The following is a 288,358-nucleotide window of genomic DNA, read 5'->3' as shown; positions in this document are numbered from 1 at the left end:
TCGGGGAGGAGGCACCAACCTGGCACTGATGCTGGCTCTGCCACCTCTGTGCTGTGTGATCTTGGGCACCTCTCTTCCCCTGTCTGAGCGTCAGGGATCCCAGTTATAAAATGAGATGATTGTTTATGAGCTGGTATCTATACTCAGGACCCCTCCAGGGAAGGACTGAGCAGTGGAGGGAACACAGGATCAGGGCGGATTTCTGGAGCCTCTCACTAGCATCTGAGACAGCTCACTTCTTTTCTGTAATGACGAGGAAGTTCTTCTATAGGTATAACCACAATCTTTCCTGCTTCAAAGTTGTGAAGCAAAAATGATGTTCTTCCTGGGCCTAAAAATACTTGATTTGAATGCTTTAAAATCAAGGCAATCCTGTCAGTTCCCTTTAGGCCCTGTTACTCAATATTGTCATATCCTAGGCCCTTTTACTCTGCTACATTCCCATCTGCCTGTGTAAAACATATGATTAAGCACCTGCTTCTAGAAACCTGGGAGCCAGGTGCTGGGGGCAGGGATGCCAGGGTTTGCCTGGCCTCTGGGGAGTGATCCCAGGTGCAGACTCAGCTGGCCCAGGCTCCTGCTCTGGCCAGGCTCCAGCGTGTCTGCCTCCCTGTCATCCGAGACAGGCAAGGCCCCCTCTGCTCCCCTCCAAGACAACATCCGCATGGTGTGTCTGGTACATTCTGGCACCAGATGACACCGGGGAGGGTCACTCACCTGTCTCAGGTGTGCAGAGTGCAGAAAGGTGGAGGAGGGGGAACCAGGTTCTCCTGTGGTCAGCACCGCTCTTCTAGTTACAGGGCCCTGGATGTGAAAAGAGACGGCTCAGGCCTGGGGAAGGAGGGCAGGGGAGGAATCCTTGGGCAGTGAGACTGACGCTTGTGCCAGTGGCTCTTCTGTTCTCTGGGGCGTATCGCTTGCTCCGACTCCTAGCATTTCCCTGTCAGATGTTCTCTTCCACTCCCCAGCTGCTGGTGAAGAAGGTCATGGTCCTAACCACAGAGGGGACTTTCCACAGGCCCAAGGATTGGGGAACGATGGCCCCTAGGTCCCCTGGCACCCACATGCCCTGGGGCTGAATGAGGCTCTGATAATGTGGCCTTAAGCAAGCCCTTTCTCTCCACACTGATCTCTAATAATTCCATGAGGGTGGACTTAGATGAAATCTCCAGGACCGACATTATGTCACCTTGAGTTCCAAAGACCAGGATGAAATCCTATCACTAAGAATGTTCTGGTGATTAAGCATACCTGAACCCCCACCCCGGCTAAGCTGGGCCTCTGAGTGAATGCTGTTCCTCAGTCTCCCAGCTTCAAACACCTCTCAAGGGTCAACATCATCATGGTGGGTCCTGGCCTCTGTTTTCAGGGCCCAACACCCAGAAAAGCAGGAGTCTCTGGAGCAAACCATTTCCCTCCCCAGATCAGATCAAAGTCAAGGGAACAGGGGATGTGCCTTTGTACTTGTCCATTTGCAGAGTATTCTCCCCACCCCCCCAATCTCCTTTGTTCAAAAGGTATGAAGAAACTGCAGCCCAGAGAGGCTGAGCCCGGTGCCAAGGCCACAGACTGAAGCAGTAGCAGGAGAAGGGCGGGGGTGGGGAGAGCGACGTGGCCAGCACATTGGCCCTCGGGCAGGGAGTCAGGGTCTGTGCTGACCACCTCTGTGTGTTGACCCTAGACATCCCCCCCTGCCTGGACTCCGAGCTGACTGAATTCCCCTTGCGCATGCGGGACTGGCTTAAGAACGTCCTGGTCACGCTGTACGAGAGGGACGAGGACAACAACCTCCTGACCGAGAAGCAGAAGCTGCGAGTAAGGGTCTTTTTTCATTCTGTCTCAGGGCACTTGCTCAACCCTGAGCTGGCCCTGACTTCGGGCCCCAGGCTGGCTGAGATCCCCAGTCCCATTCCCAGATCGAGGCCCCCAAATGTAAGCCCACATCCCGGCTCCAACGAGCACCTCTGTCCCAGGCTCCTCTGTGCGGCCTTTGAAAGCTCCTAGAACACATTCAGGGGCTTCCCAGGTGGCGTAGTGGTAAAGAACCCACCTGCCAATGCAGGAGACATAAGAGACATGGGTTCAATCCCTGGACTGGGAAGATCCCCTGGAGGAAGAAGGCATGGCAACCCACTCCAGTATTCTTGCCTGGAGAATCCCACAAACACAGGAGCCTGGCAAGCTATATACTCCACTGGGTCAAAAAGAGTCGAACATGACTGAAGTGACTTAGTATGCAGGCAGAGCACATTCACATCTTAAAGGCTCTGAGGAGTCCTGTAATGAAAGGACCTGCTCAATTTGTTTAGCTCCATGTTAAGTATGAGACATAAACAATTCTATTCCTTTTTCCTTCTGAGTCTGTGGACTTTAAGGGACATATCAAGCACTAGGAGTACTGATAAAATACAGCTCCCTGGGCCCCACCTCAGGCACAATGAACCAGTGTCTCTGTGAAGGAAGGCCCAGGAAGCTGCATTTTGACACACTCCCCAGTCATTCTGATTGAGATGGCCCCATGCCTCCACTTCTGTGGATGAGATAATGCTGGTACTCATCTAACCACCTCCTTCCCTCATTTGGTCTTTTTTTTCCTTGCCACTCTGCTCAGCATGTGGGATCTTAGGTCCCTGACAGGGATCAAATCTGTGCCCCCTGCAGTGGAAGCACAGTCTTAACCCCTGGGCCACCTTCCCTCATTCTGAACCCTGACTTTGGCTGGTCTCTGCCTACTCTGGCCTCCTGTCGGGGGGAAGGGACCTTGACTGGCCCCGACAACCTCCTGGACCCTTTGTCACACAGCATCTCTGCTCCCACAGGTGAAAAAGATCCACGAGAATGAGAAGCGCCTGGAGGCTGGCGACCATCCTGTGGAACTGCTGGCCCGGGACTTCGAGAAGAACTACAACATGTACATCTTCCCTGTGCACTGGCAGTTCGGGCAGCTGGATCAGCACCCCATTGACGGGTAAGACCCCAGAACCTCACGATCACGGAGGGGAGCTGCCTCTAGCTTGGCCCTGGAGTGGGCAGTCGCTGGTCAGGGCTGCTAGGTGCACTAGATGTGGTCAGAAGACCTCTGCTGCTCCCAGCCCTGGAGGCCCATAGCTTGCCTAAGGGCTGCGACAAGAGAGGATAGGTGTAGGAGAAAGGATGTAGAAAGAATTTAGTGCCATGAGACACTCCCTCCTTACTGCCTAAGAGGCAGAAGCCATCAGAACTGAAAACCCCTCCTTAACCCCGTGAGTGCCAGCCTTGGGTATCCATTCAGCAAGGTAGAAGGAGCTGGGAAGGAGCGCCAGACTCCGTGGGCTGGCAAGGCTGAGGTGGGGCAGCAAGGCCCTGAGACCCGGCCCCAATGGGGCAAACTGGCTCTGGAAGTTCTTAAGACCATCAGAGTGCCCATCCCGTCTCCATGGCAAGCCTTTGGTTTGATCACTCCTGCCCCATGTTGAAATGAGTTAGGAAGTGCTGTGTAAACGCCCTGTGGGATAGGCCAGGAGTGGTCAGCCAACCAACATTTATTGAGTGTCTATTACATGTCGAGCACAATTCCAGGCAGGGGATTTAACTGTAGTGAGAACTACCACGTAGGCCCTTGCCCCCATGGAGCTCACCCTCTGGGTGGTGGTCTGTTTCTCACAATGGAAGGAAAAAGTAAGGAATGTGCCCGGAAGTTGCAGGTGGTGGCTGATGGTCTGCAGCTGAGCAGGACCGGCCCCTCATGTCCTGCCTTCCCTTGCTGTGTGCTCCTGGAGCAGCTCAAAAGGAGGGCCGCTCTGCTTGCACAGGATGCCCAGGGCTGCGCCCCTCTGGGAGGCTCAACCCTCCCTCCTGGTCCAGCCTACCCTGTGGGTGATCCTGGGGGGCTGGGGTCTCCTGAGTGCTGGGAAACTGCCTGTAGCTTCTCTCCCAGGCTCTTTCCATGGCTGGGATCCATCTGAGTCATACCGTGAAGGGGAGGGGAGAAGCAGGAACATCTGGACTCAGGCTGAGCAAGGAAGGGGCCTGGAGGGAGGCTTCCAGATGGGGCTGCAAGGACCCTGCATCTGGGAAAGCAGCCTGGGTCAGAGTCTCCGTCCTTCCCCTCTCCTTGTCCCAGAGCTGCCCCGTGACCTTGCCTGAGTCCCTGCCCCTCCCTGGGGCTCGATTTCCTCACTGATATACAAAGAAGGGGGAGGAGCTTCAGTTCAACCAATCCCTTCCACGAGTTGGGCCAGATAGGAGGGCCTGGGGCTCCTTGGGGAAGAGTGTTTTGAGGACAACTAATGGAGGGCTCTGGGGAACAAGGGAAAAAAATCCTACATGTGCTCTGGAGTCCAGGCCAGCTGGGAGGACAGGAACAGGAGATGGGGAGAGAAACCAGAAGGCCTCCCTCTCACAAGGGACACAGTACATAAAAGATAAAGTTCTATTCACCCTCTGCCTGCCAATTCCAGTCCCTTCCCACGCTCCCTCCCCAGAAGTCGGCACCCTCTTCCTTTTATTTTTCCAGCCACACATCTTATGGGATCATAGTTTCCTGACCAGGGATCAAACTGGGCCCTTAGCAGTGAAAGTGCAGAGTCTTTCAGACCTCAGACCTGGAAGGGCCCTTTAGACATTATGATCAACTCCTCCCCCTTTGATGGAGGAGGAAACTGATGGTCAGAGTAGGGCAGTGCTGTATGCTCAGAACCACAGCAGGTCAGTGGCAGAGCCCATGGAGCATCCTCTCCTTCAGCCCCAAGGGGCAGGCTCCCTCCCTCTGTCTCCCCAAGCAGGGCTGTGGGGCTCGCTCAGCCTCAGCCTCTCCCCACCTCACCCCTGCAGGTACCTGTCTCACACCGAGCTGGCCCCACTGCGCGCCCCCCTTATCCCCATGGAACACTGCACCACCCGCTTTTTCGAGACCTGTGACCTGGACAACGACAAGTACATCGCCCTGGACGAGTGGGCCGGCTGCTTCGGCATCAAGGAGAGTGAGTGTTTGAGCAAAGGATCCACTGTCCGAGAGGACAAAGACTCCCTCTTTGCTGCTGTCTGTGTGTCTGTCCTTCCTGTCCGTCTCTTCTCTGTGCCTGGTTAACTCCTGTCTGCTCTCCCTGCCTGGGTGGGCCTCGCTCTTTCAGGTGACTTCCTGGTCCTTCTCTATCCATCCGTTGTCTCTCTCTCCCTTTTCAAGCATCAGTACTCACTCTGTGTCTAGCACTGCTTTGGGAACTGACAGGCACCTACAGGAAACAGCACGTGTAATTTGGCAGCACAAGTGACAAGGACCAGCCAGGGACAGGGGAGACCAAAGTTCTCAGTCACAGACTCCCTTGGTGACCTTGGACTGGTTACCTGGCCCCCGGCCCCCGGGATGGGCGGGATCCGCCAACTCCTTGGGAAACATTTCCTCATTGACCCCGGCCCCCAAGTCTAATTCTGCTCCTTCTTGCCTTGCAGAGGACATCGACAAGGACCTCGTGATCTAAAGCCATGCCTCCTCCTGCAGAACCAGATTCTCTCTCTTTGACCTTCCCCCTCCTGTTTTCCCCAATGTTTAAAATGTTTGGATGGTTTGTTGTTCTGCCTGGGGTCAAGGTGCTAATATAGACTTAAACGAATATATTAACGGTGCTAAACACAGACATTTTAACCCAAGTCACGACATTCTTAGCTGTAACTCAGCTCTCACGGCCTCTTGCTCACCCATGAATGGTCCCGTTTTCCTCTTGCCGCGTGCACCTCCACCCATTGTCTTGGTGGCACATGGGTGGAACACTTGATCTGCTCGAGTCTGCCTTCAACACACATTGCATCTTCAGATTTTCTACTTTTCTGTTCAAAACTAATATTCACCAAGTCAGACTTTGTGTTAATTTTATATCAGGGTATTGGCTGCCAGGGGGTCATCCCTAAGTGGCCTGAAGATGGACAAAGGGAAGTAACAGGCACGTGATGTTGGCAAGGATGCTTCTAGGGCTAGAGGATCAGTGGTGGGAGAGACCTGCAGAATCCACCAGCCAGAACTGCAGATAACGAATCTTATGGTCAGGGGCTGTGACTGACAGAAGGAAACTGAGGCTGTGTTCTGAAAGTACATAAACTCTCACATATACCCAGTTCTTCACCATCTCCCCTCCTCACTTTGCAGTGCCATTTCTTTTTGCATTAGGCAATTTGCTCAGACTTTCCAGAGCCATGGCCCATCCGTTCTCTGGAATCCCCCACACCTCTGAGAGGTGGATCACCATGTCCTGCAGGGCTGCTCCCCTCCAAACTACCTTTAGGAGATGCAGGACAGGGAGGCTGTTTCAACCAGAAAGACCAAAATCAAGAGCGAGGAGCAGAACGTGGTAAAACAGAAAAAGGGCAGGTGGCAAATTGGTTTTCTTTTGGGTTTTCTGTTTTCTTTTTTCACATCTGGATGGCTGTCACCAGAGATCTTTCAGTCGCTAGCATGTTCCTCCTCTTCTCCCCTCCCCACTTTTTCTTTCTATTAATCAAAAGAAATTTCAAAATCAATGGGATGGTCGGATCTCACAGGCTGAGAACTCGTTCACCTCCAAGCATTTCATGAAAAAGCTGCTTCTTATTAATCATGCAAACTCTTGCCACGGTGTGAAGAGTTTGACAAATCTTTCAAAATAAAAAGTACTGATTTAGAAACTGCCTCCCTGAGTGACTTTGCATGTGTCCTAGTGACCTCATTTCCCTGACGTGGAGCTTTGTGGACGTAACATGTCCACACGTGAATACACAGAGGCAAAGCCTCGCAGATGCATTATTACCCTTTCGTACACACAAGCTTACTTATACACGGGAATGTGTGGTGCCTATAAGCATGGATTTAGCTTTTAATTTTATGACCTGGGGGCTGACCTTTTTCATGATTGCATTTCATTATCAGAGCACCGGGCTAAGCAACCAGGGAAAGCACCAATGAAAGCAATGCCTTCACTAAGCATTCACTCATTCATTCACCCATCCATCAAGAAATGTTTATGATGTACTTACTATGGACTGATCCCATTCCAGGTACTACAGACACAGCTGTGGCAAAGCAGATAAAGCGTTTGTTCTTCTGGAACTTACAGTCTAACGAGGAATGGGTTTTAAAAATGCCCAACTAGATACAAATGATAATATGTGATAGGAGCACTGAAGGGCTCCCCTGGTGGTTCAGACAGTAAAGAATCCAACTGCAAAGAGGGACACACAGGTTTGATCCCTGGGTTGGGACAATCCCCTGGAGAAGGGAATGGCTACCCACTCCAGTATTCTTGCCTGGAGAATTCCATGGACAGAGGAGCCTGGTGGGCTACAGTCTATGGGGTCACAAAGAGTTGGACTGAGTGACTAATACTTTCACTTTTCACACTGAAGGGAGAATATAAGAAACCAGCAGTGTATGTCACAGAAGGAATCAGGATTACTCTTGTGCCATGGTAATCACTCCCCATGCCTGGCTATTTAGATTTAAATTTAACTTAAAATTTAAAATTCAGTCCCTCAGTCACTCCAGAAACATTTCAAGTGCTCAACAGCAAAATGTGGTTAGCGGTTACCCTACTGAACAGGGCAGATCCAGAACATTTTCATCATCACAGAGTGTTCTATTGCACAGGGCTGTTCTAGGGCTTCCTTGAAAAAACCTGGGTCACGAAGGAAAAGAATGATGTGTTTGGAGGGGCCGAGGTGAGAGAGGAGAAGGGTCGGGGAAAGGGCATTCCAGGCGGGGGAACAGCACAGGCAAAGGTCTTGAGTGGGTGGGGAACATGACGAGTCCCCCTGCATGGCTGGTGTCCAGGCTGAGGGCTGTCTGGTACTGGGTGAAGCTGAACAGGTGGGCAGAGGCCAGACCCTGAAGTCTGGTAGGTCATGTGAGGAGTTTGGATTTTATTTTTTTGTTTGCAGTGGAAGTTGTTGGAGGATTTTAAACCAGAGAAACAGAGACAAGATTAGACTGCCTTTAAAAAGAACGCTCTAGTTCTGGAAAGGCCCACCACTAAGTCCACTGAGCATTTTTTCAAGGCCCAGGCATGCCCATCATGCTGGTGTGATATTTCAAGCTGGTGTTCTGAGGCTCCCCTTTGAGACAGAGAAATAGTTCCAGAAAGTGTCCGTTGCAATGGGCCACACACAGAGCGAGGTCTCCAGATGCCAAGTCTAGAGTTGGTTTATCCCTCTCTTACATTATTTTCAAACTGCTAACAATTCAAAGTCATTTAAAAAAATCATAAAACTCATAAACTTGTATTACAGTGTTGCTTGTTCACACAATGGGAGGCAAGAACTGGGCAGTTTGATCCTGGCCATTTGCGGAAGCAAGTCCAGCCTAGTGCCACCATCTAGAGGAATCCAGGCAGAGACTGACAGAGTGCATTTCGGAACTGGCTCATTCCTTCATCTATGGTGTTTACCAGATGCCCGCAATAATGTTTTATGTTCTCTCGAGTAAGCGCAGGCATGGCCTCTGCTGCCCTGGAGCTTTCATCCTGGCTAGGCAGACTGTGCACAAGTCAGACCGTTTGAGGCAGAAACATGTGCGGCAAAGGCCATAAAGCAGAGAGCTCTGACGGAACCTGGCTGGAATGGGTTGTTCCTTCGGGTAGGGATGGAGCTGTGACATTTCCCGGAGACTGTAGGATGCAGTCCTTGTGCCTGGGTCAACCTGGGGGAGATCACCTGTATAATACACAGCTCTCGCTCTCAGAACAGCTCTGCTCCCCATACTCACAGAGGAGGAAATTGAGGTTCAGGGAGGCTGAGTGACTTGCTCATTTTTCATAAAATGGGGGAAATTGGAAACCAGAGCTTCCCCCCTCCACCCATATCTAGAATTCTCCCTCTAGGGAGTTTTGCTGAATTTTCAAGGGAAAGGCAGCATCAAGGAGCCCTAGGAGGACAAGCTGGGGTGGCAGCAACGCTGAGGAGCTGAGTTGAGGGGGCCCTCAGAATCCTTACAGGCAATGTTTTCATATTCTCCTTCCATCAGTGCTTTGCTCCCTGTAAGTCAAATCTCTTTAAAAAAAAAAAAAATTAACATTTAAAGGAAATCATCTCATTACCCTGAGAGAAAAATCAGTATCATTTACTATTGACATAAATAAAATAAAAAAAAAAAACAAACAAACAAACAAAAAAAATACAGTGGAAAAAAATGTAATGTGATTACAAATATTCCCTGTGCCTGAAGGATGCTGTTTCTTATTAAAGGAAGAAAAGACTTTCTCTTTGATAATCAAATGGTCCAGAAGAGAACTGAATTACACTTAATTCAATGCCAAATTGGTAAGTCTCCTAAAATCATTTCCAGTCCTGAAGTGGTGGGTATCTCTCCCTTTGAGCAATTCCTCTTTTTCTTGAAGGGGGTGGGGGTCCTTTAGAGATCTTCTAGGTCTTCTCTCCCAACAGCTACAGAACTGGTCTGAGCCCAATTTAGCCCAATGACCAAACACTGAGCTTGTTTCCTCATCTGTAAAATCCTGATGATAATGGCCCCTGCCCCCCGGGTCATTGTATCTGGCAGAGAGGAAGATGATGTTGATGGCAACATTCCTGCACTTTCCCCACTGCCTAGATGAGTCCTTTATCCCTGGTGCTCTCTCATTTACAAAGTTTCAAGACCACATCCTCTTTGTGAAGGTGCTCAGGCATGTCACAGTGGTTAGGCTGTGCTGGGCTGCCTGGTCTCTACACTGGTTTTGGTTTTAGAACTGCAAGGGTTAAAATATGTCCAGCCGGAAACAGAAATAAGGGAACCCTCATGAGGTAAAGGGGCCCTGGAGAGGGAGTTAAAGCCTAGTTTCCAGGACAGTGGTCTTTGCCTGGATTAGGGCCTTCCCCTAAGGGGTCCAGCCTCCCCTTCTAAATAATGGTAGAGCGGCAGCTGGATAAGATGGTCCCATCCCATGAGCTCTCCCCGTCTCTCCTTCTGAACCAGCGGTCCCAGGGATGAGTAAAGACCTGGGGACATAGAAGCCTCACAACCCGGTTTCCAGATGGCCCCCCAGAGCCAGACGGACCGAGCAGTCTGCTCCCTGAACCGTAATCCCCGAACCCGCTGAGGAGAGCCAGGGCGCCCTCTGGTGGAGCCGGGGAGAAGGGCTCCCAGAACTGTGGGATGCCTCTGAACTACTACAGCATCCAAGTCCTAAGAACCTACAGAAGTCATCTAGCCGAGGCCCCCTCATCTTCCAAACGTGGAAACGGAGGTTTGCAGGAGCAGAAGATACTGCCAAAGGCAAGACTGCCAGATGAAACACAGGACTTTCAGTTAAACTTGAATTTTATATAAACAATTTTTTTTTTTAGTGTATGTCCCGTGGAATGTTTAGAACATACTTCTATTAGAAAATTATTCATTACATACTTAAAACTTTGCTAAATCTGGTGACTCAACCTCCAGTCCACTCACTGAGTTAATGTCTCAGCTGGGAATGCAGCCCAGACATGGGTCAGGGCTCTTGCAAGCAGCTCTGCCCAGCACAAAGAGGCATAGGAAATGCTTGCTGACATTATTCTGGAGGAAAGCAAGTGTAAGGATATCAGAATCCGATTTAGATGATGCCAGGAATGTTTCAAACAGAACAAGGGAGACGGGTCTTCCCCACTCCATCCCCCCTCTTCCCCCAGCCCCCGGCAACCATTCAAAATCCACCTTTTCTAGGTTTTGGTCATAGAGTTTGCTGACATCCCTGTGACCCATTCTGATTTACAAGGTTAGGGAGGAGCCTGGGATCTGCATATCTGAAAGTTCCCCCAGGTGCCTCTGATGCATAGCAAAGATTAAAACCTTTGGCTGGCTGTAAGAAGAACAGACCACTGCTTGATGGAGCAGATTTTAACTAAGATATGTCAGTGATTGTCAAACTTCACTATGCATAGGAATCATGGTGGGTGAGGTAGGAAGAGGGAAAACGGATTGTTAAAAATGCACAGCTCTTTTTCCAGAGATTCTGAATGAGTAGACCCAGGCTAGAGCCTTGGAATCTGCACTTCTGACAAGCACTCAGGTTTCACCTGTATTTATGATTACTGAAGCAAGCATGGATGAGTGGTAAAGTTCTTAAAAACAGATGGTGAGCATAGAAATATACATTATTCCACTTGCTAAAACTTAAATATTTCACTAAAAACACTTTTAAAACTTAGGAACATTTTAGGGAAACTGTGACGCAAGTGGTCTGAAGACCACACCCTGAGAAACACTGGCTTAGGAGGCAAGAGAGTAAACAGAGCTTCCTGCTTCAACACATACTGGGTGCCAATCTCCCCACCCCCACCCTGCCATGTCTAAGAGCTGGGAGAGTCAAGGAAGCTTCTGGGAGGAGATGGACAGGTGCTGGTCTTGAAAGGTAGATAAGACTCAGAGGTGTATTAATAGAAGGAAGTATTTGTGGGCAGGAAGCAAGCAGTCTGAGCAGATGAGAAAGTAAGTACCAGGAGAGAGGGTTGTGTCTTGTTTACAGATGGTGTCTAATAAATGATCCCTCTAGCCATGCCCCCCCTTCACGGATCACTGCCTTGTCGTATTGAAGGGGTTTGCATAACTCAATGAAGCTATGAACTGTGCAGGGTTAGGGCCACCCAAAATGGACGAGTCATAGTGGAGAGTTCTGACATGATCCACTGGAGGAGGGAATGGCAAACCACCCCAGTATACTTGCTGTGACAGCCTCTGAACTCTGCCAAAGAATGCATGGTCAATACTGAAATCAAACTGGTTATATTCTTTATAGCTGAAGATGGAGAAGCTGTATACAATCAGCAAAAACAAGACCTGGATCTAACTGTGGCTCAGATCATCAGCTTCTCATAGCAAAATTCAGGCTTAAACCAAAGAAAGCAGGGAAAACCACTAGGCCAACCAGGTATGACTTAAATCAAATCCCCTATGAATATGCAGTGGAGGTAACGAATAGATTCAAGGGATTAGAGCTTATAAACAGTGTGCCTGAAGAACTGTGATGGAGGTCTGTAATAATGTATGGGAGGCAGCAAACAAAACCATCTTGAATAAAAAGACAAACAAGAAGGCAAAGTGGTTATCTGAGGAGGCCTTTCAAATAGCTAAAGAAAGACGAGAAACGAAAAGCAAGGGAGAAGGGAAAAGGTACATCCAACCAAATGCAGATTTCCAGAGAATAGCACAGAGAGACAAGAAGACCTTTATCAATGAACAGTGTATAAAACTAGAAGAGAAAAACAGAAGAGGAAAGACTAGAGGCCTCTTCAGGAAAATTGGGGGTATCAAGAGGACATTTTGCCCCAAGATGGGCACAATAAAGGACATAAGTGCTTGAGACCTAGTAGACACTGAAGGACTCAAGAAAAGATGGAAAGAATACACAGAAGAACTGTACAAAAAAGATCCAAATGAACCAGATTGCTACGATGGTGAGGTCAGCCACCCAGAGCCAGACATTCTGGAGAGTGAAGTCAGGTGGGCCTTAGGAAGCACTGCTGTGTTGGATGTGATGGAATAAAGCTAATAAGTTAGTGGATGTGATGGAATTCCAGTAGAACTCTTCAAAATCCTGAAGGATGATGCCATCAAGGTGTTGCATTCAATATGTCAGCAACTCTGTAAGACCCAGCAGTGGCTACAGGACTGGAAAAGGTCAATCTTCATCCCGATTCCCAAGAAGGGTAGTACTAAAGAATGTGCTGACCACTGAACAATTGCACTCATCTCCCATGCTTGGAAGGAAAGTTATGACCAACCTAGACAGCATATTAAAAAGCAGTGATATTACTTAGTCAACAAAGGTCCGTCTAGTCAAGGCTATGGTTTTTCTAGTAGTCATGTATGAATGTGAGAGTTGGACTATAAAAAAAGCTGAGCGCCGAAGAATTGATGTTTTTAAACTGTGGTGTTGGAGAAGACTCTTGAGAGTCCCTTGGACTGCAAGGAGATCCAACCAGTCCATCCTAAAGGAGATCAGTCCTGGGTGTTCATTGGAAGGACTGATGCTGAAGCTGAAACTCTAATACTTTGGCCACCTGATGCGAAGAGCTGACTCATTTGAAAAGACCCTGATGCTGGGAAAGATTGAGGGCAGGAGGAGAAGGGGATGACAGAGGATGAGATGGCTGGATGATACCACCAACTCAATGGACATGGGTTTGGGTAGACTCCGGGAGTTGGTGATGGACAGGAAGGCCTGGCGTGCTGTGGTTCACGGGGTCTCAAAGAGTCGGACACGACTGAGCAACTGAACTGAACCCATGCTAGTAAGGTCACGCTTAAAATCTTGCATGCTAGGCTTCAGCATTATACGAAACAAGAACTTCCAGATGTCCTAGCTAGAAAAATAAGAGGAACCAGAGATCAAATTGCCAACATTTGCTGGATCACAGAGAAAGCTAGGGAATTCCAGAAAAACATCTACTGCTGTTTCATCAACTACACCAAAGCCTTTTGACTGTGTGGATCATAACAAACTGTGGAAAGTTCTTAAAGAGATGGGAATACTAGACCATCTTACCTGTCTCCTGAGAAACCTATATGCGGGTCAAGAAGCAACAGCTACAACCCTGTAGGGAACAACTGATTGGTTCAAGATTGAGAAAGGAGTATGACAGGGCTGTCTGCTGTCGCCCTGTTCGTTTAATCTATATGCTGAGCACAACATGAGAAATGCCAGGCTGGATGAGTTAGAAGCTGCAATCAAGACAGGGGAAACATCAACAACCTCAGATATGCAGATGCACTCTAATGGCAGAAGGTGAAGAGGAACTAAAGACCTTCTTGATGAGGGTGAAGGACATGAGTGAAAGAGCTGGCTTAAAACTAAATACTAAAAAAACTAAGATCATGGCATCCGGCCCCATTACTCCATGGCAAACAAAGGGGGAAGAGGTGGAATTAGTGACAGATTTCCTCTTCTTGGGCTCTAAAATCACTGTGGATTGTGACATCAGCCATGAAATCAGAAGACGTTTGCTTCTTGGCAGGAAACATATGACAAACCTAGACAGTGTGTTGTAAAGCAGAGACATTACTCTGCTGACAAAGGTCCATATAGTCAAGGCTATGGTCTTCCCAGTGGCCATGTATGGTTGTGAGACCTGGACCGTAAAGAAGGCAGAGTGCCGAAGAATTGCCTTCAAACTATGGTGCTGGAGAAGACTCCTGAGAGTCCCTTGGACAGCAAGTAGATCAAACCAGTCAATCTTAAGGAAAATCAACCCTGAATACTCTTGCAAGGACTGATGCTGAAGCTAATGCTCCAGTATTTTGGTCCCCTGATGCAAACAGCTGACTCATTGGAAAAGTCCCTGATGCTGGGAAAGATGGAGGGCAGAAAGAGAAGATGGCATCAGAAGATGAGATGGCTGGATGACATCACCGATGCAATGGACATGAACTTGGGCAAACTTTGGGAGATGGTGAGGAACAGGGAGGCCTGGCGTGCTGCAGTCCGTGGGGTTGCAAAGAGTTGCACATGACTGGGGGACTGAACAACAACAACTAGCCATGTCTCCCAGCACATCCTAGTCACTCTACTAGAGCTATAATGGCCTCCTTTGTATTCCTGAAATAGCTGAGGTCTGCCCTGCCTCACGGTCTTTGCACTTGCTGTCCCAGTTGTTGAAACTACACTCTTTCCCCAGCTTTCCACATTAAAACACTTTTATTACCAGCTTTTCATTAGTAACAAAAACATTGCCTCTTTGCCACTATCAGAACTCAGTTCAAATGTCATGCCCTCAGAGAGACCTTTCAGGTCTACTCCTCTTACCCCTCTTTCCCCTCCTTCATATATGCAGATGACACCACCTTAAAGGCAGAAAGCAAAGAGGAACCTAAGAGCCTCTTGATGAAGGTGAAAGAGGAGAGTGAAAAAGCTGGCTGAAAACTCAACATTCAAAAAACTAAGATCATGGCATCCAGTCCCATCACTTCATGGCAAATAGATGGGGAAAATGGAAACAGTGACAGACTATTTTCTTGGGCTCCAAATCACAGAGGATGTGACTGCAGCCATGAAATTAAAAGACCCTTGCTCCTTGGAAGAAAAGCTATGACAAGCCTAGATAGCACATTGAAAAGCAGAGACATCACTTTGCCGACAAAGGTCTGTATAGTCAAAGCTATATAGTTTTTCCAGTAGTCATGTGCAGAGTTGGACTATAAAGAAGGCTGAGAGCTGAAGAATTGATGCTTTTTAACTGTGTGCTAGAAAAGACTCTTAAGAGTCCCTTGGACAGCAGAGAGATCAAACCAATCTATCCTAAAGGAAATCAACCCTGAATATTCATTGGAAGGACTAATGCTGAAGCTGAAGCTCCAGTACTTTGGCCACCTGATGTGAACAGTGGACTCATTGTGTCAGGAAGCATTTAACAGGAGGCTTCCTGTGTGCTGTTTTGGATCTGTCAGGAATTCTCCGTTCCTTATTAATTCCTGAATATTCAGGAATTAAGAGGAGAGGCAAGCCTCTCTGGGGGCTGAGGAATCCAGGTATTTCCTTTGTTAGTTTTTCTCTACGGTGATAAGTACCCTCTTTCTTTTTATGAACCATATGGTAAAAGTGATTATTTACAACTCTCTCTCTCTTTAATATGGATCACCTATGTTTTGTAAGTCTGGAATTTTAATCTTTATCTTTGCTGAGAATAACTACAGTATATATGCCCATATCATGTTGATTAAAACACCTTTGCTCCATCAGAGCTCTGGTCCCCGTGTCTTTCTTTCTCTTTCTTTCTCTCTCTTTCTCAGGCTATTTCATTGGAGCACAGAGGCCCTCTGAGTTCACTTTCCTGCCTGGGCTTCTAAGACCCTCTCAAGAAGGCGCTCTGTGCCTTCACCCCATTGAGAGGCACCTGAGGCCTCTGTGAACAGAGCAAGCCCCATGCCAGGGGCTTTATTGGCTTTCTATGTAAACCAAGGAATATCAGCCTTTTTCTCTCTCCTTTACTTTCTTATTGGTTGACTCTGGACCACCAGGTTCTGGTCCATGAAAGGACCTCAACACATTGGAAAAGACCCTCATGCTGGGAAAGATTGAGGGCAGGAGGAGAAGGGGACGACAGAGGATGAGATGGTTGGATGGCATCATTGACTCAATGAACATGAGTTTGAGCAAACTCCAGGAGATAGAGAAGGACAGGGAAGTCTGGCGTGCTGCAGTTCATGGGGTCGCGGAGTCAGACACAACTGAGCAACTGAACACCAACCTGACACTCCTCCCTGCAATGAAAATGTAAGGTCCATGAAAATAGGGACCTAATCTCTATTTTCACTGCTGTGGCCCTCGCCCTGAGCACATTTCTTGGAACATATTAAGATTTCATTAATATTTGTTAAGAGCAAATAAGTTAATTAATGAGAGGTGGGACAAAGTCAGCATAGGAAAAGTCTTGGGACCAAGAAAAAGGGCAGGTGATATTGGAATCTGACAGGGAAAAACTCCTTTGACATTGGTCTTGGCAAAGATTTTTTAGCTATGACACTAAAAGTCTAAGCAACCAAAACAAAAATGAAAATTGAGATTACATCAAACACAAAAGATTCCTCACAGCAAAAGAAATTATCAGCAAAATAAAAAGGCAACTTACAGAGTGGGAGAACATGTTTGTAAGCCATCTATCTGATAAAAGGTTAATATCTAAAATATACTAGGAACTCAAACAGCTCAGCAGCAAAAAAGCCAACAATCTAATTAAGATATGGGAAGAGAACTTGAATAGACGTTCCCCCCAAAAGATATTCAAATGACCAATATGTACATGAAAAGATGCTCAACACCACTAATCATCAGGGAAATGCAAGTCAAAGGCACGACGAGATATCACCTCACACCTATTAGAATGGCTGTCAACAAAACACAAGGATGGTGAGTGTTTGTGAGGATGTAGGAAAAGGGAGCCCTCATACACTGTTGGTGGGAGTGTGAAGTGGTACAGCCACTATGGAGAACAGTATGCAGGTTCTTCAAAAAACTAAAAATAGAGCTACCATATGATCCAGCATTCCCTCTTCCAGGTATATATCTGAAGCAAATAAACTATTTTAAGGAGGTATCGCCACCTCTGTGCTCATGGCAGCATTATTAACAATAGTCAAGACAGGGAAACAACTTAAATGCTCATGAATGCATGAATGGATAAAGGAAATGCACAAATTTATGGTTACCAAAGGGGGTTAGAGGAGGGAGAACTAGGAGTATGAGATTAACAGATACAAACTACTATATATAAAATAGGAAAAAAAATAGAGAAGCAACGTGGATTTACTACATAGTACAGGGAACTGTATTCAGTATCTTATAGTAATAACCTATAATGGAAAATAATCTGAAAAATATAACTGAATCACTTTGCTGTACACCTGGAACTAACATAAGTCAACTATACTTCAACAAAGAGAAAAAAATTGTACACACACAGAGGAATGTTATTCAGTCATAAAGGAAGGAAATCCTGCCCTTTGCGACAATATGGGTGGACCTTGAGGGCACTGAGCTAAGTGAAATAAATCTGACAGAGATAAACACTGCGTGTTCTCACTTCTATCTGGAATCTAAAGAAGTTGAACTTATAGACAGTAGCCTGGTGACTGCCCGAGGCTCGGGAGGGGGGTGTGGGGAAAATACTGGTTAAAGGGCACATACTCCCAGCTTTAAAATGAATAAATTCTGGGGATTAATCTACAACCTGGTGACTATAAGCCACAAAAATATGTTATATACTTGAAAGTTGCTAACAGAGGTCTTAAATGTTATCATCACACACAAAAAAGAGGCAATTTTATGAGGGGATGGGGGTGTTAACTAGGGTTTCCCTGTTGACTCAGTGGAAAAGAATCACTCTGCCGATGCAGGAGATGCAGGTTTGATCCCTGAGTTGGGAAGATCCCCTGGAGAAGGAAATGGCAGCCCACTCTACTATTCTTGCCTGGGAAATCCCATGGACAAAGGAGCCTGACTGGCTACAGTTCATGAGGTCACAAAGGAGTCAGACATGACTTAGTGACCAAACAGCAACAACAGGTGTTATGGCAAGCTATTTTGCAACACACACATGCATCAAGTCACATTTCACCTAATATCTCAAAGCTCAAAAAAATTAAAAAATAAACAAAACCTCTGAATTTCATATACAACTGCTAATTTAGTAATATTTAGTTTTCCATCTGTTAAAAGAAGTCTAAGATTTCTTAGGCTACATATTTTCCAAGGGATATAGAATCTGCCTATAATGCAGGAGATGTGGATTCAGTCTCTGTGTCAGGAAGATACCCCGGAGAAGGGAATAGCTACCCATTCCGGTATTCTTGCCTGGAGAATTCCATGGATAGAAGAGCCTGGTAGGCCACAGTCCACAGGGTCACAAAGAGTTGGACAAAACTGAGCAACTAACACTGACATGGCTACAAATGCAGGTGGATACGAGTGGGTGGAATGAGACGGTGAACAACTCTTGATAAAGCTCTAGACAAAGCAAAGCGCAAGCATCCATTGATTTACAGGATAGCTGCGGCTCAGTAGATCCTAAAACAGTGCAAACTACAACAACAGACAAACACTCAAGTGATTTGGTTAATGCTTGTAGAGGAGAGTGAGATTCCAGGCTCAGATGATTATGAACGGGATTTCTTCATTGGCTCATTCAAAAGTCACGCAGGATGTAGGACAGTTCTTCATTGTGTAGGACTGTCTCCTGCATTGGAGGATGTCCAGGCTCTCTCAGCCCCACCTGTTAAACACCACTGTCCCCAGAGCCACAGACAAAACCACACATCTCCAAAAGACCATCACGGAGTGTACAGCCACACTTGAGAATCTCTCTTGTAGCAGCTTCCTGAAGAAACCAGCAGGGGGAATCCTGACTCAAGAAATGAGAACTCCTAGAGCATCTGGTCCCGTCACTTCATGGGAAATAGATGGGGAAACAGTGGAAACAGTGTCAGACTTTATTTTGGGGGGCTCCAAAATCACTGCAGATGGTGACTGCAGCCATGAAATTAAAAGACGCTTACTCCGTGGAAGGAAAGTTATGACCAACTAGATAGCATATTGAAAAACAGAGACATTACTTTGCCAACAAAGGTCCGTCTAGTCAAGCCTATGGTTTTTCCTGTGGTCATGTATGGATGTGAGAGTTGGACTGTGAAGAAGGCTGAGTGCCGAAGAATTGATGCTTTTGAACTGTGGTGTTGGTAAGACTCTTGAGTGTCCCATGGACTGCAAGGAGATCCAACCAGTCCATTCTGAAGGAGATCAACCCTGGGATTTCTTTGGAAGGAATGATGTTAAAGCTGAAACTCCAGTACTGTGGCCACCTCATGCGAAGAGCTGACTCATTGGAAAAGACCCTGATGCTGGGAGGGATTGGTTCATGAGGAGAAGGGATGAGGATGAGATGGCTGGATGGCATCACTAACTCAATGGATGTGAGTCTGAGTGAACTCTGGGAGTTGGTGATGGACAGGGAGGCCTGGCGTGCTGTGATTCATGGGGTCGCAAAGAGTCGGACACGACTGAGCGACTGAACTGAACTGAACTGAACTGAGTGTGTGTGTGTGTGTCCTAGGGGTGTGTGTGTGTATCTCCTAGGTCTGTGTGTGTCCTAGGTGTGTGTGTGTACTCCTAGGTGTGTGTGTGTGTGTGTGCACGCGCGTGCCCCAACTCCAGGGGGGGTTGCCCCCAGAAGGACACTGAGGGACCACCTGTTCTACCACACTTCCTGCCACACACACACCGTGTTTTACAGATAGGGAAACTGAGTCTCAGGGAGGAAAAGGGATTTGCCATTTGCTCCATATCTTAGGGACACAGCCAGCAAAGGAATTCAAGAAGCAGAAGCCCAAAGCTGTCATTGCTGTGCCCTGTGACGAAGTATCACAAACCTGATTAAAACCTGCCCAACATTAAACTCCAGACTTTGCAGAAAGGAATAAAATGAAACGAAAATGTCTTCTCTTCAGTTCCCATTTCATTTCCTAAACTGTTGATATTCTTTAGATATCTTTCTGAAAATACGCTGCTGCTGCTGCTGCTAAGTCACTTCAGTCGTGTCTGACTCTGTGCGACCCCATAGACTGCAGCCCACCAGGCTCCCCCGTCCCTGGGATTCTCCAGGCAAGAATACTGGAGTGGGTTGCCATTTCCTTCTCCAAAGCATGAAAGTGAAAATTGAAAGTGAAGTCGCTCAGTCGTGTCCGAGGACTCTAGCGACCCCATGGACTGCAGCCTACCAGGCTCCTCCATCCATGGGATTTTCCAGGCAAGAGTACTGGAGTGGGGTGCCATTGCCTTCTCCGGAAAATACCCTAATAATATATAAAAATACAGGTGTGTACATTTATTTTATCTCTAAAAATTTTGTTGGAGGCTAGTTGATTTACAAAGTTGTGTTACTTTCTGCTGTATAGTAAAGTTATACATATACATATATCCACTCTTTTTTAGATTTTTTTCCCATATAGGTCATTATAGAGCATTGAGTTGAGTTTCCAGTGCTATACAACAGATTCTTATGAATTATCCACCAGGATAATAAGGCGCCACCAGGGAAGCCCAAGAATACTGGAGTGGGTAGCCTAATCCCTTCTGCAGTGGATCTTCCCAACCCAGGAACCAAACTGAATCTCTTACTTTGCAGGCAGACTCTTTACCAGTTGAGGTACTAGGGAAGACCTCTCATTAATTACCTATTTGGTATTCAGCAGTGTGTATACATCCATCCCAATCTCCCAGTTTATCCTCCCCTGCTTCCCCACTGGTAACCATAAGATTGTTTTCTATGTCTGTGACTGTATTTCTGTTTTGTAAATGAGCTCATTTGGTTCATGCTTTTAGATCCCACACGTAAGCGATATCATACACTATTTGTCCTTCTCGGTCTGACATGTGTGTCATTTAAAAGTACATACGCTTTTTGTTACTATACCATACGTTTTATGTGATTTATTTTTCATTTAAAATATCACTAGTAATCTTCCCATAGCGGTGATGCACATTTGCCTCCTTCTTCTTCCCAGTGTCTGCAAAGTATTCCATAAAACAAAGGTCCCACAGTTTAATCTGTGGGAACTGTGGTGCTGGAGAAGACTCCTGAGAGTCCCTTTAATAGCAAGGAGATCAAACCAGTCAATCTTAAGGAAAATCAACCCTGAATACTCATGGAAGGCCTGATGCTGAACCTGAAACTCCTGTATTTTGGTCATCGGATGCGAACAGCTGACTCATTGGAAAAGCCCCTGATGCTGGGAAAGATTGAGGGCAGAAGGAGAAAAGGATGTCAGAGGTTGAGATGGCTGGATGGCATCACTGATGCAATGGACATGAACTTGGGCAAACTTTGGGAGATGGTGAGGGACAGAGAGGCTTGGCATGCTGTAGTCCAGGATTCACACAGAGTCGGACACAAATGGGGGGCTGAACAACAACCAACACCATGCCCTGTGCTGTTTCTTGAGGATTCTTGCACTGACAAGGTGCATGCTATAGGGCACCTCATACATACAGCTCTGTGCACATGTGTAAGATTTCTGTAGGATGAATTCATAGAAGTGGAATTGCTGGGTCCAAGAACATATGTGTGTTTAAAACATTGACAGATGTTGCCAAAGTGTCCTCCAAAATGCATACATTCCAATTTCTCCTCTGGCATAGAAGGTCACCTCCCCTGCTAGCTAGCAAGGGGAAGCACTCAGCTTTGGGGTCTCATTCTTTTCATCCAAGGAATAAGGTTGCACTGGATGATACCCGGGGTCCCCTGCAGCCCTAACTTTCTAAATCTGAGTTTTTTTTTTCCTCTAAGATGTCCAGCATGCGGAGTGGCACTGAGCCTCATCTTCAGCAGATCTCTGCTCCACTCCACTCCCCTCCCTACCTCTCCCCTCCCATCCCTCCCTCCAAGTCCCAGGGGAGCGGAAAATGCAGTTCAGTTCAGTTCAGTCAGTCAGCCTAGTAAGCATCTCCCCACCCATCTGTCCATTTCCCCACCTGGTTTAGCAACTTCTGCCTTCCCTCCCAGGGCTCCCATGCGGGTCTCTTGAGATAACATCATATGAAGTCCTTTGCCAAAAGCATGCCTTTTTCTGCCCCTGGAAGGAATTATTTTCACTTGTTCTGAAGAAGAGTCTCTGCATGTACTTGTAACTCCTGCCAAGAAACCGGAGAGGCCCCAAATTCCTTAGCGCCTGGATCCCAGAATCGCTTAATCTGCCAGTTGCTCCCTTCCAAGGGGCGCTGAGATGATGGAGTTACAAGCTGCTTAAAGGCTTAGAGAGTGTCAGTTTGAAGGGAGGAGAGAGTGAGGAAGCGTCTGCCGCCACGCTCAGCCTTTCAGATGAAAGGGAGAAGGAAGTGTTTATGGGGATCAGTGCAGACACCCTGGAGGGGCCAGAGTTCCCCTTGGGCTTCTCAAAGATGACAGAGGATTGACATCATCAAAGCCCCAAGAAAAACTTTCTACCCCAAAGTCATTTAGCCTCAGGATCCTCCAACGCTCACGGGGATGGAGGAGGACAGACAGGGCTGCTGCACTTTGCACAACTCCAGGGGGCTCTGCTACACTGACCACGCAGTGCATGGTGCCCTGCAGAAGTTCACAGCAGTGCTAATGGCAATGATACAGCAGCCAGGATGACGTTTTAAAAAGAAAATTTGTTTAGTTATTAATATTTGGCTGCACTGGGTCTTAGTTGCAGTATGTGGAATCTAGTTCCCTAACCAAGAAATTGAACCTAGGCCCCTTGTACTGGGAGGGTGGCGTCCTAGCCATTGGACCATCAGGGAAGTCCCAGCATGACTTTTTAATGTTGAAAGAACTCTAATGATTTTTGCTTACACTCAAAATTCAACCCAATTTTCCTGTCCAATTTCATGTCTTGCCATCACCCTGGCTTCCTAAGTTCCAAACACACTTTCTGATCCCCAGGGCCTCAGGTGCTTATTATTTAGCTCCTGCCTCAGGGCCTTTGCACAAGCTGCCTCTAGACCTTCCCAAGGTTGCTGTTAAGCTGCTAAGTCACTTCAGTCATGTCCGACTCTGTGAGACCCCATATATGGCAGCCCACCAGGCTCCGCCATCCCTGGGATCTCCAGGCAAGAACACTGGAGTGGGTTGCCATTTCCTTCTCCAATGCATGAAAGGGAAAAGTGAAAGTGAAGTCGCTCAGTTGTGTCCAACTCTTTGCAACCCCATGGACTGCAGCCCACCAGGCTCCTCTGTCCATGGGATTTTCCAGGCAAGAGTACTGGAGTGGGTGGCCATTGCCTTCTCCTAGGTTGGCTACCCCTAAATGCTCATTTTGCTTTCAGACATGGGCTCCCTCTATTCAGTCCCACATACATTCAAAGTTCCCCTCACAAGGAACGATGCTCCTTCTCAATCCACACTTCCTTTTCCCTACCATATTATTTCCAAACCCCTCACCTCATTCATGATTATAGTTTTTTGAATGCTGACCTTTAAGCCAACTTTTTCACTCTCCTCTTTCACTTTCATCAAGAGGCTCTTTAGTTCTTCTTCACTTTCTTCCATAAGGGTGGTGTCATCTGCATATCTGAGGTTATTGATATTTCTCCTGGCAATCTTGATTCCAGCTTGTGCTTCATCCAACCCAGCATTTCTCATGATGTACTCTGAATGTAAGTTAAATAAGCAGGGTGACAACATACAGCCTTAGCATACTCCTTTTCCTATTTGGAACCAGTCTGTTGTTCCATGTCCAGTTCTAACCGTTGCTTCCTGACCTGCATGCAGATTTCTCAAGAGGCAGGTCAGGTGGTCTGGTATTCCCATCTCTTTCAGAATTTTCCACAGTTTATTGTGATCCACACAGTCAAAGGCTTTGGCATAGTCAATAATGCAGAACTAAATGTTTTTCTGGAACTCTCTTGCTTTTTTGATGATCCAGCAGATGTTGGCAATTTGATCTCTGGTTCCTCTGCCTTTTCTAGAACCAGCTTGAACATCTGGAAGTTCATGATTCACATATTGCTGAAGGCTGGCTTGGAGAATTTTAAGTATCACTTTACTAGCATGTGAGATGAGTGCAATTGTGTGGTAGTTTGAACATTCTTTGGCATTGCCTTTCTTTGGGATTGGAATGAAAACTGAGCTTTTCCAGTCCTGTGGCTACTGCTGAGTTTTCCAAATTTGTTGGCATATTGAGTGCAGCACTTTCACAGTATCATCTTTCAGGGTTTGAAATAGCTCAACTGGAATTCCATACCTCCACTAGCTTTATTTGTAGTGATGCTTCCTAAGGCCCACTTGACTTCACATTCCAGGATGTCTGGCTCTAGGTGAGTGATCACACTATCGTGATTATCTGGGTCGTGAAGATCTTTTTTATATAGTTCTGTGTATTCTTGCCACTTCTTCTTAATATCTTCTGCTTCTGTTAGGTCCCTACCGTTTCTGTCCTTTATTGAGCCCATCTTTGCATGAAATGTTCCCTTGGTATCTCTAATTTTCTTGAAGAGATCTCTAGTCTTTCCCATTCTATTGTTTTCCTCTATTTCTTTCCATTGATCACTGAGGAAGGCTTTCTTATCTCTCCTTGCTATTCTTTGGAACTCTGCATTCAAATGGGTATATCTTTCCTTTTCTCCTTTGCTTTTTGCTTCCCTTCTTTTCACAGCTATTTGTAAGGCCTCCTCAGACAACCATTTTGCTTTTTTGCATTTCTTTTTCTTGGGGATGGTCTTGATTCCTGTCTCCTGTACAATGTCATGAACCTCCATCCATAGTTCTTCAGGCACTCTGTCTATCACTTCATGGCAAATAGATGGGGAAACAGTGGCTGACTTTATTTTTCTGGACTCCAAAATCACTGCAGATAGTGATTGCAGCCATGAAATTAAAAGACTCTTACTCCTTGGAAGGAAATTTATGACCAACCTAGACAGCATATTAAAAAGCAGGGACATTACTTTGCCAACAAAGGTCCATCTAGTCAAGGCTATGGTTTTCTCAGTGGTCATGGATGGATGTGAGAGTTGGACTATAAAGAAAGCTGTGCACAGAAGAATTGATGCTTTTGAACTGTGGTATTGGAGAAGACTCTTCCTTGGACTGCAAGGAGATCCAACCAGTTCATCCTAAAGGAGATCAGTCCTGGGTGTTCATTGGTAGGACTGATGTTGAAGCTGAAACTTTAATACTTTGGCCACCTGATGCGAAGAGCTGACTCATTTGAAAAGCCCCTGATGCTAGGAAAGATTGAGGGCAGGAGGAGAAGGGACGACAGAGGATGAGATGGTTGGGTGGCATCACCGACTCAGTGGACATGGGTTTGGGTGGACTCCGGGAGTTGGTGATGGACAGGGAGGCCCGGTGTGCTGCGGTTCATGGGGTCGCAAAGAGTCAGACATAACTGAGCGACTGAACTGAACATCTCATTCATGCTTGTATCTGTAGAGGCGAGACAATGACTGACACCTTACAGTTGCTCAAAATTATTTGTTGAACTGTTGACCTAGAACAGACTGCTGGATATCTGTCCAGCAAAGATGAGTTTATTTGGGATCAGCAAAGAATTGCAATTTGGGATCTGCGACTCTGGCAAGCCACATGCAAGTCCCAGCATGGCAAGGGAAGGAGAACTCTTTTATAGAGGGAAAAGGAAGGTGGGAGGGCTCTAGTTAACAAAGAGTCTATGGCTTCTCACTGGCTGAGTCCTTGCCGGGAGTCTTTCTTCTTCCTGTTGGGCTCTGTTATCATTGCATGGCATGAGAGCTCCTCCTTGAGGTCTCTCAAGTTTATTTAATTGAGGTTTCTATTTAATAATTTTTTTTACAAAACAAGCATTGCATTGAGTCAGGGCAGTGACAGCACCATGGAAGCTGTGAAGCATTATGCTGTCGTTGTTTAGTCGCTCAGTCGTGTCTGACCTTTTTGCCACCCCATGGATTGTAGCCCACCAGGCTCCTCTGTCCATGGGATTTCCCAGGCAAGAATATTAGAGTGGGTTGTTCATATCCTTCTCCAGGGGATCCTCCCAACCGAGGGACTGAACCTGAGCCTTCTGCACTATAGGCAGATTCTTTACCACTGAGTCAATAGGGAAGTCTGCAAAGCGCTATGGCTTGGGGAAAACCACCCCAAGCAGCAGAAAAGCCATGTGTGTTAGAATTACAGAAATCTTACTGTCTCCTAGTTTCACGAGCAGTTCTTAAAAAGCGGAGAACTTTTTTGGGGGGGGTTGGGGAGGGTGGTCAGCACATCAGTTTCTCCCTCTCACTCTCACAGGCTTGTAAATGGTGGGGCCGGGGGTAATCATTCCATCCAACCCCTTTGCCATAATGATGGGAAAACTGAGGCTCTTCCAAAGGGGTAGAAGAAATCGATATTAATGGCTGAACTGAGGCTAGGAGCTCAGGCCCCCTTCTTGCTTGGCCAGCATACCCTGGTATTCTTTGCTTAGACAAAGAACAGAGGGGGACTGTATTTGAGGGGCAGCCTGATCTTCTGTGAGAAACCTCTCACAATGCCTGGGCATTGTGTCTCCTGAAGATTCCTATTAAAACAGAAATACTTTATCAAAATTTCATCCCTTTGAAGAGATTTGTTTCTGAGATAAGCCATATGAAACAGCAAAGAATGAGACCCTGAGGGAGGAGGAAATTCCAAAGGTGGTGGTGCTGGTATTTGTTATTAATATAAAGGGGAGCTGGGGGGTCTAGACTTGGGGGCAGGAGGGTGGAAAAGAGGTGTGGCACCCATGCCCACCTTTGCCAATCTCATTTTGTCTCATGCTGGCCTCAAACCTGAACCACAGAGAACTGTTCAAATGCCAACAAACAAATACAAAGCAGCAAACAAAGAGGTGTTTGTGCTGCGGATAACCGGTCCCACAGGTGGCTCGGGTGTAGCGGAAAGCAAGCTTGGGTTTGGGAACAGATGGCGTCTAGAAAGCTGAGGAGGGGAGAGGGCCACCCCCTGCTGCCTTTTGTCACCCTGCCCAGCACCCCCTGTGGTAAAGGAACAAGAGTGTTCCCTCCCAGCTCCCTCCCATCAGAGGCACCTCCTGGGGGCCTGAACCACACACTCGAAGCCCCTCTTCATTCCTGCCCTCCTGGAGGATGGGGTGGGGAGGACGCAGGGGGCTGTCTGTGACTGCTTGGACAGCTGGAACGGGCAGAAAACAAGCAAGTTCAGCAAGACTTTGATATTCTAGCTAGAGAGCTCAGAACTGACCACACCCCGCTCCCTGCAGTCAACAACTGGAAACACCTACAAGAAACTGAATGCAACAAATAATGTCACCAGTAGAAGTGGACCTGAGCATCCCCTGGTTGGGTCCATTCATCCTCAGCTGCTCCAGGGAGGGAAATGAAGCCAGGACCTGCTGCCAGAGCTTAGTCTGAGGGCTAAGTGGCTCCTGAAGCGCATGAAGTTTTTCCTTCTCTCCCTATTCAAAGCCTATCTGTTATTAAAGGCTCAAATAAAGTCCTTTCCAGTCCACAGCAGCTCTCTTCCCTCTGGTCACCCGTAGCTGTTTTCTTCACCGGGCATTTTGCACAGGCAGCCCCGTGTCACTACAGCTTACCAATGCCTGACATCTCTCTGCAGTTCAGAGCTGAGCACACAGTACGAGACCCTGATAAAAAAGCCTGGAGCTGGATGGAACCTGAATCACCATGGTTGTTCACTCTCCCCACCCCCATGTTACAGATGGAGAAACTAAGGCCCAGAGAGGGCAAGGGGCTTGCATGAATGGCAGCTGGGGAGGGCTGGGGTGTTGGCTGAACTAAGAAACAAGGGTAAGGGTTGTCCCTGTGGTGTGTCTGCACTGGCAGGCATGGAAGGCAGCATTTCAACTGATGAATCTGAGACGTCCTTCAGCTTCAGCATAATTGCATTTTAAGAAATCAAATTCTATTTTAGCTCTCTGGGGGCTTTTTTTTCCCCAAACCTTAAACTTCTTATTTTGTATTGGGGTATAGCTGATTAACAGTGTTGTGGTAGTTTCAGGTCAACAGTGAAGGGATTTAGCCATACATACACATTTATCAATTCTCCCCCAACCCCCCTGGGGACTTTGTGATTAAAGAAATTATATAGGATATTGTTCCTTAAAACTCAGTGATCAAGGACTTCCTGGTAGTCCAGTGGCTAAGACTCTGTGCTCCCAAGGCAGGGGGCCTGGGTTGGATCCCTGGTCAGGAAACTAGATCCCACAGGCTGCAACTAGAGATCCCATGTTCTACAACTAAGACCCAAAACAGACAAATAAATAAATAAATATTTTTCAAAAAGTCAATGATCAGTCAAGATTTTCTAGTTGTGAGCAATAGAAGTAAACGCCAGCGAATACAGCAGAACAGAAATTTACAAAAGGATGGGGGTATACTTGCAGAACAGAAGGAAAACTGAGTCACCAGGATAGGAAAGGGCGGGGAATCTGGTAGGAGGAACCAGCAACAGTCACCACCACCAGAGACCACAGGTTTGATTAGTTTCAACGTCTTGTCTCTGCGTCAAGATGGGTAGGCCAGACAGAAAGGTCCAGTTTGGGCCATGTGCCCACCTCTTGACCCCAGTTAGGTAGGCTACTTGACTGACAATTCTACCAAGATCATACACCGGCAACTGGAAGTTCAGGGTCCGGTGCTACACCGGCTTACTACATTTTAGCATAATGCTTTGGAACAGGAGTCAGCAAACTGCAGGCCACTGCCTGTTTTTGTAAATAAAGCTTTACTGGCATACCATCACGTCTGAATGCACTGTCTATGGCTGCTTCCCTGATACTGAAGCAGCACTGAGTTGAGACAGGGATCACGTGGCCCAGAATCTAAAGTATTTACTATCTGTCTTTTCACAGCAAATGTTTTCTGACCCCTGGTTTAGAATCCTGCACCAGCACACCTCAAGGCATGATTTGGAGCAAGACCTTACCCGGCAGCCTCAGCTTACTCATTTGCCAGTGATGAATTTGAGTTGTCCTTTCCTGTATGTGACTTTCCAGCTGACCTAATTTAGCACAGTTGTTCTATAATTAAGCTGGTACAAGTAGTTTTTAAAAATCAGTCTTTACTTCACACCCATTAGGGTAGCAATTACTGAAAACAAAACAAAACAGGAAATAAGAAGTGTTGGTGAGGATCCAGAGAAATTGGAACCCTTGAGCACTGTTTGTAGAAATGTAGAATAGTGTATACACTGTGGAAAACAATATTGTGGTTCTTCAAAAAATTAGAATTACTGTACAAGCCAGCAATTCCACTTCTGGGTATATATCCCAAAGAATTGAAAGCAAGGTCTTAAAGAGATAGTTGTGTTACACTCATAGTCATAGCATTATTCATAACAGCCAAAAGGTGGAAGCAACCCAAAAGCCCATCTGTGGATGAATGGATGAAGGAAATGTATACACTGCAATGGAATATTCAGCCTTAAAAAGCGAGAGATTTCTGATATACACTACAACATGCACAACCTTGAAGACATTATGCTAAGTGAAACAGGCCAGCTACAAAAAGACAAATGCGTGTGATTCCCTTTATACAGAGTATTTAGAGAAGTTAAATTGAGAGAGAAAATAGAACGCTAGGGGCCTGGGGTCAGGGTGGACAAAGGGGAGCTGTTGATTAGTGGGTATACAATGTCAATTCTGCAAAATGAAAAAGTTCTGGGGATTAGCTGCACAATAACGTAAATTAGCACTACTGATGGAGAAGGCAATGGCACCCCACTCCAGTACTCTTGCCTGGAAAATCCCATGGACAGAGAAGCCTGGTAGGCTGCAGTCCATGGGGTTGCTAGAAGTCAGACACGACTGAGTGACTTCACTTTCACTTTTCCCTTTCATGCATTGGAGAAGGAAATGGCGACCCACTCCAGTGTTGTTGCCTGGAGAATCCCAGGGACAGGGGAGCCTGGTGGGCTGCTGTCTGAGGGGTTGCACAGAGTCGGACACGACTGAAGCGACTTAGCAGCAGCAGCAGCAGCACTACTGAACTGTACACTCAAATCATTGTAATACTGGCTAAAATGATAAATCTAGTGTTTCTTTTTTCTTTTTTCGGTCACCCTATGCAGCATGTGGGATCAAACCTGCACCCCTTTCATGTCTGCACTGGGAGCATGGAGCTCCTACTGGGCCAACAGGGAAGTCCCACATTTAATATTATTTTCCATGTCTGAAAAAGTCTTGAAAGCTCTTAGGTGAGTGAGTCATGGAAGCTCCCTGAGGGCAGGGATTTTGGTCTGTTCTGTGCACTGCTGTAACCCTCACTCCAGGACCGTGCCTGGCATGGAGCAGAGGTTGGGTACACATATTTAAAGAGAGAGGGAACCCCAGCCACTTTGCCATGGTGTTTTATTCACAACCCCTTTAAGTGTGAGGGTGATGTGGCAATTGCTGCTTGAAGGTCAAGCCAAACCCCAGAGGGTCCCTGTGGGACTTGTCCTTCTACCTACTTCCTGCCATCAGCTGAACGGGTGAAGTTGGCACCAGGGCAAAGGCAGCAACTGAGCGTGGGCTGTGACAACCCAGAATCTACCCTGTGCCAGCCCTTGCTAGCATTCTCATGGGCAACTTAAATAAACAGCTATGTCCTGGAGCATCCTTCGTTAATTTGCTCTATCACACATAAATATGTTAAACAGTATCTGAAGCCAGGATGAAACAAAACAAATAACTCAGTCCAAGAGGCACAGTACACCCCATATCTGTCACAGTAACCCTGTTTTGGCCATGTTAGGTTAAGGAGGCTTTCTCTTCTCTGAATCTGGAAGGGGGAAGTTGTGACCTGCCTTTCTTCTTACACAATAGCAGGAGCTCCTCAGATGAAAGCATTTCAGAAAAACCATAATTCTTATTATAACATCCATTATGGAAAATTTAAAACATACATAAAAATATACAAGATGTCATAATGAACCGCCAAAACTCGTCCCTGGCTTCAGCACTGATCAGTTCCCATTCAATTTTATTTCATCTCTATTCACATCCATTCTCTCTCCTATCTGTTTTTTAGTTTAGGTAAGCTTCTTTCTAATTTATTTATTTGGCTGCAGCAGGACTTTGTTGTAGCAGGTGGGATCTCTAGTTGTAGCATGTGGGACCTAGTTACCTGACCAGGTATTGAATGCAGACCCCCTGCATTGACAGCATGGAGTCTTAGCCACTGGACCATCAGGGAAGTCCCAGTTTATATCAACTTTCATCGAAGCAAAATATACATCCAGAAAAGTGCACACATTATAAATGTACAACTCAATGAATTTTCACAAATTACACACATCCGTGTAACCAATGCCCAGTTGAAGAAAAAGAACATCACCAGCTTGCCAGAAGACCCCCGTGTTGCATGGAAAGACAGGGAAGTCTAGTCCAATGTCTTCATTTCACAGAGGTGAGAACTAAGGCCTCTGGGTTGCAGGCAAAAGCACGTATGGAGCAGAACACATGGGGTACCTAATGCCCTCTGCCTAAGGGTGCTGAAGTCAGGGCACGGTCTACACTTGCCTTTGCAGGAATGATTTCTACATCCTGGCTGTTCCCAGGGTTTCACATGGACCTCTCCCTTGACCACATACTCCCAAGAAGCTTACTTAACAAGGGACCTTCAGAGATCCAATCATCATATGGTTTGCTTAGAAAAGAAAAATAAAAAACTCATTAAACTTTATTTCAAAAAATTCCCTAAATTACTGAGTGGTTATTCTTTTAAAATTCTAAAAACAGAGAAATATACCATGCCCACATAGAGCATTCCCTTGCCTGAACTGTAAGTTGGACAGGAGTACAGGTAGGTGCCTGGCCTATGGGCTTTATATGTGTGTGATTTTTTTAACAGCTAGAGGAGAGAGTTGCCTCTTTCCTTCCCTCTTCTTTGGCTTTCTCTCAAAATCACTGTATTGCTGCCAGAAGTCGGATGAGGAGGAGATGGGAAGGGGTAAAGTGTTTGCCCCTGGCTATGTACTACGCAAGCCCAGCTCCTCTTTCACTTCTTATGTGGTACCTTTGTGTGTGTGATGGACACACAGAGCAAGAAGGGTATTCTCAGCACCGAGGTCTCTGCATACAGAACTATGTGCTAGAAAACACAGCTGGCTGGAGTGGGATGCAGTCTTAGCATCAACCACGTGGCCCTTGGTATGGATGATGGTTGGGAGACCACATCAGCTGTACTGTCATTTCCTGGGATCTCTCTCACCAGAGCTCAAATTAATTCCCAGTCTCCCAGCCACCAGTGCAGGGCTCTTCGAACTATTACACTTGAGTTCCCAGGATAATCCCATTTTTCCTATTATGTTTTATTTGCTTCCCAAACATACATGTGTACTTGTGGTACTATGGGTGTCAATTCTGGGTTTATGAAACAAGCAGGAACTCAGAAAGCCTGCCTTGGAAGAGCTAAGTTGGCTGGGAAATTCTGACAGGTAGGCATGTGTAGTCATCAGTACCGTGGTTAAGCTATGAAAAGTCTGAAACCCTTATCTCAGCTCTGCTACTTACTGACTGAGCAACCTCACACAAAGTTCTTTATCTCTCCTAAGACACAGACTCCTCATCTATAAAATGTGGACAATTGTCTTCCCTCCCTCGTGGGACCATGAGGAGTGAGTGAGATCAGGCATGTAACATGCTCAGCGGAGCATCCAGCCACGGTAAACTCCACATTAACAGTACCTGTTGTTATTATTTTAATTAAGGAGAAACACTTTCCACACATAAAAGATTTTCAGAGGACAATATGCTTTGTGCAGTTCTGGAGGGCAGAACCAGGACCAAAGGATGGGAGCCAAAGTTGAATACAAAGAACTTCATCTGGAGTCTTGGAAGAAGGGCCAGGCTCCTGGGGAGGCGATGAGCAACCATCACTGAGTACTCAGGTAGAGCAGAGGACTGCTTGGAAGGGATGCCATGGAGGGGATGTACTTTAATTAGGAGGTCATTGTGGTCACATTTTAAGGGCTCTTCTTACTCTAAGAGCCAGTGGTTCTCATCCCTGAGGGGAGCCTTCCCCATGTGAGTTGGATCTCTGTGGTTTCAGAAACTCCAGGATCCATTAAGCCCATATGCATTTGGTTCAGACACACCCAGGCTTTGGGATTTCTTCCAGGCTTGACCTTTGCAGCCATAGAACTTCACTCCATCTCCAGCTTGTTCAGCTGCAGCTTACAGATCAGAGGAATTCATTTTGTGCCGGGTAACGGTCCTGTGTGAAAGGCTTGGGAAAGCAGCTTCTGTCCTGGGGAGACGATCCCAGCACCCTCCTCTCCCGACCCCACCTGGGAGAGCTGAAAATAACAGCATTAACAGTCTCTGACCACCTCCTAAGTGCATGGCACTGCATAAACTTTGGCATCAACTAGAATTCGGTTTTCCTGCATAGCAAAGAAGTCAAATCATTGTAGTTTATATATAAAAGCTTTGCTTTTCTTAGGTATAGAAGAAGTCTGGACATAAGCAATTCTGGATTGATGTGACGGTGCCAGGCAATTATCAGGGACCCAGGATCTTTCTATCTTTTTCTCTTTAGAGCAGCATTTTGCCAAAAGGTCTTTGGTTTGATAAACTTGGGACACACCACACACTGTAACCCTTCTTTAGAAATTCACAAATCAGTCCTGGTATGCTCAGGACCTGTACTGCTTCTTGGTGCTTTTTATGAATACATATTTTTAAAGTATTTGCTTTTTTAAACTAAACAGTTCATATTTTTATGAAAACAAAAAACACCCTTCCTAAACAGTAGCAAAACAGGGGGAATAAAAAGAAATTGTCCTTATCTTTTCACTCAGAGAGACCACTTATTAAGAAGTTGGTATGTTACCCAGATTAGATATAAAATATATACAAACATAAATATTTATAAAAATGGGAGCATTCTTGCTTACTATTCTATAATCTGCTTATTCCATTTAGCAAGATATCATGTCTGTTTTGGGTTTCCCAGGTGACTCAGTGGTAAAGAATCTGCCTGCCAATGCAGGAGATGCAGGGAACGCAGGTTTGATCCCTGAGTTGGGAAGATCCCCTGGAGTAGGGAATGGCAACCCACTTCAGTATTCTTGCCTGGAGAATTCCATGGACAGAGGAGCCTGGCAGGCTACAGTCCCTGGGGTCACAAAGAGTCGGACATGACTGAGCAACTGAGCACGCACTCCATTCTTCTACATTGAGAAATATGGTCACAGCATTAAGTTAATTCATTTGTTTGTTCAACAGTTTATTCAGTGTCTAGAAAGTGATGGGCACAAGCTATTCCAGGTGGGCTGGACAAAACCAGAAGCTGTCACTTCCTCTTGGAGTTCACAGCATTGCTCCCTGGCATACACACACATTTATATAGATTTGATTATTTACTGACATGGACATAGAGTGAAGGATCGACATCTCAGGAGCACAGATCGATGAACTTCTCCACATGCATGCACTCCTGAAACCACCACTCACATACAGAACACGTCCGGAAGCCCAGAAAGTTCCTTTCCCACTCACAGGGCCTTCTTTACTGAAACTCATTCTGGGGTATATGGATTTTTCATGGGAGTGGGTTTTATCCCTAGAACTAGACCAAATTTGAGCTTCTCAGTGGAGCCCCTTCTGGGCTGGGCCCCTCTTGCCCTTTGGGACAGGCAGGCCAGTGGGTACCACTGAAGATTGGGGGTGCACCTCCCTAAGACTTCTGGACACCTACCCTCCCTGGGCACGCTAGAGACAGAGGCTCAGGTGTCCTGTGCTCCCAGGTCAAAGGTGAGGACAGCCTTCCTGCTCCTCACGGCAGCACTTCCTGTTCTGTCTGGTCTGGGCAGGCCTCAGCAGAGGAGGCAGGGGAAAAGGGCCCAGAGCCAGGAGGTAGTAGGCGGGAAAGAAAGGATTAAAGGCCTGATTCACTTTGCCTGGGTGAAAGGGCAGGGCGCCTGGGTACAGGGTAATGGATAAAAATAATTGCCAGTTCTGAAGTGGGGGTGGGGGGATGGCAGAGGACATTTGAATATGGACTGTATATTAAATAATGGCTTATAGCAAAGTTAAATTTGCCAATTTTGATCTTTATACTGTGGTTTTGAAAGGGAAATACTAGCACACTGAGGGATGCTGTATTTGACTTAATTTCAAATGGTTCAGATAAAAATCAGTATGAGGACTTCCCTGGTGGTCTAGTGGTTAAGACTGTGCTTCTGAAACTATAGCAAAGACCAATAAAACTAAAGCTGGTTCTTTGAGAAGATAAACAAAATTGACAAACCATTAGCCAAACTCTTCAAGGAAAAAAGGTAGAAGACTCAAATCAATAAAATTAGAAATGAAAAAGGAGAAGTTACGACACAGACAACACAGAAATACAAAGGATCATAAGAGACTACTAGGCACAACTATATGCCAATAAAAGGATAACCTGGAAGAAATGGACAAAGTTCTAGAAAAGCATAACCTTCCAAAACTGAACCAGGAAGAAATAGAAAATATAAACAGATCAATCACAAACATGGAAATCAAATCTGTAATCAAACATCTTTCAGCAAACAAAAGCCTAGGGCCAGATGTCTTAACAGGCAAATTCTACCAAAATTTGAGAGAACAGTTAACACCTAAGACCTATCCTATTCAAACTCTTCCAGAAAAACTCCCAAAGTCATTCTATGATGCCACCATCACCCTGATACCAAAACCAGACAAAGATGCCACCAAAAAACACAAAAAAAGAAGAAAAAAGAAAATTATAGGCCAATATCACTGATGAACATAGGTGCAAAATGCTTGACAAAATTCTACCAAACAGAATCCAACAACACATTAAAAAGATCATACATAATGATCAAGTGAGATTCATCCCAGGGATGCAAGGATTTTTCAATATATCTGAATCAATCAATGTGCTACATCATATCAACAAACTGAAAGATAAAAACCATATGATCATCTCAATAGATGCAGAGAAAGCTTTTGACAAAATTTGACACCCATCTATGATAAAAACTCTCCAGAAAGTAGGAATAGAAGGAACATATCTCAACATAATAAAGGCCATATATGACATCCAGGGTTTCCCAGGTGGCACTAGTGTTAAAGAATCTGCCTGCCAATGCAGGAGACATAAGAGATTCAGATTCAATTCCTGGGTCAGGAAGATTCCTTGGAGGAGAGCATGGCAATGTACTTCAGTATTCTTGCCTGGAGAATCCCATGGACAGAGGAGCCTGGTGGGCTATACTTCACAGGGTCACAAAGAGTTGGACATGACTGAAGTGACTTAGCATGCACACAAACACACAGCAAATATTTCAATGGTGAAAAATTGAAAGCATTTCCTCTAAAATCAGGAATAAGACAAGAGTACCAACTCTTGCCACTATTATTCAGTATAGTGTTGGAAGTCCTAGCCACAGCAATCAGAGAAGAAAAAGAAATAAAAGGAATCTGGGTTGGAAAAGAAGTAAAAACTCTCATTGTTTGCAGATGACATGATTCTTTACATAGAAAACCCTAAAGATGCCACCAGAAAATTATTAGTGCTAATCAATGAATATGAGGATGAGATGGTTGGATGGCATCACTGACTCAATGGATATGAGTTTGAGTAAACTTCAGGAGTTAGTGATGGACCAGGAGGCCTGGCATGCTGCAGTCCATGGGGTTGCAAAGAGTCAGACACGACTGAGCGACTGAACTGAATTGAATCAATGAATATAGTAAAATACAGGATACAAAATTAGTACACAGAAATCCCTTTCACTCCTATACACTAATAATGAAAAGTCAGAAAGAGAAGTTAAAGGGACAAACCCATTCACCACTGCAACAAAAAGAATAAAAGTTAGGAATAAATTAACCTAAAGAGACAAAAGACCTGTATGCAGAAAACAAGACACTGATGAAAGAAATTAAAGACTACACAAACAGATGAAAAGATATACTATGTTCTTGGATTGGAGAATCAGTGTTGTAAAATTGACTTACTACCCAAAGGAATCTATAGATTTAATGCAATCTCTGTCAAACTACCAATGATATTTTTCACAGAATTAGAACAAATAATTTCACAATTTGTATGGAAGCACAACAGATCTTGAATAGCCAAAGCAATCTTAAGAAAAAAGAATGGAGCTGGAAGAATCAACCATTCTGACTTCGGACTATACTACAAAGCTACAGTCATCTGACAGTATGGCACTGGCACAAAAATAGAAACATAGACCAATGGAAAAAGATAGAAAGCCCAGAGATAAATCCACATACTTATGGGCACCCTATCTTTGACAAAGGAGGCACAAATATACAATGGAGAAAAGACAATCACTTCAATAAATGGTGTTGGGAAAACGGGACAGCTAGGTGTATGTAAAAGAATGAAATGAGAACACTTCCTAATAGCGTACACAAAAGTAAACTCAAAATGGATTAAAGACCTAAATGTAAGACCAGAAACTATAAAATTCTTAAAGGAAAACATAGGCAGAACACTCTTTGACATAAATCACAGCAAGATCCTCTATGACTCATCTCCTAGAGTAACGGAAATAAAAATAAACAAGTGGGACCTAATTAAACTTAAAAGCTTTTCACAAATGATAATCAAGGTAAGACAACCCTCAGAATGGAAGAAAATAACAGCAAACAAAACAACTGACAAAGGATTACTCTCCAAAATATACAAGCAGCTCATTCAGCTCAATACCAGAAAAACAAACAACCCAATCAAAAGGCAAGCAGAAGACCTAAACAGACATTTCTCCAAAGAGGACATACAGATGGATAATAAACCCATGAAAAGATGCTGAACATCGCTTATCGTTAGAGAAATGCAAATCAAGACTACAATGAGGGGACATCTCACACTGGTCAGAATGGCCATGATCAAAAAGTCTACAAACAATAAATGCTGGAGAGGGTGTGGAGAAAAGGGAATTCTCTTGCACTGTTGGTGGGAACGAGAATTGATACAGCCACCAGAGAACAGTATGGAAATTTCTTAAAAAACTAGAAATAGGACTTCCCTGGTGGTCCGGTGATTAAGAATACACCTGCCAATGCAGGGGATAGGGTTCAATCCCTGGTCCAGGAAGATCCCACATGTTTCAGGGCAACTGAGCCTGTGTGCAACAACCTCTGAGCCCATGCTCCACAACAAGAGAGGTCATCGCGATGAGACAGTAGCCACCGCTCTCCACAACCAGAGAAAGCCCTCAGGCAGCAATGAGTGCAACCAGAAATCAAAATAAGTAAATAATTTTTTAAAAACTAGGAATAAAACTACCTTTTGACCCAGCAATCCCGTTACTGGGCATATATCCTGAGGAAACCATAATTCAAAAAGACACAGGTACTCCAGTGTTCATCACATCACTATTTGCAATAGCTAGGACGTGGAAGCAACCTAGATGTCCATCAACAGATGAGTGGATAAAGAAGTTGTGGTATATATACACAATGGAATATTACTCAGCTATAAAAAAAAGAATGCATTGAGTCCATTCTAATGAGATGGATGAACCTAGAATCTATTATGCAGAGTGAAGTAAGTCAGAAAGAGAAAGACAAATATCATATATTAACACACACACACACATATATATATATGGAATCTAGAAAGATGGTACTGATGATCCTGTTTGTGGGGCAGCAAAGGAGACGCAGACATAAAGGACAGACTTATGATCACAGTGGAGGAGAGGGTGGGATGATATGAGAGAGCAGTATCAAAATATATACATTACTATATATAACATAGATAGCCAGTGGGAATTTGCTGTATGATGCAGGGAACCCAGTCAGTGTTCTGTGATAACCTAGGAGGGTGGGATGGGAAGACAGGTGGGAGGGAAGTTTAACAGGGAGGAGACATATGTATACCTATGGTGGAGTCATGTTGATGTATGGCAGAAGCCATCAAAATATTGTAAAATAATTATCTCTCAATTAAAAATTAAAATAAATTAATAAAAAAAAGACTTTGTGCTTCCACGACAGGGGGCATAGATTTGATCCCTGACCAGGGAATAAGATCCTGCAGGCCACAGGATGCTTCAAAAAAAAAAAAAAAAGATGGTGTGTGTGTGTGTGTGTGTGTGTGTGTGTGTATGAGTTTGTGTATTTGTGGAGGAAGAGAATGGTAAAGAAAATGAGTCAAGATATAAACCAAAGGTGAATCTGGATAAAGGTTTTCTGGAATGTTCCTGTATTATTCTTTGAACTTTCATCAAGTAAGTTTAAAATTATAACAAGATACAAAGTCATAAAGAATAATGGTATCTGAGACCTGCCTGAATTCACGTATTTCCACTTTGAGGCCAGGGGACAATGTGATCTTGGGCAGGTTCCTGTCCCTCTTCGGTCCTAGGGCTCTACTTTGTAGGGGTGAAACTGGACACCAGATGTCTTTGTGAGACAGATCAGCTCTGACTTTCTGATTACTTAAGGCTCTGGGTTTGTGGAATCAGAGGATTACTCAGGAGACCCACTGGGTGACTGATGGGTGTTGGGTCCCTCTATTTTAATCTTCTCAAAGTGCCTGGGGCATGGAGTTTGCTTTCTGCTGAGGAGGCAGAGAGGAGAGGTGGTGATTTTGCAATGGTTGCCAGTCTCCAAAATTTAAAGGAACAGAAAACTTAAATATGGAAAACAGGGAAATGAAAAGCAAGTAGCCAGGCCTCTACAGTCTCATTCACCTAATGTTGGAACCTATTTGACAGGGACAGACTGCCTGAACAGAAGGGAATCCCCACTTTCTGTACTACTGGGGAAATTGAGACTCAGAGGTGGGGCGTGACTTACTCAACATTTCACAGATGCCCCCGAGTGGCAGGGTCAGGATTAGAAACTATGTGTTGTGAATTTCAGACTAACCCAATGTTGGTGTTTATTTTTATTTATTTGTTTTTGGCCTTAGTTCCCCAACTAGGGATTGAACCTGCGCCCTTAGCAGTGAAAGCACAGCATCCTAACCACTGAATCACCAGGGAATTCCCCCAATATTGGTGTTTAATATATGTCATTTTTTTCTAATTATGAAAGAAATATAAAATACTTGACCATATGGAAATGACTGAGGAGCCATACCTAATGGATTTGCTTGCTGGCTTTCCTACTCTAAGAATCTCCAGATTCCAGGTGGGGCGTTCCTCTCTGCTTTTGGGCCCCACACCCGGACCTTCCTTCATCCAGAAGCCTGGGCAGGGCAGGGCTGGACTCCGTTCCTCTGCAGGGTGTTAGTGGCTTCCAGCTGACAGTCAGTCAAACACCCAGGCCCTGAACCTTCCCTTATGGTTCCTTCTCATCTTCCCATGCAATGCTGGGCTGGAGCTAGCCCACTGACTGGATGTTGTATATGCTACTCATAGAGCCAGGCTTTGGGGGGGTTCAGGAAGATAAACCATCTGTGCAAAGTTCTACCTGAAACTTCACAGTTCATGCTTCATTCCTTTACCTTCAGCTTTGGCCAAATTGCTTGGGTAGCCAGGTCTGCCGCCAGAGTTCATCAGAAGAAGGAGGTCATTCTGTTCATGGGGAGAGCAGGTACCCTGCTTTTCTTTTTTCTCACTCCCAGAACCCTGTTTATGCACATCTCCAGTGGACCTCTGAGTTCTGTTCTGGAGGCATCCCCGGATGAGGCTCACTGTGACCTTGATGGTCAAAGTGAGAATGCCTGAGGGCAGATCTTTTTGTTTTACAAAACAAAGATAGTGATGAACCTAATTTTTACCAAGCTGTTTTGTTGGGCTAGGCACATCCGTTAGGTGCTTGAAAGGCACCACTTTTAATGCTCACCAAGGTGCTATGACGGGGACGGCAATGGCACCCCACTCCAGTACTCTTGCCTGGAAAATCCCATGGACTGAGGAGCCTGGTAGGCTGCAGTTCATGGGGTTGCTAAAAGTCGGACACAACTTCACTTTCACTTTTCACTTTTCACTTTCATGCATTGGAGAAGGAAATGGTCCCACTACAGTGTTCTTGCCTGGAGAATCTCAGGGACAGGGGAGCCTGGTGGGCTGCCATCTATGGGGTCGCACAGAGTCGGATACGACTGGAGCGATTTAGCAGCAGCAGCAAGGTGCTATGAGTATACAGTTTCTTCTCCCTGGTTTATTCTTGTGAAAAAACTGGTTAGAGAGTTTCGATTACACATAACTGGAAAGAGTAGTAGAGAGGAGCTCAGAGATACAAATTCCAGGTCTGGCTCTGGGAGGAGGGGGTCACTGTTCCTTTTGGACCTGGCTATCTTTCAGTCCCCAGACCGTCTCTGTCACCACGACTGGCACTGGGCAAAGGCTCCACCCCTCCTCCATTCCCAGTGCCCCGCACTCTGCTCATGCTGCTGGCAGTGCTGTGAGGCTACCTGAGGAAGCTGAGATGAGAGGCAGGGCCACCGGGTTGCACAACTCCAGGGGCATTTCACTGTCTTCCATGTGAACGCTATTTCCTGGAGTTGTGCAATGCAGGGCCTGTGAGAAAGAAGCAGGGACCAGCCCAAGGCACATGGACTAGGAGAACCAGCACTTGAACCCAGAGCCAAGGCCTTTCCCGGCAGTCAGGGCAGCACTGTGTGTGTGTTTTGGGGCAGGGAGGGTTAAGTCTTGTCTGGACGTCTGCCCTGGAGGCAGGCCTCGGAGGCTTGGTGTCCACTCCAGCCATTCCTTGGGATGGTGGGGGCTTCCCTGCAGGACGCCTCCTCTCCCTGGCCCCAGAGCACAGAGGCAGAGGTGCCCCTGTGCAGCCTGACTGGGAACCCGTCTCACTCCGTCCTGGGCAGTTCTAGAAGACCCGGCAGACAGCAGGAAGTAGTCAGGCCTCCTCCCAGAGCCTGGCCCTGGCCTGGTACCCATCCTTTTACTTACTGCCAGTGAGCACAGGGCAGAGCAGGTCTCTTCTCTCTCACAAAACCTTCCAGGGTCTCCCACCGCTTGCAGGACAGAGGGGTTTAGACACGTCTGCCTCTATAATTGGTTTCTACTTATCCAGCTGCATCTTAGGCCACAATTTCCTGTGTGCTCCATCAACCCCATGCCACTTACAACCATCACCAGCACGCTGAACTCTCCTGTCTCCTGCCTTATCTCAGTTTGTCCTCTGCTCCCTAAATGACTTTCTCCTCTCTGATCTCTTATTCTTACCCTGCTGAAATCTTACCCATCCTTAGAGACTCAGGCCAAATGTTTCTTCTTTAAGAAGTGTTATCTTAGAATCAGAATTAATATTTTCATACATCTTAGTGTTTATTACTACATGTGCCCCTTCGCCACAGAGAGAAAAGTGACCCAGAACGGGGGCGGCCACCCTCAGAGCCCTGATCCAGTCTCAAGGTGTAGGGGTGTGCTGAAGCTTCTTTCTCCAAACCGCCTTTGAGCCCCGAGTTTTCAAATGGCTGGGGAACTCTGCTGAGCTCCCTGGTCATCAGAAATCCTCATTTTTATGGCAGCAAGTGGGGGCGGGGGGTGCAGATCTGGTGAGTAGAAGCCCTTCCTGAATCCCGCAAACTGACCACAGTGATGGATATGTCTGTGGGCACAGTCCTGCGCTAGCTTGTTTCCTGGGGGAGGGAGTTGCGCAAGAAGACAGGGAAGGGCCCTGTCCCATCCACTTCCTCACCCGCAGCCATCCAATGACCCATTCCATTCTCAGAGGCCTTGTAATTTGCTCTCATTAACCAAGCTTTGTTCTAGGGGGCAGTGGTAGAGAAACCCAGGCGTCCACTGCAGGCCTGGTCATGTCCCCACCACCCTCCCCTTCCTGCCCTGGGAAGGGAAGCCTGGAGTGAAGGCCATGCTTGGCTCCTTCTCACACCACCCTCTCTGCAGGGAGTCAGGGACTCAGGAGAGCTGGCCCCATGGCAGGCAGAAGTGGGCGAGTCTGTTATCAGAAGTGGGGTCTGGGCTAGGGGCAGGGATTGAGATAGGTTTTAACTTGCTGTGTGACCTTAGGTAAGGCCTTTTCTGTCTCTGAGCCCTGCTGTTCCCTTCTGGGATATGAGGCATGCTCAGGCTCTGCACCTGAGTCAGTGTCAGGTCCAAGAATCAAGAAGTCAGGAGCCTTTTCCTTTGGTTCAACCATGCCCAGCCCCAGAGACATTGTACTTCCAGCGCCCAAATCTCAGCTGCTTGAAGCCCCAACCTGCTGCCATCTCCTCCCAGCCTCCATCCATCACCTCCCCTTTACATTCCACTCTCCAGACCTTGCAAGACAGTGACACACCACCATGACTCTGAGCCACTCGCTGGCTGTGGGACCTCTCAAGGCTGAGCCTCTCAAGGCTCTCAGATTCCCTGGGTGTGAGTGCAAATAACATCATTATGTGCTGCCTAGGGTGACTATGAGCGTTCAAAGAGGTGATTCAGACAAAGTGCTCTGCATGGTGCCAGGCACATGCTAAGTTCTCAATAACTAGAAATCATTCTTGTGATTATCATTATTGTTAGTATTTTAGAAGCTAAGTTGAACCAGGGCTCTGGTTAGACAACCCCCTCTCTTAGCTTGACTTTCTGTTTTAACATATTACCATTCTCTCTTCTTCTCTCCTTTTTCCCTCACATCTAATTATCTAGAAAAACTGTCCAAGTTGTCCTTTTCTTTTTTGTCAATGAAAAGACATAATTCCACTTCTTCTTTCCTTTAATAAACATCCAAATATTTGTAGAACCCCTACCATATCCCAGGTGCTGCAGTCATCAAATAAAAAAGACCAAGAAGGTCCCTGATGTAGGTGGGGAGGCAGTGAATATTCAAATACGTTCATATGTAACCATAACCTGGATGCGCTCTCTGGATGGCAGGCAGAGGCAGGAGAGAGCTCAGATATCTCATACCGAGGTCCTGTGAAGATGTGGTCTGGCCCATGAGGTAGGCTGCAGTTCACAGCAGGACAAAAGCAGATACTGCAGAGTCCCCATTCCAAGCATGCTCACGTGCCTGTAAGTGTAGGGTGTGGGGGTGGAGGAGGGCGGTGCTCTGTAGACTGCCGCAGTGAACCTGATCTGCTAAGTGACTGTGATGAGTCACCAGGCCTCTCTGATTTGTTTCGCTTGTGTATGCAAGAAAACCGACTTCCTTCGGTCCCAGGAAGGGCTGCAGAGTCCTCTGACGTGCGGGGATTATTCCCACCTGCCTTCATTTATTTGGCAAAGATTCCCTGAGTGCCTACTCCATGCTCTGTATGGGAGGAAGATGAATCCACGGGCTCCACTCTCAACAGGCTCATCATAACAAGTCAGGATTTATTGAGCTGCTACTATGTTTCAGGCACTTTAGCCATTTTAAGCCATTTTATTGTCATAAGACTCCGATGACAAAAGTTATTACTGTCCCATATTTTATAAGCATGGAAATTGAGGCACAGAGAGGTTGATTGACTTGTCCAATGCTCCCAAGAGTTGGCGGCAACCACTCCACCATTCTCATGCAGTGGCCTAGGGAACCCTGAGGGCTCCAGAGACCTTTGTACATAGTCCAAAAGGTCAAAATAACTTTTTTTTTAATTACTAAGAACTTGCCTGCCTTTCTAACTCTCATTTTCTCATGAGAGCACAGTGGAATTTTCCAGAAGTTACGTGACTTATGGAATCACAGCAAGCAGAAGGAAGAACCCCAGTATCTTCTGCAGAGATTTGCAAAAATGTAGAATGATGCCACTCTCCTCCCTACTTTTTTATTTGGAAAATATTTTTCATAAGGATACTTTCTGTGAATATGCAATGAGTTCATTGTTATTTTTAAAAGAGTGAGTGGGAGTGAAAGTTGCTCAGATGTGTTTGACTCTTTGCAACCACATGGACTATACAGTCCATGGAATTCACCAGGCCAGAGTACTGGAGTGGGTAGCCTTTCCCTTCTCCAGGGGATCTTCCCAACCCAGGGATTGAACCCAGGTCTCCTGCATTACAGGTGGATTCTTTACCAGCTAAGTTACCCCATAAAGTTTTAGAATATTCTTCTCAGTTCGAATTTCTAATAAACTGAGAGGGTAAAGGTACAGAGACGAAAGAAAGCTTGAGAACCGCTGTGCAACACTAAGCAGAAATGCTCCCCAATCACTATAGCTCGGGAATAACACTCCAAGACAGGCCTGCTGGAGGTGTGGCCCTGGTGTTGTTGCCAATGTCATTAGAGTTATTAAGAAACACATCCCTGGATCATGCTCCATGGAGTGGCCCGTGTGGGAACCAGCTCCATCACAAATCAATGCTGTGATTCAGAGTGTCTGCCCTTGTGACTTGCAATATGGGAGTCAGATTCAAATCCCTCTGTGTGTTTCTCTTCCTATAGCTTTCTCAGGACTATGGCTTGTCTCTCTTTTTTTGGCTGCACTGGGCCTTCCTTGCTGTGCATAGGCGTTCTCTAGTGGCAGTGTGTGGACTTCTCACTGCAGTGGCTTGTCTTGTGGAGCGTGGGCTCTACAGCATGCTGGCTTCAGTAGTTACAATGCGTGGGCTCCGAAGTGAGGGCTCAGCAGTTGCGGCACACAGGCTTAGTTGTCTTGCAGCATGTGAGGTCTTCCTGGACCAGGGATTGAACCTGTGTCCCCTGCACTGGCAGGCAGATTCTTAATCACTGGACCACCAGGGAAGTCCTGGCTTGTTTCTCTTGAACAGCCATCCCTCCAGGGTCTAAGTGACCTCCCTACTCTTTGTGATGCCCCCCACCTGAGCCCTGCAAAATAAATTTTGTTTCTTACACAGCCTATATATTCTATACAAGATGCTCACCAACATTCCCACTGAATTTGGTGACCATCCATCTAGCTACTTTCACTTGATATGGTGACAAATGAAAACTGAATAATAAAAATGCAGATAACAATAATATTAGGAATTCAGTAGATATTAAGGGCATGGAAACAAATGCCAAACATGGCAGATCTGAAGAAAATTCTATGAAAACTTTCATGAAATCTGTGTCAGTGTCCCTGGGAGGGGAATCTGGTCTTCTGGAGGACAATCTTGATATTATCTTTTAGGTTATTCTCTTCATCTGGAACTCTGTAGGAAGCTTCTTGGAAGAACTCCAAAGGACATATATTTGAGAATTTCATTCCAGAAATGATAAGTTATGATCTGACACAAACACGATTCTAACTTGCAGTGTTTCTATAAAGGTTTATTCAAAAGATGAGAGCTAAGTTTTTCAGCCACACTGGTTAAATTACTACACTAGAACAGGGTGTGTTAAGTCTCTCTATAGATGCACAACAGAGCTTTCTATATCATGCCTGGCAACTTGGCTTCATTCGGTTCTGCTTTGAATTTTGTGACCCATTCAGAGGCTTGCCTGAGAGCCGATCTTGTTTTGGAAGCTCACGGTGGCATGGCGTCAAAAGGAATGCGCTTCAGATCTGACCTGAAAAAACAGTGCAAACTGTAGGTTTTGGCTCCTGAATCAGGACAGTCCTGTGTGATCCTGGCTGAACTGTTAAGACATTCTAGAGCTGCAGCTCCTCAGCTGTTGAGTGGAAAAAAAGAAATCTATCCTTCTTAGCCTGACATCTTTATTCTGAGGATCAAACGAGGTAAAATATTTTAAAAAACAGAAAGCACTTGTCTCTCTCCTGAAGGCTTTGCACATGCTGTTCTTACCTAGAACCAGCTCCAACCCTGTCCGGTGGCTGGTCTGCAGCTATGGCTCTCTCTGCTCCAGCCACACTGATCTGCCCTGTCCTGCCTGTCCGTCTCAGGACCTTCGTACCTGCCATGCTGTTTACATGGAACACTCTTTCCTCAGGTACTGCACAGCTGTCTCCCTGACTTCCTTCAGGTCTCTGCTCAAATGTCACCTTATCAGAAAGACCCTTTCTGGACACAATATACAAAGTAATCTCCAAATCCCAGGAGCCCTCCATGTTCTTCAGAGCATGTGTGCAATTTACCTGTTGATTATCTGACTAAAGGGTCCCCTTGGTGGCTCAGTGGTAAAGAATCTGCCTGGCCAACGCAGGTTCGATCCCTGGCTCAGGAAGTTCCCCTGGAAGAGGAAATGGCAACCAGCTCCAGTATTCTTGCTGGGACAGTTTCACAGACTGAGGAGACTGGCGGGCTACAAAATATCAGTTCCATGAGAACAGGAGCTTTGCTTTGTTCTGCTATAATCCTAAAGATTAGAATCTAGCATCCATGCCTTCCTCCACCAAGAAGAAGAAGAAGAAAGTCAGGAGACAGCCATATCAGGAGAGGAGACAGGGTGGGCTGGGTGGAAGAGATTTCAGCTGGGCAGACCTACAGAACAAAGAGGAGGCCCCAGGTTCCCTCCTGCTCTGACTCCCACCTCTTGGCTTAGATGTATTAGAGCAAATCCTTAGTGTAATTATGGGCATTTGAATTGTTTACTCCTTGTTAACCACCCTCTTTGCTCACTTAATTGGTTCAAAGCCTGTGGCATGAGTAACTAACTGTGCAGCAATTTGGCATGTGGTGAGAAGGCAGCGGCGGTGTGACTGCCCAGCGAGGGCTCGTTTGCAGTAACCAGGCTCTAGGTGCAATCCTCACACAGAAACAGAGCTCAGATGGGGCCACAGCACTTCTGATGTCCTGGCAAACACCCCCAGTGGGACTTGCTCAACCCCTGCATCCTCATGCCAGGCTTCTCCACAGGTGCCTAATTGGTCACGTGGATTCCATGCTCTCTGAGCACCCTACCTATGTGGGCAGAGTAATTCACACCCCTGCTTCAGGAAGAATAAAATCCAGGGTGGTCTGGCTTCTGCTTGCCTGGCCACCTCACCTCACATGTCTCTCCTCTTCACCTAACTTCTACTTGCTCTCCTGTGGTGGTCCTACCTCAGGCCCTTTGCACTGGCTGTTTTCCCATATTCTCACTTGGCTACCTCTTCTTTTCTGTGGATCAGCTTATATGGATGACTGGATGGACTGCATGACATCAGGCAAGTCCTAGTCTTGGTCTGAATCTCCACTTCCTCATCTGATAAATGGGTAGATGGATTCAAGATGAGGCCAAAGAAATTTTTTGAGGAATTACAGGGTACTGGATCCTAGGGGCTAGGTAGATAGTGGTGAAAAAAGAAGATAGAAATCCTGCTCTAAAGGGCTATATGTGCTAGTGGAAGGAGATTGACAGACAATCCCTGTGGTTCAGCTGGTAAAGAATCAGCCTCCAATGTGGGAGACCTGGGTTCAATCCCTGGTATCCACTCCAGTATTCTGGCCTGGAGAATTCCGTGTCCATGGGGTCGCAAACAGTTGGACATGACCAAACAATAAACATAGAAACAGATAAATAAGATAATCTCATTTACTATATAATTTCATTTACTAATAATTTCAGTAAGTGCTGTGACGATAAAAATAAATGAATGAGATAGAGAATGAGTAACAGCAGGCAGGTTTTGGTTAAAGCAGTCAAGGAGGGCCTCTTTGAGACCTAGACAATAGTGAGCTGGGGCAATCATTCCAAGAAGAAGCAGTAATTGCGGGGACCCAAAGAAAGGAAAGCGGAGAAGGCAATGGCACCCCACGCCAGTACCCTTGCCTAGAACATCCCATGGATGGAGGAGCCTGGTGGGCTGCAGTCCATGGGGTCACTAAGAGTCAGACATGACTGAGCGACTTCACTTTCACTTTTCACTTTCATGCATTGGAGAAGGAAATGGCAACCCACTCCAGTGCTTTTGCCTGGAGAATCCCACAGATGGGGGAGCCTGGTTGGTTGCCGTCTATGGGGTCGCACAGAGTTGGACATGACTAAAGCGACTTAGCAGCAGCAGCAAAGAAAGGAAAGAGGTGTCATCTTCTAGAAACAGAAAGAGAGGGAAGATGACCAGTGGGCAAGAGACAGAGAATGAAGGTTTTGTCTAGGGGCCATGGTACCTCTGTATGTTTCATGTTAGGGGCCATGGGATGTCCACGGAGGGTTTTAGGAGATCAGTGATTTACATCTTAGAGCAAATCATTCTGGCTGTTCCTCTGAGAAAAGACTACAGCGAGACAAGAGTGGAGGCAGGGGAGTAGCTATCCAGGGAATAAAAGGCAACACCAGTATCTGGGTCAAAGGCAGAGAAGCTGGTCAAATTCGGGGCATGTTTTAGAGGTAGAGCTGGGAGCACTCACTGATGGATTGGACATGCTCGTGAGAGAGGGAGAGGCATGTGGGAAACAGTTGATACACGTCTGATGAATAATAAACATAGCTCTGTGATCCCTCCAGGAGGCTAGTTTGCCAAAGAGCTCAGCATCGGGACTGAGGCACATCTGCAATGATGACAGAGTGATCTTTGTATTTCCCATCTGTCATTGTCCAGGAGGGTGGCAACCATGTGGGTTTTGTTGCTTTACCCTTGATGCCTACGACAATGCCAGGCACAGAATGGTACTTATAATAGTTACAAATAGTCCTGGAGCTTGTACCTCCCCAGGGACTTCACAGGGAGACGGAGCCAAGAAGGCATTTCTGGGCTCACCAGCCACATGCAACCTCATGGTCCTACTGGTCCCTTGATGAACCAATCTCGGCAGGTGAGGCAACCCTGCTATGTCCTCACTGCCAAACCCAGATCACCCAGATCCCGCTTCCGGTCCCAGGCTCCCAATTTTTATGCAGTTTGCCTACTCTCCCAGCTCGAAAGCATGCCCATCACTTAAAATTTACCAGTAGTCTGGACCCCCAACTCCTTCTTCCCGTGTGGGTCACACACACACTCACAGAGGCCTTGAGAGACTCGGGAGTCTGCTTCATACTAAGGGTGGAATTTCAACTATATGGGGGAAATGTTAGGGGCTGGGGTTCTTTGGAGATGGGGTGGCCTGTATTAATCCATGTTTCTTTTGCCTGAGGAGCACCCCACTTTGTCTACCACTGGGGCTGGTACAGGAAAAAAGATGCCTTTTTCTGAAGGTCCCCCCAAGCTACCTGCATACGGGGAGAGGGCTGCCCCAGAAACTGCCCAGGAAAGAAACTCCAACCCTACCTTTCTTGGCTCAGTCTGACTCTGCAGGCTTCGCCCTGTTCCAGGGCTAATAAGAAAGACTGCCCCAAGGCACTGGGGCTTTGTATTAAATTTTTAATAGCCACAGTGGGTTTGATCCTACACTCCTGTGAGAATTAGTCACTGCAGGTTCAAGTGAGGAATTTATGGACAGGCCTCAACAATCTGTTTCTAATTTGGGGATGGAAATTCTTTGATTCAAGAATCCCAGGAGGGGATATGGTATAGCTGAGGAGGCCTAGGTTCCAACTATTCAACAAATTTTTTAAAATCTTTGTGCCCAGTGCTATGCTACTCCAAACTCCTGCTGTGACCCTGAAGCTGTGTGACCTTGGGCAAGTTCCTCCCCATCTCTGGGCCTTAGCCTCCTGACTTGCACACGATAGAGTGGGACTCTTTCCAACTCTGACGCCCTGCATCTGGATCCGTGAAGGACAAATGACATCTCCAGCTGCAGCTGCTCCCCGGGAGGCCTCCCTTATGGAAAGTTAGCTTTGGAGGCAGAGCAACTGCTGGGTGCCCAAGCATGCCCTGCCCTGAAACCCTGCTTGCCCTCCTGCTGTTTGGGAAGGCACTGAAAGGGTTAAAGTTGGCTCAGTCAGGCAGAGAGAGACTCACTCAATCCCCTCCCTCTTCAGGTCCACTCCCCTTTTTGTTCTCAGGGATTTGCTCAGCTTGCTGAGGTTTGGTAAGCCTGCTTGCTGGGCCGGGAGCCATGCCCCTCTGTCTCTCTGCTGTGAGAGCGCTGAACTGCTGAACTGTAGCAACTTGCCCTCGCTCTTCCCCCAGGCAAGAAATCTGAAGCTGCAGCAAGGGGTGGAGAAATCTTGGAACCTGAGACAGTGATTCTACCTGCAGCCAGAAGTGGCTCTGGAGATAATGGAGTCCAACTAACTCCTTTTCAGATGGAGAAACTGAGGCCCAGAGAGGGGACTTTTCTAGGTCCAGAGAGTCAGTTCAGTTCAGTTCAGTCGCTCAGTTGTGTCCAGGCCTCCCTGTCTATCACCAACTCCCGGAGCTTACTCAAATTCATGTCCAATGAGTCAGTGATGCCATCCAACCATCTCACCCTCTGTCATTCCCTTCTCCTCCTGCCTTCAATCTTTCCCAGCATTAGGGTCTTTTCAAATGAGTCAGTTCTTCGCATCAGGTGGCCAAATTATTGGAGTTTCAGCTTCTGCATCAGTTCTTCCAATGAATATTCAGGACTGATTTCCTTCAGGATGGACTGGTTTGATCTCCTTGTAGTCCAAGGGACTCTCAAGAGTCTTCTCCAACACCACAGTTCAAGAGCATGAATTCTTCGGTGCTCAGCTTTCTTTATAGTCCAACTCTCACATCCATACATGACTACTGGAAAAACCATAGCTTTGACTAGATGGACCTTTGTTGGCAAAGTAATGTCTCTGCTTTTGAATATGCTGTCTAGGTTGGTTGTAACTTTTCTTCCAAGAAGCATAGTCTCAAATGCAGGTTTCCAGATTCCCAGGCCAAAACTTTCCTCCTAGGCTGATTTCTGGAGTGGGGTGACAGTCTTTGGGGTTGAAGCTGTCATGAATAGGTCATGTTGGGGTGGGGGACATGCAGAAGGAAAGCAGAGGAAGCATGATTTCAGATGTCTTGAAAGCAAGAAAAAGGGCCTCTGTTAATGCTTCTTCAAACTGCCTTCTTCATTTTCTTCTTCCTTTTAAAAATTTATTTGGCTGTGCCGGGTCTCAGTAGTGGCATATGGGACCTTTAGTTGTAGCCTGTGGGCTTTTAGGGCATGAGGGATCTAGTTCCCTGACTAGGGATTGAACCCAGGTCTCCTGCATTGGGAGTGAGAAGTCTTAACCACTGGGCCACCAGGGAAGTCCTGGAGCTGTCTTCTTGACATTCATCCCTGCCCTTACCAAGGACCCCAAATATCTACCCCTCCAATCCTCCGATTGCAGTAGCCAGGTCTGTTTTTTTGAGAAGCCAGTTTGGATAGCGGCTCCTTTGTTTATGGCCCAGTTTTGTAAATAGACCCCTGCCTCAAGCCCCAACTTCTCTTTTTATTAATTGTGTGATCCTGGGCATGTTGTTTCACTCTTCTGACCCCGAGCTACCTGTCTGGAAAACGTTGGTGCTAATAGTCCTTTCTTCACAGTGCCGATGAGAGATGAACAAGATAATGCAGGGCTGGGCATAAAGTAAGTGCTGGAGAAATCACAGTGGTTACCATCACTCCTCAGCTCCCTCTTCTTCCTCTTCAGTAGAATGGACCTATTTCTTCTGGTCCTGCCCTCCCCACAGGAATGTGAAACTCTAATAAGACAACAGAGATAAAGGAGCTTTATAAGAATGATATGAGAGTCTTTCCTGGTGGTCCAGTGGCTAAGACTCTTGTTCCCAATGCAGGGGGCCCAGGTTCAACCCCTGGTCAGGGAATTACATCCCATGTGCCACAACTAAAAGATTTTTCATGCTGCAATGAAGACCCAGCTCAACCAAATAAATAAATATATATTTTTTAAAAAAAGAATGATATGGAACCAGTGGTCTTCGTTGGTGATTCCACTGGCACATCTGTCCCATGACTCTGTGCCTCTGGACAATCCCTGGTTGACTAGTTGTCAGTCGGCTCAGGATGTGGTGTAGGGGAATACCAGGAATTCAGATGCATTGGGATGCATTCTAACCACCCATGAGCTAAATGGCTCTCTTAGATGGTTACAACTCACTGTAAAATGGGACCAGAATCCCTGCTGTTCCAAATTCATAGGTCTATGGTAAAACTGCAAAGTTCTATGCCTGTTTTGTATTCATCCCCCTCTTCCTCTGGTTCCACATCTCATTTTCATGATGGGGTCCAGTCCACCTAACCTTCAGTTTTAACCAGAGCTTTGGGGGCAGCTGATTGAACCTAACACTCTAGAGTTGGGGCTGAGAATTTGGTCTTGCCAATCAGAGCCCTGAATTCCCTGTAGTCACCACGACTGGTTTGAGGATGGGCCTGTGACCTAGTCATAGCCAACCAATTTTCATCCTGGAACTTTGACTTGTAGTAACAGGGAGAAATGACTCACTCTCTTTTCTGCCAGACAAGAGCGGGGGGAAATAAGAGCGTGGAGCTCTCAGACACTATCAGGTGAAGAGAACTCAGCTGATTATTAAGCAAACGCAAAGGAAAACAGACAAAAAGTGGAGAAGGGCAGTCTTTTGCCTATGCTGTTTGTGCATTTGGCCCAGGCTTACTACTCACCTAGAGCCAGACATCCTGGAATGTGAAGTCAAGTGGGCCTTAGAAAGCATCAATACGAACAAAGCTAGTGGAGGTGATAGAATTCCAGTTGAGTTATTCCAAATCCTGAAAGATGATGCTGTGAAAGTGCTGCACTCAATATGCCAGCAAATTTGGAAAACTTAGCAGTAGCCACAGGACTGGAAAAGGTCAGTTTTCATTCCAATCCCAAAGAAAGGCAATGCCAAAGAATGCTCAAACTACCACACAATTGCACTCATCTCACACGCTAGTAAAGTGATGCTTAAAATTCTCCAAGCCAGGCTTCAGCAATATGTGAATCATGAACTTCCTGATGTTCAAGCTGGTTTTAAAAAAGGCAGAGGAACCAGTGATCACATTGCCAACATCTGATGGATTATCGAAAAAGCAAGAGAGTTCCAGAAAAACATCTATTTCTGCTTTATTGACTATGCCAAAGCCTTTGCCTGTGTGGATCACAATCAACTGTGGAAAATTCTGAAAGAGATGGGAATACCAGACCACCTGACCTGCCTCTTGAGAAACCTATATGCAGGTCAGGAAGCAACAGTTAGAACTGGACATGGAACAACAGATTGGTTCCAAATAGGAAAAGGAGTACATCAAGGCTGTATATTGTCACCCTGCTTATTTAACTTACATTCAGAGTACATCATGAGAAACACTGGGCTGGAAGAAACACTGGGCTGGAAGAAACACAAGCTGGAATCAAGATTGCCGGGAGAAATATCAATAACCTCAGATATGCAGATGACACCACCCTTATGTCAGAAAGTGAAAACTAAAGAGCCTCTTGATGAAAGTGAAAAAGGAGAGTGAAAAAATTGGCTTAAAGTGCAACATTCAGAAAACTAAGATCATGGCATTCGGTTCCATCACTTCATGGAAAATAGATGGGGAAACAGTGGCTGACTTTATTTTTCTGGGCTCCAAAATCACTGCAGATGGTGATTGCAGCAATGAAATTAAAAGACACTTCCTCCTTGGAAAGAAAGTTATGACCAACCTAGATAGCATATTCAAAAGCAGAGACATTACTTTGTTAACAAAGGTCTGTCTAGTCAAGGCTATGGTTTTTCCATTGGTCATGTATGGATGTGAGAGTTGAACTGTGAAGAAAGTTGAGTGCTGAAGAATTGATGTTTTTAAACTGTGGTGTTGGAGAAGACTCTTGAGAGTCCCTTGGACTTGAAGGAGATCCAACCAGTCCATCTTAAAGGAGATCATTCCTGGGTGTTCTTTGGAAGGACTGATGTTGAAGCTGAAACTCCAATACTTTGGCCACCTGATGCAAAGAGCTGACTCATTTGAAGAGACCCTGATGCTGGGAAAGATTGAGGGCAGGAGGAGAAGGGGACGACAGAGGATGAGATGGTTGGATGGCATCACTGACTCAATGGACATGGGTTTGGGTGGACTCCAGGAGTTGGTGGTGGACAGGGAGGCCTGGTGTGCTGTGGTTCGTGGGGTTGCAGTGAGTTGGACATGACTGAGCAACTGAGCTGAACTGAAGTGAACTACCTAAAGTCAAGTTATTCCTGGACTTCTCAGGAATATGAGTCAATTCATTTCTTTTATTATTTGCCTTCTTCCTTCCCATTAATTTTTCTATCAATTTATTTATTTTTCCTTAAGCCAATCTAATTTTGGTTTCTGCCATTTGTAATCAAAGTTTCCTAAGTGAGACTAAATAAAGAATGATGATAGTTATTGGGATAAACAATGTTAGCTGCTGATCTGGTATCTATTTTTCCCTCTTTATCACTAACAGAACCCTGGATGGAGGACGGAAATAAGGAGAGATGGCATAGTAAGTCCCAAGAGAGATGTGACATTTCGTCTAAGCTAATCATGACACGCATGTTTCATATTTTTCAGAACCCTTTGTACTGACAACAGTCATGTAACCCAGTTCTAGACCATGAAACAAGGAGAAATCTGGGAAAGCAAACACATGGGAAAACAGACATAGCCAGCATCATTCTGTCTCTCTCTTTCTGCCTTGAAAGAGGACGTAATGACTGGAGTTGCAGCATCCACACTGTGGCCATGAAGCAGAAACCAAAAAAAGCTTCAGTGACACCAGTCCTAACATCACTGAGTCACTAAGGGCAACAGCTGTCTACCTGTCTTTCTCTTGTAATAAAGACAAACACCCATTTGTTTAGGATAACATTAACTGAATTTCTGTTATTTGCACCTCAAAGCATTCTTTAGGGATGAATCATCTTAGTCATGAAGAACTCAAGTAGCTACCCAGCAATATCACTGGCCCATAATTCAGACAGGAATCCTAGAATAAAACAAGGACTTCCCTGGTGGCACAGTGGATAAGAACGTGCCTCCAATGCAGGGGACGTGGGTTCAGTCCTTGGTCGGGGAAGATCCCACATGCAGCAGAGTAACTAAGCCCATACACCACAACCTCTGAGCCTGAGTGCCCCAACTACTGAAGCTCGGGGGACCTAGAGCCCACACGCTGCAACAGGAGAAGCCCCTGCTCTCTGCAACTGGAGAAAGCCTTCACAAAAGCAATGAAGACCCAAAGAAATAATTTTTTTTTAAAAGAGTAAAATAAATAACACTTGTTGAGTAGCAGCTATTGCGAAGAAGTGTGTAAAGTGCCTTCATTGCATACAACTTTATGTTTAGTTGCCATAACCTTACAAAGCAGATACTATTGCTCATCCCATTTTATAGATCAGAGTGATAAAAAGATCTTTTTAGGCTCACATGGCTAATAAGTGCTGGAACAAAGGCTTCTGAGTAGTCATGGTAGTATGAAATCTACCATGTATTTTATTCATAGGAGACACCCTTGCTTAGTAAATACATGTACTCATTGTCTACACAATGTACATATGCAGTTATCTAACAAATTCACTATTATAAATAGAACAAATGTAAAGTAAGTGATAGTTGACACTCTGCCAGTGAACAAGGAAAAAATATGGAAAAAAAAAAAAAAGCCTGGCTCTCGCAGTGCAGGGGCAAATAGCCTAACATACCTTCACAGCGCTTAAGGACATTTCTGCATTAACACTCAACTCAATTATTAATGTTTTATAATGGCCCTGAGTCATCAAACAAAGATGAAGTCATGCTTAGCCTCTTGTTTGGGAAGGCAGGGAAGTAGTAATACACCTAGGGAAGGTTCCCACCTGAAATGCTTAACAGAAGGTTTTAGAACATTAATCAGCAATACCTTTCCCCTCACCCTTCCCCAGCTCTCTCTGGAAAAATCAACTCACGGAATGCTTCCACCCCCAGGGGCCTAGAGGCCAAGGTAGTAGAGGACTGCATTTTTCATCACCGTTTTCCCAAGATGTTCCCTTCCCAAGCCTATAAACATCAACCAGCAGGTTTCTAGCAAAGGGGATCTTAATTATTATTCCTGGGGGATACCAATGGGCACTTAGAGCCAAGAACATAGTAATAGCATGAAGACTTGAAGAGCAGGACTTGGTTGGGACCTCTGCTCATAGCCTGAGTTGGGATCAGGGGAACAAGTGGGAGAAGGATCTGAGAGAGGGAATTAAATCGATTCAATGTCAGGATGGACAGGAGTCACTGAGCAAAGGGCTTGAAGGCAAAAATGATGGACTTCCCTGGTGGTCTAATGGTCAAGACTCTGTGCTTCCACTGCTGCACAGCCACACACACACACACACACGCACGCACCCCAAAAGAATCAACAAAAAAACCACCACACCATGCTGAGACTAGATGTGGCCTCTGATGTCCATAAATCCAACATGCTGTTTTAACAGATAGGAAAACTGAGGCTCAGAGAGGGAAAGGGATTTACTCAAGGTCACACAGCAAGGTAACAACAGAGCTCAGGGCTTTGTTTCCTGACTTTTGACCAGGGCAGAAGGGTACACTGGACAAAAGTTTGAGGGTTGAAGAGGTTAGCTGACACTTGTGTCCTGAGCCATGAAAGAAATATACCTGGCTGAAGTTTCTCTCACATCCTGGGCCCCCTCTTTGGGACTTCTGGAGTTCTCAGAGAGCGGGACCAGGTGGGGGCCCCTCTGAGATATTAATTCAACAAATATATATTGTATCTATTATATTCTCACAACAATGATGAAAATAGGAAGCAGTGTCAGTACTCAAGAGGCTGTCAAACACAGTGGTTGAGACTACAGGTTCAGGAATCATAAGGCAGGAGCCAAGCTGGGGGTCTCTTGTTTGCTGCCCCAAGACAGGTTACAGAGGGAAAGACAGACAGGTAGACCCACACAACAGAGCCACACAGGCATAGGCAACGTGACTTACGTATTCAAACACAGACGTAGACACTGAACACACAGACACACAACCACACAGATGGATGTATAGACAGGTGTGCCCAGAGACATACACACAGCTGTCACAGGCAGACACACGCACACATGCACACACACACACAGCCTTCTCATTTCCCCCATAAGCAAATTGCGAATCGGCAACTCTGGAGATTGTAACTACATATTTTCCCGGAAAAACAGACTTCTTTAATGCTGCCTGACCCAAGACCAGGGCTGGCTGATCCCACCCCACACACAGCCCCCACCCCACCCACCTTGCTGCCAGGTGTTTCTGAGTAGAGGCCAGAAACCAGGATGTAAGAGCACCTCCTGCCTGATTCACTCCTCTTGGCCCCAGAACTTCCTCTTCCCTGCTCAGAGCAGCTTCCCAGGACTCTCAGCAACTTGACCTCTGCCCCTGACTCATCCTGCATTAGCACAGTTCGCAGGCCTGTGTTTCACACAAGTCAAGGCACAACCAAGGTGGGGATGGGGTGATTTGGGTGGGAGGTGGGGGTAATTATTAGGTGAGGGCCCAGGAGGAGGTAGGGGTGTGCGCTGTGTGTCTTGAAGGGAGTATAAGGAATATGTACCAATATCTCCTGATGGAGAGAGCTGGCTAGTGAGGGTAGAGGGGGTACCTAGTGGTAGCCCCGGGATTGTCTTCAGTTAGGATAATCCTCATGCTGGAGCTATGGGGCCCCACCCTGACCCATCCTGCCCATCCCCCAGCAGCATTCTCCCCTTGAGGCCAAGAGTCTGTGGAGTCAAGGGAACAGATCACCCCAAGCCTGTGGCCTCCCCCATCACTTCCCTCTGCATCAGGCCTCTGCCAGTTGGCTTTCTCCAAGGGCTGGCAGTGCATCCCGAGGGCTGTCGAAGAGGGAGCAAGTTGGTGCCATTTGCTGGGCAGGCGTTGGGGTGGTGTGGGTGGAGTTTTGGCTGAGAGGTGTCAGCACCTTCCTTGTGGAAAAGGAACAGGTAGGAAGGGAAGGCAGGTGGGCTAGAGCCACAGGGCCTGGCATTTGGACCCTTGCTTGTCGCCCCACACTATTAAGGGTGAACCAGAAATTGGTCACTCCTGGTTCAAGGAGGTCTCCCAGAAAGGGTACACCAGGTTGAATTTCTATTCTAAAGCAAGAACCATGAAGCTGAATGTCAGAGAACCTGGGTTCTGGCCAAGTTCTGCCTAAGAGTTCTGCTGAATAGGATTATAGTCTCTGGGGTCAGCAACTCTGGGAGTTTCTAGCTGGGTGACCCCAGTCAAGATCCCCCTATGAGCCTCAGTTTCCTCCTTCATTGCATGAAACCAGTAATTGTCTCTACCTCGTGATGATTAATTAGCATGATCATCTGTGACACTCATAAGTCCCCTGCTTTCTCTGAGTCTCAGTTCTCTTTCAGGAAAGAGGGAGGGCTTGGTGATGCTAAATTCAATGATCTTTTTAAAAAAAAAATTTTTTTTTAATCTTTTGGCCATGCTACACAGCATGTGGGATTTTAGTTCCCTGACTAGGGTTCCAATCTGCACACCCTGCACTAAGAGTCTTAACCACTGGACCACCAGGGAAGTCCCTCAGTGATCTTTAAAGTTCCTTCAGATGCTCTTAGTTCAGAATTAGGTCCCAGGGAGATGCCTCTCAGTGACCTGAATGCCCCACCAACAGAGCACAGCAAGCACACAGGACATTCTCCAGTACCAGCTCTCTGCTCTAACTGCTGGTTTGATCCTACAGATCCTTGCCAAAGGACTTGGGGAGGAAAGTGGTTCTCAGAGAATCATACTTCCCACCCCAGGGCCTTTGCACATGCTCGTCCCTTGCTGGGAACACCTGTCACCTTTCATCTCTTACCAGTTAACTTCCACTTAGGTTTCAAGTCTTAAATCAAATATCACGTTGTCAGAAAAGTTCAGACCCTCTTTTACAGGTCCTTCTTGTTCCTTGTATCTATTCCGACCTATAGTCATACATCTTTGTAGATGACGTTGGGTGTCACCTCCTCCAAGAGACCTTCCTTTCAATCCCACCAAGGTTCAGTGCCCTCCTGCTGGACTCCCAAAGCACCCGGCACTTTGCATTTCACCTTTCATCTTGGAATTCTTTGTATTTCATCTTTGAGGGGTGGATAAAATGATGGAGGCACCAGATCAAGACAGGCTCCCCTGCTGCATGTGCCTGTGGTGCTTCTTACTATCCTTTCACAAAATGCACTGCACCTGTCCAACTTGTCATGACTTATTCGATGTCTGTCTTCTCTCACCAGAGCAGGAACTTCCCGAGGCAGGAACCTACTTGCCTTCTGCACAGCTGTATCCCTAGCATACAGGACAGTGCTTAGCACATTGAAAGAATTATGAGCCTACATATCAACCTTTTCCACTCTGTGCGCACACACACACACTTTTATTCTCCATGTCTATGATAGTGCCTGGCACAAGGTAAAATTCTCAATGGGCACTTGTTGAATAAATGAATACATGATTGGTCTTTATAGGAGTTGAAGCTTTGAGAGGCCAGGGATCACACCTTCAGTGATGTTTTCCATCTCCTTGTGAAAATGGGATCAAGCAAGATCCCCGGAGAAATGCCCCTGTTGTAGGACCAGATCTGGCTTCCACTCCACACAGGCACAGCAAGGCCTCCATGTCCTCACTTCTCAGCTGTTTATGATCTGCCCCACTGTCCTGTCAGCCCCAATCTTTCTTTCCAGTCTTAATTTCCACAATCTCCCCTCAACCTTAGGTCTCAGTCATGGCTTCCCAAGTGGCACTAGTGGTAAGGAATCCACCTGCCAATGCAGGAGACATAAGATCCCTTGGAGAAGGAAAAGGCCACCACTCCAATATTCTTGTCTGGAGTATCCCATGGACAGAGGAGCCTGGTGGGTTACAGTTCAGAGGGTCGCAGAGAGTCAGACACAACCAAAACAACTTAGCATGCATGCATGTGACTTACTATGTAAAGCACAGGGCCCCTCCCATAGTTTCCTGAAGCCCCCTGGTTTCCTCCGTTGTCTCATAGCTACTGTGGAGAGGCTCACAGAAGAAGAGATGCACAAGTTCACCGGCATAGAGGAAACTTCATCTAGAAAGTGATATTTGACCCTGGCCTTGAAAGGTAACCCTCTAGCCAGGCTGAGACTGTGAGGGGTGGAGTAGAAAAGAACAAAGGGAGAAAAGGCATTTCAGGCAGAGAGAATGGTCAGCAAAAGCTCAAGGTAGAACCGACTGAAATTCTTGGCAATGTGGCCACCTCGCTCCAGCATTTTCCAGGCAAAGTACTGGAGTAGGGTGCCATTGCCTTCTCCAATTATGGGGGTAGCAGAAGGATTGGCAGGGGCTGGAAGAAAACTTGAATCTAGTATCATTTTAGAGAAAATAAGTAGTAATATCATGAGCAGTAGAGATACTAAGATGTGATCTTTCCTTTTAAAGAGACCATTGTGTAACTGAGCGTGGGACCTTGCCTTTCTCGGTCCTCAGTTTCCTGATCTTCCGGATGAATGTTTTGGATGAGATGAAACTTCCATCTCTTTCCAGCTCTGAAGTCCTGTGACTGAAACTGAAGTCTTCTCTTGGCTCCTAATTCCTGTTCTGGGCCAGGACTGGTGACCAGATATGAGATCAGTCTTGCAGATTTCAAGACAAATGAGGGCTCTGTCTGTGCAGCTGGTGTCCACTTCCCGTGCCCGGGGTTTTGCTCTTATGCTGTGTGCGGCCGGCTGTCACCACATCCATGGTGTCACCAGCTCCACTGGTCTTTACTCCTCTGAGCTCCTGGAGTGTTCTCGGAGTCTGGCCAGGGGGAAGGTAGCACAGCGGGTCAGGAAGGCTGGGTGGGCGAGAGGGATCCTACCGAGGGCTGGCAGGGCATTGCAGACCCCCTGACAGTCCCTGGCTCAGTAGTCAGGCTTCGTTTTTTCCTATACCCACATTTTTTTTTTTTTTTTTTTGCAGCCAATGGATTTTGGAATGAGTCAGACCTGGCTTTGAATTCTCTCCTTGTCACTTACTAGCTGTAGGCATTTGGCCTAGTTTAGTTGTATGTTTACTAGTTATTTCATTTGACCGTTAGCTCAATTTGCTTGTTGATACACTCATGTATGCATTCTTCAATAAACGCTTGTTTTTTATTTAAAAATTTTTACTGGAGTATAATTGCTCTGTAATGTTGTGTTACATTATACATTAATGTTCTGCTGAGCAATGAACTGACTCAGCCATATGTATATGTGTATATATATATGTATCCCCTCCCTCTTGAGCCTCCCTCCCACTACCACCCCCATCCCACACATCTAGGTCATCACAGAGCACCGAGCTGAACTCCCTGTGCTATACAGCTGGTTCCCACTAGCTGTCTATTTGACACATGGTAGTATATATATGTCAAACCTAATCTCCCAGTTCATCCCACCTCCCCTTCCCCACTGTGTCCACATGTCTGTTTTCTGCATCTGTGTCTGTTACTGCCCTGGAACTAGGTTAATCTGTACTATTTTTCTGGGTTCCACATATATGCATTAATATACAATATTTGTTTTTCTGACTTACTTCACTCTCTATGACAAACTCTAGTCCATCCACATCTCTACAAATGACCCAGTCGAATTGAATGCCTACCATGTCACACTCGATGCAAGGGGTGCAGTGGTCACCAAGCTGACTCTTACTGCCCTCATGACATAGTGTGACAGGAGTGTTCACCTGCATGTCCAACACAATGGCCACTAACCATTCATAACTATAGAGCACTGGAAATCTGGGTAGACTAGGAAACTGAAGACTGAGGAAATGAATTTTTTTATTTTATTTACTTTTTATTAATTTAAATTTAAAAGCACATATTTGGTTCACTTTTAAGTATGCTTGATATAACTCAGAAATGTGAAGCTATTTTTTCAAATGTAAACCTTATGAAATCTAAACACAGGTCAAATCTTGCTTATGAAAATTTAGCATTTGAATCAAGATGTTCTGGACATGTATAAGAACACATTGGCTTTTAAAGTGTTAGTAAGAAAAAAAAAAAGAATAGAAAAATATCTCACTAGTAAATGTTGATTTCAAGTTGGATAGAATACCATTTTTGAAATATTGAGTTATCTAAAAATGTTACCAAAATGAATTTCACCTGCTTCTTTTAACTTTTTTTAATGCGACTCCTGGAAGTTTTACATCACATATGTGGATACATGGTATTTCTGGTGGACAGTGCTCTGTCAGCCAATTAAGCAATGCAACATGAACTTAAAAGATTGTTCAGTTCAATTCAGTTGCTTAGTTGTGTCTGACCCTTTGCAACCCCATGGACTGCAGACTGTGAGCACTGAATGAGGATTTATCTAAAGTGCTTAGTTCAGGATAAGTACTAAGTCAATATTAGCTAATTCTGAATGTCAGACATTGGGCTGTCCCCCACGTTACCCCTTTCCGTCATCTTGACATTGGTGCCTACTTGGGGCCAAGACCTCGTTCCCCTGGTTGAGGGTGACTTTTTTCCCCAGGAGTCTCTTGGGCCTTTCCTGCAAATAGGGTCTTCCCCATCCCACCTCTCAGTCTTTAAGACACTCCAAGGTGTAGCTGCTACAACAAGGATCCACTTGATGCCATCTCTGTCTTCTCCTCCCCAGGAGGGCACACTCTTTGCCCTACCTGAAAATCTGACCCATTCTCCAGAAATTTCTAAGTCACTTTTGGATTTCATAGGTTGATAACATTTCCCAGAATTTTGTGGGCCCAATACAGGATTGTTTTTCTTTTCTCTCTCTCTCTCTTTGGCTAAATAAAGCCTTTAAAAATTACTGTCTTCTATCACCTTATTTCACAAAAGAAAGAACACTTCTAAAAAAATGGGACTCTTCTGGGTAGAATTTGGGAAATCCCATGGAGAGAGGAGCCTGGTGGGCTATAGTCCGTAGGGCCCCCAAGAGACTGACGTGACTGAGCATGCACACACATGCACATGACAAGCTAATTCCAGAATTTATATGGAAATGCCAGGAACACAGAAAGGCCAACAATCTTGAAAAAGAAGAGCAAAGTTGAAGAACGCATGCTTCTCCATTTCAAAACTTAACTTCGAAGTCATAGTAATCAAGACAGTGTGGTACTGGCATAAGGATAGACATATAGGTCAATGGAAAAAAAATCAAAAGCTCAAAAGAGATAAACTCTTACATTTATATGCAATTGATCTTGATAAGGGCACCAAAACAACTCAACATGGACATAATAGCCCTTTCAACAAACAGTTCTGGGATAACTAGATACACAAATGCAAAAGAATTAATTTGGACCCTATATAGTATCATGCCGGAGAAGGCAATGGCACCCCACTCCAGTACTCTTGCCTGGAAAATCCATGGACGGAGGAGCCTGGTAGGCTGTAGTCCATGGGGTCGCTAAGAGTCAGACAGGACTGAGCGACTTCACTTTCACTTTTTACTTCATGCATTGGAGAAGGAAATGACAACCCACTCCAGTATTCTTGCCTGGAGAATCCCAGGGACAGAGGAGCCTAATGGGCTGCCGTCTCTGGGGTCGCACAGAGTCGGACACGACTGAAGCGACTTAGCAGTAGCAGTAGCATAGTATCATACACGAAACAGCTCAATATGGACCATAGACATAAAGGACTGCAAAATCAGAAAATATCAGTGAGGATCTCTGGATTAGGCAATAATTTTCTAGATATAATACCTGAAGCATAAGCAATACAAGAAAAAAATGTATTAGCTGGAGATAAAAATTAAAAATGTGTGTTTTAAATGATGCCATCAAACAAGTGAAAGCACAACCCACATAACTGGAAAAAATGCTTATGCATTGTATTTATTATAAGGGATTTTATCCAGAATATATAAAGAACTCTTATAACTCGACAACATAAAGACAAATAATCTAATTCTAAAATGGGTAAAGGATTTGAATTACACAAAAAGATACACAAATGGTCAATAAGCACATGAAAAGATGCTCAACATTAGTCATTAGGGAAATGCAAATCAAAACTCCAGCACAATACAATTTCATACCTACTGGGATGGCTGTAATCAAGAAGGCAAATAATAACAAGTGTCGGCAAGGATGTAGAGAAATTGGCAACCTTATACATTGCTGGTGGGAATGCACAAAATGGCCACTCGGGGAAACAGTTTGGCAGTTTTTCAAATGCTAAGGATAGAGTTACCATATGACACAGCCTTTCTACCCAGGAGAAATGAAAACATACGCCAAAAAAAACCCCAAAACAAAAAACCCACCTCAAACACATATGTTCATAGCAGCATTGTTCCTAACAGCTAAAACAGTAGAAAAGTCCAGGTACCCATCGACTGATAAAGGGATAGACAAAGTGGGGTGTCCCTGTACCTGGAATCTTCTTTAGCCACAGAAAGGAACGAAGCACATGCTACCACAGGAATGAACCTCAGGACCATTATGCTCAGTAAAAAGAAGCCAGGAACAGAACACATCTCGTATGGTTTTATTCATTTGAAATGTCTGGATTAGGCAAATATACAGAGGCCGAAAGTAGATCAGAGGTCAGCAGGGGCTGAAGGGGAGGGACAGGGATTGGGGAGTGACCACTAATGGGTATGGAATTTGGGGGCAGGGGTGATAAAAAAGTTCTAAAATTCTCCTAGGGCGAACATTGCCTAACTGTGTAATAAATCAAAAGCCATTGACCTGTATACTTTAAATAGGTGAATCTTATGGCATGTAAATGGTATCTCATTAAGGCCAGAAACCATAAAAGTGGGCCCCAGGACAGATTGCATGTGGGTAAAGAGAGCAGAGCTCTGCGTCCTGAGGGCCTCTGAGTGTCTCAGCTCTGCCACTTTTCGGTTGTGGGATGGGACCTCAAACAAAATAGTCGACTGTGCTAAGTCTCAGTTGTCTCAACTCTATAGGGGGTGGGTGGAGGTGGGGTGGGGAGAGTGCAGGTGTTGGGGTTGTGAGGATTAAACAAGAGCATCTGTGTAAAGTGTCCAGAACATAGCCAGGGCTCAACAAACACCAGGCAGTTTTGTTCTTACGTTTCCATCTCATTCAAGTACCATCCTTTAAATGAAGTAAAGTTAATTTTGTGAAAATCAGTGAGATTGTTCCAGTGAGCCTGTCTGTCCTTTTTCTCACTTTGTAAAAACCGAACTAATGACAGCCTCCTTACCAGCCAGCATCACCCCTGCCAACCCTCACAGCAGGAGGGTACCGCCCACCCACACTGCATGCCTCTCTCTGAGAAGGAGACTGCCTAGACTGGGAGATCTCTACGGATCACTCACTCCAGTCCTTTCCAAACATATTTTAGAAGTGGGATCAGTCTTCACATGAAACTAAAATAACAATAACCATGATAGCAGCTAACAATTATTGAACCTTTACCATAAGCCAGTACCAGCTGAAGTACGCATTATCATGCGCATTATCTCCTTCAATAACCCTTGAGGTCCTCAAGGCCTGTTAGTAAGCAGCAGAGCCCTCAGTTTGTATTAAACTAACTAGCAAGCCTGTTAGTTTAATACAAAACACCTGTGCTCTGAATCCTGGGCCAGCTAAAAAGGGCCTGATCACAAGCGTTTGCATCTTAGATCCTAGACAGCTTACTTAACAGCTCAGAGCCTCAGTTTCCTCATCTCTAAGATACATATGTGCTCATGATAAAATACTAAGCAGGGTAATTACACTAAGCGCTTTGCACACATTAGAGCATGTAATCCACCCAACATCGTGGGAGGGCTCAGTGTTTGTTTTCGCTATTACTACACATCACCTCCTCATGCAGAAGCCCAGAGGGTGAAGTGGATTCAAGAAGGGTTATTCTGGTTGAAAAGAGCAGGGACACCACTTCTTTCTGTCTTATCTTCTGTTGCCCCTTCCCCCAAGGCAACCTTAAGAACCCCTCTTTAGGACTCTAGTGCTCCTTGAAGTATAGTTTGAAACTATGCTTCTCAGCATATCCTCACTCACTGCACAGATGAGAAAACTGAGACCCAGAGAGGGTAGGATACTGGTTCAAGGTCACACACTCAGGGGCAGAGATGGTTCTATAACCCTGGATTCCTGGCTCCCAACCGGGTTGTTGCTAAGGCAACTGGGATCCCCAGGTCTTCCTGCTGCCTCAGAGGAGGTTGTGTGGGTGCCAGAACTCCCAGGTTGGGCTCCCTACCCTCCTCCAGTCTCAAAGATAATCCTTTAAAGAATTAAGTGCAGCAATTATGTGGCTGAGACGGAGGTTTTGTTACTTTTTGGTAACCAGTCTTGCAGAGTCTCATTTACTGTCAGTTGAGTGCTCAGAGAGAACCCCCCTTGCTTTCCCCATCTCCATCAGAATTTCCTCCCCACCGCTTTCCCTTCAATTCACAGCAACACCCTGGATTGGCAACCCTCCACAGCACCTCCTCTCACAGCGCTTCCAGTTAGCACAGCAGACGGGCACTGAACAAGCAAAAAGCAGAGCAAAACCCTGAATGAGAAATAGTCACTAGTTACCTTCCAGTGTGTGGTTCTCTTGTTCAGAGTGGAGCAAGGAGTTGAGTCTGGGAGGAAGTACAGCCTGGCTGTTGCTCTTCCTTCTGCCTGGAACGTTCCTCTCTGACCTTGTGGCTGGCTTCTTCTCACTCTGGGTCCCCTCCCGGGTCATCTGTTCAGGGTGGCCTTCCCTGGCCAACCCCCGGAACGGGGCCAAGCTACTCTGACCCTTCTGCTTTCTTTAGGACACACAGCTCGCTCCAATCATCCAACTGATTGATTTGCTGATGCTTTTATTCTCTGCCTCCTCCCCTCCATTAGAAAGTCCGGCAGGCAGGAAGCACGTCTTTCTCACTCACTTACTGCAGGCCCAGCACATGGAGCAGTGATTGGCATGTGGTAGGGGCTCCATGTGAGTGTGTGTGTGTTTTCTTAGTCATGCCACTCTTTGTGACCCCATGGACTGTAGCCCACTGGTTTCCTGCATCCATGGAATTTTTCAGGCAGAAATTCTGGAGTGGGTTGCCATTTCCTACTCCAGGGGCTCCATACTATTTGTTAAATGAATAAGAGGAGGAAGGAATTGGAGAGCAAAGTGCAAAGAAGAGAGAGTTAAGAAAGAATTCTAGTTCCATGTCTGTCACTAACTTGCAGTGGGACCTTGGGCAAGTTTCTTAGCCTCTTTGGTTCACTATGTTGTCTTCAGTTGCAAAATTAAAGAATTGGAATTAGCGCTGGCTGCATGCTCACATCTCCCTATAATGCTTTTCACACTGAAGCATAATTTTGTTTTTAGACATCCATCTTACCCACCAAATGCTATGTTCTTAGGGACAGAAACCAAGTTTTAGTCTGCAATCTAACCTTGCACAGGGCGCTGAACATACAAGGACGCTAATAATGTTGGATGAGTGAATGGATAGATGGATGGATGGGTGGGTGGATGGATGGGTGGAAGGCTCTCAGAAGTCCCTTCCAGGAGTAGAGACTTAGGGTTCTAGGGGTCTTGTAAGCAGGGGCAATTAAAAGAGGAAGTAGGTATCCAGGTCTCTGCCTCCTTTGGTGTTTCAGCTTGGATATGCTCCTTAGTCTTCCCAAATCCATTTGGAGGGGTTCAGGCTGTTCCTGCTTCCCCAACCCCTAAGGCAGAGAACTACCTGCTCCATCAGAGGTAAGACCATGGAAGAAGTGGGACTTCTTGGTGGTCCAATAACTCAGACTCCAAGATCCCAATGCAGGGGCCCCAGGTTCAATCCCTGGTCAGGGAACTAGATCCTACATGCTGCAACTAAAGATCCTGTGTGTCACAACTAAGATGCAGAGCAGCCAAATAAATAATAAATATATTAAAGAAAAGACCATGGAAGGAGTGGTACAAGGGTGGCATATGACACGATCTCATTAAAGAGTTCAAGACAGCAAATCATCCAAACAGCACAGTGTGTAAAGGATACGGCAACAATCCAGTGGACTGGGGGCAGCTGGAGCACAGTCTGGTGTACTTTTCCTGCAAAGAGCTGGATGGTAAATATTTTAGGCTTTACGAGCTATATTTTCTCTGTTGTAGCTCCTCAACTCTGCAGCCACAGATGATTCCTAAATGAGTGAGCATGGCTGTATTCCAAGAAATCTAGGTATGGACACTGCAATTTGAATTTCATCTAATTATCATGTAACGCAATGTATTATGCTTGATTTGATTTTTTCTAACTATTTGAAAATCTCACACTCATCCTTAGCTTGCAAGCAGTACAAAAACAGGTGATGGGTTGGACTGGCCCCTGACCTAGAAAGGACAAGACAGTGTTGGGGAGCTTCTCTGGGAGGCTTTCTGCAGGAGTGACAGAGGGGCCAGGGAAGGATTTGGATAGGAGAGCAGCAGAGGTTCGGGTCTGAGGTGAGCAGCAGGGCACCAGCTCAAATGGCAGCAGAGGTCAGGAAGATGCAGGGCATGAGTGAGGCCGGCCAGGAGGGGCTGGGGGAACTCACACACCCCTGTCCCATCTGTCAAGACCTGCAGCATCTCAGCTCCAGTCCTTTATTGCCAACATGCCCGTTTTTCAGATATCCAGAGTTTCAAGAGAAGTCTGGATTGTTCTGAAAGGAAATATGGAAGAACAAACAAACAAACAACATAGACTGGGTCAAACAGGACCTGAGAAGGGGAGACTGGCTTATGGACCAGCGGCTTGCCATTCTGGGCTTTGGAGTGAGAGGGAAAACTTCTGAACCTGGGCGCATGCTCCAAGGATAGATGGACACTAGGAAGAGGGGACTGATGCCCACTGGATAAACAAGGCCTATATTCCCAAATAGTCCATTTGCCTGAAATACTTTGAGGAAATCATTGTTAAAGTCTAAGCATATTTGGTTAGATTGCAGAACTTAAATCTTCTCCTTTTTTTTTAATTAAAATTTTTTCTTAAATTGGCATTACATATAATAAAGTTCACTGATCTTATTAAGTACAGTTCAGTGGATTAATTTTGTTGGTTCCTAAACTCATGTATATGGAGTCATACAGAAAATGCTACTTGGGGTCTGGCTCGCTTCCCTCGACCTTGTCTGAGATCATTCATGTCACTACGGGTAGCAGTGGTCTGTGCTCACATACTATTGCTCCATTTACTGATTTTATGGCTAATGGGTATTTCGTTTGTTTCCAGTTTATGGATTCTATGAATGGCATCGCTATCACCATTCCTGTATGTGTCTTTTTGTGGACATAAGCACTCACTTCCCTGGGCTGTGGACTTGCTGGCAGTCTGGAAGGATGTGCTTGCTGTGAGTAGTTTCAGATTCTGCCTCCAGGTCCTCAGGGGCCCAGGCCCTCTCTCCTTTGCAGCTAGGTGCCCCTACTGGAACATTTGACCACACTGGTATGTGGCGGGGGGGGTGGGGAGCGGCAAGAACATGGCATGAAGAGCCAGAAGTCAGCGGTCAGCACATGGTACAGCATCAGTACCATGACACAGATCAGTGACCACACAGCATCAGCATCATTTTGATCCTTCACTCAGAAAAACAAGCTGAGTTGTCTGAGGTCAAGTAGATATTAAGGGGACACCCTGGGTTTAAATCCAGATTCATCCAACTCCAGAGTCATGCCGCTAATTGCTCTAACTACCTGGGAGTGGGGACCTATATTTTTACCCACCAGCATCCATTCCTTTCTTTTTGCTAACAGCATCTCAGTTGTGTTTTGGAGAGGCATCCAGGGGCTACCTGATGCAGTCTTAGTGGGCTGTCACTCTGGCCATCCTCAGCCCTGGGCCAAGGTGTAGGCTCAGCACTAGAATGAGGGGAGTCAGGTAGCGAAGGGTCCCAGGGTGAAAATTTTAAGGATGCACTCACTGTCTACTGTTGTGTTAGTTGTTCAGTCATTCTGACTCTTGGTGACCCCATGGACTGTAGCCCTCCAGGCTCCTCTGTCCATGGAATTCTCCAGGCAAGGATACTGGAGTGGGTTGCCATTTCCATCTCCAGGGAATCCTCCTGGCCCAGGGACAGAACCCGGGTCTCCTGCATTGCAGGCAGATTCTTTACTAAGCCCTCACTCTCAAGGCATGCAAATGTGGGGTCAGCCTCTCCCTCATCTCAGTTCTACAGGGACACAAGCTCAGCAAGCCCAGCCCCCTGGAAGCAATCTGGATCTTGAGATTGCTCACAGAGATGAGGGGCATCCTTCCAGTGGTGATGGTCTGAGTTGATCACCCATCCACTCCTGGCTCTTGTCTTTTGGGAGCTCTAGCTGTGAACCCTATACTCTCATTCTGTGTCGCTCATAACTAAGCCCTCGGCATTAATTTCCCCTTCTGTGTAAGTTATGCAAAGTTGGTTTCTGTGGCTTTTAAGGAAGACACTGTGTGCTCTGGAGCATATTGCCTGATGCTTCAGTCTCATTTACTCCATCTGGAAAATGGGGATTCAGTGCTTAGCACTCCAGCTGGAAAACAAGGCGAGTCCCCGGATAAGGGATACCTCTAGGCATTGCTTCCCAGCCTTGGCTCCATGTTGGCACCACCTACTGAGACTTAACAGCCTGATGCCTAGGCTTGCAGACATTCACAGTCTCTGGGGTGGGCTCACATAACAATATTTTGCAAAGTTCCACAGGTGATTCCAGGGAGTTATGAGGGCGAGAACAATTGCTCTAAACAATGCGGGATTTCTGTGGGTAATTAGCAGCTCCACTGCTCTTGCATCGCCCCCGTGGCTCCACACCTGGGACTTCAGCGTTGCATCAGCATGGCCCTCATCTGGGCAGCAGGCAGATGGGAGGAGAAGCAAGAATCTCTTATCTCTACTAGGCCTCTCTTATCCCTAGGTTTTCAAGGATCCCAGCAGCAGCCTGGTGAAAGCCAGAGGGCTTAGTTTAAAATCCTCAGGCAATTGGAGAGGCTTGTGCCTCAGAGTTGCTGAGGAGTCTGCAGCCTTAGAGCCTAAGGCCGTGGAGAGGTCATGGTGGCCATTTCCTTGCAGGAGGCACTGGCAGGGCCCCTGGAATAGGCAGCAGGAGTCCTGGGTTCAGGTCTCAATTCTGCCAATGGGACATCAACCAGTGAGCCCAGGCAAACAGCAACAGCTGCAAAATGAACAGATATTTAAGAATCATTGTATGCGAGGCATCAAGCTGGTATCCTCAACTGGGGCATGTTAAAGGACTCTGAATTAGAAGACAAAACTGGGACCCCAGGATCTGTACTTGTCAGTGGGCACCCAAGTGATTCTGGTATTGTGGGCCCTTGGATACTGACCCTGAGGTTGAGTGATCCAGGGGATTCCGAGGAGGGAAGCAGAGTTGAGCCTCACAGCAGAAGGTGCTGTGTCAGGGAGGAGTGGAATGTTTTGGATGATGAGACAAAGTGAGTAAAGTGAGACACTGACCTCAAGCAGTCTCCTAACATCAGGCCTTCAGTAACTCAACAGCTACTCGATGGAGTAGGACCTACTGCTGTGTAATATACATCCCAGCTCCTATGTCTTTTCCTCCACCAGCCAGTCTTGCATTGTCCTCTTTGTATATCTAAGACCAAGAACTCCTTTAGATTTGCTTATTTCCACAATCCTCTGACACTTACATGTAGCTTTATGCAGTTTCCCCTCTCATCTACTATTCGAGGCAGTTCTTATAATTTCCTGGTTAACATGAGAGACTGGACTGATCATCCTGTTTCTCAGTACAAAACTCTCATGGATACATGGTCAGTAAGAGTAAGTAAGTAAAAGGGCCCAAATCCAAACTTAGGCATCAGACCCTACATCCAATGACCCTAGACTAAGATTATCTATCTGTTTCTCTGCTTACTCATCCATTTGTCCCTCATCCATCCATTCAGCCAGCCACATGTTCATCCAACCACATTGCTAGCTTATTTTTGTCTGCTTATTTCTGCCATCTATTTAATATGCTCATCTATTTCTGTTTGGGCTTTCCTGGTGGCTCAGTGGTAAAGAATCCACCTGCCAATGCAGGAGGCATGGGTTCGATCCTGCCCTGGGGCAGGAAGATCCTCTAAGGAAGGAAATGGCAGCCCACTCCAGTATTCTTGCTTGGGAAATCCCATGGACAGAGGAGCCTGGCAGGCTGCAGTCCATGGGGTTGCAAAGAGTCAAACACGACTTCTTACCTACTAAACAACAATTTCTGTTTATCCATTTAACACAATTTGTGTCTATAACAAGTTGTTTATTGCAAATATTTATCGAGCCTGCCATATATCTCACTCCCCCTACTTGCATCTCCTGCTTCCACTCTCCAAATACCTCATCTTCCCTTTGAATGCTTTCTCCGCTGACCTTTTTCCAGGACCCTTAGTTTGTGTGACCACAGCCTCCACTTGCCTGTCTCCTAACTCACACTCTCCCCTGATTGCTGTGACCTGACCCCTTGTCCTTCCATGACTGCCCCGACCTGGTTCCATTCCTCCCTAGGCTAGACTCCGGGGAAATATTGATTGACTCACTGACTGGACCCCCAGCTGGGCTGTTTGCAACTCCAGGGCAAGGACCACGTCTCTTTCAGGGTTCCACCCTTCTCAATTTCCAGTCTAGGGCTAGGCACACGCTGCACATTTTGTTCATACTGGCTGGCTGGAATTTGCAGTCCTTGGGAGTTGGAAGGGTCCTTTCAACTATTATTCATTTGACAAATCTTGCATGATTTGTCTTACTAGATGCTCTTGCCAGGCCTAGAGATTAAAGAGTACAACCTTCTGTGCAGATGGGGACAGGGAAGCCCTGGGAATGACCAGGGCTCTGTCAAGGTCCCACAGCTGAGGCAGAACCTTGAGCACAGAGAAGAGAACATCACTACTATGGATTGTGATGGCTCCTGGGCTTCTCCCAGAGCCAGATGGCATGTGCTTGAAGGTGTCCACAGAGGAGGTATTGGGAAACCCGGGCTGCTTCACCAAGTCACACCAATCAGTCCCCAGTGAGAGCCACATGGAGCTGCCTTCTGGGTGGCAGGAGAGCCTGAGTCAGCTTCACCTGCACAGATGACATCAGAGTGACCGGGGGCTGGCAAGGGAGAGGAGTGGCCCTGGGGGCTCTAAGGGAAGGAAAGCAGGGGACCCTAGCTGGCTCCCAGGGTATCACACCCCTGACACAGGATATCTGAGCAATGGAGTCCACGGCCAAGTATCAAGGACTCTCTAATTAGGCTGGACTTTCCCTCACTGTTGGAAATATCCGCTCTCCCTGTCCCTACCCTATGCTAAAATCAGATTCATAAGATATGATGTTAGAGTTTATCTAGCTCTGAGGTTCTTAAACTTGAGAGAGCCCCAGAATGAGTTCCAAGCCCGGGTAGCTCCGGGTAGCACACCACTGAGCGAAAAAGTTGCAGCAGGACACACAATATACTGCTTTAACAACCCACCCCACCCCCTGAATCTTCCCTGGTGGCTCAGAGGTTAAAGCGTCTGCCTCCAATGCCAGAGACCTGGGTTCGATCCCTGGGTCGGGAAGATCCCCTGGAGAAGGAAATGGTAACCCACTCCAGTATTCTTGCCTGGAGAATCCCATGGACAGAGGAAGCCTGGTAGGCTACAGTCCACGGGGTCGCAAAGAGTGGGACACGACTGAGCGGCTTCACTTACTCACTTCACTTACCCCCTGAAAGCAAGCGAAAACCCCCAATGCTATATATCTCCTACTGGTATATTTATATGTGAATGTAAGAAGGGTTACACACCTAAATAATTACATTGTTTGCCTTTGAAGAAGGTATTGCTGGTGGTGGCAAAGAGGCCTTTAGCCTTAAATGTAATTCTTTATTATTTGAGAAGGAAAATATACCATGTAAATGCAACACTTAAAGATTTCTCCAATTTTTTTTCACCCATTTTATCTGGTTGGAAGTCTGAGAATCTGCGTTTTAGCAAAGTTTCTGTGCTTCTGTACAGTTGATCCATGAATTGCACTTTGAGAAAAGCTGGTCTAGTCCCATCATTGTACAGATAAGTTGAGAGTCAGAGAGTCAGGAAACTACCTAAGACCACACAGCATGATAGTGACTGAGCTGGGACTTGAGCCCAGGAGGTTTTACTCCACGGCGCTCTTGTACATGATGACATGAGAAAGAAACTCAGGAGAAGAGTGGAGATTGGGGATAGGGCATGGATGTGCACAGGCAGAGTGTGAGCAACTGGGGCTCAGTGTACACTGGGAACTGGGCCCATTGGCGGCCTCTGTGCTGGAGAGGGATACAGGGATGGTGGGTAGGGGAGGAGGAGGCAAGAGGGGGAATTATTACTCATCTTTATGATTTTTTATCAAGCCAGCCTGGTCTCAGGCCCCTCTTCCTTTCTGGATTTCCCTGCCTTGTGCAGCTCACTGCTGAGGCCCTCCTGTTTCCAGCAGGTGCAATGGCTCCCGTTTTGGACAGCCTTGTGGCTAGGTAACCTGGGGCATTTGTTTTCCCTTTCTTGACTGCATCATCTTCATCTTTAACTTATACAGTGGACTGAGCTTCCCTGGTGGCTCAGTGCTAAAGAATCCACCTGCAATGCAGGAGACGCAGGTTCAACCCCTGGATCAGGAAGATCCCCTGAAGAAGGAAATGACAACCCACCTCGGTATTCTTGCCTGGAAAGTTCCATGGACAAAGGAGCCTGGCAGGGTACAGTCCAGGGGGTCACAAAGAGTTGGAGATGATTGAGTGACTAAACAACAACAAACATACAGAGGCTCCCAAACCTGACTCGGCACCCTCTTAGAGACTCATTTAAAAATCCGGAAAGCTGCGCTTCCCTGGTGGCTCAGAGGTGGAGAGTCCGCCTGCCAGTGCAGGAGACATAGGTTCCATCCCTCATCCAGGAGGATCCCACATGATGCAGAGCAACTGAGCCACGGGCAGCAACTATTAAGCCTGTGCTCTAGAGCCCAGGAACTGCAGCTACTGAAGCCCACATGCCCTAGAGCCCATGCTCAACAACAAGAGAAGCCACTGCACTGAAATGAGAAGCCCACACCCCTACTAGAGAGCAGCCCCCATTTGCCAGAACCAGACAAAACCTTCTAGCATTGAAGACCCAGCACAGCCAAAAATAAATGAATAAATTCAGGCTCCTCTGTCCATGGGATTTGCCCGGCAAGAGTGCTGGAGTGGATTGCCATTTCCTTCTCCAGGGGATCTTCCTGACCCAGGAATCGAACCCAGGCCTCCCACATTGCAGGCAGACACTTTACCATATGAGCCACCAGGGAAGCCCTGGTTACAGACTGCTGGGCCCCTCTGTAATGGGGAGGGGACTGAAACGTGGGGTTTTTTTTTTGTCTTTTTTCTTTTAAAACTTTTTATTTTATATTGGGGTATAACTGATTAATAATGCTGTGATAGTTTCAGGTACACAGCAGAGCATCTCAGCCATACATATGCATGTATCCATTCTCCCCAAACTCCCCTCCCATCCAGGCTGTCACAGAACATTGAGCAGAGTTCTCTGTGCTATACAGTAGGTCCTTGTTTGTTATCCATTTAAAATACAACAGTGTGTACTTATCAATCTCAATGGAACTTGCATGTTTTAACAACCTCATCCCTCTGTCCCTCCGGGATCCCTACAAAGTCTTCAGTTAGAAAACCGCTGTGCTACTAGTCATTTTCCCTGAGCAACACCTCCAGCCCTGGGCCTTGGGCAGTCTGAGGTTTGGCCTGTGAGGAGGGCTGTGGGCACTGAGGAATCCAGAGCGGCAGGCAGGCCTGCTCCCCAGGAGACCTCTCCCCTAGCCACCCCTTGTCTAGTGGTTCTGGATTTCCTCCCTCAGGGCCGGCCTCTTCCTCGCCTGGGCAGAATGTCTGGAATGTGGGGCTGGTTGGGCTGCCAGAGCTGCCTCTGGAATCCAGGCATTGGAGAGCAGACTCTTGCCTCTGAAGGCCTCTGCCCTGCCAGCCTGGAGGTGACTGTACAGGACCCAGGCGTCTGAGAAAGCGAGGAAGGGGCAGGCATTAGGGCCCTGAGCACATCGGGCAGTCTCTCCGGGCCTCAGTTCTTTTGTCTGTGTGCTAGGTGAAGATGTATCACACAGTTAATGTGTGTTCCGTCGCTTCAGTTGTGTCCGATTCCTTGTGACCTCCTTGGACTATAGCTCGCCAGGCTCCTCTGTCCATGGAATTCTCCAGGCAAGAATACTGGAGTGGGTTGCCATTTCCTCCTCCAGGGGATCTTCCTGAGCCAGACTGAACCAACCTCTCCTGTGTCTCCTGCATTGCAGGCAGATTCTTTACCAAACAGCCACCAGGGAAGCTCCTTTATTTGTAACCATGTCCTACCCTCTACACGTATGGCGTTTTGGCACGTGCCATCTATCTGTTGTAGGAAGCGGGAGGTCCCCCTTCAGGGCTCCAAGAGCGGGCTCTTGTCTAACACTCGGAAAAGAATTGTCTGAGGAGACATGCACTGACAAAGCAAGAGATTTTATTGGGAAAGGGCACTCAGGTGGAGAGCAGTAGGGTAAGGGAACCCAGGAGAACAGCTCTGCCGCATGGCTCACAGTCTCGGGTTTTATGGTGATGGGATTAGTTTCCGGGTGGTCTTTGGCCAATCATTGTAATTCAGAGTCCTTCCTGGTGGTGCACTCATCGCTCAGCCAAGATGGATGCTAGCGAGAGGGATTCTGGGAAGTGGACGGACATGCGGTGTCTCCTTTTGACCTTTCCCTAACTCTTCTGGTTGGTGGTGGCTTATTAGTTCCGTATTCCTTACCAGGATCTCCTGTCATAAAACAACTCATGTGAATGGTTACTAAAGGGACTGGCCAGGGTGGGCGGTTTCGATCAGTGTGCTTCCCCTAACATATCCATTCTCTGCACCTATCATATTTCATTAGCACCATATGAAGAGCTATTGGAACTTCATAGATGAATTAGACACCACTGATTCGGAAAACCACCACTTTTTGCCCCAGGCACACTGCTTAGAGCTTTTTTCTTTTTTTTTTTTTTGATGTGGACATTTTTTAAAAAGTCTATATTGAATTTTTACACTATTGCTTCTGTTTTAAGTTTTGTTTTTTTGGCCTCAAGTCATGTGGGATCTTAGTTCCCCAACGAGGGATCAAATTGGCAACCCCAAGGCTGGAAGGCAAAGTTCTAACCACTGGACCACCAGGGTCCAGTGGAGGTTTGCTGGAGGTTTGCTGATTCACTATCTTATTTAATCCTGACAACCCCTGTGAAATAAGAACCCCATTCAGCCACTTCTATTTTCACCCCCATTTGGCAGATGAGGAAACTACTTCCCAGAGAGATTAAGTAACTTGTCCAGTGCCTCACAGCTGCAAGACGGCAGAGCTGGGTTTGAATCCAAATGTCTAACTTTGAGTCCAAACCTCCCGTTGTGCCCCAACTCCTTGGTAAATGCAGCAAGAGGGAGAGGGACCACACAGTGCTATCCTTTCCAGACCTCACTGTCAGACCAGCACAGAGCAATCTGCACTTGACAGGGGCACAGAAGCCCTGGCAGTTCATGGGGAGGTGCAGAGGGAGAGGCCAAGAGACCTTCCTGAGCGGGCAACCGGGTGATGGACCTGGTAGGCGTGGGCAGGATGGCAGTCTCCCAGTAGGAGCCAGTGGAGGGTGATGGGCTGAAGCTGACCGATATGCAGGCCATCTGCACCTCATCTATGAGGCCCAGTGTAAAAGGATAATGTGGGGGGCCTTATTCAAAAGTTACTCGGATGTGTAAGACAGAGAAAGCAGAGCACTGGGTCGAGAGTGGGGCCTTGCTAGATGCAGGTGGCGTGGCCATGGATCCAAATCCTGTGATTAGACTGGAGCATAACCAAGGGCCGAGGCTAACAGCACAGGTCTTAGATATAGATAAACTCGGTTCAAATCCTATCTCTGCCATTTAAGAGTATGACGACCTTGGACAAGTCACTTAAAACTAAATCCCTAACACATATATATGGAATTTAGAAAGATGGTAACAATAGCCCTGTATACGAGACAGCAAAAGAGACACTGATGTATAGAACAGTCTTATGGACTCTGTGGGAGAGGGAGAGGGTGGGAAGATTTGGGAGAATGGCATTGAAACATGTATACTATCATGTATGAAACGAGTCGCCAGTCCAGGTTCGATGCACGATACTGGATGCTTGGGGCTGGTGCACTGGGACGACCCAGAGGGATGGTATGGGGAGGGAGGAGGGAGGAGGGTTCAGGATGGGGAACACATGTATACCTGTGGCAGATTCATTTCGATATTTGGCAAAACCAATACAATATTGTAAAGTTTAAAAAAACAAAAACTAAATCCCAGTTCCTTCCTCTGCAAAATGAAAATGGTAACAGTAGTGCCTTATCAGGAGGATCTCTTTCAGGATCAAATGAGATGATGCTTAGCCTAATACTTCATAAATTGGGACAAATATCAGTTATTTATAGATTCATTGTAATTGTTGTTATTACCATACAAAAGGCAGAAAAGTGGTTTGTGGCTGTGGAGAAGGGGACATGGGAGGGATACTGATTCTCGGGGGTGTGGGCAGGACCAATCAGATCCCCTGGTCTGGGGGCAGGTAAGGGTGGGTATGACATCAGAGGTTCTGTTTCATGTCCATTTTGGAGCGACTCACCACCTCCCAGCTTCCTGTTGGGGTGACCTAACCAAAGCCTTGGACCAGCCAGCCGGGCTCCGGGAGCTCTGTGCCAGCCCCACCCACCAGAACCAGCCTGGGGCAGGCTGACAGAGGGCTGGATTGGGCAGGTGAGCTCATTCTCTCCAGCCTGACCAACCAAGCCGGACACTGCTCCTGGCAGGAGCTGTCAGAACTCCCAGCTGGGGGTCAGGATGAGCTGGAGGGCCTGGTGGTGCCCAGATGCCCATGGCCAGCAGGTCTGCTGAGTGTTTGATTACATTCCCGGGCACCCCAGGTAATGCCAGGGCTAGTGGTTCCCACTCCTGCTGTGTCCCGTCTGTCAGCCTCGGAGCTGACATCCCCCAGCTCAGCCCCCACAGCCCACCTGCCTTCCACCTTCTGCTGCTTCCCCTGGGCTGCAGCCCTCATGGAGCCAGGTGGCCTCATCCCCGATGACTTCATCCTCCTTAAAGGCACCATGTCCCTTTCTTTGACAGTCAAGCCTCTGGAGCCCTTCCTGTCCACAGGTCCACAAACTGACTCCAGGGTCCCCGCTCTGTACCCACTCCCATGCCGCTCTATGTGACCCTCCCCAAGAAGAACACAGTACGACAGAAGAGAGGCCAGCCCCAGAGATGACAGCTTGCATCTCATGTTCATTGACCATGTTGTCTCAGTGTAACCAGTCCATCAGCCAACTGTCCCCATGAGCTGAATCTTTTCTCCGGACCAGTCCTCCAAGGTGGACTACACTCTTCCCATACCCTCTGGGTATGCAGCTCACATGGGGCAGTAATGCAGAAGTTCCCTCCATTAGGGTGACAGACCAGTCCCATTTCCCTGAAAGCCCCACATCCCTTGAAGCCCCTCAGTCCCATGCCAAGCAGGTTGCTTGTCAGCCAATCCTGCACTTGCATCTCTGATGTCCTGGCTCTCATGACTTGTGCCTCTGATTTCCCCTGAATTAACCTAAGATTTCAGCCTTCCCCAGAAGGAATTAGAGGGGTTCAGCCTGTTACAAATGAAAATACAATTATCTGTGCTTCTAGACTCTCTGGACACCTTGAAATTTTCCATCTGTTTAGAATTTTCATCACTGCTCAAGCCCCTCATTTACACTCCCTACACCATGGGGAATGTGGACAGATTGCTCTAGAAAGGAAAACCTAGGAGGGAGAGGGGAAGCACTCACCCAGACCACAGTGGGGAGTCTAGCTTTCTCCAGGCAAAACAGGAGAGTGGGCAGGGATGGAGTGCTAGGTCTTTCTTTAGAAGCTTACAGCATCCTATGTCAAGAATACTAGAGCTTTAGAATCTCAGAGCTGGATCTTAAAGATCAGAGTTCAACACCTGCTTCAATGAAACAGGGAAACTGAGGTCCAGGCAGGGGATTCAGAATCAGATGTAATTCTTTTAATGCCTATGACATGGCTGACACTGCTGGGAAACACTGATGCCAGGGCCTGTTCCCAGGGAGTCAGAGGCAACAATTCAGTGGGTGGGCAGTGGTTGGACACTAGAATTTGTAGCTCCCCAAGTGATGCCAGTGTGCAGCAGCCCCAGTTGAGAACTCCTGGGTTAGACAGAGATCCCTGGAGCTTCCCAGGTGGTTCCATGGGTACCTGGTTAGGACCTGGGGCCAGCAGGGAGGAGGATCAGGGCCTGAGGCAAGAGTGGAGGGGGAACTGGAGAGGAGGGGACGGATGTCAGTAGCGATCTGCAGTTCTCGGTTCATCCCATTCCTCATCTCCTCTTACCCCCAGGCTGCAGACATCCCTTCACTGGACAGGCTGGAGGCCAGTCTTGGCCAGGATGGGGAGCCCAAAGGCAGATAGTCGCACATGACTAGTCAAAGGATTCGTGGGGCTGCCTAGCCACCTTCCTCGGGTTAATGCCTAATCGGCCCAGACTGGGAGACTTGGGCGGCAATCAGCCAAGTGGATAATTGCCCAGGTTAGCCTTTCCATTGGTGTTGATCACAGGAGTCCTCTCGTGCTGTAAACCCCTACGGCTTTCAGGCAGCCTGTAGGAGGGACGCCTGGGAGATTCCTCCCTGGACGTCTCAGGCAACACGTGGCAGCCACTTGCTGGACACCTGTGGTCATGCCCAGTGCTGGTGACAGATCCCTGAGGGCGTGGTCCACAGGGACTGCAGTCATTCCATGAATGGATATCTCCCGAGAGCTGGGATATAGCCAAGAGTCTCTTCACTCCTCCATAAACAAGATCAGAACCTGGGGACTTCCCTGGTGGTCCAGTGGTTAAGAATCCACCTGCCAACTCGGGGGACACAGGTTCAATCCCTGGTCAGGGAACTAGATCCCACATGCCCATGTACAACGAAGCCCGTGCAACACAACTACTAAAACCTGTGCGCCCTAGAGCCCATGCTCCACAGCAAGAGAAGCCCCTGCTGGCTGCACCTAGAGAAAGCCCACTGACAGCAATGAAGATCCAGTGCAGCCAAAAATAAATATATTTTTAAAAGACCAGAACCTTAATGGTTCCACTTAAACACAGGGTCCCCTAAACCAGAGCCTGAACATCTAGAAAACCTAGTCCTAGCCAAAGAACCAGGTGTTAGCATTTGTCACTTGGCAGAGGAAACATATCTTTTCTAAGTGGCCTCAGCAGTTTTGAGTCCATTTAACAAATGAGGAAACAGAGGAAATTGATGTCATCTGCCTTAGGTCACATGGTTTTGATAAGAGTAAGAATAAGGATAAATAGAATGTTTATTTATTAACCAGGTTCAAGGGCAGCTTGAACAGTAGCTCAGCTGGACATCAGGTAGAACTGCTAAGAATCAGAACTGACTGCTGGGAAAGGTAGTGAGTTCCCCATAATTAGAGGTATGCAAGCAAAGACTTATTTATTTGTCAGGGAAGCAGCAGAAGGGTTGCAAGTCCAGGGAGAGAGGAAGGTAGGGGTACTGAACAGGATGGTCTCAGAGCCATTTTCAGCTCTGTGGGGCGAATAACTATATCCCCAGTGCCTAGTACAGTGCCTGGAAAAGAGATCCAGGCACTGAGCTGTGCATTTTACACACATCTCTGTCCCATGATTCTGCACAACCTTACAAAGCAGGGATTCCTGTTACCCCCATTTCACGGCTGGGGAAGCCAGAGATCAGAGAGGTTAAGTCACTCATGGAGAAAATCACAGCTGATAACTGTAAGAAGAATTTCCTTTTATGGGGGACTTAGTCTGCTAAGTGCCTTCCCTCAACCTTTATATCATTTAAATCTCATAACAATCTTGTAAGGTAGGAGTTATTATCTACCCAAAAGGAAACTGAGGCTCAGACTAGTAACGCCCCCAGAGTTACTGAGTTAGTAGGTGGCAGTGCCAGGGTTCTGAACCAGACCTCGAGGGGAGGGGTGCTTGTGCTTGTTCATCTCAGATCTGCAGAGTTGGGAGGAGAAAGGAGAGAATTCTGGCCGGAGAGCTGAGCAACCTGGGGCCTTTCCCAGGGCCTCGTGGTCTCTGTGCATCCTCAGACAAGTACGATCTGACCGGGGCCTCAGTTTATCCCTCTGTAAAACAGAGAAGGCAGTTGGAGATGGGCAGGACTTCTCAGCAACTCTCCAGCCATCATTTTCCATGACTTGATTCCCCACCGTGAGTTCTGGGCCACAACCCAGTTGGCTCCCTCCCTCCCTCCTGCTCCGTGAGACAGAGAGCTGGCAGGAGGGGATGATCCGCCTCAATTCTCCCACCTCCTTTTCCCTCCTCCTCCTCCTGGGCTGGGACACACCTACTCCAACTTTCTCAGCAGCCTCTTTGAGTGTGCGCCTTCCTGCTCTGAGACTCCGCGCCTCCCTCCGGAGCTTGTCAGCCCTTGTGAAAGGGGCTCCTGCCCAGCGGCCCACTCCGGGGCACCCTCCCCCACCCAAAGGGCCCAGGTAAGAACTGCTGGAGGGTGGGAAGTCAGGGGGCGGGGGTTGCGAAGTTTATCCATTCTGGTCCCCAGTAGGGGCTCCTGGAAGGTTCAACAGAACCTGGGAGATGGCTGGAGCAGGCACAGCAGGGGTAGGATGCCTGGGCCCTGCCTGAAGCCAGGTACACCTAGGTACACTGAATGAGGCCAGCCCAAGCCTAGCGCTGGGGATCGGGGCCCAGAATGGACAAGGTTAGGGCTTTGATCTCCTGGAGGAGCAAGGTCATATTTGTATGTGTGGAAAGTTGGACTCCTTTGCTTGGAAGAATGAAATTCCTTGCTCAGGCTTTCTGGGGATGACCTTCAAGGGGATGGGGAGACAAGCTTCTCTTTGATTTGAGGAGGAAGGGCTGGGGCCAGGGAACCAACAGATGCTAAGACCTCGTGTGTGTCCAAGGCGGGGGGCACAGGATCCCTACACAGACAGAGTCACCTGGTGAGGGGGCGGGAGGCAGGCCTAAGGGAGAGGTAGACATCTGGCCGGCCCTGACTCTTGTGGGACTCTTTAGAGGCACCCAGATTAGAACCTCAACTCTCCTGGCTGGGGGAGGGCTGTGAAAGGCAGCGAGCCTGAGGCCAAGGGCAGCACTGGGGTGGGTGGGGGGAGCGGGAGCAACTCTTGGGGGAAGCAGGAATCCGATGTGTATCTGTGGAGGTAGGATGGAGGGAGTGGAACACTGAACAGGGCCGCCAGGGCCGGAGTTCAGCCCTCCTCCTGGGTGGGGGCGGAAGTAGCCCTCCGCTTGGGGGGGAAGCAGCGACCATGCTGAGGTATGCTGAGGGCTCAGAGAGGCTAGGCTGTCTCTGACCCCAGGCGCACAGCACTCAGGAGCAAGGCTGGGGTTTAGGGCACCAGGGAGGTAGAGAAGCAGGCTCAGGATGCAGTACTTTCAATCCTTCAGCTTCCTCTATGGATGGGTGGGTGGGGGAGCGCTGAGCCTGGGCAGGTGGGCAGTGCCCTCCACGCAGAAATGAGCAACAGTTACTACTACAGCTGACACCTTTTGGATGCTTCCTGTGTTCAGGGATGGGGCTGACTACGTAGGGTCATTTGAAAATGTTGCATTTTCAAAGCAGGCAGGGGAAAGGAGAATTTCATTATTTGTGTGCTTGTAAGTCATGGGCGGTGTGGCTTGAAACTATTCCATACAGTTCTGGGCCTATTTCCCTACATTTTAAATAAGGGGGCAGTTGGATTATTGTTAAGATCCATTCCTTTTTAATTAATTTTAAAACATTGGAGTATAGTTGCTTTACAATGCTGTGTTAGTTTCTGCTGTACAGCACAGTAAATCAGCCATACATATACATATGTCCATTCTCTTCTAGACTCCATTCCCACATAGGTCATTACAGAGCATCCCTGTAAGATACACTCTTACTCTCACTCCCACAAGGCTGCTGGGTAGACAGAGCAAGAATGATTGCATTTTGCAGGTGAGGAAGCTTTGGAACTTAGCATCCCCCAGTGCAGGAAGAGGCAAGCTCAGGTTCCTCCCAGGGCTCTCCACGGAGCACAGATTACACCCCTGGCAGGAAAGGACTGAGCCCATGAACTGGCTAGGGTGGTGGAGCAAAACAGCGAGGCCCTGTCTGCTACAAGCTCCCTGGGCCTCAGTTTCCTCATCTGTAAATGGGGAGAATCTGGAGGGAATCAAGGTCTCCCTAAAACTTGTTTCCATGCTCAGTGGCCTCTTACGGATGCAGGGAACCAGACCTAGAAGGACATTGGCACGCTCCAGATCACACGTGTCAGCTGCCCCTGTGTTTTCCACTGGCAGAGGTGGCCAGGGCCCCCTGCACCAGGCCTCTGTGAGCTGGGCCGCCATGGTCCGCTGCACGTACACTCTTCCCCAGGTGCCACTGAACTCACCTCAGCCTGACAGTTTTCCTTCCCCAGGACAGGCTGAGGCACTGAGACTGCTGCTGGCCAGGCAAGAACGTGGGGCAGCCTTAGAGGAAACCAGCGTGTGTTGGGGGTGATGGTGTTGGCATAGTCAGGGATGTTCCTGTGCCCACCGGGTGGACCCTGCCTTTTTGGTTCCTTCAGTAACATGTGGGCCAAGCTTCTGAAAGTTCCCGTGCTTCCTGGGCTCCAGCACAGGCTGAGCTAACTGAGAAACTTCATGCTACTGTTTCCCTGACTAACGGTACTGATGCTTACATTCACAATAGGGGTTTTCAGACAGGTCTGTAAAGAAGGGTATGGGTCCAAGACTTATAGGATGAACTTGTGGTTGCCAGGAGGGAAGGATAGGGGGAAGGAATAGTTAGGGAGTTTGGGATGGACATGTACACATGGCTATATTTAAAAGGACCTACTGTATTGGACAAGGAACTCTGCTCAGTGTTATGTGGCAGCCTGGATGGGAGGGAAGTTTGGTGGAAAATTAATACATGTATATGTATGGCTGAGTCCCTTTGCTGTTGACCTGAAATTATCACATTGTTAATCGGCTATGTCAGCCATACACATACATTTACAAATAAAAAGTTTAAATTAAAAAAAAAGGAAGATGAGTGTTGGTCCAAATCCTAGATATTATTGGTTGTATGACCTGGGCCTCAACTTCTTCAAACCTCAGTTTCCTCATCTGAAAAAATGGGGCAAATAACAATCCTTTTCTCAGAGACTGATGTGAACATTAAATGAGATAATGCATGTGGTGCCCAGAGCATGATCATTAATTAATTAATTGGCTCCTCTCCGCTTCCCCTGGGGTAGAGATCATCTCGGGCACCCTGAAGTATTCCTTCCTAAGACAGATCACAATTGTAATTACTAGTTATTTGTGTACATTTTATATGATACAGTCTCTCCTACTAAGTGTTGCTCACAGCTCCGGAATCCGTGTCTAGCGCAGCACCTGGCACGTAAAAGCAGCTCAGTGTGTATCTATTAAGAGAATGAATGAGTCTTCACAGATGAGGACTGACACTCGGAGGGACTAAGCATTAGTCCAACCCCACCATAGATGAGAGTGAAAGGGTCCCTAGACATCACTGAATCAGACATGGAGGCCTCCCTAGAGAAGACTGATAAGTTGGCTTGGGGTCACGCAGCAAGTGAGTGGGGAAGGCAGGGCCATGTCCCAGATCTTCTCACCTTCCTCTGCCTCTCTCTGCCTAGCCCAGATCAGGAGACAGTCCTGCTTCCTATGTGAGTGGTCAGCCTCAGAGGCCAGGGAATTGCCCCCATACCCCTGGAAGCAATTTGGGATGAAGAACAAGGTTGATCCCTAAACTGTAAGATGCCTTTCAGGGGACAAGGGACATACACATCACCAATCAGATCCCTCCTCCAACCCCCACCAACACACACACACACACACGTACACACCTGCACACCATCCCCTCACTATTGCCAGAGAGTCGGTAAGAATCTGCAACTGTACGAGAGGAAGGTGCTCAGGAGTTCCCTCAAGTCTCCTTTAAGAATTATTAGGTCCATTTTAAGGAAATCCCCAAAAGAGGGAATAAATGCATACATATAGCTGATTTACTTTGCTGTATAGTGGAAACTAACACAACATTGTAAATCAACTATACTCCAATAAAAACTTCAAAAAAGAATTATTGGTTCCATATTATAAATGGAAATTTGTAAATTGGTTCCATTTTACTTGCCTAAAGTCAGTAGCCCAGCTTTCGATGGGTCCTGGGCCTAAGCGCAGCCCCGAACATTGAATGTTGAAGAGAGAGCTGTTGATGTACTGAGCCCCTTGAACCACCAGGTTAGACCATGTCACCTATATCTTCTCTTCTACTCTGCACGACCTCCCTGCAGGCCTGCAGTTGTGATCCTCCACCACTTCTTTTTGCTGTTGCTATTAGTTTCCAGCGTGGACATGAATAGAGACTCAGAAAAGCTAAGCCACTTCCTTTCAGTCGCACAGCTTCTGTTTTCTCAACAGATCCTTAGTTCAATAGACACTTAGTGCTTACAATGTGTCAGGCCTCCAGAGACTCACAGCTAGCGGAGGCAGGTCTGTAAGTGGATGGTTTAATACCTTGAGGTAGGTGGGAAAATAGAGGCAAACTCAAGCAGGCAGCGGGGCCTGAGGAGCCATACACAGTTAGCCTAGTACGGAGTTAGTGGAGCAAGGCTTCTAGGAGTAGCTGGGACTGGATACCAGTTTTGAAGACTAAATAAGGCTTAAATAAAGAAAAAAAGTGGGAAAGGCAATTCAGAAAGTATCACATGCAAAAGTATAGCAGTTAAAGAAAACACCATGTATGTGCAGGCAACTGTCAGCTGGGTAGAGAATATTTGGAGATGTGCTCTGAAAGGCCAATTATGTCGGGCCAAGGAGCGTGACTTTACATATATATATAAATATGATGATGGCCCACCATTACCCACTGACTGACAAACTACCTCCTGAAAGAGGTGATGCCTCAAGCAGTTTCCAGTTTGGAGCCTGCAGAAGAGAGAAATGTCTCCTCTGCCCGCCTCCTCTGCCCACCCCACCCCACCCCACTGCGGAGTCCTTCTCCATTCCTGAAACTGGTGCGGGCCCCTGCCAGGTGACCTGGAGTGGCAGGTAAACGACAACTGCCCGTCCCCTGGCCAGGGGGCAGGGAACAGCGACGCAGAGCTCTCCTGTTCCCAGTTCTCGTTCAGTTCCAGCACCCACAGCAGTTGGCCTCGGTGCCAGTTGAGCAGGACTGCACATGCCAGCTGTGGGGTAACGTCAGCATGTGTGTGCGTGTTGGCCCATGTGTGCTCACGTGTCCCAGCTGAGAGCTGCTGTTTGTGCCTGCAGCACCCGCTTCTCTCTGGGTCCTCCCAGCAAATGCAAGGCTATACAGCACAAAACGCATCACTGGGATACTTAAACACTCAGCCTTGATGCCAGTATGGCACCATGGTTGGCACACCAGCTCTGGAGCCAGGGCACTTGAGTTCTGGTCCTGGATTTGCTGCTTTCCAGCTCTGTGACCTTGAACCCATCATTTCATGTTTCTGAGGGGTTTGGGGTGGATAAAGCTATCCACCTCACAGAGTTGCTGTGAGTTGATCCATACAAAGCTCTTAAGATCTTAGCATAGCAGTCAGCGCATACTAAAAGCTCAATAAACGTTAGCTACTATTACAGATTTGAGGGCTTCTGCAATATTGGAACTGACTTAGAGAATCAGAGCATTGTGGAACATTCAAATCCTAGAATATCAAACTCTTCAGTTCAGTTCAGTTCAGTCGCTCAGTCGTGTCTGACTCTTTGCGACCCTATGAATCACAGCATATAATTAGAAGAACTCTATTGGATTTTTTATACAAATCTGTACTCTATGTAAAGATTGCTCCTACAGTGTCTCTGATGGATGGTCAGCCTGATTTTTTTTTTTTTCCTTTTCACAAACATTCAAAAAGAAGATGCATTAATTGCAAGTTATAGCTTGATGAATTTTTACCAAGTGAATGCAAACAGTGGCTAACCAGGATCCAGAGCAAAAAGCAGACACCACCCTGTCCCCACTAGAGCCCTCCAGATACTCCTTGTCAGTCACTGCCCCGCAACCCTAAGCATAGCTAGCATCCAGTCAGACGGGCTGGTCTCAAATATATTCTTGAGGGCTTGTATACCATCGATAGGAGGACTCTAATTATTAGAGAGTTTCCATGAGCTATTTAGAAGTTGCTAAATGAAGTTTTACATTTAAATTATTTTGTTTTTACTGTCATATTTCAGTGGAAGCATTGTTTAGAGCTGAGCATCCCAAATGGCTAGGGCTGTTTTTAAAAAATATGGATTTCTCAGCTGCATCCTGAGTCCACATCATCGGAATGTGTGGTCTGGGGGTGAAGCCAGGGGATCTGTATTTTTACAAGCTACAAGGGAACTCCTGTTGGGTTTGGGAACCGTTGGACTAGCGGTTCAGAACTTGGTCTCAACTCAGACCATTTCTTCCAATCCATGCCCCACACTTAATGGACACTGATCTTGGATAAGGCACTTAGACTTTCTGATCTTTGAGCTTTTTCATTTGTAAAATATGCATGGAATGATAGTACCTACTTCCTTGGGTTACTGAAGGACTCTCAGGGACAGTGCTCACTAAGTGATTGCTCACTAATGCTCACAGATACTTAGCATTGCTTTACTTGGAAGAATCCATCTGTGGTGTAGCCAAGGGAGTGTTGGATTTTTCATCTGAAGCCTCGTGTTTAAGTCCTGGCCGGGCTGCTTGCTAGCCCTTGCTAGCTTTAGACAAGTCTTTTGATCCCTATCTTAGGGCCTCAACCTCCCCATCTATAAAATGGAAATATTTCTTGCTCTACATGTAGGGTCTTTCAGAAGATATAAGAAGAACACGGTCCAGAAACTTGCTCTGAGGACAGAAAAATGCTGCATGAAGCAAGCCCTAATGAACTGTAAACTCAGTTGAACCTGGGAACCCAGTTAAAAATGGGCTGTCATTGTCCTTGCGGTTCTAGGGAGGGCAGGCCATGTGGAGGTGGGGATAGGGAACTGCTGAGGCACTGGTTTTCCACAGCCCGGGTATGCCCTGGCATGGTGCCCAAGCTCTCAGGTTCTGAGAATTGTCTCCTTCCTGGTTCCTGGGAAAGGAAGAGTCCATGATCCCACAGTCATGAAATCCCATGTAATCTGCTATAGTCAGAAGTCACCTGGAGTTCCCTTTCATTAGTTAAATTATTTTTCTTTTATTAAAAGTCTTCTTTGAGCTCCTTTACTAGTACTTTTAGAAAACCTTTAAATTAAGTATAATAAGAAAACAGAAAAAGGCATGGATCACAAGTGTGCAGCTCAGTGAACTTTCCAGAAACTAATCAGCTTCCAGATAAAAAAACAGAACATTACTACCAATTCCAGAAACCCTCTCTGTGTCCTGTCCAATTGCTAACTAGCCCTCTTCTCCCGCCCAAGGTAACTTTATCTTAATGTAATCCATAGGTGAGTTTTGGCTGTTTGAAAGTTTTATACAGTTGGACTAGCACAATATGTACTCTTTTGTATATGGCTGTTTTCACCCCCACATTACGTGAGGGGGATTCATCCGTGTTGTTATCTAGAACAATATTTTCATTTTCTTTTCTATAGAGTATTCTGCTGTATGACCAAGCCACAGCTTACTTATCCATCTGCTCTTGGTGGTCATTCAGGCTGTTTCCAGCAGAGGGTTATTATAAATAATGCTGCTCTGAATATTCTCGTGTGAATCTTTGGTGAACATACGTACACAATACTGCTGTGCAAATGCAGAAGATGGAAATTGTTGGGCCATGAGTATGCCTGTGTGGATGGAATCCACTGATTTTAAGTTCAGTTTTATTCACCGCAAGGAGAACATGGTTCATGGGGCTGTGTCTCTATCTGGGAGATAGACCTGTTTGCAAGAATTAAAAACAGTTGTCTCTGGGGTTTGAGATGCTAATGAGTGGAGAGATTTGCACTCAGAGACTTTTAGGTGAAGGGCACTGGAAGCAGATCTGTTGTTTCACTCTCCTGTTTGGTCTTGTTCGCTCTTCTATTTGACTTTAGAGATAATCTTGCTCCTGCTTTGCCTGGGAGCCAGTGGTCCCCACCTACGGGAGAGAAGCCCTCCGAGTTCCACAGCCCAACGAAATCAGCCTTCTTAAGGATGAGGCTGTAATTTTTATTACACTGACATTTGAGAAGCACTTGTCTAGCCTAAAAGTCATCGAGACTTTGGTCTTTTCCTAACTTCCCTAACCCCCTCTTCACTGGGGCTAGAAGAGGCCCATAGATGGGATACTAACAACACAGGATCTTAAAGAACGCGATTACCATGGTCAATGGATCCCAAACACCAGTCGTACAAAAACCACCCCAGGAACTTGTTAAACATCTATTCCTGGGCCCCATCCTTAAGAATTTTAATTCAGTAGATCTGGGGTGGAGCTTGAAATATGTATTTGTAACCCCTACACCCATCCCCTTAGGGAATTCCCAAAATATAATCCCTGGTTTAATTCAATGGCCAGCCCTCTCTGGTGAGAACACAACTGACCCAGTGGTCCTGTTGAGTTTCGGGTCCACAGATAGCTGGGCGGAGAACACTTACCAGGGAGTCAGTGTGGACAGAGCCCCGGCGCTTGAGCTGGAGTCCCTGACAGAGGCTCATTTGCATCTCATTAGTAAGCACCTTGATGCTACCGCATCATCCCTAACCCCTCTGTTGACCCTCGCTCTACAGTCAGGTTCAGCCAGCTCCATGCAGGACCGCAAAGAGCGGAGGGAGCTGCCTTGCTCTACTGCTAGAGCGCCGCTCCTCACCTGCCGAGGCCTGCCTACATTCTGCTTTGTCCCGAGCTGCTCTGCTCAGGCAGAGAAGGCAATGGCAACCCACTCCAGTACTCTTGCCTGGAAAATCCCACGGACGGAGGAGCCTGGTAGGCTGCAGTCCATGGGGTCGCTAAGAGTCAGGCACGACTAATCGACTTCACTTTCACTTTTCACTTTCATGCATTGGAGAAGGAAATGGCAACCCACTCCAGTGTTCTTGTCTGGAGAATCCCAGGGATGGGGGAGCCTGGTGGGCTGCCGTCTATGGGGTCACACAGAGTCGGACACGACTGAAGTGACTTAGCAGCAGCAGCAGCAGCTCTGCTCAGAGGGGATTGGACTTGGACAGACAAACAGCTGGGCTGGGCACTGCCAGAAGGAAAGTGATTGAACTGGAGATGAAGCTTTTGCTGGGAATCTGTGTGCTGGTGGGAGAGGACCCATGGTTACAAGATCCTTGATGTGGGGGAGGGATCATATAACTCTCTCTCAGCCACTCTTTCCAGTCCACAGGCCCCGGGAGGCAGGCCAGGGAACTGTTAGACGCACCAGAGATCTGAGTTTTAATCCTCCTTGGCTAGCTGTGTGAACTTGGAGCTTAGGTAACCTCTCTGAGTCTCATTTATCCCTTCTGCAAAATGAGCATAATTATAGGGTTGCTGTAAACCAGCTTAAAAGTGATAATGCATGCCAAGGGCCTGGCCTATAGTAAACAGTCAGTAAATGTCAGCTGTGATCAGGGCCTGTGTATTTCCTATTCCCTAAACCTCACCTTCTTTAGAGCATCATTTGCCAACAGCTCAGGGGAGAGTTCCCTCATAGCTCAGTTGGTAAAGAATCCGCCTGCAATGCAAGAGACCCTGGTTTGACTCCTGGGTCGGTAAGATCCCCTGGAGAAAGGATAGGCTACCCACTCCAGTATTCTTGGGCTTCCCTTGTGGCTCGGCTGGTAAAGAATGTGCCTGCATTGCAGGAGACCTGGGTTCAATCCCTGGGTTGGGAAGATCCCCTAGAGAAGGGAAAGGCTACCCACTCCAGTATTTTGGCCTGGAGAATTCCATATAGTCCATAGGGTCCTAAAGAGTCAGACACCACTGAGCAACTTTCACTTTCACTTTCACAGGGGAGGGTTACCCAGGAAGGCAGGAGAGCAGGCACTAATGCCAATTCCCAGACGGATAAGTGGAGATCCCATGAAATGAGGTGGTTTGCTCAGGGGGTCTCTGGTTTGGTCCCCTCCCAGGCCCTCTGATACATCACCAAGGTCCCTCAGCACCAAAGGAGTGGAGCTCCCATCCCTAAATAATTTCATCACTGCCCTATTGCCTGAGGGCTCCTCTGCAAGGCACTGGGACCATGGTGTGAGGCACTTCATCTTAACTGCAATCTCACTGCAGCGGGATTATCTTCTCTAGTTTATGTATGAAGGGACTGAGGCTCAGTCAGGGTTAAAGATTTGCTCAAGGTCATACAGCCAGCAATGGGCTGAGCACGACTCAAACAGCAGGTCGCCTTACATCAGAGCCTGAGCAGGTGACCTCCACACTCTGTGGCCCTAACAGGAGCCTCCCCACCCTCAAGCAGACCTGGCAGGCAGTGGCCATGGGCGGCAGATGACCTTTGGTACAAGGAACAAAGAAGCTTAGGGACTTCCCTGGTGGTCCTGTGGTTAAGAATCAGCCTGCCAGTGCAGGGAACATGGGTTCAATCTCTGGTCCAGGAAGACCCCACCTGTCTCAGGGCAACTAAGCTCTCAAGCTACAACTACTAAAGCCTGTGCATTCTAGAGCCCAAGCTCTGCAACAAGAGAAGCCACTGCAATGAGAAGCCAGAAACTACAGAGTAGCCCCAATTTGCCGCAACTAGAGAAAGCCTGCTCGCAGCAACAAAGACCCAGTGCAGCCAAAACTAAATAAACAAATAAACTAAAAAAAAAGAGAGAGAGAAAAAGAGAAAGGGAAGCTTCAGTCCCAGCAGCTTCAAAGAGCCAGTATGAGGAACAGAATTCACTTCACTGGGGGCCACAAGGCCTACTAACTCTGGAGAAGGCAGTTTGTTGTATTTGGATAGACAGGGGAACCATGCTGGATGGCTTCGTTTGACAAATCACATGAGATGGGGCCCAGAGAGTCACCCCAACACACCAAGAGATCAGGTAGGTTGTGAGGTGTCCACAACATTCTCTGCCTTGTGTTTCCACAGCCTATCTTCTTCTGCCCACCTCACACCCCGTCTTTGCCCCCTCACACTCTAAATCAGATCACATCTCTGACCTCTCTGTACCCACTGTGGGGAAAAGGGTGACAAGATCAGAAATTATTTTTATTATTCAAATGCTGCTCAAGCTGTTGTGTGAGCTTTGCTACAAATTGTTGCAAGGAAACAGGAGATGTCACAGAGACTCACAGCGTGTGTATGTATGTGTGTGTATCTGTTTGTGTTTAACAGTACTTCTGGAAGAGGCTCCTGGAGCATGGACAGGTATCTGTATACATACAGAGAATATTCCACACATATTTTTGAACACCAAAGGTAACAGTAATAACATTACTATAACTATTCCAATAACTATAGTAATAATAATGAATGATAGTAATAGTTAACATTATTTTCTACGTGCTAAATGCTTTGCATGCATAAACTCACTAAATCCTCTATGGAGCTAACTGTTGCTAGCCCCATTTCACAAATGGGGAAACTGAGGCTTGGATAGAGGAAGTCAGGCCTCCAGACAAGCAGAGGGAGGAAGGACTTCCTTGTTGGTCCAGTGGTTAAGGCTCTGCGCTTCCATTGCATGGGGCAAGGGTTCAATCCCTGGTTAGGGAACTAAGATCTTGCATACCCTGCAGTGCAGCTAAATTTTTTTAATTAAGGGAAAAAAAAAGAAACAGAAAGCAGAGGCAATACAGGAGGCAGGTGTGACCCCAATGGCTGGCTCCTTTCTCTGCACTGTCCTGAGTAGAATGAGTGCTTTGTGGGTTCCTAAGGAGCCCCAGGTTGGGAAAGGAGTTGGGGTGTGGGGGGCAACTTGGCCAGTGCAAAGTGCTCAAGATGAGGAGACTGGGTTCTGTTTCCAGGTGTGCCAACGAAGTCCAACGCGACTTAGTACAGCGCACTATGGACTTCCCTTCTCCAGGCAGAATTCTCCCATCTCTACAAAACAGAGATTAGACTCCTAGCAGCTCTCACACTGTGCCCTAGCAGGGCTTGGGAACCTCACAGAGACGCCTGCGAAGGTGAAGGTGGGAACCAGTGGGGGTGGGCTCAGGGCAGCAGGCGGGTCTCAGTCCACTTTCCATAATGATAATGACAGTTTAAAAAAATAGCAGCTAATATTTATTCAGCAGTTGCTAGGTGTAACATTGTGTTAACTGTTTAATATGAAATCACCTAGTCAAGCCTTCAGAACAACTATCTGAGGTGCATTCAATTAGTATCTCTCTTTTAAAGATGAGAACAGAGGCTCAGAGGTTCAGTTAGTGATCCAAAGTCCCCTCTGTTGGAACTTGATGCCTATGTGTTTTAAAATTCATCCATAGCTTCTGGAAAGACAAAGAGTTTCACTAGACCCAAGAGTTGCAAGACGCACAGAGGACTAAAGAGCCCCTGCCCCAGGTGAGGCCCATGTGGTGGGGACACTCTGGCCTCTACAATCTGTTCTACCCTCTGGAGGGAGCTTTGCAGTCCTCCAGGGATGTCTGTCTCCTGACTTCAGGACACAACCTTCCAGCCTCACAGAGAGCCACCCCAAACTCTAACCTTCAGGACAGCCTCTTTCTCTCCACACGGGGGCCTCCTGGTCCCTGCCTGGCCGAAGGCTGCCCCACCAAGAGGAGAGACTCCACAGGCCTTCCCACGGAGCTGAGTTTGTGCCTGAGGGATCCCAAGACATAAACACAGAACTTAGAGGAGGTGCTCTGTTCCTCCTCTGTCTCCAGAACGACTAACTGATAAACAGGTTCAATGTCATTCTGAGCTAGAACTGGTTTTTGTAACTTATGAATCCTTCTGGACAGAGCAGCCAGAAAAAGTGGGACAGGATTTGTCCTCCCCTCAAGCCCTCTAATCCCTGGATGCCCTCTGGTTTAGGGAGTTTTCAGCTCCAAATGCAAAGCTCATGCACCCATACAGGCAGTCCCAAGAGGAAGAGATCCCTTGTTCTCTCTGGGGCTCAGTGAGTGTTGGGGGCTCTGAACTCTCCAGCCAGGGTAGGGGGAGCCTCACGGGTCAAGCAGGCCCAGTGCATGGAGAGGAGGCCATCCTGGAGTCTATTTTCCTTACAGTTTGGAAAGAGACCTGGGTACCAGTATGTGTCTCTTCTGATAGAAAACTACCTTGAAGATAAACAGTAGCTGATGCAGCCTCCGAAGCTGGGAGAGCTTGGGGAAGGGGTCTGGAGAACACAGGGCCCATCTGCAGGTGGCAGCCACCACTCAGCTCCAGCCAGCCGTTCTATGGACCAACACAGACAGTGCCCTCCACTTTGTAAAACGGAAGCTGGAGTCTAGATTTTGGGGTGAAGCTTTCCAATGTTTATACATTAACAACTAATTAGGTAAAAAGCCATCAAACAACAAAACAATATACTATGGCTCAACAAAACTAACTGAAGTGGGACAGCCTGTATACTACCCACTGGCCACATGGGATGGCCTTGAAGGGCTCTAAGACTTTATGTCCAGCAGCACCTCGCTCTCTCCTTCGGCTCCTCGTAGACCACCATGTTGATCTCATGACGGGGTCCCGCTCACTACAGGTCTTCCCTTTGGCCTGAATTGCCCTGGGCTACCTCCCTGGCCTGCAGGAACCCCTCTCTCCTTTCCCCTCTAGTCTGTCTGCAATCTCCTTGTTCCTGCCCTAGGGCCTTTGCACTGCCTACTTCTTCTGCCTGGAAGTCCTTCTCAAGATGACTTTGTGGCCTTCCCTCTGCTCACATGTCACCTTGCTATGTAGGCTTTCCCTGACCACTCTTTCAAAAATAGTACCTCCTCCATCACTCTCTAATCTTGCTTTCTATGAATTTCCTTCACATCAGTTTTTTGGTGATGTCACCAGCTTGTGGGATCTTAGTTCCCCAACCAGGGATCAAACCTATGCCTCCTGCACTGGAAGCATAGAGTCCTAACCACTGGACTGCCATGGAAGTCCCTTATAAAGTACTTTTATTTATTTAGGCCACATTGTGATCTTGGTTCCCCAATCAGGGATCAAACCCATGCCTCTTGCACTGGAAGTACAGTCTTAACCACCAGACTTTCTCTTAACCTCTCTCTCTGCCACTAGAATCCAACCCCCACAAGAGCAAGGTCTTTATCTATCCCGTTCTCTGCTCTAGAATGTCTTCATAGGGTAGGCCCTCAATAAGTAAGTACCGAATGAATGCATAAATGAATGGCTTTGGCAGAAGAGGTCCAATAGCAAAACACTTTCCCATTATCCCCCATTTTGTCCCTTTTCTTCCTTAAAATCCAGTTGCCGAGAAGCCCTTTGTTTCCTTCAAATGTCCAACTCTCCCGGATCACATTATGCCTTTTGAGGGCCCTAGTCACTGTAGCCTTTGTATGCCCCTTCCTCCACGAAAAAAATATCAGAAAGTATATTTAAGGACAACACTGACATACAGATGAATATATGGGCTAGTGGCTCCCATGATGGACAGCTCAGACATAGAACACTTCCATCACTGTAGAAAATTCTTTTGGAGAATGTTGCTCCAGAGAGTCAGCTACAGCCCCCTCTGAGTCTCTCTTTTTGGAATATGGGTTCCTATTCTGGGCCAGTACTTGAATCTACCACCTGCTAGGTGGTGAACCAGGCAGAGCCCTCCAATTATCTGAGCCTCCATTCCTCATTTACAGAATGAGAATGATAATAAGTGTCACAATAAGGGTGAGGTTGGTACAGTAACTAACTCACACTGAGTGTATCCTGTGCTAGGAATTGCCATGTATTGACTCATGCAGCCTTCTCATTAGCTCCATGAGATAGGTGCTACTCTCATTTCCCTTTTTCCAGGAACAGAGAGGTTAAATAACTGCCCAAGGTCACACAATTGGTGAATGATAGAGCTGGGATTTGAAAGCAGGTTGATCTGACTTCAGAGACCACTTTCTTGCTATCAATTCTACCCAATACTGTAGCCTTTCTCCAAAGACCAAGTGAGAAAATGCACGCAGATGTGTTTTGAAAACGTATAGATTGCCATCCAGATACCGGACAGTATAATTTTTGTCATCAATAATGATAATCAGAATACTAATAAAGAAGGGGACCTCAAGTCTCAGCTCCATTTCACCTATACCCTAGATGAGAACTTCCTTTTCAGGCATTTCTCTTCCCCTTAATTCCAGGCTTGGGTTTCTCAGTCTGCTGGTGGTTCCTGCTGCCATTTAGCAAGCCATTATTGGTCCTAATAAGGTGTTACTCTGCATCTTTCCTCCCTGTGCTTTTACCTGTCATATTATCTGTCTTTCCTCCAGCCCTGGGAAGTAGGTAGGAGTAGCTATTATTATTGCCATTTTACAGACAGGTAAATTGAGGCTCAGAAGAAATCCTGTGGCCTTGCTAAGGTCACACACCCCATGCAGGGCTCATGTCACTGGTCCTTTTCCTGTTTGTATCCAATTCTTCGACTTGTTTTTGTTACATAAGGACTCAGCAGTGGCTGCCTATAAACTAGCACATGACTCAAGTGTTCAAGTTTCTTAGAAATGAATCGAGCCTCCCTACCAATTCCTGAATTTCAGTTGACCTAAACCAATAGAGCTGGTGTGCAAGACCAGTCCACACTAGAGTCGGAATCTTTTTTAAAAACAAAAACAAAAACATTTTATTTTCTATTGGGCCATAGCTGATTAACAGTGTTGTGATAGTTTTAGGTGGACAGCAAAGGGACTCAGCCATACCTATGCATATATCTATTCTCCCCAAAGCTCCTCTCACACCCAGGCTGCCACATAACATTGAGCAGAGTTCCCTGTGCTGTACAGTAGGACATTGTTGTCCATTTTAAATACAGCAGTGTATACATGTCGATCACAAACTCCCAAACCACCCTTTCCCCCTACCCTTCCTTCCCACCCCGGGGCAGCCATAAATTCCTTCTCTGTGAGTCTCTTCTTAATTTGTAAGTAAGTTCATTTGTATCATTTCCTTTTAGATTCTACATATAAGGGATGAGCTACGATGTTTTTTCTTCTCTGTCTGACTTTGTAGAGCGGGAATCTTGAGTGGGAAAATTCCCCTTTTGATTTGATATTAGATTACTCTTCCTAGCACATAGTTCTGCTCTGGTCCTGCCTCTTCTCTAAAACCTTCAGTGGCTCCATACAACTAAGTAGAAAAATTATTTCAGTAGCTAAAGACTTCCTGACAAGCAGGTACCTGGAATGTCAACATTCTTTCACTTTTAATCTGGCTCAAAGGCAAAAGGCCTCCTAATTCTCACTCCTGGCTCCACCCTCCCCCACTCCCCAGCCTTTGTCATAAATAGAATATATTCAGGATTCTTTTTTGAGAGCCACAGAGCCAGCCTCACACTGGATGCCAGAGGCGGTGGGTAGGGGTGGGCCGTCATAAAATAAATGCTGAGAGCACCCAAATCCATGGTACATTCATATTCAGACTTTTGAGGGGAGAGTGTGGACATCATTCAGTGAAGAGGAATGAATCCAGTGACTCTTTCTCTCATGAAAGACTCTCCAAACTATACAAAATATCTTCCCTCATTGCTTCTCCCCTGAGCCCAGGCAATCCAGAATGCCCAGCTTCAGGAAATTCAGCTTTCTGATATCAGTTCAGCCTCCCCGTTCTGGGTGCCCTTGGTGTGCCAGGCAAATCTCAGTTTACCGCACCTGAGAAACAGGAGTAAAAGGGCAGATGCGTTTCCTAAAAGTGCTCTTGGGCTATTAGTTAATGTCCAAGAAAAGGGAAGGTGCTGGGCCATGAGGCAGAATGTCATTTTCTGATTTGTGCCTGGGTGATGGGGAAGAATTTCATCATCAGAAACAAGCTTGGCATTTTGAACAAATCTGGTAGGACTGTCTTTAGTGGAAGCTTGATTTGGCTTTGAATTCTTCTAAGTGCATCTGCTTCCCCACGGAAGAGACAGAAATACAGAGTTACAAACTCCTAGAACTAGACGCCTGAGTCCTCGCACGTGGACCGTTATGGATACAGGTCACAGAGCATCAGATTCACAGCACATCCCACCATGCAGTTCAGAACATGCAGGCAGGACACAGAATGTTAGGATGGCAGAGCCCCCACTTGTCAGATCTGGAGGGGCTCCCAGTCTAGTTTTTCAAACCTGTGCTTCCTAAGAGAATGAGGGACAAGCCTGGAGGCAGAGTCCGAGGCCTTGAGCTCTGCTTCAATAGTGCAGTTCTGCTTTTATCTGTTTATAGGCTGTGTTTCCAAGTACAACTTGATTAGGAAAAAAAGAAAGCAACAGAGGGGTCTGAAATCTCAGATCCATTCATGCCCCTTCCCCCAAGACACACACATCATTTAGAGGTGAAGATGGAGGTCCAGATGGCTTAGGTGACTGACTTGACCAACACTCCCAGGGAATAAGTGACTTTGGATCTAGGTCTTCCAAGAGCCAGGTCAGCTAACTACACTGATCACTGAATAGGCATCAGTGAATGTGCAACCCTGATCCACAGCCAGAGGAAGTCCCAAATTCCACAAACCAAAGAACCTGCCCATGTAAGTTGGAAAGGACTTTAGAGCTCTCTTTGTAGTCCCCAAGGGCAATCATTCCCCTGGAGTAGCACATCCTTTCCCGGGTGGCCACCCAGCATCTGCTTGGATTCCCCCAGAGACGGGGACCTCTCTATATTGTGAGATGACTCATTCCAGAATTGCACTTGAGATCGCTAACTGAGAAAACAGGGCTAGATCTCAGAGCACTGTTCCTGCCAGTTGTATTCAGACTTTTATCACTGACTTGGATAAAGACACAGATGTTACAATCACCAAGTTGCTAAACATTTGAATTAAGATTCTGAGAAGCTGGAGCAGTGAGTGAAATACATGGAGAAATGAATCCTGGTCTCATTAAAGCCCTATGTCATTTATTGCAGAAGATCAGCCTGCATAGGAACAGATTGGGGGTGGTGTGAAAAGACATCTAGGAGTTTTCATTACCTACAAACTCAACAATCTGAGCCAGTTGCTAAAAAGTAATAATACTTGGTAATATTTGTTGAAAATTGTGTCATATAGTAATTATGTACTTGAATTCATTTCATTCTCAAAATGATATTATGAAGTCAGGAAACTAAGGATCAGAGAATGTAAGTCACTTGCCCAAAGTCACACAGCCAGAAGCTGTGCGCTGTGAATCATTTTCTGCATGAAATGGGATTGGGAGTTACACAGAATTTGATTCACTGCTGCTGCTGCTAAGTCACCTCAGTCGTATCCGACTCTGTGCGACCCCATAGACGGCAGCCTACCAGGCTCCCCCGCCCCTGGGAGTCTCCAGGCAAGAACACTGGAGTGGGTTGCCATTTCCTTCTCCAGTGTATGAAAGTGAAAAGTGAAAGTAAAGTCGCTCAGTCACGTCCGACTCTTAGCGACCCCATGGACTGCAGCCCAACAGGCTCCTCCGTCTGGGATTTTCCAGGCAAGAGTACTGGAGTGGGGTACCATTGCCTTCCCCGTTGATTCACACATATATCCTAAAAGAGCCCATTCATGAAGCCCCACATCTGCACTTGCTCGCACCTGTGCACACACACAAGCCCCATGGCTACCAGTTTATTTACTCCCATTCCATTTATTCTGTCAAGTAGGCACACACAGAGTGTACCCACACAATTATTCAAAATTGCCTCCTAAGTGTGTGTGTATGTGATTTCTTGAAAATGTGCACATTCAGCCACATGCAGATTTCTCTCTGAGTCTGGGGAGCCAAAAGCTTGAGGCCCCACCCCGGACAAGCGCCTGCTCGCAGCTTCCCAGCACAGCCTATGGCTCGGCTAGCAAGCTCAGACTCGACCAGGGACCAGCAGCTTCCTGCTCCGCTGGGGAGCAGACTGGGCCTTCTCTAGGGGGCTCAGTGGACCCCACCCTCACCCCAATCTCAGTCTTTGATTCTGCCTTGGCTTTGAAACAACAGTAACTAATATTTATTGAGTGCTTTTCTATGGGCCAGGCACCATACTAAGCACATTAACATACATAATCCTGTTTCATCTTCCTAAAACCTCAGGAAAGCATTGTTCTTAATAGGCCCATCTTACAGATGAGGAAACTGAGGTTCGAAGAGGTTACCTTCCCCAAGGTTATCCAGTCAGCAAGTGGTAAAGTTGGACTTGAACCCAAACAGTTGGATTTATAAGTGAGCACAGTTTCTCTTTCTCGCAATGTGACTAGGAGGAAAGAACCTGGCTCTGGTTCTCGCCCTGTGACCTTGGGCAAGCCCCTTTCTTTTTGAGGGACTTTATTTTCCAGCTTCAAAAAGGAAGGGAGGCTGACTAAAGGTTCTCTCAGTTTTCCCTCTGTCTTTGCTTTTCCAAAGTCCAGATCCTTCCATTTTTTTCAACTAGTATTTACTGAGCTTGCTTATGTATCAGGCACTGATCAAAGTACTGGGAGTTCATGCATTAATAAGATACACAAAGCTCCTGTCTTCATGGAGCCCAGGAGACAGTAAACAAATAAATAAGAACAATATTGGGAGGTGACATGTGCCATGGAGAAAATGAGGGTGAAGTGATCAAAAAAGGTGTTAGATAGCAGGCTACATCAACCTGGGGGTTAGAAGGTGACACTGTGCTCAGTTGCTCGGTTGTGTCCGACTCTTTGCGATCCCATGGACTGTAACCTTCCAGGCTCCTCTGTCCATGGGATCCCCCAGGCAAGAATACTGGAGTGGGTTGCCATTTCCTTCTCCAGAAGGTGACATTAGAGCTGAGAAATGGATAACAAGAAGGAGCTAGCCATGGGTGAATCTTAAACAGAGGAAAACAGCAAGTGCAAATTTGGTGTGTTTGCAGAAGAGAAAGAAGACCCTTGTTCTGCAGCTTGGTGAACAATACGAGGTGTGCTGGAAGGTATCATCTGAGATGCAGGCAGGGCCCAGGTGGTAGGGAGCCTTCCAGGCTATGATGCAAGGTCAGATTTCATCTAAATGCTACAGGAAGCTGCTGGAAAATTTTAAGCATGGAAGTGATAAGAATTGATTTATGCTTTCACAAGATGTTTCAAAATAGTGGTCCTAGGTGCTGTGGGTGGGGAGGGTAGCCCAGGGAGCTGAACACGTCCCTGCCCCCTGCAAGCCTGTTCACTTGCCTGGGCACAGTGCCAGAAACAAGTCTCAGAAACAGGCCCTTCCCCCAGGAAACCACTCGCCAGGTCTGTGGGTCCTGGATCTTGAACACAGCCATGGGCACCAAACCCCCACCCAAGGGTTCATTCCCTTTGACATCATTCCCTTTGACCACCACCACCACCACTACCCCCTGCCCCAGCGAGACCCCATCCCTGCTCCCTTCTCTGCAGCTCACTTTAAGAACTCTAGCTCTGCAAGGCACCACTGCAGCTGCTGAGCGGAGTGTCTTGTTGGGACCTGCCCTCCACGGGAGCTGACCTGGTGAACAGGAAGTGTTCCCCACAGCAGGGCGGGTGGAGCTGGGAGGCTGCCTGCATCCTGGACTTGCTGGGCCACCGAATTGAGTGTGGACCTGGGACCAGGTAAGCACTCATTTCCCCCCTCCAGCTTCAACTTCAAAAGCAATGCCATCCTGGGGAAGGAGTGGGGTCTGAATGATTGGGAGGGAGGTCCCCTTCCTGCTTTCAAGGAATTGTGTCAGGGATGGGCAAGTGTGGCTTTTCCCTGTGGCCAGGACCCTTGTTGGCTGCAGTGGCAAGCGAGGGGTGACAGCAAGGGGTGGGAAGGGTGGGGAATAGATAACATCTTTTTCTGTCACCAGCTTTAGGACCCGAGGTGTAAAGTCTGCCTCCATCCTGGCCCCTCTTTTCTGAGGTCCTGGGCATAGGGCGCCACCAACAGGATGTCAAGTGAGGAATGGTGGGAGGGAACCTAGAAGGAGGAGGCATAATCAAATTCTTTTCTATCACAGGCGTTCAGATCCCAAGTTAGGCTGACTTTCCCATTTCTGCCTTCACTCTCTTTCCCATGTTGGGATGCAACCCACAAGGTCTTAAAGAACCTGCCTTTGGTTGTCTCGACTCTAGAGAGACAAGGATCTAAGCCTCTCTTTTTCCCCCTTGCCCTGGACGTTTAACTCTTCCTTGCCTTTGAAGACCAAGGCAACTGGAAAAACAAGTCTTGCCTGTTTCCTCCAGGAATGCTTGGCACATCTGGCTGATAGCCATGAACTCCCCAGAGTCAAGACTCCCATGGTCAGGCCGGGCACCAGCCTGGTGCACACAACCTCACACGTGCTTCTAGAAGACTCAGTTTGGCAACCAAACTCAGCCCACCCCCATCACCCTCCCCAACCTTGACCCTGATGAGTCTCATATTTTGACCCAGGATGGAGTTCAAGGATGAGCCATTGAGGTAGCCGTAAGGGAGAGGATGGGGAACAGTGGGTCTTAGAGGTGAGGCACTCATTTGTGATTACTTCAACAATTGCCAGGGGCTGCTTCTTACCTGGCCACCTACTGTGTGACTCGGGGCAAGATCCCTCTCCCACCTGGGTTCTCTTTTTCCATCTCTGCATGAGAAGCGGGTCTGAGCTCCATTATCTCTCAGGACCACTTCAGCTCTGCCATTTCAGAGGAGGAAGAGAAGGTGTTTCTCTCTTCAGGATTACAAGACAAGCCAGAATCAGGCCCCATCCAAAGGGACTTTTGGTGGAGGAGGATGTAGCTAAGCCAGGGACTTTTCCCCATGAAATATTTATTTACTTATTTGGCAGTATCAGGTCTTAGCTGCGTCATGCAGGATCTTTGGTTACAATACTCGGGCTCTCTAGCTGTGATGTGTGGGCTCAGTAGTTGTGGCACTCGGGCCTAGTTGCCCTGCAACATGTGGGATCTTATTTCCCTGAGCAGGAATTTGAGCCCTTGTCCCCCGCATTGCAAAGCAGATTCATAACCACTGGACCACAATGGATGTCTCACCAGGATTAATTTGTGCTTTGTTTCTATTTAGCTGTCAGGCCATGGGCAGGCCCCTTCCATTTATGAAACTTAGATTCCTATGACTAATAATAGCTAATATTATGTTAAAACTTACGGTCTTCCCTGGTGGCTCAGATGGTAAAGAATCTGCCTGAAATGCAGGAGACCTGGGTTCGATCCCTGGATTGGGAAGATTCCCTGGAGAAGGAAATGGCAATCCACTCTAGTATTCTTCCCTGGGAAATCCCATGGACAGAGGACCCTGGCGGGCTACAGTCCATGGGGTCACAAGAGTCGGGCACGACTGAGTGACTTTCACTTCACTTCACTTATGTTAAAACTTACTCTGTGCCAGGCACTCTGTTAGCTCATTGACCTTTGTTATTTCACTTAATTTTCAAACAATCAAATGAGATAGATATTATCCTTATTCCTACTCTACAGAAGAGGGGATCGAGGCTCATAGACATGAAACAACCTGCCCAGAAAGTCACCCAGCTAGTAAATAGTGAAGCCAGGCCTGATGGTCCAGGAGCCTGATGCCAGGCCTGCGATCCTGGTCCCTTTGCTTTTTCGCAGCTCCTACACATGCAGATGCAGCTCAGTTCAACTAGAGTTCAGCCCTGACGGAAGTGTCTTTCGGGAAGTATTTAGTGTCAGACTGCTAAGCTTAGGTACCTGTTCAGAATGATTTCAGCATCACTGAGGAAGATTTTCCAGTGGTAAAGATCCCACTTGCCAATGCAGGAGACATAAGAGATGCACATTTGATCTCTGGGTTGGGAAGATCCCCTGGAGGAGGAAATGGCAACCCACTCCAGTATTCTTGCCTGGAGAATCCCATGGACAGAGGAGACTGGCGGGCTACAGTCCATGGGGTCCCAAAGAGTTGGACACGGCTGAAGCGACTTAGCACGCGTGCACAGGGAACCACTGAAGGTTTGGAAAAGGGAGGGAAGCAGTTAAGGACTGTGCTGTATCTGCTGGGTGCCCTTGAGGAAGCACTTAAACTAGTCTGTTACTCTTCAAACACAAGGTTTTGCAATCTCAGCACTGCTGACTTGCTGTGGGTGTCTGTCCCGTGCACCATAGGCTGTTTGGCAGCATCCCCATCCTCTATCTACTAAATGCCAACAGCACCTCCTGCACAAGCTGAAATAGCCAAAAATATCTTTGTGTGTGCTACATTGCTTTGGTTGTGTCCGGCTTTTTGTGACCCTATGGACTGTAGCCCACCAGGCTCCTCTGTCCATGGGATTCTCCAGGCAAGAATAGGAGTGGGTTGCCATGCCCTTCTCCAGGGGATCTTCCCTACCCAGGGGTTAAACCTGCATCTCTTAAGTTTCTTGCATTGGCAGGTGGGTTCTTTACCATGAGTGCCACCTGGGAAGGAAAAAATACCTTCAGACATTGCCAAATGTCCTCTGAGGGGCAAAACCACCCCAGTTAAGAGCCACAGCAGTAGGAACCATTTCTTTCCTAACTCATACTCTTTCTTTTTCTGCCCAGGGTTTCAGGAGGTTTTCCATCATGATTATTGCCTCGTTGGGATTTGCCATTCTCTTGTTCCACTGTACAACTTGTGAGAACCCCCTCATCTCCTCAGCCTGGCACTTCACACACCCCCTATATAATGCAACCATCTATGAAAACTCTGCTCCCAAGACCTATGTGGAAAGCTCTGAGAAAATGGGCATCTACCTCATAAACCCCCAATGGGCAGTGAGGTACCGGATTATCTCTGGAGATGTGGCCAACGTGTTTAAAACAGAGGAGTATGTGGTGGGCAACTTCTGCTTTCTGAGAATAAGGACAAAGAGCAGCAACACGGCCCTTCTGAACAGGGAGGTGCGAGACAGCTATACCCTCATCATCCAAGCCACAGAGAAGACCCTGGAATTAGAAGCGCTGGCCCGCGTGGTGGTCCGCATCCTGGACCAGAATGACCTGAAGCCCCTCTTTTCCCCACCTTCATACCGGGTCACCATCTCTGAGGACATGCCCCTCAAGAGCCCCATCTGCAAGGTGAGTGCCACCGATGCAGACCTGGGCCAGAACGCCGAGTTCTATTATGCATTTAACACAAGGTCAGAGATGTTTGCCATCCACCCTACCAGCGGGGTGGTCACCTTGGCTGGGAAGCTCAACGTCACCTGGCGAGGGAAGCATGAGCTCCAGGTACTGGCTGTGGACCGCATGCGGAAGATCTCGGAGGGCAATGGATTTGGCAACTTGGCTGCACTCGTCATCCATGTAGAGCCTGCCCTCAGGAAGCCCCCAGCCATTTCCTCGGTGGTCTTGGATGCGCTTGACCGCAGCGAGGATGCCACCTACGCTACTGTCATGGTAGATGCAAACAGCTCAGGGGCGGACGTGGACTCGCTGGAGATTGTTGGTGGTGACCCTGGAAAGAACTTCAAAGCCATCAAATCTTATGCCCGGAGCAGTGAGTTCAGCGTGGTTTCTGTCAAAGACATCAACTGGATGGACCACCCTCATGGATTCAACCTCAGCCTGCAGGCCAGGGCTGGAAGCAGACCTTCCGTTTACTCCCAGATCAGGGGCTTTCACCTACCCCCTTCCAAACTGACTTCCCTGAAATTTGAGAAGGCCACATACAGAGTGCAGCTTAGTGAGTTTTCCCCCACTGGCAGCCGTGTGGTGATGGTGAAAGTAACCCCAGCCTTCCCCAACCTGAAGTATGTTCTAAAGCCATCCTCAGAGAGTGCAGCATTTAAACTGAATGCCCGCACGGGGCTGATCACCACCACAAAGCTCATGGACTTCCATGACCAAGCCCAGTACCAGCTGCGCATCAGAACCTCACCGGGCCTTGCCTCCACCACTGTGGTCATTGACATCATGGACTGTAACAATCATGCCCCAGTGTTCAACAGGTCCTCCTACGATGGCACTTTTGATGAGAACATCCCTCCAGGCACCAGTGTTCTGACTGTTACTGCCACAGACCAGGATCATGGAGAGAATGGATATATCACCTACTCCATCACTCGTCCAAATGCTGTCCCCTTTTCTATTGACCCTTACCTGGGGATCATCTCCACCTCCAAACCCATGGACTATGAGCTCATGAATAGAATTTACACTTTCCGGGTACGGGCATCAGATTGGGGATCCCCATTTCGCCAGGAAAAAGAAGTGTCTGTTTCTCTTAGGCTCAAGAATCTGAATGACAACAAGCCTATGTTTGAGGAAGTTAACTGCACTGGGTCTATCCACGAAGACTGGCCAGTAGGAAAATCAGTAATGACTGTGTCAGCTATAGATGTGGATGAGCTTCTGAACCTAAAATATGAGTTTGTATCAGGCAATGAACTTGAGTATTTTGATCTAAATCACTTCTCTGGCGTGATATCCCTGAAACGCTCTTTTAGGAACCGTACTACTGGTCAACCCATCAACTATTCCCTGAAAATTACAGCTTCGGATGGGAAAAATTATGCCTCACCCATGACTTTGAATGTTACTGTAGTGAAGGACCCTCATTTTGAGGTCCCTGTAAAGTGTGAGAAGACAGGGGTACTGACACATTTCACAAAGACCATCTTGCACTCTATTGGGCTTCAGAATCAGGAGTCCAATGATGAGGATTTCACTTCCTTAAGTGCATATCAGATCAATCATCATACCCCTCAGTTTGAGGACCACTTTCCACAGTCCATTGACATCCTTGAGAGTGCTCCTCTCAACACACCTCTAGCCCATCTGGCAGCCACTGACCCTGATGCTGGCTTTAATGGAAAACTGGTCTATGTGATTGCAGATGGCAATGAAGAGGGTTGCTTTGACATTGAGCTAGAAACAGGGCTGCTCACTGTAGCTGCCCCCTTAGACTATGAAGCCACCAGTTTCTACGTCCTCAATGTAACAGTATATGACCTGGGCACTCCCCAGAAGTCCTCCTGGAAGCTGCTGACAGTGAATGTGGAAGACTGGAATGACAACGCACCCAGATTTCCTCCTGGTGGGTACCAGGTAACAATCTCAGAAGACACAGAAGTTGGAACCACTGTTGCAGAGCTGAAAGCAAAAGATGTTGACTCAGAGGATAATGGGAGGGTTCGATACGTGCTGTTAAGCCCCACAGAGAAGTTCTCCCTCCATCCTCTCACTGGAGAAATGGTTGTCACAGGACACTTGGATCGGGAATCAGAACCTCGGTATATACTCAAGGTTGAGGCCAGGGACCAGCCCAGGAAGGGCCACCAGCTTTTCTCTGTCACTGACCTGATAATCACATTGGAAGATGTCAATGACAACTCCCCTCAGTGCATCACAGAACACCGCAGGCTTAAGGTCCCAGAGGATCTACCCCCAGCGACTATTCTAACATTTCTGGATGCCTCTGATCCCGACCTGGGCCCTGCGGGAGAAGTACAGTATGTCCTGTTGGATGATGCCCACGGGACCTTCCACGTGAACCCGATGACCGGGGCACTCAGTCTGGAGAAAGAGCTGGACTTTGAGAGGAGGGCTGGATATAACCTGAGCCTATGGGCCAGCGACAGTGGGAAGCCCCTGGCCCGCAGGACCCTCTGCCACGTGGAGGTGACCGTCCTGGATGTGAATGAGAATCTCCACCCTCCCCGCTTTGCCTCCTTTGTCCACCAGGGCCAGGTGCAGGAGAACAGCCCCTCAGGAACTTCAGTGATGGTAGTGGCCGCCCACGATGATGACACCGGCTTGGACGGGGAGCTCCAGTACTTCCTGCGCGGTGGCACCGGCCTTGCTGCCTTTAGCATCAACCAAGACACAGGTACTGGGCATTGGGAGGGATGGGAGGGCCAGGTGCTGGGAGAGGATGGGACTAAGGAAAATCAGGGGCTCTTTTGAGAAAAGTCAGGCTGTAAGCTAAAAGGAGCAATAAATAGGGCCACTCCTTCCTGTCCCTCTTATTTTATTTTTTAAGTTATTTTGGCCACGCCACATGACTTTTTGGATCTCAGTCCCCTGACTAGAGATTAAACTCGTGTGCTTGGCAGTGAAACTACAGAGCCCTAACCACTGGACCACCTGGGAATTTCCTCACTCTTTTTTAATGGCTGCATTTGTTCATATGCTTTTACTCGTACGCATGAGTCTCTACAGGAAAAACTCTTAAAAATGCAGTTCTTGGGTCAAAGGATAATACACATTTTCAATGTTAATATATCTTTCCAAGTTGTCCTCCAAAAAGGTGGCATCAATGCATTTATTCCTTTGAAGCTCCATAGAAAATAAGTGCAATTCAGGAAACCCCGGGCACCCTCTACTTGTGAGGCCCTGAGATAGGTAACTTAGAGAAGATCCCAGGTGAATAAAAGTAGGTTATCCACCTTGAGAAGTTTACAATCTGACGGATGATTTCTCACCAGGGTAAAGGGGAGGGTGATGAAAGAGAATTAGATTGAGAGTCAATTCTAGACTCAGCTCTTCTGCTTACTTGCTGCATGATCTTGGTCAAGTCATGCTCTTTCTATGGGCCTCAGTTTCCCCATCTGTCAAAGGAGGAGGTTCCTTCAGCTCTGAGATGCTATGGCTGTGAACCGGGCCTTGCCTTCTCACCTAGGTCTTCAGAGTTGAGTATGCCCCATGAGAGCTTAGGGCACAAGTTTCTTTTGCTCACTCTGGGACCCTTGACCTCTAGAACAGTGTTGGCCCACAATAAGTAATTTGTAGAATGAGTGAACTAATGAATGAAGCTAAGTCTCTAAAATCATGAAGATGATAGAGGGGGAACAGCAATTTATTCATCAAATCCCTCACCCTTGAATTAGTATCTATAAGGACTTGAAGCTTGAAGGAACCACTGTAAGGACCAAAGCATGGAAATCCCATCTAGAGAATGTGAAATAAATAAATTGGACTTGGATTGAAGTAGTCAGGAGAAAGTAGGTCAACTACTACAGCCTTCTGAAAACCTGCGTGTGCCCATATGCCCATATGAAAACCCTGCATGTGCCTGTATACCCATAACTCAGCATGGCTGAGTTATGGATCTGTCTTAGCAGAGAAAGGCTCTGAGAGGTTCTTCAATAAGAATCCGAGCTCCCCTGTGTTTAACTCAGCAGCTCCCACACCATATAGGCCACAGTTCCCTTTTCCCCTGAAACACTTGTTAATATCCTTTCCATGGTATGGTTTCAGGACTGTTAGGTAAAGTGATCTCTAGAGCTACTTTGAGCTCTGAAATACTTTGGGTTTGGTGATCACCTCTCCCCAGGAATGATTCAGACTCTGGCACCCCTGGACCGAGAATTTGCATCCTGTTACTGGCTGACGGTACTGGCAGTAGACAGGGGTTCCATCCCCCTCTCGTCTGTAACTGAAGTCTACATTGAGGTTTTGGATGTCAATGACAACCCACCCCAGATGTCCAGACCTGTGTTCTACCCCACCGTCCGGGAGGATGCGCCCCTGCACACCTCTGTGCTTCAGTTGGATGCCTGGGACCTGGACTCCAGCTCCAAGGGGAAACTGACCTTCAATATCACCAGCGGGAACCATATGGGATTCTTTGTCCTTCATCCTCTCACAGGTAAGGACCTCAGAAACGTGGGTGAATAGGATTCTCTACAGCAGTGCTTCTCAAAGTGTGATCCAAAGATCGGCATCATGAGTGTCGCATACGAACCAGCTAGAAGGTCAAGTTCTCAGGCTCCACCTTAGACCTACTGAATCAGAAATCTGTATTTTAATAAGACATCCAGAGGATTTTGATGTGTGCTATGTTTGAGAACTTCACTTCATCAAAGTCCATCTTTATGGAAGAATAAGAATATGTCAGTTTTCTTTCCTTGGGGCCCAGGGAAGCTAAGCACGTTCCCCATGTTGTCAAGTTGGGACTATTTCAACCCTGCAAGTGTTCCCAACACGACCATTCCCCAGAATCACAAGCCACAGGCTGAATCTCTTAACTCTAGTTTCAAACTGATCTCAAGCCTGCCTAGGGAGTGATGGTGATAGAGACCCACTTCAGAGGAGTCAACAATCTCACAAAGATCTCTCCTCAACCCAAGGCCATCTAGGATGGTTCAGAGGAATCTAGAGGCCAAAAACTTGCAGCAGTGAACCAGATATAGTCCACAACAGTGTTCTGTTTGGCTTGCACAAGCTTTAAACAGTAATTTTCAAGTTGTTGCCAACATTTAAAAATGTGCAAAGCTCACAAAATGTTCCAGACTTCTGTAACTAGAAGATCTAGCCATGCCAATTGCACAACCGCCTGAGCCAACAGCAGCTCCCCGTGTAGGGCAGGCATGTCCTCTCTCCTCACAGTCCCCTCACTCTGGCCTGCTTCCTGCATTTATGCTGCCTGCCTGGCTCCCAGAAGAATGAGAGCCAGTTCCCACGGCTGCAGGTACAGCTCCAAGGCCATGTGTCCCTCTGGACCATGAACAACATGCTATTGCAGAGAACACTGACATTCTTGCCTTCCAACCCAACTTCCCATTCTCCAGCTCCAACCACTGACTCTTGTCCTTGAAGGACAGAAGTCTGGCAAGATTGGAAAAAGCCGGGTGGGGAGGCAGGGGAGTGGGGGAGAGCTAGCAGCAGCTTCCTTCATGATCCTTAAGGCAAAAGGGAGTCAGGAAAAGCGATGGGCCTGGGGGTCCTGAGGCAGACAGCGGGTGGGGGACACAAGTGCTGTTTTGCCCGGTGACATCTGTTTGGAACCTTTAACCTTGGGGAGTTGATTAGTCTTCCTAGAAGGAGGATGCTTTTCCCAAGCTGGCTCCCTGCCTGGGCCCACTCGGCCCCTCCCTTTTTGGAAGTGGGAAGACATCTCTCACCTAAGGTAATAGGTTCTCTACTTCTCCCAAAGCCCTCCTGTGTCTACTGTCAACAGTTCCCTGACACCAGGTCCGGCAACATGCCCCAAAGGGCAGAGATGCTTAGTCTTCCTTCAGTTGAGAAGAAATTCTTATCAGCATGAACATTTAAAAATAAAATAATAAATCCAGCAATGACCCCTCCCCCCCCACCCCCGCCTACCTTACTTATCCCTTAGATTGTCCTACTTCCATACCTGGATCCCTTGGCTGGTTTCCCTATGCCCTTAAGATAAAGCCAAGCCCTGTCATGCCCCATGAGCTTGCCTCTCTCACTCCATCACTCTCTGATTCCAACCATGTGGCCTCCCTCAGTCCACGCACGCCCTCTCCTGGCACAGGGCCTTTGCACAAGCTTTTCCTTCTGCCAGGAGTCTCCTCTCCTTTTTCAAGGTAACTCCTGCTTTTCATTCAGATCTTAGCCCAGCTGTTCTTTTCTTAAAGATGTTTTTTTTTTTTTTTCCTTAAAGATGTATTTTTTGACACTATAATACGTCTCCCAGCAGCATCTACTTTTAAAAAACACACTATCACATAGAACATTATAGTCATCTATAATGTGGTGATTATGCTATTAATTATCCACATACTTCACTAGACTTCAACAAGCTTTCCAGAAAAGGAACTTTGATTGTTTTTTGAAAACTATAATATCGAGGCCTGGCACAGAGTAGAACCTCAACAAATAATGAGGAAATGAATGAATGAATCTCTGCCAGCATCCACAGTCATTGGTTAAGCCCAAGATTCATTTATCCCACAAAGGTTTGAAGGTGTCTGTCCTTATAAGGCATTTAAGTTAAGTGCTATGGAGAGGGGAAGAAGAATAAGACACAGTTTCAGCCCTTGAGGAACCCAATCCATGAGGAGTATAAAGATTTGGATACAAAAAGAGCTGTAGAACCGGTGTAAAGAGTACAACATTGTAAAAGATGAGTGTATGTGAGGCTGCGAATTTAGAGGAGAGAGGAAGCTGCTCAGTGTGGTGGACCAGCAATGGCTTCATGGGACAGCAGGCAGCTGTGCTGAGCTGAAGGGCGGGGAAGATTCTGACAGGCAGCAGGCTGGGCGGGCACTTGGGTAAAAATGGTGACGGAAGCAACAGCCAGGAGGAGAAGACCCAGGACTTGCTGAAGACAGAGCAAGTAGGTCCATTTTCTCTTTCTTTTTAAAAAAAACTTTTCCTGCTTTTTCAATGGTGAAATAATCATAGACTTACAGGAGAGCTGCAAAGAGAGTTCTCATACACCGGTCATTCAGCTTCCCCTAATGTTAACACAGTGTATGTATCAACACTAAGAATTAATACCGGTGCAAGGGAATTCAGGAGATTACAGATTTCATTCAGATTTCCCCAGTTTTCTCTGCTAACGGCCTTACTCCCATCTAGGACTTCATACCAACCTCAGAGAGGGGGATGTGGAGGAGCACAGGGCAATGGTCCAGGGGGTCCAGCAGCAATTCCAGGGACACCGGCCCTGAGAAGGTGGGGGAGAAGGCAGCAGGGGAGGCGGTGGTGAGAGAAAGGAAAGAGAGAAAAGGAAAACTAGAGATAGAAGAACAGTGACTGAGTTTCCCAGACACACAGAGAGGGGAGGGAGAGAGGAATCCCTGGGAAGGCAAGAGAGGTGGGGGATGGACAGGGATCAACAGAGAGAGGGGAGAGGGGCTGAAGAGGGAGCAGGAGCAGGAGGGGGGCAGGACTGAGCTGGAAGGAAGGCTCTCCGCCAAGCCCTCTCATCCCGCACTCTTCCTGGGGGTCCCCCGGATGCCGGGCCTTCCCCGGCAGGTTCCTCAGCTTGGGGACAAGCTGGGTGGGGCGAACTGAAACAATATTCACTCTGTCCCAGGGGAACGTCTTCCTTCCTGGTTGTGGGGCTTTCCAACAACCTCCTAGGACCTCTCCCATGGCTGCCTTCAGTGAGGGAAGAAAGAGCCAGAATGACACAAAGGCAAAGACACGCCCCCAACAGAGGTCACTCCTCACATCCGTACTGGAGACCCCACCCCAACACCAGATCCCCCTTTCCCCTCAGGAAGCCCCCACCCCCACACTTCATTCCATTACTCTATCATTTAATTACCTAAACAAGATCAAGAAACGTACAGAAAGCTTTTAGAACACCCACTACGCCCTACCAATAGCTCTGCCTTCATTGAAAAGGGTCCCACCTACCCAGCTAGGACCTCTCAAGTCTATGGGCTTGGGTGCCCCTCTGGTCTCCCAACAATCTTGAGCTTGACTTGTCTGATGCAGGCAGAGAACTGGCTCCTTTTCACCATTATGGCCTCAATTTATAGCCACAGTGCCTAGAAAATGAAAACCGGAATTACAGATCACTAAGTTCACCTTCGGGAATTTACAGAAGTGCTGAGAGGAGCCCAGAGCAGCCCTCCTCTGGCTCATCTGTGCCAGCTGGGCATGGGAAGAGCCCATTCTAGGTGCCAGGTGATCAAGAGAATTAGAACAAAGGAGTAAAATGTCACCCCTTTGTGATTTCCCCGGGAACTAGAGGCAGTGACTGTGACCCCCGTTATAACTCCTGATGAGCTGCCTTTTCACTCAACAGTAACAGTATCCTGGGCTCAGCACCCTCCTCATGGCAGAAGCAGGAAATAGGTGGGGACCCCAGCTGACACTATCACCTCTGCTGTCCTCTCCCTACCTCTTCTCCCCTTCTCTCTCTCCAGATTTCCATTTCCTTTTTATGTTGTGCTCTCCCAAGACCAAAAGAATTCTGAGCTAGGCTTTGAATGTAGGCGTTGAATTTATCCCAGTAAAATGGCCCTGGGAGCCATTTGCTCCAGTCTCCCCCCAACCATCTCTCCTCCAGGTCTCCTAGCCACTGCCCGGCAGCTGGACCGAGAAAACAAGGATGAACACATCCTGGAGGTGAGTGATGCTGCTGAACCCCTGCACTACATTTGAAAACCTCCTGCGGGAGGCCAGGCTGGAGCTAAGCCAGGCCTTGGGGCCACATGCCCGTCTCCAGGCGTAGCTGAGGAGGGTTCTGACTCAGGGAGAAGTTGCTACTTAAGCTGAGCAGGAAGCACTGATCAATTAGTAATGCCTGCAGGGAGTGTGGGAAAACGGAGCAGCACACATGGGTTATGTACTTGTCCAGTATGCTTTCTGGCCCATCCCCATGCTCTACAGTCACCCAAGGACAAACACTAGGTCAGTAGCAGAGCCAGGATGAAAACCCAGACCTTTGTCCTCTAGGCCCATGCTTTTTCTGTGCATGTGTGCAGTCACTCAATTGGGTCTGACTCTTTGTGACCCCATGGACTCTAGCCCACCAGGCTCCTCTGTCCCTAGGATCTTCCAGTCAAGAATACTAGAGTGGATTGCCACTCTCTTCTTCAGGGGATCCTCTCCACCAAGAATCAAACGTGCGTCTCCTGCACTGCAGTCGTATTCTCTACCACTCAGCCACCTGGGCAGTCGCACTCTTTCTAGGATGTCTCTAAAATAAGTATCCCTGGTGACCATTCCAATGAGAGGTGTCAGTCTTGGCCCAGAGGGCCTTAAATCAGAAGTACTCTAGTCAACCCTGTCCTGTGTTCTCCACAACTGATGAACAGGCATCTCTGCTAGTCTTAAAGGCATCAGCTAGGAGGGACACATATTCCTCAGCAGAACTGAAATCAGTGTTGCCTTCTATGATCCCAGGCTCTGGACATTCCCTTTGCGTAAAACCGGCATCACTAGTAAGGAGCAGCTCAATGGCCTTCTAGGCGCTGAGGCATTCTCCATAGTTCAGTAGAGGCATTTATCTTTAAATAGCAAAATCTTTTTAAAATTCAGAAGCATTTTGAGTGGTAATGTCCTATCTATACTGATGCATGTGACAATTTGCTCGCATGTGGAACAGTGCCTGGTCCTGAAATTGTTTTCGTGCCTTTCTTCTATCTCCGGATCTTATCTCATACACTGGGCCGCATGCCTGACTCCAAAGGTACCGCCCACGCCTCCATAAACGCCTCCTCGTTTGTTTTCTTTCTGATCTCCCGTAGTTTAAGGAAAGTGAGAACAAAGCGTATGAGAATTACGAGCAAATAGAATGTCAAAAGTCTCTGCCCATGGGCCTCCCGAGTAAAGCGCCCCAGCTTTTGTTACAGCCCCCGTGGCTTTGTCTTCTTCCAATTCTTTCCAGTTTCTTTCTCTGTTCTTGCTGGCTTTTCTGTGGGCAAGGTTGCCAGACAGCTGGATTCCAAGAAGTTGAGGTTACGATAATAAAAATCACGAGTATATACCAAAGAACAGGCGGATTGGTACTTCCAGGCTTTTGAAAGCAGGGGCAGAGGAAGAGCTGTGGTGGTTGGCAATACATAGTCATGACCTTGCGCCTGTCAACTCACGCTGGATCCTCTCCCCAGGTGACTGTGCTGGACAACGGGGAGCCCTCCCTCCGGTCCACCTCCAGGGTGGTGGTACGCATTGCGGACGTCAATGACAACCCCCCTGTCTTCTCCCACAAGCTCTTCAATGTCCGCCTTCCAGAGAGGCTGAACCCAGGGACCTCTGGGCCTGTGTACAGGCTGGTGGCTTCAGACCTGGATGAGGGTCTCAATGGCAGGGTCACCTACAGTATCGAGGAGAGTGATGAGGCAGGCTTCAGTATCGACCCGGTCACAGGCGTGGTGTCAGCAAGCAGCACCTTCACAGCTGGAGAGTATAACATTCTCACGGTGAGGGTCGGGGGGCGGGGGGGTGGGGATTGGGTGCACACCTGCTCAGGGATGGATTTTCTCTGAGGATACAAGACCGGAGAGACAGCCTTCAGGCGTGATGGAGGAAGTCCTCACTTCCGTGGCTTTCTCCCAAAAAGAAGCCAAAAGATCAAAATTCTGGGCCTTTCTCTTTGAGGGCAATAAGGTCCTTGCCTGGGAAATGCACTCTCTTCTTAAAGATTTTTGTTGAGAGGGGCAGAGGCATTGAAATCAAGATAAACCTGGGTTCCAATCTTAGCACTGACATTTTACAGCTGTGTGGCCTTGGACACGTCATTATGCCTAGGAGCCTTTGTTCCATCATCTGTAAAATGGGGATGAGAACATTTTCCTTGTAGGAAGCTAATATAATAAGTGGCTTGGGCCTGGGCTCTCATGTTGGTAGCCTAAATCCCAGCCTCACTGCTGGCCAGGCAGACAACCCCTGGCAGAAGAATTCACAATGCAGAGGCCCGGGTTCCTCCTGCAAAAAGCAGCTGATGATGGTTCCTCTCTGTGGGCAGTCATGAGGATTGAATTAGATATTGCACATATTGCTCTTAGAGCAGGGCCTAATGATAGGGAGAGCTCAATAAATTCTAGTTTATTATGTTGATTTTGTTGGGAAGGGTAAAGAGCCCATGCATGGAAAGTCTTAGGAATGAGCACACAAAGCCTTCAGTTAATAGTGGCTTTGATTCATCTTTCACTACCCATAAGGTTCTGGAGCATAGTTCTATATTCTGTTCACTACTGTGCTTGCTGCAGCTGACTTGGTGCCTATTTACAGTAAGCTCCTAACTGTGCTGAATGGATGAAATAGTGGATGAAAGACCAGCTCAGTCCATCACAGGGCACTCTGTCTCTTGGCCTGGCCACCTGGGTCTTCTTGTTTCTTGGCTCCAACCCTATAGACAAAGCCTCAACTTGAATTCTGGCCTCTTTTCAGGTCAAGGCAACAGATGGTGGGCAGCCACCACTCTCGGCCAGCGTCCGGCTACATATCGAGTGGATCCCCAAGCCCCGGCCCTCCTCCATCCCACTGGCCTTTGACGAATCCCACTACAGCTTTACGGTCATGGAGACAGACCCCGTTAATCACATGGTGGGGGTCATCAGTGTTGAGGGCCGACCTGGCCTCTTCTGGTTCAGCATCTCAGGTAAGGGCCCCAGGAGGGCCAGTCCCTCCCATCCTGAGCCCTAGTCATCAGGGCACAATCCTTCTGAGCCCTCTCAAGGTCATCTTCCCTGGCATCTTCTGTCTTGGCTGTGAGTGGTGATTGCCTTTTCCCTGTTTCTCTGGGGCAGTGGGTTGTCAGGACACTGCTTCTTCCAAGCTTTCCTTCATACCATCTATGATCTCGGGAACTCACAGGTAACCCCAGCTAGAACTGGATGGGTCCTCCAAGTTCCTGGGAGACCTAAGACCAAGGTCCAGAGAGTGGCCAGAGAGACCCAGGGGAGAAAACACAAGTTTTATGCTTCCTCTTCTGCCTCACTATGAACATCATTGCAGAGCTGACTTCACTGACCACGAACTCGAGGCCAGCTGTACTCTGGGGCTATGCTTAACATTCTGGTCCCAGGTTCCATCCTCAAGATCAGGGAAAGGGTGCATTCTCGTGGTAGGAGACACTTGGGTCCAAGCTCTCACAGCCTCCTCTGAAATTTCTTTCTGTTTCTAAATCAACATTTTGTCAGAACATATCAGGGTTGGGAGTGGTTCACAGATCACTTTGGGAATCTGATGAATGTTTAGGCTTTCTTTTTAGAAGGATACTTGTGACCTGTGTGCATGTGTGTGCACACACGCACACACAAATTTGTGTACAAATTTGGCAGCTGGGGGGGAGTTATAGATTCTCTGAAACCCAGCCAGGGACTCCAGGTCAAGAATCTCTAATCTAAGAGCTTCAGTATCACCTGAAGTCCCATCAAAGAGACTCCCACCTGCTTCAGAGGTTGGATACCAAACCTATCTCGAGCTTTTTAATCTCCTAGATTTACTTCCGTTGCTAATTCACTGTTCTTTATAAGCACTTGACATTTTTTCTGTGAATTAACACATGCACTCTATAGAACATTTGGAAAATACAAATAAGTACAGAGAAGAGAATAAAAATCACCTAGTCAGTGGGAGGATAAACTCCCACTAAATAGAAGTTAGCCCACTGTTTTCATTTTGATGTTTCCCTCTAGTCATTCTTCTTTACACACCCACACATTTAAGGTTACAAGAAAATATTGTTTTATAACCTTTTAAAATATATCCTGAACATATTTCTGTGTCACTAAACAGATCTCTACTAGCAGACACTTAAACAGCTGCATGCTACTTCTGTATTTTGGATTCTCATAGTTTATTAATAAACAATTCCCTCTTGTCAAACACAGTTATTTCCATTTTTTCCCATGTCTAGGCTTCTCTAGACCATGCAGACTACCTGTAACCATGACACAGAGCTCCATGACTCCTGCATGTTTTAATTCTAGTAACAGAATACATTGTAGGGCAAATTTTGGTCTTCCTCTGGGACTCCCCAGTCCTTATAAGTTTACCTTTTCCTGAATCATCACTTGGATCGTGATAATAATTTGACAATAACCCGACAGGATCAACTACCAGCTCCTCTAGATCTGCCAAATCCCACAGTATTAATACTTGTGCTATTACTGCCTACATCACTGAGGTCGTGCATGCTTTCCCCACCCCCTCCCAGGTGGGGACAAGGACATGGACTTTGACATTGAGAAGACGACGGGCAGCATCGTCATTGCCAGGCCTCTCGATACAAGGAGGAGGTCGAGCTATAACTTGACTGTGGAGGTGACCGACGGGTTCCAAACCATTGCCACCCAGGTGAGAAGCCTCACTGGGAGCCTTGAGTTGAGAAGAGATAGGAGGTTTCCTTGGTTGGAAGTAGCTGTGCTCACCACCATGTCACCAACGCACACTGGGACCTCCTTGGTAGGGATGAGGACGCAGAAGGCTCTCTGTGCATGTGTGCATCTCAAAGAACACTGAATCTGGAATCAAGGTTCTGCATTCCAGTCTTATCTGATCACTCTCTCTACGTCTGTAATCTTGGGAGAATTCTTGTTCCCACTGTGGATCTCTGTATAATAAGGAGTTTTATCTAAATGAGCAGTTTTCAATTAAAGATAGAGCACCTAAGGGCTTTCATAGGTGTAAGGAATGATGGGAAGTGGGGCTCTGGATTTCTATTCTGGTTTCAGCCCATTTTATTTGCTTCATATACTGGAATTTCACCCCAAAAATTTCATCTGAAGAAAAGGTCCTTAAAGAAGAATTTTGATTTTGAAAACCACCATCTTAAAGCCTTGTGATTCTGAAATATGGTCATTCATTCAACAAAATTTTATCAAGTGACAGCTGTATGCCAGGCCTAGTTGTTACGGTGGAGAAGCAGACAGACAAGGTCCCTGGCCCCCTAGAGCTTACAGTCCATCTTCTCTTTCACCCTCCTCCCTAGGTCTACATTGTCATGATTGCCAATGTTAACCACCATCGGCCCCAGTTTTTGGAGGCTCATTATGAGGTCAGAGTTCCTCAGGACACAATGCCTGGCGTGGAGCTCCTCCGAGTCCAGGCCACAGACCAAGACAAGGGCAAGGGCCTCATCTACACCATACATGGCAGCCAAGACCCAGGAAGTGCCAGTCTCTTCCAGCTGGACCCCAGTAGTGGTGTCCTGGTAACTGTGGGGAAATTGGACCTGGGCTCGGGGCCTTCCCAGCATACACTGACAGTCATGGTGAGTTAACCAAAGACTTGGGTAAGGATGTGCTTGTATTCGGATGTGTGGGGGTGTACATGCTGGAGGCATGGTGAGGGTTCCCTCTCCCCTTACTGAGCCAGGTGTACTGATGTTTAGAGTGATAATCCATGAGATGAGTTGTGACATTTCACTGCCTGCCAGAGGCATCTTCCATAACGGATGCCTGAGAGTGAGGAAAGAGATGGGATGGCTGCCAAAGAAGTTCCTGCAACTTTGGCTATTCCTGGGCTCACTCCAAATATCCCCAACAATTCCCTCCTTCCTCCATGACTGCATGATCGCATGAACTCATATAGCATCAGAGCTGGGAGGGGCCCAGAGACCATCCTACTCAGAGCAAAAAGATATGTAAGGGCCTAAATGAAGGAGGGCTTACTCCAAGGGTCATGTGCCTGCACTTTCATAACCCTGACAGTGAGAGCCTCCTGAATTTATGCCCTCCATCCCTCATTTGTCTCACTCGAGTCCCAGTCCTGGTCCTACCTATTTCTCTTATCTTATACCTGAGGCTCACAGAGGAAGAGACTTGCTCACCATCATACAATTTTTTAGATGGAACCAGAATCACAGTCCAGCCTTTCCAACTCAAGGCTCAAGGTTCTTACATGTTACTTTATCATCCTCTGGGCACTTAAATATATATTAAAGGCTCTGAGAAGTCCTGCAGCAAAGAAGACATCAACTTGGCTTGTTCAGTGCTCCCTAAATTCACTTAACTATAGGATTTTTTTTTCCTGAATAATACACTAACATCTTGAAGAACTAATATTCTCTAAGAACAAATTTGGAAAATACTGCTCTTCTGCTTATTTCTGCCTTCTCCTAAAGTGGAATTATCCATGAAAATAGCTCAGTCTAATAATCATGAATTGATAAACTTATTTAAAAAGAGAAAAGAATGTAACAGAGCAAAGCTTAAAGGAATACAGAGAGTTATGACTGGGTGTATTTTTCATTGGCATTCTATTTCATTGACCTTTATCTAATTCTGCCTCCTCCATTCCACTTGCTGCTCATCCCATCGCCCCCTTGGGCCCATAGGTTCGCGACCAGGAGATGCCCATCAAAAGGAACTTTGTGTGGGTGTCCATTCACGTGGAGGATGGAAACCTCCACCCTCCCCGCTTCACCCAGCTCCACTATGAGACACGTGTTTCTGACACCACAGTCCCCGGAGCAGAGCTGCTCCAGGTCCGAGCCATGGATGGCGACCGGGGAGCCAATGCTGAGGTCCACTACTCCTTCCTCAAAGGTGAGAGGTCTGACTGTACGTGCAGGATACGTGGAGAGGGGCTTTGGCAATAAGGAAAAGCACCAGGAGCATGGATTTGCAAGTTATTCAAGTGTCAATTACTTGCTAAACTTTGGCAAATTATCATTCTAGAGCATTCCCTGGAACTATAATGACCTAAATTAATGTGCTTTCAAAGATGGTGAGAATGGTAACAAAGGATTACTCAAGTTATGGGAGAATTTTCATTGAGAATATATATATATCCACCAATGACCATACATGTAAAGGATGCTTATGAAGTCCTCGCAAAATATATATATATATATCGGAGAAGGCAATGGCACCCCACTCCAGTACTCTTGCCTGGCAAATCCCATGGACAGAGAAGCCTGGTAGGCTGCAGTCCATGGGGTCACTAGGAGTCGGACACGACTGAGCGACTTTACTTTCACTTTTCACTTTCATGCATTGGAGAAGGAAATGGCAACCCACTCCAGTATTCTTGCCTGGAGGATTCCAGAGATGGCAGAGCCTGGTGGGCTGCCATCTATGGGGTTGCACAGAGTCGGACATGACTGAAGCGACTTAGCATAGCATATATGTATATGTATATATATATATATATTTTTTTTTTTTTTTTTGGCCATGCCATGTAGCATGCAGGATCTTAGTTCCCCAGCCAAGGATTGAACCAATGCCCACTAAATTGAGAGCACAGAGTCTTAACCACTGGACTGTCAGGGAAGTCGCCCATGCAACATTTTAAAAGATAGTATCTTTGTGCATGTACAATAAAAGGGACCTATAAATACTTGATAAGATATATGGCATAGTTTCAGGAGTATTTTCTTCTAAGGCCACATCATGATTTCATACCTCTTATTTTTTTAATCTGAAAAATGGGAATATTATCTGTGCCAGAAACTCTTTGTGAAGACTAAAAAAGAAAATGTATGTTAACACTTTGTAAATTGTAAAATATTATACAAGTGCCAAGGGTTATTACTAAGTGTTAATTATAAGTAGTTAATATGACAAAAATGATAATATCCAGGACCCAACTAATTATTAATCATAATTTGTAATGTTTGATAATTCATAATCAATACTTGATAATTATTGTTATCTATAATATAAATTAGTATCTAGAGAAGGCAATGGCATCCCACTCCAGTACTCTTGCCTGGAAAATCCCCTGGACAGAGAAGCCTGGTAGGCTGCAGTCCATGGGGTCGCTAAGAGTTGGGCATGACTGAGTGACTTCCCTTTCACTTTTCACTTTCATGCATTGGAGAAGGAAATGGCAACCCACTCCAGTGTTCTTGCCTGGAGAATCCCAGGGACGGAGGAGCCTAGTGGGCTGCCCTCTATGGGGTCGCAAAGAGTCGGACACGACTGAAGCGACTTAGAAGCAGCAGCAGCAGCAGCAGCAGTATCTATAGAGCAAGATGCTATGGATGATCAAAGGTGAGCATGACTTGCTCTTTGCCTTCATGGAGCATAATGATGTTCATTTACTGCTTGTCGGTGTCTTATATACTTTCAAGAACTCAGAATGTTTCACATTTTCCTTTTTTGTAGAGACAGTCGTTATACCTTGTCATATGGCAGAAGTCTATTCATCCCTGAAGAATAATAATGCAAATAATAACCCATTAATGGCTTCTTTTTGTGACTTATGAAGTATAATCATCTCTTTTTTCTCAGTGACAGTTCCACTAATGTTGTACTAATTTTTTTTTAATAAATCTAAAACATTTTTTAAATCTATGCCTCACAACATATGGGATCTTAGCTCCCTGCTGCTGCTGCTGCTAAGTCACTTCAGTCATGTCCGATTCTATACAACCCCATAGACAGCAGCCCACCAGGCTCCCCCGTCCCTGGGATTCTCCAGGCAAGAACACTGGAGCGGGTTGCCATTTCCTTCTCCAATGCATGGAAGTGAAAAGTGAAAGTGAAGTCGCTCAGTCGTGTCCAACTCTTAACGAACCCATGGACAGCAGCCCACCAGGCTCCTCCATCCATGGGATTTTCCAGGCAAGAGTACTGGAGTGATGTGCCATTGCCTTCTCCGCTTAGTTCCCTGACCAGGGATCAAATCCAGGTGCCCTGTAGTGGAAGCTTGGAGTCTTAACCACTGGAGCACCAAGGAATTCCCCCTGCTACTAATTTTATTTTACACATTGAGTTAGTTTTAAAATAATCTTATGATTGAAGAAGTAACACATGGTTATTCTTTGAAACCAGAAAAAAAACAAGAATCTCCGAAGAAGAAAATAACACTCAGAGGACTTCCCTAGTGGTCCAGTGGTTAAGACTCTGCACTGACTTCCATTGCAAGGGGCACAGGTTCAAATTTAAGATCCTGCATGCAGCAGTATGGTCAAAAAAATAATAAAAATAACACTCGGCCATGCCTTTCATAACCCAGAGAAAATAATTTCATGTATTTCTCTCTTATCTTTTTCTATGCATATTTCTGCAGTTCTAAGATCAAAATGAATATACAGTTTTCTTCCCTATTTTTTTTTCTCTCAGCAGTAAAATAAATTATAATTATGCTTACTTGGCTACTTTTAAGGGAACTACTTTTAAATTTCTGGTTGCTCATTAAAACCACATTCTTTGATCAACCTCAGGATTTGTATAACAAAGGCAAGTTGGGAAATCACCTCAATAGCCAGCTGCAGAGTGACTTCGCTTAGTGGGACAATCAGATGGAAGGTTTTGTGGTGAAGCCTGGCTATTTACTTTGCCATTGAAATAATAAATGAAATAAGCATAATAAGAAGTAGTACTCCCCTGAGTGAAGGACTTGTACTCCTGGATGGTGAGCAGAATTATTCAGGTTTAGTCATGGTATTAAATAGGTAATGGTCTCATCACAGAAAAAAAAAAAAAAAATACATATTTGAAAAACTATATCAGGTGATGGATGTTAAACAAACATTGTAGTAGTCATTTTGCAATATATACTTAAACATAGATCAAATTATGTTACACACCTTTAATGCCATGTTATATGTCAATTATATCTTAATAAAACTGAAAAGAAGTACCAGTTATGCAAGCTGAATAAGTTCTGGTGATCTCTGTACAGATTGTGCTTATAGTTAACAACACTGTACTAAACCTCTAAAAATTCAAGAACGTAGACCTCATGTTATCTGTTATTACCATAGTATAAAAAAAAGGTAAAGGAAAAAAAAAAAAAAGAATAGTTACAGCCCAAGTAAGGTCCGACCTTAAAACTGTGACAACTTTGAGAAGTTTTTTTAGGAAAACATGATTAGTTTTCAACATTACCTTTTGTGAACTATGTAATGTTGCATAATCACAACTTCCCTCAACTTAAATTTGAAATGGTATTATGTATTTATCCAAATAAATATCAAATTTTAAAAGGACAATAAAAATAATAATCAGACATGGAGAAAGGAGTCCATTTTTTATTTTCATTTAGGCTTCCTGATTAGTCAAGGAAGATTCCTTTGGGTACTAGGAGCTCTTTAATTTTCTAATATTTGCTGCAGAAAGACTGTTGGATACTATACTGTTGTACAGGTAGTGGCTGAATATTTAAAAAAAAAATAAACCTGTAAAGGTGGTGTAAGAATGCCTCAGTTCAGTTCAGTTCAGTCGCTCAGTCGTGTCCGACTCTTTGCGACTCCATGAACTGCAGCACGCCAGGCCTCGCTGTCCATCACCAACTCCCGGAGTTCACTCAGACTCACGTCCATCGGGTTAGTGATGTCATCCAGCCATCTCATCCTCTGTCGTCCCCTTCTCCTCCTGCCCCCAATCCCTCCCAGCATCAGAGTCTTTTCCAATGAGTCAACTCTTCCATTCAGGTGGCCAAAGTATTGGAGTTTCAGCTTTAGCATCAGTCCTTCCAATGAATATCCAGGGTTGATCTCCTTCAGAATGGACTGGTTGGATCTCCTTGCAGTCCAAGGGACTCTCAAGAGTCTTCTCCAACACCACAGTTCAAAAGCATCAATTCTTCAGCACTCAGCCTTCTTCACAGTCCAACTCTCACATCCATACATAACCACTGGAAAAACCATAGCCTTGACTAGACGGACCTTTGTTGGCAAAGTAACGTCTCTGCTTTTGAATATGCTATCTAGGTTGGTCATAACTTTCCTTCCAAGGAGTAAGCGTCTTTTAATTTCATGGCTGCAGTCACCATCTGCAGTGATTTTGGAGCCCCGAAAAATAAAGTCTGACACTGTTTCCACTGTTTCCCCATCTATTTCCCATGAAGTGATGGGACCGGATGCCATGATCTTCGTTTTCTGAATGTTGAGCTTTAAGCCAACTTTTTCACTCTCCACTTTCACTTTCATCAAGAGGCTTTTGAGTTCCTCTTCACTTTCTGCCATAAGGGTGGTGTCATCTGCATATCTGAGATTATTGATATTTCTCCCGGCAATCTTGATTCCAGCTTGTGTTTCTTCCAGTCCAGCGTTTCTCATGATGTACTCTGCATAGAAGTTAAATAAACAGGGTGACAATATACAGCCTTGACGTACTCCTTTTCCTATTTGGAACCAGTCTGTTGTTCCATGTCCAGTTCTAACTATTGCTTCCTGACCTGCATACAGATTTCTCAAGAGGCAGGTCAGGTGGTCTGGTATTCCCATCTCTTTCAGAATTTTCCACAGTTTATTGTGATCCACACAGTCAAAGGCTTTGGCATAGTTAATAAAGCAGAAATAGATGTTTTTCTGGAACTCTCTTGCTTTTTCCATGATCCAGCGGATGTTGGCAATTTGATCTCTGGTTCCTCTGCCTTTTCTAGAACCAGCTGGAACATCAGGAAGTTCACGGTTCACGTATTGCTGAAGCCTGGCTTGGAGAATTTTGAGCATTACTTTACTAGCATGTGAGATGAATGCAATTGTGTGGTAGTTTGAGCATTCTTTGGCATTGACTTTCTTTGGGATTGGAATGAAAACTGACCTTTTCCAGTCCTGTGGCCACTGCTGAGTTTTCCAAATTTGCCTAACCTTTAGGAAATCCAGGTGTGGTGGAAAGAGCATTTGACCAAGAGCCTCAAGAGCTGGGTGTGCTACCCAGTCCCTCCCAACTCAACCCCCGCCACTCACTCCCAATCCTGACAAAGGATCTCCCACAGTTGACTATACAGGGAATAGACAAGGCAGTTTTCCCAGTCTGTTTCAGTTTAGACATTTTATGATTCCGTATTGAAAATTTTCAACTATTCAGTGTGTAACCAAAGCTATTCAAAGTTATATAAAGAATGGTTTAAAATTCTATATAATGTAACTGAAGCTTTGCCTATAAAAGTCACCACTGAAATACAGAGAGGAGTATGCTTTTCCTACAAAGTTTAAATCTCCTTTCTTTCCTCCAAAACTCTACTATGGCTTTGGTTTGTAGCTTTAAGTTATGGCCCCAAAACCTTCCATTTATGGAGCACCTACTATGTGCACCAATTAAGAGATTTCATAAAGTACAGACCTACCCTACCTCTTGTAGCATAACTAAATCCATGGTGGCACAGGATGTGGGTTTTGCCCTGCCCAGCTTTTGTGTGATTGTCTTATACTGATCTAGAAAGCCTAGTTGGTACCTCTGAAGGATGTGGTAAACTTCAATTTCTCTTGTCTTTTTTTTTAGGGAACAGCGAAGGTTTCTTCAACATCAATGCCCTGCTAGGCATCATCACTCTAGCACAGAAACTTGATCAGGCAAATCATGCCCGGTATACTCTAACAGTGAAGGCAGAAGATCAAGGCTCCCCACAAGGGCATGACCTGGCTACAGTGATCATTCACGTCTACCCCTCCGACAGCAGTGCCCCCATCTTTTCAAACTCTGAGTACTTTGTAGAGATCCCTGAATCAATCCCTGTGGGTTCCCCAATCCTCCTCATCTCAGCTACAAGCTTCTCAGAAGTTACCTATGAGTTAAGAGAGGGAAACAAGAATGGTGTATTCTCCATGAACTCATATTCTGGACTCATCTCCACTCAGAAGAAACTGGATCATGAGAAAATTTCATCTTACCAGCTGAAAATTCGAGGCAGCAATATGGCGGGCACATTTACTGATGTCATGGTTCTTGTTTACATCATTGATGAAAATGACAATGCTCCCGTGTTCTCAAAATCGACTTTTGTGGGCCAAATTAGTGAAGCAGCTCCACTGAATAGCATGATCATGGATGAAAACAACAACCCCCTCGTGATCCGAGCCTCTGACAGTGACAAAGAAGCAAATTCCTTGTTGGTCTATAAAATTTTGGAACCAGAGACTCTGAAGTTTTTAAAAATCGATCCCAGCATGGGAACTCTAACCACCGTATTAGAGATGGATTATGAAAGCATGCCCTCTTTCCGATTCGACATCTATGTCCATGACCAAGGAAGCCCCATCTTATTTGCACCCAGGGCTGCCCAAGTCATAATCAACGTCAGAAATGTTAATGACTGTCCTCCCAGGTTCTTGGACCAGATATATGAAGTAGCAATAATGAAGCCAATCCACCGGGGTATGGAGCTCCTTATGGTGCAGGCCAGTGACGATGACTCAGAAGTCACTTATAGCATCAAAACTGGCAATGCTGACGAAGCTATTGCCATGCATCCCATTACTGGTCGCATATCTGTGTTGGATCCTACTCTCCTGGGACTCTCTCGGGAGCTTATCATCAGAGCTTCTGATGGCCTGTATCAAGATACTGCACTAGTAAAGATTTCTTGGACACAAGCTTCTAACACAACCTTACAGTTTGACCGGGATGTCTACAGGGCAACAGTGAAGGAGAATTTACTGGAGAGAAAGGCATTGGTGATTCTTGGTGCCCAAGGCAATCATTTGAATGACACCTTGTCCTACTTCCTTTTGAATGGCACAGATATGTTTCACATGATAAAATCAGCAGGTGTGTTGCAGACGAGAGGTGTGGGGTTTGACAGAGAACAGCAGGACACTCATGAGGTGGCAGTGGAACTGAGGGACAATCGGACACCTCAGAGGGTGGCTCAGGCTCTGGTCCGAGTCTCTGTTGAGGATGTCAATGACAATAGCCCTGAATTTAAACATCTGCCCTACCACACAATCATCCAAGATGGCACAGAACCAGGAGATGTCCTCTTTCAGGTATCTGCCACTGACCAGGACTTGGGGGTGAATGGTGCTGTCACCTATGCATTTGCAGAAGATTATACATATTTTCGAATTGACCCCTATCTTGGGGACATATCATTAAGGAAACCCTTTGATTATCAGGCTCTGAATAAGTATCGCCTCAAAGTCATTGCTCAAGATGGAGGAACTCCATCCCTCCAGGCTGAGGAAGAGGTACTTGTCATTGTGAGAAATAAATCCAACCCACTGTTTCAGACACCTTACTACAAAGTCAGAGTGCCTGAAAATATCACACTCTATACCCCTATTCTCCACACCCAGGCCCGGAGTCCAGAAGGACTCCGACTCATCTACAACATTGTAGAAGAAGAGCCCTTGATGCTGTTCACCACTGACTTTAAGACTGGTGTCCTAACCGTGACGGGCCCTTTGGACTATGAGTCTAAGACCAAACACGTGTTCACAGTCAGAGCCACAGACACTGCTCTGGGATCATTTTCTGAAGCCACCGTGGAAGTCCTGGTGGAGGACGTGAATGATAATCCTCCCACTTTCTCTCAGTTGGTCTACACCACTTCAATCTCAGAAGGTTTGCCTGCTCAGACTCCCGTGATCCAACTGTTGGCTTCTGACCAGGATTCAGGGCAGAACCGTGATGTTTCTTACCAGATTGTAGAGGATGGCTCAGATGTTTCCAAGTTCTTCCAGATCAATGGGAGCACAGGGGAAATGTCCACAGTTCAAGAGCTGGACTATGAAGCCCAACAACATTTTCATGTGAAAGTCAGGGCCATGGATAGAGGAGATCCCCCACTCACTGGTGAAACCCTTGTCGTTGTCAATGTGTCTGACATCAATGACAACCCCCCAGAGTTCAGGCAACCTCACTACGAAGCCAATGTTAGTGAGCTGGCAACCTGCGGACACCTGGTTCTCAAAGTTCAAGCTCTGGATCCTGACAGCAGGGACACCTCCCGCCTGGAGTACCTGATTCTTTCCGGCAATCAGGACAGGCACTTCTCCATTAACAGCTCATCGGGAATAATTTCTATGTACAACCTTTGCAAAAAGCACTTGGACTCTTCTTACAATTTGAGGGTAGGTGCTTCTGATGGGGTCTTCCGAGCAACTGTACCTGTGTATATCAACACTACAAATGCCAACAAGTACAGCCCAGAGTTCCAGCAGCATATTTATGAGGCAGAATTGGCTGAGAATGCAAAGGTGGGGACCAAGGTGATTGAGTTGTTAGCCATAGACAAAGACAGTGGTCCCTATGGCACTGTAGATTACACCATTATCAATAAACTAGCAGGCGAGAAGTTCTCCATAAACCCAAGTGGCCAGATTACCACACTGCAGAAACTAGACCGGGAAAATTCCACAGAAAGGGTCATTGCCATTAAGGTCATGGCTCAGGATGGAGGAGGACGCGTGGCCTTCTGCACTGTGAAGATCATCCTCACAGATGAAAATGACAACCCTCCACAGTTCAAAGCATCTGAGTACACTGTATCCATTCAGTCTAATGTCAGTAAGGACTCCCCAGTCATCCAGGTGCTAGCCTATGATGCAGATGAAGGCCGGAATGCAGACGTCACCTACTCAGTAGACTCGGTGGAGGACTTGGAAGAAGAAGTCATTGAAGTCAACCCAATTACTGGTGTTGTCAAGGTGAAAGAGAGCCTGGTGGGATTGGAAAATCGGGCCTTTGACTTAAAAATTAAAGCTCAGGATGGGGGCCCTCCTCACTGGAACTCTCTCATGCTGTTACGACTTCAGGTGGTTCCTAATGAAGTATCCTTGCCCCAGTTTTCTGAACCTCTATATACCTTTTCTGCATCAGAAGACCTTCCAGAGGGGTCTGAAATTGGTTCTGTTAAAGCAGTGGCAGGTCAAGATCCAGTCATCTATAGTCTTGTGCAGGGCACCACACCAGAGAGCAACAAGGATGGCATCTTCTCCTTGGACCAAAACACAGGGGTTCTAAAGGTGAGGAAGGCCATGGATTATGAGTCCACCAAATGGTACCAGATTGACTTGATGGCTCATTGCCCCCATAATGACACTTACTTAGGTTCCCTGGTCTCTGTCAACATCCAAGTGAAGGATGTCAATGACAATAGACCTATATTTGAGGCTGATCCATATAAGGCTGTTCTCACTGAGAATATGCCAGTGGGGACCTCAGTCATTCAAGTGACTGCCAATGATCAGGACACTGGGGATGATGGCCAGGTAAGCTACAGGTTGCCAGTGGACCCTGGTAGCAATATCCATGAACTCTTTGCCATTGACAGTGAAACTGGCTGGATCACCACACTCCAGGAACTTGACTGTGAGACCAACCAGATTTACCACTTTTATGTAGTGGCCTATGACCATGGCCGGACCATCCAGCTATCTTCTCAGGTCCTGGTTGAAGTCTCCATTACAGATGAAAATGACAATGCCCCCAGATTTGCTTCAGAAGACTATAGAGGATCTGTGGTTGAGAACAGTGAGCCTGGTGAACCTGTGGCCACTCTTAAAACCCTGGATGCTGATATCGCTGAGCAGAACAGACAGGTCACCTGCTATATCACAGGTAAGGATACCTATCTTAGAGTGGGATGCATTGAAAAAAATTCCAGCAAGATGTTTCTTAAGACATGGGTTTAAGTCCTTGCTCTGCCACTTAACAGTGTGATCTTGAGCAAATCACTTAACTTTCCAGGACCTCAGTTGCTCCAGTTATAGACTTGGCATGGCTGTTTTGATTCATCTCAAGGGATGCTGACAGGATCTAACTTGGAAAAGCTTTGATAGCTCCCTATAAATTAGAAAGTGCTTTGTAAAGAGGATTTCTTATTACCTTAGCTCGAGTAGATAGAATGGAGATATTGTAACTGTTCTCAGTTAGCTTCTGGAAGATGGAGAGGGGATCAACAGTTGTGTGGTCTATAGAAACTCTGTGAGGTGACTATCCTTGCAGAGTAGTACTCTGCCAAGGGCAAGTTGTGGATAGTAGAAAATGCTTCCTAGTCAATCATAGGACCTGAGTGTTAAGTGGGTTGGATATGATTCCAATCCAATCCTCTTCTTTCACACACACATGGGAGAACCAAAGCCCAGATAGGAGGATAAACTCAACCAAGGTCACACTCCAAGCTTGCATCGGGACTGGGATTAAAACCAGACCCTACAAACTGCTTTCCCCAGTAGATAACTACTGCAAACCTAAACGACTCCAATCTCTGTCCAGGGGTGAAACCAGCCAACTGGTGGCCAGAGAGTTTCTTTACTTCTCAGTGTCCCTTTCCTTGTGTCCCAGGTGCCTTGTCATCCCATTCCCATAGTCATGGTTTCTTCTGCTCTCACAGCTGCCTGGCAGAGAGTTAACAAGCATGACATTCCAACCAAGAATTATAGACTCCTGGAGACAGAGCCTGGATCAAAGTTGTTTGAAACATGGAGTCTTAGTGAAATATAATCTTATCATCTTATAATATCAGACTTTTAAAAACACAAAAATCTTAAACTCTCTGAATAATAACATAATAAATGTCACAGTACCATCAACTCCGGGAATAGCTGAATCTTGGAGCTCCAGAATCTTAGAATCTCGAAAATCCATCTCCCCTCTCAATGATGAATATCAAGAAAAGATGACTCAGAAGCAAATCTAATGAGCCATCTGAACCTCCAGTTAGCCTGTGTACTCAGTTGTAAAACAAAACCTCAGAGAGTTTAATGTTATTGATCACTTTCCAGCCCTCCACTATTGAACAGATACTGGATACTAGAAGGTTCTTATCTAGAATTGTTATCTGCTTCCCTTTAACTTCCTCCATTGTCTTCCAATGAACACCAAATAAGAAATGTGCCCCTTAGCCACACATTTTGGAGCAGTGTTTCTTGCAGTGATAATTCCATTTTATAGGAGACCTTTGAAGTTGAAAGAGGTTTCATAACACCAAATAACTGACTCATTGAAGAAATGTAGGTCCCTAGTTAAAGGAGGAAATTTTTGCCTTTCCCTGCAATCCTAAAAAAAAGTGTCAGGTGGACAGTCACCTATAGTACAAAGCCTGGTTTGTTCCTATGGCTTGGCTTCAGGAAACTCTGTCCCATATTTCTAGAGGGAGACCCCCTGGGCCAGTTTGGCATCAGCCAAGTTGGAGATGAGTGGAGAATTTTCTCAAGGAAGACCCTGGACCGTGAGCACACAGCCAAGTACTTGCTCCGAATCACAGCTTCCGATGGCAAGTTCCAGGCTTCAGTCCCAGTGGAGATCTTTGTCCTGGACATCAATGATAACAGCCCACAGTGCTCACAGGTGAGAGCCAAGTGAGGGTCGGGGAGGAGTGGAGATAAGGAAGCTGGAGCAAAGGGTAAGAGGAAGGAGAAGGATTCAGAGTACCATCTCTGAGGGGGGCCATCACTGACCAAACCTGCCCTTGCTTCTCCCCGGCCGGGGTCAGACTAGTGCCTGGGGCAGGGACCGTTCCAGGTAATTCCTTGCCCTTCCCAAAAGGATGTCACCAAGGTCTTTAGGATTCATGGTCCATAGCTCTCCCCACCCCCCCTCCCCACACTCCCTAAAAAGATCCTTTTTTCTGTAAAACATATCCAGAAGTAACTTCATTCTCCAAATAGTCTGCTATGCTCAATGGAAAAGTCACTGTATCACTCAACTTGTTAGCATGGCTCATTGTTATCAAATATATCCAAAGAGACCTTCCCCCAGAGACACCCTGCACCGCTCACCATGTCTTTATGTGCATATCCCTACATCTGCATGCATTATACAGACCAACAGAAACCCTCCCCCAGGATACATGTATACATAAACATACAGACAGGGCAGCTACATTTTTGATAAGGGAGACTTTCCTAAGGACCTCATGTAATTAAACACTAAATTTCCCAAGGAAAATATTGAGTGGTGTGTGTGTGTGTGCGCACACGCACACATACATCAGGAGAGAAATTGCATTCTTAGAGGACATAAATCAATAACCATTGTCATGTAGCTTTGCTTTTAAACATATTTTTTAAAACACAATAAATAATTTTTAATTTGGGGGGGTTGCATTACTTCAAGGTTTGCAAATAAAGTTAAACTATTAATATTAAATTTTTATGACATCAAGTTAGCATAATTCAAGTGTATAAAAAATCCAGTTCTTCAGTATATATACATATAAGTGCACACTTATATGTAGGTACTCACACACATACACGTAGTTGAAAGATTATAACTCTATAAATATGTATTTACATATATACATACACACAAAGATACACATAAGCATGCATGCATGCATGAAGTCGCTCAGTCGTGTCCAGCTCTTTGCAACCCCATGGACTGTAGCCTACCGGGCTCCTCCGTCCATGGAATTTTCCAGGCAAGAGAATTGCAGTGGGTTGCCATTTCCTCCTCCAGGGGATCTTCCCGACCCAGGGATTGAACTCAGGTCTCCCGCATTGCAGGCAGATGCTTTACCATCTGAGCCACCAAATAACATTCATCCATAATATACCCATTCATACAGGTAAATGTACATCTCTAACTCACACAAACATATAAGCATGTGCATATGTGTATACTTCAGTTCTTCATACTTTATTTGTATACATATATATGGACACATACCTTGGGATACACAAAAATCATATATCCTATCACCTTTCCTTCCTGTTTTCTATGCTCCAATCTCATAGAAGCATAGTAGAAAAAGAGAACCTGGATTATCAAGTGGGGTGCATGGAAAATGTCTCTGCAGGATCCAAGATAAGCACCTTTTGGATGGTTTCAGAAGGGCAACCTTTTGGGGAGAACAGTGGCCATACTTTCTTTCTCTTTTGCTTCAGCATCCTTCTAACCAGCCTATATCCTCCTCATGCTGAGGGAGTCTGGGGCCAAGCTCATCTTAGCCTTCTCAGAGGTGATCAAGAGCATAACCAGAGCCAGGGGAAAGAGTCTGCGGGGGCATCTCCACACAGCCTGCCAGGCACAAAACCTCCACCCAGAGCATATATGGGGGTCTGTGCTAACCCACACTCAGCAATGGGGGGGGACAAGTTTGCTTGGAAACTGTGTCCAGCGCCAGCAGCTGGAGAAACATTGGGTTCTCAGGGAACTCCAGCCTCTCCCCTCTGCCACACACTTCAAAATGTGGCCCTTATGGAGTAAGAGACTGTGGCAGGTCCTGGTGGCTCAGATGGTCAAGAATCTGTCATCAATGCGGGAGACCTGGGTTCAATCCCTGGGTTGTAAAGATCCACTGAAGAAGATCCCCTGGATATCCTCCAGTATTCTTGCCTGGAGAATCCCATGGACAGAGGAGCCTGGTGGGCTATAGTCTATGGGGTCACAGAGTCAGACATGACTTAACGGCTTTTCACTTTCACTTCTAGCCTTGAGTGTGAGCTTTCAGATGGTGGAAATTCTCTCTCATTCTCTGCTTTTCTGACTAGGTCTCCCATCATCTTTCTCCTTGTTTTTCATCTCCATCTTCCCTGCATGTTCTATCTTATTCTACCTCCTCTCTCCCTCTCTCTGCTTCTCTCCCCTCCCCCACTTCCATCTCTGCTCTCTCGTCTCTCTCTCTCTGCTTCTATCTTGTCCTGTTACTCTCTCTCTGGATCTTAGCATATCTCCCACAATCTCCCTCTTCTTTGTCTTTCAATTTCAGCTTCTCTACACTGGCAAAGTCAGTGAAGATGTACCTCCAGAACACTTCATTTTGAAGGTTTCTGCAACAGACTTGGACTCTGACACCAATGCTCAGATCACATATTCTCTGCATGGCCCTGGGGCGGATGAATTTAAGCTGGATCCTCACACAGGTAGGTTTCCTGAGCTGCAGGATCAAGCCAAGAACTGATACACTGAATAACCAGTACCCAGTACCCAGGCTCCTTAGAGAAGAAACAAGAATTCACTTATCTATCCATCCATCCATCCACTCAGCAAACATATATTGGCACTATGTGCCAAGCATTCACTAGATGCTGGGGACAAAAATTGATAAGACAAGATCGAGGTCTTCACAGTCTAGTGGGAAAGGTATTGAGTTAGTGGTTTGACATGTGCTGAGTTAAGAAAAATTCAGGATGTTAGGTGAGGTCTCACAGCAGAACTTAAGTTTGGAAGTGGGGTTAAGTAAAATTTCTTTGAGGAAATAGCCAGGGGGTAAGGGAGTGGTAAGGTTGGACATTCAAGGTACAAAGAGATTTCATACGAGGACTTTGTTTTGGGAAAGAACATGCACAGGTAAGGACCTAGAAGGCCAAAACTGGTGCACAGAAGGGGAGGGGAGAAGGAGGGCAAAGGATGAGGCCCCCTGGGGCACAAGAGCCAAGTGCTTACCTACAGAGCCATTAAAGGGTTCAAGTAGGTAAAAAGTCATGATCAAAGACATGATCTCAAGGTTGTATGCTGCAGATTGAGATAAAACCCCAGGGTGCTGTTGTAAGGATCCCAATAAACTATATAGAAATATAAGCCCAAGTCTGGCACATAATAATAATTCAGCTGCTGACACTTGGAACCAGTAGCTCAAAGGATACTATGGAGGTTGCTGAGCAGGGAGGTGGCAGGTGAGAGTGAGTACTTCAAGAAGCTGCACTGCCCTTTCTGACCCCAGCACAGGCATGCTGAGTCACCCAAGTAGGTGACCTAACCTCTCTCTACTGCTCTTTGTCCAGATGAAGGATGATTAGCAGGCTCCTAAAAAAAATTCAATAGTTTATCTGAGTAAGGAAATAATATGTGTTCATTATTCAAAATGGGGTTCCCTTGTGGCTCAGTTGGTAAAGAATCTGCCTGCAGTGTGGGAGACCTGGGTTAAATACCTAGGTTGGGAAGATCCCTTGAAGAAGGGAAAGGCTACCCACTCCAGTATTCTGGCCTGGAGAATTCCATGGACTGTATAGTCCATGGGGTTGCAAAGAGTCGGACACGACTGAGCAACTTTCACTTACTCATTGTTCAAAAATGCAAACCATGTAGGTGTGTATTAGGCAGACATTGGAAAATCTTCATGATAACCAGCCTCTTAACGAAAGATAAGCACTCTTGGCATATGTTCTATCAGACTGGTTTTCCATGCGTGCCACAATCTCTGTATAGCATGCTATTTTGTGACTTCCTTTTTCTTAGAGCAATATCTTGGAGCTATCAACAAGGCAGTACATAAAGTTCTGCCATAATCACTTTTCCCATTGCAAAATATTTTACTGTATGGCTAAATGATAACGTATTTAACTAGTACCTTTTTGAAAGACACAGGATATTTTCAGTATATTGCTATTTATAAAGAATGCTGCAGATAATATCTCTACATGTATATTTTCTCCTTGGGTTGATTATTCTATGGGATACAGTCCTAGAAGTGAAACTGTAGGCCAAAGCATAAACACATTTTATGTGGTGTTAGAAACTGTCTAACTGGCATTTTAAAATGTTGTACCTCTTTGTAGCTTGTTGGTGTGAATTTTAAATTGGGGATGCAGTGGTGGAATGTGACTAGGAAAGCAAGCAGGTGTGGAAAGATACAGACTCAGCCTCTTTCCTAACCATCTGTACACAGGACCCCTATTCTCTGTGACAGCACAATGAGGCGGGGGGCAGTGCTGAGGTTATCTCATATAAACATCAGGAATGTACATGCTAGGATCATGGCCTCCAGAGAAAGATCACTTTCTGTCCTTTCTCCTGCCAGGGGATCTGACCACACTCACAGCCTTAGACCGAGAGAAGAAGGATGTGTACAGCCTTGTTGCCAAGGCAACAGATGGAGGCGGCCAATCATGCCAGGCAGATGTGACCCTTCATGTGGAGGACGTGAATGACAACGCCCCCCGGTTCTTCCCCAGCCACTCTGCTGTGGCAGTCTTCGACAACACCACGGTGAAGACCCCTGTGGCGGTAGTATTGGCCCGGGACCCTGACCAAGGTGAGAAAGACAAGGATTAGAGGCCATTTGCTTACAGGGTCACCTTAGGCGAGGTTTTGGCTCTCTCTCTGTTGTTCTGGAACTGCAAGGACTGTCGCTTCTGAGCCTACAGACAGTTACAAGTAGAAAATGTACATAAACTGCATACCTAAGTGCTAGAGGACCAAAGATTTTGGCCGTTTCAAGACTGATGTGGGGCATTTCAGCCTCATTGCTTCTCCCTGCCTCTTAGACTTAGAGCACTTTCAATCCTATCATTTAAGCTCCAGGATATTTTGAATACAATACACCAGTCAGAATTATTTGACTCTGATTAATTGGCCACAAGAAAGAAACCTAGGGCACAAACTCCATTAGTCTACTAAATTCTTGGATCAATTTTCTAGGCAATGAAGTGGAATAGTTTACATTTTATTTTTACGTTTTAATATTTTACATTTTAATTTTAATGACATGGTTTTCATTAGGATTCTTTTCCTTTTACTATTTACAAGGCAAATTGGTTTCATCCAGGAGTATTCATTTCATATTGTACCATTAAAAGATTCTGACATCATGAAGTTTTTCACTGTGGCAATCTCTATGTCTATAGATGTATGTGTATATATATATGTTTATATATATATATGCACATATACAATTATAAAATTTAATTCAAGAAAATTGGACAATTTTGCTATAGGTAAAAAATACTCTCAGGATCAAAGTAGCCAGAGGAACAATGATGAAGATGATGGTAGTGATAATACCCTGATTCATGAGACACCAACAGAGTAAATTTACAACTTCTTAGAGGAAGGGAGTTTTAGCTTGGCATTGAGGGAGGTGAGAGATTTTGGAGGAACACAGGGGTTCCAGGGAGGGCAAATAGTCAGTGCAAAGGCATAATATCTAAGGCCCTGCAATGCCCAATTAGGTGAGAGATTTTGGAGGAACACAGGGGTTCCAGGGAAGGCAAATAGTCAGTGCAAAGGCCTAATATCTAAGGCCCTGCAATGCCCAGTTAGCCAGGGCTTGCACACCTCCAGGAACAGGAAGCTCCCAACTTTCCAGGCAGCCCTTCCTTCCTCAGATAATTATTAAGTGTTAGCATTTTGGAGCAGATACCTGTCAATCATGGTCCTGCCATCTGCAGCCACACAGGTGTCCTAGACCTTCCAAGACTGGGACGTGCTAACTGTCAGCTCCAGCCTCAAGGTTCCCTTTTTGGATGAAAGAGCCCTAGCTTCTTCACTCTTGAGTTTCCAACCCTACCTCCCTTCTAGGATTCATCCTCTGGCCTTGTACCAGTTAACAATTAACCCTTGAAAACTGTTATTATTATTTTAACCCAAATATTCCACCTCAATATTTCATATGTAGCCTGAGCAGTACTTCTCTCTCGAGAAAAAAATACACATATGGAAGAATGTGCATGGTATGCACACTTAGTTCATGTAAATTCAACAAAAGCGTTGTGTGTCCCCACATGTGTGTGGGATTCAGTCTCTATAGGCTCAAGGCCTGTGCTCCTCCCATTGGGTGAGGCTCTCATGGCTGAGCACTAATGTTGGCCTTCTTCAGACCCTATGGGCCCTGCCTGAGCCAACTGCTTCATCTGGTCCACAATCAAAGGAAATAACGGCCTCTGAGACAAAGCTCGAAAAACACTATGTGCTTTGATTTACTGAGAACTTTCCATGGGTGTATATTTCTTTCCATGGGTGTATATTTTATTTTCTGTTTTTTGTTTTCTTTTTATTTTGACATAATTATAGACACTCAGGAAGTTGCACAAATAGTACTGAGAAGCCTATGCATCCTTCACTCAGCTTTCCCCAAAGGCAGCAATCTGTAGTATGACATTAAAACCAGGAAACTGGTCATGGGACATTACCAACAGAAGAAAAAGAAAGAAAGTGAAGTTGCTCAGTCGTGTCCGACTGTCTGCAACTCCATGTAGCCTGCCAGGCTCCTCCATCCATGGGATTTTCCAGGCAAGAATACTGGAGTAGGTTGCCATTGCCTTCTCCAGGGAATCTTCCTGACCCAGGGATTGAACCTGGGTCTCCCTCACTGCAGGCAGACTCTTTACCATCTGAGCCACCGGGGACATTACTGATAATTAGACTCCGAACTTATTCAAATTTCACAGTTTCCATATGCACTTATTTGAATATGTACATGTGTGCCCTTCTATTCTATATTTTCCCATGTATAGACTCATGCAACCACCACCACAATCAAGAATTGTTCTATCACAACCAAAGAACTTGTTATGAGTGGTTTCAATCTTGTAAAATTTTCATTTTATGAGCTGACATTGGACCCTAACCTCCACATAAACAGCTTCAGATATCCTTAAGGGTTTGCAGAATAACCCTCCCCTTCACAAGAACCTTCTATGAGGTCTTGAACCCCACCCTCGTCAAGAAACCCCCCATGAGAGGGTCTCACTGCTAACAGCCTAAGCATGTTAGCCTTTATAGGGACCCTGTCTTCCAGACCCTCCTCTGTCTGAAAGTTTTGCAGCAGGCAGGGCCCAGGGGAGGTCCCTCTGTATGAATAATGCACTCTGTCTCCCTCCCCAGGCACCAATGCCCAGGTGGTTTATTCTCTCACGGACTCTGCTGAAGGCCACTTTTCCATCGAGGCCACCACGGGTGTGATCCGGCTGGAGAAGCCGCTGCAGGTCAGGCCACAGGCAGCGCTGGAGCTCACCGTCCGTGCCTCTGACCTGGGTACCCCGATACCGCTCTCCACGCTGGGCACCGTCACGGTCTCTGTGGTGGGGCTGGAGGACTACCTGCCTGTGTTTCTGAGCACCGAGCACAGCGTGCAGGTGCCAGAGGATGCCCAGCGCGGCACAGAGGTGCTGCGGCTGGCCACCCTCACTCGCCCGGGTGCCGAGAAGACTGGCTACCGCGTGGTCAGTGGGAATGAGCAGGGGAGGTTCCGCCTGGATGCCCGCACAGGTGAGACAGCGCCGGGAGGCAGCTCCACCCCTACCCTAAACACACACACACACACACACACACACACACACACACACACAGTCTGACTCACATACCACAGCCCCTCCCTGGCATCTTTCAGCCCCTTTTTCACTCTGGATCTCTTTAGATACCAAGTCCCTTCTTGCACCCTGGGCCCCGCTTACATGGAAACACTCCTCCTTGCATTATGTCCCCACCAAGGACTCTGTGTTGAGGACCCCCTCCTCCCACTTTGCAACTTCACAGTCCCAGCTCACATCCAGCCCCAGGATGCTGAGGCCACCCTCCATCCTTGGCTGCCAAGGCATAAAGCACCTGCTAGAATTTGGGGCTTGAGCAGCCCAAGGCAAGGCTGCCTGCTTCCCTCCTAAAGCCATCCACAAACATCCCGTCTCCCTTGAATTTTCCCTTAGTCTCATAAAGATAGACATCAGGAAAACTGCTCTCTTCTATCCTCCTATCCATGAAAGAATCTAAGTCAGACTCACAGCATCCCATGGAAGGGCCTCAGAAGCTGCTCAGGTCAGACCAGGCCCCACGTGGATCCCTCCCCACCTCTGCAATGGTGTGCTCTACCTCCTAAAGCAACCACCTGTTGAGCAGTAATTTTTGCTCAGTTTTTATTATGGGGACTTTAAACATGTTTTTAAAAATAGAGGAAACAGTATATGGACCCCATGTTCCCATCATCCAGCTTAAGTAATTATCAACATTCGTCTTGTCTAGTTTCATCCTTAACCCTCACATCCACCCATTGCTGAGTTATTTTAAAGCAAATCCCAGGGACTTCCCTGGTGGTCCAGTGGCCAATGCTCTGCACTCGCAGTGCAGGGGGCCGGGGTTCAATCCCTGGTCAGGGAACTAGACCTCATATGCTGCAGCTAAGAGCCTGCACATCTCAATAAAGACCAAAGATCCCGTGTACCACAACCAAGACCCAGTGCAGCCAAATAAATAAGTAACAGGATTAAGATTCAGTTAAAAAAAAAAAAAAAAGCAAACCCCGGACATGATATTGTGTGGTTTGTAAATACTTTAGTGTGTATCTCTAAGTGATAAGAATTTCTTGTATAGGCACAGCCATAATATCATTATCACACCCAAAAGATAATAATTCCTTAATATAGTTTCCAGACAACTTTTCAGACTATATCTCAAATGACTTTTTGAAGTTGGTTTGTTTGTCAACAGCCTCAAAAGTCCACATATTGCATTTCATTGATAGAAACTATATAACGTCCCTTTGGATCTCTAACATTTTCCTCTCCCTCTTTATTTCCCACTTATTTGTTTATTTAATGAAATAAAATAAATATTTTATTTATTTTAATGAAAAATTTGGGTCATGTGTGAGGCAAGATTTTCTAATATTTTGGATTGGCTAGTTGTACCTTTATGATGTCATATAATATATCCCCCTAGCCCCTAAGCTTATTATAAATGACATTTGAATCAAAGACCTTGATCACGTTCAAGCTCAATATTTTGCCAACAGTGCTTCATAGATGATGCTGGGCTCTGCTTTGCACCACATTAGGAGGCATGTAATGGTTTATTGGTTCTTTTTCCTGAGGTTAAGATTGATGGTGGGCTCAGAGGCTGTCAGTATGATCTATTTATTACAGAGTTCCTCATATAGCTATTCCTTCAACAGAGGTTTTAACAGCCTTTAGTGATTATTTCCTAGGTACATTATTTCTTTAGGGGCTGCAAAATGGTGGCTTTTTCTAGTCCTATCATTCTTCATTCATTTACTAACTGGAATCATTTTATAAAGAAGAGTTTTCTACCTTTAACTATTCAGTTATAGAGGAATAGCAGGATAAATCCTTATTCTTTTATTTTCCAGTTTTCATAATAATAACTCTCTGCCCTAACAATTTGTTGAACAATGCTGGGTGGTATAAAACTCTATAACGTAAGTTCTGTCATTTACTAGGTGACTGTAGCACCTAGTAAATGGGTGCCTTGGGCAGGTCACTTAGCTTTTGGGCACATCAGCTGACTTACCTAGAAAATGGGAATCACACCTTGTTCTTGTTCTAAGGGTTATTATAGCTCCATATGACACAGAGTTAACATTATAGATTTAAACAAAATCTCAATGAAATAGTACATAAATAAATGAGGGCAAAGCTTCTGCTGAGATGGTAATAAGGAAAATGAGAGGAGATGGAAGAGGAGAAAGGAGACTATAGGGGAGGGAAAATAGAGAGAGATGATGGAGGAGATGATGGAGATGATGCAGGAGATGACAGAGCAGATGAGGCAGGAAATCAGTCTCTCCCAACACAGCTGAGCTGCCTCTCCTGGCATTTAGCTCAAGACCCCCTCAGCACTCTGCCTTTGTGGTCCCACCTGCCTCAATGCTCCCATCACCTCTTGTTTCTTCAGGGATCCTGTACGTCAACAAGAGCCTGGACTTTGAGACCAGCCCCAAGTACTTCCTGTCCGTCGAGTGCAGCCGGAAGGGCTCTTCCTCCCTCAGTGACATGACCACTATCGTGGTCAACATCACTGATATCAATGAACATCGGCCCAGATTCCCCCAGCACCTGTACAGCACAAGGGTCTTAGAGAATGCCATCGTGGGGGATGTTGTGCTGACAGTAAGAATCTGTGATTTTGCCCTGTGTGTGTGTGTTGGGGGGAGATGGACTCTGGGGCGGGTTCTTATCTCCCCTTCCTTTAGTCAACTATGAGCATAGATTATTTTATCAATTAATACACTATAGACTTGACTGACGTGTAGCCACTCAACCAAGCTCTCTCTTGACAAAATGTCTCAGAGCCATGTTTGATAAGATCTAGATCAGAGGCCCCAGAGGACACAGGGGGCACAGAGGGTCAGTCTGGGAAGGGAGGAATGGGGGGGACACCAAAGAACACCTCTTTGCATTTAAATATGTAATTGCTCCCCATTTCATGCAGTGAAAGTGAACTCTGCATGCCCATATTCGATGTTTTCATCTCCTTTCACGTGCACCCTATGCTCCAATCACACAGAAGGAGATGCCTTTCCTCAAATATCCTCTGGACTTTCATATCCCTGGGCTTATATTGTTTCCTCTGCCTGGAATGCTGACTCCACTCCCAGAAGCCTTCCTTATCCTTCAAGGCTTTGCAAATCCTTGTCTAACCTCCCCAGGTGAAATTTATAGCCATAAAACTGATCATTCTTTGCTCCAAATTAGACTTGACCATAAAATTAGACATTAAGCTTCCTGAGGGCTTGCTCATTTTGGCATATTCCTCAACTCCTAGCACAGGACCTTCATACCCTGTCAGTTATGAATGAATGAGTAAATGAAGGAATGAAGGAATGGATAGATAAATGAATGAACCATGACATGCTGACATCCTTACCAGGATGTAAATGAAGATATTCTCTGGGAAAGGATGACTGTGGTCTAGGGACTGCCAGCCCAAGGACAATCTGTGGGGCAGGAACATATTTGTGCCCCCTACACTCCTAGGGGCCAAGATTTCCTTTCTGGTCTCTCTTGCCCCTCCATTCATAATCATCACCTGCCCCCACTGCAGGTGTCAGCAACTGATGAAGATGGACCTGTAAATAGTGCCATCACTTACAGCCTCATAGGAGGGAACCAGCTTGGGCACTTTGCCATCCATCCCAAGAAAGGAGAGCTACAGGTGGCCAAGGCCCTGGACTGGGAACAGGTGAGTCACATGGGAGGGACCCATTCTGAGATCATCAGAGCAGAATATAGCCCTGCTGAAGGTCCAGAGGGTGAACTGTGGTCAGCACCCCAGCCTGATGCTTCTCCTGACCTGCCCTCAGTGTCCCCCATTCCTTTTCTCTGTGGAGACTCTAGGCATGTAAAGCCAGAGGCAGGAGAGGGGCTGAGTAACTTTTAACTCAGGCCAACTTCTCACTTTACTGAGCACCTGCTCTGTGCCAGGGACTTTGCTATGTGATTTTCATACAGTATGCCATTTGGTCCTTAAAGTAATCCTAGGATGTGGTTCCTGATATCACCCACACACAAGTCAGTCACTCTGCCAAGGTCTCATAGCTAGTAAATAGTTAAACTGGAAGTCAAATTTACTTCTGCCTGACACCAGAACTTGAGCCCTAAAATGCTATGGGACAGCAATGGGGACAGGCAAAAGGGAGTGTCTCCATCTTATTTTACCAAAAACATTAATCATGAATCAGGGGGGCAGAACTGAGGACCCTGTTGCTAATTCTCCCCTGGGCCTCTTGCTGTAGACTTCTAGCTATTCCCTGAAGCTCCGAGCCACAGACAGTGGGCAGCCCGCACTCTATGAGGACACAGACATCGCTATCCAAGTGGTTGATGTCAATGACAACCCACCAAGATTCTTTCAGCTCAACTACAGCACCTCTGTCCAGGTATGCTCAACCTTCCAAAATCATCCCAAAGTCATCATCTTCCCTCCATTTTCTTCCTAGTGGAGGGTGCTCACCACTGGTATCAGTCCACCCAAACAGTGACTGTGACCTTGCATTGATATCCCAAATGGCAACACAGCCTGCTGAAGGGGATTATGGATTATACAATTAAAAATTATCAAGCATTCTGCTAGGTTCTTCTGCATCCATTATCTCATAGGGGACTCACACAGTCATATGGAAGTAGATAGTACTCATTTTACAGAATTTTTAAATGGAGGTACAGAAACATGCCATAGTCAAAAATGTGGCAAATTTGGGATTTGAACTCAAAGACTTTCCAGATCCCAAGCTATTTCCGCTATACTAATGGTTTATAAACTGGATTTGGAGAAGGCCTTGGGATTCTGTGGGGAATTGTGATCACACAGAGAGAGGTAAGGAAGTGGGTAGGAGCACAAAATTCTGAGTCCCATATCCATCAGCCAGGGTCACCTGTTTTGGAAATTATGAGTATGAGTTACAAGGCTTTGGCTGCTAATAACAGATCACTTGACTAAAAGTTCATTAAACAATAAGGCCTTATTAATCCTATAGCAAAAGTTCTGATAGTGGGAAAACCAATTCCAGAATTGTTTATTTCAGCAGAAAAAAAAAATGATATCACAATTTTGGATTACTTTCTTCAAAATTCACTCACCTTCTTCCTTATGGTTATAAAATGGCTGCTGTAGCTCCAGCATCACATCCTTGCCTAACCTTCTTCAAAGGTGAACAGGAGGAGACTTCTTTTGCTGAATCTGTTTCTATCAAAAGAACCCTCACCTGTCAGACTTCTCCAATGGTCAGAACTGGATTATATGATAACCCTTAAATTAAAAAAAAAAAACTGGCATCAGAACAGATCAGATCAATCACTCAGTCGTGTCCAACTCTTTGTGACCCCATGAATCGCAGCACGCCAGGCCTCCCTGTCCATCACCAACTCCCGGAGTTCACCCAGACTCACGTCCATCGAGTCAGTGATGCCATCCAGCCATCTCATCCTCTGTTGTCCCCTTCTCCTCTTGCCCCCAATCCCTCCCAGCATCAGAGTCTTTTCCAATGAATCAACTCTTCGCATGAGGTGGCCAAAGTACTGGAGTTTCAGCTTTAGCATCATTCCTTCCAAAGAAATCCCATGGCTGATCTTCAGAATGGACTGGTTGGATCTCCTTGCAGTCCAAGGGACTCTCAAGAGTCTTCTCCAACACCACAGTTCAAAAGCATCAATTCTTCAGCACTCAGCCTTCTTCACAGTCCAACTCTCACATCCATACATGACCACTGGAAAAACCATAGCCTTGACTAGATGGACCTGTTGTGGCAAAGTAATGTCTCTGCTTTTGAATATGCTATCTAGGTTGGTCATAACTTTCCTTCCAAGGAGTAAGCGTCTTTTAATTTCATGGCTGCAGTCACCATCTGCAGTGATTTTGGAGCCCAGAAAAATAAAGTCTGACACTGTTTCCCCATCTATTTCCCATGAAGTGATGGGACTGGATGCCATGATCTTCGTTTTCTGAATGTTGAGCTTTAAGCCAACTTTTTCACTTTCCACTTTCACTTTCATCAATAGGCTTTTTAGTTCCTCTTCACTTTCTGCCATAAGGGTGGTGTCATCTGCATATCTGAGGTTATTGATATTTCTCCCGGCAATCTTGATTCCAGCTTGTGTTTCTTCCAGTCCAGCGTTTCTCATGATGTACTCTGCATATAAGTTAAATAAACAGGGTGACAATATACAGCCTTGACGTACTCCTTTTCCTATTTGGAACCAGTCTGTTGTTCCATGTCCAGTTCTAACTGTTGCTTCCTGACCTGCATACAGATTTCTCAAGAGTCAGATCAGGTGGTCTGGTATTCCCATCTCTTTCAGAATTTTCCACAGTTTCTTGTGATCCACACAGTCAAAGGCTTTGGCATAGTCAATAAAGCAGAAATAGATGTTTTTCTGGAACTCTCTTGCTTTTTCCATGATCCAGCAGATGTTGGCAATTTGATCTCTGGTTCCTCTGCCTTTTCTAGAACCAGCTTGAACATCAGGAAGTTCACGGTTCACATATTGCTGAAGCCTGGCTTGGAGAATTTTGAGCATTACTTTACTAGCATGTGAGATGAGTGCAATTGTGCAGTAGTTTGAGCATTCTTTGGCATTGCCTTTCTTTGGGATTGGAATGAAAACTGACCTTTTCCAGTCCTGTGGCTACTGCTGAGTTTTCCAAATTTGCTGGCATATTGAGTGCAGCACTTTCACAGCATCATCTTTCAGGATTTGAAATAGCTCAACTGGAATTCCATCACCTCCACTAGCTTTGTTCGTAGTGATGCCTTCCAAGGCCCACCTGACTTCACATTCCAGGATGTCTGGCTCTAGGTCAGTGATCACCCATCATGATTATCTGGGTCATGAAGATCTTTTTTGTACAGTTCTTCTGTGTATTCTCGCCATCTCTTCTTAATATCTTCTGCTTCTGTTGCTGCTGCTGCTACAACAGCAACAGTCAGACACAGAGTCGTGTCTGACTCTGTGCAACCCCATAGACGGCAGCCAACCAGGCTCCCCCATCCCTGGGATTCTCCAGGCAAGAACACTGGAGTGGGTTGCCATTTCCTTCTCCAATGCATAAAAGTGAAAAGTGAAAGTGAGGTCGCTCAGTCGTGTCCGACTCTTTGCGACTCCATGGACTGCAGCCTACCAGGCTCCTCCATCCATGGGATTTTCCAGGCAAGAGTACTGGAGTGGGGTGCCACATCCATACCATTTCTGTCCTTTATCGAGCCCATCTTTGCATGAAATGTTCCTTTGGTATCTCTGATTTTCTTGAAGAGATCTCTAGTCTTTCCCATTCTGTTGTTTTCTTCTATTTCTTTGCATTGATCGCCAAAGAAGGCTTTCTTATCTCTTTTTGCTATTCTTTGGAACTCTGCATTCAGATGTTTATATCTTTTCTTTTCTCCTTTGCTTTTCGCTTCTCTTCTTTTCACAGCTATTTGTAAGGCCTCCCCAGACAGCCATTTTGCTTTTTTGCATTTCTTTTCCATGGGGATGGTCTTGATCCCTGTCTCCTGTACAATGTCACAAACCTCATTCCATCAGGCACTCTATCTATCCATAGATCTGATAGATAGAGTGCCTGATGAACTATGTAAAAACTGGCATAGGAAATCAGATTATTACAACTGACTTAAACCAATCATAGTCTGTCTCTTCTTAGGAGGAGCACTTCTTTGCTGAGGGTATTGCTCTACCTGAATAAAAGCAGGATTTTATAAGAAAGGGCAGACTACCTGTTAACTATGAAACTATGACTTTCTGCTCATGAGATTGTGTTTTTAGATAAGGTTTTTGATGCTAAAAAGACAGTTAACAATCACTGTAAATATTACAGCATGCTGAATTCCTGTGTTACAGAACAAAGGCTGAAACAGGGACTTCCCTGGTGGGCCAGTGGCTAAGACTCTGTGCTTATAATGCAGGGAGCTCAGGTTTGAGCCCTGGTCCGGGAACTAGATCCTGCATGCTGCAACTAAAGATCCTGTGTGTTGCAATGAAGAATGAAGATCCCACATGCCGCCAAGAACTGGCGCAGCCAAATAAATATTAAAAAAAAAAAAAACTTAAACAATACCCAGGGGATCCATTCTTCTCAGTTGAATTACTAATTGTCTTTGAATTTTTCTCATTGAATGTGTGTTCCATTGGTCATCTAATCATGAAACCATCTCTAGGTTTTCAACTGATCCTGTGAATCACGAAATTCCCATGTGGATCTCAGGCACTAATTTTATATACATGAATTATCAGTTATGTGACATGGACAAGTCACCTCTCTATAGGATAAAGGGACTCTAGAGACCCTTCCAGCCCCAATGGCCTTTGTTTCTAAAACCTAGGACTTCCCTCCGGAAGCTCTAGTCTAGATTAAAAAGGCAACCACTAATTAACAGACAGGCAGAATGAATGAATGACAGTTCAAGATGTAGGCATGACCTGGGAGCAGCCAGAGCACTGAGGACTCATCCTAGAGAAGGGAATCCAGAAAAGATGTGAGAAGAAGGACCGGGACTCACTTTGCTCTTTGATTTTGTCACTCTTGTTCTCAGGAAAATGCCCCCATTGGCAGCAAAGTCTTGCAACTGATTCTGAGTGACCCAGACTCCCCAGAGAATGGTCCTCCCTTCTCCTTCCGAATCACCAAGGGGAATGATGGCTTTGCCTTCCGAGTGACCCCAGATGGATGGTTGGTGACTACTGCAGGACTGAGCAAGAGAGTCCAGGAATGGTATAAGCTTCAGATTGAGGTGAGAGCAGTGGGGGCCACTGGTGGGGGCCACTGGTGGTGACCATGGGGACAAAAAATGTGCTGGCAGTGCTACTAGATAGCTAGCAGGAAGCTGTTGTATAGTGCAGGGAGCTCAGCTTGGTGCTGTGTGATGATGTAGACTGGTAGGATAGGGGTGGGGGTGGGATGGGAGGTTTAAGAGAGAACCATATACCCCTGGCCGATTCATGTTGATATATGGCAGAAACCAACACAATAATGTAAAGCAATTGTCCTCCAATTAAAAATTAATAAACTCAAATTAAAATAAAGAGGGAGGGGGTATGTGTATATATATAGCCATTTATATATGTTGATATATATACACACAGATAGCTGGTTCACTTCGCTATACAGCAGAAACTAACACAACATTGCAAAGCGATTATACTCCAATAAAAAATAATAAATGAATAAAAGCACCATCAGTGCTTCTCTTATTAGGAAATGTACAGAGCCCTTACTATGTGCCAGGCACTGGGCTAAGTGCTTCACGTGCATCATTGCACTAAATCTCCACACCATGCATTAGGGTGAGTGCAGTTGTCACTCCCACTTTCCTGATGTGGTAACTGAGGCACACAGAGATTAAGCGACTGGCTTAAAATGATACTGTTAATAAGTGGTAGAGCTGGGCTGCTCCAAATTCCAGCACTCTAACTCCAAGCTCTTCATCCCTGCCGTGCTCTCAGAACAGAAACACCCTCACCCTCAATCTAATTCCTCAAGTCTGGCCAGAATAGCTCTTTGAACCTCAAGTCTTGTTAAAGACCTACCTCTGAGCATTGGTGTTCAGTTTATCCAGTGTCACAGCAAGCCAAAATGCTGAGATGATGAAGTCTGCGGTGAAGAGAGGGTTTATTAGCAAGGCAGCCAGGCAAGGTGATAGGATAACAAGTCTCAGAACCACCTCCTGGAAGGCAAGGGGCTCTGGGTGTTTATGGATAAAGAGCAAAGGGCCAGGGCAGTCTGAGGCCTGGGGAGCAAAGGGAGCACAGTGAAATGTGATTGGAAAAAGGTGCAGTAGTCATTGTTCTAACGCAGGTGTTCCTAAGCTACAGGCCTCTGCATGTCCAGAAATGGAGGCACTTTGCACTACCTGAGGGGGGAGTTTTCTGCCCTCTGACATCAAGGTCACCAAGCAGAACTTGGGCATGCTCTGTTGAAGGGCTGGTGGTCCTACCCAGTCTGAACCAGTTCTATTCCCACTAGGCACAGCTGACTCCCCAAGTCCTGGAAAATAACGCAGGCAACTATCTTACTGTTTAGGTTATATGCAGATGCAAGTCTTAAAGTGACCTTGACTAGTGAAGGCAGGGGAAGTGGATTTGACTAATGATTATCCATGGTTTCAGTGCCAGGGTCCAATGAGAGAACATATATACATGTACAGTGATATACGCAGTGATATTATCATGGGTTGTAGGAAAACTGCCCAAGAAAAAGCAGCCAAAATGCTGATGAAACATGCCAATGCTCATTCAGTTCAGTTCAGTTCAGTCGCTCAGTCGTGTCCGACTCTTTGCGATCCCATGAATCGCAGCACGTCAGGCCTCCCTGTCTATCACCAACACCTGGAGTTCACCCAGACTCACATCCATCGAGTCAGTGATGCCATCCAGCCATCTCATCCTCTGTCGTCCCCTTCTCCTCTTGCCCCCAATCCCTCCCAGCATCAGAGTCTTTTCCAATGAATCAACTCTTCGCATGAGGTGGCCAAAGTACTGGAGTTTCAGCTTTAGCATCATTCCTTCCAAAGAAATCCCACGGCTGATCTCCTTCAGAATGGACTGGTTGGATCTCCTTGCAGTCCAAGGGACTCTCAAGAGTCTTCTCCAACACCACAGTTCAAAAGCATCAATTCTTCGGCGCTTAGCCTTCTTCACAGTCCAACTCTCACATCCATACATGACCACAGGAAAAACCATAGCCTTGACTGGATAAACCTTTGTTGGCAAAGTAATGTCTCTGCTTTGCAATATGCTATCTAGGTTGGTCATAACTTTCCTTCCAAGGAGTAAGCGTCTTTTAATTTCATGGCTGCAGTCACCATCTGCAGTGATTTTGGAGCCCAGAAAAATAAAGTCTGACACTGTTTCCACTGTTTCCCCATCTATTTCCCATGAAGTGATGGGACCAGATGCCATGATCTTCATTTTCTGAATGTTGAGCTTTAAGCCAACTAAACCTTAAGTCTAGTGGATACTACTATCCTGTGAACTTCTCTGGGCTCAGGATGATGTAGTCATCCATTCAGACAGACAGCCAGTCAGGCATTCATTCATTCAGCATCCATTGAGTACCTATCATATGCTGGGTCCCATGCTAGCAGCAGAAAGAAGAGGGTGATCCCTGTCCCCATAGGCTTTTGATTCTAATTATAGAGATAAAAAATAAACAGATGAAGAAAGAAATGGATGGGAAGCTCAAAAGGCACTGCAGAGACATATTCAGAGGGTGGCTGCCCTTGAGTTGAGACCTGAGGAGTTGGCCACATGAAAAGGGGGCTGGAGAGTGTCCCAGGCAAGAACAAGACAAGACCAATCCCACTTTGGGAAAGAGCTTGAAGTGACCTGAGACATGGTCATTTGCTTATCACATGGTGAGCGGTGGTGGGAATGAAGCTTAAAGGATGGGTTGGATGGCTCATGGGTGCCTCATAGCTTGGATGACCATGTTATTTGAGGTCCAAACTGTGAGGCTCCTGAGAGTGAGAGAGGCACTAAAAACAGTTAATTGGTTATAACTGTTGATTTTCATAACAAATGAAAATCAAGACTGTCCTGGGCTAACCAGGAAGTATGGTCACCCATGATAAGCCTTGGTAATACTTGTAGATTCTAATCAAGGTGCAGTGAGAAGTGATGGAAGGGTTTCCAACAGGGAAGTGACCATTCTTGTGTCCCAGGAAGCTCATTTTTTAAGTTCCAGAGACAGTCAGTTGAAGGGGGCAAGACTGGTTGAGGGAGACCAATGAGAAGTCATCTAAGCTGGAGGCAGGTGGTGCTGAGACCTTGAGGTGATGGTGAAGATGAACAAGTGAACAGATTTGCAACAGGTTTTGCTTGGAAATTAGTGGGAGTTGGTGGTGGATTGGATATGGGGAGAGAAAGAAAAGAGAAGAATCAGGACCACTCCCAGGTTCCTGACTCCAGTGAAGTCTGATTGGTAGGGCCATTTATGAGTCTGGATAGACTTGGATGGAGAACAGGTTTATGGGATAAAATGAAGGCTCTGTTTAGCATATATTATCTTTCAGGTGTCCATGATATATCTAAGTGAAGGTGTCCAATAAGTAGCTGGAAATGGGAAGCTTTGACTCAGAGAACAGATGTGGGCTAATGTAGAGGGTCTTCAAAGCCAAAAGCATAGGTCAAGAGATCAGCTTCCTGATCTCTGTAAGCCTGGCTCAGAGTATCACTTAGTAACTCAATCACTTTCTTGCATTCGTCCTGTATATCCACTTTTGTTCACTGGGAGGTACTATGTTGCTGCTGCTGCTAAGTCACTTCAGTCATGTCCAACTCTGTATAGGCCAGCAGATTCTGCTCTGGCTTTACCTGCTGTATGACCTTGAGCATGTTAATTGACCTTTTTGAGACTCAGTTATATCTTTTGTAAAGTAGGACACTTCAGGATACCTGCCTTATCAGACAGATAAACTAAGATCACACATTTAAAGCATGTAAAAGTGACTGGCACACAGTTTGTACTCAGATAATGTCAGTTACATGTTATAATGCAGTGCTTAGTCACTCAGTTATGTCTGATTCTTTGTGACCCCATGAACTGTAGCCCACCAGACTCCACTGTCCATGTGATTCTCCAGGCAAGAATACTGGAGTGGGTTACCATGCCCTCCTCCAGGAGATCTTCCCAACCCAGGGATTGAACCCAGATCTCCTGCACTGCAGGAGGATTCTTTACCATCTGAGCCACCAGGAAAGCTGATATATTATAATACTTAGCAGTAATATTAATTATTACCATTGCTATTGATATCTCATCAGTTACCAATAATTCCCAGAAGCAGGTGTATTATTATACCTTTCTTGCCCACTCAAAGCAAATCCATATGAACAAGATATTACTGTAGGGAAAATTACAAAGATCCTTGCTGACAGCTGTGAAAGTGGTAATGCTACTGAGGAGCGGAAGGAAAGCTTCACCCTTGTCTGCCTAAGTCTGGGCAGAAAGTTATAGAGATGCTTGGTGAAATGTGCAAGGGAAATGCATTTCTAATTTATTCTAATAATCACCTTGCTTAAAACCTTTGGTGGCTTTTCATGTCTCTGACTTAAATCCAATCTCCTGTTCCTCAGCCCATCAGTAACCACCCGGGTTACCTCTCTGCGCACCTCTGGCCCTCAGCCCTGGCCACTCTGGTCCCTTCCTGCTTTTTCAGCATTCCTTCCCACCTGAGGGCCTGACACTTGCTGTTCCCTGTCTGTCACCTCTCCTCCTCACCTCTCTTTTCTCCTGATCACGGCGGAGGGCCTGGTCTGTACTAGGCACTCAATACATATTTGTTGACTGAACTGAAGAAGACATGCCCATCCCCAGCCTGACCCCAGTCACATAGTAAAGAGGAGTAAGAGAACCTGTTGGGCTGACAGTGGCCACAAAGGATGTGCTCTGAAATCGCTAGGAGACATGTGATGACCGTCCTAAGGAAAGAGACAGAATGAGAGAAGTTCAAGGGGAAGGAAGCATGTGGCTGGCGAGGCTTAGGAGGGACTCAGAGAGGTGTCAGATGAGAAGGTGTAGAATTAAGTTTTACTGCCTGGTGTGGGTTGTAAGTCCCTCCACAAAGCCTTTGGTGCTTCCGGAGTGATGATTTTCCTTTTCAAATACGACAGCACACTGAGCTCACCCTGGAGCAGCAGGGAGGCCCCTTAGGGGCCATAGCCACTGTCCTAATTCGTAGCCTGCTTCACCCACAGGTGTCAGACAGTGGCATCCCACCCCTCTCATCTTCCACGTCGGTCAAGGTCCACGTCAGGGAGCAGAGCCACTACCCGCCCTCCGCCCTCCCCCTGGAGATCTTCATCACCATCGGGGAGGAGGAGTTCCAGGGTGGCATGGTGGGCAAAATCCATGCCACAGACCGAGACCCACAGGACACGTTGACCTACAGCCTGGCGGGAGAGGAGAGCGTGGGCCAGCGCTTCTCAGTGGGGGCGACCGATGGCAAGATCATCGCCTCCCACACGCTGCCTCGGGGCCGATACACTTTCAACGTCACAGTCAGTGATGGAACCTTCTCCACCATGGCTGGCGTCCACGTCCATGTGTGGCACATGGGGCCAGAGGCTCTGCAGCAGACCATGTGGATGGGCTTCCACCAGCTCACTCCAGAGGAGCTGGTGAGTGACCACTGGAGGAACCTGCAGAGGTTCCTTAGCAACTGGCTGGACATCAAACGAGCCAACATCCACCTGGCCAGCCTTCAGCCAGCAGAGGCCACGGCTGGTGTGGATGTGCTCCTGGTCTTCGAAGGGCACTTGGGGGCTTTCTCCAAGCTCCAGGAACTGGCATCCACCATCGCTCGCTCAGCCAAGGAGATGGAGCACTCAGTGGGAATTCAGATGAGGTCAGCCATGCCCGTGGTGCCCTGCCAGGGGCCAAGCTGCCAGGGACAAATCTGCCAAGAGACCGTGCACCTGGATCCCAGGGTTGGGCCCACATACAGCACAGCCCGGCTCAGCATCCTGACCCCAAGGCACCGCCTGGAGAAGAACTGCTCCTGTAAAGGTGAGAAATGGGCCTTCCCCAGGACACCCAGCACTGCTGGGCCTGGCCAGCCCAACTCCAGGGCTGGAGATCCCAACACAGGGCTCTCAGTTTAGTTAGAGGGATGTTTTCACAGGATTAAGGGCCATGGACCACCACGAGACAGGTATGGCCTCACAAAATCTCATCATGGAATAGCACCCTAGTTCTGGTCACGTTTTTTAAATTTTGAAAATAAGAATAAGAATACAAGAGACAGTTCAGATAACAGCTAAAAGCATAGAGTCTAGCATCAAGTTGCCTGGGTTCCAATCCTAGCTATGCCACTTGTGAGCCACGTGACCCAGGGAAAATTAATTAACCTCTCTGTCCCTTTGTGCTATTGTAGGGATTAAGAATTAAATATTAAGGGCTTGCTTAGAAAAGTGCCTGACATATAGAAGGCGGTCAATTAACCTGAGTCAGTAACGCTACTACTATTATTACTACAGTCTGATGGGTTTAACCTTAGCATTCAGAATAGGCAGCTCAGGTTCAAATCTGAGCTTCTATCATTTACTAGCTGTGTACCCTTGAGTGGATTATTAAAACTCTCTTTCTCCTCCTTTTGACCTGAGTTCCCTCTCTTCAACACTTCTCTTCCCCTCCTCTCAATCCCCCTCCCCCCAAATCAACCCTCTTCCCTAGGAATCTGGAGCCCTGACAACTGATAATCTTATTCACAATGAGGTTTTAACGATTTAATAAGTGAACTCACTTCTGGGGAGGGTGGATTTAAAAAACAAAATCTGGGGAGGGCATTGCTTAATATAACACAGCATTTCTCAAAGGGGTTTCCACAGAATGCCATGTCCAAGGGCTAATGGTAGGTGGTCCACATTAAAGGGTCCCATGGTCAAATAAGCTTGAAAAACTCAAGTTTAGGTGAAGTTTCAGACCCCTCACTATGCAACAGTGCATTAGCAATTGCTATGGGGGATGGGATATGCAGGACCTTATGGAAGTTTTAGCCACATTATTTGTCACTATTTTCTTTCCTCTTGACTTCTTAACAGCATATCATGTGGGATGCACTTATTCAAATGATTACACTCCTAATGATAAAGGAGATATCTTGAGGCAAAAAGCCTTTGTGGTGTTCCTGAAATCACACATATATGCAAGATCCTCTCCAACTTGGCCTCCTTCTTCCCCAAGTGATGTCAGAATCATCATGGAAACTATGGAGGATTTTGGTATCAACCAACATACTTGGTTGATATTTCTGGCTCAATGCATGTTTCCTTCATGGTTTTAGCTCATAGTTTCTGACCCAGGCTGGAACCCAAGGCAAGGGGCCCTGGGGCCAAAGAAAGGTGTGCAGGGTGATGGCCCCTGTCTAACAGTGTGCCCCTGGACAAGTTACTCCACACCCTTGTTTCTTCACCTGTAAAATGTGAGCAATGACTTTGCTTGCCACCCAAGAGTTGAGTGAGACAAAGTCGGTTCCAGTGTTCCATGGTGACCACTTGGTACCGGGGTCCAGCCCCAGTTGGATCCAGGGATATCCTCAGGAGGACGGCATTGGTGAAAGAATAGCAAAGCAGAGAGACAGAGGCTTGACCTGACTGGTTTACGTGGGAAACCAATAAAGTTCGTGACACCGAACTTGCTCTGACCACGGAGGCCACAGGCGCCCTCTCGAATAGCTGAAGGTACCCCACCTTAGGCACCTTCTCGAGTGGGTCTTAGAAGCCCAGGCAAGTAAGTGGTCTCACAGAGCCCCCACGCTCCAAATCAGTCATCCTGAAGGAAGAACAGAGAAGAAAAGGAGAGAAAAGGAAACAAGAAAGAACGACATGGGGAAACCAAGCTTTGGTGAGCAAGGCCCATAGCTTTATTTTCAAAGAGAGCTTATATACCTTAAGTTGTGCGTAGAGGATAATAGGGGGTGTAAAACCATGCAAAGTCAGCAGTCTTTGATCCTTATCGAGACCAGGCTTTCTTTTCTGCAAACTTATCATATACAAATGCTTTAGGTGATTTACATCATCTTCTGGCCAGAAGGCCTATTAACATTTTATGACTCTTTGTTCTGATAAAAGTTAGTTAACCAGAAAACATGTTTTTTCTAAGAGTAATTATTTTAAAGTTTGGCGCCATCCTTCAAAAGTGTTAGATAAAGTTGCATTTCTACAGGGCAAAGGTGCAGTGGGCTTACAACAAGGAAAGAATTTATTACCTTAAGGGTCTAAAGTTGTTAACACCAAGGCCACTACTTATTTTTTTCTATATACCAACTATATTAATTAATATACTCCCAAGGACACAATACAGGGGATGTGGAAACTTGGCAGCAAGCATTAGCTCAACAATGAAATCTTCTACTAGTTCTATTCTAACAATTTCTAACTCCCCGAGAGGTTCTATACTATTTGAATATCTTAAGCTTCCCGTACCTCTCGCTGTTGGGAGGCTGTAAACAATCGTATGCGTAGCTGTAGGAGTCCGGGTATACCTGTCAGGCAAGTTAGAGAGCCATCTGAGGGGTTTGGATTGAAACACTCCTAATATGCCCAGGAGGCTAATTAACTAGAGCTCTAAGTTGATTTCCTTCAGAGAAAGGTGATCAGGGATAGCCCCCCGTTAATGTCAGAGGAGTTGGTGAAAGTCGTAGAGTAGTAAAACAGACAGATTCTGGTTTTGGGGTAGATGCTCAAGCAGATCCAGGGGCCCCTCGAGTCCTGACTTGCCTTTGCATATTAGGCCTCTCCGCATGACCTTTGTCATGGGTGGGAACTCCCGTGCTGGGTCCCGGCATCTCCCCCATTTTTATTTCTTAAGAAACCCGTATGCAATTCAGTCTCGAGCTTCTGAATGCTCTGTCGGAAAATTCTGACAATACAAGGAAGAATGAATATGATAAGCAGAATTATAGCGGCCACAGCAGCATAGTTAAAAATAGCAGACAGAAAGTACTTTCCTGAAACAAAGTTAGAGATTGTATGGAAGAAGTCACTTGCTACTCCTGAGGCAGTAAAATCTAAGTGAGAGCGTTCTATGGTTGTTATTTGACTGTGAAGTTTCCTTAAATCTAAACTAATGTCGGAGCTGTTCCAGACACCTAAAATATGATTTTTAATTTTTTGCCAGTCATAATCTGTCTCATTTACTTTCAGGGGTGTTACACAAATCCACCGATAGTCGGCATGACAGGACAGTGCCAATCTCACTTTTAAAGCCTGCAATTCATTTCCAATATGCAATATTGCTTCCTCTAGGGCATCTATCCTCATCTCCAGCTTCCTGAATATAGCTTCCTCTGTTGCCAATGCTAAAGAAACATTTTTGGACATAGCATCAACATATTGAGCAGTGTGTACTTGTTCAGTCAATGAAACTGCTGCCATATAAACAGAAGTAATTCCAGTTATTAAAGTTGCTATTCCCAGTAAAAGTAAGCCCGCTAACCGTCGTGATCGCATTAAATCCCGCACTTGTTGTATTACAGCAAGACCATAGTTATCATACCAATGTGTAGTTATAGTTACAGGCACCATAAGATAGGGTGGGCGTTGCAACACCACAAAAGAGCAAACATTATATTGAGGGGCCAAACAAGATGAGAGCATACATTGTTCACAAGTTACTATATTAGGTCCACCTGAATAATTCATGTGTATATTAAGTCTCTTGGAATCATTAGTGAAGAGAAAAACATAAGGCGAGGGTAGACAAGCTAAAATAGAATAAGTAGAAATATTTTCTGGCCGGGTTAAGGTAATAAGGGCAGTAGCGGTAAGGGCCTTCCAAATTTCTGGTTGCCAATAAGTTCTGCCCTTAGCCGTATAAGACAGCATAGGAGGAACAAATTGATTACGATGCCATCTAGTGGCGCGTAATGGCCAAGGAACTGAATATTCTTTCCAATTGTCAAATCTCCCTTTAAATGCATCATCAATCATTGGATCCTGACCTGGATCCGGGTTGCTCCAGTCCTGAATGGTATAATTTCCTCCTGGTATTCTGTAGTCAATTCTAGAATTATAAGTACAAGATTTCCAAATCGGATATCCTGAATGACCATCTATAGTTTTCCATATGGCATCTGAAGGGGCAGCATTATGACAATTTGGATATTTTGGTGGAGATTTAAAATGCAGGGATTTATAGGGGTCAAGGATCCCAGGCATACGAGCCAGTAATACCCAAACTGACCGATATCTTAAGGATGGAGAATCTGTTATAATTGCTTTTTCAGAGGCTCCAATACATCCTTCTTTGGTAGGAGTAATATAGCTTCCTGTATGATCAAAAGGGAAGTTAAAACAAACAGGGAGATCATCTGTTAATCCCCTAAAGGTATAATTGAAATTAATAGGGTATTCCTCCTCTGTATAGAAAGTATAATGTCCTCCCAATAAATGAGGCTGGTTTGTGTGGACCCGTATAGGGGCATTGTTCCAAGTAACTACTTGGAAGGTTGGAGGATCTGGGAAGTATGCCCAATACTTTTCTGGAGCGGGAGAGGAGGCGCTTACCTGGCAAGATAGTAAGGCAAGCATAGCAATAAACACTCTCTCCGGAGAGACTGGAGAGCCCTGCAGGGAAGCTATCCCTTGTGCCTGGTGACAAAGCGTCTTAATCTGTCCCCAGGTAGGTATAGAGGCTTGTTGAGTGGCCCGCATAGGACACCCTGGTGATTTCCTGCAGGGTAAAGAATTAGGGGGAACAATATCTCTTATACAGAGTTGTGACATCTGTCTGGTGGGTGGTTCCTCTTCCTGTTCATCCAGGATCTCTGGTGTCATTCGTCTCGAGATCAGCTGGGCTTCCCGTGTTGGCGGAGGGAGTGGAGGTAGAGGAGGTCCCTTCCTTTTTTGTGGTCGTGGCAGTGGAGGGACCAGATGCCTGGGGGGCTGTGACATGACGAATCAGTCTGTCTGGGATCCAAATTGCATCCTGTGGGAAAACACAAGCATATCCTCGGCCGCTAGTTAATAATGGGTTGGGACCCCTCCATTGTCCAGAGAGGAGATCCTTCCACTTCACCAACAGCTTTTTATTTTGTTCCGGACACCAATGAAGCATTGCAGTGGCTCCAGATGAATCAACATTCAGGTTATTTATTACAAAGAGAGCATGCTGCAGGATCTGATGGGGGGAACTATATTTAAATTCCCCTTCCTGTAATTTTTGAATTTGTATTTTTAATGTTTGACGTGCCCTTTCTACTATAGCTTGTCCTTGTGGATTATAGGGGATGCCTGTATTATGTTTTATATAAAACTTTATACAAAAATCCTGGAAAGGCTTAAAGTATAAGTAGGGGCATTATCAGTTTTTAAAGCCTTTGGCAGACCTAAATATGAAAAACAAGTAAAGAGATGTTGCACTACATCCTTATAGGCCTCTCCAGTACGAGCAGTTGCAATAATGACATGAGAAAAGGTATCTACAGTTACATGAACAAAAGACAATTTTCCAAATGAAGAGACATGAATTATATCCATCTGCCAGAGTACATTAGGTCTGAGACCACGAGGGTTAACTCCCATAGGTAAATTATTTACAGTAGTGGGACAATGTGAACAGGAGTGAACAATCTCTCGTGCAGATTCACGGGGAATCTGAAATTGATAATCTTAAGGCATTAGCATTCTGATGATGGAGTGAGTGAGGGGCTCGAGGCTCTTCAAAGGCAGGAGCCACTGTAACTTTAGTTAGTGAATCTGCCAAGTCATTTAAGGCATTCAAAGGTCCAGGCAATCCAGAATGAGCTTGCACGTAGCCAATAAAATATGATCTCGGTTTCGTTCCCAAATTTGCTGCTGTAGTTTAGTTAACAAGTGAAATATAGCAGTTTTGTTCTCTGGCAGAACCGCAGTCTCAATGTGTGGAAACAGCCTGACCACATACTGAGAGTCAGAGTAAAGGTTAAATTCCTCCTCTGCAAACATAACAAAAGCCTCTATAACAGCTGTGAGTTCAGCTCTTTGAGCTGAAGTTTCTTGTGTTTGCAAAACCTTATGCTGATCTCTTGTAACTATAGAAGCTCTGCCATTAGCTGACCCGTTAGTAAAGGCCATTTGAGTGCCTGGATTGGGGGAGTGTTTGCACCTAACAGGGAAAATAACTGGATGTTTAGATATAAAGTTTAGCAAAACATGTGAAGGTAAATGATGCAGAATTTGACCAAAATAATTTCCTATAGCAATCTGCCAATTTTCATCAAACATTAGAAGAGCATCAAGCTGTTCTTTATTATATGGAATTACAATTTCTGATGGCTCTTTACCAAACAACTCAATGCTCCTCTTTCTCCCCTTTAATATTAAAGTAGCCACTAAACCCGGATAAGAAGCCACTACCTTTTTAGCTTGAGCGGGAAGATGGACCCACTCTAGGGGGCCGTTTGGCCATAAAACTCCCATAGGTGCAGTTGGGGTAGCCAGGCAAAGGAATTGCCAGGAGGCTGCTAATTCAATTCTTTTTACATAGCTATCAGATAAAGCCTTTTCTACTTTGTCTAGGGCTTCCTGAGCCTCAATAGTTAATTGCCTTTTTGAAGTTGGATCAGGATCACCACGCAGAATGTTAAAAAGAGGCTTTAGCTCAGCAGTGGTTAATTTTAAATAGGGCCTTATCCAATTAATAACACCTAAAAGTTTCTGATAATCATTTAAAGTAACAAGATGGACTTTTCTCAATTGTAAAGGGGCATGAGTCACTGTTTCAGAATTTATAACCCTTCCTAAATAAGTTATAGGTAGATTGGTTTGAATTTTCTCTGGGGCAATTTTTAAGCCTCTAGCTGACAGTGCCTGAGTCAAATCTTGGACAGCAGTTTGCAAATGAGCTCTATCTGGATGAGCTATTAAAATACCATCCATGTAATGAATCATATATACTTGTTCATATTTAGCCCTAATATCTTCTATAGTGGCATTGACTAATTTTTGACATAGGGTAGGGCTATTTTTCATTCCCTGGGGTAACACTTTTCCATTGAAACCTTAAATAAGGCTGTTTAAAATTTTCTGATGGCAGACTAAAGGCAAATTGCTTTTTATCTTCAGCACTTATGGGAATGGTGAAAAAACAGTCTTGTAAATCAATTACAATAATATTATATCCCTCTGGAACAGCTACTAGGGAAGGGAACCCAGGTTGTAAGGCCCCCATGTCTTCCATAGTGGCATTAATAGCTCTTAGATCTTGTAAAAGTCGCTACTTGCCAGATTTTTTCTTAATGACAAAAATAGGAGTGTTCCAGGGGCTATTGGAGGGTTCAATATGTCCCAATTGCAGTTGTTCAGAGATTAACATCTTAGCTGCCAGTAATTTTTCTTTAGGCAGAGGCCATTGTTCTACCCACACTGGGTCTTGAGATTTCCATGTAATGGGGTCGGCAGCAAAAACAATGGCCTCCATTATAAATTTGGATACCCCAATCCTGTATGTTGCTGTCGAGGGGTTGGGCAGATCGGCTCAATTATTCCTTCCTGTTGTTTACATAGTCCTTTTGATGGATCATAGCCCATATCGAGCATTTGGGAGGTCACTTTTTCATCAGGACTAAAAAGTAGCACTCCCATTTGAGACAGCACATCCCTCCCCCATAGAGTAAAGGGGAGTGAAGTAACTACATGGGGTTGAAAAGTTCCACAGGTATCCTCAAACCGCCAGTCTAACATTTTTGCACTCTTAACTACTGCGGTGGCTCTCCCTATTCCCACCAAGTTGTTTTCAGTCGTGTGTGTTGGCCAGGAACTGGGCCAGTCTTTCCCAGAAATGCAGGAAACATCTGCTCCTGTATCTAACAGCCCCACAATAGACTTGCCAGTAACCAAGATAGTTTTCATAGGGCATTTCTGAGTAATCTCTGTCACCCAAAAGACCATATCACTGGATGTGAATCCTCTCTCTTGTCTCTCACTCTGAGTAACAGTGTGCCCTACAGCAGTGTGATAAGGCAAAAGTAAAAGTTGAGCTATTCTCTGTCCTTTATGAATTTGTATAGTTTTAATTGGGGGTGAATCATAATCTGAATTTCTCCTGTGTAATCTGAATCAATCACTCCAGAAACAATTATGAGTCCTTGCATGGCTAAGGAACTTCTGCCCAGTATAATTCCTACCAAACCTGTCGGTAATGGGCCTTTAACCCCTGTAGGGATTTTTATAGTAGGACTATCTGGTGTTAATATTGTTGAGGTGGTGGAACGGAGGTCCAGCCCTGCGCTGCCTGGGGTTGCTCTAATGAGCTCTGTGATGGGATGAAGGGTATGAATGGGTTCAAAGATGTTGCCCCAATTGCTGTCAGGGCCTGAGGCTGGCCCCTCAACCCGTTTCCCGACTGCTGGTCAGGAACTAGCAAGGTTCCATTTTTATGGAATTTTGATCTACAGTCTTTTACCCAGTGATATCCCTTCTGACAACGAGGACAAGGAGTCTTAGGGAGATTAGGAGTCATAGCCGTGGAGGCAGGATTCGGCAGATAAGAGTTAGCTGTTCTTTGGGGGCAGGCGCGCGTAAAGTGCCCCTCCTGGCCGCAAGAAAAGCAGGCTTTGGACAAGTCAGCATTCCGGCCTTGATTACTGAAATGACTCTTTGGCGGGTTATTCTTGTTTGTAAAAAAGGATTGAACTGTCTGTTGATAAGAATTTCCCTTTATGGCCACAGCTATAGCAACGCCCTGCATCATTGCAGGTCCTACATGTGCACATTGCCTGATGTAATCTCCTACTTCCCCAGATTTTTTTTATAGGACGTAGGATAGCCTGGCAGGTAGAATTAGCATTTTCAAATGCTAGTTGTTTTATCAGTATTTCAGATGCCTCAGTACTAGAAATTACTCTGTTGATTCCCTCTATAAGTTGTGATACAAAGTCCTCATATGGCTCTTCTGGCCTTTGTTTAATGTTTGAAAAGGAAGAGGTTGATTCCTTTTCTTGAGGCAATAATCACCAGGCCCCAAGGGCGCAGGATGATACCTGTTCTAAAGTTTCTTTGCCTAGATCCATCTGATCCCCAAATGTTGCATAATCAATTCCTACCAACTTTTCTTTTACAATGTTGTTTCTTCCCTGTTTGAGGTTAGTGCTAGCCTGCTTTTGGGCAACATCCTCATATTCAGCTTTCCAAAGTATAAATTGCCCTCCAGATAAACAAGCCTTAACAATTGTTTTCCAATCATGAGGTGTCAGCCATCTAACCGCCAAGGCGTCTAATAATGTTAAAGTGTACGGGGCTGTAGCCCCATATAAGGCATAAGCCCGTTTGAGTTTTTTAATTAATTTCATTGGAAGAGGTTCCCAGAAAGGGACCTCTTCCCCCCCCCCCCCCCTTTTCTGAAACACTACTGGAAAACAAGCCTCAAGGTGGGGATCAAATTCATCCTTGGGGCTAGAGAGGACCCTTCTCTGGGGAAGTTCTAGTGGAGGCCCCTCACCCCTATAGGGAGGAGGGGGCAAGCGGGGACTGAGGCATTCCCTGTTTTTCCTCTCCTGCTCTGGGGATCCTCTGCCTGTTTGATATTTAAATCTTATGGATGGTCTGATTGGGGATGTTTCCCCTCAGACTCATAGGAGCGGATGGTATGATTGAAGATATTTCCGTCAAGCTCCTAGGAGCGGATGGTCTGATTGGAGATGTTTCTCTTAGACTTTTAGGAGCGTCTTTAGCTAAAAAAGACCAATCCTCATCAGAATGGTATCAAGCTGCCATTTCCTCTAAATCTTCCTCATCCTGAGGGGAGAGCTGATCTTTCTTCTCATCCCTATCTTTTATTTACCCATCAGCAGTCATAGCAGCTAGCCATTCGTTTAGCTGCTGATAGCTAGGTATAGCTTCCTTTTCTTCACTTTCCTCTCATACATGCACCTTTTTTTCCTCACTTTCCTCTTTAACGTGAACCTTTCAGAATCAGGAGCAGGGTCTAAAGCATCTCTAATTATATTACATAAGGAAAAGGCATCAGAGGGCACCTTTTCCGGACCATGTTGACTATAACAAGTTTTTATCTGTTTACCTACCTTTACCCAGAATCTAAGTTAACAGTGCCCTTTTCTGGAAACCAAGGACACTGCTCTTGTACAAAAGTGAAAAAGGATTGAACATTAGCTTTCTTGACTTTTATTCCTTTTTTTGCTTAACAATTGCAAAATTACTCCTATAAAAAGTTGTCATTCTTTTAATTCACTGTTACCCATGTCAGAAAATTTTTATCTTGTCTTAAATTGCAAGATTCAACACTTCAACACTGAAATCTTGTCTTATATTGCAAGATTCAACACTTCAACACTTCCCACTCCTACTCACCCTACCTATCTTATGCAGGGGGGTCTGCGACACCCTGAGTGGGGTCCTAGCCATCCGAAAACTGCACAATGGGGGAGACCTACCTTTGGATAGCCTGTTCCGGGCGCCACTTACCAGGGTCCAGCCCCGGTTGGATCCAGGGATATCCTCTGGAGGACGGCGTTGGCGAAAGGATAGCAAAGCGGAGAGACAGAGGCTTGACCTGACTGGTTTATGTGGGAAACCAATAAAGTTCGTGACACCGAACTTGCTCTGACCACAGAGGCCACAGGCGCCCTCTCGAATAGCTGAAGGTACCCCACCTTAGGCACCTTCTCGAGTGGGTCTTAGAAGCCCAGGCAAGTAAGTGGTCTCACAGAGCCCCCCGCTCCAAATCAGTCATCCTGAAGGAAGAACAGAGAAGAAAAGGAGAGAAAAGGAAACAAGAAAGAATGACATGGGGAGACCAAGCTTCGGTGAGCAAGGCCCGTAGCTTTATTTTCAAAGGGAGCTTATATACCTTAAGTTGTGCGTAGAGGATAATAGGGGGTGTAAAACCATGCAAAGTCAGCAGTCTTTGATCCTTATCGAGACCAGGCTTTCTTTTCTGCAAACTTATCATATACAAATGCTTTAGGTGATTTACATCATCTTCTGGCCAGAAGGCCTATTAACATTTTATGACTCTTTGTTCCGATAAAAGTTAGTTAACCAGAAAACATGTTTTTTCTAAGAGTAATTGTTTTAAAGTTTGGCGCCATCCTTCAAAAGTGTTAGATAAAGTTGCATTTCTACAGGGCAAAGGTGCAGTGGGCTTACAACAAGGAAAGAATTTATTACCTTAAGGGTCTAAAGTTGTTAACACCAAGGCCACTACTTATTTTTTCTATATACCAACTATATTAATTAATATACTCCCAAGGACACAATACAGGGGATGTGGAAACTTGGCAGCAAGCATTAGCTCAACAATGAAATCTTCTACTAGTTCTATTCTAACAATTTCTAACTCCCCGAGAGGTTCTATACTATTTGAATATCTTAAGCTTCCCGTACCTCTCGCTGTTGGGAGGCTGTAAACAATCGTATGCGTAGCTGTAGGAGTCCGGGTATACCTGTCAGGCAAGTTAGAGAGCCATCTGAGGGGTTTGGATTGAAACACTCCTAATATGCCCAGGAGGCTAATTAACTAGAGCTCTAAGTTGATTTCCTTCAGAGAAAGGTGATCAGGGATAGCCCCTCGTTAATGTCAGAGGAGTTGGTGAAAGTCATAGAGTAGTAAAACAGACAGATTCTGGTTTTGGGGTAGATGCTCAAGCAGATCCAGGGGCCCCTCGAGTCCTGACTCGCCTTTGCATATCAGGCCTCTCCGCATGACCTTTGTCAAGGGTGGGAACTCCCGTGCTGGCTCCCGGCAACTTGGTGTGGAGGTGACACCTTTGGTTGCTTTCACAGGTACTGCCGTGAGGTTCAGCGGTCAGAGTTTCGGGCGGTACCGTCTCCCGGAATTTCAGAACGGGCACATACACTTCCGCCTGAAAACACTCCAGTCACAGGCAATTCTCCTGTTCAGCAATAAGACAGTGCGTCTCTCCCTGAAGGTAAGGAACTGCCACCCTGAGAGATTTCCTGGGGGAATGCCAGGCTGGGGAGGTGGGGCAGTATGGGCGTGGCCAAGAAGGCAAACTTCTGCAAAGAAACCCTGCGTGGTTTACCATGAGCCTGGGTGTGACTCTCGAAGGTCAGAACACGAGACTTTCTAGTTACAATGGCCAAAACCCACCCCACTTGGGGATGCATCATGTCCTAGTACAACAGAGGTTGGGCTGTTCTGTGGGATGATAGAGAGCCTCTGAAGATAGAAAGAGAGATGCATGAGGCCACCTAGACCTGGCTGATGCTTTTATCACTTTTGCTGAGTAACAGACCCATGTTCCCCAAGATGGATTGGACCTGGGGGGCACTCAAGATGACAAAATCAGCATTAAGGTACATGGAATCATATGGAGGAAAATGAATTTCCTTTCTAAGGGTCTTTCAGTCCTTCTGATTATATCTGTAGAAAGTCTCAGAGTATCTGTCTGATTTTAACACCTCCATCACACATGTCCATCTCCCAAAGAGAAAGGAGACTTTGGCAGCTAGTTCGTGCTAAGTTGCTTCAGTTGTGTCTGACTCTTTGCAACCCTATAGACTGTAGCCCAGCAGGCTCTGCTGTCCACGGGACTCTCCAGGCAAAATACTAGAGTGGGTTGCCATGTCCTCTTCCAGGGAATCTTCCCTACCCAGGGATCGAACCCACTTCTTTTATGTCTCATGCATTGGCAGGCGGGTTCTTTACCTCTGCACCATCTGGGAAGCCCCATTTAGAATGTCTTAAATATTTATTTATTTTTACTGCACTGGGTCATCACTGATGCGCACATGCTTTCTCTAGTCGCAGCAAGTGGAAGCTATTATCTGGTTGTGGTGCTTGGGCTTCGCATTGTGGTGGCTTCTTGTGTTGCAGAGCATGGGCTCTAAGAACAGGGGTCAGTAGTTGTGTTGCTCTGCGGTGTGTGGGATCTTCCCACAGCGGGGATCTGTGTCCCTTGCACTGCAAGGCGGATTCTTCACCACTAGACCACCAGGGAAGCCCTAGTTGGAACTGAATTCATTTAGCAAATATTTATCAAGCATTACTATGCAACAGGCACTCTTCCAGGTGCTTGGGTCTTATCGGTGAAAAATATTAAAAAAAAAAAAAACCCTCTTAGAGTTTTCATCCTATGGTGAGAAACTGACAGTAAACCTAGTAAATCATAAAATTACAGAATTTGTCTAAATGTGATAAGTGTTTGGGGTTAAAAGAAAAGAAAGGTTAAGGGGGAAAAGGAATGTGGGAAGTTACAATTTTAAATAAGGTGGTTAGGGAAGGTTTCATTGAGGGTCTAGTTATGTAGACCTCTGGGGGAACAGCATTCTAGGTAAAGGGAACAGTCATTGGTAGGAGATTGCTTGGCATGTTTAAAAACAGCTCAGATGTCAATATGGCTTGAGTGAAGTGAGCAGGGGAACAGTAGTAGCACAAGTTGAGGTCTGATACATAATCAGATGAGATGAGATCATATCTATAAAAAGTTCTCATGCTATTTAAGAACATTGGGTTTTATTCTGAGTAATGTAGGGGATGTTAAAGGTTTTGAGCAAAGAATTAAGATGTTTTGACATATGTGAAAAGGGTCCTCATGGCTACTGTGCTGAGAATAGACTTTAGAGGCACAAGGATGGAAGTGGAAAGACCCAGCCCAAAGGAAGTAATTCTGGTGAGAGATGATGGCAGTTTAGACCAGGGGAATGACAGTGGAACTGGGAAAAAAAAGAGTTCAGATGCTGGAGATATTTTGAAGGCAAAGACAGCAGGACCCCGGAGGAGCTGAATGAGGGCTAGGAGAGAAAACAAGGAGTAAGACGTTGACCTGGAGCAACCTGAAGGAATGGAGTTGCTGCCAACAGACCTAGCCAAGGATATGGATAGAGTAGACTGGGGAAGTGGAGGTGACCAGGAGTTCCATTTTGGACACATGAGCTTGAGATAACTATCAGACCTACTAGTGGAGCTGGACAAACAAAATCTAATGAGAAAGTTCTGGGCTGGAGGTGAAGATCCGAGATTCTTCAACATATATGTAGTATTGACAACCATGAAACTGGGGAGATCACAAAGGGTTGCAGGTTAAAAATAGGGTACATCAAGGATTTATCCTTGAGATACTCCATTACTGAGAAGGCAAGAGAAGAGGAGAATCCAATAAAGGAGAATGAAAAGATGCAATTGGCGATGGTGAAGGAAAATGAACAGAGTATTGTATCTGGGAAGCCAGATAAAGGGTTTGTATTAATAAGGAAACAGTGGGGCTTCCCTGGTGGCTCAGTGGTAAAGAATCCATGCAGGAGACATGGGTTCAATCCCTGGTCTGGGGAAATCCCACATGCCTCAGAGCAACGAAGCCCAAGCACCACAACTATTGAGCCAATGTAGAGCCTGGGAGCCTCAACTACTCAACCCATGTGTCACAATTACTGAAGCCCACATGCCCTAGAGCCCAGTACTATGCAACAAGAGAAGTCACTGCAATGAGAAGCCCAACTATGGAAACCATGTATCACAACTACTGAAGCCCGCATGCCCTAGAGCCCAGTGCTATGCAACAAGAGAAGTCACTGCAATGAGAAGCCCAACTACGGAAACCATGTGTCACAATTACTGAAGCCTGCATGCCCTAGAGCCCAGTGCTATGCAACAAGAGAAGTCACTGCAATGAGAAGCCCATGCACTATAACTAGAGAGTAGCCCTCACTCTCTGCAACTAGAGAACAACTGTGTACAGCAACAAAGACTCAGCACAGACATAAATAAATAAATAAAATTATATACAAAAAGAGAAGGAAGCATTGAATGATCAGCTCAGTCATATTCTGCTAAGAGGTCAAATAAGATATGAAGTGGTATCAATCATTGGATTCGGCAACAAAGAGGATGCTGCATACTCTGACATCAGTGGTTTCTGTGTCGTGGTGTCATGGTGGGTAGGAGTGGAATTTTACTACAAAGCAAAAGCAAATAAAGAAAGTGCAATCTGGCAAGAGATGTGGGTTCAATAAAACTTTTTTTTCTTTTTTAAGATTAGAGCAATAGGGACTTCCATGGTGGTCCAGTGGAGAAGACTCTATGCTCCCAAAACAGGGGACCCAGGTTTGATCACTGGTCAGGGAATTAGATCCCACATGCCAGAGCTAAGACGTTCTTATGCCTCAAGTAAAGATCCCACATGCTGCAACAAAGATCAAAGACCTTGCATGTCACAACTAAGACCTTGCAAATAAATAAATACATAAATATATATATATATATATTTTTAAAGATTAGAGCAATAACAGCACGTCTATATGATGACTGGAATGATCCAGTAGAGAATGAACAAAGATATAGGAAGGAGAAAGGATAGTCAGTGGTCTCTTGTCCAATATATAGGAGGTTAAGAAGGGTAGGGTGGGATCTAGTGCACGAATAGAGAGATTGGCTTTGGACAACATGGACAGATGTGATGGTGACCGTGCCTATAACTTCCCATCTGGTTGCTGAGAGCAAGGATGGGGAGAGAGGCATTAAGGGTCTAAGGAGAGAAGTTGTGAAAATAGTCATCTGGGAGAGTGAGGGGACTAAACAAGACAGTAGAAGTGTTGGCCGCTCAGTCTTGTCCGACTCTTTGCAAAACCATGGACTGTGGCTCACCTGGCTCCTCTGTCCATGGAATTCTCCAGGCAAGAATATGGAGTGGGTGGCCATTCTCTTCTCCAGGAGATCTTCCCAACCCAGGGATTGAACCTGGGTCTCCTGCATTGCAGGTGGATTCTTTACTGTCTGAGCCAACAGGGGAGCCCAACCAAGACAGTACAATTGTACAATTGTTGGGCAGTACGAAGGACACATTTGTGGCCATGAAATTAAAGGGAGACCAATACGCAAAGGCTGTGTGTTACTCCGTAGCCACGTTCAGCTCCATGATTGCTATACAGAGTAGAGGGAAAGTTGAGTTTTACCTGATTTGTGTATTTGCCAAGTGAGATCTACCAAGTGAAAAAGGGAAAAGAATTTGTCTATGGACTTTAAGCTTGATAAGGTGAGGAATGAGGACATGAAAGAAGGGAGAAACAGTGAAAAAATGGAGGGATCAATGGAGTTGTGGTCTTTAGTAAGTGAAAGCAGTGATTTAATAACAATGCTTTGTATAAGATGTACTTATTTAAAAATTTTTTTAATTGAACAATAATTGCTTTACAGAATTTTGTGGTTTCCTGTCATACATCAACAAGAATCACCCATAGGTACACCCATGTCCCCTCCCTCCAGGGCCTCCCTCCCATCTCCCTTCCCATCCCACTATTTAGCCTGTCACAGAGCCCCTGTTTGAGTTCCCTGAGTCACACAGCAAATTCCCATTGGCTATCTATTTTACATATGGTATTGTAATTTTCTATGTTAGTCTCTCCATACATAAGATATACTTATTTTTGACATTCTCTTTCCTCAGTGGCAAGTTATATTGGTTTTCCATTTGCTGTAATAATACTAAGTGTTCTTTTTAAAAAAGGTATGTGTAGTATTCAACCAGGGCAAAAATTGGCAAGATTGTGTACAAATGGCCAGTCTCTAGAAAACACTGGGTAAGATCTTCACATTTCACCCGGAGGAAGCTCTACTTAATTCAGCTCTACTTAATAGTTTCACTTTGTTGCTGTTGTTGCTCAGTTGCTAAGTTGTGTCCAGCTCTTGGTGACCCCATGAACTGCAGCACACCACCCTTCCCTGTCCTTCACTCTCTCCCAGAGTTTGCTCAAACTCATGTCCATTGAGTTGATAATGCCATCCAACCATCTCATCCTCTGTCATCCCCGTCTCCTCCTGCCTTCAATCTTCCCCAGTATCAGTGTCTTTTCCAGTGAGTTGGCTCTTCGCATCATGTGGCCAAAGAATTAGAGCTTCAACTTCAGCATTGTCCTTCCAGTGAATATTCAGGGTTGATTTCCTTTGGGATTGACTGGTTTGATCTCCCTGCAGTCCAAGGGACTCTCAAGAGTCTTCTCTAGCACCACAGTCCGAAAGCATCAATCCTTCAGTGCTCAGCATTCTTTATGGTCCAGCTCTCACATCCATACATGACTACTGGAAAAACCATAGCTTTGACTATATGCACCTTTGTCAGCTTGTGGATCCCCTGAAATCATCTTTGAGATCCACTTCAAGAAGTGTTGAACTGTTGCATAAGTGGGGGTGAAAGGGAGGTTTTTGGTTTCCCTGAAGGCTTAGGAGAGTAGAACACTGGAGAGGCCTATGAAGAAGAATCCAAAAGACAGGGGCTGGCAAGATGTCTCTGGGCCTCAGTTTCCTCATCTGTGAAATGGACAGACATGTCCCCTACCAGGACATTCCTTGGAGAACAGCAAGGGCCAAATGAGGCCATAAATGGAAGTGCACTTTGAGGGCCTTTATGCTCTACAAATACAATGTCTGGAAAAAATACAGCCTTGAAAAATCACTACCCCTTCTACCTGTAAAAATACACGAACATTTTTTGCACTAGCAGCTTCTGAGCAAAGGTTTCTCTAAGCACCTCTTGGTTTTGCTGATGGTCATCTGGGTTTTCTTTACAGCTGGTCAATGGAGTGCTCCAGCTGGAATACCACTGCCCAGGTGGCTTCTATGGAAATCTTTCCTCCCGGTTGCACGTGAATGACCATGAGTGGCACTCTGTTCTGGTGGAGGAGATGGACACTTCCGTCCGCCTGTTGGTTGACAGTGCAAGCAGCACCTCCCTCAAGCTCCCAGAGAACTGCCGGGGTCTGAAGCCTGAAAGGGACCTCTTTCTGGGTGGCCTCGTCCACTCGCATTCTTCCCCAAATGTCTCCCAGGGCTTTGAAGGCTGCCTGGATGCTGTTGTGATCAACAGAGAGGTGCTGGAGCTGCTGGTCCATGGCAAGAAGGCGGCCGGTTTGCTGGAGAGGCGGGCCCTCACCGAGTGCTGCTTCCCCAGTGACCAGTGCGGCCAGAACCCGTGTCTCAACGGTGGGAAGTGCTCGCAGACTGGTGGGGCAGGTAAGGCTGTGGCTGACCCCGAGGCTTATCCCAGGAGACTCTGCAGAGGACCCTGACATGCTGAACTAGCAATCGTGGATCACTGTAGAGTTGACTGAGCATATTTCTCCAACACAGCCCCATGAGGGAGAGAGGGGAAAGGGAAGTAAAGCTCTGTTTTACTGCTCAAGAAACCACTGTGCTACGGAAGGGATACCTGGAAAGGTAAGGGAACTCAGACAAGGTCATAGGGCTGAAGTTTGAGACAGGCTCAGGGTGCAGATCTCAGTGGAGATAATTCCTCCCTTTCCTTTACTGTCTGGTGAGTTGGGATTGGCTAGGTTTACACTGGAGAAGGCATGACTGAGCGACTTCACTTTCACTTTTCACTTTCATGCATTGGAGAAGGAAATGGCAACCCACTCCAGCGTTCTTGCCTGGAGAATCCCAGGGATGGGGGAGCCTGGTGGGCTGCTGTCTATGGGGTCGCACAGAGTCGGACACGACTGAAGTGACTTAGCAGCAGCAGGTTTACACCAGGGGAGGCCAAGAGTCTTCTTTCTTCTTCAACAAGAACTATCTTTCTACTTTTTTTCTGGATGGGGGAAGGGGGTGAATAAGAACCTCCATATAGAAGGCTGAAGTCAACACATCTGTGTCATCATTGGTCCATGCTAAGTTTCTCTTTCTTACTGCCCTTTATACTCCACTGCCTTTTCCCTTCCCCAAACTCATAGGTAAACATTTAAAGTGGGGTTTTTTTTTGGCCATACTGGCACCCCACTCCAGTACTCTTGCCTGGCAAATCCCATGGATGGAGGAGCCTGGTAGGCTGCAGTCCATGGGGTTGCTAAGAGTCGGACACAACTGAGCAACTTCACGTTCACTTTTCACTTTCATGCATTGGAGAAGGAAATGGCAACCCACTCCAGTGTTCTTGCCTGAAGAATCCCAGGGACGGGGGAGCCTGGTGGGCTGCTGTCTTTGGGGTCGCACAGAGTTGGACACGACTGAAGCGACTTAGCAGCAGCAGCAGCAGCACAGTATATGGATCTTGGTTTCCTGACCAGGGATCAAACCCTCACCCCTCAGTGGACGAATGGAATCTTAACCACTGGACCACCAGGGAAATCCCTAAAGTTTTTAAAAGTATCCTTTCAACATGCATGAACTATATTTCACATGCTTGAATTTTTACACTCTTCCATCCACACTGCCACAAGTAATTCTTTTTTCTAATATTTTTTTAATTGGAGGATAATTTCTTTACAATGTTGCATTGGTTTCTGCCATACATCAACATGAATCAGCCATAGGCATATATATGTATGTCTCCTCCCTCTTGAACCTCCCTCCTACTGCTTTTAATTTCGGCTCAATTTGCCAAGGTGTGCATGTGCTTATCTTTCCCCTCTCCACTTTCCTAGCAATGGACATCCCACTTCCATCAACAGGGCTGCACTGAACATCCTTCCATGTCATCTTATGAACCTACATGAGAACTTTCACACATACACACACATGAAATTCACAAACCCAGAGTATACCAACACTTTGACTAAGTCAGGTCAGATTGCTGACCAGCATGGCTGCAGCAGTCTGTACTTCCACCAGCAAGTGCGTGGGGTTCCTAAGCACCTGTATCCCTGTCAACACTTGGCAGTCTCCCGTTTTCTAATGTTTGCCTGACTGATAATACTGTCATTTCTACCTGAGCTATCCAAGGAGTCCATCACTTCTGTGTCCCCACTGCCATGAGTCTGACCCCAGCCCTCATCACCTCTCATCTTCTCCTCTGCACCAGCCACCTCCTTGCTCTCCTGCTTCTGTCCCTCCACTAGCATCTTCCAGCAAGACACCAGAGCCATCCTTACACAGTGCAGATCTGAGCACATCACTTTCCTGCTCAGACCCTAGTGGTGGCTTCCCCTTGCTGTTCAGCTGCTGCTGCTGCTGCTGCTGCTAAGTTGCTTCAGTCGTGTCCAACTCTGTGTGACCCCATAGATGGCAGCCCACCAGGCTCCCCCGTCTCTAGGGTTCTCCAGGCAAGAACACTGGAGTGGGTTGCCATTTCCTTCTCCAATGCATGAAAGTGATAAGTGAAAGTGAAGTCATTCAGTCGTGTCCAACCCTTTGTGATCCCATGGACTGCAGCCTACCAGGCTCCACCATCCATGGGATTTTTCCAGGCAAGAGTACTGGAGTGGGGTGCCATTGATGGAATCCCAATTTCTTACTCCTGCCTATGGCTCCTATGCACTGGACCTTTCACCTGCCAGCCCTCCTGCTCCCACTCTCCCCTCTGCTCCCTAGGCTCACCCCTGCCCTGACCCCTGGTGATATGTCATGCCCTCTCCTCTGAGTCTTTGCACACATTCTCCTTTGCTTAAAGCATCTTCCTCTCTTTTTGCCTGGCGAATTTTTACTCATCCTTCAGGTCTGAACTAAAATACCACCTCCTCCAAGAAACCTCCCCTGGTCCCTAGTTTAGGCTAGTTTCCTCCCCTAACACTTCCTTTCAATAACACGAATTTTTATAATAATTACTAATATACTGATATGATATATAACTGTCTCAGTTTGACGACCCCCCCGCCCCCCCAAGTTTCCATTTGCTTGCGGTGTAACTCTGAGCCAATGTCATACATTCCCAGGCCTCACTTCCTGGCCAGCCATCAACTTCCACCTGTCCCCAGGTGCAAGGACAATAATAGTAACTAATGTTGAGGACCATAACAGCAACCAATCTCAGAGCCAACCGGTGGGTCAGATGAGCTAATACATGAAGATGCTTAGAACAGTGACTACACTGAATAGCATTGTCCTGGATGACAGTGACGATACCCATTCATATCTGTTAGATGAATGTTCCCTGTAGGCTGTAAGTTGTTTGAGGGCAGGGATCAAGTCTTCTTGCCCAGCTGAGCACCACTGCCCAACACAGAGCACATGGCAGAGGGGAGCGTTCAGTAGCCAAGTGTGGACCCTGGGATCTGCAAACACTCAAGGTCCCCCTCCATCCTGGGGGCTCAGTCCACCTGCAGTTGCTGGACCACGAGGCCAGTGTGTCCTCTCGCCTCCCTGCCCTTTCCTCCCAGGATATATCTGCGTGTGCCGCCCACAGTTTGCCGGGAGGCACTGCGAACAAAGAAAGGAGAACTGCACCTCGACTCCCTGCCTGGAAGGTGGAACTTGCATCTCCTCCCCCGAGGGAGCCCCCTGTATCTGCCCTCACCCCTACACAGGAGACAGGTAAGCACAGGAGAGGCCCCCGGCTGTGGGCTCCTCTCCCTGAGGTTGGCAGCACCTCTGCCCTCTGAGCCCTAAAGAGGCCAGTGGGCAGCCAGGGGCCAAGTAATTCAGTGACCTGGCCTCTTGGCCTTTTGCAGGGGTCAGGCCTCCTTCCTCCCACCACCTGCATCAAGAGCACCCTGGGAGGGGAGGTCCTAGCTATACAGACAGATCGCCCAAGCCCTCTGCTGAACCTAGTGGACTGGACTCACCAGGCTGGGGCCCAGGAATCTACCTCATACCAGCTCCTCAGGCATTTCCTGTCTTTGCTGAAGTCTGAAAATGCTCAAGTTCTTATTCTCTTGCTCTGGCCCCTGACTTTTCAGAAAGTGGCCCGGGGGCAATGATTCCCCTTGGGACAGGCTCCACTGTGGATTCATGCCCCACCACTACCTACCTGTACCTTATGTAATGCTGCCCTGGGGTTGCCAGGGAAGGAGAATCCCCCACGATAATCCTAGACACAAAGAGGCTTCTGGCAATTCACTGGTTTTACGAATTCCCAACTTGGAAACCTTTAAAAATCATGAGGGAGACTTATGAAAAATAAAAATTCCTGGAACAATTAAATTGGAATCTCCAAGGAAGGAGGCCTGGGATTCTATTTATAACACGCTCCCAAGGCACCCCCCATCCTGTTGTCAGGGTGTATGTAAGAGATCCAGTGGTGTGGTCCACCCACCCATTTTACAGGTGGGGAAACGAGACCCAGAGAAGGAAAGGGCTTGTCCAAGAGTCTCCCATATGTTTATCTTAAAGTCCTTTCTCTCAGCACCCGGTCAGGGAGCTAAGATCCCACATGCCACGGGGCAACTAAACTCGCGGGCTGCAGCTACTAAGCCCGAGCGCTTCAGAGCCCGCCTGCTACAAGTAGAGAATCTGTGAATTGCAAAGAAAGATCCTGCATGCTGCAACTCAGACTCAATAAAGCCAAATAAATAATAAATTAAGAGGGGACATGGAAAGGCCTATATAGTGACTGGGTCCTCTACTTCTCTGTCCCTGCAGCTGTGAAATGGAGGCCAGGGGCTGCTCAGAAGGACACTGCCTCGTCACCCCTGAGATCACAAGGGGGGACTGGGGACAGCAGGAGATTCTGATCATCATAGTGGCCCTGCTGGTCATCGTCGTCATCTCCACGGTGCTTCTCTTCTACTGCCGCCGTTGCAAGTCACACAAGCCCGTGGCCATGGAGGACCCAGATCTCCTGGCCAGGAGTGTGGGTGTTGACACCCAAGCCATGCCTGCCATTGAGCTCAACCCCCTGAGCACCAGCTCCTGCAACAACCTGAACCAAACGGAGCCAGGCAAGACCTCGGCTCCAAATGAACTTGGCACTTTTGGACCCAGCTCTAAGCAACGGCCCATGGTCTGCAGTGTTCCTCCCAGACTCCCGCCAGCTGCGGTCTCTTCCCACCCTGACAGTGAGGCCATCATTAAGAGGAGATGGTCCGGCGAGGAGATGGGTCAGTATAGCCACAGGCTGCTAGCCTCTGGGATTGATGGGACAGGGCAGTAGATGGAAACACTCCATTATCTGAGACATGAGTGTTTTCAGCCACCATCCAGTCCACGAAGGGATGTGGTCAAGGTCAGGGTGCACTGGATGTGACTTCATCCTCAGGGTTACATTCGCAGAGGTGTCCAGCCATCGGGAATTACCTTGAATGGACGGGGAAATCGGTGTCTTTCGGAATGTGGCACGACCCATGAGGCTTCCTCTCTAGTTTCAATGCGAGACCTGCCTCCTCCTGAGGTGCGACGGGAAGGTGGGATCCCTTTCCAGACAAAGTAGGGGAATCGCCCCTCAGGTCGAGATCAGGAGGGGAGAAGGGGCTCAGATTAAGTTGTGCGGGAAAACTCGGTGTTCCTCTCAAGTGAGACCCGTGTGTCGGGGAACTTTTTGACTTGCATCAAGGCTGTCAAGTACAGTTTTGAATTTCAAGAAATTTGGTGCACTAGTGGGCTGGACCAGACTCCAGGCCTCTGGACTCAAGAGTCTATGCCTCATTCCACTGAACTGTGATCCACTCCTCTAAATTCCAAGTCACTCCACAGGACTGACGTCCATGGCAGAAACCCACAGACCCTGGATAGGGGTGGGGAGGATCCATGGGGTTAAAAGGAAGCTTCTGTACATATTTACTTGGGTTTCCCTGATGGCTCAGCTGGTAAAGAATCCGCCTACAATGCAGGAGACCTGGGTTTGATCCCTGGGTTGGGAAGATTGCCTAGAGAAGGGAAAGGCTACCCACTCTAGTATTCTGGCCTGGAGAATTCCATGGACTGTATAGTTGATGGGGTTGCAAAGAGGCGGACACGACTGAGTGACTTTAACTCACTTACATGTATATTTACACTTTTCTGGAAAGGGAGAGAGAGAGGCAGTTGTCTAGTTGGCTGGCCACCCAGTCTAGAGGTACAGCAGCCTTGAGCCAGACCTGGCTCACTCCGAGGAGGGATCTTCACCCTCCTCTCATTTTCAGCTCAACAGGAGGTGAATTTGTAAAGTACTTTATGTTTCTAGGCTTACTTACTAATAGTTCAACAGTTATTGGCATTAACTATCTGCCATTAGGGTAACTGGGACCCATATAGACACAGTGACTTGTAACTCTCCCAACTCTTCAGGACCAGGGATAGAGGCAGGTCCAAGGATGCCTGATCACCAAGCTTCCAAGCACGTCTCATGCAATCACTCCCTGTAATAGACACCACCACATCTCCTAGTCCAAAAGACATGTTTGTTTCCTTCAATTAAGGAGACAAAACTCACCAGTAGGATTTTGATGGAGCTGCTGTCTCCAGGAATGGGAGTTGGCTGCATGGAGCCGTTCAGATTCTTCCCTTATTCTACTGACCTTTGAAGCAGTGGCACAGATTTGCAAAATGGGCTGGCTTTGAGTTAAACCTCTGGCTTTCAACTTGGCCCCACTGGATTCTAGATATTAATTTAAGCTGCCAGAGACAACACACACAGATGGGCCACATGCCCACTGACTCCTTGGCTCCTCTCTGCCACGCGCTAAGTCATGTACATTAGCTCTAAGGCCAGCTGGAACCTTCACCAGGGAAACTCAGAGCTCACTCTATCATGTGTTCCCTTTCAGTGTACCCAGGCGGAGCCACGGTCTGGCCCCCAACGTACTCCGGGAAGGAACGCTGGGAATACCCCCACTCCGAAGTCACCCCTGGCCCAGTGCCACCGTCGCCTCACTGCCACCAGAATCCAGCCGTGATGCCGGACCCCAGTGGCCTCTACGGGGGTTTCCCCTTCCCACTGGAGCTGGAAAACAAGCGAGCACCTCTCCCACCCCGTTACAGCAACCAGAACCTGGAAGATCTGATTCCCCCGCGGCCCCCCAGTCCCCGGGAGCACCTGCCGGCTCCCTGTCTCAACGAGTACACGGCCATCAGCTACTACCACTCGCAGTTCCGGCAGGGAGGGGGAGGTCCCTGCCTGGCAGAAGGGGGCTACAAGGGGGTGAGCATGCGCCTCAGCCGGGCCGGGCCCTCTTATGCCGACTGTGAGGTGGGGGGTGGGCACCCCCTGGGCCGGGGCCAGCCCCAGGCCCCCCCCAACTATGAGGGCTCTGACATGGTGGAGAGTGATTATGGGAGCTGTGAGGAGGTCATGTTCTAGCTATCCTCAGAGGGAGGCAGGCAGGAGGCTGAGGACCCGACACCTCCCCCCCAACTGGTGGGGAATGAATTGAGCATGGCTGGGAAAGAGGGAGGGAAGCCCCCATACCCAGTCCAAGCTGCCAAATCTTGAAATGTGCTCTTGCAGACCCCAGCTGCTCCCTGAGGATGGAGGGAAGCTGAGGGTAGAGCTCTAGACACAGCGCACCAGGGCCCCCCGCAGAAAGGGGGTGCCCAGAGCCGTTACCCTGGAAACCCAGGAAAAACTGACTCCTGGGATAGGCAAGAGGCAGTGGGCCCCTCTGATGGTCCCCAGGGATTCAGAGCCTGAACTAGTGGGCCGACCCTGATGGGCACACTCTTAGACCTGCCCACAGCTGCGCTCTGCAGGCCATGGCGGGCCTGTGCCTCACAGGCAAGCACCACATCTGCTGTAGAGACAAGGTCCAAGGTCACAAACCCTGCGGGGGCAACAGGGGCTCTGCAAGGGGCTGAGAGGTGAGCAGCAGGTGAACAGCTACCACATGTCACCTGTGCACCCTGCCTGCCAGGCATCGGAGGTAAGATGATGAACCTCGATGACGAAGGTTCCCCAGGGGCATCATTTGGCCTCAGTCTCCTGGTGGTCCCACTCCTCTAATCTAACTCCAAGCACCTTGTCCGTCCTTTTCTAAGTCACGTGACTTTCTACCAGCCAGGGTTTGCCAGGATCTGTGCAGCCCTGAACCATCTTTGTTAAAGAATTCAGACCTCATGAAACTCTGGGCTCTTCAGCCCAAGTTTCGCAAGCACTTTGGGCCAAAGGCAAGAAGGGCACGATTCTTCATTTTTGAAATAATTCTTAGGCACTTTTCAACCTTGCTGTCTGGATGAGCTGCCCCATAGGGACTCAATGTCCTCCCTAGACACAAGGAAGTCAACTCCTGCGCAGGGAAGGGTGGCAGCAGGGAGTCAGACACCAGGAGGGTCCTCTCCTGCCCCTCTGTCTCAGAGACCTGCCAGTCCAAGGATTACCTGCAGTGACTCAACCCTATGCATGGAGGGTCAGTATGGGTGCATGTCTGCACACATGGGAGTCCATGTATAGTACATGTGCACACATGTGCAGAATGTATGTAGCCAGGAGTGGGAGGGCCCAGAGGCTTCTGGTGGCCTGGCCACTCCTTCCTCTGCCACTCTGGTCCACTGCTTTTTCATGCGTGTTGTTTGGGAGACAAAAGTAAAAAGGAAGAGAAATGGTGACTCTTACCCACAAGGCTGCTGCTTACAGCTAGAGGGAGCTGTGTGGGTGAGAGGGTTCTGTGTGTGTGGTTCACGGCTGTGCGGGCGACTGTGAGAGTGAGTGATGGGGTGCCTGGTTTCACTGCTCATCTGTTGTTGTTTTTTAACAATAAAATATCTTTTTTTACTGTTATTTTCTTTGTCACCTAGGCTGTTTGGGATTGGGTCAGGGGAAGGTCACAGGGGTCTACTGGCCATTCCAAGCTAAGGTTCATGGAGTCTGGGGGTTGGAAGGGACCCCACAGGTCACTAAGCACCATGATTCCCTTGAAAACCGGCTAACCTGCAGATCCCTGAGTTCCACCCACACATACAAAATCAGAACCTCTAGGGGTGGGGCCTAGGACACTGGAAAACCGCCTCTAGTTCTGACACAGCGGGGCACAGTGAGAGGACAAGTCTGCTAAGGAGCGAATGAATGAAAGGCCCAGGACAAGACTTCAGGACTGCTGACCTCTGGCCAGCACCCTTGGCACCACAGAGCAGTGGCCAGGCTGAGGGGACTTATATCACAGGTCTTGGGAGGCCAGTCCCCTGATGCCCAGAGTCACCTGTGGCCACAGCTCCACAGCTCACCTTGAGGCCCAGCTGGATGTGAATGTCACCAGGCAACCTGGTCCGTGCAGGCCTTGCCGGTCCATCACTGAGACTGGAGGGTCTAGTCCCTGCTGCCCAGCTCCCAGTGCAGGTAAGCAGAGAAGGCATGCACATGGGTGGTACCACAGCAGACAGTGGCTCAGGGGTCCAATGGGCTCGGTTCCAAACCGGCTCTGCCGCACCATAATGTGGCCTCAGGCAGGTACGACTGGGCCTCTCACTGGTCAGTAAAATGAAGAGTAAGTAATACCCCTATTCTGAGAGATAAGTTCAAAGAGCTGATAGCAGCATAAACAATAAATGGTGACCCTTATGCTAGGGAACAATACCAGGTATAGTATGCAGATAGGATTAGCTTATCAGAACGGTGCAGGAAACCACAAAGAATCTAGTCCAGTGGCGCCCAAATTTCTGTTGCTTTTTTATTTTACTTTTATGATTTTGATCCTGATAAAATGATACCTGTTCTATTGTTTACTTAATATTTTTCTTTTAGTGTATTTAGATTTTTAAAACTATTTTTATTCACCTTCAAAGGATAGGGCTTCCCTTGTGGCTCAGCTGGTAAAGAATCCACCTGCAATGTGGGAGACCTGGGTTCGATCCCTGGGTTGGGAAGATTCCCTGGAGAAGGGAAATGCTACCCACTCCAGTATTCTGGCCTGGAGAATTCCATGGACTGTATAGAGCACGGGGCGCAAAGAGTTGGACATGACTGAGGGGCTTTCATTTTCACTTTCGGACTTCCCTGGTAGTTCAGCCGATAAGAAGTCTGCCTGCAATGCAGGCGACCTGGGTTCAATCCCTAGGGTAGGAAGATCCCCGTGGAGAAGGAAATGGCAATCCACTCCAGTATTCTTGCCTGGAAAATCCCATGGACAGAGGAGTCTGGCAGGCTACAGTTCATGGGGTCTCAAAGAATGGGACACAACTGAGCAATTTCACTTCTCACTCTCTAAAAGGATAATATCCATAGACGAAAACAAGTAAAAGTTACTAATTTTTCTAGCACCACATGAAAACACATGAACATTCCGGTTTTCAAAATGACTGTCCAGGGTCCCCTAAATCACCTCTGGGAAACACAGATCCAGTTCGTCATCATTCCCAATGCTCCTCACCCTGAGGCCTGCAGAGGAGAAGGCGTGGATCTGAAGTCCCACAGGTAGCACTTCACAGTAGTGAGACCATATTCAGGTCTGATCCCAGACTGGGGGTCTCCCTAGAAAACTCCCTGCTCTTCTCATAAATGCAGAGCCTTTCTCTAGCCAGCCCACTTCTCTCCCCACCAGGTCCCTCCTTCCCTTTGTCTCCTGCACCTGCACATTTGCAGATCAGCCACTAGAGGGCTCTTTGGGATCAAGATATAGAGCTGTGGCAGCCCCAAATGTTTCTCAGGGAAATCCTCAAGCCACTGGGGTTCTGTCTCAAAATGTCCTGAGTCTGACACAGCGAGACAGTGGCATAGAAAGGCAGAGACCCAGGCAAGACCCACCTGACTTGACCCAGGTGAAAACACAGTTCACCACAATCATCCTCAGCATCACTTCTTACTGGCACTTGCTATATGACAGGTGTTGTGCAAACGCTTGGCATGTCTTATCTCATTTAATCCTCATCATGATGAGGATGAGCTTTATTTTTTGGGGCTCCAAAATCACTGTGGATGGTGACTGCAGCCATGAAATTAAAAGACGCTTGCTCCTTGGAAGAAAAGCTACTGACAAACCTAGACAGTGTATTAAAAAGCAGAATCAGTTTGCTGACAAAATTCTGTCCAGTTAAAACTATAATTTTTCCTGTAGTCATGTACAGATGTGAAATGGGATCATAAAGAAGGCTGAGCGCTGAAGAATTGATGCTTTCAAACTGTGGTGCTGGAGAAGATTCTTGAGAGTCCCTTAGACTGCAAGATCAGATCAGTCAACCCTAAAGGAAATCAAGCCTTAATATACACTGGAAGGACTGATGCTGAAGCTTCCACCTGATGCGAAGAGCCAACTCACTGGTAAAGACCCTGAAGCTGGGAAAGATTGAAGGCGGGAGGAGAAGGGGACGACAGAGGATGAGATGGTTGGATAGCATCATCAACTCAATGGACATGAGTTTGGGCAAACTCTGGAAGATGGTGAAGGACTGGGAAGCCTGGCGTGCTGCAATCCATGGGGTCGCAGAGTTGACATGACTGAGCGACTGAACAACAGCAACAACAAGGCTTGTGGTGTGAATACTGTCATCTCTGTTTTATAGATGGAGGAAAAGAAGAACACAAATTAAGTGGCTTGGGACTTCCCTGGTGGTCCAGTGCCTAAGACTTCACACCCCTCAATGCAGGGGACGTGGGTTCTATCCAGGGAACTAGTTCTCGAGTGCTGCAAGCAAGAGTTCGCATGCTGCAACTAAATATCCTGAGTGCTGAAACTAAAGCCTGGCGCAGCCAAATAAATAAATAAAGATTTTTGAAAAAGTAAAGACAAAAGAGTATTTACAATATTTACATTTTTAAAAAGAACAAGAAGTTAAGTGGCTTGTAACTTATGGCAGTGACTTCAAGTGGAGTCTCCCAGTTCATGAGTGCTAGGGTCAGGATTCAATCCAGGGATGCCTGACTCCAGAACTATGCCTTATATTTGAGTTTTTGAAACTAATCATAAATACAGGACATCAGAAGATTAAGGAACAGGAGCAACTAGGACTGAGAGGGCTTAGTCCAATAAGCCAACTAAGTTCAGAGACCAAGAATGTCACTATAATTCTAGGTGGTATTAACAGCTGGAGTGTCTGGATTTGGGGACGTAGAGTCTGCTCAGTCCCCCAGGGTTCAACTTAGGCCACCCTGGTAATCCTGTATCCAGTTCCGAGGCTGGGCCTTAAGAGTGACACAGCAATCTTGGGCACGGCTAGAGGAGGGCAGCCAGGAAGGGGTTGGGGAGGACTCAGAACCATGTTCCAGGAGGAAGGGCAGCTGGAACCCACCAGGACCTATGGCAAGGGAATTGTGAGACTGCTCCTTGCAAGGGCAGCCTGCACTGCCGCACCATCACTGGCGTTTCTCAAGGCCTCACGAAGAAGCATCTTCCAGGAATAAGAGCAGTGTTTTGGAGGGACACACATGACGTCTTGGGGGAAGAGCAGCAAAAAGTGAGTGTCTGGGGGTAAAGACAGGCAGGCAGAGCCAGACTACCGTTTTGTGGACTGAAGATTAGAGATTATTGGTGGGGGGATTGGTTTCAGTTTCACCCAGCACTCACCAGTTCCTAACAGGCCACAGACTCGTACGTACAACAGGGGCAGGGGACCCCTGTTCTAGAGAGCAGCAGCCATCACAACTGGGTATTAAAGTTGAGCTTCAGGTTCAGCACAGGGAGAAGGACTGGCTGGGCTAAGAGAACAGCACAAAGGGAAGGCCTGAAGGTTTAAAGTATTTCAGCACTGGGGGGAGTTCTGATGGGTGGGGGTGGAGGGACAGTGGAGCCCAGGGTGGGGAGAACAGCCTGGGGTGGGAATGCGGGAGGAGTTAGGTGCACAGATAGGGGTCTGGAGACACACTGTGTCCACCGAGGGATGCGAGGGGAGGAGTGACAGAATCAGGTGGCAGGGCAGTGGATCCAAGGGCCAAAGACATGAGGTCTAGAATCAGACAGACCTGGCTCCACCATTTAGAAACGTGAGATCTTAGGGACTTCCCCAGTGGTCCAGTGGTTAGGACTCCACGCTCCCACTGCAGGGGCATGGGTCTGATCCCTGGTCGGGGGACTAAGATCCTCCATACCCTGTGGTGTGGCCAAAAATGATAATAATTCTGGATTTTTCAAATCTCCTGCAATTGTATTATCATACTTGCATAATTTAAAAAATTAAAATAATAATAATAATAGAAAATGTGTTATCTTGGGCATCATTTAAGCTGTTATGCTTTAGTTTGACAAGCAGGGATATTAGCAGCACCTTACCTCTCTGGGTCTGAGGACAGAATATAGGTAAAGTGCTTAGCATGGTTGGCACAGTAAATGCTTAGAAGACGTTAATATGTTATCATTGCTATTAAAAAGCAGATCCTATTGTAGTATCCATGATCACACATCTATGTTTCACAGCCAAGACACAAGGACATCTCCCCAGTTAGGGGTAGGTAGAGGCTAAGTACGTTAAAGCAGCAGTTCTTGAGAGGGTGGTGATTTCCAAACAACCCCTCACACTCAACACACACACACAAACAACACACAGAGAAGTCTGACCATGTCTGGAGGCACTTTGGGTTGTTATGACTGGCAGGATGCAGGTGGCATCCAGTGAGTAGACCAGAGATGTTGATAAAAATCCTACAGTGCACAAGACGGTCTCAACTGCAAAGAATAATCCAGCCCAAAGTGTACACGGTATCAAGGCTGAGAAGCTCTGTCCTGAGGAAATATATGTGGTCTTTAAGTAGCACATAGCAGCTGGGAACTGGCAAAAGCACACTTATGCCAAAAATTATAGTTATAGCACATGGTTTTGCTCATTTATAAAAAGGTACCATTCTGGATTCTACATTTGTCAGAGTAAATATCAATATCAGGGTGAATAAAAAGCAATCCAAATATATATACACACATGTATACATATGTCTGTGTGTATACATATATGTATGTACGTGTGTGTGTGTGTGTGTATATATATACACACACACATATATATATATCTAAAATAATATACCATATACCATGACCAAGTGGGATTTATTCCAGGTAAGCTAGGTTGGTTAACTATTCAAAGATGATCCATTTTAATCCATCATATCAACAGGCAAAAAAGAAAAATTTTAATGTCATAGCAATTGATGCAGAAAAGGCATTCAACAAAATTAAGCCATTCATGATTTCAATAAAATCTCTCAGTACAGGAATACAGGGGAACTTCTATAAAGTCCTGTAGTTGGTATCATATGTAAAGGTGAAAGACTGAAAGCTTTCCCTGTAAGACCAGGAAAAAGGTTAGAATGTTCACTGGGACCACTCTTTTCTAATATAGGGGCTTCTCAAGTGGCACTAGTGGTAAAGAAGCCTCCTGTCAGTACAGGAGATGTGGGTTTGATCCCTGGGTTGGAAAGATCTCCTGGAAGAGGGCATGCCAACCTACTCCAGTGTTCTTGCCTGGAGGATCCCCATAGACAGAGGAGCCTGGCAGGCTACAGTCCATGGGGTCAGAAAGAGTCAGACACAACTGAAGTGACTTAGCACGCATGCATTGAAAGTTCTGGCCAGTGCAGTAAGACAAAAGAAAAAAAGAAAAAAAAAGGTATACAGATTGGAAAAGAAGTACAACTACTATTTGCAGACAACATGAACATCTGCATAGAAAATCCCCAGAATCTTACCAAAAACTCATAAAACTACAAAGTAAGGGCAGAAACATCACAAGACAGAATAATACTCATAAATGAATTTCATTTTTATATAATACAGATGTATGTGTGGAAACTGAAATAAAAAACACAGTACCACTTAACACTGCTCCAAAGAAAATTAAATAAATCTAACAAAACATTTATAAGATCTGGTAAATGGCTAAAATAGAAAATAACAACACCACCAAATGCTGGCAAAGATGCAAAAAAAAAAAAAAAAAGCTAGATCATTCATATACTGCTGATGGAAAGGTAACATGGTACAGTCACTCTATAAACTCGTTTGGAAGATTCTTTTAAAACTAAAAACAGGCTTTCCATATAACCCAGCAATTGCACTTCTGACATACATCACAGAGAAATAAAAACTTTTTTTCACAAAGAAACTTATACATAAATATTCACAGTAGCTTTATTTGTAAGAGCCAGACCTGGAAACTATGCAAATTTCCTTCAATAGGTAAACTGATAAACAACCTGTGGTATGTCCATACCACAGAAGACTACTCAACAATGAAGAGGGACAACCGATTCATACATGCACCAACTTGAATGATCCTCAAGGAAATTACACTGAGTGAAAGAAGTCAAACTCACAAGGATACATAGAATATAATTACATTTATAGAACATTCTTTAAATAATATAATGACAGAGATGACGAACAAACAGATTAGTCATTACCAGGGGATAGCATATGTTGGTAAGGTTCAGGATGTGGATGTGTCTACAAAGGTGTCAGGTGAGTGTATATTCCTCGGTTCTGTCTCGTCACAACAAAGATTTGGAGTGACGGACATTAAAGCCCTTGGCTCGTCACAGCTCTCAGGTCTTGGACAGACCGTGTAATAGCTCTCAGACAAATCAGTGTTACAGCTCCGTGTTACAGCTCTATTTTATTTAGAAAATAGCAGGAGAATCCATCCTTGAGGCTTGAGGGCATGCCAACCCAAAGATGAGAAGAGAGTGGGGGAGCGCACCAGCGTGCGGGAAAGATAGAGAAAGAGCACTTTGGCTCCTCTTATTATATGTTTCTTCCTCCCCCTGGGCCTGCCCTATGTAAAGTGGGCTAGCCAGGGGTGCTGTTTGTTCTACCTGAGGTCCTCATTCCGGTCCTTGGACCTTCCTTGGACCTTTCTTTGTTCTATTTTCGCGGGCTTTTCCCTTCCTTGTCTTTTAGCCACAGCCATTTTGGACTCCTGTTTCCTATTCTAACTACCTAGCCAAAGGGTAGCATGAAGGGGTCTTGTGGTAAAGGTACCGTTAAGCACCATGACCGTGGTGGAAAAAGCCACACGTGACTAAAACTGTTTAGCCACACACACACACATACACAAGCATGCACACACACACAAATGAGTGCATTATAAATGGAGACACAAGAATGAGCTCCATGGATTGTGTCAGTGTCAACTTCCTGGTTGTCATAATGTACTATTGAAGGAGGAAACAGAACAGGCTCTATCTTGAAAGCAGGACTCCATCTTGGGCCGGACTGTGGACTTTGAGCTATACGCCCAGTATCTATGGAAACGACATACCAACTGGAAAACCAGGATCCCCGGAAGGAAGAGCCCCAGAGCTCTCCATCGCCTAAAAGAATACCCTAATTATCTGTGTGACCGAATAGAATCATACATTCTATTATGCTTATTGGGGAATGACCACAAGCCTATTGATAATTGTCCAGTGTTAACTACCTGGGTTTAAGGCACATGAATCACAGGTTGACTTTGATTGTATCTTTCTTTTTCCTTTGTTCAGACTAGTTTCAGGGAATTCGAGGAGGTAGGTTTGGGCACGTACGCTTAGGGTATATAAAGTTTTCACAAAAACTGGTCAGGGTCCTTGGCTAAGAGGAGACTCTGCCTTGGGCCCGCCAGTGTAATAAACTGCACTCCACTCTCTGCATTGTCCTTCTGAATGAGTTTGTTTCCCAGAACACGTGGCTACAACTCTATAGTCTTGCAAGCTGTCAACATGGGAGAGATGGGGTGAAGGGTGCACTGGATTCCCCTATATATTTCTTTGTACCTTTCTGTGAACCTATAATCACTTCAAAATAAAAAGTTTAATCTTTTTAAAGACCAAAGTTCTAAAAATATTTTTAAATTTACTTTTATTTATTTGACTGTGCTGAGCCTTAGTTGTGGCAGGCAGACGCTCAGCTGCAGCAGGTGGGATCTAGTTCCCTGACCAGGGATCAAACCTGAGCCCCCTGCACTGGGAGCTCGAAGTCATGGCCACTGGACCACTAGGGAAGTCCCTAAAGACCAAATTTTAAAAGAAGAAAATTATTTGAATAAATACTCCATTCAAGAAGGTAGACCAGGGAACCAGGGAACTAAGGAATCAGGGAACCAAGCAAAGAAGGAAAATGGTCAACTCGATGAAGAGGAAGGTGAAGGAGGAGAAGAGGAGATGATGAAGATGCTGGTTACATCAAGTAATGAAACCAAGAAACAGAAAGCAGGTTTGTGACTGCTGCTAGGGAATGAACTATGAATGTGCACTACAACATGGATGGATTTTGACAGCATTATATAAAATGAAAGAAGCCAGAAAGGTCACGTATTGTTTGGTTCCATTTATATAAAGTATCCAGAATAGGAAAGTCCCATAGAGACAGAAAGCAGATTAGTAGTTGCCAGGGATAGGAGGAAGCAGTGTTTAATCACATTTTCTATTTTCTGCACTTTATGATGCTTTGACTTCTTGGGGTCTTTGTGGACCCAGAGACCGATTGCCCCTCCCAGAGTCAGCTGATTTCTAGAGACAGCAAACAGCCTGCCTGAGGACATCCCTTTGATATGCAAATCAACCAATCCAGAGTGCAATTCCCAACCCAACTCATCTTGTCAGTATGGAACACAGTCCCCACCCTAAATCACTCCAGGAGTTATGGACAACTAGAGACCACCTTTACAGCCCAGGCTGCTCAAAGTGTTTACCTACCTAACCTCAAATTTGCTCATTTGATGTTAACCCTGCCCTGCCGCGCCTTTCCCACAAAAATCACCCTAAAGGCTCCCACGCACGCCTCTGTTTCTCTTCTGCCTCCTGATCACCCCTGGCACTTTTCTGTGTGGCTCTGCCTCCTGTTTCCATGGATCTGTGAGTATAAAAACTTCATCCTGAAACTTTCCTGGTGGCCCAGTGGTTAAGACTCTGCACTTCCAATGCAGGGGGCACAGGTTTGATCCCTGGTCAGGGAACTAAAGTCCCTGACCATGCAGCCAAAAAATAAATAAACAAAATTTAAAAACTATCCTTCATGACAGTCCTGTTTCTGTGTACCTTACCATATCTAAGCAAAAAAATCCCATGTACATTTTAATTTTTTAAATTTATTTAATCGGAGGCTAATTACTTTACAATATTGTAGTGGTTTTTGCCATACATTGACATGAATCAGCCATGGGTGCACATGTGTCCCCCATCCTGAACGCCCTTCCCACCTCCCTCCCCATTCCATCCCTCAGGGTCGTCCTAGTGCACTGGCCCTGAGCGCCCTGTCTCATGCATCAAACCTGGACTGGCGATCTGTTTCACATATAGTAATATATATGTTTCAACGCTGTTCTCTCAAATCATCCCACCCTCGCCTTCTCCCACAGAGTCCAAAAGTGTGTTATCTCTGTGTCTCTTTTGCTGTCTCACATCATTCTCACCATGTGAGACATGACCATGTCTCACATGGTAATCGTTACCATCTTTCTAAATTCCACATATATGCATTAATATACTGTATTGGTATTTTCCTGACTTACTTCACTCTGTATAATAGGCTCCAGTTTCATCCACTTCATTAGACCTGATTCAAATGTATTCTTTTTAATAGCTGAGTAATATCCCATTGTGTATATGGACCACAGCTTTCTTATCCATTTGTCTGCTGATGGACATGTAGGTTGCTTCCATGTCCTGGCTATTGTAAACAGTGCTGCAGTGAACATTGGGGTACACGTGTCTCTTTCAATTCTGGTTTCCTCAGGGTGTATGCGCAGCAATGGGATTGCTGGGTGGTATGGCAGTTCTCAGAGAAGGCAATAGCACCCCGCTCCAGTGTTCTTGCCTGGAGAATCCCAGGGATGGGGGAGCCTGGTGGGCTGCCGTCCATGGGGTCGCACAAAGTCGGACACGACTAAAGCGACTTAGAGGCAGCAGCAGCAGCATGGCAGTTCTATTTCCAGTTTTTTAAGGAATCTCCACATTGTTATCCATAGTGGCTGTACTAATTTGCATTCCCACCAACAGTGTAAGAGGGTTCCCCTTTCTCTGCACCCTCTCCAGGATTTATTGTTTGTAGACTTTTTGATGGCAGCCATTCTGACCTATGTACATTTTAAAATGGCATGCAGGGATGGGATAGAAAGTGTTTAAAGCGTATATGGTTGCCATTTGGGGTGATAAAAATATTCTGGAGTTAGGTACTAGTAATAGCTGCACAACACTGTGAATGTGCTAATTGTCTCTAATGGTAAATTTTATTCTGTATTTCTGCATTTTGCATTTCCACATAGACAATCATGTTGTTTATGAATAAAAAGTTTTAATTAAAAAAAAAAAGACCAATAGCAAAAAGACCTAGAAAAAGATGCACATCAGTAGTGGTTAGGCAAATGCAAATTAAAATCACAATGAGGTACCACTACACACTCATTAAGATGGGTAAAACTGAAAAAACTGCAATATGAAGTATTGGGAGGAATGAGGAGCAAGTGGAACTTCCATAAATTGTTGGTAAGAATCCAAAATGGTATAGCCACTTTGGAAAACAAATTTCCAATTTCTTATAAAGTTGATATACACTGAATCATACAACCTCACAATTACACTCCAAGGTTTTTACCAAAGAGTAATAAATACAAATAGGAAAAGGAGTATGTCAAGGCTATATATTGTCATCCTGCTTATTTAACTTATATGCAGAGTACATCATGAGAAACACTGGGCTGGAAGAAGCACAAGCTGGAATCAAGATTGCCCGGAGAAATATCAATAACCTCAGATATGCAGATGACACTACCCTTACGGCAGAAAGTGAAGAACTAAAGAGTCTCTTGATGAAAGTGAAAGAGGAGAGTGAAAAACTTGGCTTAAAGCTCAACATTCAGAAAACTAAGATCATGGCATCCGGTCCTATCACTTCATTGCAAATAGATGGGGAAACAGTGGAAACAGTGTCAGACTTTATTTTTTGGGGCTCCAAAATCACTGCAGATGGTGATTACAGCCATGAAAGATGCTTACTCCTTGGAAGGAAAGTTATGACCAACATAGACAGCATATTAAAAAGCAGAGACATTACTTTGTCAACAAAGGTCTGTGTAGTCAAGGCTATTGTTTTTCCAGTAGTCATATATGTATGTGAGAGTTGGACTATAAATAAAGCTGAGTGCTGAAGAATTGATGCTTTTGAACTGTGGTGTTGGAGAAGACTCTTAAGAGTCCCTTGGACTGCAAGGAGATCCAACCAATCCATCCTAAAGGAGGTCAGTCCTGGGTGTTCATTGCAAGGACTGATGTTGAAGCTGAAATTCCAGTACTTTGGCCACTTGATGCAAAGAGCTGACTCATTTGAAAAGACCCTGATGCTGGGAAAGATTGAGGGCAGGAGGAGAAGGGGATGACAGAGGATGAGATGGTTAGATGGCATCACCGACTCAATGGACATGAGTTTGGGTAAACTCCAGGAGTTGGTGATAGACAGGGAGACCTGGCGGGCTTCGGTAGCAAAGAGTCGGACACAACTGTGTGACTGAACTGAACTGAACTGAATAAATACATGTGGCCACACAAGGATCTGGGCATGAATATTCATAGCAGCTTTATTCAGAACACCCAAAACTGGAAGCAACCCAAATGTCCAACAACTGGAGAATGAATAAATAAACTATGGTTCAACCACACAACAGAGTATCATTTTGAAATAAAAACAAACTCCTGACATGTCACAACATTAAGTATAAAAAGCATTATGCAAAGTGAAAGAAGCCAGACAGAAGGGACAACATGTAACGTTCCATATACATGACATTCTAGAAAAAGCAAAACTAGAGACAGAAAAGTTAGATGTGTTGTTCCCAAGGGCGAGTGGCATGGGGATGGGACTGATAGCAAAGGGACACAGGGACCTGTAGGGGTAAAGGAAACATTCTGTATCTTCACTGAAACGGTGGTCAGATGACTGCATGCATTTGCCCAAGCTCATCAAGTTGCATACTTAAAAAAAAGTGACTTTTATCATATGTAAATTATATCCCTATTTACTCTCCCAAAGGTGGGAGGATATCAGTGGCCAAGGATCTAAAGGGTACTGGCTGAAGACACACAGTTTCTTGGCACACATCTGCAATGGGCTGGGTCTGAGGAAACCAACCTACTTAGCAAAAAGCCCTGGCTAGATCTAGGGTCCAAATCCAGTTCCTGTCACTCAGCTTATGTCTGTGTGAGTGCAGTGGGCTGACCTTGAGGGCCTTCGTTACCTGGAAGGAGGGATTATGGCCATTATGTATGGATATGAGCAGGAATAAAAACATGAACAGTCTAAGAAGGGCTGAATGCTCTGCCTGAAGCCAGTGAGCAAGACAAGATTATAACGAATGAACACAGAACCAAAAATACAAGTAAAACAGCTCCTCTCCAAATCTTGGTTTTCTTCAATTCAGCTAATACTTTATGTTTCATGAGCCCCTCATGCCAGGTACCATGTAGCATTCTCTCTAAGCCTCTCAACAGTCCCTAAGGGTGGCCCTCCCACCTGAGGCTGCAACAAGTAGGGCGAGGCAGCCAGCGCCTCAGGAAAGAGCTTGGGTTCTGCAACCACAAGGCTTGTGTAAGCATCCCAACTCTGTCCCTTGCTGGCCGCTGTCCTGGAACAGTCACTGAATGCCTTTGAGCCCCTCAGGTCCAGTAATAACACTGATCACAGAAAACAGTCATGTTTCCCCACCTTCCTCCATAAGTGTTGTGCCTCAACAGTGCTCCTTGAGGGCTCTGCTTTTAGAGAAGTCTAATCTAGTGTCCAACGATTAGTTTTCAAATCGTCTTAGGGGCAGCTTGGATGGCCTTGCTTTTCCTGAAATGTGACAAAAAAGGAAGGGGAGTCATCTCTTCCATGTCCTGACATCTATCTCATCACTTCAAGAAAGGTGAGGGTAATACAAGTATTACCTCTTGTATCAGTCAGGGTTCTTCAGGGAAGCAGGACAAGTAAGATGGAGATGTACACACATGAAAACATATGGGAGGTGGTGGGGGGCGGAGAGAGGAGGAGACAAGACACACACACACAGACGGGCATTTCAAGAACATGTGTGATCGTGCAGGCTGGCAAGTTCAGAATGTACATGGCCAGCTGGTGATTAGAAACTCTTGGGCAGGAGTCAATGCTGTAGTCTTGAGGCAAAATTTTTTCTTTCTCAGTGAAACAACCTCCATTACGCTCTTGAGGCTGTTCAGCTGATTGGATGAAGCCCACACACATTTTGGGGATTATCTTTTTATTTAAAAGCAACTGACTGTGGACATTAACCACAACTACAAAATGCCTTCACGGCAACACCTAGGTTAGTGTTTAACTGAATAACTGGGTTATTCAATACAATCGCCCAACCACCTTGACACTGAAAACCATCACGCCTGTCCTGGGTGGTCCTCTGACATGCACAGAGGGGGCTAAGAATTCCTACGCAAGCTTTCAAGAGAAGCAGGAGTAGACTTAGGAAGAGCAGGATTGTCTAACAGAAAAGTAACTACCTGCCCTTTCTCAGGGACTCTCCATCCATAGGTGGGTCTGCTGTTCACACTACTCCCCTAGATGAGTTCTGTGACATAAACCTAGAAACATTTTGACCTAAGATCCAGTAAAGGGATCTGAGTGATCGGGGGAAAAAAAAGAGACAGAGAGAAAACGAAGACACAGACTCCAAGCTCTCAAAAATAAAAAATAAAGCTCATTTATTAAGGAAAAGTTTAACACATGATCCGTGTGCAGAACCCAAAACAAAATCTTCATGAGTCCCTGCATGACCCGCATTTCTACACGTACCATTCAGAACGTACACATGCACACAGGCACATGACATACACGGGACTGTCTAGTTATCAAGACCCGCTGGATGGCAGTTTTTCATTTTCCTCTTGGTCACACATCCACTAACATGGTTTACAACAGAGTCACATATTTTATTGTTCAGTAAATTTCAGTAAAACAAAACCACTTCCACAGCATCACCTTGATTGAAACAAAAGAACATGGCTGACAGCAGGCAACTTCACCATTACTCCCGACCGCGACTCTGGTAACCTCAGCTCAGCACCATTTATGTCCCCTGGCCAGAGAAAGACCCGGGGATTAAAGGACAGGGAAGAAATGTCACAGGCTGATGCCGTGAGTGCAAATAGCTTTGCAACTAGCAGGACTGTCTAAAAGTATTAACCATGATTTCAATATAAACCGTACTCTTTCCTTTCCTCTTAATGGTCTTGGAGATGCGTAATGTACCTTGGAAAATTAAATTCTAAGGCAGACTTGGAGCCGACTCCTGTACATCAAGTCAAGCCTTTTTAATTTTATTTCCACCAAGAAGCAGCTTTGTGTTCTGAGCTAGGTAGATGCCAGGGCTCACCTGAACATCCAATCAGCCATGAAATAAAACAAACTGATACAGACTCCCTTGCAGTGAGTAGTGAATAAAGAGAGCTGTAAACAGACATAAATTGAGATTCTGCACTTCCAAAACACATGAGGCAAACATGTAGTGTTAAACAGAGATGATGTTCTACAATTTAGGAAGGGAGAGATTTGAGGGGAAAAAAAGCCAGGCAGGAGAACAAGGAGGGGGAAAAGATTTTCCTAACATACCTGTTTGGAGATCATCACTTTAAGACAACTTTGCAAACTGCAAAGTTTGCCTTTCGTGGGGGTAGAGGGTAAACGGTGAGCATTATCAGCCAGTAAATCTGACTGGAAAGGTGACTGACAGAGGAGTTAAGCTGCAGGTTCTAGGCTAAGACACACCACACAGTCACATCCATCTGGCCAGGGTCTGTGCACATGAAGGGCTCTTAGCAGCACAACATAAATATAAATAATGCCACTTGTGAATGGTACAACTTCTAGAAAAAGTGACGAGAGGATGCCAGGTCACGCTGTTCCCAGCAAGAACCTGCATTTAAGGAGAGGTATACTGCCTGCAGGGAGTTGGAAACCTGCTCCTGATAGTGGCGTCTGCAGGAAGGAACAAGGGGCTCTGAGAAGCTACCTCTGGGCTGATGGAACCTGGGGCCGCCCTGGGGAGGCTGGAGAAGGACACAGAGTGAACAGCACTGGGCCAGAAAGCCCTATCGTTTACCTTTGGTCAGAAAGATGTGGCCCCACATCCCTGCAAGCCTTTGCTCTTTTGTTCCCTGATTGGTCTCCTACTTATGCTGGGGCTTCTTCACCAGAGACTAAAGCAGGGCCCAGGGAGAGGCTGCGAAGGAAGCAGGGAGGGAGCCCTGACTGAGAAGCCCTGTGGGCAGCAGACTAAGCTTCCCTGAGCTGGGCTCGCCAGCTGCTTCTGTAAAAGGAAGGGCTTCTTCCACTAAACCATCTGGCCAACCCTTTACTCGACAACTGACTGCTGTGCAACTGCACAAGCAGGAAGGTCCCCATGGCATCCACCTTGCCTGGGTCTCCTGAAGCAGCCATGTGATCAGGCTGCCCGAGAAGAAAAAGCACAGGAAGCTATCGAACAGGGCAAGGCCAGGCCAAGCTAGTTTCCTGAAGCCCCAAGGCTGCAGCAGTCTCTCCTACATACCAGGTTCCCTGGGCAGGGGCCCTGAAGCAATAGACATGGGGCCAAAAGACCTCAGGATCGTGCTGTCCAGTTGTCAGGTCCCAGCATCCCAGACTGGGTCTCAAGAGCCGCCTGGACAGGACTGCCTCTAGCTGTGCCCTGAGCACACAGAAGCCTCCACCGTGGAAGCTGTGGGTGGGACACATGTCTGAGCCCTTAATAGTGGCCCACACCTTCTCGATGGAAACAAATACTCAGGACCGCTCTGGAAAGACTGCTGGAGCCTGGGCTTGCAAATGGGAGCTAAAGGTTCTTGAAGTTACACTTTGGTAACCAGAAGTTACTCAGAAAGCTTGAGGCTCCAGAGGGCAGGGCCACTGCTACCTCCAGTTAGAACCCTGGTCACATGAGCACCTGTGAGTGACCACCAAAGAGCCGAAAGAATGGGGGAAAGTGTTCACTTTCCTAAGGGAGACCAGATCAAAACTGACTGCATCTTCCTAAGTGAACAAATGATTAAGTAGGTCAGGTGTCACTGAATGAGAGAGTCTGGCTTTGGAACAGAAGAGAAAGAAAAAAGCTGGGGCTGTGAGGGTGGGTCCCAGCCCCCAAGAGCTTTGGTGAAACACAAAAAGTAAACCCCTGATAAAGGAGTGCTGCTCTCCCCACTTTCAGGTAAGAGGCTGGCAGGGGTGGAGGACAGCACGACCCTGTTACCTACACAGGAGCATGTGCGTGCACACACACACATACACAACTCAAGAGACGGAGATTCAGTGAACAGCCTTCTGTGATACCTGTCACACCAAGAGGGAAGAGGCAGCCGACAGTGCAATGGACATTTCCAAGCCTTCTCTGCAGTTTGTCCCCACACCTGATGGTTGACCTTGAGGTGAGTCAGCCCTGAGGCTGCCTCTTTTCTGATACCCAGGGAGGCATGCGGGGTTGGGGGTAGAGGGACAAGGGCACGATTAGTGTTCAGAACACAGGAGACCGAAGTCCCAACCAAGTGGTTCCGTTAGAAGTCCAGATCCTGGAGGCAGCTTGGGGCTGGGTACTTTGCCCACCCGCCCTGTCCTCCAGGGCTTGTAAACAACCGAGCACCACATGTAGTGTCGGACCAGCTGCTGCAAACTCTGGGAACTGCCCTTCACACTGGCCTCAGCTTCTCGTTCACAGCAAGAGTCGGGGTGTCCTCCTGGACGCTGCCGTGCCGTCTGTCCGTCAGGAGCTGAGGTGGGGAACAGGTCTGAATGCACAAAGCGGCTGTTGTCTAAGCCTCCTATGGAGAGAAACCAACCCCACGTCGCCATTCTTCCCCTCCGCTTCGTGCAACATCTCCTGAGTCCTTCCTGCCTTCTCAGGAGGAAATCAGGTTGGTTGACGGGAGGCAAGGTCCGTGACTCCCCACAGAGGTCCGCACTTCGATGGTCCTGACTAAAAGCTCTGGGGTCCTCGGCCAAGGGTGCTGAGGGCCTCCGTAGACACCTCCTGGACTCAGTTTCCTCTCAGAGGGAGGAGTTGAGTGAGAGTTTACTGAGGAAGGAAAAAGTTGCAAATAGGCCCAGATCTAGAGACAGAATCTAAAAACAAAAGCTGGTTTTAAATAAAATATAAATATTTTCAATTTTGGCAGCACTTGATATCTTTCAGCACTTCGAGCAACTAAGATAACAGTATCGTGACCCATGCGAGGAAACCGGAGAGGAGGTGGTGTTGCCAAGGGTCACGGCAAGCCAGAGAAAGGCCAAAACCTCTAGCTTTGGGGGCTGGTTTTCAACTACTAGGTAGGCTCCACTACTGGGCGGAGACTTGAATAGGCAGGAGAATACTGAGGTAAAATATTTGGGAGAGAGCTAAGAGGTGGGCTTGGCTTGATAAAGAGGGGCATGCCCACATTATTTCATCTAGGCTTGGCCCGGGCAAGGAGAAAACATGAGGTGACAGACACTGAAATGTTTAGATAAAGTGAATTGTGCAACAGGGATAATTTGGAGAGGTGGGTCAGAAGGAGAAAGGCAGGCAGTGAAGGGAGGAGGTGGGATCAGGGAAAAGAGGTGAAAAGTTCTGGGTTAAAATAAGTACAAATAAACAGAGATGGCGCTGCCGCTAGAGGTACCTCCCATGCAGCAGCGAATCTGCTGCCCACGCCCTACCCTGTCTTCATCCCTACCTGACCCAGGGTACCTAGGAGCCAGGTAGGGGTTCCCAGACAGCGACCTTACCTTCCCCCAGAGTCTGGACCCTGCCTGAGGCTCTGGAGCCAGGTGCTGGGGGAACACACAGGGTGGAGTGGGCTGGTGCAGGGACGCACCCAGCCTGCTATACAAAGGCACTGGTGGAGTTGATGAAGATGGGAGCGCTGCTTGGCTGGATCAGCTCATACAGGGTCAGACACGTCCCTACCACAAAGCCCACGAAACCCAGGATGCTGATCAGGGCGTCCTTGACAATGGTGATGGGGCTCATGCCCTCCGAGTAGTAGGTGGTGATCTCCAGGAGGGGCGGGATGATGAGGGCCAGGGCACTGCTGCTCACGGAACCCACCAGGGAGATGACCAGGTCCAGGCGGGGGATGAGGATGGCCAAGATGCCTGTGGGAGAGAGGACACGCCTGTTGAGGACCACCCAGAGCTGGGAGAGACCGCCTTACCATTCAGCAAATCTAGCAAGTCCGTCTCACAGAAGGGGGAGCTCCAAGGAAGCCAAAACATCATCCAGCTCAATTTCTCATTGCACAGATGAGAAAACTGATGCCTGGAGAGGTGGCATAACCCAGGACTCACTGCAAGGTAGGCAGAACTGGGATGGGAACCCAGATCTCCCAGCTTCTCCTGTCACAGTCTGTGACTTCCATCTTTCTGAGGAAAAGGAGCCAAATTACATCCCAGGGCAATCTGGTCCTACTAAAGGACAGTGAGTGGAGAGCAGAAAAAGAGGTAGACCTTTTCTGAGCGACTGCTCATCTTCTTACCCCTGAGGGTACCTCTGACACAAACCTCTCTACTTGAAAGACAGGAAATGAAATGGTGGGAATGGGGGGACCCTCCTTCTGAACAATTCCATGTAAGCCCCATGGCATAGAGCACTTTCACGCAGCGAAAAGAAGCAGATCTGTGTGCAGGCTGACCTCAAGAGCGAAGCCCCCCATGATGACTGCATTCCTGTGTTAGGACAAGCCGGTGGCTTCCAGACCTGACACTTAGCCCGGGTGTATGTGAAGAAGGTGCAGAGATGATAAAGATGAAATGAGGACTGCGTGAGGAAACGCCACAGCTTTCCATAGCACACCAACACCTGTACCACCAGCCAGCTAGTCAGACAGTGCTGTTTAAATCCAAGCAGAGGACTTACTCCATTGCCCACTGACCCTATGACTTCCCCTAACTCAGCTCTCCACTCGGGGGGCGGGTAGTGGTGAAGGCCAATGTTTCATAGGTTTATTGAGGATTATGGGCTCTGGAATTGGGCACTAGTGTTTGGACTCTGGCTCTGTCTTGAGTGACACATGGCTCTTTTCTACTCCCCAGTTTTCTTATTGATGAGATGAAGATATAAAAGCTCCCGTGATGATCAAAGGAGGTTACAGAGGCACTTAACAAAAGGCCTGGTGTACACCAGGCACACAATACAGTTAATATTATCAGCAGTAGTGTATATTTCGTTGCTCATGGCAAGTGCACCGTTAATAATCAAATTATTTTGATGAATCGTCTTCCCCATTGCTGGGCTCCGGCCAGCAGTTCTGAGCATTGAGACAGTAATCCAGAGCACATCTATCTCCTCCCTGATCTCTATAAGAGACTCACACTGGACACAGTAGACTCACACTGCTAACTGCTGCTGAGGGTTTCAATTCTACATTCATTTCATAAAGCAGAAGCGAAGTCCAACTGCTCTGAGGAAGGCATCACAGTGGTGAGACGCCAGAACTTCTTAATCCTGTGCAACCAACTGTACCCTCCAGATGGACTATTGGAATCAATTGCTGCTTCTTTGGGTGAGCACCAGATGAAAGCAGGGGCTACATTTAGAGGCCAGGTTTTAAGAGAAATACTTTTTTGCCTGGAACACCACTCCATGCGGGAAGGCAAGAGGCAGGCTGGGAACCAGGATAAGCAGAGCCACGTCACCCGTCTCACATTCACTCACTCTGCAGTCGCGCCGTACAATAACGCCACTGTCACTAGCTATCCAAATCTGAATGAGCTCGGTCCCTCAGTCACACCAGCCACAATGCAAGGACTCAACTGCCACCTGTGCCTCCTGGCTACTATCCTGGACAGCACAGACCTGGAGCACTCCCATCATGCAGAACGTCTACTGTCTAGCAGACGGCACTGGGAAACAAGCACTCGCTGAGCTGAATTCGCCTCTGCTCCATAGGTACAGACCTCCACAACATTATTATGGTCTCCACGAAAAGACAGCCCTGAAGAATTTACATGATAGAAAGTGACAGAACTGGAACTAGGGCCTCAAGCACCTGATTCAGTAACATTATAGACCCAAAGATCAAGAAAATACAGAATGGTATGAGCAGGAGGAGGGAGAACAGGGGATCTGGCTGATCAGCAGAAAGATCCTGTCTGTGAAGAACTGAGGGGTTCAGATACCAGATTAGCTTTCCCAGAGACACACCACAATCATGAGGTAGAAAATCCAGTACAGGTCAGCCATGACCCCTCTCTGCTTTTCAGAGGACTCCAGACAAGGATTTTGAAGCCTGGTAACAAAAGGAGGTACAAGGAAAATGAGTTTCAGATCTGCCTATGCTGCCCAGGGTTTTACAACCTCAGGGCAATCCCTTCCTCTTTCTTTCTTCTACATTCAACCTTCATGGCAATTATCTCTGAATACCCTCACTGTTCTGAAGCCTTCAGAGTCTACCAAAGGTATAAGCTTTTAACTTGTTCTGCAAGTTTAAAATAGTCTGTTTCAGCCTTCAGCTATTTCTAAATAGAGTTGATGATGGCCCTCAAACCGTCAGGGTTGAGTTTGGAGGAAAGTTGGAAGTGTTTGTAGGTTGATGACAAAATGATGCTCTCATCACAGAAAACCTAAGACAACAAGAGCTGATCTGCTGTGTGACCTGGAGTAAGACACTTGCCCTCTCTGGGGTCTGGATCTCTCTGCCTAATGTTTAACCACACAGTGGTGGCTCCAGATGTTTCAGTTCAGGTGAGCAATGGGATGGAAACAGCTGAGGCAGTCATCAGATCTGGGCCTTGGAAAGGCTGGTATAAGGGTGTGGTTAAGGGTCGGGACTCAAAATCTAGGCTCCAACCCACCACTGACCAGTCAGTTACTTAACCTAGTTAAGACATCTTCCCTACTGCTAAATAGGGATGGTCAAATGAGATCATTCAGGTAAAGAATTTGGAGTACTACACACATAACAAAGGCCTCATAAATGTTAGCTAACAGCATTATCCATCCCTGCTCAGGAGCAGGCTGCGTGTGACTTGGGGTGTGGAATCAGCTCCCATTCTGAGCCTAACTTCATTTACCCATGGAGTAAGGTGACTTCATTAACACTGGATAACTTGCATTGCACTTGACTCTGAAATTTTAAGCAACTGCACAATGCAGATTTAGTCACTTGGGAATGTGTTCTGGAATATGTCCCTCAATTCACTGTCTGGGAAGTACCATGTGCTGCTCCAGAGTGATACAGCTGACTGACAGGATTCCATCTTAGAAGACATGGTCGGGCCAAAAATGTAACTTCTAGCCCCCCTGCCCCCGACTAGGGCTTCCCTGGTGGCTCAGTTGGAAACAAATCCGTCTGCAATGCAGGAGACCCAGGTTCAATCCCTGGGTTGGGAAGATCCCCTGGAGAAGGAAAGGGCAACCTACTCCAGTATTCTTGCCTGGAGAATTCAATGGACAGAGAAGCCTGGCGGGCTACAGTCCATGGTGTCACAAAGAGTCAGACACGACTCAGCTACTAAACCACCGAGTCGCTCTGGTTTTGTACTATAAAAGGAAGTGTGAGTTATTCCTCCTGGTCCCCAGGATGCTCCAACCACTGAAGAGAAAGCAGGCGTTTATGCTGAGACAATAAGTCCCTGGAGGAGACAAGTCAGAGGACCTGCCCGGCCCCTCCCAGTGCTGAGGGTCTGTCCTCTCCTTTCCTCTTGCGTACTAGCCTGGAGGACAGATGGGTACTTCATGATATGAGCTAAATGGAGTCATGTGCTCCACTCTGATAAGAATTAAGTGAAAACAGAAAGAAACAGAAGCTTGCGAGATCAGAATCTTTTCTCAGACTGGATGGAAATGTTCCATTTCATCATGACTTTAAAATAGCAACCTCAAAACTTGTTCTTGACTTGACTACTGATATACAAGATAAGTATGTTTAACACAAATGTCCTTAATAGAGGTATTTTTTAAAGGGCAAAACTTTAAAAAGCCAGGACCACAGGGCTGCAAAGGGAGGACCCTCTTCCTGTCCTAGCTTGACCAGATACACAGTTGAACCCTAAATGCAGCCCGACACTGGAGAAACATAATGAGGGGAGAAGGCAGGAAGAATGAACTTCCCATTAGTTAATATGCTGGGGGAGGAGGAAGGGAGAGGGACCCAAACGGAGGACCTAATAACCAAGGCCTCTGTTTACCAAACACCAGGCAAACTCAGTTCAATTCAGTCGCTCAGTCATGTCCAACTCCTTGCGACCCCATGGACTGCAGCACACCAGGCTTCCCTGTCCAGGCAAACTAGATTTCACTAATTCCAGAGATGGGAATCAGGTACTCAGGAAAGATATGGGAGCAACTAAAACCTCTTCTAACACTGAATGTCTTTACTCCATGAGTTAAAGCCCTTAAGAAAGAGAAATCCAAGAAGGCAGATACCTGAGGAAGCAGCCAACTGGGAACCCCCTCTCCCTGTGCTGTGCTGTGCTTAGTTGCTCAGCTGTGTCTGACTCTGCAACCTCATGGACTATAGCCCGCCAGACTTCTCTGCCAATGGGAATTCTCCCGGCAAGATTACTGGAGTGGGTTGCCATGCCCTCCTCCAGGAACCCTCTCCCTACTCCCCCACAGAAAGAGCATCTCACATAAAGAAGGTCAAAGACAGCCCTCTCCCCACTGGCAGTTCCCCAGCCCCCTGCAGCAGCCTAGCTATGACATGAACAGCTTCGCTGTTGCCCTGAGGACGAGCAGATCACATGATTAGTCAAGAGGGCTCCAATGGTATTGCAAAACATCTTCCTTTTGGGTTAAGAGACACTGAAAACGTGATCTTTTAACTGCTGAAGCAGCAGGAGGCCAACGGCCATGTTCAGAGAAGGAACTGACTGGAATTCTGAGCCTGTGGTTTTAGACCACAACAGAAAGAGCTGACTTACGCACAGAGCAGAGAAAGCACTTAAGAGACAAACACGCTGACAGAAAGCCCTTGGACACTTACAGCTCCTGTGTCCAGAAGTGCTTACTGCTGTTTATCACCATTAGTGTAGATGAAGCTCATCTGTGTGACTCTCAAACAGCTAGAAATCTGTCTTTAAAATTAAACACAGTCTTGGACAGAATGTATAATTTCCTTTAGTGGGAGCATAAATTTTAAAAACAATATAAAAACAAGGAAAACCACCTACATGTCCACTGAAGGAGTAGTTAAGTAAACATGACCTACCGATACAATGGAATACCATGCAGTCATAAAAAGTATTTCCAAAGATACGCACAGTCATGAGACAATTTTAAACCAAATGCCAAAGACAAAGTCACATGTATATGAGGACTGCAATTATTTATAAAAAGCGCCCACGGGGATTAACACAGAAGATAAAATGCAAAAAAGTTATTTTAAGTCACTGGGATATTGGGAATTTCTTTTTCACTTACTCTAGATCTAGACAATCTTCAAACGCTTTTATTACATTAACTTTTTTTGGAGTAATATTTTGGTAGGAATTTAAAATCAAGCTCAAAGTACTAGTGCAGAATGACAGAGTTTTAGACATGAAGTGAGGGGATCCCTTTCACATCTTACAAATGAAGAAACTGAGGCCTCATGACCGAGCCCGTGGTGGAGATTGGGGCTCAGAGCACAGTTAGTGCTGCTGCTCTCTTTCTTTGTAGCTGCAAGACCGAGATGTGTGGGAGGCCAAAAGGGGTGGAGAAAGCCGCTTTGTTTGGACCTGGAAGCTTCATCCTCTAAAGAGTCTGGCTGCTTGGACTGCTTTATATTCTAGGCTGATACATCTCCTAACTGAGATGGTTGTACTGCTATTCTGTCTTCAATAACAGGTTTATGACATTCTCATACCTAACTGAAATAAAATGTGTCATGTGGCAAATGCCACAGCAGATCAGTTCAAACCACTGGAGGACAGGTTAGCACCTCAAGGAATCCAAAGAAACTACTCTTTGCACATCTCTGGCCTCTTTCAGGTGGAGCAGCCTCTCCCAGCCTCTCCTACACAAGGTCTGGACATAAGGTGATCTGCTAGGTCTGCATGGCCAAACATATGGGCTGGAAGAAACTACTGTCCCATATAAAATTGTAACAAAATGAGCACCAATCTCTGACATGCATATTTTTCTTTCCTTTCCTCTCCAAAAGTGTGAAATAAAGCATCAAAAAAGTAGACATGGTCATCTTTGGCAGATGGGGAAGAGTGGTTGAATTCTAAGTGGAAAAAAAAATGAGGCTGAACCAGATTTTCCTGCTTCCCTTGGGGATGGAGGGTGAGGAGGTGGAGAGAAAGTTGGGGAGAAAACAAGAAAATAGCCCAAACAGCAATAATACAAGCTGCCATTAAAATTTATGGGTGTAAATGAAAACAGTTACATCAAAGATCTAAAATCATATACCAATTAACCTTTGGCCAAAGGATCTGAAGTTACAAAGATACAAAAACAAAATGAACTTAGATAAATGCAATTAAGTTGGTGCTACAGTAAAATACTGCTCCCGAATCCCACAATAACTTCAAAGTCTCCAGGGAAGGCAAGAGAGGCTGAGCACTCAGAGATGAAGGGGTTGTACCCTTTAATAGGATGACGATGCAAGGTCAAGTCACAAGAGATCACAGGAGAAAGGGAAAACAACCCACTGCGCTTGAAGATCAAAAGCAGCTCGTATCCTCTGAGCATCACACCGCAGAAGGGAGGTGAGACCCACAGACAGAGCCAGGGAAAGCGAAGTGAAAATCAAGAGGCATTTAAGGATAGCATGAGGTCTGTGAGTCAGGATTGCTGGATCCCGCGGGGTGCAGCGGAGAGGAACCTGGCAGGAAGCGAGACATATGCTACCGGAGGCTGAGCCAAACTTGAGAAGAAAATGGGGCGGTGAGAGGAGCCAGGGCCAGCTCAGTGCCCCAGCTCTTCCAGCAGGGACAACACACGTACACAGATAGCCCTACTTTCTCTACAGTAACCACTCCGAAACAAAGCCCATTATTTGAGCTATCCCTATCCTTTCTTCTAGTATCTGTTGGACTCAAGAATCGGGGCCTTAGAGTTGACATTATGAACACCGTGCACATGGGTGCTCTCTCCTCAACACTCAGATCTAATTCCTCTGTAGAGGAAATACACATGCTTGATCAAAGCCTCCAGGGTTGCCGGCAAGAGACAACAGTAAAATCTAGGAGAGTACAAGCCTCTGATCTTATCACACATTCAGGTGCTTTACTGGAAAGTCAAAGCTGTACCCTGCACATTCCTTCCTTTCAATCACTTTGGGGCAGCAGTGGCCTCCAGGCAGTGGGCTGTTTTCCAGGCTGGTCTAAGGAGATAGCCCAAAGGGCTGTCCAGTTAAAAATATGAGAAGTCAGATTCCTGGTTGCCATCAGCTCTCTGGGGCTGGTGAAACCAAGGTGTGCACTCTGCTACCCAGGTCCAGCCTACAAGAACGCCTCAGCAGGAGAGCTGCGCAAGATTAAATAGGAAGGTCTTCAGGTCTCAGCTCCAGTGAGTTCCTTCCATGCAGACCTGGGACACTGAGCTTCCACCCACTGCCCTAGAAGTAACATCAGGAAGGTACCTGTAGGTGGCTGGGGGAGGGCCACCCTGGGATGGGCGCCAGTCTGCTCCCCACATCTACGTGGGTGGAAGGAAAGGATGACAGCCTCTTGCTCGCCCTGCTCTTGCTAACAGTCAACCAATGAAGTCATTTCAAACTTTCCAGACTATGAGCGCACGTTAGACAACTATCAAATCATTCATCCCTAAAACACTCCATTCTGGTCCAATGAACAAATATCGTATATTAACACATACATGTGGAATCTAGAAAGATGGTACTGAGGAACCTGTCTGCAGGAAAGGAATGGGGATGCGGAAGTAAGAACAAACCTGTGGACACAGCTGGGCAGGGATAGAGTGGGACGAATGGAGACAGCAGCGTAGACATATGTACACCATCATGTGTAAAATAGCTGGTGAGGAGTTGCTATACAACACAGGGAGCCCAGACTGGTGCTCTGTGATGACCTAGAGGGGTGGGGGGTGGGGGAGGGAGGCTCAAGAGGGAAGGGATACATATATAACTATGGTGGATTTGTATTGTTGCAACCAGAAACCAACACTACGTTGTAAAACAACTTTCCTCCAATTAAAAAATAACTTAAAAAAAAACTAATTAAAAGAAATATAGACCAGCTTTACTTCAAAGACAGAGGCTTGGACTGCATACTTTAAGGAAAGTTCCAATATGATAAGCAAAGATGTCTCTTTTCCCAAGAGAGTAAAATGTTTAAAAAAAAAAAACAACTAACCATGGCCAAAAAGAGACATACATCTGTGATTCAAGTATTTCAATTTAGAAAGAAACTGTAAATCTCTTAAAATTTAAATTAGATATTACAGACCAATTTATTCAAGAATTATTTTATCAACTTCACAGGAGCTTCAAAAAAATAATTTATTTTTGAATTATACCAGTTTTAACCAAGAACAAATAAGGCGCTATCTTGTCTCTCAGCTCACACTCCTGGTATGTGGTCAGAAGAGAGGAATTAAATACAAAGTAATACAGCAAACACCTAGGGTAGTCAACAGAAATTTTCTAAGAAACACATTTTAGGGAGAACACCATCCAAAAGTATCTAGAATAATATCAGGCAGTCTCAAAATGCAATCCAAGGAATAGACTGTCACACTGAAAACACGATTATTTGAAATAAACAAAGATACACCTGCTATCAAAGAACTTACAGTACTCATTATGCATGTGTGTTAAATGGATCTCTTTTAAACTTTTGCCATATTTCATACAGAATAATTGCACCCGTTTACGAAGCATCATGACCATTGCCATTACATTTTAGGCTGTCTCTATAAAGAAACTACCACTCCCGTTCCTGTATCCTTTAGAGCATGTCTATAATCAATTCAGTCCCTCCGCAGACATGCCTCAACTCTGATGCTGAGACAGTGCCCAGAGTTCCCTGCTCACACAACACTGGCTACGACACAGGCCCTCTCTCACAAAAGCCCTGGGGACTGGGCGCCCTCTGGGGAGAAAACAGACAAGGTAATGATCTTGTCTTCTACTCACATGTCAGACAGACCAGCACGGTGCGCACGGAGAGATCTATCACCAGTTCACAGTGCTCAGGCCCACGGGCCACAAAGAAGGGGATGATGATCTCGGCAGGGACGTAGAACTGGAGGGCGTAGGTGAAGAAGATGCCGACGGAGTAGAGCAGCTTAACTGACTGGTACAGCCTGCAGAGAGAGTCGAGACACACTCAGAGCCAGCTGTGCACACTCACACACCCAGCAGTGAGAGTGCAAAATGGCTCTGTGGTGATTTGGCCATATCTCTCCAAGTTACAAACGCATGTCTCCTTTGGATGAGCAATTTCAGGTCTAGGGATTTATCCTATAGCTATACTTGTACATGCACACATAAACTTACAGGAAAAATATGTCACTGCAGCTCTAAGTCTGAAAGATTAAAGAGTTCCAATGTTAATCGGTAGGGAATTGGTTAAATAAATCATGGCACCCCGATGTGCTCAGGCGTGTCTGACTCTTTGTGACCCCATAGATTGTAGCCTGCCAGGTTCCTCTACCCATGGAATTTTCCAGGCAAGAAACTGGAGTGGGTTGCCATTTTCTACTCCAGGTATCTTCCCGACTCAGGGATCCAAACCATGTCACTTGCATCTCCTGGATTGGCAGGTAGATTCTTTACCACTAGCGCCACCTGGAAAAACTGGCATTCCCACAGAAGTGTTCAAAAGTAGGAGAAAGAACTCCGGTGCTGATACGAAACTACCCCCATGACATAAATTGAAGTGAAAAAAAGCATGAAGCAGAACAGTGTAGACAGTATGGTACCCACTGTCTAAAAAAGGAAAAAGAAGGAAAATCACCCCCTTTCAGACACACGTACATGTGACATTCCTATATACGCCAAGTATCTTGAGGAGGAAACACAAGAAACCTCTGAAATGGAAAATTGTAAAACAGGGGTCCTGAAGAGCCAAGTGGAAACCTAATATTTTCTGTATGCCTTTTGAACATTTGGAATCTTTTCCACGGGCATATGGCCTTTAACAAATAAAAACAGAGACCAACATGACATGGTAAAAATTAATAAACAAAACATTTTTAAAAGGCAAGGAAAAAAGGAGTAAACAGCAGGAAAAAAATACAATTCAAATGCAACAAGCCTTTTCATATCTTTCCCATCCAACGCGGTGCTCCCAAGAATCAGATGGTGACCACACAGAATGAATAGGCAGGAACAAAAGCCATCTTTCCATCCCACTAGGGCTGGCTACGATCCTACCACTGCTTCATGGGAGGCTGCTCAGAGAGACTGCTAACCTACCATGGGACACGTCTATCTTATCCCAGACCTAGGACAGTGAAGAGTAGAAAAAAGGTCTGATCAGTAAGTATTCAGATTTGACATGCCCATTAAAGAGAAGGCCATCCTGCCCCTAAGCAAAGTTCCACTTCAAAGAAGACCCTCATGCATTACCAGCAAGAAACTGTGGCCTCCCTCCCTTGCTGGAAATCTATTTAAAAGTGGTGATTATAGGGACTTCCTGGTGATCCAGAGGTTAAGACTTCGCCTTCCAGTGCAGAGGACGTGGGTTCAATCCCTGGTCGGGGAGCTAAGATCCCACATGCCTCAGGGCCAAAAAACCAAAACATAAAACAGAAGCAATATTGTAAAAATTCAATAAAGACTTTTTTAAAAAAGTGATTATACTGTTCACGGTGTGCACTGACTTTCTCTGTGGTTGAACTTAATACCTAGAAGATGTTCTAATGCTATAAGCAGGAGAACACCCTGGGAGAGACTGAGATTGACAAAAGGTCTTTTGCTCCAAGAATACATAATTAAAAACCCTTTGGGAAAAAACCAGCTAGCAGCTCTATAATTAAACTCAGTGCAGCCCCAAAGCCTTCTGGAGTGCTGGGAAATCTAGATTCAGGATAGCCACCTGCTGGGACAGCCAAATAAATCATACCCAAAGGGAGGCAGAAAGATTAGGGGAGCTGGGGTGGAAACATCAGAGGAAAGAAGACAGATGCTCGCCTATGGCTTCAGATTATGTCGGCTGCTTCTGCTGCTCCTGATCCATTTATCTTCAGTTATGCTGAGCTATTACTTGACTCTTCTCTTTTGAAAAGGCATGAATATTTGGAAATTGAAAAGCAGGCATTAGAGGGAAAGAGAAAGACTTTTGGGAGAAAACAGCCCACTTCAGGGTTACCACTTGTCTGCTGATCAGGGTGACCAGTATTAAACACTGATCCTACTGAAAAAATACTTTTCTCAATTTCCTCAGTCAGTCCTTGTACAATGCCTCACCCATTATACCTCTAAAACCAGGCCAACCTGAAAGGTTATTCTGATCCCTAGGGCATTCGACAAGCTTTACAGCATCTGCTCACGGCTGCTGTCTGCAATGAAATTTTAATCTTCCAAAAAGAATTGCTGCTTAGGACACACCCTCTGACATTTACCTTTTCGGGAAGGATTTCAGTATGTCTTGGTCGTTCTCTGCAATACAGCAATCATGACTTAGGGAAAGTGAGATACAGAAGGGTTCCCAGCCCATGGTGAGAGGCTCGCCTGCACCTGCGCACGGAGCAAGTGACAGTCCTGGGACAGGCACAGCAGAAGCTGCGGACCAGGCAAGGCTGCCCTCCGCTTTCCTTATGTATCTGGAAAGGTTCGAGGTCAGTGGACTGGATGCTTGACCCTTCTGGGCTCAGATCTCCTGGGAGAAGTGGCACCATCAGTCAGTGGATCAATCAATCCACGAGGCATCTGTCTCCATCAGAACGACTCATCCAAACAAAGTACAAAGCTCAGCACCATCCTATTCTCCATAGTGCCAGTACAGCAGTACCAAGCTCACGCATGTTATTTGATCTGCATGACAATTCTGACAGAAATGACTAGTCTTAGTCCCCAGAAAGGGGAACTGAGGCAGTGGGAAGCTGTGACCTGTCCAAGGCTATAGAGAGCTGGGACAAAGCAGATCACCTCTATCCTCTGTGCTCCAGTGGCTTTCTGGTGAGCTCTCCTCATTTATAAAGGCCTCACCGACTCAGCAGTTAGTCCTCCCTTTTTGTTCAAAAAATCTTCACTTGGTTTTGACTGTATGCCAGGCATTGTGCCAGGGGGCTGGGGTAACATGAATGAAGCTTATAATGTAGGGAGAGCACGGCACAGGTAAACAGACAACCACAACACAATGGAATAAGGACTGGGACAGGATCCTCATGGGACCCCGCGGCAGCAGAGAGGAGGGCCACTGACCTAGACTTGACGTTTCAGTCGGTGAGACATTAGAGAATTTCTCAAACAGAGTGACTCCCAGCATGAGGCCTCTTCACTGAGAAGGAGCTAGATGGGGGTGGAGCTAGAGCCTGAGCGGCCCTCACTGCATCTCAGGGTTTCCTCTTCATCGTTAAGAACTAAGGGAAGGTTCTGTGCCCTCTCAACAGGGGAATGCATGACGGGACTGAGGGTTAGATGGCTCCCACAGGTAAGAGGAGAAGAACAGATATAAGAGTCAGACTCAGGCAGGGAGACCAGCCAAAAGGCTTGATGGGCAGCCAAGGAGGATGGTGCTGATCTGGGGAATGGGGGCACGAAGGGGCTAAAGTGAAGTGGGCTGATTTAAGAGATAAGAAGGAGGAAAAATACACATTATGACCCTTATTGATTTTTTTAAAAAAACCAGTGCTCCTAGGATTCTCTCCTTCCCTACATACCAACAGTTGGGCAGGTTGAGAGTTATGCTGCCTTGGATGTTAGCTCCAAAATGCAGGTAACCCAGAATCCCCAGGCTGACATAGAGGGCAGTGACGATAGCCATTCCCACATAGAGGATGAGCGAAAATTTCTTAGGATCCTTCATTTTGTTTTCAAGGGGCAGAACCTAGGAGAATAGTGAGAGATGAGAAAGCACCATTAATGGCCAACAACAATAATCAAGTAATATTCTCAGAAAAATGTAACCTCTCTTTTTTTCCCCAGAATTTCCCCAAAGCCCACCTGTTGTTTACTAGACAGACAAATGTAAGCTGTTCATCAGACATTATGCTTGCAGATTCTGGGAGATGGTGAAGGACAGGGATGCTGCAGTCCATGGGGTTGCAAAGAGTTAGACACAACTTAGCAACTGAACAACACTTGCCAAGCTGGAGGAGCTTTGGAGCCTGCTGTCTAAGCAGGAAGTCCCAAGAGGTATGGTGGGCAGGCCTGGAAGCCAGGACTCCTGTTGCAGGTTGGCTCTCTGCCTCCTGTGGGTTGGGAGTGCTTTTTGCACCCTGAATGCACGTGCACAGCACCCAACAAGCCCTCTCCCATCATGCCCACTCAGCATGATGAGCAAGAGACCCAGAGGTGGCCCAGGCCAACTATACCTCGACTGAGATCATGGCTCTGCTAAGCTGTCCCAAGAATGCAAAATGCAGGTCAAGGAAAACTGCCACTCCAGTTCCCAGAAACTGTTTCCTTACCTCAAAAGGGGTGGGCACTAGCAGTGACAAGTGAAACCTCCAACTTAGAGAAACTGAGGTGCTAGGGGTGGCATGACTTAATAGAGGATCCTGGAGGCTGAAGTTTGTGGAGATGCATAACAAAACCCAGTTTTCAGACTCCTATTTCAAACCACTGACCCTGCAGCCTCCTCCCTCACAGCAGAGGATTTTCTTTAACATTTGCTAAAGCCAAGGAAAGGCCTTTTATTTGCAGTTTTCTAATACTTAAAATTTTATTATGAAAAAGTTTCTAAAAATTCTATTGAAGTATGGTTGATTTACAAAGTTGTGTTTAACTTCTGCTGAACAGTGATGTGACTCAGTTATACATATTCCTTTTCGCATCCTTTTCCATTATGGTTTATCACAGCATGTACTTCCCTGTGCTATACAGTAGGGCCTTGTTGTTTATCCATCCTACACATAATAATCTGCATCTGCTAATTCCAAACTCCCTTTTCCCCAACCCCCACCTACTCCGCCCCCGGTAACCACAAGTCTGTTATATTTGTGAGTCTGTTTTTGTTTCGTAGATATGTTCATTTTAGATTCCATATGTAAGTATCTTTATGACTTACTTCACCTAGTATCGTAATTTCTAGTTGCATCCATGTTGCTACAAATGGCATTATTTCATTCTTTTTAATGGCTAAATAATATCCCTGTGTGTGTTTATGTGTGTGTGTATTCATTATCCATTTATCAGTTGATGGACATTTAGGTTGCTTACATATCTATTGCGAATAGTGCTGTTATGAACATAGAAGTGCATGTATTTTTTTCAAATTTTGTCTGGGTATATATGACATGTATAACCCACGACTGGGACTATTAGATCATATGGCAACTCTATTTTTAGTTTTTTGAGGAACCTCCATACTATTATGAAAGGCATTTTATGAAGAATGGTTCATACAGGGAACAGGGAAAAGACCAAATGTGCCTATGACTACCTTCATGATCTGCTATCAACCACATCTGGCTGGGCTGTTGCAGGAAAAGCAACTTAGGGAAACATCTATCTGGCCCCTTCCTCTGTCTTTGATCTTGTCATTGTGCCCATTTTCCACAAGCGCCTCTGGCCACCAGACAGAGCACGTCTCAGCCAGACCCACCGGCAGACGGCAGACACCATGAGCCTGCTGTTGGCCCACAGCTACCGGGTACATCACAGCTCTGCATCTCCAACTGACCTTCAGCATCCCCCACACCAGATCAAGGGGCTCAAGCTTCAGTTGATCCACAATCCAACAAGAAACAGTTTCTAAACTTTCCTTTGGTTTCTTTCTACGGGGAGTCTTGGGAGCCAGAGGACAGGGAGCCCATCTCCTTCAGGCCAGCCAGTCTGGACCAGGGGTGCAGAAACACAGAGAGCACGGGAAAGCTCAGTGAGCCCAGAGCTTTTCCTGGTCACGCCCAACAACCCTCAGATCCGGCCTAAGAGTCAAAACAGCCATATCTCTATTTTAAAAAGAGAAAACACCAACAAATCTTGAATTAACAGATAAAGACGGTAACAGAATGACTTTATCTGAGCCCCTGCTGATGAAATGAAGCAAAGAACAACTTCTGCCCTGTGCTGCTAGGGAGAGCTGATAAATTCAGCACAATGTTCCTTAAGAACCCAGGGTCCCTGGGCATCTTTCCACATTCACTCAGCCTCTTCTTTCCAGATCTGAGTGCTTCAAAGCTCTTTATCCTACTGTAATATGGGTCCCTTGAGGCCTCTGCCTGAGCAGCAGGGAAACCATATATGTTTGTGAATCAAGGTGAGATGTTCTTCTTGGGCAATGAGAAGCCCCAAGGGCAAGCACCAGGGAAGGTTTAAAACCTCAGAACAGTCACATACACCTGCTCACTCAAAAAGTCTCTCCCATGATGTTACGAGTCATATTAACACATTCTATTGACATCATCAGGGCAATTCTCAAATCGTGACAAAAAATGTCCACCTCTGAGGTTTTCTTAAAAGTGTATAAGGATGCTCACCTTATATAAAGAAAACCTAGACGGTGCACCTAAATGAGAAGGAAGTCCAAATGGGAGGGTATATGTATATGTACAGCTGATTCATTTTGCTGTTTGGCAGAAATTAACACAACACTGTAAAGCTCCAATGAAAATTAATTTTTAAAAAGTGTGTAAGGCGACAGAGCAATCAAATAGGGACAAAAAGATACTCCATGAAAGGAGAACTGTCTTCCCATTTCCTAAGCCCTAGGCTAACAGCTTTCTTCAGAAAAGAAATCTGGACCTTTATGATGAAAAACACAAGTAAAAATCTAATTAGGTACACCCGAGGGACAGAGTCCTCTCTTTAGGGGAAATTGGTGAAATCGCAGCAATGATGGAGGAGCTGAGCTAAGAGTGAAGGCTATTGGTTTATGCATGGAAAATACAGCTCAACAAAGTTTCAGGGCAGAGAACTCACTCATATGTTTATTGATTTAATGATAATATCAATACTATTATTAATGAAAATAAAAATTATTGAATGCTCACCACATGTCAGGGATTATTTGAAGTATTTTAGACATGTCTCATTTAATCCTAAAAACTATTAACACTAGGCTCCCTTTTCAGAAGCATACAATGAAGAATCCGAGAAGGCAAGACCTTGCACAAAGTCACATAGGTACTCTTTGGCAGAGTTGAGCCTAACCCCAAATTGGTCCAGCTCTAGACCCTGCATTCCAATCTGTCACCCACCGCTGCTTACTGCACGCACAGGAGATGAGTGTGCAATAGACAGGCTTGAAGGGAAACAAAAACTGGAGCTAGGAAACTTCAGTGGAGTCTCTGAAATGCTGTTCATTAAATGGCCAATAAACCTTAAAGACAATTTCTAGGAGCATTTTCTCAGCATTCCTTAAAATGGACCTTAAGAACACCGAGGGCACCAGAGAATGACGATGCATCTCTTACCATCCCGATGCCTTCAAATGCAAAAATGGCCGTGCCAAAGAACAGAGGGTAGGTCTTCCAGGAAGCCACCAAGGGGAGGTGGCTGGGGTCTGGGATATTCTGAAAGAGAGAAAACAAAATAGAGCAAAGGCTATACAGAGATGCATGATTTCAACCCCAGCATCAGACCGGTCAAACCTTTCCTAAATCTAATATTCTCTTAAGGGAAAAAGTATGACACTATGACATCTCAGAGATAATTTGGGGTTGTGTGTAGCCTTTCTATTTTTCCTTCAAGCCAAGAAAAGTCTACTTGCTTTGGGGAAACTCAAATGTTAGAGACTATATAAAAAGAATCACATTCTTTCACTAGGTGATCCCATCCCCAGAAATATAATCTGACAAGGAAAAGATGATTAAAATATGAAGAAAATTGAGCAAAGCCTTTGAATGGTAAGCAGCAGCAAGCCTAAATGTTCCTGAACATCTGTCTGTTAGTGTACTGCACATCAACTAAACCACACTATTGCACTATTATGCACTGTCTAAAAAGTACAATGCAGGATAAGTAGTACATGAAAAACTGCTAATGAAATAATAGTGAGAAAAATATTTTAAAATTTTATATATTTACTATGATACAATTACATAAACATTCCACACAGATACAGCTGGAAGAAAAGGTGGTAGGTTTTTAGATGAGTACTCTTCTCTTTTATCTCTACCTTCCTCTCTTTCTTTTTTCAAAAATTCTGTGAATCAGTACTTGGAAAATATTATTGACAGGCACATGACAGCACTATTGGTACAAAGGGGGGGAAATAGCAAAAACAGCATTTTAAAAAGAAGGCAAATAAAAACCAAGGCAACTGATAACGGCAGGTACAATGTACCTAGCTAGCTGACCAATGGCAAGATTCCCCAGTGATGGCCAGTATCGAAGGAGCAGGACTCAAGAGACAAAAGCTGCCATTCTTTCAGAATTTGACTTTTAGATTTAAAAATGTCTTTAAAACTGCCTTTTACAATGTTTTAAACCTGATTTAACTATAGAGTATCTAGATAAATATGGAGCCTGTTCTAACAGTGTGACAGAATAACATCGGAGGACAAAAAAGAGACCTACTACTAATCTCTATAGTAGGTTTCTCTTTGAAAGATTTCAAACCAATTATATTGATACTATAGTCTCCTTAAAATATGAAGAATTTTTAAAATGCTTTCTTTTCCAAGCCCCTGCTAAGAAACCAGTTAGATCTCTTTATGAGAAGCACTGCAGTTCCTTGAATGAAGCTGAGACTAGTAAATATTTTTTTTTTGATGAAACATGATGGTAAGATTGTCCTTTAATTCCCTGAGTCATAGTATAACTAGAGTTTCTGAAAACTGCCCAGGGTCATACATTGGGCTGAGACATCACAGAGGGAATTTCAAAATACACGTCTGGGGATACTGGTGTGAATGAGACCAGCAGAAGAAATTTACATACTTAATGATGGCTACTGCCTTATACCCCAACCAACTAAATGGAAAAACTTTTAATTTGCAAAAAACGTACAAATTAAAATCAGGTCATTTTCAACATATTATCTCCTCATTTGCACCACATTATCATGTAACTATAATAGCTTTTTGAGAAAATGTTGTTAAATGTACATAAGAATTGCTGGATGTACTCCAATTTTAGGAATATTATTAACTGCGAAAAAATATGTCTCAGAATTAAGGATATCCGTGGTGGTCCAGTGGTTAGGACTCCACACTCTCACTGCTGAGGGAATGGGTCTGATCCCTTGAGCCTCCAGGTACTGCCATAAAAAATAAAGAAAGAAAGAATTAAGGACATGCAGTGATGAATTAAGGACGTGCACTGGGAGCCAAAACAGTTACTTGGACTCTGCTCAGAAGTGCGCCATTTGTCACACATGTGATGAAGAGACCTGCTCAGGTGGAAGGAGCCAAGCGACTCCCTCCAATGGTGTGAGTCTGAGGAGCAAGGGCACCAGCCACGCACATGCTCAAGGCTAGGAGAAAATTCAGGAACTTTGGACATTGGGGGATTTATCAAGACAAAGAGGGAAAGATACCAACAGGGGACAGCAGTAAGAGCAGCGACAAAGACAACCAGAGGGACAGCTTTAGCCATGTGCCACATCAACAAGAAGCTGCTGGCCACCCAGCCAGACCACATTCTCCCCTCTCCAGCCCCGGGAGAGAGCACTCCCGGGTCACAACACTCCTCCCCACTGAGCCCAGAGGCAGGCTCAGAATCGCTCTCGGGCCTCAGCAGGGCTGCCTCGTCCAAAAGCGCAGGTTGTACTAGGCACAGACAGACCTCTGGACAGACACTTCTCTCAGCTGGGACTGAGATGCTATGGACCCTGTATTTCCATCCCTGTCCTCCAAAAACAACGACCACAGCCCAGCTATCTGCAATGGTATGAAATTAAATGTGGTGTCTATGTGAACTGGCCTCACTTCCTGTGTCTTTGAAAATGTTCACTGCAGCAGGTCCTAAGCACCAACTGAGATTTCTAATTGCAAAATTAAATCATACGTTTATTTATGCTTCCTTGTGTTAACTTAATGGGCCAAAGATAGGGGAAGAAACTCTCTAGAAATGGTCGTTCACGTGGTCACAGGTCCTCCTTCCAGTCCATAAAAAAAAAACAGAACACAGACAGCTGTCTATTTTATGCTTTAGAAAATAGTTCTACAGGAGAAGAGTCCATATCTGCCACCCACCTGAAGGAAAAAACAGAGAATGCTCACTGACGACAGTGTTGATCTAAATTCATTATGTCACTTCCTCAGTATAAAAGTCGTTGCATTTTATACCCCACTGTTTTCCTGGGAACCTCATCAGTGGGTAACTAGGTCACTGTTATGCAGACTGTGAAAATGAGGTAACGTTCACCTGTCAGACTGGCCCAAATTAAAAACATTGATACGTCCAGTGTGGCTAGCATGGGATGCTTACTGACTGTGGAAAGGAGTCTGTAAAATTAGTAAACGGCTTTTGGAATAAGCAACTTGGCAGTATAAAAAATTCTAAACTGTATACTCTCCAGCAAGTGTACCTCCAGCTCCTCTGTATGCATATATTATATAAATACATGGAGAAGTACTTATACATGTCCACAAAATGATAAGCATAAGGATACTATCATAATACTGAAACAACACTAAGGTGATACATGAATTGACAGGCCACTGACTGGGGACTGGTTAAATAAACTACAAAACTATGGCACATTTATTCTCTGAGATACTATTTATTAATTTTTTAAAAAGAGGTAAAAACAGATATATCAACATGGAAAGCTTTCTGAGGCACTGTTAAAGAAAAAAACTAAGGTAGATAAACACTATATATAATAATTTTTTAAATTATGTTAAAAAACACAAAACCAATTTTCATTTTATATATTTCTCTACATAGAAATACAATATGTAAATCCATTCAAAGGACCTAGAAACACATGTAGCAGGTCCCAGAGTGGAGGAGATTCAGGGTGGGGACATGCTGCTCACAGGTACTTGTGTTGTCTGTATTTTAATGAGCATGTATTGATAAGTTGTTTGGGGAATTACATTCAAGATCAGGAGATGATGAAGGACAAGGAAGCCTGGGGTGCTGCAGTCCATGGGGTCGCAAAGAGTTGGACACAACCTGGCGACTAAACAAACAAACAAAAATCTTTCTTTAAAGTTATCCTTTTAAAGGGTGGTGGGGGAGGGACAGTTATGGAGTTTGGGACTGATAGGTACACAATGCCGTATTTAAAGTGGATAACCAGTAAGAACCTACTGTATAGCACCGGGAACTCTGCTCAGTAGTATGTAACAAGCTAAATGGGAGAAGAATTTGAAAAAGAATACACATGTACATATATAACTGAATCACTTTGCTGTACACCTGAAACTAACACAACATTGCTAATCAACCATACTCCAATATAAAATACAAAGGTAAAAAAATAAAGTAGAAGGGAAACATGGAAATAAAAATGAGATCCTCAGCCTGATCTTCTACCCATCCATATACAGACGTCCTCTCCTGCACCACCCCACAGACCTGACCACATGGGCTACATGAGGGGGAATGATCACCAGATTTAGAATTCTGACAAATAAACACAAAACTGGAGTGGTAAAATAATAATATAATATTCCTCATTATATTATATCATACGATGATTCTTCTATTACTTAGTATAAAAACATAAATTGTATAATTTAATATTTAAGAATCATCTTAATATTTTCTCTATTTTCCAACCTTATACAATGATCATGTATTATTATCTAACTGGGAAAAGTCTAAACTAGCAATCTCAATGGGAGTGATTTTGCCCTCCTTGGAGACACTGGGCAATATCTAGAGACATTTTTGGCTGTCACAACTTGGGGAGCAGTTGCTACCGGCACCTAGTGGATAGAGACCAGGTTGCTGCCAAACACCCCGTGATGCACAGGACAGCCCCCACAACAAAGAGTTATCCGGCCCAAGTGTCAACAGTGCCCACGCTAAGAAGCCCTAATCTTAGCACACTGCTTGTAAGTAACACCCCTATTTATGCTCACTTCCTCACTTTGTATCTCCGATTATTTATAAGACACAGTGAGAAGGCTGAGCTCCTACCTGAACAGTGAACTGGTAGATCATGACCAGGCTGACTGCCATGGTGATGTTGGCCAACAGGGAGAAGATGGACAGGGCTCGCAGGTTCCTGATGAACACCAGCAGCACCATGAACGGCAGGAACGTGAGCATGTAGAGCCTCGAGTCCATAGTGGGCGTCAGGATCACTGTCTCGTTGTTGTGGCAGTTGTTGGTGGTCCCATTGGCCATTTCTATCACCTAGAGTGAACGGGAGAAACAGAGACAGCCTCTCAAATGACAAAGGCCAGTGACCCTCCCACCAGAAGGGGTTCTAGGCTAAATGCTCGGTGGGTGAACAAAGTCATATAGGAAGTCAGTGGTCATGGAACCATCTTCAGAGATCTTCCTAATTATCATTAGCAACCCAACTGTCAGAGCTGGAATTGATCACATCGTACCTAAAGACAAGAAAGGACTTTCCTGGTGGTCCACTGGTTAATAATTCACCTGCCAACACAGCGGACATGGGTTTGATACCTGGCCCAAGAAGATCCCACATGCCACGGGGCAACTAGACCCATGCGCTGCAACTACTGAGGCTGTGCTCTACAGCCCACGAACCACAACAAGAGAAGCCAGCACAATGAGAAGCCCGAATGCCACAACTGAAGAACAGCCCCTACTCGCTGCAACTAGAGAAAGCCTGTGCACAGCAACAAAGACCCAGCACAGCCATAAATAAATAAATAATATAAAATACAGACAAGAGGACAGCAAGACGTCTTGAGGTTTCTCGATGTCCTAGGTCTTTAATAAAATCAAACGACGCTGACCCTGTTCTATGTAAAGTGTTAAGATCTCAATTCTTGTGCTGAAAAAAACTGGCTTGGGAGGGATCCTAAACAGAAAGCCCACTCATCTCCTGCCATTCTTTTCCCTAGGGCCTACCTGTTTAAAGTTGTCAGCCAGAAAGACAAAATAGATACAGCAGAATCCCAGCTGCGTGACGATTAGGAAGAAGTCCACCATGCGCCTGTGGGTGGGGAAGGAAGGAAGATAAAAGATCAAACAATAGAAAGCAAGACAGCCAGAGAGATGGGAGTTTGAACAGTGCTTCTTCCCAAGTCATCACAGACCCTTCCCATCAGTTTACAAGGATGAGGGTGCCCTGATAAGAGGAGAAAGTGTGTCACTGGTCTAGAGCCCTGGAAACAAGGATGAGGGTGCCCTGATAAGAGGAGAAACTGTGTCCCTGGTCTAGAGCCCTGGAAGAAGGTAAGGGAGGCGCTATCTGTGTGGTTCCCAAGAACACCTTGCTGGCTGCATGCCAGAAACGCTACACACAGTCAGGCAGGCCCGAGACAGTCCTGAGACTGGACTGGCAGGAGTGCAGCACACACATAAGGACCACCACCCGTCCCTTGGCTACCCCTTCCCTATGGCCCGCCTGTCCCATTTCATCATGTTTATCCTAAAGCTACAGGGAGCCCTTAGCATAAGAGCCCCAGAAGCGGACCCCTTCACCGTCTCCTTCTATAACTTGGATCAAAAAACCAACCAACTCTCATGTAAGGACATGGAAAGAGATGTATCAAAACAGACTGTGGCTGAAGCACAGTTACAATAACAACAGCTAGTGACAACCTAATGGGTCATCAAAGGGAAAATGCTTAAATTATATGCCATTTTAGATGAAACAGTACATAGCAGGTAAAAAGAATATGTTAAATCTACGTGTGCCAAAACAGAAATGTCTAAAGTGCATTAAGGGAAAAAAAAAATCCCACCAAGTTTCCAGTCAGAATGCATAGTATGGTATTTACTGTAAAAAATGTGAGGAATCTGTACATGTTTTTACATACTCAGAAAATTCCAGGAGAATATTCATGCAACTGCAACTATACTTTTACTCTTCATTTTATGTTTTTCTATCTTGTTAAAAAAAGTTGTTGTTGCTGCTGGGTTTTTTTTTCCACCATGAGCACACATTAATTTTATTAAAGGAAGGAAGGAAAGGAGGGAGGGAAGTAGGGAGGAAGGGCGGAAAGAAAAAGAGAGGGAGGAATTGGGAGAGAGAGAAAGAGAGAAGGAGGAGAGGGAAAAAAACAGATGCAGAAAAAGAAGAGGAGAAAGGAGAAGAAAGACTCAGCCAACAACCAACCAACCAACAGAGGTCTCTTGGCAACTTGGCTTCTCCAGGCACAGAAAATGATTTTCCTGAAAGAATTACAGAAACCTGCATCACAGGAGGAAGCTTACTATGTGTGAAGGTAAAAGTCTCCCTATGAGTTTTTCTGGAGAACATTAGTATGATTCAATTTAAAAAAAGGTCGGGGGGAACTTCCTTGGTGGTCCAGTGGCTAAGAATCTGCTGTGCAATGCAGGGGACTCTGGTTCAATTACTGGTCAGAGAACTAAGATCCCACATGTCCGAGGGCAACTAAACCCATGCACTGCAATGAAGATCCTGTTGTTGCAACTAAGACCCAATGCAGCCAAATAAATAAACATTAAAAAAAAAAAAAAGGAGTTTTCTATGTCAAAATGTACCATTGCCTCAAATGGTAAACAAATAGTAGAATACTTCTCTCCAGGTGTCTGAAAAATTACCAGAAGGAGAAATTTCCAAATACCTCTCATGTCAGCTCCTAAAACATCTCTTTCCCTGAAAAACCCTTTTTCTCTAATTCCCCTCACCTCCCCCTTGAAGCCCTGCTTCTCCTGCCCAGTGCCCGGCCCTGAAAGCACCTATCAAGTGCGCTTCTCACTGGCACAGTAGACAACAGCATCTTTAGGGCTCCTCCCCCTCGGGGCCCCTGCGGTGCATTGCTAGTTCCTGATACTCTCTCTACTGGTATACCCTATTCCTGACCTCTTGTTCTCAACAGATCTCCCACACATCTTTCTCCTTCTCCTGGAGAGCCAGGACCATGTAATATGGGGAAACCATCCTCCCTATACCTGGAATTGCTTTGTACCACTTACAAGAATGTGTTCAAATGTCTGTTGACCAAAAGAGGGGATAAAATACCATCGCTGGTCACAGGCTGTCAAAGCTGGAAGAGCCCTTAGCTACCTTTCAGGCCAGTGCCTTCCTGTCTTACTAATGAGAAAACAGAGGCCCACGGAGAGGAGTGGTCACACAGCTCAAGGTCACACAAATGACCACTGGCAAAGCTGAGCCCAAGCAATGTTCTTCCCACTAGCTACATGGTCTTCCACCCATCATCATCCTATCTGAAGACCCCCACACTGGGCAGCCACAGCCGCAAAGAAGAAGGAAACCCATTACCTTCCCCAGTGTGCGTGGTTCCGGAGCCAGGAGATGGGGCTGGCTTCCAGGCTGTACATCACTGTATCCCCATAGTCCACAAAAGGCTTGTTCAGTCTGGAAGAAAGCAGAGAGGAGAAGGGAACAGTGTGGGGTCAGACAATGACAATGACAGGACCAACAGGGCTCATGGAGACCTGGGTGGGTTCCCCATCTGCCACCCCAGACACAGCACCAAGTCCTCAGTCTGATGCTTTCAAGGAGCCTAAGTCTGAAGTCGATGGGACAGTTACTTTCTTTATAATTAAGCAATCATCTGGTAAAATCCTTTCAATGGGGTGCATATTACAAAGCACATAAAACTAGAACATGGTCTCTGCACACTGGTTCTAAGTCAGTGTGACAGATGACACATGTGTGTGCTCACTCAGTCATGTCCGGCCCTTTGGGACCCCATGGACTGGAGCCCACCAGGCTCCTCTGCCCATGGTATTTTCCAGGCAAGAACACTGGAGTGAGTTGCCATGCCCTCCTTCAGGGGATCTTCCTGACCCAGGGATCGAACCCACGTCTTCTGTGCCTACTCTAGTGGCAGGCAGATTCTCTACCACTGAGCCATCCGGGAAGCCCATGTGACAGATGACAACAAGCTACAAAAGGGCACAGAAACTGCCAGAGAAAGGCCATTAACGAGCGGCCACCTTCAGCTAGCAGAGAATCGAGAGTGATGTGTGTTGAGCGCTCACTTCCGGCGCTGGTAACGGAACCTGGAAGGACAGCCTGTCACTCAAGAGGTGCATGGAACACCCTCACCTGTAGCAGAAGTGGTGAGCGCACTTCACCAGGATACGCATGCAGTGCACAGCCACGAGGCCAATCACCAACAGGCTGAGGGGACCCATCTGTGCATAGGCGGTGCGGGCCAGGGAGGGAGAGACAGGCAAGCAGAGTTAGAACTGGAATTCGCACATGATCAAAATGTGACTAGGGTACCTTCCAATGACAGAACTTCTGGCAGGGCATTCAAGAAACAAACATGCTCACAGAGACTAGTTGAGCAGGAAGGGCACCCTCTGAACCTCGGCAGGCCTTCTAGACAATTAATCTCCCTGAGGAGAACGACACAGATTAGGCTGTTTCGAGACTGCTGCCTACTCAGCAGAACAGAAGGCTCCTGGGACTGTCTGGGAAGAAAAGACAGGCTAAGGGCTGGTGGGAGGGGGTGAGTTCTGTCTAGAGTAATGGCACAGGCCAGTTTTCAGCGGAGGACAAGTCCAGCCTCTGGGCTACCTCTAACTTTATTTATTTATTTCTACTTTTCCCATATAACTTTTTTAAGTTGATATGTTGTTATTTTCATTTTTATTCGGTTAAGAATTTTTTTTTTTCTGGCCTCAAGCCATGTGGGATCTTAGCTCCCAGTCAGGGTTTGAACCAGTGCCCCTCGCAATGCTGTAGTGGAAGCACAGAGTCTTAACCAATGGACTGCCAGGAAATCCCCTATCTCCAACTTTAAAAGAAAGCAGAATGGCTCTGGACAGGCAGTCCATCAGGGGGAGAATCAAGAAAGGAAAAAAATTAGATTTTCAGAGTTGTCCATCTAAGGGTAGGGCGTGGAAAGACTATGGAAAATGGACAGAATTCTGTTATTCTTTAGTTACTATTATTGATGGAAATGGCCAGGACCTCCTCCTTACCTCAAGTAGCCTCCAAGAGGGCAGGAATCTTTGTTTGTTTCACTCACTAATAATAGTCTCAAGAATCTAGAACAGTGCCCGGCACACAGCAGATCCTCAAAACATACCTTTAGAAGAATAAACCTGAACCCTGCTTTTTCTCAACTGCATTTGAAAAAGAAAAGCTTCCCATTTCAAAATGTTTTATATGAAGTAAATTAAACACACACACGCGCGCACCATCTCCTAAAATTTGTCACAATACTTCCTTGCACCGATGCAGACCCTTACCAAGATGCCGGCATTTTTCACCGCCAGAGGCAGCCCCAGGAGTCCTGTGCCAATGTTGCTTTTTAGCAGGTGGATCAGGGTCTGGAACCATCTGAAGTGGGAATAAGGCAGACAAGGGCAGGTTAACAATAATAAGAGGTAACATTTATCAAGTACTTACCGTTGAGCTAAGTGCCTTCATGAACCATCTCATTCAATTTCCAGCATGGCAGGCATATTCTTTACCACTGAGCCACCAGGGAAGCCCAGAATAACATGATGAGATAGGTATTAACTTCATTTTACACAGGATGAAGCAACTTGTTCAAGATCACACACCTGAGTGTGAACCTGGATTCAAACCCAGGATGTCTAGCCCCCGAGCCCATTCTCCTAGTCACTGGGCTATAATGTCCATCCCCCAAGGCATCTCTGAGTTCACCTTGCTTAGAGATTAGACCAGAGGGACAGTATGGTGTCGCTCCTGGTGTATTGGTTTTCACCCTGGAACTTTCCACTATAAAGACTCAGATCCAGAATTGCAACAGAGGATTCCAAGCATAACTGTGAAAGACAGACACACTGCTGTGAGTAAAGAACAGGGGAAATAACAAAATAGAAACCCCAAATCCCTATCAAAAAGTTTTACGTAACGTGAACAGAGTAAAAGTCATGTGGTCCCACAGTCCCTGGTGTATTGTGTATTTAAAAAAAAAAAAAAGTCAAATGCCATAGTCCTAAGATTGGAGAAGCCCTCTTCAGACAGTCGCCTAATTTATCTTTCTGCCTTGAGAATAGTGTTTTCCCTTGTCTGTTATAGACTGTCCCTCTCAAGCTGCAATTGGAAAGCCACTCATGTGTAATTATTTTTTCACTCAACAAACACCATCTATAATGTGTAAAACATTGTGTTAATGCAATGGTGGAAACTGCATGGATCAGATGTGAACTTTAGTCTCTAGAAACTAATAGAGTCTGCAGGAAAATAAGGCAGACACATGAAAAAGATCAAACATGATACCACTTTGCCCCAGACTCTCTCAAGATTTGGTCCCTGGCACTGTCTGGAAATTCTTCTCCACATATAACCTAAACACCTCCTAAACGATGCTTCCACACATGTCTTCCAAACTGCAATTTAGTAGAAACTGAAAGCAAATCATGTGTTATCTTGTGGTGGTGGTTTAGTCACTCAGTCGTGTCTGACCTGTGTGACCCCATGGACTGTAGCCCACCAGGGAGCTCTGGCCATGGGATTTCCTAGGCAAGAATACTGGAGTGGGTTGCTATTTCCTTCTCCAAGGGATCTTCCCAACCCAGGGATCAAACCAGGGTCTCCTGCATTACAGGCGAATTCTTTTCCATTAAGCCACCAGGGAAGCCCATTAACTTGTAAGAACCATAATAAATAAGATCTGTCTACACTCTCTAGAAAGGAATTTTACTCTCGGTAACCTTTCTCCCTCTACCTCCAGGAAGAAAATCTCTTGACCTTCCTACTGTCCCCAAGTTTCTCATGCAAGATCAAGAAAACTGCTTCAAGCCTGAACAAGAAGAGGCAAGTGCTCTCCTGGATGAAACTAAGAGACGGCAAGGGTGCAGGGGTGACTACTCCATTATCAAGGGCCAGTGACTAGGAGATTATGGGCAGAACGATGGACCAGTCAAATTTCTACCTTGGCAAATGTTTAATCCACTTAAAGGCAAAGGTAAGCACCTCACCAAAACTACCTGCCTACCGCAGGCCTCCCCAAAACACCCTGGGCTGGGTTTCATAGGAGATCAGATCCCTCCAGCCCTGATTTCGCCATTAATTCATTACGAAATTCCCTTCCCTCCTCTGGGCCTATCATCTCATATGAGAGGACTGGACCAGAACAGCAAACTTCAACTCTGAAACAGTAGGGCTCTAAGCAATTGACCAAAATTATTCTTTGTTAAAATCATCAATGTATTTATTTTTGGTGGTGCTGGGTCTTCGTTGATGCACTCGGGCTTTCTCTAATTGCAGAGAGTGGGGGCTCCGCTTCACTGTGGTGCACAGGCTTTTCATTCTCTCATTGTGGAGCACAGGCTCTATGCACGCGGGCTTCAGTAGTTGTGGCACAGGGGCTTAGATGTCCCGAGGCATGTGGAATCTTCCCGGACCAGGGAATCAAACCCATATATCGTGCACTGTCAGGCGGATTCCTATCCACTGTACCTAAAGGACTTCCAAAATTAAGCTTTTCACCAGTGGCCACGAGCTGGGATTACCCAAAACCATATGAGTTATCATAGTATCAATTCCATGGACTAGAGAATCTTAACTATGGGGGTAAGAGGGAAAAATAAGCCTAGCAAATCATAGTTCTTATACTTTTTTGGCCTTAGGACCCTTTTATGTACTTATAAATTACTGAGGATCCCACATAGTTTTTGCCTACATGGATTATATCTGCTGATATATATATATGTATATATATACATATATATACATATATATATTTTATAAATTAAACCAAGAAACTTAAAAATACATATTAATTTAAAATAACAATAAACTTACTACGTTAATAAAAATAACCAATTTTTAACAAAAAGTAACTCTATTTTCAAAAAAAAAAAAATGTGAGAAGAAGTGCACTATCTTACTTTTTTTGCAAATCTCTTTAATGTCTTGTTTGGTAGCTGGATTATCTTCTGCATTCAACCTCTTGTGATACATTGCTTTGATGGAAGTCCCTGAAGAAAATCTGCCCTCACACAGATGTGTAGTTAGAATGTATCTGAATAGCCTGTTTAGGCAACTGTTATATTTTTTATTTGATACTACATCAAAACTCTACACACATAGTTTCTTAGGAGTTAGTTGTAATGTGGAATCTGACCTTTTCATACTCTACTATGTGAAAATACACTGGCAATCTTGCTCCTTGAATAGATCTTTTACCCACACACAATTTCCCAACATCACACTTTGGTCATATGGGAGATATTGGTTCCCTGAGCTACATAGATCTTTCAAATGCTGGCACATTTCATTATATGACATTTTAAAAAATCACATTCATTAGTATCATCCCTAATCTCATTAGACAAGTCTTTAGGTAAAGGGAAGCTGTCAAGGTCACAGTGCAGGATACAAGTTTATTTTTTCTGATTTTGCTCAAAAGCTCAAATTTCATTGTTGGCAACATATAGTACTGGTTTTTTGTTTTTTTGGTTTTTTTGGCTGTGCTGAATCTTCACTGTGGCTCGAGAGCTTTCTCTAGTTGCAGCATGCTGGTTTGGTTGCACCTGCGGCATGTGAGATCATAGTTCCCCAGCCAGGGATTGAACTCTGTCCCCTGCACTCAAAGGCAACTTTTAAACCACTGGACCACCGGAGAAGTTCCTTAATAGTTTTTCCTGAGGTGACGGTCTCATTACTTTCATTTTCAAGAAAATATCTGCCAAGTACTCAGATCTGAACGATCTACGGTTTCCTAGTTGTTCAGTAGAACAACAACTAAGTTGTTCAGATAACTCAGTAGAACCAGCTAGAGGTGGAGAGGGGCTTGTAATGCGGGCAGACGGTCTCCTCTAGTTTGGAGTTCACTAGAGAAAATGCCACGCACCAGGAAAGACTGCAGCCAGGGGGCCTTTACCAGTAATGAGCTCCAAGAGAAGCTTTCATGTGCACTTTCCATTTTGTCACACAGAATATTAACAAAATATTCTGGACTGAAGGGTCAAGATTTAATAAAATTAGTGATATGACTGCTTCATCAAAGACATGCTTAAGTGAAAAATACAACAATGACGGGCATAATTTGGTGTTACCTCCTTGATGCACGCTGCTGCTGCTGCTAAGTCACTTCAGTCGTGTCCGACTCTGTGCGACCCCATAGACGGCAGCCCACCAGGCTCTCCCGTCCCTGGGATTCTCCAGGCAAGAACACCGGAGTGGGTTGCCATTTCCTTCTCCAACGCATGAGAGTGAAAAGTGAAAGTGAAGTCGCTCAGTCATGCCTGACTCTTAGCGACCCCATGGACTAGAGCCTACCAGGCTCCTCCGTCCATGGGATTTTCCAGGCAAGAGTACTGAAGTGGGGTGCTATTGCCTTCTCCGTTGATGCACGCTAAGGCACCAGCAATTTTACCCATCGTTGCTTCTGAACCATCAGTGCAAATGTCAACACAGTGAAAAGACAAATCACATCTAGTATTATTATGAAAACAGTTTTGACCTCGTGGGCTTCTTAAAATGGTCCTGGGACCCGCAAAGGGTCTGAAGACCATGCTTTGCAAATGGCAACTCCAGATAACCTACTGAAGACTGGTTTCAGTCAACTGGTTTCTCAGCCTGCCAGCCTGGGGGAAAAAGTATATTGGTTGAGAGCAGTATAATGTAGCTCAATAGGGCAACAAGAAAACTTTGCCCGAAAGAGTAAAATCTGATGCCGTCATCAAAGCAGTCAACAGCTTGATAACTTTAAGGGTTAGGAAATTAACCTCACCAAACACATTATCATGGAAGCACCTGGGGCTCCTATCTGCATCCCTGACTGGGGATTCTTACTCAGTCCTAATCCCCTAGAAGAGACTGGTGTGCATGCATATACTTTGCTTCTTGTACTTTGTTCCATGTATTTTTTCCACATACTTTGTTCCTTAGCAAATTAGATAACACGGTGGAGTAAATCCCCAGGAAACAGGAACCCAGCTCAAAAACTTGTCCCTAACACTTCTCACCTGTAGAGCTAACTAGGTCCCAAATCCGCTTATACTTAATCGTACCTGGCACATTTCTACATGTGACGCTTCTGGGGATCCAGGCCCCAGGAAAGTACTCAACCAATCCTCCAAGTCCCAAAGGAGTACTTTTCCCTGCACCACTTGTGATGGGCTTGTGACACCTGCCATCACTTACAGAGGGGCTTTCCTGGGTCACCTACCTTGTTTCACAATACCAGGGCAGGATGGGCCCTCAGAAAAAGTACATCCCCAAGCAAGGCCAAGAGAACATTGATCAAACATTCCAACCGGTCAATTTCCAGCAAACAATGGGAGATAATTTGGCGTTGACTATTAGCTATAACCCAATGTGAAAAAAAAAGATTCAGAATAGCTAACAACCATGCATTGTCTTCAGTATGACAAAACCTATGAGCTACCAATCCTGATGTTGCTAGATGACTGGCTGTGAACTTTAGAGGAGTCCCTCTAGAAATGAAAATCTAGACCCCATATGGCAAGCACTGCATAGACAAGCTGATGTCTAAGAACAAGGAGCAAAAACTGGAAAGAAAACTAGAGAGAGAAGCTTGGAAGAAGCATTTTCCAGTAACCAGAGTGACTTCTGAAGAGAAGCCATCACATGGCATTGGCTGCATTTGACACTCCTTCCACCTGGGGGAAGTCACGTAGGTAGGTAAGGTTAGGGAAGAGAGAGGAAAGATAGTTCTCACTGCTGCTGGTTGGGGCCTAAGCAATCTTTTCCATCAACACTGCAAGCATATGGGGAAATCTACAGTAGCATGCCACAGGAGAAAGAAGCTATGGAGATGGAACCTTTATGAGCAGAAGACCAGCTAGAGGTGGAGAGGGGCTTATAATGTGGGCAGACCGTCTCCTCTAGTTTGGAGTTCACTAGAGAAAGACCAAGAAAGACTGCAGCCATGGGGGCTTTACCAGTAATGAGTTCCAAGAGAAGCTTCCATGGTCTCCTTGGGCAGTCACAGGGGAGAGTGTGAGTCAAGAACATAATGGATCCCTCAGTGAGTCACACCCAACCCCCAAGGGAACACACAGAGGATGATGGTAAAGCTTGAGGAATATACAGAAGGGCTGCAGAAGATGGGGTGCTGTGGTCCAGAGAAAATGCTAGGGCTCTGCTGATTTCAAAACTGAACCAGACAACTCAGTGGAGTAGAAAACCCTCTTCTGAATCTTCTCATTTGAAGAGTGAATCAGCACAGCTTCACACGGGGGTTCTCAATCTTATATTTGGAAAAACTGAAGCCCACAGAGGGCCAAACTAACCCAGATGAGACTTGGGATTCAGTTTCCAGAGATAAGGCATAAGCCCTCCTAAGGGCATACAAAGCAAATCACCTCTTCTTTTTCTTTTTAAAGATTTTATTTATTTATTTATTTTGATGTGGATCATTTTTTTTTAAGTCTTTATTGAATTTTTTACAATATTGATTCTGTTTCATGTTTTGGTTTTTTGGCAGCGAGGCACGAGGGACCTTAGTTCCCTGACCAGGGATCGAACGCACATCTCCTGCATTGGAAAGCAAAGTCCTAACCGCTGGAGTACCAGGGAAGTTCCCTCTTCTTTACCAACGCTTTGCATCTTTTAGGACCTCCCTGGTAGCTCAGCTGGTAAAGAATCCGCCTGCAATGCAGGAGACCCCACTTCAAATCCTAGGTCGGGAAGATCCCAGACTTCCCACTCCAGTGTTCTTGGGCTTCCCTGGTGGCTCAGACAGTAAAGAATCGCCTGCAATGCGAGAGACCTGGGTTCAGTTCCTGGGTTGGGAGGATCTCCTGGAGGAGGGCATAGTGCAAGAGAAGTTATTCTTCCCTCTTCCTATTTATTCTGTCAAATGCCCTGGCTGTTTGGTGATGGGGACAGAAGTCTGGGGGAGACTTTGCAAAGACTGTCTGTATTGGACTTGGAGTTACTGAAGCTTCTAGCACAGATGACCCAAGGTTCTAAATTAAGAGAATGTTCTCTCTACAAGTTTTTATGTTCAGGCTGTTACTTAGCACCAGCCTTCTGCGACCAACGCAGGTGAAATGAACAAAGAATAAGAAACAGAGTAGAGAGTAACTGACAGAGAGCTCAGATCTCAGCAGCATCACTCACTTCATCTCTTTAAGTGTTACTCTCATCTGTAAAGCAGGGAACTGATAAAATGAGGGGGCAAAAATAACTCACAGGGAGATTACATTACTAACACAGAACGTTGGAATATGATTCCCACCCCTAAGGCAGACAGAACAGCTACTTACGTTGTGCTATTGCTTTCCCCAAACCGCATGTAGGACCCTGAGGAAGAGAAGTTGTTCAGGCCTTCGGACGGGCTCTCCTCGGGGCTCGCGTCGGTGGAGCTGTAGTCACGGTAGTCCTCATCCCGAAGTCTCTGCGTGGACATGGTAACTGGGGGGACAGGGGCGGCACTCAGACCTCCAGTGGCTCGTGCCTTTAGCTCCGAGCCTGGGGTCAGCTCTAGGGCAGAAGCAGCCATTGTCACAGAGCTCAGTGACAGCTGCACTATGGATTAAGTACAGTGAGAATGCCTGATACTGACAGAAATGGAAAAGGTACAAAGTACACATGGGCGGGCTGAGCTCACTTGACTTCTGCCTCCCAACCGACGGTGCCACATTCACAAGTTTCTATATTTGCCAGCACACCAGGACAGAACAAAGGCGAGGCTCTAGTCTTTCCTATGCCTTAGTTTGGGATTGACAACCCCTTCCACTGAGCTAATTTCTTGGACCCCGGACCCAATAATGACATTTTATCTACATCCATCTTCCCCAAAAGCAAGCTCTTAAAGGACAGGAACCTAAATATTCCTAAGCTGCATTCTATTTTTCCTATGCATTCAGTACAGTAAGAACCTTCTGCAGCCCAGAAATCCTGTCCAGATCATCTGATTCTACTCAAACTCTCCAGCAGGTCCCAAAGCTACAAAAGATGTTCCCTTTCTCTCTGCCAGGACCTCTGGTATGTTCTATGCTATGCTATGCTATGCTAAGTCACTTCAGTCGTGTCCGACTCTGTGTGACCCCATAGACGGCAGCCACCAGGCTCCCCCATCCCTGAGATTCTCCAGGCAAGAACACTGAAATGGGTTGCCATTTCCTTCTCCAATGCATGAAAGTGAAAAGTGAAAGTGAAGTCGCTCAGTCGTGTCCGACTCCTAGCGACCCCATGGACTGCAGCCCACCAGGCTCCTCCATCCATGGGACTCTCCAGGCAAGAGTACTGGAGTGGGGTGCCATTGCCTTCTCCAGGTATGTTCTATACTCTTTGGTATATACTCACTCCCTCATCCTAGGACTCTCTTCTTGCAACCAGCATGAATATTGAGAAACGGAGCTAAAAGCAGCTCAGAGGAAGGCTAGGAGCATGACAGGTACATGCCACTGGCCCTTGTTGCAACATCTCCCTTCCACCCATCTTCCTTTTTAACAGATCTGCCAATTTTTTAAAGACAGTGGAAGAAGAAAACCTTCCTCTTACATGCAGAGGAAGGACAGAGAAGATGGTATCCCCTGGGTGGACTTTGCTTTTGTAATTAAGCAGCAGAAAAGAGAACAACAAGGACTTCGCTAAGATACACTACAAGTATACATTCCAAGAGTTGTGTAAGCTCCCAGAATATGAGGGTCTGTTGCTAAAAGAGCTGTTGGAGGTCACTCCAAACTGCTCATTTTACAGATAAAGAATCAACAACCGCCCTCCCCCCCCAAAAGCTGAAGGGACCTGCTCTGCTACAGCCAGGTAGCAGCCAAGCAGTAAACATACATCCTGACACTGCCTGAATCCGGAAACATCACTGAATACACTGCCAGTTGCAGTGATGGAATATCATAATGAAGGCGAGTCAACTTCCTCCAAGAATCTGCAAGTGAGTAAGGAAAAAATGGTTCATGAACATTAAAAATTGCAAATAAAAATCCTCTGACACTTGGCAGACTGGTACGACCACCTGCCTACAAAGTGCTTTTCCCTATCCTGAATCTCATATGCTGCCTCAGATGCCCGGGGGGAGACAGGACCTCCGAGGGCCATCACACAACGTGCTGTCCCACCTGACACATAACGTTAGCAGCCAGAGACTAGACAGCTCTGTGTCAAGTGCTCCCAGAAGTCCAGCCCCTGGGGATTCTTCAGACCCCACCTGGCACCTGAGTGATGAAGGGTGATCTCATTTTCTCCCACCAACCACATAACCTCATGAAGAAAGAGCTTGGCAGAAAGCCAGCAAAGGCCTTGGAAGTCCAAGAGGATTCTGCCTCACTTCACCACCAGAGCTGACCTTGCTAAGCATCTAAGAGGGCATCATTTACTCACATGGTGGAAGAATTCAAGGAGTCATCTAAGCTCTTGGGGCAACTAAACTTATAAGAAGGCTGGGGTAGGGGAAATCTATAAAATATCTTAATGTGAACAGTTGAAAGCTGCTACTCGGGTAAAATTGATTAAGTGAGTTTCTATGCAGGACATCCCTGATGGTCCAGCGGCTAAGACCCCATGCTCTTGTTGCAAGGAGCCCAGGTTCAATCCCTGATCAAGGAACCAGATCCCACATGCCTCAACTAAAGATCCTGAGTGCTACAACTAAGATCCAGCATGCCAAATACGTAAATAATTTTTTTTTAAAAAAAGGTTAGTATCTATGCATGTCAGAAGTGTGAAAAGTGAAAGTGTTAGTTGCTCAGTTGTGTCTGACTCTTGCGATCCTATAGACTGCAGCCTGTTCAGGCTCCTCTGTCCAAGGGATTTCCCAGGCAAGAATACTGGAGTGGGTAGCCATTCCCTTCTCCAGGGGATTTTCCCGATCCAGGGATTAAACCTGGGTCTCCTGCATTTCAGGCAGATTCTTTACCATCTGAGCCACTAGGAAAGCAGTCAGAAGACCTGGGTGCTAAAGCTGCCTCTTATCACTAGTTTGCTCAGTGGCCTGAAGCAATTCTTATTTACCTCAGGTCTTAGTTCCAAATGCTAAAAATTTGGGTGTAGGGGGTATGGTATACTAACCTATCTCTCAGCACCTCTTCCAGGAATCAATGTAATTCTTTATGCAAACACAATGGCTACTTTTGAGTCTCTTCCCACATACCCAAAGCTCTGAGGAACAGAAGCCTTCCAGGTGAACCCTGCATATTACCAAGGGAGAGGAACAGAAAACAGGCACTGACAAGTTCCCCAATCCCTCCCCATCAACCAAGAAACCACTCTTGGTACAGACACTCAATTTACTTCAAACACTGTTAAGAAGCCTCCTCATGTCACTGTAAAAACTGAAGTGACCCACAGCAGATTATCACTAAGAAAAGTGCTCAGAAAGAAGCTGAAATCTATAGATCAAAAGTCCAGTGAACAACTGCAGAATGTGGAAGATGTGGCTTGGCAACTGTGCATGTTGAAAAAGGAAAATAATGCTACTTACTGGTTTTAGTTGATGATAAGCTCAACAGAAATCAATGATAACACAGTAGATGCCAATTCTGCTAATGCAATTCTTGGTTTCACTACAAGAAAGAACCCCAGGGAGATGACAGACTGTTCTTTTTCTTGCCATACCTTGTACTCTGTTCCAGGTAGCACACTATAAAGGGGATGATGATCAACTGCTGTATAGCCAGGGGTCAGCACCAAGGTCACTAGGGGGAAAGAAAGCAGGTAAATGAAGAACGGCTGGAAGTCCTGAGAAGGTTCAACCTGGAGAACTGGAAACTCAGGAGGTACAAAAATTGTCTTTCAAAGCTGTTCTAGGGATCAGATTCATTCTTTGAAGCCTCAAAGATTACTCAGAAATGGGATCATTAGGTGGAAAGTAAAGGGAGGCAGGTCTTTGGCATAAGGAAGCCAACTCTCAAAGAAGTTATCCACAGGACTTCCCTGGTGGTCCAGTGACTAAGACTCAACCTTCCGATTCTGGGGGCCTGGGTTTGATCCCTGGTTGGTAACTAGGTCCCAGATGCCACAACTAAAGATCCCGTGTGCCGCAACTAAGACCTGGAGCAGCCAAATACATAAATGAATAAAGATATTTAAAAATATATGTGTGTGTGTGTGTGTGTGTGTGTGTGTATTAAAGGCAGTATCCAGGAACTTCCCTGAGTCCTTGGTTCGGGGGTTAAGATTCCATGCTTCCACTGCAGGGGTACCGGCTTCAATCCCTGGTCAGGGAACTAAGATCCTGCAAGCTGCATGACGGCCAAAAAGGAAAAAAACAAAACAAAACAGGAGTTGTCCAAATGGATCACTCATTCTAGGAGATAGCGTATCTTATTCCTGGAAAGTTCCAAGCAGAAGCCCTTCTCAGAACTGCTAGGCAGGAAATGAGGCCTGTAGAGGGTGGGTGTGATCACTCTCTGGAGGTTACTTCCTTCTAGGGCTCTTCTGGCAACCAAGGCCTCCACGTCTTTTCTCTAGCTATCCCCACTTAGTGCTAGTCTCCTTGGCCACCCTGCCCTGAGCTCTCTGTGATGAAATCTGGTTTCCACCATCTACTGCTATAATTGCTAATTCCTGCCCTGTGGGAGTTTTAATAGACCCTGTTAACTGTCCAAATGAGGGATGTGATAATTAAGAGTTCAAAACAAGCTTGTTCTTCAGGTTCTTAAGGACAATGAACTGAGTTTATATAACATGTGTGGTCCATCAACACGAAGTAAAAAATCTCCATAAAATACTCAGATTCAAGAGAGTACTAAGTAAGAAAAGTCTGCATGTTGGGTGACAAACATATATATTCAAGTGTACATTTGAACCAAAATTGAAACGTCAACTCTTTAAATAACCTTGATAAATGCTCTTCTTTTTCCTTATATAAAAATTAGTTTTAACTAATCAATAATTGCTATTTCAAGGTCTTTTCTCACTTATTTCATATCTACTCTTCCTTAAATCAATGCAGTATACACACAAATGATGTTTAGTTGTAACATAATGGTCTATCATTATATTAATAAAATAATTTGCTTCACTAGCTCCCAGTTAAATTTTGAGCTTCTGCTTCTTTTAATGACTATCTTATAGCTAAAAAATTCCCACATGTAATTTTTAATTTTCAAGTCATATCCTTGGAGTAGAGTTAGGTGAATAGGTTTTTTAAATGGTTTTACTACACAAATGACTGAACTAACCTAAAGTGTCACTAGCAATATATGGACATGCCTATCTCTTATAACCCTGCCAATGTTGGATTTTATTTCTTTTTTTTTTTTTGGCCATGCTACATGGCTTGTGGGATCTTAGCTCCCCAACCAGGGACTGAACCTGGGCCCTCACAGTGAAAGTGCTGAGTCTTAACCACTGGACAACCAGGGAATACATGGATAGTATCATTTTTATTTCTGGTATTTCTGATGAATGAGTGGCTCCTTGTATTTATTTTATTTTACATTTCTTTAATTTCCAAAAAAAGACAATTGATAATCAAGACTTTAAGAGCATCTTTCCTCCACCTATCAGACTCATAGTTTTGAAAATACTTAGCTCATTTTTGAACTCACTTTTGAAAATCTAAAATGTTCTTAAGATAGCTATCTAAGAGTTTAGTGATGGGACTTTACTGGTGATCCAGTGGTTAGGACTCCTTGAATTTCCAATGTAGGCAGTGCCAGTTCAATCCCTAGTCAGGGGGCTAAGATTCCACATGCTGCACAGCAGACTGGCCAAATTTAATTTACTGATTAAATTCTATTCCAAATTTCAGTATAATAAACATGATGACTTCCAGCAAGGAGAATCCATTTATATGAATTTGTAGGTCTCTTTTGGGGCACACAGGAAAGTCAAGGAGGGGAAAAGAGAAGAGGGCAGGAAAGGCACTGCAAGCGTCAGTTTGCTTCATTACCAAAAGCTAAGCAATGCTCCTAAGGGTGACTTGTAAACACAAAAAATATTATCCACTAGAAACGATTAAAACTAATAAATGCAGCAGAGTTGCAGGATATAAGATGCACATACCAAAATCAGTTGTATTCCTTTACACTTTCAGTGAACAAGGTGAAAACAAACTTGAGAAAACAGGTCCATTTACACAGCAACAAAAAGAATCGAATATTTAGGAAGAAATTTAGTCAAGTAGGTGTAAACTTGTACACGAAAACTATAAAGCACCATAGAGAAATTAAAGAAGACCTAAGGAAATGAGAAAACATCCTAATATTCATGAACTAGAAGATTTAACACTATTAAGATGGCAATATTCCCTAAACTGAGGTACAGATTCAGTTGAATCCCTATCAAAATCCCAACTCCCTTTTTGCAAAAATTGACAAGCCAATTCTAAAATCCATATGGAAATTCAGAAGGTCCAAAACAGCCAAAACAAATCTGGAAAAAAGAAAAAAGATGGAGGACTTCCCAACTGCATAACTTAATACAAAGCTACAGTAAGTAACCTCAAGACAGTACAGTATTGGCGTAAGGACAGACGTACAGATCAACTGAACAGAAGTGAGAGTCCAGAAATGAACTCTATACCTAGGTCAAGTGATTTTTGACAAGGGTGCCAAAACAATTCAATGGAGGAAAAAATAGTTTTTTCAACAATTAACGCTGGACAACTAGAAATACACGTGCAAAAAAAAGAAGCTGGAACTCCACCTCCCACCACATACAAAACTTAACTCCAAATAGGACTTCCCTAGCAGTCCACTGGTTAAGACTCTGTGCTTCCAATGCAGGGGTCACTGGTTCAATCCCTGGTCAGAGAACTAAGATTTCATATGCCACTCAGCATGGCCAAAAAAAAAAAAAAAAAAAAATTCAAAATAGGTCAAAAACCTACATGTAAAGGTTAAAACTATAAAAACTCTTAGAAGAAAATATAAGCATAAACCATTGTAACCATGAATTGAGCAGTTTCTCACATATGACAGCAAGAAACACAAGAAAAAATAGATAAATTAGACCTAATCAAACTTTAAAATGTTTATGCCTCAAAGGATACCACCACGAAGGTGAAAAACAACCCACAGAATATGAAAAGTTTTCTATTAATTATATTTCTGATGAGGTACTTGTGCCCAGAACATACAAAGAACTATTATAATTCAATAATAAAATGAAGCCCAATTTAAAAATGGGCAAAGGACCTAGAGAGCTGTTTCACAGAAGATGTGAAAAAAGCCAATAAACATATGAAAAGATACTCAATATCTTTAGCCATCAGGTAAATGAGAAACAAATACCACATGTGAGGTATCACTTCACATACACCAGAAAGGCTAGAATCAAAGACAAGTAACAGCTGCTGCTGCTGCTAAGTAGCTTCAGTCGTGTCTGACTCTGTGCGACCCCACAGACGGCAGCCCACCAGGCTTTGCCATCCTCGGGATTCTCCAGGCAAGAACACTGGAGTGCGTTGCCATTTCCTTCTCCAATGCATGAAAGTGAAAAGTGAAAGTGAAGTCGCTCAGTCGTGTCCGACTCTTTTCGACCCCATGGACTGCAGCCCACCAGGCTCCTCCGTCCATGGGAGTTTCCAGGCAAGAGTACTGGAGTGGGTTGCCATTGACAAGTAACAGCAAGTACTGGCAAAGATGCAGAGAAATTGTAGAGAATCGTGTCTTACATTGCTGATGAGAAGGTAAAATGGTGCAGTCACTTTGGAAAACAGTCTGGCAGTTCCTCGAAAGGCTAAACATAGTTACCATGAAGAGCAGTGATAGTGTGAGTCACTCAGTCCTGTCAGATTCTGTGTGACCCCACGGACTGTACTGTAGCCTGCCAGGCTCCTCCGTCCATGGGATTCTCCAGGCAAGAATACTGGAGTGGGTTGCCATTTTCTTCTCCAGGGGATCTTCCTGAATCAGGGACTGAACCCGGGTCTCTTGCATTGCAGGCAGATTTTTTACTGTCTGAGCCACCAGGGAAGCCCATAGTTACCATATGACCCAGTAATTCTGGCTATTAGGGATAATGCTGCTATGAACATCTTTGGGTATATTTTTCTACAGGCATACATTCTCATTTTGGTATGTACTTACAGGCATACATTTTCATTTTGGTATGTACCTATGAGTGGTGGATAGGACCCAGCAATTCCACTCCTAGGTACACACCAAAATGAAAATGTATGTCCACAGAAAAATGTACACACAAATATTCATAGCAGCATTATTCCTATTAACCAAAAAATGAGGGAAAAAAAAACCTGATGAGTGGATAAATGAAATGTGATATATCCATACAATGGAATATTACTTAGCAAAAAACAAAAAAAGAAAAATATGAAATACTGATAGATGTTACAACATGGATGAACCTTGAAGACATTATTCTAAGGGGAAGAAGTCAGTCACAGAGGAACATTTGGGAGCTGGGGGGATTAAGGGGTGATAGCTAAAGGGTTGAGTTTCTTTGGGGTGATGAAATGTTCTGAAAATGACTGTGTTGCACAACTTTGTGAATTCAATAGAAAAGCTGTTGAACTGTAATGCTTTAAATGGTTGAATAGTATGCTATGTGAATTTAATCTCAATAAAACTGCTAAAACAAACAAACTGATCTCTGGGCCCAATCTGATTCAGCCTCAGCGTTTAACAGGCTTCTTATTATGATAGGTACACCCCAGGCCTCATCTCCTACCAAAGTTTATGGATTGGTGATATATGCATATTATAAGTACTACTATTATTATAAAACAATCACATTTTCTAGAACCCAGAGAAGCAGTGAATTCTCTAGATATACGCTCTCTTCTCCGTTGCTGGAATTCCAGAAACACGAACAAAGTCATAGACTGTGTTCCTATATGCTGTCTACAAGGAGGGAAGTAAAAATGTCTGACATCCACATGATTTGTTTTCGGAGACATGGGATAGTACTCCATCTGATCTACCACAGAATGACTTCCCTGACTTGAGACTCCTGCCTGAGACAGTGAGGTGCATGGGCAGCCATGAAACAGCTGCTGACCTCAGCAGGCTCTGCACAGGAGCAGCTGAATGAGCAAACTGACTTTTTACTCACCATCATAAAAATCTCTAAACATTAGCACCAGGCATGACTGACAGTTGACCAAGCTCCAGCTTCCCAGTTATAGATGAGAACACCAAAGCCTCAGCTGGTTAACAGTTTGGGATCAGAACCCAGCATACCAGATTCCTAGCCCAGTGTTCTTTCTAACACACCACCTACTCTTCCTAAAATCTCCCTGGGAACAGAACTCAGGCAGGATTAAGTCTACAGGGGGAATCCCACATACAAAATGTGCATGAGTTCAGAGCCTAGTTATGTGACCCTAATCTCCCTTTGTCTTACTTTCCTTATCTGAAAAATGTTATTAATAACACTTACATCACAATATTGTTATGAATGTAGAAGTAAAAGATGTTAAATATGCTGCTTGGTGCATAATGGACCCTTATTAATGGTAGCAACTATGTTATTACTAGAGAGAAGGAAGTTCAAGGCAGGGAGTCACTACACAAATAAAGTGCCACAGAACTTCCTCCATCCTATCACTCTGGAGAGCTGAGCCAGGTCCCCATCTCAGAAACAATGATCTATCTGCTGAGAGCATCCCAGTAACCCACAGAGACAGAATGCTGAACTTCACGGAAAAGGGAAGCACAGAGGAATCCTTCCTACTGGATAGAATCATTGAGAACTGGCCCTGGGTTGTCAAGGATTCCAAGAGAATGTCTGGGAGAAAAGAGCAGAGATAGCACCAAATATAGCATCAGGAGCTTACTCTTTTTAGTATATGCAGAATGTCCTAGCCAACGGACCCCACACACTCATTAAATAGAAGCTAGCTTTGTGTGCTCAGACCCAGTTAGGCCTGGCCAAAGGAAGGAGGTAAAGGATTCCTCCAAGATCTGAGTTAAGACTCAACGTGAACTTCCTCTTTGGGAAAAAGAGAAATGCTAGCCTAGGACTTAGGGGGTAGTCACATACTTCTGGAAGAAATTAGCAGGACTAGTCAGCAAAAGTAGAAACCAAAGTCCACTCACTCAGCCCAGTTCTAGGATCTCACTCCCAGTCAGGGTGGAAAGAAGGAATATATCATTAACAGTAATGTCTCTTCAGCATCTGATCCTGGAAGAGGTATCAAGAACTTAAAGAACTGAGACACTCGGTGGGGAAGGGAGGCAAGAGAGGGAAAAAAAAGAAAAAGCAGAAGCATTTAACATGAGAATTGTTATCTAAGCGAAGAGAAAAACAAAGCATGCACAAAAGTGGACCCGCTGCTCCACTATCTCTAACTCACATCCCACCTGCTAACAAGTCCAGTCCTAGAATTTCACATAACCTCAGAGTTAGAAGAAAACTTAAATTTTTATCTAGTCTGATCCTCTACCTACCACATTCCCAAAAGTAATTTCCTAATAACAATGACCTCTAGTGACAGGGACTGCCACACGCTGTGTTGCAACATGCTAGAGCACCACTTCTTTCAAAGTTCTTATTCTCACCCAACGGGGAAGGAAACAGTAACCCACTCCAGTATTCTTGCCTGGAGAATCCCGTGACAGAGGAGCCTGGTGGGCTGCGGTCCACGACACGACTGAAGCGACTTAGCATGCATGCATGTATTGGAGAAGGAAATGGCAACCCACTCCAGTGATCTCGCCTGGAGAATCCCAGGGACAGAGAAGCCCAGTGGGCTGCCGTCTATGGGGTTGCACAGGGTCAGACACGACTGAAGCAACTTAGCAGCAGAAGCAGCAGCATTCTCACCCAAAAACCACTTCCATTATGGTATTTCCATCCCCTGGTCCCAGTTGTCATCTCTGGAACACTACAAAAGAATGGAATCCGCCTCCTTATACTGCCTTTAAAATAGACAAAGTTCTGAGCACTTCAAGCTGCAACAGGGATGAGGCCAAATGAACAGATACATGCTTCAAAGGGAAAACAAGGACTCAAGAGCAGACAATTATAAATGGCACAATCAGAAAACAAAGAGAGAGGGACTTAATATCATCATCAGAGCAGGCTCTGTTGCATAAGGCCTCCACCCCAGTCTCAAACTCAGAGCAAATGATCCAGCCTTTGGTGTCCTCTTGACTTCAGGAACACCTTTTAAAAAACCACATTCTAAACATACAATCATGTTAATTACTGTAAAATAGGCTCTCAACAAGAATCAAAGAGGCCCTTGATCATACTTAAAATAATAAAAGTCAAAATCATTTTCAGCTGTCAGCATTTAGCTTAGATATAATATAAACAGTAAGAAAAAAGGAGGTGAATTTCATGGCAACCTATAAACAAGTAGGGAAACTGCTTCCTGGACAACTGTATTAAGAAACAAATGGAGGGAGGAGGTAGGATCTCTCTGGTTAGAAAACAGAGTGAGATAGAGAATGTCAAGGCAGAAGGAGATCTTAGGGATTCCACCCCATCACTGTACAGACTGGAAATCCAAACCCAAGCAAGGATGGGAGTCATCCCGGGTTGCAAATCAAGTGTCAGAACTAGAACAAAATCTCCTAATTCCCCAATCTCGGTTCTTTCCATTACACCAAGCTATCTTCTTTCAGCAAGCCTCAAATAACTGCAAAACATTCATCGGAATAACCAGCATTCCTCAAATCTGACAAGCTACATTAAAAACAAAGCAAAGGTCTTGACATTCTGCAAGTTAACGCTAGCGTTCTCCACAACCTCAGCTGGGAGCCGCCTACCCTCCCAAGAGCATCATACTCTGCTTCTTATTTCATATTTTGGGATGACTTAAACAAAATTGCAGGATGCTTAAAAACATGATGAGTTTGCAGAAAAATCGAGGAACAGTGAATGAGGGAACCACACCCAGAGCCAAGCCGATCTAGCGGCAATTGAGAATGCAAAGCTGAAAAGGGAAGAACGAACGAAGGAAAAGGGTGTTGTTGGTTTTTTTTTTTTTTTTTCCACCTGTCAAATTTTCCGCAGGAGGCAGTCTGGTGAAAAGCAAAAAGCCGCTGGAGTTCAGGGAGACTTGGATTCTAGTCGCAGGGCTGCGACTAACTCACTGGATGACCTTAGGCAACCCCTACTTTTTCTAGGACCTCGATTTCCTCAACAGCTCTAGAAAGTGACTGCAAAAGATAATTTCCCAGAGTCCTGGCAGTTCGGCATTCTATGACCCAAAGACCGGCTATCAGCAATTTCCCAGCAGGGCTCCCGCAACTGCCGGGTCACCTCCCCGCGACGTCTGGACCACTGTAGGAAGCGCAGCAGAAGCCCTAGCTAGTCGTTTCGGTGATCCTTCCCATCTCGGGACCTGTTCCCACACCTGTCAAAAAGGATGGGGAGGTCAAAAGAGACAGCGCGAAGAACACCTCTCATCCGGGAGGGGTGCCCACAACTCACCGCAGCTGCCACCGGGGAGCCGAGGAGACCAGAACTCGCAGCCCAGGCCGGTCGGTGCCAGACCCGGAGCATCTGCTGAACCCGGAGGAAGGCGACTTGGATTCAGCAAAAGGCGACCACCGGCAGCCAGCCCCAGCCCATCAGCGCGCGGACTTACCGCTCGAGTTCCGACTCCAGCTCTGGCTCCCACTTCGGTGCAGCAGCCCACCAGTCCACCAGTTCCTGCCTCAGCTCGAAGCCCTAGCCATCCCCACCCTCCGCTGCCCAAGCAGCCGCTTCCGGGCCCGTCACGTGACCCAGGCGCTCAAACCCTAGGCCCGGGTCACGTGCTCCCGCGCGCGGCTACGCCTCCCCTCTAATGGGCTCGGCTTCGCAGCACCACCTGGCGACGGGGAGCTGAAACTGCGGGAACGACGGTTCTCGGAGTTGGGACTGAGCCGGGCGTCGAACATCTGGGCACCAGTCGAGAGCCCAGCGTCTCAGAGCACGGTCACCTGAGGTGTGGGCTTGTGGAAGGTGGCTCTGTTTTCCACGCGCTAAACTTTCTTTAAGACGTTTCGGTGATCATATGTTGCTTTTATGAATGAAAAACAATACATCTTTTCAAAACTTTAGTCATATTTTTAAACTTTTACCAAACATATGTGGTGGCGACCGGAAGTGGGACTCTGTAAGGCCAATTCTATCTTTTTAACATAGTTAAAAAATTTAACATTTTTGAATGACAACTTTTCAGTATGTTTGAGGTTTATGTCTTATCTACGCTTCTCTTTTACTTTAAAAAATATCTTTAAAAATTTAAAGATTTTTAAATTTTTAAACTTAAAAAGTTAAAGATTTAACTTTAAAAAGATTAGCTACTCAGAGAAACAAACCCACAAATTATTGATACAGCTACAAAATGGATAGATCTTAATTATACTGAAAGAAGTCAGAAAAAAAAAAAAACATTGTGTTTATGTAATCTAGAAACTTTAATCTACACTGACAGAAAACACATCAGTGGTTGCCTGGGAATGGTTGTTGAGGTCAGGAGAGAAGAAAGTGATTATAAAGGGACATAAGGAAACTTTCCAGGTGACATATACGTCCATTATCTCGACTGTGGTAATAGTGTCACTGGTGAAGTTATACACTTTAAATGTGTGCAGTTTATTGTATGTAAATTATACCACAATAAAGCTGTTAAAATATTCAGTAAAAATTATAAGTAGAGTGGCAGGGCCTGAGGAGGGGACTTATGGCAGGGAAGCAGCTTCACAGACACCATGGCGGAGGCAGGAGCCCCCAAATTCCTGTGGCAGCGCCGTGAAAGGCTGGGAAGTACTGCGCGCCCCTCTCTCGGTGGCTGCACTTCCTGGGCCTGGACAATAAAGACAAGGAGCCAGAGGAGAGGAAAGGCGGGGACCAGAGCCTGGCCAGCAGCCAGCCATACAGACAGCCAAAGGGCCCCACTGCGGCCAGCAGCCCTCTACTCCTGGCTGCCTCCAACCTCGACTCCAGGCTTCCCCAGACCCCTTTCCCGTGGATTCCAGCAAGGCCTTTGCCCTGACCCTGGCAGCACGTTGACCAACACCTGGTGGCCAGTGAAGGTTTACAGGCTCAACAACGACGAGCAGTGGGACAACCAAGGCGCTGGGCATGTTGTCCAGTTGTGTGGAGTAGCTGAGGGCATGTCCGTGCTAGTCTGGGCCACTGGAAGAGGGAATGGCAAACCACTTAGGTATTCTTGCCTCAAGAGCCCCATGAACACAAGGAAAAGGCAAAAAGTTAGGACCCCGGGAGATGAACTCCCCAGGTCAGTAGGTGCCCAATATGCTGCTGGAGAAGAATGGAGGAACAATGGAGAAACTCCAGAAACAATAAAGAGACACAGCCAAAGTGAAAAAAAACACCCAGTTGTGGATGTGACTGGTGATGGAAGTAAAGTCTGATGCTATAAAGAACAATATTGCATAGGAACCTGGAATATTAAGTCCATGAATCAAGGTAAATTAGAAGTGGTCAGGAGATGGCAAGAGTGAACATTGACATTTTAGGAATCAGTGAACTAAAATGGATGGGAATGGACAAATTTAATTCAGATGACCATTATATCTACTACTGTGCGCAAAAATTCCCTAAAAGAAATGGATTAACCCTCATAGTCAACAAAAGAGTCCAAAGTGCAGTAGTTGGGTGCAGTCTCAAAAAGGACAGAATGATCTTGGCTCCTTTCCAAGGCAAACCATTTAGCATCACAGTAATCCAACCACTGATGTAGAATAAACTGAAGTTGAATGATTCTTTGAAGACCTACAGGACCTTCTAGAACTAACACCAAAAAAGATGTCCTTTTCATCATAAAGAGAAAGTGTTAGTCGCTTAGCCGTGTCCAACTCTTTGCGACTCTATGGACTGTAGCCCACCAGGCTCCCCTGTCCAAGGGATTTTTCCAGGCAAGAATACTGGAGTGGGTTGCTGTTTCTTTCTCCACAGAATCTTCTCAACCCAGGGATTGAACCTGGGTCTCCTGCATTGCAGGCAGATTCTTTACCATCTGAGCTACCAGGGAAGCCCCATTATAGAGGACTGGAATGCAAAAGTAGGAAATTAGGAGATGCCTCGAGTACCAGGCAAGTTTGGCCTTCAAATACAAAATGAAGCAGGGCAAAGGCTAACAGAGTTTTGCCTAGAGAATGCACTGGTCATAGCAAACACCTCTTCCAGCCACACAAGAGAGGACTCTACACATGGACATCACCAGATGGTCAATACTGGAATCAGATTGATTATATTCTTTGCAAAGATGGAGAAGCTCTACACAGTCAGCAAAAACAAGTAATACAGTAACATGTTCTTATTTAAAATGTTTGACAATATATGACTCTGTAAACAGTGAAAATTCCTCTTCTCCCAAATTCGCTATCTTCTCCAAAGATTTACAGTTACCATCATGTTACTGTTGTTTTCTAAACACTATGCTATGTATTTATAGAAATATCTATATATATGCATGTACAGATCATGGTGCTAAAATTTAGAATCATGAATACTAGTACTTACTGTTTTGCTTAAGATTTTTATTCTTCACTGTTTACATTGTTTAAATTATTTCATAAATGTATACTACTTTACATATATATGTTCAAAATCTCTATGTGTTCTATAACCTATTTATATGTTTTTAAAAATCTACTCTGGTTGGTTCATTTCACCAGGGGGAAAAAAAAAGAATGTAGATTCATGCCCAGTCAAAATAAGAGGATGAATGAGTTCATCCCATCCCTGGTAGAACTCCCCAGTTCATTGACTGCTCAGTGCCAGGAACTATGCTTGAAGTGCTGCTGAGCCCAAGTCCAGAGTGCCTCTTTTAGGTCACCTCCAGGCCTCAAATTTCACTTATTCTATGGCTCCTCCTAGTATTCTACCCCAAAAGACAGAACTTATTGGAATTACTGATGCAAGTGGGAATTTGCCTTCCCCGTCTGCACCGGGGAGGCCTTGGCTGTAGATAGGATTCTTCCTCCCATGATGACTGAGAGTGAAAAGAAAGTGAAGTCGCTCGGTCGTGTCCAACTCTTTGTGACCCTGTGGACTGTAGCCTACCAGGCTTCTCCATCCATGGGATTCTCCATCCATGGGATTCTCCAGGCAAGAATCCTGGAGTGGGTTACCATTTCCTTCTCCAGGGGATCTTCCCAACCCAGGGATTGATCCTGGGTCTCCCGCATTGCAGGCAGACACTTTAACCTCTGAGCCACCAGGGAAGCCCTATTATACCTTTCTTAGAGAGACTTTTTAAAAAAGGCTGCACAATTTTCAGATACTGTTAGGACTCTATCAGCCTTTTCATTGGTGGTGGTTTGGTCACTGAGTCTGTCCAACTTTTGTGACCCCATGGACTATAGCCTGCCAGTCTCCTCTGTCCATGGGATTGCCTAGGCAAGAATACTGGAGCGTGTTGCCCTTTCCTTCTCCAAGGGATCTTCCCGAATCAGGGATCGAACCTGGGTCTTCTGCCTGTGGAATATAGCCCACCAGGCTCCTCTGTCAGTGGAATTCTCTAGCAAGAACACTGGAATGGGGTGCCATTTCCTTCTCCAGAGGGTCTTCCAGACCCAAGGATTGAACCCACGTCACTTATGTCTCCTGCATTGGCAGCCGGGTTCTTTACCACTAGCGCCACCTGGGAAGCCCAACCTTATTATTGCTGCTGCTAAGTCGCTTCAGTCGTGTCTGACTCTGTGCGATCCCATAGACGGCAGCCCACCAGGCTCCCCCGTCCCTGGGATTCTCCAGGCAAGAACACTGGAGTGGGTTTCCATTTCCTTCTCCAGTGCATGCAAGTGTAAAGTGAAAGTGAAGTTGCTCAGTCGTGTCCGACTCTTAGCGACCCCATGGACTGCAGCCTACCAGGCTCCTCCATCCATGGGATTTTTCAGGCAAGAGTACTGGAGTGGAGTGCCATTGCCTTCTCTGAACCTTATTATTATGAAGCCATAATTATGAAGCCATAACTAGAAATTAGAGACTTCCATGCTGTCCAGTGGATAAGAATCCACCTGCCAATGCAAGGGATATGGATTTGATCCCTGGACCAGGGACTAAGATCCCACATGCTTCGGGCAGCTAAGCCCATGACTCACAACTACTGAGCCTGGTCTTCCTAAAGCCCCTGCTTTGCAACAAGAGAAGCCATTACAATGAAAAACCCATGCACCACAGCTAGAGAGTAGCCCCCTCTCAGTGCAAATAAAGAAAGCCCGTGGTTAGCAAGGAAGAGCCCGTGTGCCACAAAGAAGACTGAGTGCAACCAAAAATAAAATGAAAGAAAGAGAAAACCTAGCACACAACAGCGTATCTCTATATCTTTGCCAGATAACCCCTATCTTTGCCAGGTAATTTTCCCCAATCTATACAACTCTCTACCTCTGCTCCCACTGTTTACTCAAAAAATAAAGATTTCCAATGCAAAATGGATGTGTAAATAACTGTTTTGACTCTTACAAACTATTTTAAAAGCAAAAAGGAAAAAAACTTTGCAAATTCTTTTTCAACAAAACCAGAAGAGAAACAGAATCCACAGATACCAAAATACATGTAAGGGCCTGTAAAGCATCTGAGACTAGACAGAAACTGTGTAGGAGAAAGGAGAAGAAACTCAGGAGTGAAGGGACTGACAGGGGTTGGGGATGGGGGTAGATCTTAGGAAAGCATCAGTAAAAACTGCATGAAAGTGAAAAGCTCACTCAGAGTTGCACAGCTATATCCCTTTTGTCTGAAACAACATGCATGGACAGTTTAGCAAAACTAACAATAAAAACTCTCCTAAACCTCATTCAGATGGGGAAGACAAAGAAGATGAAGACAACAGAAAGAATATTGTGGCGGTTTTTGCCATACATTCACATGCATGAATGTATGGCAAAAACTGACATACTATTGTAAAGTAATTAGCCTCCAATTAAAATAATAAAATTTTAAAAAAGTAAAAATTAAAAAACAACAATGTGCTTTAAAAAAGAATATTCTGGACTTCCTTGGTGGTCCAGTGGTTAAGAATCCATGTGCCAGTGCAGAGGCAAGAATCTTCCTGATCTAGGAAGATTCCACATGTCACGGGGCAGCTAAGCCCATGCACCACAACTATTGATGCCTGCATGCCTTAGAGCCTGTACTCCACAGAAGAGAAGCCACCCCAATGAGAAGACTGCACACTGAAACTGGAGAGTAGCCTCCTTTTGCCATAGTCAGAGAAAGCCTGCACACAGCACTTAAAACCCAGGACAACCAAAAACAAATAAATAAATATTAAAAAAAAAGAATACTCTGAGAAAAACTATAGATTTTATATTTTAAAATTTTTAATTAAGTAAAAATTTGGAAATTTAAATATAGTTAATTAGAGAAATCAAGAATCAAATAGAATAGTAAGAAAGTAAGGATAAGAAAATATGTTAATTTTCTTATCAGTAAATATTTATACAGTGGACTTTCCTGGTGGCTAAGCAGTAAAGAATATGCCTCCAATTCAGTCTCAGGATTCCGTCTCTGGGTTGGGAAGATCCTCTGGAGAAAGAAATGGCAAGCCACTCCAGTATTCTTGCCAGGGAAATCCCATGGATGGAGGAGCCTGGTGGACTAAAGTCCACTGGGGCCACAAAAGGTTCGGACATGACTGAGCAACTGAGCACATGCACACACACAGCTAAGTAAGATACGTATCAAGTCAGCAGGCGTATCTGCTGTGGAGAGTAGAAGAGGGAGTTTAGAGGCAGAAGGAAGGGATTGCAACCTCTTTATTTTTATTTATTTATTTTTGACTGTGCCTCGCAGCACATGGGATCTTACTGCCTCGCAGCACATGGGATCTTACTAAGTTTCTCTACCAACAATCGAACCTGTGCCTTCTGCAATGGAAGCTTGGAGTCTTAACTAGTAGACCACCAGGGACATCCCCACAACCTTTTAAAATAGTCAAGAAAGGTCTCACTGAGAAGGCAAAATGTAAACAAAAACCTGAAGTAGGTGAAGGAACAGGCCATGTGGACTTCTTTTAGGGAGAGCATTCTGGGCAGACGGAATAGTATATGGGCCTGGGGTGGGAGTGTGCCTCACCTGTTTGAAGAATGACAAGGAGGTCACTGTGGCTGGAGCAGTGAGAGTTAGTGAAAGAGAAGTAGATTAGGTCAGAGCAACACCGAGGGTGGAAATTGTATAGTGCTCTGTGAGCCACTTTAAGGGGTGTGTGTGTGTGTGTGAATGAGATGGGAAGAGATTTGAGGAGTTTCAGCAGAGGAGTGCCATGATCTGACTTGGGTTTTAAAAGGGTGCTTTGTCTGTTGGGTTGATATTGGCAAAGACACAAACAGCAAGATCTGTTGGGAGGCAGTTTGCAGCAAGTCAGAAGATTGTGATGACTTGACAAGAGTGACAGCGGTGAATGTGGTCAGTTTCTGAAAGCATTTTTATAATAGGTTGGATATGTTGATGGACTGTAAGTGGAATATGAGACAGAGGAGACAAATATTTTGGTCTGAGCAACAGGAAAGAGAATTGCTTTTAACTAGATCAGAAAGACAATGGCAGGAATAGGTTTGAGTGGGGAGGAATTAGAGATTATTGTGTGTGAAGCTCTTATTAGCCATCCAAGGGAAAAGGTTAGGTAGGCATTGGAATGATTGTGGAGAGGAGAGAAATCCAGCCTAGAGATAAAAATGTCACCATTGTCAGCAAATTAATGGTAGTTAAGCAGAGAGACTAGATGAGATCATCAAGGAAGTGAGTGCAAATAAAGACGAGAGAAAACCTAAAAATCAAGTATGGGGGAGGACAGAAAGATGATTATGAATGAGCAAAAGTGACCATGAAGGCATGGTCATTGAGCTAGGAGGAAAACCAGGAGTGGTGGTGTCCTGGAAGCCAACTGAAGCAAGTTATTCTAGAAGGGGAAGGACTGCCTATGTCAAATGCTACTGCTTGGTCATGTAGAAAGAGGACTGAAAACAGACCATTGTATCTAGTAAAGAATAAGCACTGATGGGGACTTCTCTAGTGGTTGAGAGTCCCACTGCCAATGTAGGGGACATGGGTTCGATCCCTGGTTCAGAAGGATCCCACATGCTGCGGGGCAACTAAACCTGTGCACTACAACTACTGAGCCAGCACTCTAAGCCTGTGAGCTGCAATTACTGAAGCCCAAATACCTAGAGCCTGTGCCCCACAATGAAAAGTAATCCCCACTCACCGCAGCTAGAGAAAGCCAATGCAAAACAAAAAAGACCCAGAACAGCCCCCTCCCCCCAAAAGAATAACCATTGATGGTGCTCAAAAGAACAGATTTGATTGGGTGCTGGGAGTGAACCCAACTCTGGAGGGAGTTCTTGGCCAGTATTATTTATCTGTATCCCAACCAAACACCACCACACCCAATGCCCCTGTACCCTAAATTATTTTGAAGCAAATTCCAGTTATATCCCTACAGAAAAAAATAAGGAGAATGGTGAGATTGTGTGTGTCTTATGAGTCCTGCTCAGTTTCCCCTTTATCTTTCCATCTCTCCTTTCAGGACTTCTTGAGTCCCCAGTCCATTTCCTTTACACTCTATGACAGATGGGGAAAGTGCCATTCACAGCCAATTACTTAAGAGGGGATGGGATCCAAAGGTCAGTCCCCTCACCTTTAGGTGGGACCAGCTCAGTGATGCAAGCTGTGCTCCAGCTTTCCCCATGGGATCCGGCTGAAGCGAGTCTCCAGCTGAGACTGCATCCTCACTTAGCCTTTCCCTTTTTCTTCACTTCTGCTTCCCTCTCATCCCTTCTCCTGAGAATGCTGCTCCTGCTGCTAAGTCGCTTCAGTCGTGTCCGACTCTGTGCAACCCCATAGACAGCAGCCCACTAGGCTCCGCCGTCCCTGGGATTCTCCAGGCAAGAACACTGGAGTGGGTTGCCATTGCCTTCTCCTCTCCTGAGAATACTCCCTCAGTAAATCACTTGCTCAAGAAACCCTATCTCAGCTTCTCATTCTAGGCATAAAGCATCATCCCCATTTTACTGATGAGGAAAAGTAGACTTTATTTATTTTATTTTTTAAATGGAGGGAAATTGCTTTATAATGTTGTATTGGTTTCTGCCGTATGACAATACAAATCAGCCACAATTATGCATATATCACCTCTCTCTTGAGCCTCCGTCCCCTCCCTGCATCCAACCCCTCTAAGTCATCACAGAGCACCAGTCTGGGCTCCCTAGGTTATATAGCAGCTTCTCATCAGCTATCTGCTTCACCCATGGTACTGTATATATGTCGATGCTACTTACTCTGTTCACTCAACTCTTTCCTTCCCCCACTGTGTCCACAAGTCCGAAAGTAGACTTTAGAAAGATTAAAAACACTCACTCATGTTCACATGGCTAATCAGGGCTGAAGCCAGAATTCCAGCGACCACATACTTAATCATCTCACCACACCCACCACTCAGCAGCATCCAAAGTTAATGAAGCAGGAGAGTGGAGAATGTCCTTGAAGGGCTGAGAACATGCAGGAGCCCAGCCTCCTTGGAGAAAGTGAGCAGGCTATTATGTCAAAACTGTTGAGATACAGCCTGTCTACCTTCTGTAGCTCTGGCTAGGTGACATTACCTCTTGGGGGTTAACCTCCTTGAGCCTCTGCCTCCTCACCTATCAGCCAGAAAAGGGTCTGATGGGTGTCAGAGCATTTGGCCCACCAACACAAGAAGTGATTCTGATTTTTCTCAGTGTCCTCCTCAGACCTGGTGAACATGAGGATAATATGCCTTCTTTGCCTCTTTGGGTTCTTCAGTCAGGAATTGGAGTTGTTCAGCCTCATGAGGATGGGAAAGGGCAGAGCGACTTACAGACACCTTAAAAGAAGAAGAATTCCTGTCCCCGGTATCTCAGAGTGACCCCAGGAAAGTGATGGTATTGATAGTAAGATCTCAGATGCACTCGGTACTTGCCATGTGCTTTACAACTGATTTACTCCCCACCTAAAATCTTATATGAGATCGTTATTTTTAATTCCACTTAATAGGTCAAACTGAGGCAAGAAGGCAGAAAAACTATGCCCAAAGTCTCACAAGAATCTAAGTATTGAAGCCAGGAGACAAGCTCTGCATAACTCCACAGCTGGTGTTCTTAAAAAATATCATGGGTTGAAACCTACTTGTTAATAAATGAAGTCCATACTCACACTTTGTGAATTGAGGGATCTTTTTGCTTTTTTCTTCTTCTTTTATCAACATGTTTCTGCTCCTTCGTTTTTTTCTTGTAGTTGTTTCTTTTCTTTCTGCTTTATTTTCTTTTTCTTCTTTTTTATACCACTAGACATAAAGAGAATGAGGGATTCTTCCAGGGAGCTTCCTTTAATTCTAGATTATCAGAGCTGGAAAGCCCCATTGGGTCAGTGAGCCCAACCTGTCATTCTCAGTGGAGGCCTAGAGATAAGGGGCAGTATTCCCAGAGTCACACACATCATGTGTTTCTTGGCTCTTGCTTCCAAGCCCAGAGGTTACCAAATAGCACAGATAGAATGAGCATATTTGGTTAAGGAGGAAAAACACCCGGGGTGCACAACGCAGTCTCTGTATACATATCTGGATTACATGAATTTAAGATGGTGTGGTATAAAATATTAAAGTTCTACTTCATAGGCAGAATTTAGGGTACTTAGAATCCCACTCAAATTTAAAGTTTCACAGGGTATCCCGTAATAGCACAACTGATGTTCAAAAGAGTTAACTGTAAACTGTGCTGCTCTCTGCCCAATTTTGTCAGAAGCCAAAGAAAAATGCCTTTGTTCACATGGAACTTCTGTGGGCGAATTGAGTTATTTATTAGCCATAGTGTAAGCATCTATTGTTAGTGTAATTTAAAATATTCTATAAGCCATAACAGTATAATTTGAGAATTCATTCAGTGGCACAAGTGCCGAAAAGTTAACTTAGAAATTCTTAGTTTGGAAATGGAAATCGGAAATTGCTATAGAAAAGAGAAATTAAAAACATCTAAACACATCAAGATGTAACATGCAGATGACAAAGGAGAGTGCATTCCATTTAGTAAATTAGCAACACGGTTGAAATGAAAAGCAGCCTTTAAAGCAAGGGCCTCACTATGGGAACAAACAGCAACTCAGACACTAGGAAAAGTGCTGGTGCTCTATCGACACACTGCAATGCGCCTCTGAGCCAGGCTCTTGTGACTTGTGATAATTAGAAAGGGAGTAATGATGGTAAATTTTATCACTAGTGTCTTTGTGGTAAATGAAGTATGTTTAGAGGGGAAAAAATGTGTTACAAACTTAAGAGATTTATGCATTCCGCAGACTCAGAGAAAAATTTTGTGGACTGTCCAAAAGCCCATCCAGAGAATCCAGTAGGACCACTCTACCATCAATACAACATTCTGATGTATGGGAGAATGCTCAAGGGATGGGAAATTCTGCAGGGGCACAGAACCAGAGGGCATATGTGAAAAAATGCCAATTGCCTGTCAACCTAAGCTAACCTGCAGGCAGGATTGCAAGAACAGGAGCATTGTCAGTGTGTGTGTATGAGAACCCGAGTACACTCCTTAGAATCAAATGCTGCTCTTACAGGAGCACATCCAAAGAACAGTCTTTAAAACATATTATATCGCTTCGTGGGGTGTGCATTGGTCAGTGAGGTACCATAAATGAGTATAGGGATACTGATATTGGTACTTTTCCTTCAGGGGCAACCAGGTGGCTGGAGCTTCTGAGACAGTTACCTAAAGTCATGAGCAATTATTTTATCCTGACAATGTATAAAATGTTAGCATTTTCCACATGTGTTATGGTATAAAAGAGATTGGGAACCATTGAATAAGTTTTAGTGTTTGTATGATTTTTTTGTTCAGGTGGAGATACTTTTGAGAATGAAAGGAGCTGTATTCACACCAGAACACCGGGAATATAGTGGGACTATTCCAGGAAAACCAGGATGTGTGGTGGAGTATGCAGAATGATGGTCCCCAAAGATGTCTAGGTCCTAATTTCCACAGCCTGTGAATATGTTACCTTAGATGGCAAAAGAGACTTTGCAGCTGTAAGTTGAAGCTCTTGATGAAAGGAGGTTATCCTAGATTGTCTCAGTTGGGCCTAATGTAATCACAAATGTTCTTATAGGAGGGTAGCAGGAAAGTCAGAGAAGGGAGAAGATGCTACTCTACTGGCTTTGAAGATGGAGGAAGGGGTCACAAGCCAAGGGAATACAGGCAGCCTTTAGAAACTGGAACAGCAAGGAAGCAGATTCTTCCTAGAGCCTCCAGAACACAGCCCTGCCAGCATCTTGATTTTAGGACGTCTGACTTCCAAGAACACAAGGTAACAAATTTGTGTTGTCTTATGCACAAAATGTATAATTTGCTAAAGCAGCAATAGAAAACTAACACAGATAACTGTTTATAAGAAGTTTATGCTTACATAATTTTTAAAAGTACAAAGATATGTTGAAAGGAACTAAAATGAAATAATTATATTGAGAGGAGGGGTGGGGGAGGTTGACAGGTGTAAATTTTCATCTAACATCATGTTGATTAGTTGAAAAATGTCATTGAAGTGTATTATACAAAGAAATGGAGAACTAAAGAACTAAAACAAACAAACAAAAACAATTAAAAAAAAGAGAGAGAGAGAATTGCTCCAGTAAGAGGAATGGAGATGGTCAGATAAGAAGACTCTAGCTTTTAATTAAAAATCTCTTGGTTAAAAAAAATTAAGGATTTATCTATGGACATCTTTCTTAGAATATGAATATTACTTTTTAGAGTGTGTGTTGGGGAGCCTCCAAGAGCTTACTCGTCTCAGGTTCTCCAAAACTCTAGCTTCCAATCTACCTGAAAACAGTATACAGCTTCCATCTCACCCATACACACTCCCCTACCTCTGACTCAGCCAAGAGCTTCCTTGATCTCAGTCTCACACAGGACAACACCAACTGGTAGGTCCTCCTGAAATGAGGCAGGAAAAGGCCAGACTGGATGAGGAATATTCCTAGGACCGGGCCCAAACTCTTAAAAGATCTGGAGCAAACCCACTAGGTCCTGTCTGTAGAGTGGGCGGGCAGACCTTGGGATTACCTCACAATGGTAACAAAGAACCTGGCAGACCTTAGAAGAGAGAAGAGCCTCCTGGTTGCCACTGAAGAAAACACTGATGTAGGAGCCCAAAGAGAAGGGCTGAGGCTGACTCTGCTGTGTCTTAGCAAGTCCGTTTCATCCGGGCTTCAGTTTCTCACCAATGAAATTAATAGGGGAGGAAATTCATCTCCCACATCTTTCAGCTCTGTGAGTCCTTCTTTTTCGTACTTTAGCAACACCCTTCCTCCAAAGATGACTGGATGGGCCCTCAGTCAGTCAGCCACAGAATCATTATATATCACACTTCAGAGTTTCTTTGAGATGGTCTGCTACAATCCATTCATTCTTGGTTTTTTTTGGGGGGGGGTACCCCTCATGGCTTTCGGGATCTTAAATCCCCAACCAGGGATTGAACCCATCTCCCTGCAGTGGAAGCACTGAGTCCTAACCACTGGAACACCAGGGAAGCCACCTCCCCCCAATTCATTTTTTATATGGGGAACTGGACCTCAGAGAAACAAAGGTATTTGGTCAGGGTCACACTTTATAAGAGGTATGAGAGCGTCTGGGTTCTCCTCTGAATCCTCAGTTAGACCCTGGGGTTTTGTGGTCACAATTTGCCATGTGACAGTATTGAATGGCACCTGTTTAATATGAAAATACATTGTGACTGTGTTTTTTTAAAAATACAATGTAAGATGCTATTAGGGACAAAACAACCATATAAAAAAGATGAGTGGCTGTATTAGTTTCCTATTGTGTTAGTTGCTCAGTTGTGTCTGATTCAGCAAATTGCTATCTAATAAATTACATAAACTTTGTGGCTTAAAATGACTTACATTTATTGTCTCTCAGTTTCTGTGGGTCAGGAGTTCAGGCATGGCTTAGCTGGGTCCTGTGCTTATAGGGTCTCACTGGGTGCAACCAGGTGTTGGCTGAGCTCTAGTCTCATCTGGAGGCACAAATGGAAAATAATAGCCCTCCAAGCTCAGGTTTTTGGCACAATTAATTCCTTTGCTATTGTAGGACTGAGGGCCCCAGCTTCTTGCTGACCCTCAGCTCTTTGCTGACTCTCAGCTCCTAACCATGTGGGCTTCCTAACATGACCACTTACTTCTTTAAAGTCAGCTGGACTTTTTGTTTACTTGTTGAATATCTCCTTGTTGCAGGTCTTAAATTTTGTCTTGTGAAATATGACATGTATAAAGAAAGGTTTATAAAACATATATGCCTAGTTTAAAGAATATTAGAATAAATATCTGTATGCCCACCACTCAAGAAATAAGCTGTTGACTTTGAAGTCTCTAGAGTTTGTCGGTAAAACAAAATCTCATATAACATGATGTAATCATGAAAGTGACATTACATCATCTTTGCCACATTCTATTAGTTAGAAGCAAGCACAGGTCCCACTCACACTCAAGAGGAGGAGATAAACAAGGGCATGAATGCCATACATATCAAAGGAGGCAGCATGTTAGAGTCTATCACCACAGCAGTAAAAATTGTGTGTATAGAAAGGACCGAAATTTCTACTCCTGTCAAGACAAGTGAGAAGAGGGCTAAGGTTTAGCCTTTGGATTTGGCAGTGGGAGGCATCGTTGCCATTGGCAAGAGCAGTTTCAGTGAAGTAATAAGGATGAAGTCAGCTGAAGTAAATCCAACAGAATGGAAAGTGAGAAATTGGAGAAAGTAGAGATGACTCTTTTAAGGAGTTTTACTGTGAAAGGGAACAGAGAGATGAGAGATGAAAGGTCCTGTGGTATGTTTATATGTTCATGGGAATGACGCAATGGAAAGTAAAGGTTTGATGATGCAAGAGAGAGGGAAGGATCTTTGCAGGAGGAAGGCTCTGGAATAGGTGAAGGAAAAGGGATGAGATCCAGTGCACAAGATAAAGGGACTTAGGGCAGGATGAGGATGACTCACCTATTCTCACGGCAGAAAAAGCCTAGTTAGTCTGTGCGTTCGGACACATGTCAGTGTGTGGATTTAGTGGCTGGAGGATAAGGAAGTTCTCTTATGATTGCTTCTGTTTTCTCAGTGAAATAAGAACAATGTCATCAGCTGACAGTGAAAAGAGGGAGAGTAATGGAGGTTTGAATTCAGGAAATAGCCTCTTAAAGAGTGGAAGAGCAACATAAATAAGACAAATAGGTTTGCCCCCACAATGCTAGGACTCACCTGAGGTTTCGTTTTTGTTTTTTTAATTGGAGGATAATTGCTTTACAATGTGTTAGTTTCTGCTGTACAGCAATGTGAATTAGCCATGTATGAAAGTGAAAGTGGAGAGTGAAAAAGTTGGCTTAAAGATCAACATTCAGAAAACGAAGATCATGGGATCTGATCCCATCACTTTATGGCAAATAGATGGGGAAACAGTGAAAACAGTGTCAGACTTTATTTTGGGGGGCTCCAAAATCACTGCAGATGGTGACTGCAGCCATGAAATTAAAAGACGCTTACTCCTTGGAAGTAAAGTTATGTCCAACCTAGATAGCATATTCAAAAGCAGAGACATTACTTTGCCAACAAAGGTCCATCTAGTCAAGGCTATGGTTTTTCCTGTGGTCATGTATGGATGTGAGAGTTGGACTGTGAAGAAGGCTGAGCACCGATGAATTGATGCTTTTGAACTGTGGTGCTGGGGAAGACTCTTGCGAGTCCCTTGGACTGCAAGGAAATCCAACCAGTCCATTCTGAAGGAGATCAGCCCTGGGATTTCTTTGGAAGGAATGATGCTGAAGCTGAAGCTCCAGTACTTTGGCCACCTCATGTGAAGAGTTGACTCATTGGAAAAGACTCTGATGCTGGGAGGGATTGGGGGCAGGAGGAGAAGGGGACGACAGAGGATGAGATGGCTGGATGGCATCACTGACTTGACGGATGTGAGACTGAGTGAGCTCCGGGAGTTGGTGATGGACAGGGAGGCCTGGAGTGCTGCGATTCATGGGGTCGCAGAGTTGGACACAACTGAGCGACTGAACTGAACTGATGCTATGCTATACTAAGTCGCTTCAGTTGTGTCCAACTCTGTGCGACCCTATAGATGGTAGCCCACCAGGCTCTGCCGTCCCTGGGATTCTCCAGGCAAGAATACTGGAGTGGGTTGCCATTTCCTTCTCCAGTGCATGAAAGAGAAAAGTGAAAGTGAAGTCGCTCAGTCGTGTCCAACTCTTAGCGACCCCATGGACTGCAGCCTACCAGGCTCCTCCGTCCATGGGATTTTCCAGGCAAGAGTACTGGAGTGGGGTGCCATTGCCTTCTCCGAACTGAACTGATACATATAAACCCTCCCTCCTGTGCCTCCCTCCCACCCCCTCCTTCCCACCTGTCTAGGTCATCACCGAGCATGGGGCTGGACTCCCTGCGCTATATGGCAGCTTCCCACTTGCTATCTATTTTACACATGTAGTGTATATATGTCAATTCTACTCTCTCAATTTGTCCCACCCTATCCTTCCCCCATTGTGTCCACAAGTTCGTTCTCTATGTCTGTGTCTCTATTCCTGCCCTGCAAATAGGTTCATCAGTACAATTTTTTCTAGATTCCCTATATATGTGTTAATATATGATATTTGTTTTTCTCTTTTTTACTTACTTCACTCTGTCTGACAGACTCTAGGTTCACCCACATCACTACAAGTGACCCAATTTAATCCCTTTTTATGGCTGAGTAACATTCCATTGTATATATGTACCACCTGAGGTTTTCATAAGTTGAAAGTGTGACTGGTTGGCAAACCTGCCTTTTGCTCTCTAGCCACATTCAATGGCTTGGGTGTAGTCTTAAAGCAGAGGCAAAGGTGCATCGGGACAGTGTTGTGGCTTTGAAGGATGGCTGCAGAACAAGGAGAGGGACAAGAGGATGGGAGTGTGTAGCAGGGAGCCTGCACGGTTGACCAGTCACTGGGTGGAAAAGGGAGTGAAGCTATGTGGGGATGAAGAGCGGTGGCTGGGTCACAGACTTTTTAGCATTAGACGAGAGACCCTGATGTGGTCACAGTCTGGTAGGGTCTGCACACTAGTGGATGTGAAACAGACCAGCAGGAGTTGGTGTGGCACCCAGAAAATAGGGTGCTTGAAACAGAGGCTTTGAAGGTGGCGCAGGAACACAACACTATAAATCAACTATACTCCAGTAAAACTTAAAAAACAAAGAAGAGTGGTACAGGTTTTGATAATGACAAGGTCTAGGGTGTGATGGTAGAAGGGAATGTGTGGGGTAGGGTGGAGAACAAGCTATTTGGAAGCAAAAGGGGTCAAGAATTTAAGAGACTGGAGCACAGATGACTCTTTTATATGGATAAACGTATCAAGAATGATCACAACAAGGGACTTCCTTGGTGGTTCAGCGGCTAAGAATCCATACTTCCATTGCAGGGGCCCCAGGTTTGATCCCTGGTCAAGGAACTATATCCCACATGCTGCAACTAAGTCTGAGCACAGCTGAATAAATAAATAAATAAAAGTATGATAATAGGGAAATGGTGGAGGAAGAGAGATAGGGCAAGAGAGAGATAAAAACAGTGAGAGAGAGAGAGAGAAGATGCTAGGTGGAAGAGGGGGCCGGCCTGAGGGTTGTGCATGCCGAAGCAAGTAGAAGTGCCGTGGTATGCTGGCCCGTGTTCCCGAGGAGCCAACTGTCTTAGAGAGGAAGGAGGAAAGAAACAGGAACAAGGATCCTCCCTGGCTCCTGGCCATGTGATATGAGGAGAGGGGAGCCTCTCTCAGAGGCCTGCAGAGGAAGCAGTGACCTTAGGGGGATGCTGAATTTAGTTAGGGCAAGGAGGTGAAAAGAACATTGCTGTGCGGGAGACTTAACCTCTTTTTCAGGAAGCCTTCCTATTTATTACACACACTCAGCCTTTTGAAATTTTCCTTCAGAGCACTTATCACAGTTGAAAAACTTTTTTACTTCTGTATGGGAAACCCTGATTGATATTCATGACTTCCAACTAAGGTCATGGAAGGCTCGTTCTGCATCCTGGTAGCGGTGGGTCCCTAGCACCCAGCTAAGGGGCCACCACAGGGGTACTCCATCAGGGTTTTTGGCCAGAAAGGAAAGAACAGACTTCCAAGAGTGTAGGAGATGTAACTAACTTCCCTTTCCCTCTGCAGTAGAGGAAGACAGCAAAAAGATGTGGGAATAGAAACTACCAGTTAACCCTCTCCTGCATACCTTGATCTCTGCTTGAATACCCTTACTGACAAGGAGCTTACTACCCTCCAGAAGTCTTCTAAGGATGATGTTGGAGAGATCTGAGGGTTTTTTTTTTTCTTAAGTGAAGACTAGGTGGCAGTATCAGTAAAGAACCCATCTGCCAATGCAGATAGATGTAAGAGAGACAGGTTCTATCCCAGGAAGATCCCCTGGAGGAGGGCACAGCAACCCACTCCAGTATTCTTGCCTGGAGAATCCCATGGACAGAGGAGCCTGGCAGGCTGCAGTCCACAGGACTGCACAGTCAGATACAAGTAGCTGAATTACAGTGTTGTGTTAATAACTGACTCAGTTTTATATATATATATATATATATATATATATATATATATATATATATATGTTTTCCTGTTCTTTTCCATTATGGTTTATCACAGGGTATTGAATATGGTTCCCTGAGCTGTACAGTAGGACCTTGTGGTTTATCCATTCTCTATATACCAGTTTACATCTGCTGATCCCAAGCTCCCAATCCAACTTTCTCCCAACCCCACCCACACCTCTTGGCAACCACCAGTCTAGTTTTAGTGTCCTTGAGGGGTTTCTTAGATGCATTGAAAGATGCTGCATGGTACCGTCCACTTCTGTTGACCTTCTCCCCACCCGGGAGAAACAACCAAACTGGTTAAATAAACCATAATATAGCCTTTCACAAAATAGTACACAGTTGGAAAATGAATGAAGTATGAGCCATATCTATTATGCACGGATAGGCACAGTCTTCTTCTTTATACAGTATTAAGCCCACAAGAGGTGCCGTGGTATGCCATGGTATATTTATATATAATACTGTATAAAGGTGTGTAGGTGTGTGTGTATCCCGTGGCCCTCCTAGAAGAAACCTGCCCAAGTACAGTCACTCCCTTCCCTGGCTCTTTTGAACCTCAGTTTTCTCACCTATAGAAATGGGTATTGAAGGACTTCCCTGATGGTCCAGTGGTTAAGACTCTGCATGTCCACTGCAGTGGGCACGCGTTTGATCCCTGGTTGTGAAACCGTGCACATCTGATTGGGACTTGAATCCACGATCTTTCAATTAGAGTCACTCACCTGGTGTCTGGATTTGCTGAGGCTCAGGTTCTGTGTCTAAGCACAGATTCAGTGAGAAGCAAAGCGATAGGTGAGAAGTCGATTTGTTAATATAGGATGCTTTGTGAGGGATGCAGGCAGGCAGGCGACGGAGCTCTGCCCCGAGGGTTAAGCAGACTACATTTTTATAATCAAAGTAAAGTGGGGAAGAGGGAAAAGACCACCCTCTTCCTCATTCTTTGAGTAGACATTAGGCTTACATCACCAGCTCCTCCTTCATATTAGATAGGAGAGTATTTGACCTTATGAGATCAAACTGGGACTGTCATGGCACTTAAATCAGGAGAAAGACAGTAACACATGTTACTAAAATGTGTTGAATCGTCTCAGGTGTCTGTATAATGAGGGTCTCCAACTTTGGAATGCCACCTTTCCCTTAAATTCCTGTCCTTGGTCCTAAGGATCACTGTCTTGCTGACCATGGCCAGCAGAATGCAAGCCTCATTTTTTTTTTCTTTCACTTAATGACCTGGGCTGTATCTCTTGCTTTTATTTATGGTTTTATAGTTAAGCAAGCTTGCTTCATTCCACGACTTTCTGATGGGTTTCTTGAGTGATCATTAACTTACAGTGGTCCCCCGAAGTTCCCTTGGTTTCCATCTCTACCTATAATGCCCTACTGAGACTACTACAACTGCCTGTGTAACTATCCTCTCTATCCCTATCAGTCGGGGAACTAAGATCCCTTATGCTGCGCGGTGCAGCCGAGAAAGGGGGAGGAGGTTGACAGCCTGCTGATTGGAAAGCTTAAGTAGTGTATGCAGTTGTTTTGTAAATGTTAGAGTACTTGACACTTAATAATACTTCCACTATTATTTTTAGCATAATTACTGATTAATGATTACTCTCATCCTCATCCTATGAGTCTATCTAGGCCAGGGTCTTCATAGGAATTCCATAAACCTCATGAAATTGTAGGTAAAATTTAATAATTACTGTTTGCTTTTTCTCTGAGAGGATCAATTCTTCATCTCATAGAAAAAGAAATTTGTGATTCAAAAAAAGAAGAAAAATTTCTGATTTTCTGAATAGTAATGGAGTGATAACCCCAGAATTTTTCCTTTAATTTAGAAGTCCATTTTATCTTCCCCTAAAAGCATTCATATCTCCAGAGATTAGCCTCAAGAGCCTGTCCTCTATCTTTCCTTTTCCAGTGATGGTGAAATCTGCATACCCTCCATCCTCTGAAGTTTGCCTTGCCCTTGGGGTTCTTCTTGGCTCTCTGTGATGCTGTAGAGGTGACTGGGAGAGTGTTCATGGTCAGACCCATTTCCTGTCTAACATAAAGTGCTTTTATTTTATATTCTCTGTTCTCTTGCAGGCAGCAGAGCCTAGAGGCTCTTCGTTCAGCGTGTTGGAGAGGGAGGGCAAAGGAGTCTACCTTCTTTGAATACTGGTGCCACCGCTGACCAGCTCTGTGGCATTGGTCAATTTCCCTAAGCCTCAGCCACTCCATCTGTAAAATGGGTCTAATAGTAGAGAGCTGTTCTCTAGATTAAATGAGACCATAGCACTTAGCAAACACCCTCAATGGTTACTCTAATTACCCTTATCTTAGGAAGTGTTCGAAAGTTCTGCTGCCAGGAAATAATGCTTAAAACCTTAAGAAATAAGAGACCCTTGAGAACTACAAGCCCACTTCACACAAAGAGAAAATTAGCCTAGAGAGGGGAGGAGACTTGTTCCAGGTTGCACAGCAAACCAGAGGCAATGCCAAGGTAAAAACTGGGCTGGAGCTCCCAGAGCAGGGCTTGTTCCACTGCCTCACAAGCCCCATTTGTTACAAGTGATGATCCTTCATTGACTCATCATTACCATCCAGAATCCATACCTTACATTAGGGTTCTGTCTTGGGTTCTATGGATTTAAACACGTGTATGACAAATCAGCTCAGTTCAGTTGCTCAGTCATGTCCAACTCTTTGCAACCCCACGGACTGCAGCACACCAGGCCTCCCTGTCCATCACCAACTCCCAGAGCTTGCTCAAACTCATGTCCATCAAGTCGATGATGCCATCCAACCATCTCATCCTCTGTCTTCCCCTTCTCCTCCTGCCTCCATCTTTCCCAGCATCATGATCTTTTCCAATGAGTCAGTTCTTCCCATAAGGTGCCCAAAGTATTGGAGTTTCAGCTTCAGCATTAGTCATTCCAGTGAATATTCAGGACTGATTTCCTTTAGGATGGACTGGTTGGATCTCCTTGCAGTCCAAGGGACTCTCAAGAATATTCTGCAACACTACAGTTCAAAAGCGTCGATTCTTCACTGTTCAGCTTTCTTTATAGTCCAACTCTCATATCAATACATAACTACTGGAAAAACCATAGCTTTGGCTAGATGGACCTTTGTCGGCAAAGTAATGTCTCTGCTTTTTAATATGCTGTCTAGGTTGGTCATAGCTTTTCTTCCAAGGAGCAAGTGTCTTTTAATTTTATGGCTGCAGTCACCATCTGCAGTGATTTTGGAGCACAGGAAAATAATGTCACTGTTTCCAATGTTTCCCCATCTATTTGCCATAAAGTGATAGGACTGGATGCCGTGATCTTCATTTTTGGAATGTTGAGTTTTAGCCAGCTTTTTCACTCTCCTCTTTCTGCCATAAAGGTGGTGTCATCTGCATATCTGAGGTTATTGATATTTCTCCCAGCAATCTTGATTCCAGTTTGTGCTTCATCCAGCCCAGCATTTCACATGATGTACTCTGCATATAAGTTAAAGAAGCAGGATAACAATATACAGCCTTGACGTACTCCTTTCCCAATTCAGAACCAGTCTGTTGTTCCATGTCCAGTTCTAACAGTTGCTTCCTGACCTGCATACAGATTTCTAAGGAGGCGGGTCAGGTGGTCTGGTATTCCCATCTCTTGAAGAATTTGCCACAGTTTGTTGTGATCCACACAAAGGCTTTGGCATAGTCAATAAAGCAGAAGTAGATGTTTTTCTGGACCTCTCTTGCTTTTTCGATGATCCAGCAGATGTTGACAATTTGATCTCTGGTTCCTCTGCCTTTTCTAAATCCAGCTTGAACATCTGGAAGTTCTCAGTTCACATACTGTTGAAGTCTGGCTTGAAGAATTTTGAGCATTACTTTGCTAGTGTGTGAGATGAGTGCAACTGTGTGGTATGACAGATATCCACCATCATTTATCATGCAGAATAATTTCACTGCCTTAGAAATCCTCTGTGCTCTCTGAACTTTCCTCCCCTCACCCTGGCTGCTACTGATCTTTTTACTGTCTCCATAGTTTTGCCTTTTCCAGAATGTCATAGAGTTGAAATCATACAGTATGTAGCCTTTTCAGATGGCTTCTTTCACTTAGTTATATGCATTTAATTTCCCCCTAGTGTCTTTTTATGGCTTGACAGCTCATTTTTTTCTTTTGCTATTTGTCCACCTACTGAAGGATATCTTGGTTGCTACCAAGTTTTTGCCTTTATGAACAAAGCTGCTATAAATATTCATGTATGGTCTTGTGTTGCCAAAAGTTTTCAACTCACTTGAGAAAATACTAAGGAATGCAATTGCTGAATTTTATGCTAAGAATCCACTTAGTTTTGTGAGAAACCACCAAACTGTCTTCCAAAGTGACTGTTGCATACTATTGTGTATTCCCACCGGCAATGTGAGTGTTTCCGTTGCTCCACATTGTCACTAGCATTTGATGTTGTCCGTGTTCATTTTGGCCTTTCTAATATACGTGTAGTGATATCTCCGTGGGTTTTTTTCTTTTTGGCTGTGCTGGGTCTTCATTGCTGCACAGGCTATTCTCTAGTTGTGGTGAGAGGAGGCTTCTCTCTGGTTGTGATGTGCAGGTGTCTCATTGCAGCGGCTTCTCTTGCTGTGGGGTACAGGCTCTAGGGTGCACAGGCTTCCATAGTTGCAGCACATGGGCTTAGTAGTTGAGGCTCCCAGACTCTAGAGTACATAGTTGTGGTACACGGGCTCAATTGCTCCACAACTTGTGGGATCTTCCTGGATCAGGGATTGAACCCATGTCTTCTGTATTGACAGGCAGATTCTTTACCACTGAGCCACCAAAGAAGCCCATCCATGGTTTTTTGTTTGTTTTGGGGGTTTTTATTATTATTATTTTTTTGCCTGCATCAGGTCTTAGTTGCAGCACTAGGGATCTTCAATCTCTGTTGCAACATGCAGGATCTTTTAGTGTGGCACGCGGAATCTAGTTCACTGATCAGGGATCAAACTTGGACCCCCTGCATTAGGAGCACGGGTCTTAGCCACTGGACCACCAGCGAAGTCCCATCTCCACATTATTTTAATTTGCATTTCCCTGATGACTTTGCCAACAAAGGTCCGTCTAGTCAAGGCTATGGTTTTTCCAGTGGTCATGTATGGATGTGAGAGTTGGACTGTGAAGAAAGCTGAGCCGCCGAAGAATTGATGCTTTTGAACTGTGGTGTTGGAGAAGACTCTTGCGAGTCCCTTGGACTGCAAGGAGATCCAACCAGTCCATTCTAAAGGAGATCAGTCCTGGGTGTTCTTTGGAAGGAATGATGCTAAAGCTGAAACTCCAATACTTTGGCCACCTCATGCGAAGAGTAGACGCATTGGAAAAGACTCTGATGTTGGGAGGGATTGGGGGCAGGAAGAGAAGGGGACGACAGAGGATGAGATGGCTGGATGGCATCACTGACTCGATGGACGTGAGTCTGAGTGAACTCCGGGAGTTGGTGATGGACAGGGAGGCCTGGCATGCTGTGATTCGTGGGGTCGCAAAGAGTCAGACATGACTGAGCGACTGAACTGACCTGAATTGATGACATATGATATGAAGCATCTTTTCATGTGTTTTTTTGCTTTCTGTATATTTCCTTTGGTGGCTTCCCTGGTGGCTCAGTCGGTAAAGAATCTGCCTCCAATGGAGACCGCCTACAATGCAGGAGACCTGGCTTTGATCCCTGGGTTGGGGAGATCCCGTGGAGAAGGAAATCGCAATCCACTCCATATTCTTGGCTGGGAAATTACATGGACAGAGGATCCTGGTGGGCTACTGTCCATGGGGTCACAAGAGTAGGATATGACTTAGTGACTAAACCACCACCACCACCATACTTCCTTGATGAGAGGTCTGTTCCTGTCTTTTGCCTATTTTTTAAATTGGATTGTTCATTTTCTTATTGTTGATCATCCTTTTTCAGATATGTCATTTGCAAATATTTTCTCTTAGTCTATGACTTGTCTTCACAAATCCGTTTTTGTCCTATGTTTTTCAATCTAACATACCTACTAAGCTCCTTTCCTTCTGTCCACATCCACATATCCAGCTGGGTCCTGGCAGCCTGTAGATGGTAGTCTGTGGCCGTGCCCCACACAGGTGTCCTAGTGAGCCATGCCCACCACTTCCACTGCTGGTGAGAGTCTTTGAGCCATCTCACGAACAGGACTTCCTTTGCATTAGTTCTCCTGCCAAATTTTGCCATGTCTCCTGCTATTTCTCCTTATACGCATACTAGAACAAGGCCCTTCTATTGTGCTCCTCAGCCAAGGGTATGTTCCATCACAAAGTTGGTGTCCTTTTTTCACTTTCAACATATGCAATTTAAAAAAAATAATATTTAATATGTTTTTAAAACTTCAGGATTAAAAAAAAACTATTTATATTTGTATATAAATTATTATACATAATGTTTATAAATATATTTAGAGTGTCTGGACTTAATTACACTACACTGTTAAAAGTACATACTTTGAAGAAAGAAGTGGGAAGGAGAATTAGATTGGGATGAGGTGGGAAGAGGGTATAGATAGAGATTTTCCCTTTTTACATATATACTTCTGTACCATTCAATCATTTTATAACAAGCATTCATCACTGCTATATTTTTTTAACTAAATGGAAAAAAGTCACATGACTTCTCATTTCCTTGAAATTCTGATGTGCCCTTAGAAGTGTGAACTCCTGCACTGCTGGTAAAAACCACTGTACCAAGGGATAGTGTGTGTGATAATCTTCATCACTAGCACAAAGACCAGCAATTTGTGTGGTGTCTGGGAAGCTCAGGGTGTGATAGAAAAATCACCGTTGTGGAGCCAGGAGACCTGAGGTCCGGTCTTGAATCAGTCATGTGATCTGAGGTACTCTGCAAGCATCTTTACTCACCCTTATTAACTCTGTTAATTGTGGACCAGCCTAAACAGAAAGAGCCTAGGGCCGAGGCATGCTGAGTCCAAAATGTAGATGATGGAGGCCCTTCAACTCCACTGACTTCAGCAGCCTGGGCCAAGAAACTAGAAGGTTCAGTTAAGCATAAAGAGAAGAGGACCCAGGCTTAGGAGGCCCCAGGGCAGTTCAAGATGATTCATGACCTAAAGCGGCATGTAGTAACTAAGAGTCAGGAGGATCCTGTGTATACTTCCTAAAAGATCAGTTGACTCACTGAGAAACCAGCATCTCATTCAGTTATCAGTTCATCCATCCACTTATTGAACAAATGTCACTGAATATTGACTATAGACCAGGCTTTCTAGGTGTTAGGGTGATAAGGGTAAGTGACGTAGGCATGGCCCCTACCTTGATGGAGTTTCATGACCTAGCAGTAGAGACAGAGTAAATAAGAAAAGAAGCAAATGTATAATTCTGAACTAAGATAAGAGTTTCAGGGAGGGTGGGGAAAACCTGTCTGAGGACATGAAGTTTAAGTCAAGATCTGAAGAACAAGAGTCGACTGATGGAAGAGGTGTGGGAATACTATCAGTCAAAGGCCATGGAGTGGGATGGGCTCAGAGTCCTCCAGAAGCTGGTAAAGCATGCTGAGTGAGGGGTAAGAGATACAGAAAGAGAGAAGGGAAAGGTAGGCAGGAACCAGCCGTGTGCTAGAATGTTATTCTAGGAGTAGAGGAAGGCCCCATAAGGGCTGTAAGCAGAGAAAGGTCATAATATAATCAATAAATTTTAAAAGATCACTCAGCTGCTGCATGGATCATTGATTGGAGAGCCAAGAGAAGAAACAGAGTCATTCTGTGGAGGAAGGGATGACCAAGACCAAGCAGAGATTTCAGTGTCCAAGTCAAATCAGAATTTACAGGAGTCAGAGCCTTCCTTCTTCAAGCAGGTGAGATTGGGCAACAGATAATGGGGTAGGGAGGCCAAGGCAGGCCCTTGGCTCCATAACTACCTGGGCACAGAGGCTCTACCTGGGAACATACCTGGACACAGGTGAAAAGAGCCTGCAGGGCATTCCTGCCTCTCCCTGAGCAGCAGGAGGTCTGAGGCTTCCCCAAGGCTTCCCACCTGTGGGTGTGAGTAGCAGGGGGACCCAGGCAAGACAGGTGAGGCAGAAGTTAATAACTCCAGCACAGTGGGTGGCCCCATATTCCCTCTTTTCATAACAAATAATCTTCTCCTCCCAACACTCAGGTACAATCATGTTTTTCCTCCTGTTTGTGGACCAGCTGGGATTCTTCTGTATGTTCCTTACCTTTGTGCTCAGATCAGATCTGTTGCTCAGTCATGTCCGACTCCTTGCAACCCCATGAATCGCAGCACGCCAGGCCTCCCCGTCCATCACCAACTCCTGGAGTTGTGCTAGATCTCTGTAAACAGATAGGCAAAGCCCCGGAGCAGAAATGCAAGGTGGCAGGAGTTATCCCACTGTAAAAGTGAGAGTATGAGTTGCTCAGTCATATCCGACTCTTTGTGACCCCATGCACTGTAACCCTCCAGGTTTCTCTGTCCTTGGAATTCTCCAGGCAAGAATACTGGAGTGGGTTGCCATTCCCTTCTCCAGGGGGTCTTCCTGACCCAGGGATCAAACCTGGGTCTCCTGCATTGGCAGGCAGATTCTTTACCATCTGAGCCACCAGGGAAGCCCACCGTGAGCTTTGAGCAATTCTTTCCCAATCAACCAATTTGAATAAATTTCAAGTTAGTGAAAGCCTAAACTATGAGCCTTTGCTTTTGAAAGCCTAAAAAATTCAGTCCTTATCTCAAAGCAGTACTACTTTAGAATCTTCAAGTTCTCCCTATTGAACAGGATATATTCTAATCTGGCTCATAAGACCCTGGATAATGTGGTCCCCATCTACCATCCAGCTCACCAGACTCCCACCTATCATATAGCTTGTCTTTTGTATGTATGCTATACTCTAAAACATCTGGGTTCTCTAGTGCTCCCGGATTAAAAAAAAAAAAAAAAACTGTTGCATGCAGTGCAGGAGACCTGGGTTCAATCCCTGGGTCAAGAAGACCCCCTGGAGAAGGGAATGGCTACCCACTCCAGTAGTTTTGCCTGGAAAGTTCCATGGATAGAGCCTGGTGGGCTACAGTTCATGAGGTTGCAAAGAGTTGAACATGACTAGAGACTAACCATTATAGCTGATTTACATAGGTGAGATTTTTGTTTGGTTGGTTGGCCATGCCACACAACATCCAGGATCTTAGATTCCCAACCATCGGACCCACACCTCCGGCAGTAGAAGTGCAGAGTCCTAACCACCGAACAGCCAGTGAATTCCCTATCCATTTCTTCTTGATTGTCCAAGTTGTTGGTGAATAGCTGTTGATAATTCAATCCTATTTTCTTTAATGTATAGTTTCTCTTGAATATAGACATGTCTATATTTCTTCTCTTTAAGTAGCCTATGAACTCATTGAGACTAGAAAAGTTCCTCTTGAACTATTAAAATAGCTGCTTGACAAATATTTGTTAGGTGTGTAATTTCAGCAAATAGGTCTTCAAACCCTTGTGCTGGAAGAAACTCAAGCAGTGCAGGCCATAAAAAGGCAAGCTACAAAGCACCAAGTACATTTAGGTCTCACTTTTATAGATATATATGTTTGCATGTGTGTATATACGTATGTGCATGGGAAATCTCATGGACAAAGGAGCCTGGCGAGCTACAGTCCATGTGGTTGCAAAAGGGTCGAACGTGACTCATCAACCAAACAACAGCACATATGCATATGTATAAATGTATATAATATGTACCCTAAAGTATTAACAGCAGTTACCTCTCTGAAATGAATCTATAAATGTATCTTTTTTTTTAATTTTGAATGCTGTATTTAATTTCTGCTGTGTAGCAAAGTGACTCAGTTATACATATATATATATATATACATATTCTTGTGGTCATGTATGGATGTGAGAGTTGGAATGTGAAGAAGGCTGAGTGCCGAAGAATTGATGCTTTTGAACTGTGGTGTTGGAGAAGACTCTTGAGAGTCCCTTGGACTGCAAGGAGATCCAACCAGTCCATTCTGAAGGAGATCAGCCCTGGGATTTCTTTGGAGGGAATGATGCTGAAGCTGAAACTCCAGTACTTTGGCCACCTCATGCAAAGAGTTGACTCATTGGAAAAGACTCTGATGCTGGGAAGGATTGAGGGCAGGAGGAGAAGGGGACGACAGAGGATGAGATGGCTGGATGGCATCACTGAGTCGATGGACGTGAGTCTGAGTGAACTCCGGGAGTTGGTGATGGACAGGGAGGCCTGGCGTGCTGCGATTCATGGGGTCGCAAAGAGTCGGACACGACTGAGCGACTGAACTGAACTGAACTGATATTCTTTTCCATTATGGCTTATCACAGGATATTGAATATAGTTCCCTGTGTTATACAGTAGGACTTTGTCATTTATCCATCCAATAGATAATAGTTTTCATCTGCTAAACCCAAACATCTAGTCTTTTCCTCCCCTGCCCCCCTGCCTTCTTGGCAGTCACAAGTCTCTTCTCTATACACAGATATATTGTTTGTCTTCATTTAAAAATCTTTATGGTTAATTTTTTCTTTTTAGAACACAAAAATAATGCAGTTATTTCTTAAAATCAATCAGTAATATAAAAATTACCAAATTAAAAGTCCCCGTAAATCTCTTCTCCCACAAAAACACACCAGTAAAAGTTATGTGAATAATTTTTCAGGTTTTTTTATGCATATTTGAATATTCATACCTAATAATCATTTTCAAACTATGATATTAATCTGCCATTTACTTTTTTCTTGCTCAATAATAAATCATCGATTTATTGTATATGATTTACCAAGTTAACTCTTTCAATAAATGAGTTCATTCGACAAATACATATTGATTATCAACCATGTGCTGGTCACTGTGTTGGCAATACAATAGTGAACAAACTGTATAAAGTCCTTACCCTTGGGAAATTTATATTCCAATCGGAAAGATGAACATTAGCCATAATCATGCCAGCATACAATTATAATCCATAACAAACCCTATTGAGGAAATGGGCTGGGTGCTCTGATCTAGTTTATGGGGCCTGATCTAGTGAGACTGAACAGTCAACAACTAAGAGAAGGTTAGGAGAGAAGGGAAATATTGTGCAGAGGAACCTCTAGTGGCCTGGTGCTTGTGAGGGCTGATGATTGGCAGAACAGGCTGGAGGGCATGGGGTCAGGGACTGGTGGGTGGCAGCTGATGTTCACGTCATCCTTTCTTATCTGTAGGTGACTGAAACAGCCAATGGGATTGCCAGGACAGATGGATCAGGACTCACACCTCTGGATGTGAGTCCTCAGCATCTACGCAGTGTGGGCACTTCCCTTCCTGGTGCTGCTGTATTCATCTTGAACTTCTGAGCCATGTTGACAATGCTCAGTGCTGGCCAAGGTCCTCCTCATCTTCCAGCACCTCCTGCAGGCAAGCACCTCACCCCAGGCCATCACCTGCCATGACTGAGCGACTAACACTTTCATATGCTTTTTTATATACATCTGTATTGACATAGGCTGCAGTCCATGGGGTCGCTAAGAGTCGGGCACGACTGAGCGACTTCACTTTCACTTTCATGCATTGGAGAAGGAAATGGCAACTCACTCCAGTGTTCTTGCCTGGAGAATCTCAGGGACGGCGGAGCCTGGTGGGCTGCCGTCTATGGGGTCACACAGAGTCGAACACGACTGACGTGACTTAGTAGTAGTAGTAGTATTGACATATGTACAGGATTGCCATACAGAAAATTTCTTCCACTGTGTTCCTAATAGAACAATTCTCTATTTTTTAATGCCCAAACTTCATAGAATAAATGTATCTATCCCATTATAATTTTTCTGTACAATATTTGTTTAGAAAGCATTTATATTTATGTCCCCAGACTCACTACAGCAGGTTTAACAAAACAATCTGCAAGAAATATCTTGAGGTATTTCTTACATTATCTTACATTCCAGACACACTCAAATGTTAGAATCCCACACAGACAACTTAGAACAAATGTCCACAAAGAGGATATGGAAGATATTACTGTAGACAAGCAACTTTTTGTAACAAGCATGTTAATTTGTGTTCAGTATCACATTGCAGGCATTTATAAGCTAACATCAGTTCATTACTTACATATAGCCATGTTATTATCTTAGGTATGTTTTCAAAAATTGCAACTAATACCTGGCTAATTAAAAAAATAAATATTTTCTAAAAGATAAACATTTTCAAAATAAATTAAAAAAGAAGACAATTCAAGTGTTAAACAGGGTAATGATATGTTTAAATGAGAGTTGCACATTTCTTAAAAATTAGGTGACAAGGGCATTAAAGTTATATTTTCTTTTCCTGAGATACAGGTCTGGGATGTTTTTCAGTTGATAATAAAGTTTTCACTCCTGCAATGAGATTTATTCTGTAATCATATCTAACCATCCTTGCATAGGAGGCAAATTTGAATGGTATTCATCAGCAAAGGTCATTCTCTATACAATATGGGGACTGGGTCCATAGTTATCACCCTTCCATCTACTGTGTTGATTCAGATTCCCCAAAATTATTTTCCTTATTCAAAATACAACTTCAATAAATAAATTTTTAAAAAAAACAACAAAAATTGGCTGTGTGTTTAGGGTTGATGTGTCATGTGACATAATCTTTCCAATTCAAAATAACAGGAACTAGATTATCAGGCATGCTTGCACAGATCAAAATTTTAGGAGATTACTGATATTAAGAAGGGCTCCCCCCACCCACCCCGCCCCACAACAAGTAGTTATTTTGGTTTTAGGGAAAAAACTGTAATAAGGACTCTCATTCAACTCAACCTAAAGTAACTGGGAAACAAAAGGAGACTGTATGAGAAAGGTCTTGGGAACTTTCTTGGAGCAGTCAGGCCCCAAGAAGTATCCTGAGGAAGTCAGGCATGGGAGCAGACTCACCCAGGAGTCAAGTCACATTAGGGCTTCCAGCACCCCTGCTCAGGTTAGCTCTGACTATTGGCTTCATTCCTTACTTTTGATGTGAACAAGCTCTGTCCACAGCTCTTGAGTTTTACCTTTTACCATTTTAGGCACCAGAAGGAGACTAATCTGATGATCTGTCTGGTTCCAGTAATCCAGAGAAGGAATTGCTTTAGTGGTTCAGCTTGGGTCAAGTACCACCCCTGAACAAATCAGCTGTAGTTAGGAAAGTGCTGGTAGAAACCACAGCTAATTCAGAAGTGGGGTTAGGTCACTTCATGTAAGAGGGGAGGGTTTCTGAGCAGATAACCCCATAGACATCCATGACAAGGTTTGAAGAAAGAAAAAATAAAACAGGAATAAAAATCGGACAGATTCCATCCCTAGCCTTCAGTTTTGCTCATTAAAGAGTCACAAAAACTTAACCAGTATATCCACCGTGTCTGGATCTCTATGTGGCTATGAGTCCTAGCTTTGCAGCTCACAAGCTATGCTACCCTGGATAAGTCAGGCTTTTAGAATGGGGCTAATAATTTGTCTTTTTCTAGGCTGTTGCAAAAAACTACTGGTGAGAAACCAGTGGTTCTTAGAGAGGCAGTGGAGTGAGTTCAGTGAATACAAGTAGAAACTCTAGAGCAGTGTCCTCAGTCAGGAGTGAGTTTGCCCCCAGGAGTCATTTGGCAATGTGTGGATTTATTTCTGGTTGTCACAAGTAGAAGGGGGTACAACTACTGGATAGAAGCCAGGGATGCAGTTAAACATCCGGTGATGCACAGGACAGCCTCAGATGTCAAGAGTGCTCAAGCTGAGAAACCATGCTCTAGAGCCAAGTTATCTGATTCTATTTATATTGCCATCACTTCAAAATTTGGTAAATTACCTTGCTTTTCTATACCTCAGTTTTCCCATCTGGAAAGTGGGACTAATACTACGAACTATCTCCTAAGCCTATTGTGAGGACCAAATGGATTAATATATGTAAAGAGCTTGTGCCCCTGCCTGGTACGTAGTTCTCCCTAAATGTAAGCTGTTACTTCCTCCAAACTTGGCTAAGCTTCAGAATCACTTTGAGACCTTGTCTAATAATAGACTCCCAGGAACCTTCCCTAGTTGTACTGGATCTGAATCTTTGGAATTTGAAATCCAGGAATATGGGGAGTTTAGAGTTCCCCAGTTGATTTGAATGATCAGCCAAGTATGGGGGTGAAGCCTTGCTATGCAGAGTGTGGTTTTCAGACCAGCAGCAACTCAGAGCAAACTCCGATGTGCACACAAATCACTTGGGGGCCTTGTTACAAGTCAGGTTCTGGTTCAGCAGTCTGGGTGCCTCCTGAGATTCTGCTTTCCTAACAAACCTCCAAGTGAGGCCAACACTGCTGGTCCTCCGACAGTACTCTGAGTCCCAACACTCCAAGTACTTTATAACTGCATGTTATGGATTCCACACCCCCAATAATGCTGCTGGACCCCAAAGCCTATTGAATGCCACAAGGTTGAGCTGGAATAGCTGCCACTGTTTCTTCTCAAGAACTAAAAATAAGGTAAGGAAAGGAAGCTGTGTGCGAATGCTTCAGATAGCCTTTATCTCCTGGGGACCCCCCCCCCGACCCCACCTGAGCTGCGATGGAAACCCCCCAGGAGAAGATCGTCCGCTTACTACTTGCCTGGCTACAAAAGTATATCCCCTTAGCCAGAAAGAATAAAGAACCTTTGGAGGCTTCTGGAGTCCCATTTGTTGTAAATTACCTGGAAGTCATTTTGTTTACAGTAGAATTGACCTGGAAATCAATTTGTTCCTTTTCATGGCTGATGTCTCTTAAAGAGTATTGTTCTTCAATGTCAGGCCCCACCAGCCTCCAGGAGTCTGTGTTCACAGACAGTCAGAGATAGGACTGTATCTGGAAGCTCTCTAATTCAGTGGTTTTTCAGGGTGTCTCTGACACATGCGTGTGATGAACTTAGTGGGGAGATGGGTAATGTTTATTTACTTTCTTATATATATATATATATATATATATATATATATATATGGCTACGCTGGGTCTTTGTTCCTTCACATGGGCTTTCTCTAGTCATGGCGAGCAGGGGCTACTCTCTAATTGCTGTGTGCAGGCTTCTTATTGCAGTGGCTTCTCTTGTTGCAGAGCATGGACTCTAGGTGTGCAGGCTTCAGTAGCTTTGCCACTTAGTCTTGGTAATTGTGGCCCACAGGCTTAGTTGCCCCATGGCATGTGGGATCTTCCTGGATCAGGGATCAAACCAGTGTCCTCTGAATTGCAAAGGAGATTCTTAATCACTGATGTGATTTAGCCCCTATTTACTTTTCATAATAATGCATTTGTATTAATATGTCCAATCCATGGTGGCTTAGAATTGTGTTATACTACTTCTTTTTAAAATTTAATTTTATTACAGCCTACTTATATCAGTTAGCTACTGTGATAATAATGCTACACAATAAACTACCCTGAAATTCAAAAAAATAAAATAAAATTTAATTTTAAATTATTGACTTGATGAGAAAAATAATATAAGTAGAACACATATGTGATAAATGACTTAAGTTCCAGACATGATGTTTCAGTTCAGTTTCCTTATTTTATGGATGGAGAAACTAAAGCAAGAGAGGCCCTGGGTCTCGATTTTCTTATCTTTAAAATAAAGATAATTATCCCTACTTGGTAGGATTGTGGTCAGAACTAAAGAGTTCATTTACAGCACTTTGTACATTGCCTGGCCCATCATACATACCTAAGAAATGCTAGCTGCTCACATTATCAGTATTGAATGAGAAACCTTATAATATGATCATTGATAGTCTCTCTGAGCCTCATGCTCCCCATCTGATGCCCAAGTGAAGGCATCAGATGAGAAGACTAAGCATCTCTGGCCATCCAGCTCCCTCATCCTCTAACATGCCAAAGAGAAATATCTGACAGAAAGATGTGAAATGTTAAATCTTCTCTTTTCAGTATGCCTCATTTTATCCATCTATAAAATGGGAGAAATAAAGACTTCTGTGACAATTCCTGCCAACAGGTCAGCCTATTTCAACAACCTATTAAACATCATGTTAAAAATCTATTTACTTTGGTATGCTCTTAATTGACACATTTGAGTGCTAGAGCTAATCCAGCAAGAGAAAAATTACTGGAAAAAAATCAGCACTAAATGTATGTGCTCACATCCACTCACAGATAATGAAAACAAAGGCTAGAAGCCATGTAGCTTGTCAGAGAGCAAAGGGCTGTTAAATTCTAAAGCCAAGGCTTAAGCTCCTGTCTCCCAGCTCTCAGACCAAAGTTTCCTTCTCAACTTCTCCTTCTGGTCTCCTTCTTTTATCTTCAATTTCCTTTTTAGTTCTCCTTTAACAGGACTATCTCTGGATCTCCTCACCACCAGCTCCCCCACTGCTCCCTCTCTCTCTCTCCAAACACACACACACACACACACACACACACACACGAGCAAGGCTGCCTGAACCATTATTCAGAGCTGATGTTCCCACATTCCTACTCTGAGACACAGAATTATAGGTCTCAGAGAGCTGGAACTGGAATAAAGGATGAACACAGAGAGAGTTTTCTAGACAACTAACTCATACCACAATAAGGAAAAAGGTTTCTTCAGTCCTGGTTCCAGTGCAATCTGCATTCCTTTTTCATCCTTTGGACAAGATCCACTGCATATTCTGGTATGTAAGAGCCTCTTGCCTCTCTCCCCACGGAAAAGGAATCCAAAATTATACTTTGGACTGCAAATCTGTGCTGCTAGGTCACTTTCCAGACCTAAAATTAGGGATGGTGCTCCCTCAGGTGGTCTGAGCCTAGAAGCACAACTCCTACAAAGACACCAGCTTAGATTAGTACAGTTGAACAGTGATTTTCTCTAACAGCTATCATCATTATCATAATCCATGGGCCACAGAACTGCTCAGCCTTCACTGAGCATAGAAGGATACTCAGCTGGAATAAAGGATGAACACGTAGAGAGTTTTCTAGACAACTAACTCATACCACAAATAAGGAAAAAGGTTTCTTCAGTCCTGGTGCCAGTTCAATCTACACTGTGGCTGGAGTAGAAGACCCTTAAGGCCTTTTTAGTAATTGTTACTGTTATAGTTCAATAGTTTCTTGAACCTAGTGGTGTCATGTATTGGAGTCTGGCTTTTTTTTTTTTTTTTCTGTTTTTTCTTTTTTTTTGGCTGTACCTCAAGGCTTTCAGGATCTCAGTTCCTTGACAGGGATTGAACCTGGACCATAGCAGTGAAAGCCCGGAATCCTAACCACTAGGCAACCATGGAACCTGTTTTATCTTGTTTGTTTTTCTGCACTGAGCTTTTTGTTGGCTGAAATGAATGAATATAGAATGATAAACAGTGGGTAAATGGGATCTCAACATAAATGGGGACCACTGAGTAATTATGGCCTTTCCATTCACAGATTTTGCTTTTGGAAAACAAAATATGGGACATGCCAAGGCCACTCATCCACTCATCCTATATGGAGGGATGTTGGCAATCACTAGAGCATACAGAAGGCTCTGGGCCTCAAGCTACCACAAATTTGGGGCCACCACCCAGGTAAGCATCATCCTCAACTTCCCCAACTGCTAGTGAGTTATTTCAGTCCCCAGAGACAGAATGATGATGTACAGGGTGTGGCTGGCTTCCCCTCAACAGAGGAGATTAGCAACAGCATGACTGAGAGTTTCTTCTGCATAAAGAAGAGATGCCAGCAAGCTGCACCATGGAAAGAACTGGACCCCTGAAAATGCAACCCCGTACATGGCATCCCTCTTTCTTAAAAAAAAGAAAATCTAAACCAAGACAGATCTTTTTTTCTTGTGTGAATGTGAGTTGCTCAGTCTTGTCCAACTCAATACGACCCCATGGAATTCTCCAGGCCACAATACTGGAATGGGTAGACTTTCCCTTCTCCAGGGAATCTTCCCAACCCAGGAATCGAACCGGGGTCTCCTGCATTGCAGGTGGATTCTTTACCATCTGAGCTACCAGGGAAGCCCCCTAATTGATTTTTGGCTACTGTAAGTATGGCCCTAAAGAACAGAAATTCACATTCTTAATCTAATATATAAATACTGTTTGTGAAAGTCATTCAGTCGTGCCTGACCCTTTGCAACCCCATGGACTATACATAGTCCTTTGAATTCTCCAGGCCAAAATACTGGAGTGGGTAGCTGTTCCCTTCTCCAGGGGATCTTCCCAACCCAGGGATCGAACGCAGGTCATTCACATTGCAGGCATCAGATTCTTTACCAGCTGAGTCATCTATGTTTAGAAAAATATAATCTGATCGCTGAGACTTAATTTTCTCAGTAATCCATACTCATCATTTATAAGAAAGAGAAGAAAGAACAGCATTAAATAAATACTCTTCTCTTGAATTGGTCCTTAGATAAGTCCTCAAAAAGGAACTCAAAAGAAGGAGAATTAATTCTGACCAGGAAAGAGAGAGGCATCACCAAAGCCCCTGAGACTTGAACCATAAACAGGACTGTTCAGTTCAGTTCAGTTCAGTCACTCAGTCATATCCAACTCTTTGTGACCCCATGGACTGCCGCATGCCAGGCCTCCCTGTCCATTACCAACTCCAGGAGTTTATTCAAGCTCATGTCCACTGAGTCAATGATGCCATCCAACCATCTGAACCTCTGTCGTCCCCTTCTTCTCCCACCTTCAATCTTTCCCAGCATCAGGGTCTTTTCAAATGAGTCACTTCTTCCCATCAGGTGGCCGAAGTATTGGAACTTCAGCTTCACCATCAGTCCTTCCAATGAATATTCAGGACTGATTTCCTTTAGGATAGACTAATTGGATCTTCTTGCAGTCCAAGAGACTCTCAAGAGTCTTCTCCAACACCACAGTTCAAAAGCATCAATTCTTCAGTACTCAGCTTTCTTTATAGTCCAACTCTCACATCCATACATGACTACTGGAAAAACCATAGCCTTGATTAGATGGACCTTTGTTGACAAAGTAATGTCTCTGCTTTTTAATATGCTGTCTAGGTTGGTCTCTTAATTTTATGGCTGCAGTCAACATCTGCAGTGATTTTGGAGCCCCCCAAAATAAAATCTGTCATTGTTTCCCATCTATTTGCCACAAAGTAATGGAACTAGATGCCATGATCTTAGTTTTCTGAATGTTGAGCTTTAAGCCAACTTTTTCACTCTCCTCTTTCACTTACATCAAGAGGCTCTTTAGTTCTTCTTCGCTTCCTGCCATAAAAGTGGTGTCATCTGCATATCTGAGGTTATTGATATTTCTCCCTGCAGTCTTATTTCAGCTTGTGCTTCATCCAGCCCAGTGTTTTTCATGATGTACTCTGCATAAAAGTGAAATAAGCAGGGTGACAATATACAGCCTTGACATACTCCTTTTCCTATTTGGAACCAGCCTTTTGTTCCATGTCCAGTTCTAACTGTTGCTTCCTGACATGCATACAGTTTTATCAAGAGGCAGGTCAGGTGGTCTGGTATTCCCATCTCTTGAAGAATATGCCACAGTTTGTTGTGATCCACACAGTCAAAGGTTTTGGCATAGTCAATAAAACAGAAGTAGATGTTTTTCTGGAACTCCCTTGCTTTTTTGATGATCCAATGGATGTTGGCAATTTGATCTCTGGCTCCTCTGCCTTTTCTAAAACCAGCTTGAATATCTGGAAGTTCACGGTTCACATATTATTGAAGCCTGGCTTGGAGAATTTTGAACATCATTTTGCTAGCGTGTGAGATGTGTGCAATTGTGTAGTAGTTTGAGCATTCTTTGGCATTGCTTTTCTTTGGGACTGGGGTGAAAACTGACCTTTTCCAGTCCTGGGGCCACTGCTGACTTTTCCAAGTTTGCTGGCATATTGAGTGCAGCACGTTCACAGCATCATCTTTTATGATTTGAAATAGCTCAACTGGAATTCCATCCCCTCCACTAGCTTTCTTCGTAGTGGTGCTTCCTAAGGCCCACTTGACTTTGCATTCCAGGATGTCTGGCTCTAGGTGAGTGATTACACCATCGTGGTTATCCTGGTCATGAAGATCTTTTTTGCATAGTTCTTCTCTGTATTCTTGCCACCTCTTTTTAATACCTTCTGCTTCTGTTAGGTCCATACCATTTCTGTCCTTTATTGAGCCCATCTTTGCATGAAATGTTCCCTTGGTATATCTAATTTTCTTGAAGAGATCTCTAGTCTTTCCCATTCTATTGTTTTCCTTCATTTCTTTGCATTGATCACTGAGGAAGGCTTTCTTATCTCTCCTTGCTATTCTTTGGAACTCTGCATTCAAATGGAAACCACAAAAACCATAATCACAGAAAACTAACCAATCTGATCACATGGACCATAGCCTTGTCTAACTTAATGAGACTATGAGCCATGCCTTGTAGGGCCACCCAAGACGGACTGGTCATGGTGGAGAGTTCTGACAAAATGTGGTCCACCAGAGAAGGAAATGGCAAACCACTTCAATATTCTTGCCTTGAGAACCCCATGAACAGTATGAAAAGGCAAAAAGATCAGACACTGAAAGATGAACTCCCCAGGTTGGTAGGTGCCCAATATGCTACTGGAGATCAGTGGAGAAATAATTCCAGAAAGAATGAAGAGACGGAGCCAAAGGAAAAACAATACCCAGTTGTGAATGTGAATGGTGTTGTATGTAAAGTCCGATGCTGCAAAGAGCAATATTGCATAGGAACCTAGAATGTTAGGTCCATGAATCAAGGCAAATTGGAAGTGGTCAAACAGGAGATGGCAAGAGTGAACATCGACATTTTAGGAATCAGTAAACTAAAATGGACTGGAATGGGAGAATTTTACTCAGATGACCATTATATCTACTACTGTGGGTAAGAATCCCTTAGAAGAAATGGAGTAGCCATTATAGTCAACAAAAGAGTCTGAAATGCAGTACTTGGATGTGATCCCCAAAATGACAGAATGATCTCTGTTCATTTCCAAGACAAACCATTCAATATTACAGTAATCCAAGTCTATGCCCTAATCAGTAATGCTGAAGAAGCTGAAGTTGAATGGTTCTATGAAGACCTACAAGACCTTCTAGAACTGATACCAAAAAAGATGTCCTTTTCATTACAGGGTACTGGAATGCAAAAGTAAGAAGTCAAGAAATACATGGAGTAACAGGAAAATTTGGCCTTGGAGTACAAAATGGAGCAGGGCAAAGGCTAATAGAGTTTTGCCAAGAGAACACATTGGTCATAGCAAACAACCTCTTCCAACAACACAAGAGAAGACTCTACACATAGACATCACCATATGGTCAATTCCGAAATCAGATTGAGTATATTCTTTGCGTCCAAAGATAGAGAAGCTCTGTACAGTCAGCAAAAACAAGACCAGGATCTGATAACCGGAGTTCAGAGCATGAACTCCTTATTGCCAAATTCAGACTTAAATTGAAGAAAGTAGGGAAAAACCACTAGACCTTTCAGGTATGACCTAAATCAAATCCCTTATGATAATATAGTGGAAGTGAGAAATAGATTCAAGGGATTAGACCTGGTGGACAGAGAGCCTGAAGAACTATGGATGGAGGTTCATGACATTGTACAGGAAGCAGGAATCAAGACCATCACCAAGAAAAAGAAATGCAAAAAGGCCAAATGGCTGTCTGAGGAGGCCTTACTGTGAAAAGAAGAGAAGCAAAAGGCAAAAGAGAAAAGGAAAGATATACTTATTTGAATGCAGAGTTCCAAAGAATAGCAAGGAGAGATAAGAAAGCCTTCCTCAGTGATCAATGCAAAGAAATAGAGGAAAACAATAGAATGGGAAAGACTAGAGATCTCTTCAACAAACAGAAGAGTGACAGGTTCAGATGGAGGGAAAGGAGTGGAAGTGTATGTCATTCTCAGGGAATGCCTCTAATTGACGAGTCCGGTTGCGGTGTAGAGAACATGGCGTGGAAACAGAGAGGGACTATTTTGAGCTGAGAGAGTGGGAAATTAAGCTTGAAACACAATGGGCTTTGAATCTCAGACTCAAGTTTGGAACTTTTTCCTGTAGGCAATGAGATACCTTAAAGGCTTTTTGAGCATTACAATAACATAGTCACTGATCTTTTCTCTGATTTGTGTCCACTAAGAAGCAATGTATTTTTCTACTCTTAAAAAAGATGAGTTCCATGTGGTGAGCACTTCATGATCATAGGCTTTCAATGACCATCATTTCCAGCACCTACATTTTAGCACATACAGAGTATATCCTGATTTTAAGATGAGGCAAATGAAGTTCAGGAAAGTAGTCATCTAGATAGTGGTAGAGGCTGAGTTTAACTCAGATGACCATTATATCTGTTACTGTGGGCAAGAATCCCTTAGACGAAATGGAGTAGCCATCATAGTCAACAAAAGAGTCTGAAATGCAGTACTTGAGTGCAATCTCAAAAATGACAGAATGATCTCCGTTTGTTTCCAAGGTAAACCATTCAATATCACAGTAATCCAAGTCTATGCCCTGACCAGTAATGCTGAAGAAGCTGAAGTTGAACGGTTCTATGAAGACCTACAAGACCTTTTAGAACTAACACCCAAAAAAGATGTCCTTTTCATTATAGGGGACTGGAATGCAAAAGTAGGACGTCAAGAAACACCTGGAGTAATAGGCAAATTTGGCCTTGGAGTACAAAATGAAGCAGGGCAAAGGCTAATAGAGTTTGCCAAGAGAACTCACTGGTCATAGCAAACACCTCTTCCAACAACACAAGAGAAGACTCTACACGTGGACATCACCATACGGTCAATATCGAAATCAGATTGAGTATATATTCTTTGCAGCAAAAGATGGAAAAGCTCTTACACTCGGTAAAAATAAGATCAGGAGCTGACTGTAGCTCAGATGATGAACTCCTTATTGCAAAAGTCAGTCTCACATTGAAGAAAGTAGGGGAAACCACCAGACCATTCAGGTATGACTTAAATCAAATCCCTTATGATTATACAGTGGAAGTGAGAAATAGATTCAAGGGATTAGATCTGACAGACAGAGTGACTGAAGAATTATGGACAGAGATTCGTGACATTGTACAGGAGACAGTGATGAAGACCATCCCTAAGAAAAAGAAATGCAAAAAGGCAGAATGGTTCTCTGAGGAGACCTTACAAGCAGCTATGAAAAGAAGAGAAGCCAAAAGAAAAGGAGAAAAGGAAAGATATACCCATTTGAATGCAGAGTTCCAAAGAATAGCAAGGAGAGATAAGAAAGCCTTCCTCAGTGATCAATGCAAAGAAATGAAGGAAAACAATAGAATGGGAAAGACTAGAGATCTCTTCAAGAAAATTAGATATACCAAGGGAACATTTCATGCAAAGATGGGCTCAATAAAGGACAGAAATGGTATGGACCTAACAGAAGCAGAAGGTATTAAAAAGAGGTGGCAAGAATACAGAGAAGAACTATGCAAAAAAGATCTTCATGACCAGGATAACCACGATGGTGTAATCACTCACCTAGAGCCAGACATCCTGGAATGCAAAGTCAAGTGGGCCTTAGGAAGCACCACTACGAAGAAAGCTAGTGGAGGGGATGGAATTCCAGTTGAGCTATTTCAAATCATAAAAGATGATGCTGTGAACGTGCTGCACTCAATATGCCAGCAAACTTGGAAAAGTCAGCAGTGGCCCCAGGACTGGAAAAGGTCAGTTTTCACCCCAGTCCCAAAGAAAAGCAATGCCAAAGAATGCTCAAACTACCACACAATTGCACACATCTCACAAGCTAGCAAAGTAATGCTCAAAATTCTCCAAGCCAGGCTTCAATAATACGTGAACCGTGAACTTCCAGATATTCAAGCTGGTTTTAGAAAAGGCAGAGGAGCCAGAGATCAAATTGCCAACATCCACTGGATCATTGAAAAAGCAAGGGAGTTCCAGAAAAACATCTGTTTTACTGACTATGCCAAAGCCTTTGACTGTGTGGATCACAATAAACTGTGGAAAATTCTGAAAGAGATGAATTCAGACCACCTGACCTGCCTCTTGAGAAACCTGTATGCATTTCAGGAAGCAACAGTTAGAACTGGACATGGAACAAAAGACTGGTTCCAAATAGGAAGAGGAGTATGTCAAGGCTGTATATTGTCACCCTGCTTATTCAACTTATATGCAGAGTACATCATGAGAAACGCTGGGCTGGAAGAAGCACAAGCTGGAATCAAGATTGCAGGGAGAAATATCAATAACCTCAGATATGCAGATGACACCACTTTTATGGCAGGAAGCGAAGAAGAACTAAAGAGCCTCTTGATGTAAGTAAAAGAGGAGAGTGAAAAAGTTGGCTTAAAGCTCAACATTCAGAAAACTAAGATCATGGCATGTGGTCCTATCACTTCATGACAAATAGATGGGGAAACAGTGGAAAGCATGAGAGACTTTATTTTTGGGGGCTCCAAAATCACTGCAGATGGTGATTGCAGCCATGAAATTGAAAGACGCTTACTCCTTGGAAGGAAAGTTATGACCAACCTAGACAGCATATTGAAAAGCAGCAACATTACTTTGCCAACAAAGGTCCGTCTAGTCAAGGCTATGGTTTTTCCAGTAGTCATGTATGGATGTGAAAGTTGGACTATAAAGAAAGCTGAGTGCCGAAGAATTGATGATTTTGAACTGTGGTGTTGGAGAAGATTTGTGAGAGTTCTTTGGACTGCAAGGAGATCCAACCAGTCCATCCTAAAGGAGATCTGTCCTGGGTGTTCATTGGAAGGAGTGATGTTGAAGCTGAAACTCCAATACTTTGGGCACCTGATGCGAAGAGCTGACTCATTTGAAAAGACCATGATGCTGGGAATGATTGAAGGCAGGAGGAGAAGGGGACGACAAAGGATGAGGTGGTTGGATGGCATCACCAACTCAATGGACATGAGTTTGGGTAGGCTCGAGGAGTTGGTATTGGACAGGGAGGCTTGACGTGCTATGGTTCATGGGGTTGCAAAGAGTCAGAGACGACTGAGTGACTGAACTGAACTGAACTGAACAGAGTATGAAAGGACTTCTTTCCTCACACCTTTGCCAGCACGTGCTATTGTTAAAGCTCTTTTGTGTTTTACATTTTATGCTTACCAATCTGACTTTTAAGAAAAAGAAAATTCATTTCATTGTTTCCATACAGTTGATCACCTCTTCATATGTTTATTGGCTATTTAGACTCCTAAATACTTATTGTCTGTCTGTGCCTGATTTGTATTTACATACTTGTGAGTATTTGACATCTGAGAGGAGGAGACAAAAGCTGGGAGAAGTCTTCATAAATGTAGAGAACTTCTGTTGCTTCCTTCATTTATACAGCAAATCTTTGCTG

The 288,358-nt window shown here is 45.5% G+C and overlaps 4 protein-coding genes across 17 annotated transcripts in view; 2 read left to right on the top strand and 2 right to left on the bottom strand.

Moving 5' to 3' along the window:
• The window catches only part of SPARC (secreted protein acidic and cysteine rich), a 22,776-nt gene extending 16,140 nt beyond the window's left edge, over window positions 1-6,636 (top strand). The window contains exons 8-11 of one of the 2 annotated variants that reach the window (XM_059887934.1): window positions 1,682-1,815; window positions 2,820-2,968; window positions 4,813-4,961; window positions 5,431-6,636. In XM_059887934.1, coding sequence (XP_059743917.1) covers window positions 1,682-1,815; window positions 2,820-2,968; window positions 4,813-4,961; window positions 5,431-5,459 — 461 coding nt within the window. In that variant the 3' untranslated portion in view covers window positions 5,460-6,636. 2 annotated transcript variants of the gene reach the window in all.
• A 76,105-nt stretch (window positions 6,637-82,741) lies between these two features.
• On the top strand, window positions 82,742-181,581 carry FAT2 (FAT atypical cadherin 2). Of its 2 annotated transcripts, XM_024994265.2 has the most exons (24): window positions 82,742-82,838; window positions 105,754-109,021; window positions 110,468-110,782; window positions 114,911-114,969; window positions 116,457-116,768; window positions 117,739-117,949; window positions 119,510-119,649; window positions 120,284-120,565; window positions 121,631-121,841; window positions 127,473-131,531; window positions 133,066-133,262; window positions 135,625-135,778; window positions 137,656-137,889; window positions 140,460-140,843; window positions 143,259-143,473; window positions 144,408-144,545; window positions 145,099-145,242; window positions 149,389-149,586; window positions 154,550-155,360; window positions 167,075-167,220; window positions 172,814-173,255; window positions 176,333-176,486; window positions 177,534-177,991; window positions 179,636-181,581. In XM_024994265.2, the coding sequence occupies exons 2-24, from the start codon at window positions 105,775-105,777 to the stop codon at window positions 180,166-180,168; spliced, it is 13,044 nt and encodes a 4,347-aa protein (XP_024850033.1). In that variant the 5' UTR covers window positions 82,742-82,838; window positions 105,754-105,774; the 3' UTR covers window positions 180,169-181,581. The 2 variants fall into 2 exon arrangements, with proteins under 2 accessions (XP_024850033.1, NP_001179501.2); NM_001192572.2 differs by lacking the exon at window positions 82,742-82,838 and having other exon boundaries at window positions 105,775-109,021; window positions 179,636-180,168.
• On the bottom strand, window positions 158,105-160,246 carry BERV-K1 (RNA export protein-like protein of BERV-K1). The gene is given in 1 exon segment (NM_001245951.2): window positions 158,105-160,246. A coding segment is annotated over 1 exon segment (2,142 nt).
• Window positions 160,211-257,499, bottom strand: SLC36A1 (solute carrier family 36 member 1). 12 transcript variants are annotated; one of them, XM_059888168.1, is made up of 14 exons: window positions 245,115-245,237; window positions 244,958-245,032; window positions 236,222-244,880; window positions 234,440-234,536; window positions 232,915-233,062; window positions 225,952-226,042; window positions 224,798-224,886; window positions 224,006-224,101; window positions 221,662-221,746; window positions 220,753-220,971; window positions 216,129-216,227; window positions 212,433-212,599; window positions 208,741-208,910; window positions 195,371-199,813 (listed from the first exon to the last, which is right to left on the bottom strand). In XM_059888168.1, the coding sequence occupies exons 5-14, from the start codon at window positions 233,055-233,057 to the stop codon at window positions 199,542-199,544; spliced, it is 1,431 nt and encodes a 476-aa protein (XP_059744151.1). In that variant the 5' UTR covers window positions 233,058-233,062; window positions 234,440-234,536; window positions 236,222-244,880; window positions 244,958-245,032; window positions 245,115-245,237; the 3' UTR covers window positions 195,371-199,541. The 12 variants fall into 12 exon arrangements, with proteins under 12 accessions (XP_015327813.2, XP_059744151.1, XP_059744149.1 ...); XM_059888166.1 differs by lacking the exon at window positions 234,440-234,536; XM_059888172.1 differs by lacking the exon at window positions 234,440-234,536 and having other exon boundaries at window positions 236,222-236,301.
• Between the last annotated feature and the right edge of the window lie 30,859 nt (window positions 257,500-288,358).

Source organism: Bos taurus, chromosome 7 (genome assembly GCF_002263795.3).
Source record: "Bos taurus isolate L1 Dominette 01449 registration number 42190680 breed Hereford chromosome 7, ARS-UCD2.0, whole genome shotgun sequence".
NCBI lineage: Eukaryota > Metazoa > Chordata > Mammalia > Artiodactyla > Bovidae > Bos > Bos taurus.
This window is presented reverse-complemented; position numbering and strand designations above follow the sequence as displayed.

Coding starts and splice junctions, on each gene's coding strand:
- FAT2 (XM_024994265.2), top strand. CDS start 105,775: ATGATTATTGCCTCGTTGGGATTTGCCATTCTCTTGTTCCACTGTACA. Junction 145,243..149,388: donor ACTACAGCACCTCTGTCCAG/GTATGCTCAACC, acceptor TCTTGTTCTCAG/GAAAATGCCCCCATTGGCAG. Junction 149,587..154,549: donor GGTATAAGCTTCAGATTGAG/GTGAGAGCAGTG, acceptor CTTCACCCACAG/GTGTCAGACAGTGGCATCCC.
- SLC36A1 (XM_059888165.1), bottom strand. CDS start 254,702: ATGTTGATAAAAGAAGAAGAAAAAAGCAAAAAGATCCCTCAATTCACA. Junction 233,063..254,650: donor GATCCCTCAATTCACAAAGT/GTGAGTATGGAC, acceptor CTGTCCCCCCAG/TTACCATGTCCACGCAGAGA. Junction 221,747..224,005: donor AACCACGCACACTGGGGAAG/GTAATGGGTTTC, acceptor CCCCACCCACAG/GCGCATGGTGGACTTCTTCC.